Source organism: Squalius cephalus, assembly GCF_949319135.1.
Source record: "Squalius cephalus genome assembly, chromosome: 22".
NCBI lineage: Eukaryota > Metazoa > Chordata > Actinopteri > Cypriniformes > Leuciscidae > Squalius > Squalius cephalus.
The window spans coordinates 5,055,148-5,287,885 of NC_137143.1; the positions used below are offsets into that span (position 1 = coordinate 5,055,148).

Below are 232,738 nucleotides of genomic sequence, written 5' to 3' on the forward strand. Positions count from 1 at the left end.
AAAGAGGGTAAAGCTGTCTAAAACCACTTGTCAACTGACACAGGTGCAGTGCAACCCTAACTTTAGGATGCCAGTGGTTCAGACCCGACATCACTATGCCACGTCGGAGCAACGTGTCCGTCGGCACACTACACCTCAGTCACAGCCCCCTCAAAGACCTCGTGTTCCTGAAGAGTTTTTCGCCCACCTCATCGACAGTTTCCAGGAGGACCCCGTCAGCGTCCCCCTGCGACCACTAAAAATCACACACATAAAGCCTGAGACAGTCAGGCCGGCGGTCGATTGTTTTTCTATAGAACAGCTGGAGTACTGGAGATCCAACACAGCAGACCCCTGGGTGTTGACGACTCTGAGCAGGGGATATACTCTACAGTTTTGACGCCGGCCTCCCAGATTTTCAAGAATAATTCATACGATTGTCAGAGACGCGGTTTGCGCAATGGCTCTCTCTCTGGAAATTTGTTCACTATTAGAGAAGGGAGCCATAGTAAAAGTTCATCCCCTCGTTCAGGGAGACTATTCAATGTACTTTCTTGTTTCGAAGAAGGACGGTGGTTTCCGCCCAATTCTCGATTTGAGGCTTCTGAATTTGTTCCTGAAGGTCCTTCCTTTTCGAATGCTGCGCACAGCCGATGTTCTTCGGTCTGTGACAGCAGACGATTAGTTTGTAAGTGTCGACCTAAAAGATGCATACTTTCACGTCCCAATTGCTGTACATCACAAAAAGTTTCTGCGTTTCAGTTTCCTGAATCAAGCCTACCAGTTCAAAGTAGGGCTGGGCGATATATCGCATGACATTGTTAGGCGCATCTCGTCAAGCTGAGCCATATCGCATTAATTAATATCGCGATATTAATGCGATATGGCTCAGCTTGTCAGTTAACTGGCTTTACTGACGAGATGCGCCTAACAATGTCATGCGATATATCGCCCAGCCCTAGTTCAAAGTGTTACCCTTCGGCCTTTCCCTTGCTCCTCGCGTCTTCACAATTTGTGTGAGCACAGCTCTGTCTCCTCTTTGGACGAGAGGTATGCGTATTCTTCCTCATTTGGACGACTGGCTTCTCTGTGCCCCCACAGAGCGGCAGGCTGTGCAAGACTCCAGACTGCTTTTGAGACATGTGCAGAAGCTGGGGTTTACTATGAACGAGAAAAAGAGCTGTCTGATTCCAACACAGACCACTACGTTCATAGGAATGACCCTGAATTTCTGCCTAATGTCTGCCTCCCTGTCTCAGGAACATGTGACGAACATTCTGCAACTTTTGGCTTGCTTTCGCCCGGGTGTGTCTTTGCCCGGGTGTGTCTTCGCCCGGGTGTGGTCCTACGACTGATAGGGATGTTAACAGCGGCTACAGTGGTGATCCCCTGGGTTTACTCCACCTCAGACCACTCCAGTTATGAAAAAAGTTATGGAGTTATGGAATAGTTTGCGGCTAGATCCCACCAGACATCGCCATCGACTAGTTATAATTTCTCACCGTTGCATATGTGCGTTGAGGCGGTGGAGAGAGGTAGAGTTCCTGAAGGCAGGAGTGCCCCTGGGTGTTGTTCCCTCTCATTGGTCACGACAGGCACTTCCCTCACAGGATGGGGGGGCAACGTGGAATTGGAGGGGTATTTGCGGGCGCTGGACACCGACCCAGGCCATAGAACATATCAACCTGCTAGAACTAAGGGAAGTGTTCTTGGCTCTAAAGTACTTCATGCCTGTCCTGGCAGGCCGCTATGTTCTCATTCGGTCCAACAATACCTCAACAGTGTTGAAAGTGTATTTTCTGGTGGTTCCATCTGAACCGCCAGGGCGGCACGAGATCTCGCAGGTTTCTACAGCTGACTCATGAGATCATGACATGGTGTCAGCCACGACTCGCTTCACTGAGGGCAGCTCATATTCCAGGAGCGTGCAACCAGACAGCGGATGCTCTTTCCAGGGATCAAGTACATCCAGGAGAATGGAGGCTTCATCCATATGTAGTGCGTTTCCACCTATCCCTCTATTATGGGAGACGTTGCACAGGATCTCCCTGTGCAAGGACAGAGTGTTACTCGTGGCACCACAATGGCCAGCCATGCCATGGTTTCCTTTGTTGTTGAGACTTCTAACAGGCATTGTGGAAGCTTCCTCCCAGGAAGGACCAGTTTTCTGCAGGTTCTTCTTCTGATATGGTGAATTCTGGGGGGACGTGTGTAGTGAATGTGACATAAATTTTTCACCTTTGTTGTTAAGCATAGTTCTATATACTGTTGATTATAAACGCACTACTTTGTTCTTAGAGTGTTTCTTCACGACTGTTCAGGGATCGCGGTCCCTTTAAATGTTCTGAATGCGTGATGACGTGGGACGCTTGTCAGCACCATTTCGTCTCTGTGTTTACCTACTAAAAAATAAATGACACGCGCATTTGTGTGCTCAACGTGAGAAGCTGTCTCTTGCAAATGACTGCAATTACCACACAAGCTTCTCTCCCTCTCTCTCTCTCTCTCTCTCTCTTGCTCTGGTTAATTCATGAGAAAAATATTACAGCGCTACTTTATTTCACTTCAAAATTCTAGATCTGAGCTGTAGATAAACAGGGAAAAAAATTCAGAACTATATATCTTTTCCGTTAGACTTTTGACCAGCAAAACATTCATGTCATGACAGCTGTTATCTTATCTATTTATCCAACCCCATTTAAAAACAGTCTGTGGGTGCCATCTTTTGGACATTTATCATATTGCATTGGTTTTCATTTCTTGTCCTCAAACAGAGCACTAATCTGTTTATTTTTAAGTTACACATTCTACAATGATTAAAAAAGAAAATCAAATGTGTTTTTTAATGGTAGTATTATTTTATACAGAAATAAATTATTTATAACTCAGATTCAAATTCAGTTAAAATTAAATTCAGTGGTAATTAAAATTTTAAGGAAAACAAATACATTGATCTGAAATATAGCAAATTATTTTTTAATTCATTCAGGTACAATTACCAAACATATCTCAAGGTCTTTTTGTCTTTTTATTCATTTCATTAATAAACTAATTATATAAAACGATTGTCAATGCACTAAAAATAAACTGGTTCTATGCCTTTACGTTATTAATAAAACTTATTTAAAAAATACAAGGCTTAAGACATTTATTTTCCTTTAATCTGCTGGCAATTTATCATCCTCAATGTCTTGACTTCATGCACAATGAGTTTGGTGCCGATCGGATAATTTTCCCTAGGAGGAGTATATCAAATTCCAGAGCATGCGTTTTCCAAACAACCCATAATAGCTGACTTCCTGTTGGGCGGAGCTAATAACATAGAGTGCGGAAGTTGTTCGGCCCGATGAAATCTATATGTTTACTGAGTTTCATACTAATTCATGCAAACGTGTTTGATATATGGACAAGTTTTCGGACCCCGTTCAAGGAAAGGACCTAGACGAGGCTAGACAAATATATAGCTATAGGCTATCAAGGGCTAGGAGGATGGTGGAGAACTCATTCAGGATCCTTGCATCCAAGTGGGAGTGGTACCAAAAAGCTGCAGCCCCAAAATGTGGACAATGTTATAAAGGCCACTTGTGTCCTGCATAACTACATCATCAAAACCACTGACCCAACAAACCAACACCAAGCACCAGAGTGTTTGGCAGAATCCAGTAGCAGTGGAGCTGTACAGAATCTAGAGCAGTGTGGGAATCATCCATCAAAGGAAGCATTTCTGATAAGGGAGGCCTACAAGGACTATTTTATTTCTACTGGAGCAGTCCCATAGCAGCAGAATGCTTGCTTTGGAGTGACTCAATAGGGAATTTAACTGTTGCACAATCTCTATATTTAATTCTATTCTGTTCATGATATTTATGAAGTAATTAAAAAAAAAAATCCAATGTACTCAACACTACAAATATTATTTGACTTATTGACTAGAATGACTAAAAAGGCTGCTTTCCACATTAATTGACTCATTTATTCTTTAAGCAATCACAACATTTACAGACATTTAATCTGCACATTTTTAAGTTAAGTTGTAACAGTATGTGAAAGTCTATGAAAATGTGTAGGCTACTCGAATTCACTGGCTGAAGAGGATCCACTGGCGTCATACATTGTCTCCATTTCTGCCCCATGGACAAGCTCATGAATCTTAAAATTTACCTTAGCTTTTGTGTGCACTGGCATCTGTCGCATGGAGGTAGCCATTGAATTAAAAATGCATCTAGCTCATCCTCCTGATGCTGTTTCCTGCTACCCAAATACTCCATTATTGCAGCATCAACTGCAGATGGAGCAAAAGTGGCACTTCTTTTGGATGCGGACTTGGATTTATTCCCTGGTTCTGCCCTCTTCTGCCATTTTGACTCTAGCTGTCTCTCATCTGCCTCATCTGGTAGATTACCGGATGTTCTATAAAAATCATTTAGATGTGGTCTGCATTACAATTCATATGAGATTTAAAAATAGTTAGATAATAAAATAAAATAACTCCATGAGTGTAAAGCAGAAGTAAAGTTCTGATTATTGATAATTAACTTACTCCCTGAACTGAAGGTGTGGAATCATAAATTCCAGGATCCCTGCATATTTGTATGGCTTCTGCTTAGGGGATGGGCATCTCGGATGTTGATCCACTTCTTCTTAGCACTATCCCCTATAAATAAATTATATATAGAATACTAAAATAATAGCTTTAATGAAGCTATTGATGCTATTTTGAAGCTATTATTATATTATTGAAGCTATTTAATGAATGAAATTGATTGATGTTATAGATTACATTTTATTACAATTGTTGTTAACACAACATGTCATTGAATGTTTTTGCTATATTCTTGTTGCATTTACACGTCTTTTACCAGCAGATGTCCTCAGCATGCCATGTTTCGAGCGCATCTAGTCTAGTGTGATGAATTTAGCTGACGAAGTCAATAATGGAATACAATACAAACAACGCCAAGTCAACACCTTTATATATATATATGACTTGGCGTTGTTTGTATTCCATTATTGACTTCGTCAGCTAAATTCATTACACTAGACTAGCTAGATTCACTGTTTATTGTGTAGGCCTATGTAATGTAGGCCTATATATATATAGGCCTACATACAACGCCTTTTTCACTGCAACTTCAAAGGAAGCAACAATGTTGTCGAAACTAGAGCTGGATACCTAAGGTAATTTAGTTACACTATTTGCTTGCCTGCATAATGATCTCATCGTTAATACTTCTTACCATTCCAAGGATACGACCGATTGCTTTCCACAAATCCATTTTTTTAATACCCACCCTAGCTCTCAGCACTGGCCTCATCGAGATTGTTCTTTAAATAGTGAATAGACCTATTTTAATGAGCACCCAGTGTTTATTTGCCATTTGTGCAATTTGTGTATGTTGTTAAATTATTAAACACTTGTTGTTTCCCTGCATTTTTCAGGATTACTCACCTTTGGCATGACATCTGGATAGCAGTCACAAACATCTTAATTCATGTTGTTTCTTTATTCTCTTTTATACTTTTTTTTTTTTGTATTGTATTAATGTCTTAATTGGAAACACTTTACAATAACGTTTCATTAGTTAACATTAGTTTACATTAACTAATAATGAACTGCACATATAAAACATTTTTAAACATTTACTAATACATCATTAAAATCTTGTTAACATTAATGTACTGTGAACTAATAATGAACAGCTGTATTTTTAACTAACCTTAACAAAGATTAACAAACACAGCAACAAATGTATTGCTTATAATACATTAAACTTGTTAACTTAGCTATTGTACCTTATTGTAAAGTGCGTTGGGTGTACAGTAGTACATATTAAAGCGCTATATAAATGACTCATTCATTCATTCATATATTCAACATTCATTTCCTTATGTTTTGTGCTGTATTGTCATCTCAAGGTTTTTAGTGTCACAGGACAATGTTGTGAAGCATTAATTTACTTTGCCTATATAGGCAAATCTGAATTTATGCTGATCAGACAAAGGTATACTTATCATAGAGGGCAATTAAGATCATGCAACTAAGATTACTCAGTAAACTCTATTCAAATACATCACTTAATCTCCCACGTCCTCTGTCTGTACTAAAATCTGATATGTCCTAACAGAGAGGTCTACTGATGACTGGATTAAATTCATTTGTTCACTTTTCACTTTATGTATTTCACAATATTTGTATATATTTGCCTTTACGTTTCTCAAAAACTGTACATTAAAATGACTAGAAAATAAATACAGTATGATAATTAAGCCATTTTGGGAATGAGCTCATTCTAAAATATATTTTGGAGTGGAATCTGGGTCGAGGCAGACTACAATTTCTTACAGTCCCCTGTGCTCTTGGCCCAAAAGAAGCATCACATCCACTCCCTTCTCACAGATTACACCTCCCTTCTCTATCGGGCAGGTGCCCAGTGGCGGTGAAGCCCTGGCTTAGGTTGTCCCCCTCTGGCCACCGGAGAATCTTACCTGTCTTTGGGTCGACACCTCATGCACACTGGTTACAGCTCCATCCAATTGGGCAGAATTATCAAAGAGACTCTTCTCAAATTTGGCAATATGATATATAAACATTTTCTTGGGTGTGGGTGAGAAGATAGTCAAGAACCATCACAGCCAGTAGGAGTGTCCTAAAGCGATCAAGTTATCTTCAATTCGGCATTTAAACAGAACACTTAACATAATGCATTGGCAAATAATAAGAAAGATACATACACATACAGACGTTTTAAAGGTTACATTCCAAATTAAACCAGAATAGGCCATATCTCCATCATGCATTTGTTTTGCAAAAATCTAGTCTTTCTTCAAGGCCTTGTTGGGCTCTCAAAATGTGTATCAGTGATGTTAGCATATTGTTTGGTTTTGATAACTCAAACAATCAACAATCAATAGACAATATAATGTGCATGTGTGTGTGTGGTTTTTCATTTTGTCATGTGTATTGTGTCCATTTTCTCAGTGTGGACATCCTTTATCCACTTGTTTTCCCTCTATTTGGAAAGACTGTCCGTAGTCTCTGAAATGTTTTTTTTTTCTTCCTGAAATCTCCTCTGGTTTCTCTTCTCATTGTCCATTCTTTTCCACTTGGACCATAAGTCCTTCTAGAAGAAGCAGTCACTGGTGTTGTTCGAGTCTGTGCCTCTTCATCAGTTCCATCCATCCTATGGTGGGTCTCAGGGTTTCTAGGTCTTTTAGGCCTGGAGTTCTGGATCTTGCAGGTCTGGAAATCTCTGTATTCTGTTCTTTTTCTTGAGAAAATCCCCTGGCTCCACTGGTTCTACTTCCTTCTCGTCCTTCAAACGCCTAGATCATCTTTCTCCAGGAGGTTACACGTTTCAGACAAACATTTTGATGCTTATATCTGAAACAATAATCAAAAAGAAGAGGTTGCCCCCCTTTTCCCCACAATTATCTTTTTAACGCATTCTCATCCTAGGGCGTCATATACTGACGCTTTTGACATTTCGTCTACATCCAACGCACATGGCACCCTTTAGCGTCAATATGAGACGCAGATAGCTTTGTTCGGTTATGGGTACGTTTAGGTCTGGGGTAGGGTTAGGGTTAGACCGCTAGGAGGCGCCTTCTGGCCCATATGTATCTGCGTCTCATATTGACGATAATGACACTGTCTTGCCTTGTGTCCCATCTTTCCACAAGCAAAACAATCAACTTCCTGATCTTTTCTTCTTTCCATATCATTTCACTAGCCTGGTAGTTATTATTTTTATTTTAATTAGGCTACCCCAAAACTGAGATGCTCATTTTCAGCCTCTAACTCATCTACTCTCCTCTTAATAGGCTACTATACGAAGCACAAACAGCTTGAAGCGCATTAGCGTTTTTTCTTTTTTTGTTCCTAGGCATTTTGAAGTAGGCTCCAGTAGGCTAGCCTAGGCTACTTCGGACGCAAATGAACAAAATAGCCACACTACCGAGGCTTCTAAACTTAATCACGGCCACAGTCCTTTCGACCTAAAATTTCACTACGCAGAACAGTAAGAATTTTTATTTATTTATTTATTTATTTATTTATTTAACACTGTCAGTACATCGGACAAAACCACACTACGTCAGGTTTTATGTTATTTTCTCAAAACAACTTACCGGTACTTCCACTTCCACAGGCTTACACTATAGCCTAACACACAATAGTTGTGAAATAATTCTGTGACCACACTGCCTCGGGTCTATTCAGTTACTTTAGAATTTCCTCAGAACTATAATAAGAACTTTCACAATCAGTTTCAAGTAGCCTAGCCTACGTTAGACACACACATTTGTTTCAGTTACTTTAGAAACAACCAATCTAATATAACTCTGCCACCACACTAGCCTACTTCGGATTGATTCAATTACTTTAGAATCTTAACAGAATAATAAGAGACCAACACCAAGTTTCAGTTACTTTAGAAACTTTACACTTAAGCACTTTGTTTCAGTTAGCCTACTTTAGAAACAACAATTCCAATACAACTCTGCCACCACACTGCTTCGGGCTGATTCAGTTCCGTTAAATCTTAAACAAAATTGTACATAATAGGCTTAACAACTCCTCCTATAACACACAATAGTTGTGAAATAATTCTGTGACCACACTGCGTCGGGTCTATTCAGTTACTTTAGAATTTCCTCAGAACTATAACAACTTTCACAATCAGTTTCAAGTAGGCTACGTTAGAAACATAGCTTACACAATTGTTTCAGTTAGCCTACTTTAGAAACAACCAATCTAATATAACTCTGCCACCACACTACTTCGGGCTGATTCAGTTCCGTTAGAATCTTAAACAAAATTGTACGAAAATAGGCTTAACAACTCCTCCTGCTAATACTGAATAAACCAAATTCTCTTCTGTCCTTTCTAGATTTTTTTTAAACGAGGGGGTTTCCTGACAAAAACCAGCATAAATGAAAGAAAACAGCTTTTTTCTTACCTTTCCTCACTTTTTGTTGGAAATTCCTCGATGGGTTGCTCGCCAATGTAAGAAAAAATGATTGTGTACGTCGAAGATCTCAAAAATGAAGTTTATTACAGCATAGCAGTGGCAAGGTACACGTCACGAAGCACCTTGGGTTCACCGGCGTCAGAATGAACCCAGAACATCCAAATCTTAAACCTTTTATCCTGTTCTTAATGTAAATGAAGTTGCTCTTGTTGTAACAGCTGTGGTCTGTATGTTAATGAAGTTGAGACACCCCATTGTCTGAGAAAGCTCTCTATGTCCCACATCCAGTCCCATTCTATTTGTTCAGGATGTGATCAACCCAAATGGTGAAGAAACAATATAACTTGACTTTCTTTCATCTCTATGATAATTAAGCCATTTTGGGGATGAGCTCATTCTAAAATATATTTTGGAGTGGAATCTGGGTCGAGGCAGACAATTTCTTACAATACAGTACAATGGCATGAAAATGATACCAGAAATAGTCAGGGTCACTCTGAGCAGGAATCAAATAAAAGAATGAGCAAACCAATAAAGGAAAGATTTTTATGAGTGTTTGAAAATGGGACATGGTGTAAGTGCTAGAATGCACTTTGACATTTAGGGTGAGTTTGCCTTTATGTTTCTCCAAAACTATACAGTAAAATTACTTGAAAATAAATACAGTAATAGTCAGGGTCACACTTATGAGTGTTTGAAAATGGGACATGATGTAAGTGCTAAGGTAAACGTCAAATGTCAAAACTGTTCCCTTATGTATATAAAATGTGTGTGTGTTTTGAGTATCATATTTCATACATCAGGTATGAATGTATATTTCATAGATCAGGTTTGTATAGCTCATATATGCAATTCAAAGATAATTGACAGATTAAAAGCCACCAAAAGCCTGTCATTTACATTAACATGAAAAATGTAAGTAAATAAATAAACATTAATAAATAAAGTATAATAATGAATGTATACTTTTATACAAACATAAAAATCAACAATAAAAATGCAAAAAAATGAATGTATAATTAACATTAATATTAAATTTAACATTAATAAAGTATAATAATTCATGTGTAATATATATAAAAACATTCAAATTAACAATAAAAATATATAAAAAATTGATGTATGATAATTAACATTAATATGAACGTGAATAAATTATGTAATGTAAATCATATAAAGGCCTACAAACATTAAAATCATAAAAAATAAAATAAGTCATGTTTTTTAAAAAAAATCACGATATTGTATTATTTGTGTCCTAATAAGATGGAAAATAGCAGAAATAGAGTCTTAAAATCAATTTTGACCTCTTCCAGCACCCATACCCGTAAGTGCACGATTAGACGCTCATACTAAAAATGAGCTGGCTGGCTTGATCATGTATTTTCAACGCGCGGCCCCCAGTGGAAATTGCTTTTTGGAAACGCACCCCTGTTAATCTCTGAAACCGAATTCAGGGGATGTTTCAGAGGATGCTAGGTCTTACGGCCTCAGCTTCATCTCCCTCTGGGTATGCTGCACATGCGCCCCCTGCAGTACTGGCTGAAACCACGACTAGCGATCGTCGCTTCAGTCAGTAAAAACCTGAATCCATAGCAATTCTTATCTTGACTGTTATCAGTTCCCACTGACCAGCCAATAGCGTGCGAGTAAGCCTCAGCACTGTATGGCTGTGCAGTAACACTGCATTATTTTATAAAGGCTTCAGTATTTCGGAGAAAGGAGTTTTCATCTATCTATCTATCTATCTATCCATCCATCCATCCATCCATCCATCCATCCATCCATCCATCCATCCATCCATCCATCCATCCATCCTTCTTTTTTTTTTTTTTTAACAGTGTAGCATTACACAAGCTAACAACTGAAAGAAAGTTCCCAGAAAACACAAACTAAAACTAAAAGCTTAAAAATGCAGCCAGATAAAACTGAATTGATGTTTGTTTATTTGATGGCATTACAATGGAGGTGTTTTTTCTTTCTTTCTGTCATTGTTTGACATTACAAAATGTGTACAGTACTTTCTTGGTTGATGCTAAATGTTCTCTGAACTCAAAAACACAGCCAAACATGTTCGAGAGAATGTCAAGGCACGTCATGTTATTGAGACCAGAACAAAGAGGACCATAGAGGTCAGTCACAGTGTCATTTTGAGCAGAATTTCAAATATCACATAAGCTGTCCGTCACTAAGACCACAAACAGAGGTCAAGGGTCAGCAACATTTTTGGTGTACTCTAGTTTTAAAAGCAGACTACTCATAAATGCTGCAAAAAAACAAACAAACAAAAAACACAATGTCAGAAAACCACTTGTTGGTGTGTGATTATGGTTTCCAAAGTAGCATCACATTTTCATTGGCTTTGACATCCCATCTCTTCTGCTAAATATCCTAACACTAGTTTCTCCATGGAGAATTCATGAGCACTGACATGATTAAAGAATTTTAGCATAATAAAAACAGGAAGTTGATGTTACTCCTTATCCATTTATATTCCTCACAACATACACTATGATTCTACAAGGACTTTGATTTTGAATCACATAAAGAGCTAACTTAAATAACAATACGACCAGGGCACATCTTTTTTTTTTTTCTCTTTCTCTTTCCATCCACTTGTTGACCTCCCAGAAAAGTGGTTTAGAACCAGTCAGCTTCACAATCAAACATAATTTAAAAACCAAAGAGATCCTACGACAACAAAAACACGGCACAGAATCAAAATAGAGTATAAAACATGTCAAGGATTAGTGTAAGGATTTTAGTTGAACAGATAATATTACACTATCACGATCCCGTTCCTTTATGTCAGCATTATTCCGCTATTGCTTGCGAATTAAAAACACATCAGCGTTCCTTGAGCTAAGAAAATAAACTTACCTAACCAGACACTGGATTTCTCAAAATGCAAATATTATATTTCTAAATATTAACAACGTTCTAAAACATAAATAGGATAGCTAAAAACAGTTGCAGCAGTTGACGGCAGGTCTGTCGGTCATAAAAAGGTAAGACGTGGTCTGTGCGTCTCATATGTAGGGGTACTGAGGGACCCTCCGGGGACTGAGCTGATAGCTGTTGTACGCCCCGCTTCCTCTAGTGGTGCTGGTGCTCGTGGTCACATAAGGGTGAGCGGGGTAATGTTGCTGGTAGTGGGTGGAGAGTCTGTGGACCACACCTCCAATGGAGTCCTTTGGGATAAGACTGGCTGCATAGTGACTGGTGGGCGGGGCATGAATGGAGGGGGAGGAGCCCTGGACAAGCAGGTGCTCCATGTGGGATGCGGGAGTGGGGTAGGTGTACAGGCTGGGGGTGCTGGTGAACGAGGGCGCCTCCTGGAGACAGTAATGAGAGGAGGCCGGAGGGTACGTGTGCTGTTGGCGCAGGGACGATGAGCCACCGGATGGTCCTTGGGATGAGGAGACAGTGGTCTGGAAAAAGGAGGAAAAAAAGGAAATTGAAGCACATGTATTTACCATACATTAAGCGGCTAGATTTAACTGATCGGCGAGATTTGATGCTTGCAGACGTGAAGTCGGACACGTTCTGTTTTTCACAGTGTTTGCGTATACTTTGGCCCCTTTCACTGAAGGCATTGATCCCGGGAAATTGCCATAAAATTGCTAGAGTGCCTTCTGTGTGAACGCAAACACGTCCTGGGATCGATGCCGGGATGGGGACCAAGTAAAATTGCCGGGATCAGTCCCGAAACGCGCCCTGTGTGAACACAAGCCAGGACCGATGCCGTAAGGGGTATTTTGTTGCTCTTAGAAGAAAGTTTGTGTTCGTCATCAACAAAGAAAGAATGAAAAAATGTCTGCAAACTAGAATGAAGCCGAGACCAGGAGCTCCTTACTATCCGCACTGAAGCTGAGATCGTTCGCCAGCTTTGAGGAACGGTACGCGATGCTTTAGTGTACGACTGAATCCGGAAAAAAATGCTCGAGCGTGGTTTCTCGAGATCGAAAGCGCAGATCATTAGGAAACTTAAGACGCTGCATATAAAAATCCACCAAGTGCTCGACTACAATGGAAAAAGCCGTAGCGGAAGATTAGACTGGCCTTTCTACAACACATCCTGACGTCACGGGATCTTTACGGGATGCGTGTGAACGCACTCACAGATTCCGGTAAATCACTGGCAGTGTGATTGAACCAAAATCAAAATCCCGGGACACATTATCCGTGTATTTTCCAGAATCTCTTTGTGATCGGCTTTTGACTACCGATGAAGTGGATTAGATCCAATATTTGTCAAACACACAGATACAGTTGTCAACATTTGAAGTGGATCAAAAAAGGTCAAAGTTGTCCTAAGACAAGAACGAGTATTGTTCAAAACTCATGTATAACTTTGATGAAAGGATTGGATCCACTTTAAATGTTGACTACTGTATTTCAGACATTTTCATGGAGGCAAACACTTTTTATTCAATACTTTATTTTTGCACATACAGGCACTGCATTAAGCAGTACATAACGTTTAACATAAGCCTATTTTATAAGCAAAACTATTTTAAAGGGATCTGTATTCATCCATTTTAATTTGATAAACATGACAACATACTTATGCACTTCTGCGCATGTCCGAGTAGCTCTTCTCGTTGGTGTGCGTTTTTGTCTGCTTTAGTGTGCTTTTTCTTTTTTTATTATGAGTGTAGCGGCAGTCAGATTGGTGTATATGCGGGATGATCTTCTGGGGCTGAAAAGTTCAAGATGCGGGGTTAAACATCTGATACCGGCTGAGCTGTGGAAGAGCTAACGCAAAAATGAAAAGCCAAGAAGTGGAGACATAAGCCATTTCTGCCATCGATACTTATTGGGAATGTTAATTCTTTGCCCAACAAGGGCGACGAGCACGAGGCACCAGCGACTTAAGCGTTTTAGCCTTAAGCGTTTTGTGGAGAGCTGGCTAAACAATACACCCGATGCATGTGTGGACATAAGGCTTCTCTATGGTGCAGGCAGGGATGTAAAGGTGAGCCAGAAGAGTAAAGGTGGGGGACTGATTTTGTTTGTGAATAACCGATAGTGTAACCCTGGTCATATTATAGTCAAGGAGAGGATCTGCAGTCAGGATATTGAGCTCTTGGCAGTCGGTCTTAGACCTTATGTGCCAGTGTTGAGCAGCGTTTGGGGCACCACAGGGAACTGACTGTCTTAGCTCCATTCTCGTTCACTCCATTTACACTTAAACAACTCTGAGTCCTGCCATATACAGAAATATTCTGATACAGCTAATGTGACGTGTATCAGGGATGCACAGGAAAGGGACCTTCAGTGAATGGAGCAACAAGAACTGCCTCCTTCTGAACGCCATAAAGACTAAGGAGGAGGTGGTGGACTTTTGGAGATCTAGGACACAATTGCAGCCTGTTTGTATACGTGGGGAGGCCATTAAGGTGGTGCAGTCCTATAAGTATCTGGGTGTGTAACTGGGTAATAAGCTGGACTGATCCCTAAATACGGATGCCCTCTGCTCCTCTTTTGCCTCAGGAAGTTCAGGCCTCGATGTCTGCATTGTGCATGTTCTATCAGTCAGCTGTGGCTAGTGTCCTCTTCTATGCTGCAGTTTGTTGGGAAGGCAATATGATGGACAGGAACGATAGGCGGTTGGACAAACTGGTGGATAAAGCCAGCTTGGTGCTTGGCAGGAGTCTGGATTTTGTGGGAGTGGTAGTGGAGAGATCCATGAGGAGAAAATTGCAGGCAATACCGGACATCCTCTTTATAACATCTTGATCAATCGGAGGAGCATTTGTAGCAGACGACTCATTTCACTGCGTTGCAGAACCGAGAGGTTTCGAAGATCTTTCATCCCTATGGCCATTAGGCTGTTTAACAGTTCTTGATCCCCCTCACCCCGCTCTTATTACAACTTTACAAAATACTGAACATGCTGAGGCAGTATTCTGGTCCGTTTTGGTATTTATTTTATTGTGCCATTCATTTTTATTATTGGACTTTTAGGGATCATGTGCAATATTTGAGTCTGTAAATTAATTTGAGTTAATTATTTATTCTAAGGACTATGTGCTAGAGCCCTGCATTTCAGCCCGAGCCCGACGGGCCCCGACTTTTTTACGCCCCTAGGGCCGGGCTTCGGGCCAATTTTCACGTCATAGTTAAAATGCGGGCCGGGCCTCGGGCCTTTTTTGGGTTATCCTGCTTTTTATATTTTTAGACATTAATTAAAAAAAAAATATGAGAAGTTGACGTTGACGATAGAAAAACAAACATAGAAAGACATTTCGTAACCTCATAACTTATGGCGTTTTTTTCCTGTCAAATGTCGAGAGCGCATTATTGTAGCGTGAAAGTAGGCTACATTAATATAATGCGCGAGCGCGAATCTCTCTGCTCGCACACGGAATATAATGTGCCGAGCGCGAATCTCTCTGCTCGCGCGCGGGAACTGGACGTGCCCTGCACTTAAAACGTGTTTTAAATACTGGCCATTATAGCCATCAGCTAATCTTAAAATTACACTGACATGATATGACTGACATGACAGTCTGTCTCACGCACGCACACAGAAGGTTTCCCGTCAGCGCGACCCACGATTCACCTCATGTGCAAATAATGGAGAATATTAAGAGAAAAATCGCATGCGTGAGAAGAATTCGTGATAGAAGAAAGGAGGACTGGGTTAAAACCTTCCACTGTGGATGCTTAGCTATTCTTTTTCTCCACGATGCTCTGTTAGAGACTGTTCTAACTTTTCGTTTGATTGGACTTTTTTCGTTTAACTGTTGGAAACCTCTGATGTTTTTCGTTTGATTGGACTTTGTTTTCGTTTAACTGTTGGAAACCTCTGATGTTTTTCGTTTGATTGGACTTTGTTTTCGTTTAACTGTTGGAAACCACTGGAAAAAAATAATGGCCATGTTCTGTGGTGCATTTTTGAGGTAAGATAATCTGCAAGTTTGTTTTTAATTTATTTAATTTAATAGGCTATTGCTCATTTCGTTTGCAAGCGCTGTTGCGAGCAGCCTGAGCCTGCCTCAGTATTTCAAAAAAATTTTTTTACTCACTGTGGTTTAATAAATAAACATTTATTAAACTAACTGTCTGTGTGATATGCTTGAAGTTTTTTATATCTATTGATTTTATTGTAGACAAGTAAAGTATTATAGCATTGATTTGAGAGGCTCAATTGATCAAACATGTTTTACTTGCTGTCGGCTCGGGTTGCTTGGTCGTCATTTAAAAAAAAAAATGCTCCAAACATTTGTCTAAATTAACCTAATAAAGAAATGAAAAGAAACATTAATTTACATAACTAACAAAGAAACATAACTAACAAAACTGAGCTATTTTAATGGCTGCAAATAGGGCAGGCTGCCGCTGTGTAATGAAAAAAAAAAAAAAAAAAAAAAAAAAAAAAGGGCTCGGGTCGGGCTCGGGCTGATAATTCTGATGAGCTGTCGGACACGGGTCGGGCTAGGGCCTGAGCGTCTCGGGCCAGGGCCGGGCTCGGGCCTAAATTTGAGGCCCGTGCAGGGCTCTACTATGTGCCTTTTAAACATGCACGTTCATTTTTGTACATCTTTTTAATTTGGTTGTTGTGGCTGATTTATTTATTATTAAGATCTGGGTGTTTGTTACTGGATGCTTGAATTTACCCAAAGGGATGAATAAAGTATTTCTCATCATCATCATTATAACATTAGAAATCAGTTATTGAGCAAATACATAATACAAAAATACAGTGTTCAAAACGGTCTCAAAACGGTGCTTGCGGTGTTGTGCATTGACAGATGTGGTCACCTGACTGAGGTTAAGTGGTTGAGATCTGCTGGGCTCCTGTTGGGGGTCAGTGACTCTCTCTCCAGAGCTGCTCTGCTGCCTTGTGGCGGCAGCGGCTCTCTTAGGCTTCATGTAGTAATTCTGAGTAAGACCTAAAACAAACACAGCCAAAAAAGTATTTGTTTAATAAAAGTACACCAAATAGCTGTTGACCAAGCTACACTGAATTAAAAAAAAAGATGATACTCGCCTACAGCAAGTGGGATTTTGGCTGATATTGAGCTTTCCACAGGCTGCGCTTTCACAGATGGAGCCACCACTGCCATGGATTTGGACAGGCGTGAGGACTGGAACCCCACATGACTGTTCTGGGGCTTGGGAGTTAGAGGACTGGCGGTGGAAGAGTCCGAGTCATGAACGGTTAGACAGCTGATCACATTAGTCCTGTGGCTGGGGCCACAGCTGAGAAATTAAAAAAAATGCTGATTTTTAAAAATCCATGGAATTTCACATGAATGAAAGGAATAATTATACATTTGGTTAAATGTGGCCAAACATGCATACTGGTAACATTCATCACATTTGCTAAAATATTCAAACACTTCAGTGTGGTTTACTGAAGTTAGATTGAGCTATTTTGATTGTGAAAGACATTATGTCAGTATTAAATGCATATAGTACCGTTTTAAAGCTTGGAGTTGGTAAGATTTTTTTTATTAAATGAAGCCTTCTTCAAAATGAAGTCTTCTGCTCACCAAGGCTGTATTTATTTGATCAAAAATACACTCAAACAGTAATGTGAATAACAATTTTTAAATAAGTTTTCTATTATAACAAATTTTAGGATTGTATTTATTCTTGTTATGGCCAAGCTAAATTACTCCAGTCTTCACTGTCCTAAGATCCTTCAAAAAAGTCATTCTAATATGCCTATTTTGCTGCTCAAGAAACATTTCTAATAATTAAAGAATTATATATAATAAAAGAAAATAATTCATTTGAAATAGAAATCTTTTGTCTTTATAATCAACTCTCCATCAATTGCAAGTTATACGTTTCTCATAAACCTGGTTGTGTATGTATATTAGCAGGTAGTGACCTCACCTAACGGGGTGGAACTTCCTTTCGTCCTCATCGTCAGAGTCGCTGTGTATGGTGATGACACTGACAGCAGGACTTGGGGTGTCAGAGATGATGATGGGCTGAGTGAGAATAGCACTGTATGACTGAGCACTGCTGTGAACACAGAAATGGTCAGACGGTATATTAAAAGATCTCTCCACATACAGGGACACTTACACTACATTAAGCATGTTTTATCAAATCATGTTTTTCTTTTAAATATAGCACAAGCTTTACAAACAAAATGCCAGTTCAAAATGACAACAACAATTACTGTTAATGTCACTTCGTTTATATTATTGAAATATCTGAGTGTCAAAAGTAAGTGGCCCAATACCTGCTGCCAGTGTCACAACAGATCCTGCTCCTCTTGTTCTGTGACCTCGTGACCGTAGAGGTTCCTCGACTAAGGGATTGAGTGGAATTGAGACTGCCAAGGATGTGTGGGTTCTGCTGGACAACGCCATTGTGCTGACCGCTCTGTGACACCCTGTAAGACAACCAACAAATCAGCATTAACCCTTTTACACGTATGTATGTTTTATCAATTCTAGCTGGGCCTCCAGTGTGATTTTAGAATGTATCGCCTTGCTTCCATGTAAATGTGAAATGCTTGTCATGTGATCCACCGCAGCCACAATACCACTGTATGACTGATGCATCGCTTTTATTTTATTTATTTTTATTTTTCATTCAAAATATCCACAAACTTGTTAATATCATGAATTATCTGATATTATGATTCTCAAATATGTGTCAATTAATACGTTTGGTCATTTAAACACCGTTATAATAATCTTATTAGTTGATCTATAACGTTTGATGGGCTCTGCCATGTTAGTTTGCACTGCAATTCAGATTATCAGATCCGTCTGATTTAAAACATGTAAATTCATTCACTGTTCCCGAAATACATGAAAAAGCGGCCGTTGGGTTACACTATATCCATAGTCCACTTTAGACATTCTACTAACTATAAGTAACTTTTCAACTACATGTCAGCTAACTCAGAGTATTAGTAGGCTGTAGTAGACTGTCAATAGACTGTTAGGTTAGGGTTAGGAAAATAAGTTGAATTGTAATTGCCAAGTTACTTATAGTCCCGTAGAATGTCTGTTGTGAGTCCAACAAAATTTTAAGTAAGTGTTAAGTGTTAGCAGATATTAAGCAGACAGTCTACTAATACTCTAATGGGAGTTAGTTGACATGTAGCTGCAAAGTTACTTATAGTTAGTAGAATGTCTAAAGTGGACTATCGAAATAAAGTGTTGCCGGCCGTTGAACCGGGAGAAAATTAAGAAAAGAGTAAACGTTCTGACTGCAGCCACTTAAATAACTATTAATATTTAATTAGATTTTTTTTTTTTAATGAATGATTCAATGACTCAAAACTTTCACTTGTTTCCTTGCTGAATGATACATTTTTTTAATTCACTTGTCGCTGCCTACTGGTGTAACGAGGTAATTCATACAATCTTTATTTGAAGTGTTATTTTGATGGCTACAGTAGACATCAGTAGGTCTTTATTCATTATTATTGTGTAGCTCTACCTCCAGCTTGATGTTTGCGGTGCAGTGTTTTCGGACAGTAGGGCTTCCAGAGGTGATTCGGTCACTACGGGCTGGTGGCTGGAGTTGTGGATGGTCATGCCAGGAACCTGCTGCCATGCAGAGGGTATGAGGATCTGCTGGGTACCCGCTGGCCAGGCCTGCTGGAGGATTACAAAATACCGGCCTTAGTGACACTGACACTATTCAATACTTGAACTAGTCATAGTGTACCACTGATTTTCAATCAAATTTAAAAAACAAGTTTTACTAACAAATGAATAAAGGGTAAAACAGCTATGACCAAGCTTTCACCACACAATGAGTGACATTGATGCATGTATGGCCATTTAAATCTGAATTTATACATCATTTGTGTCATGCTAGAATGGCGAAGAATAGGGATGCACGATATATCGGCCAACATATCGGTATCGGCCGATATCAGTTATTTTTAATGTTATCGTTATCGGCCTGATAAGAAAATTTGGCCGATATATTAAAGCCGATAAATAATGTATTATTTCCTTCAGATGCGCACTGTTCAACATGATGGTTTTGAATTGCTTGAAATATGATTGAAATCACTTTGAAAAGGAAAATACAGTAAAGTGCAACATGTGCATGTGACATATCGGCTACATAAAATTACCATGAGAACATCATTATAATTGTGTGTTTGAGACATGGATTTAATGGTGAGACTTGTTTTTGTAATCAGGCTCTCAAAAATTATATAAATTTGGATTTAGATTTATCGGCCAATATATCGGTTATCGGATTTCAAATATAAAGAATTATCGGTTATCGGTATCGGCCAAAATGTTCATATCGGTGCATCCCTAGCGAAGAACCTCATCTAACATGCTGATGAAACACGCAGTGACATCACTGCACTCATTAAAGTGAACACCCCAATAAATAAAACGAATGAATTAAATAATCCATCAATGCACAAAAATTCTGCAATTCTCTCCCGGAGCATAAGGCAGCTTTAGATGTAGCACAGCCATTTCGTATGATTTTAAAAGCCAAGACAAGCACAGCATGCAACAATGATACACAAGCATTAAAAAATTAAGATGGGGATGAAAGACAGTAATCCGGCAACCTGTTGGGAAGAACCGTGGCTGTTAAATAGTCAGAAAACAATAAGTGTTTCCACAGAGCAAAACTGCCCAAAAGATCTGCCATGCTGGTACGGGCAGCACTAGAGTACCTGCGGACAGACATGGCTATGAGAGAGAGAGAGAGAGAGAGAGGAACATGGCTGCAAATGTTTTTGAGCTGTAGACAAGGTCAGTCTCCTCCCCTGAGAGAAGACGGAGGGCCAAACAGACAGTGAGGCTGGGGAAGGAGGGGTTGGAGGTCAGAGAAGGGATTTATATATAAAAATAAAAAAAACAATTCACACAACAAGAAGCTGCAAGCAAAGCACAGAAGAGTCAGCACATGCCTCCCATGCCTGTATCAGACCTGCACTGAGAAAGAATGATGCGGGAGTGACTCGGAGGGAAGAGAAAGGGAGAATGATCAGAAAGTAAGATTAGAAATACAGAAAAGGAAAAAAAAAGGGGCAAGTAATAATTGAAAGAAAAGCACATATCAGGAGGAAAAAGTAAAAAAAAAGATCAGAAAAAGTTGGAGAAAAAAAGATCAAAGAGAGATCAGAAAACCAGTTAAATAAAGATCAACAAGAGATCACAGAGGATCCATAATGATCAAAGAGAGAGATCAGAAAAAAGATCAAAGAAAGACTGGAGAGATTAAAAAAAAGATCAAAAAGATCCGTAAAGATCAACAAGAGATCATAGAAGGCCCAGAATAATCAAAGAGAGATCAGAAAAATAAGAAAAAAATATAAATATACACAAGTAACAATGAAAGAAAGAAAGGTAAGATCAAAGAATGTTCAGAAAGAAATACAGAGAGATCAGAAAGAAAGAAGGATGCATTTAAGGAGGATTTTGGAAAGAGGGGAATTGAGAAGTGATGTTAGTGGTAGAGCGCTGGGTGGGTCTCTCTTTACCAGCACTGTGGCTGTCTGCTCCAGTAGGGCAGGCCGTCCTGCCCCACAGCCCAGTGCCAGGGGCAGCGGGTACTGGGACGCCACTCCCGCTGTGTGGGGGTGCAGTGTGGCCACCATCAGAGGCGTGCAGGAGCCCTATGGAGGAGGGGCACCATGGAGGGAAAGGGGCAAAAAGCATGGAAAGATTAGACAAAAGGTCAGACTCAGGTCAAGGGTACAAGGCTGTGATCTCACGTGCCATTTACTGGCACTTGCCAGCAGCAGAAGGGGTGCAGACTTTAAGAACGGACGTTTCCTCTCCACCTCAACTGGATTAATTTGCAATTCATCAGATTGCAGTGATCAGTTAGATATTATGCCAGAGTGAGATATTATACACAGAGAAACAGATGTGCTGCATGTCTTACCTGTGTCAGCATGCTGGGTTGAAGCTGAAGGGGTTGCGTGGACTGGTTCTGCTGGACAACAGGAACACCATTCTCCATCCTGACAGGATAGCTAGAGGTTTTATTAGAAGATGGAAGCCCTTTGGGAAAAATAAAAGAGCATCTTAATTTTTAGTACCACAAATTAATTGTTTGCAACATTTTAATAACGCAACGTGACGTTTTTGAGACGGAATATTCAACGAGAAAATGATGAAACAATGCTTTAGCTAGAACTAATGGCCTGCGTCCAAAAGCTGAAAAAATGCTGTCTCTGCAGGCAGCAAATGGAGGAAGGCAACAAGGCATGTCCAAATCAAATGATCTCGTCACATACTGTCGTATCCTTCACTGCCCATGATATCCCACAATTCCGTGTTCAATTCTGTGATATATGAGCAAAAATATTAAGACGCCATCTGAAAGTTGTGTTTGGTGGTCAGTTTGTTCTTTAATGCCTTGTTTAACATTTGAATATTTCTAGAGAGAAAGTAGTATTGCAGTATACCGTTAAATATTCACTTCGCTATCAGCAACTTTCTCCATTTTGTTTTTCGTTGTAGATCATTCAGCCATTATGCTGCCTCAGAAGTCTTGTTTGAAATCGGTTTCAGGAGGTACATTTGTGCATAAAAGTCATTGCCTGATAGGGCGGCAAGGCAACAAGTCAAGTCTGGCTTAGACACCCATAATGCACCCTGCTCCAGCTCACCTTGGATGGTGGTGGGGGGGCAGACGATGAGGGTTTGCTGGAAAGGTTCAGTCTGAGCACACAGCTGTGTGGGGCGGGTCTGCATGGGGATGCTGGGTTGGGCCAGGCCTGGGATGTTTATGGTAGCCTGCTGGTAAAGGGCTGGCTGGTAGTTGAGGAGAGGAACAGCTCCAGCAGCAGACGGGACCTGGCTGTGCTGGTTAAGCTGGCTGCTGAAGGTCACAGTCAGGTTTCCAGCAGTTCCAGGAACAGCGTTAGCAGCAAACAGGGCCTTTCCACTGTCAAAGCTACTGTTCCTTCTCTTGCAGATATCCATGTTCTGGAAGCACGACTTCACACTACAAAAAAAATCATATGAGAACCAATTTAAACACACATATCTCTCAAAATGAACAAAAGCTAGAATTCAAAGTCTTCTTCAACAGGACATACTGAGAGCTGTGTGGGAAGCTCAGCAAGTGGCTCATGGTCACAAACGGATGTGCCAGGGTTTTTGTGGGTGTGATTCTTTTATCAGCGTCCAGTCTCAACATCCTCTTCAGCAGGTCAATCAACTCCCGTCGGTCCGCCTTCTCCGCCAACATGTCCGTCCCTTCTAAATGAGTTGGCAGATTGACCTGGAAACCGATCAAAAAACAAGAAAGATTTAGTATTAGACGTCTAGTATTGACAGATTCCATCCTAGAGATCTATTTGTAATTACCTGCATCATGTCATCTAAACAATTGAAGATGTATTTTCTCGCTTCTTTTGACTTGATGCCCATTTCAGACTCATGTTCAGATGGGGTCTAGAAAAATACAGAAGTGTCAGCCAAGTATAATATTCACCAAAGGGTAACTGTTCTATCATTCAGAGTTAGTTTTGTTTTAACCCCGCCAAAAAAAAAACCTTAACGATGAGTACTGACTTTTAACCTCCACAAGGGATAGCTGGAGTCTGGTCCTCTGTTAAAGAAGCGGCTTGTCTTTGTGCCAGCACTCAAAAGATACTCTGGAGGCAATCCCTGTGTCTGAGAAATGTACCGAATCTGGAGAGGGAAAAAGGAAATGTCAAGTCTAGAACAAAGACTAGAGAAGATTTCAACAAAGGACCCAGAAACAAATCAAAGCAAGCCATCTTGAAGAACATCTCAATTCTGTAATTGTAACACGAGGCATGTATGAAAACCCAACACAAGTATGAATTCCCCTCCCCCTTCATATCTGTCACAATAATTTTAATTTACATTTTACCTCTGCAGTTTTAATAAACCATACATATAGGCCCGGTTTCACAGACAGGGTTTAGATTAAGCCAGGATTAGGCCTTAGTTCAATTAGGGCATTTAAGTAGCTTTTATAAACTTGCCTTTGAAAAAAACATTACTGGTGTGCATCTTGAGACAAAGCAATGGCATTGACATATTTTAAGATATATCAGTGCGAGTTGCTTTCGGTTGAAACTACTCAAACATGCATTTTAGTCTGAGACTAAGCTTAAACCTTGTCTGTGAAACCGGGGGCTAGAATTCTTACTAGAACCAGGAAGTATGACCATATTAGCCCAGTTCTGTCAACACTGCACTGGCTCCATTTTAAAATCTTGCTAATTACTTAAACACCAAATGGTTTAGCTCCTCAGTACTTAAGCGAGCTCTTATAGTCCTTCACGTCTATTGTGATCTCTAAATTCTGGCCAATTGAAAATACCTAGAAATATCAAAATCAACTGCAGGTGGTAGATCCTTCTCCTATTTAGCACCCAAACTCTGGAATTATTCCTAACCTCGTTCGGGAAGCAGACACTCAGTTTAATTATAGACTAAAAACACCTTTCATACACAACAAATGATCAATTTTTATTATTCAAATCAGTTAAATGATTGTTAGGCTGCATAAATTAGGACAACCAAGACCCTTCCTTTAACACCCGATGTACTTGTTACATCGCAAAAAGAATGACATCTACACTCATATAAGTCTGTCTGTCTCATCCTTATCCTGAGGTTACCGTAGTCAGCCGGATCCGGTCCATATCCAGATCAGATGTGGACCTGCAACTAGACACAACCAAAACGCAGCCCTGAATGTCAGCAGAGGCCGTGTCTACAAGACAATCCCCTGTGAAGACCTCGTCGACACAACAGTCGTCGGCACAGATCCTCAGCAAAGACCACGAGAACCAGACAGGTCCTCCACACAGAACCTATCGCCAGCTTTGGCTCCATATCGGCGTGAATCGATCTTCAAGCTGAAGGAACTGGATGAAAATTTGAATGCTATCGATCCGGTTCTGAATTCACACCGTGGTCATTCATTGGCCAGAGGAGAACTGGCCCCCCCAAACTGAGCCTGGTTTTTCTCCATTCTGTCGCCTGATGGAGTTTGGGTTCCTTGCCACTGTCGCCTCTGGCTTACTTAGTTTTTATTTATTGATCTGACTGTACTGATGGCATTATATGAAAACTGAGCTGGATGATATTTTTTTTTGCAGAACTGCTTTATAGATAATATTGATGATCTTTACAACGGAACTAAATCAATACTGAGGCAAGTAGCCTATACGCTGAGTTTCAGTTCATTTTTGTGACGCACTCCAGTTCACGGAGAACAAGATGGCAGAAAGCGCATTCTGTTTGTTTTCTTTATTTTACAAAAGCACAACGTTTTGTTGTTACTGTGAGTTTGCACAAATAAAAGACCCTTTACAATTTCGAATGATGTATTACTCTTATCTGTATGACCAAAAAAGTATTTTAAGTTGTTATCAGAAAAAGAAAAGCGAGTGATCGCTCTGGCGCCTTCATGCAGTAAACGCTACACTTTAGCTTCCACACTTCGCACAAACACTCAATAGCACACACTCATCTAGGTTAGCATGTTTGAACAATATGCATATTTGAGGTTGATGATAGGAGAAAATTTGGATTTCCTGCCTGACATGCTGTAATTACCACAAGGACCCGCCGTTAACAATCTGTCCCTCACGGACTGCGTGACTTCACTACTTCCTGTGGAGTTTTTTTGTTTCTTTTGACTAATACAATTTTCATCGACTAACGTTTAGTCGACTATTAAATTAGTAACAATAGACTATAATAACAATAGTAACATAATATATGTGACCTGGTCATATTCTGATGCTCCTGGATACAGCGGCCAGCCCAGAAAGAGCTCTGCAATCACACAGCCCAGCGACCACATGTCAATGGCTTCACAGAATGGCAGACCCAGGATGATCTCAGGGGCTCTGTGAACAGAAAGTGGAAAAAAAATACCATTTCAGTATCAATCAATGAATATAGGCTATTTCTCTTTGATCAATCAATCATTTAGGATTCCATCAGGTAATCTCTTCTACAGGGATGCCTGATCATTAAACATCTACAGATTACAGATAATCCCTTCTCACCTGTAGTAACGTGACTGGAGGTAAGTCGAGCAGACGGCTTTGGAGACGTGACTGGCTGATCCAAAGTCGATAACCTTTACCCTGTAGGGCTGTCTGATGGGGTCAACCAGCATGATGTTCTCAGGCTTCAGGTCAGCGTGGATGAGACCCAGGCTCTTCAGCTTCATCAGGGCCGTGGCCACCTGCTGCAAGATGGGCCGGATGTGCCTCAGGGGCAGTGGGCTGAACTTACTGTGCTTCAGGAAGTCATAAAGGTTCTGCTCCAGCATTTCAAACACCAGGCATGTGTGGCCCTTGTGTTGGAAACACTCGTAGGAGCGCACAAAGTTGAACTCGTCAGCGTTCTCCGCACTGAGACGATTCAAAATGCTCACCTAGAAGAGGATCAATGACGAAAAGTGTCCACAATTAATAAAAGGGACAAAACAATTAATTTAGCTTAAAACATGTGTCAGGTTCTTAGAAAGGTAATCTTTTTATTCTAGGGAGAAAAAAGGCAACATTTCACGGTACTGCATCTCTCGAACACACAGTGAGCTGAGGGTGGGGTACCTAAAGCAATATTTTTGAAAGGGGGTGTTTGTTGAAGGCGAAGTTTACGTCAAAGATTTACGAGCCACTGATTATAAAGGGTTCTATGTGCTTTTGACACAACCTGTCACGCCATTCGTGGGGGTTAACAGCTCAAAGGGGGTGCTAAGAAAATAATACATTCAATATTGTGCATTTTATTTAATTTTACCCTAAACCATTTACAAGGTAACATTGTAAAGCGTGCAGAGTTATTACGCACGTTATTAATTTCCCTGAACATCTTTGTTACTTTATTAGTGACACAGTAAAAAAACAGGAAAATTATGCTATGAGGGAGGAATGACATGTAAAACAGCCAGCTTCATCATTACAGATAGCTCACCTGATACATTCAGTGATGCCAGTTATACTCTTTTCGAAATCTAACCATTTTTGTTATTGTGTAGGCGATTTCACAATGGAAATAACCTCATCCAAGTTTTTAACTGTTAATGGCAAATGTATGCATCTTCCAAAATCAACAATATAAATATGATTCAGCACACAATTACATCGACTAAAAAAAGGAGCGTAAAGTATAGTCACCTTTGACTTTTTCATTATGCTGTTGGTAAGGTTGTTCTTTGTAAAACTGCTTAAAACAATATGTATTGTGTAAAAAAAAAAAAAAAAAAAAAAAAAAAAAAAAAAAGTACACTGAATTGAAAGTGCAAACATAAATGTGCAAACAGTTTTGTTTCACAACTGTGATTTCTATTAAAAATGTCTGAAATACGAGTTAGGAGGGGACAAAGGAGATGATGTGAAATGTACACACTGGAAACATGATGTACATCATATATCTGTTTTTATTGCGATATATGTTTAAAATCACAAGATTTTATTGTGGCTTAAGAATCGTGATATTGCATCGTTGTGCCTCTGGTGGTTCCCAGTTTTACCAGGGTCTTGGCAGTAAAATTAGGCTACAATGAAATCTTGATAAGCGGTAACAACCCAAGATTGCAAACAATAAACCAGTACAGAAACACAGATACTATCATAACATACCTCGATCTGTCCCTGACGTGCATATGATGGATGGTTCTTCAGGATTTTGATGGCCATAATCTCATTAGTTCCCCTTTTCCAGCACTTGGCCACCTGCCCAAACGTGCCCCGGCCGAGAAACTCAAGAACTTCGTAGCTGTTGGAGACGGAGCAGAGGATCTCGTGTTGGACCAGCTGGTAGTCCCCTTCCCCATTGGAGCTGCTGCTTTTGGTGGTGGTGGCCGAGTGCGGGATGGACTGGGCGGTGGTTCCGGTTCCTCCGGTACGAGCGGAGAAGGCAGGAGCCGAGAGCTCCTCCAGAATCTGAACGCTGCCGCTACCACTTCCACCTCCTCCGGAAGTCTCCACTTCCTCATTCTTCCTCTTCACACCGTACCTGTGCCCACGGGAAGAGTGGGAATCCGAGTGGTGGGTGTTGTGGGAGGTCCTGCGACTGGACCCACGCGGGAGGCTGCCGGTGCTGTCTGCGGCACGGACCACAACCTGGCCCCGGGACGCTGGGGGGAAGATCAGGCCGGAGGTGCCGAAAGGGAGGCCCGCTGCGGGGTTGAAGCTGTACTGGCCCACAGAACTGTACGCTTCATTGGAAGCATCCCAAGCACAGCTCTCCACCTTCATCTTTTTCACCCTGCAGAAGGCACTGGAAGACACAGATGGAGGGGAGAAAACCTGCAGCTGTGAAGCCATGCCTGCGAATATTAGATGAGATTTGACATTGTTGAAAACAGAAAGATTAAAAAGCACTTTTAAATGGCAACACTGATATCAACACGGGTGAACAGTCAAGCAAAAATCTGTAAAATATTTATTATAAATAGACACATCTATCGCCCTGTTTACATCTGGTATTAAGATGCATTTTGGTCGATCGTATCAAAAGCAGACACCCGTTTACACCTGGTATTTTAATCTCTTTTGTCCACTTTCGACCACTTCTGTCCTGATTTATTGGTGTCCTTGATGTTCTGTCCTGCTTTCGAGGTGAGGGTCTATGGGTGGGTAAATACAGGTTTTATTTGTTTTTTTTCTTTCAGATCTTTCGATCTAATGGACAAAATAAGCTCACGCTCATTGCAGTTGTCTGATACTGCATGTCAAAATAGAGGTTTGCATTTATACTCTAAAGGCCCGTTTCACAACGTATTTAACAATAACTATAAAGATAACCATCACTATAACTATTTTAGTGTCCACACCAGAGGATGATATAAAGGCTCGTGCGCCCTTTTTTCTTGCCGGGGTGACTAATTTTGTTAGTGGACTGGTGCAAGCAACACGTTGCCCAACTAATAAGAGCTGCCACTTCTGTTACATATTTAAACATCAAACGGCAAAGGAAGAGTGAAGCGAAAACTCGTTTGAGCCGCACTGCGCAGAATGTTTATCAGCTCGGACCAATATTATGAGGCGGTCACACTGCAATTTTGTTCCATTGATTGATTTCCATTCAAATGCACATGAATGCGTCAGACTGGAAACGCAAGGTCATGTGAAAAGTTGTGCATTTCACTGCATTCCAAAGTTCAACTTTGGTGAACCCTGAGCAGAGGTCGACCGATATGGGTTTTTCTCTGACGCCGCCGATATTAAGAAATCGAGGCAGCCAATGGCCGATATGATGTCAATTTGTTTTTAGCCGATTTTCCGGCTAAAAAAATCTAACAGTTAATAAGAAGTGATTCAGAAAATGTATTAAATTAAACATTTATTGAACAACAAGCCTTTCCAATCAGTACACTTGTATAAAATAAATAATGTATTATATATTAAATACGCAAAACAGGTCATCAAAAATCTAGACTGCCAAATAAACTTTTAGATGAATTTTTTTTTGTTTTAGGGCACAAAAATTTTTGCATAAATAAAATAAATTATATAATAAGAATAATTTCACTAGGGCTAAGCGATTTATCAAAATCGGATCGCAAAAGCGATTTGAAACGTTGCGATTATCTAATCGCAAAAGGCTGTGATGTAGATGCGATATTAAAAATATGTCCCTGAGCAAAAGCATGACTGTCCTCTTTGTGTGGCCGTCTTACTAAACAACTGAGTGAGCGCACCTCTGTTCTGCCCCAAGGAAGCCAACCATCTACTGGATAGAAAATAGTGTTCATTTCGTTAATGAAATCTATGACGAAAAATGTTTGTTGATGACCTTAATTTTCCAAGACAAAGACGAGACGTCATTAAAAGATAACTGTGACTTAATAAACATGCAATATTGTTGACGAAAGACAAGACTAAATGTAGTTAAAAAAATAAAATAAAAACTCCAAAATCACTGTTTTTGTAAAAAAAAAAAAAAAAAAAAAAAAGAGACGACAAAAAATGACCGTTTAATGAGCCGCTACAGGCATTCCTCCTTGCGGTTGCCAGATTTCAACTATTTAAATCCATGTGTATGGGTTGGTTAACATTCTCTTGATTTGTGCTTGTAGGTGAAAATGCAATAATTCTGATGAATATACATTTCTTAAATGACAACAATTGTTATGAGCAAAATAATCAGGATTATCAATTTAACCATTATGCAGCATGATGAAAACTAAACTAAAATACTCAGACATTTAGTCGACTAAAACTTGACTAAACAAAAACAGGACATGGATGACTAAATACGATAACTAAAATGTATATTTGACTCAGGACTAAGACTAAAAAAAAAATAGCTGACAAAGTGAACACTAATAGAAATGTACACTGCATCTGCAAGACTACAAGGAAGCGGAGGGGTCAAAGTTAAAGGCATGAGGACTTATTGACTACTTGGCCATTTCCACTGGAAAAAAGTAGGAAGTCATTTAGTCTCATGAAAAACAAAAACTTTACACAAAAAGCTAAAAATATTTTTTTTTTATTAAGGTTTAAAGGGGGCGTGACCAAAAAAGTTTGAGAACCACTGCATTAGAGCAACAACGGCCTACATTTAATAGGAGTAGAATATTTAACTTTTCCCTATAAAAATTAAGTTTTTGCATGTTACTGTGGTTAAAGGTCCCGTTCTATGTGATCCCATGTTTCAAACTTTAGTTAGTGTGTAATGTTGTTGTTAGAGTATAAATAATATCTGTAAAATTATAAAGCTCAAAGTTCAATGCCAAGCGAGATATTTTATTTAACAGAAGTTGACTACAAAAAACGGCTGGATTGGACTACATCCCTCTACTTCCTTCTTTAGTGATGTCACTAGAACCGTAACCTCCGCCCACAGGAACACAGGCATATTGATGGCGAAATGTCAACAGACGTGGTTGATGTTTATCTATAATCGGATACCGCAAAAGTTTAATTCGAAGTTGTTAGTTTGCTCTGTCCATTTCACCACGGACTGTTTTTCTAACCTGGGATAATATCAAGCAGACTTCTCTCAGCGTTTCATACTGACGAAGCTGGGGCAATTTCAACTATATTCCAGCAAGCGGTAAGTAGTGATTTAATATGGAAGTAGCGATCACTCTTCACATCGTTCGTTTCTCTTAGTAGGATGAAAATAATCTTACTTAAACTGTGATTAATATACAGAAAGCGATCAAAGAACAATCCCTTTCCAATTGCCCAAGCTGTCAATCACACAGCGCGAGTTTATCTGGAGACTTGCCAAAACTCGTTTTGAAATCAATGACGCTGTTACACTGCACAACGAAGCTCTTACTGTATTTATATACCTCATGTTTGCATTGGTGAAATCATTAGTGAGTGCAGAAACTGCGTTGCAATGATAAGATCTTTTTTCACGCGATCAACAGACTGTCATCTGCTCAATGCTCATCACTGCGACCTTTTATGTGATGGGAATAGATCTAAATACTTAAAAAACTTCTCACGATTCGTTAATCCCGATAGCTGTAATAGTAAAAACGTATAATAGCTGTAATAGTAAAAGTTTTCCAGATAGTTCCACATGTAATGCCAGATATTTCATATGCAAGCATGTCAGCCAATCACAGCAATGGGCGTTTACACTGAAGTCTCACAGCAGACACGCCCCTTCAAACAGAGGCTACGTTCACACTGCAGGCTGAAACGACCCAATTCCGATTTTTTTGCCCCTATGCGACCTGTATCTGATCTTTTCATGACAGTCTGAACGACACAGATCCGATCTTTTCAAATGCGACCCAGGCCACTTGGGTATGTGGTCCCAAATCCGATACATATCCGATCTTTTGAAATGCGACTTCAGTCTGAACGGCCAGGTCGCATGTATCCGACCCGCACGTCATTAATACGCGAAAAACGTCATAATTCTGTAGTCGTCGGTTTGAAAACGGACTGCATATTCGTCGAGCTGAGGTAAATCTGCCGAACGGGTCGACCTCGACGAGCCCGTTAATAAAAAAATAAATAAATAAAAAGCCCACGGCCATTATATATACGTTATGTTAACTTATTTGTGCTGAATCTGATATTAGATAGGTCAGCGGCTGCTGTCTGGCTTTTGTGTAACGGTCGCTGCGCGCGCTCGTGTGTGTGTGTGTGTGTGAGAGAATCACAGTTAGTTCAAGTTTAGCTACTTCCGCAAACAACAAGTGACGTCGTTGACCGTTGAGTACTCTTCTGCGCATGCGGGTCACTTCTGGGTCATTTCACGTTCACACAGGAGATCACAAAAGGTCGCATTTAATTGGAAATGTGAACGGCCTTGCAAAAAAATCGAATTTTTTCAAAAAATCGGAATTGAGCATTAAGCCCTGCAGTGTGAACGTAGCAAACCAGGGAATGAAATCAGGCTAGGAAATATGCCTTTTATTTCTAAATTATAACAATTTTTGATCTAAAAAACATACTAACATTATAAGGGCACCCCTGGAAACATTATTAAATAATAAAAATAATCCATGGAATGGGACCTTTAATAAAAGTATTTATCTATACATCAATTCAAGCTCAGTGCTTTACTGTTAGATTTCCAATACACAAACATGTAATGTTAAGTAACTGCACTTAATGCAAAACAATAGTAATTTTATGATTAAATTAACTTATTAACTTATTAAATTAAATTAACTAAAATTAAATTTTCCCACAGCGCTACCAAATCAGGTGCTGGCGCCACCATCTGTAGAACTTCGAAATGTTAAAGAATTTTTAATTTTCTTCTGTGCGGGCCTGAGCGAGTTCACGTAGTGGCGTCTTCTGGGTTGTACGTCAGAACGTAGGCTCACTATTAACCAGCATCACACACATGACCAGCGTTGAAACTGACCAGCGTCAAGAAAATGAATAGTTGAATAAAGTCGTTATTTAATTTTTTTTTGCACACAAAAAGTATTCTCGTCGCTTGATAAACTTAAGGTTGAGCCACTGTAGTCACATGGACTATTTTAACGATGTCTTTACTAACTTTTCTGGGATGGCAGATATCAATTACCTAGCAGCCAATGAAGGAGTGAGCCAGCTCTCAGATTTCATCAAAAACATCTTAATTTGTGTTCCGAAGATGAATGAAAGTCTGACGGGGTTGGAACAACATGAGGGCAAGTAATTACTGACAGAATTTTCATTTTTGGGTGAACTAACCCTTTAAATTCAGTAGTCATATTTTGTTTAGCTTTTTCTGGTGTTGCTGGTTACCACAAGGACTTAAGATACACCAAAAAATTGCAAACAATTTCTTTATAATGACAGTAGGCATACAATAAATTATGCACAAATTACTAAAAAACAGAGCCTGTAATGTTAATCTTTTAGATTTCATAAATATGCTGACAACAACTCATAACAACAACTGGTAGGGACACAAGCGAAACCTAAATGTGCAGGATTTCCTTTATGAATCTTTCTGTAAAGATTTGAGATATAGTAGTAATGTTTTTCCTCAAGTTTAATGTATATTTTTATTCAGTACCAGGCTGTTGTCTCAAAGCAAGTAGTTTTGGGGGTAGTGAATTAATGTAATAAAAAAATATAAGAGAAAAATCTGTGACAATCGCTAAATAATTATTTTATAGAGAAGACGTTGCTTCTTGAAAAACTAAAGGGAGGCAAATTGTCAGACAAGTTTCATCCCATATCTGTGTAATGTGTTTCAACGACAAAAACAACAACATTATTAATAATATATATATATATATATATATATATATATATATATATATATATATATATATATATATATATTTTTTTTTTTTTTTTTTTTTTAAATTGGTAGTTAGTTGGCCGGCCAAGGCTCTCTCTCTTCTGTCTGTAAAAGCTTAAATCCCCTGATTCACTCAAGCACATTTACACAGAGAAGAGCAGGCACAGGAGCGTCGAATTTAAACATTTAGCCTAAATCAAATAAATGCATCAAAACAGAACTGAAATATCAAAGATTTCCAAAGAGCTGCACAAACTGTCTATTAAACGAGTTTTACAGTGAAACCAAACCGATGTATATGTTTACAACCACCGAACGACTCCACCCTTTTCGAGAAAACTGCGCTATTGTCGTGAAGCAACAAAAAAGACAGAAAAAAATCCTAAATTAACTCAAAAACACTAAGCTTGTTCCTTGATATGTGAACATTAATACCGCAGTCGTTGAATTTAGTGACATTGTTGCCGAGATCTTAGAATCTGCAGACGTTATAAGTTCGCAACATTGTATCATCTGTTCGCTGATAAGCAACCAATCGTTAAAGTTAGTGTTACAATATAACATATTAAATGCAAAACTAAAATTAAAGTACCACAATAACTCACAATACATGAAAAAAAAATCATTGGGGAAATTACCAGAGTTCAGCAAATTCAATCCCCTTCACAAAAGCACGTTCAAACGCATTAAATGTCAACATTAGTGTCATTAAAGACATTGTGGATGTATATATTATGGATGCTTATTGCTATATTAATACCTGAGCGTGTCGTTGATCCTTGTGTCTGGGACAGAGGAGAGCTTTAAATCCCTCGGATCTGGATTCTAGGCCTTCATTGTTTCAGAGCTACTCCGGCCCAACAGTTAACTCGAAAATAAACAGCGATCGGAATAAAAATACAGCTCCATCAGTCACTGTGAAGCGTGACCAGTGCCACTGCTCATAAAATCGTCGATTTCTGTCCTTGTACTAAAAATAAACCTGATTAAAACCCAGGCAGAAAGAGGCTGTCGGGCTCCCGGTACATCCGAAGCCTGATTATCAGCTGCTTCAGTCAGACTCAGGCTTCCTGTCCACGGGCGCAGCACTGCGCATGCGCACACGGCTTTACGCGTTTTGTAACACGAACTGAGATTAGCAATTGTGCAACTGTTGATGATGGGAAAATACCATGGCACTGCCCTGCATGTTTCCCGTTTCTACTGGAAACACGTCATTGACGTACACGGACCATTTCACGTAAACTGTACTGGAAGATATTAGACAACCATGTAATTTTTATAACGTACCACTACGATTAATGCAGTTAACATACATTAGGCTATTATGATATGTAATAGTGCAATATACACTTGCGATATAAACTAAGAATTTACAAAAGCTCATAAGATTTTCGAATCCAGAACCAGAGTGGTTAAAAAAAGACATAACACGTTAAGCATATTACAAGTGTTAATGCCAATTTGTTATGTAACATTTTGGGGTAACACTTTATTTTAGTGCCCTTGTTACATTATGTTACATGTACTTACCATAGTAATAACAGTAAATTGAGCATAATTACATGCAACTAACCCTCAACCAAGTCCTAATCCTACCATAACCTTAATAGTAAACATGTTGTTAATTAATATTAGTCAGTACTTACATAAATAATTACACTGTAACAAGGGCACCTTCAAATAAAGTGTAACCCATTTTTGTTATAAACATTTTGTTTTATAATACAGCTATGTCATAGTTATTCAACCCCTATTCAACACTGCTGCTTTTTTTAAAACACTTACTAGTATGGTAGGGTACAGAATTGTATATTAAGCCTGTGGGAACTCCATAACGATACTTAATTAGCTTTAGTCGTGACACATGGATAAATTTAGCTTATGCATGCGCTGAAGTTGAGTAGCAAATATGGCCATGACAAGAGAGCTCTAACAAAAGCCAAGAGAAGAGGTTGTTTATATTATATTATTAAAGGCTGCAAGAACATTTCCAAGACACTAAAAGTTCCTGGAGACAGATTACATTTAAAATCCATACCATAGGAAGTTCATGGAAGCAAAAGTATAAATACATCAAGGGGAATAAGATGTTTGATCAGAGAAGTTGAAGAAAAATCCTGGGCCCGTATTCATAAAGAATCTTAATGCAAAGAGTAGCTCCTAGTGACAAAATTCTAAGAAAATTCTTAGAAATGTGGGCGTTTACTCTTAAATTTAAAGAAAAAATCCTAGTAAAGAAAAAAGTAATTCAGAAAGCATCTTAACCCTTAAAAGAGGTCTTAAGGTCAAAATTGTTAGGAGCACGGACGAGGACTTTTAAGAGGCTTAAGAGTTTCTTTAGCAGAGGAGAAAATGGCAGAAAGACGAAGAAGGAGAAGAAATGTGTTGCAGACAATGGATGACAGTGAGTTAATAAGACGCTTTAAATTAGATCATGCAGGGATCATGTTTGTGACAGATCTTTTTAGAGACACGCTAATATCTCCAACACAGCGCAGAAATGCCATAGCGCCCGAAATGAAAGTAATCACTACATTACGATATTTGGCAACTGGGAAAATTCCATGTTTGATACATTAAAACCAACATTCAAACCACCATTTAAATAGACATGCCAACAATCAGTGTAATTAGAAAGAGTGGAACAATTTTTATCATTCTAAGCCAAGCAAATACCTTATAGGAAATCAACAGCATGGTTAATAAAATAAGGATTTATATATATAATGTGTGTGTGTGAGAACGGTCAAATAGGAAAAATTACGCATGTAATTTCAAAGTGAAGGCTTAGAATAGACCCTATACTTAAAATCACTTTTTTCCCCTTCTTGGACAACCAACCAATCACAGTCTTCAAAAGATTGTGTCATACATAGCAACGGGGTCAACCCCGCCTTCTTACTAAGATAAAAGTTTTTGTCTTTTCCTTACTCAGAGTTGCTCTCAGATCAGTCCCGAATTGCTCTTAAGCTAAGACTCCTACGTAAAAGTTTTTAAGCTAAATTAAGAGTTTTCTGAGAGGATTCTTAGAATCTTTATGAATACGGGCCCTGGATTTACTGATGCCAAAGACTTGCTAGATGACCTGTCCTGAGGAAATGAGGAAAAAACATTTAACTGCAGACTATAAGAACAACACTAAGCAAGCACTGACCCCAATGCGCGGACATTTTGACAAACGCCATTTTCGACCAAGAGAACATACAAGGTTGGCCATACAGTTACCCACCTTTCCAATGGTTTGATGACTTAATTTATTTTATTTATAAGTTTATTTGTATAGGGACAGTACAAAAAAACATGATCCCAGTCAAAACTGGAAAATATGTATTGCATATTTATTTATAATAACTGTCCCTTTATTGCATAAAGGGATAGTTCACCCAAAAATGAAATTTAGCCCATGATTTACACACCCTGGAGCCATTTTAGGTGTTTATGACATTCTTCTTTAGATGAATACAATCAGAGTTATATAAAAAAATATCCTGGCTCTTCCAAGCTTGATAATGAGAGTGAATGGCTGTTTGTCTTTGGAAGTCCATCAAAGCGCATCTATTCATGATTAAAGTGCTCGACACGGCTCATGGGGGTTAATAAAGGTCTTCTGAAGTGAAGCGATGCGGTCATAAAGAGATCGGAAAACTAATCCATATCAATTGAGCAGTTTAGTAAAAAATGTCCTGAAGAAAAATTATTGCTTTATATGATGAACAGATTGAATTTAGGCTTTTATTCAGATATAAACATTCATCAAAGCACACATAGGTTTTGGTAAACAGAAGTTCAAGCATGTTCACTTGAAGTGTAAGATCCAATGAGGTTCATTCTCGTGTTACGCAGCACGTTTGAAATTCAGCGAGAACCAATGAGGTTCATCGCTTTACGATCTCTTTATGAACTTTTTGAAGCTTCAAAGTGGTAGTTGCGTAGACTGTCAATGGAAAGACGGAAATTTCTCATATTTCATTAAAAGGATCTTCATTTGTGTTCCGAAGATGAACGAAAGTCTTGCAGGCTTAGAACGACATGAGGGCAAATAATTAATTACATAATTTTTGGGTGAACTAAGGTTTGGGTTTAGAACAACATGAGGATACGTAAATGATGACTGAATTAACATTTTCTGGTTAACGATACCTTAAGAGAAATAATCAAGAAGCGGACAATTCTGAGATTTTTTAAATATTAGTATTTTTCATTACATTATTAACATTATTCAAAATATCATAGTCATTTAACAGTTTGTTATTAGGAATAAGAAAATAAATACATACTTTAATACATCTGAAAGTAAGGCTTCACAAAGGACTTAAACAGAAACATAAACAGCTGGGTTAAAATCAAATGAACTAAAAAAAAAAACTAAAAAAAATTTCCCATTTACCAAACCGTAAGTGTTGGGAAAATATTTAGAAAGCGTAATTTGGCATGGCACGACTGTTATGAGAGTGCACTGTGCGAGGACCTGAAAGGAAAAAACAGCACAAGGATGAGGAAAAACTGTCACAGATAAACACAAGTGCTGTTGACCAATTTCATTCTTCCATCCAGCTAGTCTGTAGTTGCCAGTTCAGTCGAGAACATAATAAAAGCTGGTATTCTCTTTCGTCACATCAGAGAAGACACTGTTGGTTTCATTTTTAAGTGGATTCACCCAAAGCCTAATTCCATGAACTTCAGAAAAAACACATTCTTTCAGTGCATTACCCAAGGTTGTGTCAAGTAGATAATGTTCTGAAAGGAAGCTCAGTTTGGTTAAAAGAAATAGAGGTGTTCACACATTTTGGTCTGGACCAAACAAACCAAGTGAACACACCCTAGGAAAGAGCTTTCAGGTTACGTCTGTATAGTCTGTTTTCAGTCCTGGCCTATATTGTGTAGTACAAACCTGACTGTGTAGACACAGACAACAATGCCAGCTATAACACACAAGTTTCTAAGTGCTCCCTCGAGGTTTCGCTTTGGCTGGCGGTGTGCAGGAGCTTGTTGGGCCACTGCCTCCTGATTGGCTGCGTGACCATTATGCGGAGGAGCACCAAAGAGGTCTTCATCTCTATTAGACGTCACATCTGAAATATACAGAGGTTGTTGTCGCACACTTAAGTCTCTCTGAGTCCTTTGCTTCATCTTGATCTCCTGTAAAACATTAAAATGTAGCATTAAATGAACATACATTTCATTCACAAGCTTATTTCCGAGTAAGGTTTACCTCCGCAACCTCAGGAAACAGCTCACAGAAAACTCTGTCCTTCAGGTTGTATGCCAAGCTCTGCGCAGATAGCTGTTTTTTCTGACAGACAAATATAAAAAAAAGAATAAAAGATTGAATGACAACCAGTTAGGTTAAAAAAATGACTATACTATGGGAGCATGAATATTACCAACACAATCTCATGCAATCCACAACTATTTCAAGTGATGCTCACTGCAGAGCCAAATGGGTGGAGCTTGACCTTGTCCAGCTCCACCTCTGTGGATCTAAGGGGTGGAGCTTATCCGAATTATGCCCCAGTTATGGTTAGGGGTGGATCTTTATGCTTACTTTTTTAAAGATCATGCGATATGCACCTCGTCAAAATACGTACGTTTACATGGTGATGGTAAATGCATGGTAGATGGGAAGCAAAATTAGATGTAAAAGGTTAGTTCACTCAAAAATGGAAATTCTGTAATTAATTACTCACCCTCACGTCGTTCCAAAACCATAAGACTTTCGTTCATCTTCTGAACACAAATGAAGATGATTTTGATGAAATCTGAGATTTCTGTCCCTCCATTGATAGCTACGCAACTACTTTGATGCTTCAAAAGGTTCATAAAGAGATTGTAAAACTAATTGGTTGAGTGGTTTAGTCAAAATTTTCTGAAGAGACTCGATCACTTTAAATGATGAATAGATTGAATTTAGGCTTTTATCCACATGTAAACATTGATCAGCAAAAATAAACAGAAGCTCAACCGAACCTGCTTGATGCGCGAGAATGAACCTCATTGGTTCTCGCATGCAGAAGCTCAAACTTGCTGCATAACGAAATCTCTCCGATTTCATTAAAAAGATCTTCATTTGTGTTCCGAAGATGAAAGAAAGTCTTACGGGTTTGTAACAACATGAGGGTGAGTAAATAAAGACAGAATTTTCATTTTTGGGTGAACTTTAATGCTTCTGCAGTCTCTGGCAAAACATTTGCATTCCCTGATAAACTTTGTGTTCACTTACAAAACTTTTGACATGGAAATAATATTAGATGGGAGGGAAAACTATATATTTCCAGAGCATTTCCCGGGGGAATGAAGTACTTTTGCGATAGAATACAAAAAAATTCGCAGACATTTCTTAGGGGGATGCAATATTTTGGCGAGAGAACACAAAAGCTTTTTTCCTCTTATCCCATATTTCCTCCTATAACCATGTCCCCTAGGGGCTCCGTAATGTATATATAGCCTATACTTTCAGCAAAAAAATGTGTTTGCCTTTCAGTGTACATACAGTGAAGTCAGACGTCTCAATGCTTCCCAATGTGGGAATCGTTTCCATCATGAAGCTCAGCAATCCGATGAGTATAGCAGAGACTGACCACGAAGGATTCCAGGTGTCAGGGTGAAAGTCACTTATGGACAGGCATAGCCTACAGGGAACATGGATACTTGAAATGAGCCGCAGTGACTTTACAGTAACTGTAGGCTTACAAAGTCAAGCTGTTATTGACCTTACCGTGTGTTGCACTTGAATCTCCCATTAGGGGTTATCATATAAATACTAGGTGGTTTAAAAGGAAATTCTTGAGGGAATAACAATTTGCCATGATAGTAGCCACCTTAAATGAGCATCAAAAGCAACATTGATTACAAAAAAAAAAAGAAATAAGTTCAAATAATAGGCCTATAATATAAGAAGCACTTTAAGATTAGGTTTTCATTCAAGTGAAAGTATTCACGCCTACCCTCATAAGGGGATTTCTCAGGTCCACGAACAACAAAATGCCTGGGAAACATTTCATCATGAGCAAGATCATTAACAAACATTTCAAGAGATGAACATTCAGGGAAAAAGGTTCATTTCACTATATTTTTGCCCAAGACCGCACAGCAAATAGATGTATTACGTTCATTCTTGTTTTTATATCAGTGTCAAAACCAGTGACATGACATTGACTGTATAAATCAGACAGATTCGTACCATTCTAGTATATTGGAGGGCAAAGGTTCAGCACAGATGTAAGGCACAGGGTCTTTCCTAATCCTGAAGTAATCCTGCTTCAGGCGCTGTGTTGCTGTCGAAGGGGTTTTCCTGTTACCACCCGCACTCATCTGAAATTGTTTTACTTAATGTTAAAATCGGCATGAAAAAAAATACACAGAGTAAAAGCTGATTGTACATGTAGCTGATTCTCCTATCTCTCTCCATATTTATACTCTCTCTCTCATATATAATTATTTAAATGGATGGCATACTCACCTCTCCAGATCAGATAAAAGTGTGGAGAGTATGAAATGAAGTGTCCAGTCTCTGTAAATGGGTCAGTTTCATGTGTCAACTAGCTTTGTGTGACTTTAAGTCAAAAATGTCCCATAAACAGGACATGCACGAGTCCTGAAGTCACAAGTGTTCACGTAGTGACTTCAGAGAAGAGAAAATGAAGGTAACATCATTTCTGTCTGCTTTCACTTTTGATTTTATAAGGAGTGGTACTAGGCTAACATTTTCTCTTCCTTTTTATCGGAGGGAAGCTTTGCCATATGAAAATACACCCAATAACATTTTTGTGGTTTTGTAGGAAAAGAAAAATTATTCTGATTTAGACTACAGCCACTTTTCATCATTGAGAATATTCGCACATAGACACACAATCTCACACACACATTTACACAGTTTTTTTGTTAGACCTCACCTATGTTACACAGGTACACCGGAGTTGAGTGTTCGTTAAGCATAAATACTGCTAAGGAAGATCATTTACACACACATGCACACAATCCTGAGTCAAAAAGTGGATTTGAGAAGACGCATAAAGAGAGACATTGTTTTGTGTTGTTAGGTAGATTGTAACAAAGGCACAACATGTATTTGGCATCAACTCATTGGGCAGTGATATTCTTGCTGAGGTTTGTATTAATGCATTTTGTAGTAAAGAAATTAGTGTACTTTGTATGATATATATAGCTAAAAAATTCTATTACAAATTTAGTGTCCCTACATAGTGACTGCGTTATAGAGGATGATCAGATATTTCTGAACGCATTCCTCTGGGCTGAGAACGGTTTGTAATTGTGCCGTATAACCAGGCTTAAATGGAAACGCAACTGGAACGGTTCTTAGAAACATTGGGCCGGACAGTGGAAAAGTGGCTTGTTACTTTTCTTTTTTACTTAATGAAACACAACATCCTTGTAAATAATTTTATGTTAGGTTCGTTGGTTCCTTCAAGATTTTCCTACGGGGTTTTTCGATTTATATGTAAAATAAGACTTGTGATTGACATGCTTCTTCGTAAAAAAAAAGGACGGCGGTCTACGCCCTTGTATAGACTACCGCGGTCTCAACGACATCACCGTCAAGTTTCAGTCGATATGGACGAGAAGAAAGTCAAAGCTGTTCTAGATTGGCCACAACCGGCAACTTCTTGGGATTTGCTAATTTCTACCGACGCTTTATCAGAAATTTCAGTTCGGTGGCTTCTCCCTTAACCTCTATGACTAAGAGAAATTCATCCCATCTCACATGGTCAACTGCAGCTCAGGGCTGGTTGCATAAACCTCTAAGACAGTCTTACAACTTAGACATCAATTAATTTTTTAATTCATATCTTTTTTAAATCAGTTACATAAAAATGTAGATATGCCTAATTTGATAGCAAAAACTAAGACTGACTGCCCCTGATTAACTGCTATTGGGTCATACTTGAACTTAAGACACTGTCTTAACATAATGGCTATGTTTATGCAACCGGCCTCAGGAGGCTTTCGCAGAACTTAAGTCACGTTTCACATCTGCTCCTATCCTCCATCACCTTGATCCGGAACTCCCATTCATAGTTGAGGTGGACGCTTCTCAATCAAACTCAAACTCAATCCAGCCGAACAGAACTACGACGTCGGAAACCGGTAATTGTTGAACCATGAAATCAGCTATGGAGGAGTGGCATCATTGGGTCTAAACATCCTTTTGTGATTCTAACTGACCACAAGAATTTGGAATATGTGCGATCTACCAAAAGACTGAATCCCAGACAGGCCAGGTGGGCTCTCTTCTTTACACAATTTGATTTCACCGTGACCCATCGTCCCGGTTCAAAGAACACTAAAGCAGACGCCTTATCACGCCAACACGACTGTTTAACTCCCATTAAGCCCAAGGAAACCCTTCTTCCAGAGCCATTAATCGTGGGCCAGATTCAGTGAGACATCATGACAGAGCTCACTCAAGCTAATTCACAAGAGACCCCCCCCCCCATATTCACAAATGCATCACCTGTAACACAAGCAAGCATCACAGACAATTACTATCCGGCTTACTGCATCCATTGCCAGTTCCTCACCGACCATGGTCCCCTCTTGCCATAGACTTTATTACCGATCTCCCCAAATCCAATGGTAATACCACAATACTCACTGTCATAGATCACTTCTCCAAGGCCTGTCGTTTAATTCCACTTCCCAAGCTGCCCACAGCATTTGAGACAGCTGAAACTCATGTGCAACTTTGTTTCGCTTCTATGGCCTCCCTGAGGACATTGTGTTGGATCGATGCTCCCAATTCACATCTAAAGCATTCTTCCAACAACTCAATATCAACATTAGCCTCACTTTAGGATATCACCCTCAATCTAATGGTCAAACAGAACGTCTCAATCAGGAAATCACCCGGTTCCTCAGATCCTATTGTCCTAACAGATTGGAGTCGATACCTCATGTGGGCAGAGTATGCACAGAACTCACTTCAAAAGCCCTCCACCGGACTAACTTCGTTCCAATGTGTAATGGGCTTCCAACCTCCTCTATTTCCATGGTCAGGGGAACCTACCGAGGTACCCTCTGTCAACGATTGGCTCCAGAGGAGCAAGGACATCTGGAATCAGGCTCACACTTACTACATGCTGTCAGGAGACAAAAGTTGCAGGCCGATCGTCACCATTGCTCCAATCCTGAATATACTCCAGGTCAATGGGTCTGGCTATCCACCCGAGACCTTCGCCTCAGACTTCCATGCAAAAAACTCAGTCCCAGGTATATGGGTCCATTCCAAATTGTTAAACAGATTACACCAGTTTCTTTTCGTTTGGGATTGCCTTCTAATTATCGTATCTCTCCCACTTTTCATGCATCACTTCATGGTGGTCGGCGAGGAGGCATACCAGGTTCAAGATCTACTTGATTCCAGACACCAGGGTGGGCTCCTCCAATATCTGGTGGATTAGGAGGGGTACGGACCGGAGGAGTGATCCTGGGTTAATGCCCTTGCACCTGACTTTTATCAGTGGACTATTTAAGCTGCTCTCAGACTCTACCTCATTGCAAAGTTTTGTTTTGCCCTGGTGAACATCTCTGAGCAATCCCTCCTGTGTTTGTCTTCCCGTGGATTACGCTTGGACTGTTTATTCTCTTCGTGATTCATTGCTGCCTGACCTGGACTGTTTTCTACTCTGGACTGATTTATGTAAGTTTGCTGCCTGCCCTGACCTTACGCCTGTTTTCAGATTATGAGTTGCTTTGTCTCTACTGTTGTGTTTGCTGGTGACTGACCCTGATTGTACGACCAAGATTACAATAAAGCTGCAAAATGGATCCTCACTTTTTGACTGCTGAAATAAATCTCGCTATATTGTTCCGTTTTTGGACAGTCGTGGAAACGCTATCAAGGATTTTTCTTTTGCTATTGGAGCAAATGGGAATACAAAAATTATATTTGCTGTCGTCTCCCTTTCACCGCTTTTATAAGTTTACTAATTTTTATTTTTAATCATATAAATGAAATGTATGAATGAATGAAAAATACAGTTTGATGGTTAAAATCTCAATGCTGCAGATGGTAAAATTTCTAAAACCAAAAGCCTTTTTAATGTATATTCCAACCCATTAAATAAAAATCTAAGTTACCCCTAAAGCATTTTCAAAAAACAAGGAACATGATAAATAATGCTCAATTACTAAACTATTTCATACATTCTTCTGTAGCACGTGAGCACCAGATATGTCACTGTCTTAATAGATAAATTACAGCATGGTTACATGTGAATTAGAAAGTTATTTACATAGTTAACCACACAAACCACAAATATAAGGAATACATCTCCCTTTAATTATTATGGGAATCAAAGCTGCTCAAGTCTGCCCAGACCACACCAGGGATGTGCACTTTTAAAATAACACAAAAACCCCTACAAAATAAAACCATAAGCTTAAAATACAGAGCTTTAGGAGTAGACCAAATCTAAAAACAAAACAATCCATGTTATTAAAACCGATCACCCAAGCTCTTATTTCAACATTTTCATATATTATTCTTTGAGATGAGTAAAATCTTGAAGACACCCTTCATCATAGGCCTCAGTGACTGCTGGTTAGTGTTTTGGAGGAGTGTTAAGCCAAGTGCGGAAACTCCCGAAAGATGACAGTGCACGTGGAGATGTCTGCAAAAGGAAACAAGTTAGCATTCTCCAATCATACTGTACTGAGTACAGAAATATTTATTCAAAAACACCAGTCGAGTCGCTGCTATGTTTCTATTCACCTGCAGGAAACTAATTGTAATAATATATCGTATCATATCATATCACGTATCGTATCATATCATCATATATCGTATCTTATCATATCATATCTTTTGAAAACTTCCCCATAATAAACAAAGAATCAATAAATGGGTAGTTGACATGAAATGTTGAGCAGTGACAGTAGCGATGTGACATAATTTGCCACATTTAACAAAAAAAAAAAAAAACATCTAATTTTATTTGAATTATTATAAATGGAGTTTTATGTCCTTAATTATGACATTAAATGAATGAATGAACTATAATGAATTTTTGTACTTAACCAGATTTATCCAAATCTGGTAAATTAATATCACACAGCATAACTATTTAACTCACACTGTTAAAGGTGATCAAACATGGTGAAGAATTAAAAGAAATCGTAACCAGTAACAGAATCTAAAATATAAAACTTAGCTTGCACAATAATAATACATTTAATATTAACAATGAATGCAATATGTAATACATACTGTAACTACCATACTACTACATACATAAACTACCATTTAAAGGTTTGGGGTCAAATTAATACTTGCATTAATGAATGCATTGAATTGATCAAAAGTGACAAAATATTTCTATAAAAAAAAAAAAAAAATTCCTGAAACAAATATCATGGTTTCCAATAAAATATCAGAAATGTTTCCTGAGCGGCAAATCAGCATATTAAAATTCAGCTTTGATCAGATACATAAATTACACTTTAATATATTTTCAAACAAACAGAAAACATTATTATATTATATATTTTAAAATATGAATTTATTTTTACTTTATTTTTTTTACTTTAAAAAAACTCTTACCGACCCCAAACATTTAATAGGTAATGTAAATACATACATATAATATAAATGTGAAACTAAAATCTTTGTGTTGAATAAAAAAATAAGGAAATTTATCAACTAACCCATGTGTTTTTGTTAAAGCACCAGTGTGATTAGTGTGAAGAGAACATGTGACAAAAACAGATGGTGTTTTTTCAGGAAGAGAGCTCAGAGACCATACTGACGAGCAGCATTTTCAAGATATATTTATGATGTTCTTGAGTCAGTAGCACACAAGTGTAATCACAGATCCCTTTTAAATGAGGTAAGAGACCCATAAAGTGAAAGACCCAAACCCAGTAGTGAACAGTCTGTAACATCACTCACTCGTAAACTCTTGCGCGTTACCCTCAGTGGACTCGCGGGTATACTGGGTTCTAAAAGAGGAATAATACCTAGTAAGACAATGTTACCATCACAATATCAATTACAAAAACACAGAAAATATGCCTTGCATGGGAAAATTGCATTATGAAAAAAAATCCCCACCCCAAGCCTTCGTGAGGAACAGCAAGCTGATGCAGAACGTGTCGTAAGAGACAAAGAGCAGAGCAGAAATATGAGCTCAAGACTTTGCCTGTTTTATTGTTTGTCAGTGTTTCAAAAGACAAGCTTCTTTTTATAGATTTCTGTCATACAAACAATAACAAACAATTGTACAAACATTACAAGAATGTCTCCAAACACAGAACGTCATCTAACAGTGTGAAAACAGATTGCACCGAATGTTGCAAGAGAAAATGAGTTAAAGGTCCGAACGCAAGAACCACAGTTCAACAAAGAGAGAGAGAGAGAGAGAGAGAGAGAGAGAGCAAGCAGTTGAAAAGAGTTCAAAGGTCAAAGCATATTCACAGCACAGTAGTTACGTACTTTTTCAGCTAAACTTTGTTTAAAACACATCCAGACACAATGACTGAACTGGTCCCTTCTTGGCAAATATCTACTCTATACACTGTCTCTATTTTCAGATGATTAAAACTCAATTTCAGATCATCGAATGTTTCTTTAAAACAAAAACTTAAAATGTACAATTACATTTTCCTTTCTTCAAGCTATTTCCATTGAGATTTTACGATTAATATGCCAGTCTTTTGCACTTGCTTTATAGCCTACCTGTATAAAGGTGAAGTGTGTCATTATTCAATGTTAAAATGGGTTTCTATGTCAGAAACTATAAGTAAACCGTAGGCCAAGTCCCCTTAAAGGGATAGTTCGGCCAAAAATGATATTTAACCCATGATTTACTCACCCTCAAGCAGTTCGAGATGCATAATGTCAATAATTTTTCAGACGAACACATTTTCAGTTATTTTAGAAAATGTCTTAGATCTTTCAGTGGTTATAATGTGAAGTTATGGGGTCCACCTCCTTCAAATCCCAAAATGTGCATGCATCCTTCACAAAAGTAATCCATCCAGCTCCAGGGGGATAAACGAAGGCCTTCTGAGGGTAATCCGTGCGGTTTTGTCGTAAAAATATACATATTTAAAACTTTATAAATGAAAATATCTTGCTTCCGGCAACGGTCGACGCGCGTTCACGGCAGATGGATGCCAGTGTATGACGTAGGACGTAGCGTAGGATATTTTCATTTATAAAGTTTTAAATATGTATATTTTTACGACAAAACCACACGGATTACCCTCAGAAGGCCTTCGTTTATCCCCCTGGAGCCGGATGGATTACTTTTGTGAAGGATGCATGCACATTTTGGGACTTGAAGGAGGTGGACCCCATAACTTCACATTATAACCACTGAAAGATCTAAGACATTTTCTAAAATAACTGAAAATGTGTTCGTCTGAAAAATGATTGACATATGCATCTCGAACGGCTTGAGGGTGAGTAAATCATGGGTTAAATATAATTTTTGGCCGAACTATCCCTTTAATAAAGCGTAAATGCTACGTGAAACTTTCAAAACATTGCGTTTGTTTGAGAATCGAACCCGCCCGCCACAGCACAGCCAATGGTGTGAATTTGGGGCCGAGACTATTTGTTTGTTGACCAATGGCAGATTGAGAGAATGTTTGAACAGTCTATATTTTTTACACACTTCACCTTTACTTGTAAAAATCCAGTCACGAATGCCAGAGCGTCACACAGAATCCTATCCCACTACACCCCAAATCAATTTGTTTCATTCACAATCCTGAATGTTTTTTTTCTTTCATTTTTCTTATTCACAGTGTATTTATTCTTAATCATTAAAATGTCAAAGCTAAAATTTGTTATATTAAACATTACCCTTTCTTTGTGTTTTCTCTTAGTCTTAGTTAGCAAGCTAACAGCTTAGCATAGTGCTAACTGCTTAAGATAAGCTGTTTAAATTAGCTACGTTTGTAGAGATAGACAGGATTCTGATGGCGTATTCTTAAAACTGGGATCATCTGAACCAAACGTGGTCAAAAAATGGACAACACAGCGCAGATGTCATCTGCAGTCATGCATTTTTACATAATGACAGAATCAGGTGGCTAAAATAAGGAACCATGCTTGCTAACGCAGACAGGCACTTTTGCCTTGGTATGCGAGCGAGTAAACGCATGCAAATGCTGACTGCTTTCACAGACAGACTGCTTCTAGACAAGCATTTCTCATTAAAAATCACATGACAGTCATTGGGAGCTTGGCAATACAAGTACAAATATATAAAACAGACGGCTGCGATACGTTTTATAAATAATTTCGAATAGCTGACATATTTTTAGATCTTTAAAGGGGTCAAAACACCCGTTTTGTTAGCATATGAGGGGGTCTGATGTGTTTTTGAAATGCGAAAGACAAAAAAGATCTAGTTAGGCAAACGTAAACGCCCATACATATTTCCATATTCTAGTTATAATTGCACTAATCCTCAGGACGGAATATAAATAAAAAGCACAACAAACAACATTAACATGAGGCAAAATAACATAAAAAGAAAAAACTCTGTTGTAAAAAACAAAAAATACTGTCGGTAGGAAAAGTGCGCACAGTCATATTTTGCACATAATGACTCAATAACACTCAGAAATGCTGTTTTGAATTACTAATTCAGTGAGACAAGGCTGTTAATCCATCAATTTATTATTACATCGCGATTAACGACACGTTGGAATGACGGCCATTTGTAGCCGTTCCATTTCAATATTTTGTGTTAACCACATACATAACGAACACAATGTGTAAACTATACTTGGTCAGGTGAGGAGGAAGTTGAGGATATCACTCGATCCTTGCTAAAGCTATTCCTGTTACGGGCTACAAACTTAGTATGTAGTCCTCCTCACAGTCTGCCAGCGCTCAAGAGCGCCCCCTAGCATTCGTCAATCGTGAGGCAGATAAACTCCTGAATACACTTTTTGTACTGCTGCTCTGTGGGACTGCTGCTGGGATATTGACCTGGCTGTCCGAAGGGCCCGTCCGCTTCCCGCATCTCTTCGTTCATCCGAGCTAACCGCAATCTAACCGAGACAGAGAGAACAAAACATGGGTTTCGTGTGCAGTGGCTTAACCCAGACAGCAACATAGTGCCGGCCCCGATCCGGGCCACATCCGGTACATGTGGAGTCAGCGCGTACCACATGTGGGCCGGATCTGGGCCGGCACTATGTTGCTGTCTGAGTCTCTGGGAGAATCCACAAGAGATGTGAAGTACTCGACTTACAATGTGACGATGTCTGCATTGGCTGCCTGAACGGCGATACTGAGCGGGTCCTGCCCGTCTCCGTCGACCTCCATCTGAGAGGCTCCTCGCTTCAGGAACAAACACACCTGTCTGTGGACACAAACAAACAACACACAAAGGGTTAAGTAACACTTCACTGTGTAAATGACTGAGGTGAATCAGTTTTTGGTCAAGATCATGTATTGACAATGCAAGAGTCCAGCACTCTGTAAAGTCTCCTCCAGCACATCCCAAAGACTTTCAATGAATTTAAGCTCTGGACTCAGAGGAGCCGATTCATGTGTGAAAATGATTCTTCAAGCTCACAACCATTCTTCTTTCACAATCTGAGCCTGATGGATCTTGACACTGTCATCCTTGAATATGGCCATGATGTGTCTTCCTACATGGTTGTTTAAGAAATGAAAAGCTACACACTCCATCAATTAGGATTAGATGAACTGTTGCCAAACATATAACATGCTAGAAACATAATAATCACTGCAATAATGATCTAATCATAGAATCTCTTAAGCATTTTCATATTTAAATCCAAACAACGCCTTTTTTGGACCGGCAGTGTAAATACAGTGTATAGCACTACATATGGGATGTCTGACCGCGACTGACTGGAAAGAAGAAATGAACCGGAGAAGATCTCCAAATCAAATCTACCTATTAAATAATCGCCACCGACCAATGATTAAATATACCAATGAGTTTATATCTCGCAATTCAGACATCTTTTGTCAGAATTGCATGTCTATATCTCACAATTCTGACTTAACACGCAATTGCGACTTTATATCATGCAATTCTGACTTTATATCTCCCAATTGCATGTTATAAAGTCAGAATTGCGAGATATAAACATGCTAATCTGAGAAAAAGTCAGAATTGCCAGTTTATTTCTCGCAATTGCGAGTTTCTGTTTCACAATAACAGAATAACACAATAACAATAACACAATTTCACAATAACAGACTTTATAACACGCAATTGGGATTTTATATCACGCAATTCTCACTCAATTGCGACTTTATATCACGCAATTCTGACTTTATAACTCGCAATTGCCACTTTATGTCACACAATCGTGAGAAAAAATGTCAGAATTGTGAGATAAAAAGTCGCAATTACCTTTTTTTTATTTATTCTGTGGCGGAAACAAGCTTCCATACAGATCACTAGATTTCGTAAACAAAACTTTTATGCAAGGTTGTCACAGTCTTGAGTGATTTCTTACCCCGTGTGACCCAGGCACGTGGCGTGGTGGAGAGGTGCCCGTCCTCGTCCGTCCCTCTGATTGACATCTGCTCCATTCTGCAGCAGGAACTCGCAGGCTATCAGAGAGCCCTAAGAGAGGGATGGAGATATCAAACATCAGGAGAAACATTGAGTAAAGTAAACTCTGATAATTGACACTATTAGCTGTATACACTGAAAAAAAGTTGTCAATAAAACAAAATTACTGGATAACGCTTGACAAAAATACTATTTTAGTCTTTCTACTTCAAACCTTCAGGTTTAATTTAATGTTTTATCTCCGATATCTCTGTAATAATTTTTGAAATTTACTAGCAATTTATGATTGTAAATGGTTTCAAAATAAATCCTACACCAATTTTCTTTTTCAGTACAGAAAGTCTCACCCCTGTGACGGCTTGTATTAATGGACTCTTGCTTTCGTCCTCCTCGTTGACGGAGTTGACATCTGCACCGTGTGCGAGTGCTTCCGCCATGACCGGGAGGTTCCTCGCCCGTGACGCCTTATGAAGCAGCGCGCTCGGGTCAAGCTCCCGCCCGTCTTCTGGATCCGACGCTTCCTGCTCGATATCAACCTCTCCGCTGGATTCATCAGAGTCCTCACACTCTGCAATAAAGCAGAAAGACATGGAAGATAAAGAAGGAGATACGCACAACAGATAGATATACTAATGTCGGACATCTTCTCACCTTCCTCAGTGACACTGTCCACCACTGAGCCGAAAACGAGTATGTCCGTGCTGCCGTCCGTACTGCCGCCAAGCCCGCTGTCACTGCTGAGACCTGCGGGGCCAACGGGTGCCAAGCGAGGGACACGTTACTCACACCATGACCTTCTCAAACATTCTGTGCTAAACTCCTCACATAGTACATTATAAAATGAATCTGAAACAGGCTACGTTACTGTAGCCATTCTCTATGAAAATCAACAGTGTTGGGGGAAACGCATTACACGTAACGCGAGTTACGTAATCAGATTACCTTTTAAGTAACTAGTAAAATAACATTACTTTTAAATTTATAACAAGTAAAGCAAGTTACTTTGTTTTCTGATTTATTCACTGACACCTCTCCTGTCCTCATATTGAAATCAGGAGTAAATGCAGAAATCAACTAGCTAGTCACGACTGTTTCCTGAAACCATATTGTCGCAAAGTAGTCGTTCAACCACGTTGTTTTATTACGTCACGCACATGGTAGAGTAATAACTTCTTTTAATGAAACTGTTTGAGATCGAACTAACGCTAGATGTTTTGATATAAATTACAGACATGGCATCTGAGGACTATTTCTCATTTTTCTCAGTTATTTTGCTTTATTTCCAGATTCAATCATAGGCTCATTCTTACATAGCAGAACATGTTATGACGACAAAAAACGACACTTTAAATCTCCTGACAAACTAAAAGACGTAAATGACATTTGTGTTTTCTAAATAGAAGACACAGGTTGTACTGAATGTCAGCTTGCTTATTTTGCTCAAGATAAGGATTTATTGAGTCCACATGTCATGCAAACAAGAAACTGCTTCCAACCACAGGTCGAGAGCCGTCGTTCCAACTACACAACTTTGCGATGGTTTCGGGAAACACTGACTCGTTAAACTATGCTGATAACGACAGAACTTGCGAACAAAGTTGGCTAACGATGCTTTCGGGAAACACACAACAGAACGGCAGTGCAGCTGAAAGGTTTTTTTTAAACAGCGCCCTCTACTGTACATGTGTGAATTTGCGTTTCCTTCAGTCTGAGACTTATTCATTTCACTTTTGGTGTGAAAGGGACTTTGCATTTTCCAAAAATAAAACTTTTTTTTGTTATTAAAAAACAAAAGTAACATTAAAAAAAGTAAAAGTAATGTAACATTACTTTCCATAAAAAGTAACTAGGTAACACGATAAGCTACTTTTTAGGGAGTAATGCAATGTTGTAAGTAACTTTCCCCAACACTGACAGCAGGAGATATATGTGATAGACATGGTTGTCTCAGGGTCTTCTTTAGAAGGTAAAGTCTCATAAGAAACTTACTGCGAGGCCCTGAGCCCGTGTCAAAGTAAGAGAAGAGTGAATCAAGCTCATCGGGACAAAACAAAGACTCTCTCCGAAACTTGGCGGCTGCTGCAGCTGAAGGGGACAAAAAGAGAAGGACATCATGTCAATTTGAGATGATTGGACATGAGAACTGGACACAACCTTGTCCAACTCAGATGAGTAGAACAAACATGTTCAGAAATGACCATTACCAGCGGAGAGATTGCCTGGCGACATGATCCCGGCGTCGTGCCTGTATTTCCGGCGTGTTTTAGGGGCTCTGATGGAGCTGTTGTGTCTCCTGCACTTCTTCACGCTCCAGTGACGGGATTTCCTGCTCCCCTCCACCAGGGCTTCGGAGCCACACATCTTCTTCAGAAACTTCCTCTCCACGTATTTCGCTTTGATCCACGCTTCTTTCTCCTGCCTAAATAAAACACCAGAAGCAGAACAGGGAGCTTCTATTAATGAAACATTCAATATATAAAAATATAATGACATCAAAAGGAATTTTTTTTTTAAATCTAAGTTAGGGATGCACCGATATGAAATTTGTTTATATTTTAAAGCCGATAACCGATATATTGGCCAATAAATCTAAATCCACATTTTTATATAATTTTTGAGAGCCTGATTACAAAAACAAGTCTCACTATTCAAAAGCCATGTCCCAAGCACACAATTATAATGTTCTCATTATAATTTTATGTAGCCTATATGACAGACTTGTTGCACTTGACTGTATTTTCCTTTTTGAAGTGATTTCAATCATATTTCAATCAATTAAAACCATCATGTCGAACAGTGCGCATCTGAAGTGTCTCCACTGAAGGAAATAATCCATTATTTATCGGCTTTAATATATCGGCCAATTTTTATCATCAGGCCGATAACGATAACATCAAAAATTAACATATTTCGGCCGATACAGATATGGTGGCCGATATATCGTGCGTCCCTAATCTAAGTTATAGATTATGGTAATTAATACAATGCAATGGCAGAGATTTGGCCACACACTGACCTTGAGCTGTTGGGACCGGGTTTCTTGAGTCCTTGTTCCTCACACGCACCTTCATAAATATGGTTGATTACAGAGTTGCCAAGCTCACACATTAGCTAGAGAGAAAACAGTCATAAAGCATTATTCAATCAATAAAAGTCAAAAATATTATAACCAAAACCATGTAATAAGCATATCTAAAATTGATGTATCTGATTAAATGGAAGCATAGGAAACTATAGTATAGGAAGTATAGGATTTTAGGAAACTATACCGGGTGCAGTGTTGGGGAAAGTTACTTTTGAAAAAGTGGTATGGTTGAAGTCAATCATCGAGGGACAGCAGCAAAGACTTTAGTTAATAAAGTAAGATTAAATACATAAAGTATATTTGTGTTATTTAACATTTGATTAATGCGGTTTTTCATAATATTCCGAGTTTGTATTTGACAGTTTTTATATATTTTGAGGAATACTGAATCTGTTTTTGTGCTAGTGGGATGAGTAAATGTATGTTCACATTTAGTCTAGAACTACAGTACCCATCATGTTCACACACAGCGCACACAACGCCTCGGCACTTACGATTTCCCTCAACATGGGGACAGGAGAGCAGTCAGTAAATGGGAAAATAAAGTAACTTGCAATACATATTTGAAAAGTAACTCAGATATTTTATTGTAGATTTAAAAGTAATGCGTTACTTTACTCGTTACTTGCAAAAAAAGTAATATGATTATGTAACTCACGTTACTTGTAATGCGTTACCCCCAACACTGTTTGGGTGAATGTATAAAGAAAATGAAGACTATTTTCATAATTAATCATCCCCCATAACACTATTAAAAAGAATTATTTTTTTGTTGTAATTCTCATCATTATTATTATTATTATTATTATTATAAAACTGAATTTTACACAGTTCTTTTGCATGTAAACTTTGTTCTTTAGTTAAAAAAAATTCATTATATATTTTTTTACATTTATTTAAATCAGCCAAAATTAAAGATCATAAAACAAATACTACAATGATATATGCATACTTTACAATTTAAATAATACATCTTTATCTGCATTATAGTGATGAGAATGAAGTTTTGAAAAAGGGGAACATGTGCTTAATATTAGATTATTTTAATATAATTTGTATTATATATTAATGAAAATAAAGTTTCTTAATTTTATTTTCTTCATCAAAATATAATGACTTTTTTTTCTTTGATATCTTTTTGTTCGGGGTGAAATGAGATTCACTCTTTCATCACTCAGGTCTTACCTTCATAAGCTCTGGCTCCCACGTGTCGAGTGTTAAAGAGCGAACTTTAGAGCAGTGGACACCTAAACTCCTGCAGACATGGAATAGAGATCATAAAAATTACCCTATATTCAAGAATCTTCAATATGGAATTATTATAATTTAGGCACACATACATTTTATACATTCAGTTATATTTTGCCGTGACATTGGCGGATTAAAAAATAACTCAAAGTGGAACAATGGCAGGACACATTTGTGTCAGGCTCCAGTAGAAACCCATCAGAATCTGCCAGATCTCCATCTGCAGGCCCTGTTGTGTCTGAGCAAATCAAATCTAATGCCTCTGTGTATCATGAGTGCAGTCTTTGAGGAGGTAGGAGAGATTTAATCTGATTATCAGGCTGGCGCCGGTAATCTGCAGAGGAACTGATGAAGCAGAAAAGGTGCTTCACCCTGAGGGAATGACGCAGTGTGTACACGAGAGCCATAGGGATGAGGGCCTGCCTTCACGTAAAGCCATTCTGCTGTTGGGTTCAATCTGTCATGGGTGATGTAGTCGGGATAAACGCACTGACGCAGGTGGCTTTAAGGCCTGTCGATCTTCAGTCAAAACAATATAGAAACAGATGGCTTCTCAGATGTTTAGATAGTAAGTGGGCAAATTCTAATCGGAAGTGAGCATCCCTTTGCCCCTCTCCCTCTGAAGGGCCCTTGAAGCCGGCACTTTGGAGGAGGCAGGGCACTTGTGTGACAATGTAAACGTCTGGAACACACGTGGTAAAGGAAGCAACGAAAAATAACGTAATTTCCTCATTATTTTCACCTGGAACGTTACCAGAACAATGCAGAACGGTTTCCATCACCCCATTAGTGCTATTACAATTTAAGAATAAAATTTTTGCATATAAATATATATTGTACAGTTATATTTTTAACATATGCTTTATATATGTGTGTGCACGGCCTTAAATGAACACTCGCCAAGCGGCAAATAAGAGCTGGCATTGATGAGTATATAAAACGGTGTCACTTGCCAGTTGGCCGGTAACATTTTTATGAATTATAACAATGCATGAACGACGCTCGGGACAGTTGACGGGCCAGCGGCAGCGCTTCATCTTAAAGAAAGTTTAAGCTTTGACAAGACGACGTGAAAGGGAGCTCATTTCATTACTCGTGCTCTTTGTGGAAAGTTTTGTGTGTGCGAATCTGAAACAGAGCTCTCCTTTATGTCTTCTTGCAATTGGGTGGACAAATTCACACAAAATTAGCCCAGTAAAGATAGTCATGTCTTATATTAGATCCGGCGTTCGCTCTTAAAGTGACAGCAGCCTAATATTCCTGCAGCTGTCTGTGTTTTTAATGTTATTCAAGCAACAAAAGACAAAGAAAAAAAATTCACTCTCTGTTCTTACTAAATAACTTTTGTAACTTTAATAAGGATGTTTAATCTATACAGTGTTATTTTACATTTGCGTATTTCATTAAATTTCTGTGCCTGTAAACTACTCAGACATACCTGAAAAACCTGAAAAGCATTGTTTATTTCATTTATATATTTGTTAAATTGTATTTAATTGTGCTTTTGCTTGTAATTTGCTTATTGGTTCTTATTTTATTACTGACTGTTTACTTGTCTTTAATAATGTTTTATATTTATATTAGTAAGGCTAGTAATTTTAACTATGGCATCGAAATTGGAATAGCTAGAGAATTGTGAATTTTCACTGATTTCTAAAATTTTGGTGTCATTACTGCCTGTTTTTGCAAAAAGAGTTTCATAGCCGGTAAAAAAATGTTTATGGCCAGTAAATTTTCTTACGTCACCGACCATTGGCAGGTGTGGCAAAAAGTTAGTTTTAGGCCCTGTGTGTGTGTATGTTTCCTCTTTAAAACTTGCCTTCTCGTCTTTGGGCACAGCAGGCATTCACATTTACCTAATGTATCTAACACAATTATTACCTATGAAAATTATTTAAACTATATGAAATGCATAACAAACATATTAGTAATATATCACAAATATGTGTAATATAACACACATACAACACAACCTGAATTATTGTTTATACGTTAACTAGACCTCACCCACCATCTAGCTTTAAAATGGATCACGAGGATTCGCCACCATACAGTATATGATCAAATTATTTGATAGATTTTAAACATTTAATATGATACATTTATTGTGCTAACAGATTTGAAGGGATTCAGTTGTTCACTTTCATTCGGTACGTTCCTACAAATGTTTCCCCTTCCCGAAGTGCCCTTCAAGGGCCCTGTATGTCGGCTGTAAGATGTCTGAAACAATGACCTGTTTTATATTGCTTTGTGTTATAACTTATAACTTTATAACATCCAAAAAGGAAGCGAGCTCTCACCTGTGAATGCCAGAGCACTCGATACAGAGCAGAATGCCGAGGTTGATGCTGGCCCAGCGCGGGTCGGCCTGGCCACAGTCGCAGCAGATCTCGTTTCCCGGAAGACACTGCACACGCTGTAAGATACTCTCTCCTCTGACTATACGCTCCCGCGGCTCGCTAGCAGAGTCGATACTGCTCGTGGAGGGAGAAGCTGTCCTGTCCAGACGCTGGCAAACAGTACAAACAGTTTATTACTGATACGTATGTAAAATACAAAACTATGTAAAATGCAATTTATGTAATAGGGTCAATGGCATGGCATGCTATTCATACATAAAATGTATGAGAAATTAATTATTATTAAATTATTAATTATTTTTGATCATTTATTTGGGGGGAGTGCTTCACTGCTTAATAATAATTTATACAAAGTTGTCCTGTCATGTGGTGCGACCGACGTACAAAGAGAAGTCAAGAAATGACATCACAAAGAGAAAACCCTCATGACTGTGTCTCAAGGACAGTAAGCCTCTTATAATAATTCGATATTTTTATGACAAGGCAAGGTTAGTTCAGATCGTATAATGCCATGTGGTGAAACTCCCCCAAATGTAATATTATATGAATTAATTATTTATAATACTTGTCTGAATATCTATCTACAAAAGATATTTTAAAACTTTTTGGAAAATACTTAAGATGTGTACACTCACGTATTTTTAGGGGCATAAGTGTTTCACTGCTAATTAATATTCAACAGACCTTTGTTCTGTCATATGGTGCAACTAACAGAAAAAAAAATCATAAACCAAGAAATGACATCACAGAAAGGACCTATGAATGTCAAGGTCAATAATTCGATTTTTTTATGAAAAGGCAAAATCAGTACAGATTATAAAATGCCACAATTCCCATCCAAATCTAATGATATTTATCAATTATTCATTTACGATATGTAAAAAAATATATTTTTGGGAAAATAATTAAGACATGTAAGCTTTTGGCTGGGGGGGGGGGGGCATAAGTGCTTCACTGCTTATTAATATTAGAAATTATTAATATATTTGTCCTGTCATGTGGTGCGAAAAAACAACACATCATGACTTCACATCTGATAATTTGACATTTTTATAAAAAGACAAATTAGTTTCGATTGTAAAAGACTGTTCTGATTTAATAATTTATGATATTTACCTTGAAACATATTTTAAAACTTTTTGAAAATTAATGATTATGATGTGTACATTCAAGTGTATTCATTGTGTAAGGAAGATTATAATTTTTACTGTATTATACCACATGGCATTTTTAAAGTCATTAAATTTATACTTTGCTTGAAATGTTATGAAAAAAAAAAATCAAAACTTAGTACATTTTTAAGAGCTGTAAATGAGGATTTTTTTATTCTTTATTTTAGACACTCTTGTCACTGACCCAATTCCAAACTTTGATCTGAACTTTGAAATGACTTTCACCAGTTTTACAGTTCATACTGATGTTAAATGCCATGCATAGTGTGACACTGAGGCATTATATACAGCTTCTCAGAGCAGTTGTTAGTAAGACTGACCTCTATGTAATAGTTTTCAGAAATCTCTCTGTAGGCAGAAGCAATGCTGGCCTGAACCGCCTGAATCCAAGCTTGACGGAGCTTCTCCGATTCAGCCTGCAGCATACAGCTCCTGATGGGGGTTGATTCGCATATTAGATACCGTACATACCCAAACACACACACACACACGACACAGTACTCACTTTGTAGGTGACACCACTTCAAAACAGAACCTTCTCTCAATGTCCTCACATGGTTTCACAGAGCAAAGCCGCAGGTCCTCCACAACCACAGTCAAAACGTCCTACGACACACAGCAGATTGCAATGTCAGGTCACAATAGTCATTTGTAGCACTTGAAAGCAGTAAAAGTATCTGTAAAGTAAACATCTGAATCCTACACTATACACTTAAGTGGGGTTCTATATAGAACACTAGCATTCTTGACCCAAAAAGGTTCTAAATAAGGAGAAATGTTTTAAACTAGATGTACCGCATGGCGGTACAAAATATGACCGCCGCTCAGGCCTGCACTGGCTTTCCACAAAAAATATACTTATACATACTAAGTATGAAAAATCTGTGATTTTTTTTTCAAAGGACCCTCCCATTCAATTTCTACAAACCTCTACCAAACGGTTGAGGTGCCTGTTGATGGTAAAAGTCAGTTATCTGACTTTGGCATGGGTTTGTTGTGTTTTACTGAAATAAAAAAAAAAATTTCCCCAAAAAAGTGGTTTTATCTTGTAGCCCTGGTCCCAGAGTTTTAAAAAAACAATGTTAACAAAATTAAACTCATTCCCACTGTACCTAGTAGAACACTTAAGTAAATGTCCCATTGAAATTAATGGGATTTTATGGATTTAGGTGAAGAAAGTGTACATATAATACATTTTGGTCTGTACCATGAAGAGAAAACTGATTCAACTATATAAACTATATATTTTCTGAAAGCGTAGACTCTCAGGATGTGATCTAACATGGCATGAAACATGTCCCACCCACCTCATTAGTATACTGCCCAAGCATAACACATTGGGTATTGGTAAATCGGGTATATGGCTGATACCTAAAAAAAGTAGTAGTATGTGCATGTCTGTCTGTGTGTGTGTGTGTGTGTGTGTGTTTGTGTATGTGTGTGTCTGTGTGTGTGTGTGTCTGTGCGTGTGGATGTCAGTGTGTGTGCATGCTTGCGTTTGTTTGTATTCCTGCATGTGTGTGTGTGACAGTATCATCCTAAACCAGCAACCCTTCGCTCAACAGCACCATCTACAGGCCGATGAGTGTACAGTCACTAAATGTGCACATAAATTAATTTATTTTATACCCCCCCATTGGATGAAATTCTACGAAACTTAGCATACCCCCAGAGGATGTCAAGTTAATCATACACATGAAATATGGTGCAGTTCTGAACATCTCAACTGAAGATAGGGGCGATTAAAGCAGAATAATATTGCATTTTCATTTTTTATGGGAGGGGCGCAAATCACAAATGAGTGATTATGGGCTAGGTTGATGTGGGCCCTTAAGAGCAACATACCATAAAAATTTCTTCATCCTCGGTGCCACGGTTCAGGTAGTTATTTAGGAAAAACTGAATTTTTTGGGTTTGGGGGGGCCCAGTGCGGGGGGGGGGGGGGGGGAGTGGCCCCCGGGGACCAAACGAAATTTTTCCGTAAAAGTCTAGTGGGGCTACATGCCCACCAAATTTCATGTTCCCCGGTGTTTCGGTGTCCCTGGTATCGTTGACGAAAAATTCAGTAGATGACGAAAAAAAAAAAAAAAAAAAACCTTTGACAATCCCTATATGATTGCAATGATTGCACAATACTTTAATGTTTTTTATAAGTGATAAAGTATGTTTATGAGCTGTTTCATAAAATGTTATCAACAAAAAAAATTATCCATAAAATGAACCCCTACAAAGTTCTAATATACGAAGCACCAGACAGAACTCTTTATGGCTCTATATAGGGTTCAATATAGGTTATAGAAGAATGTAGCAAAGTTGAACCACTTACTTTTAGTCTCTTCTGATACACTAGTTGACTGTTCTGTATCGAAAACCATCGCCTGGAACGAGAGGAAAACACATTATCAGATTTTCTCAAAAAAATGCATGGAAAGTCAAACATTTAGAGCCTGTTCTTACCTGTTCCATGTCTTGAAAGCATTGCTCGCCCTCTTGAACAGGTATCCCTCCATCACGACACCATTGGGAGCATCCATGTTGAATTCCGCTTTGGAGTCATCGTAAGCAAAATCCTGTCACGCAAAACAGAGCAGCTCTACGTGATTCAGGCAGATCAGTAGCACACACAGAAACTAGACCTTGTCAGTCAGTACCGAGGACCCTTATTGTTCTGTTAAATCTTCTGCGAGACAGACAAAAGACAAAACTTAATCCCTATCAGTCAAAACATAATCCCCATGACCATAGCAGCCATATCTAATCCCTCTGATTTCAATCAATAATGACCGGCAGCCTCTTAATGGCTTTTCTGACTTTGAGGTAGTATTGCTCAATCTATAAACCAACTGTGTTGCTATTGAGATGTTAGCGATGTTTTCTAAAATGCTCAATGAATGATTCTCCTCCAACATCATTGACACTGACCTTCCAATGGATGTTTCAAGTTTTGTGCTCCGACCACACACACACACACACACACACACACACACACACACACGTTTGTAAGGACATTGCATAGATTTCCATTGATTTTCTATCAGGCTAATGGGCTGAACCAACCCCTACCCCACACCTAACGATTACAGAAACACGTGTAAAAAACAAGAATTACATAATTATATAACATGTCAATTTCAGACAACTGATATTTATATGCATTTTATGTAAGTAGTCTGTTATACAAAGATATCATACTGATTCACATTACAAACTCTCAGAATTTCATCTTATTTGTTTTGGACAAATAAATAACAACAAATTGGGTCTCTGAAATTTTTTTTTTCCCTCCTTAGTGTGAGCTCCATTTTCTCCTATATCATAGTATATATGAGCTATAAAAGCCTGATGTATCAAATATGATAAGCAAACTCAAACATATATGCAAACCTTTTTAAAAGATTTTGAAAAAAATGTTTCGTCTAAAGGTCCAATAAATTGTTCAATTTCATAATATCAGCCTGTTATTTCATGCCAGGCTTTACAGGGTTAATATGGTACTATATGAGTGTTTTAAAGGTTATATTTCAAATGCAACACTCAGTTTTATAGTATAGTTATAGTCCCTGCTTCATCTCTCTATCCACTAAGATATCCTTGGCCTGAAAAAGGTCGAAGACTGTACTAAAAAAATAATGTAGGCTACTGACATTACATAATATTAATAAGTAAAATACTAAATAAACACTAACTACAAAATACATGACATATACTGATTACTCAAGAAAATATTAAAGTTAAATACAGTAATAAAATGAGTATACAGTACGTGTAACAAATAATATCTCAACAGTTTATATTGACAAAGCACAAATCATTTATTCTAACTCACCAGGGCATACTTCAACCTCCCGAATATCTTCATCTTTAAAAAATGTTTATCCAGAAGCATCAGTAATAATTGAGCAACAAGCAATTTTCCCTAAGAGCTCAGTCTCGTCTCAGCCAGTGAAGTCATCTCACGTCAAAGTCAAAGGCACGCGCTTCATTGCCCTCGTGCGACGCGCGAATGCCAGCGGCGAGCCTGCGCATCAGCCATCTACCGCTCAATATGCACGATTAGCATACAGCTGTCGATTTATGTGCCCTGCTCTTCGCTTTGCCCCCTGACCTCAGTCAGAGAGCCGACCGCAAACATTATTCCACTGCCACGTACAGAAGCACCGCGTCATTCGCGGATTTATGAGCGCGAGGTGCTCAAGCGCGCTCCCCACTCGCGCGAGTCGCGTTTTAAAATGCCCCGTCCATCTGTCTGACAGCGCGCAGGACCATTGCTGTTTAATCAAGCAAGCGTTATTGCCCCCTAAACCCCTCCCGAGAAGCCTTTTATTCCAGCTCTCACACTCCCTAACAAGTGGATGGATTGCATGAGGTATTCCACTTGTTAAGGATTTCATTTTTTTCTCTCAAATTTAACACATTTTAAAATTATTTTTTAAAATCCTTAATTTTAAAACAAATTAAGATAAAATGCTCCTATTGTTTCTACAATTACAAGTTACTCCACCTAATCTGGATGAACCTTAATTAGTGCCATAAGATTTATTTTGCTTATAACATTAGTAGAGCATTTAATTTAGAAAGCAATGTATTACGAAATATTACAAATATGTTGTAAAATTATATATAATAACATGCTTGTAATAAATATTATATAATATTAATAACTAATATGTTTGTGTGTGTATAAAACATGTCTTACAAAATACTACAAATAGATTGTAGATTGTGTCCACCAAATTCAATTCAGTTTGGTGTAACCAATATGCAAATGTTCATTTCTGTGTGTGTGTTTGTGACAAGAAACTATGAACTATGAATGTCAGGTCAAAAAGTTAGAAAATATGTGATATTTTAATCTTTTTCCGTCAAATGGAGTAACTCCATTTTTTTTATATTTTTTATTACATTTAAAATAATAATAATAATAATAATAATAATATTCATAAAAACATTAATAAGATTACATTTCTGAGAAATTGGCACGTGTTTTCAAGTAGATTTAGAAAAGATTTCTCCTTCTCATCATCTCGAACATGGTTTGAAGTAAAAGTGAAACTGCACATTTTGCAAGTAAATTTATTTGCCAAATCCTTCAACACAAAGAAACAAAATTGCTTATGTTCCCCTATAGCTTATGAAATAATTGCGAAATGCAATCTGCTTCACAGTCCTTTATTCGCCACGTTTTGTGTTCTATGTGAGCACCGCATGCTCATACACACACCTAGTGCAGCTGAGTCTGTGAAACAGCGTAACTCTGTGAGAGACTGAGAAAGAGAAACCCCAAGGGTGCCACAAGCGCGTTACATGTGAATAAAAGACCAGTGTGAGAGGAGTGAGTTAGTGTGTGTGCATGTGTTAGGAGTGACAGATGCAACACGAGGAGGTAGTAAAGCTGTGAGGTGGTGGGACGGCCAGAGAGATCATAACTCTTCACATTGAAGAGACACTGTTTAGGCATCTCTGCAGATAAATCATCTGATAAATCAACAGGATGCTTCCGCCCACGGCTTCGCTCAGGAATCGCCGCGTTCACTGTCTGCTTATATGTCATTTATAAAGAAAATGTTTTGGATACATAGTTTACATTTTCTGAAGATTTTGTCTATGCAAAACTCACTGAGACAATGTCAGGATGCTGCTTATGATTGTCAGATATTATGGTGCTCTGATTGTTTTTTAGCGTGTCGCTATGCATTGCTAGGTAGTTGCTAAGGGGCAAGGTCACTATAGCACACGTCTTGGGCTTGGAGGGGTCTGTGCAGGCCTATTCGGGAAAAGTGTCACAGTGTGTCCCCTAATAGTATGGTCATTCAGCGAACTTACTACTAACAGCAAAAAACATGATTTTTTTGTTGATTTGTATGGTGGCTGAGAGAGCTCAATGCGATGCAGCTGAAGAAAACACATGCAAATAGAAAAAAACACCAGCAAATTAAGAAAACATCATCAGTTTGACAACACATACTGCAAATACTCACAACACAACCAAATACAGACTGCAAATACAACGCACATATGATCTGGATGTTAAAATGATAAAAAAACTCACTGACGTACACTGAACAATAAGCAGGTTTGTCACTTGTTGGGGTTCCCTTGAACCCCTTCCATATTGCGTTGTGAGTATTTGCAGCACGTTTCTGTATTTGGTTGAGTTGTAAGTATTTGCAGTGCTTTTCCATATTTGGTTGCGTTGTGAGTATTTGCAGTGCTTTTCTTTATTAGGTTGTGTTGTGAGTATTTGCAGTGCTTTTCTTTATTTGGTTGCGTTGTGAGTATTTGCAGTGCTTTTCCGAATTTGGTTGCATTGTGAGTATTTGCAGTGCTTTTCTGTATTTGGTTTCGTTGTGAGTTTTTACAGTGCTTTTCTGTATTTGGTTGCGTTGTAATTATTTGCAGTGCTTTTCCGAATTTGGTTGCATTGTGAGTATTTGCAGTGCTTTCCGTATTTGGTTGCGTTGTGAGTATTTGCAGTGCTTTTCCGTATTTGGTTGCATTGTGAGTATTTGCAGTGCTTTTCCGAATTTGGTTGCGTTGTGAGTATTTGCAGCACATTTCTGTATTTGGTTGCGTTGTGAGTATTTGCAGTGCTTTTCTGTATTTGGTTGCGTTGTGAGTTTTTGCAGCACGTTTCTGTATTTGGTTGCGTTGTGAGTATTTGCAGTGCTTTTCTGTATTTGGTTGCATTGTGAGAATTTGCAGTGCTTTTCCGTATTTGGTTGCATTGTGAGTATTTGCAGTGCTTTTACGAATTTGGTTGCGTTGTGAGTATTTGCAGTGCTTTTCCGTATTTGGTTGCGTTGTGAGTATTTGCAGTGCTTTTCCGTATTTGGTTGCATTGTGAGTATTTGCAGTGCTTTTTCAAATTTGGTCGTGTTGTGAGTATTTGCAGTGCTTTTCTGTATTTGGTTGCATTGTGAGTATTTGCAGTGCTTTTCTGTATTTGGTTGCGTTGTGAGTTTTTGCAGTGCTTTTCTGTATTTGGTTGCGTTGTGAGTTTTTGCAGTGCTTTTCTGTATTTGGTTGCATTGTGACATGAAACTTTGTGCAGCGACATGTAACTTGAAACTATTTCAAGGAAATCTATTTAAATGTGTTTTTAAAGGGGAAGCGCATCTCCTTATCCTTACACTTGAGTTGGTTCACCATCCACCTAAATTCATATTTAAAGCATTATAACACAAAACAGAACTTGAAAAATAGGCACAATGTTTTGTTACAATTTTACTCACATCGGAATTTGTTGCACACGTGTAAACACAAAAATCCGCACAAGATACAATTTTAACGCATCCGTTCTGAGCCACTTCCAAAAGTGGTGTTTAATCAGATGTACAGCAGATATCTGGACATCTGACCTGCATCTAAGTAAGGGATAATGTACATCTCAGAATAAACCCTGACAGGGTGATCAGGACCCCATCATGAAACAAAAAATCCCCCCACCGTTACTTAAAATAAACATTAAGTTAAAGATAAACAAATCTTTATTTCAGCTAGTTGCCAAACATGCCAAATATATAAAAAACAGTATCTCAATGGCACTAAAATAACACTCTGTGATTAACATTTTCTCACAGGCTCTAAAATAACACTCTGTGATTAACATTTTCTCACAGGCTGTGTGACTGAACTTGGTAGAAATGTTAATCACCCCTCGGGGTCAACATGTCACCGGACAACATGCTGTTTTGTGGAAGTGGGCAGAACATACGGGACGAAACGTACTGCACGCTTTAAGCTTATTATTGACTTTACAGCTGTTCTCTTTCTCCCAAATTAGTTTCTCACTCTCTTTCATCCGCAGGTCAAATGTTCCTCGCTCTTTTCTTTAGCTGTTTGGTAACCTACTTTTCTTTATAATTCAAATTCCCTTTTTTGTTACACAATTATTTTTGTCCCTGTACTCTGGCTGTCTCTAACTGCTTTTCCTTTATACATAAACTAATGTACTAAAGAACGGGGGTGGTAAGAGTGTTTAATTTTTTATGTTCATTTGATCAAAAGTACAGTAAAAACAGTAAACAATTCAATGCATCCTTGTTGAATTATATATATATAGTGTACAACTTCTTTCTCTTCTTTTGGGCAAATTATTTTTCTATAAATATTTGTGAAACAGAGTCACTCTTAAAGAGACAGTTCACCAAAAATTGAAGTTCGATATACAAATTGTCATGACTGGTCACAAAACATAAAAAAATTGTTTGATGAAAAAGATAGCTTTGATAGCTTGGACGGAGGGGAAAATGAATAAGAACTTTTATTATGAACAAGGACTTTTATTATGCTTTTGTACCATTAAAGGAGAACTCCGGTCAATTTTAACACTGAGCTCATTTTTTTGTAAATTTGGAGTGCTGTCAATACAGAGAACAACGACAAAAATCGGTGTTGCCTACACCGAGTTATCCTCTTTTTAAAATTTGCACCCTGTTGACTTCAATGGGGCAAGTTTTAAACCTGCTTTTAGCCTCTTAACATCCTTGATGTGTCATTACAAGTGCACAGGTCATGTGAGTGATTCCTTCTGAGTGAACACGAGTGAATCTGACTGCAGTAGATGTGAAAGATATGGATAAAAATGATATTTATTTAGCCAGCGCTCGTACCTGTATTTACATCCTGTTTTCGGTCAAAGTCCATAGTAATCGATTGTCGAGTTCACGCGCATGATCATAGGTACTAAACCAATGCGCGTGAACTCGACAATCAACTACTTTGGACTTTGACCGAAAACAGGATGTAAATACAGGTATGTGCGCTGGCTGAATTAACATCACTTTTATTCATATCTTTCACATCTACTGCAGTCAGATTCACCCGCGTTCACTCTGAAGGAACCACTCACATGACCTGTGCACTTGTAATGACACATCAAGGATGTTAAGAGGCTAAAAGCAGGTTTAGTACTTGCCCCATTGAAGTCAACAGGGTGCAAATTTTAAAAAGAGGATAACTCGGTGTAGGCAACACCGATTTTTGTCGTTGTTCTCTGTACTGACACCACTCCAAATTTACAAAAAAATGAGCTCAATGTTAAAATTGACCGGAGTTCTCCTTTAATACAAAGCTATTCAAGTCTTGTCCCCACACAAAGAAGTCCAAATGAGTCTATATTACTGGAAAAAGCAGCTTGGATGTGGACAAAAACAGGATGGCACATCAAATTGCTCTGCTGAGGCTCCTAACAGATTTTGTCATGTAAATGTTTACCTCATGTTGGCCTCTAAAATCTTGTTGTTGTTGTTGTTACAGAAACAGGAGGTTCAATTCATCTGCAAGTCATGTTCTAGATAACAGTCTTGCCCTGCAGACAATCACACTCACACGTGTGCACTTGAGTGTGCAGCGCTCTTGAATCAAGCTCCGCCTGTTCGGGACAGTTGGTGGCACTAATTTGTCCATGTTTTTGGCGCGCCAACTCTTGCCCTCCCTAAGCATGGGGTCTCTGCCATCTGCTGTGTTTAGCGGTGTTGGCCAGGGCAGAAGTAGGCAAAGTGCCCACTGAGACACTTCCAGACCTCGGCTGACTCGAGAGTCTCAACACAGACATACCTGGAGCTGCATGTTAGTTGTACCGCATGAATTTAATATGAAAATCTTTAATATATAATTACCAATACAAGATTGTGTCAAACAATTTAAGAGGTTTCCTGTCAATAATTTTTTTCTTTTAAAACCCCATCCATTTTGACGCGGAAGGCATACATATAGTTGTGGTCAGCATAAAAAAAGCACTATTTTTACATTTTTATATGAAATATATATTTTCCAAAACAAGTTTTACTCTAAAACTGTGAGAAAATCAAAGCCAAAAATCTAAAGAAGTTGATTTCTCAAAAAAATGAGCTTTCAGTAAGAATTTGTTTGGGTGCAGTACCAAACGCTTCCACTAGATGAAATTCGTCTCCCATTCATTTCCAATTTGCTCATTTTTGACCAGGAGGAGGAGCACAAGTGTGACTTTTTTTCAGGACCATTTAACCTTTTCAAATCATGTCCATGATTTTTGTTTGTGTTCACATAGCAAGTGCCAAAACTTTTATCAAGTTTCTAACCATTCCGATGAAGTAAAAAAATGATTTAAAAGAAAACATATTTTTCTGTCAAAACTTACAAAACAGCAACCGAGGGTTAAAAGGGGGTAAGTGTAGTAATATGGTGACATTTAAAACCGTGAGATTTTTTGCACATTTGCTAATTAATGAGAAGTTATTGATCAGATACGATATGGTTTTAGTTGAAAAATACTACGTTAAGACTGTTTTATAAGCTTACATTCCACCGGGTCCAAACGGACATGGGAATGCAAAAATCGAATGCAGATTTTCAATGCATTATGGTGGTAATGAAGCGTTTTTCTTTATTATGGTGGTACCACGTGACTTTATGCCCCCCAAAAGTTTAAATTATAAAAAAAATGTATCTTAGAATAGATCATCAGTGTATGAAATACATTTTAATGTATTTTTTAATCAATTTACGAATTAAAATCATGTCTTTTATCCACAAACCAACTCTTTTAAATTTGTAAATTTATGTTAGAATACTTCTTCCTAGTTTCTATCCTTAACAGCACACATCTGAAATCAACAACGCAGCTCTCGTGAGAACAGCAAACACATGAAGAGTGAACGTGTTGTGCATTGATTCATTCGGAATATGAGTCTAGACTGTAAGAGAGCAAGAATTAATGAGAGAGAGAGAGAGAGAGAGAGAGAGAGAGAGAGAAAGAGAGAGAGAGAGAGAGAGAGTTTTGTGATATTTACATTTTTGCAGACTCGTTTCATTATTATCTTCTGCTTACAATAAAATATGAGTCTACTAAGATTTGAAGTGGTATAAATATGAATATGAGTTGAAGAGCCTTGGTTCCACATAGTAAAGAAGAGAAAGTCCATAGAAAAATCAGTTTTTGGATTTCATTAGAGTTTCATAAGCTCCTTAGAGCTCTGCTGAGATGAAATTCCCAAGTGTCCTAGTGACGCAGAAGCTCGCGGGCGAGGAGGAAGGTTCGGCCTCACGTGGCTCTGACAGCCTCAAAACACATGGAAATCAATTTCTGGTGCCAGCTTTTTGTCAAAAGACTTATTTTTGATAATACTTACTCTCTAAAAAGTATATGTAATTTACAATGCTGCTGTAGAAACATCTGAAACATACATCAAATAGACACCTGCTGCTCTGGAAATGTATTTTCCAGGGAAAAATTCTTGTTTGATTGTAACTAGAAGGAACGAAACAACCTGAACGGCACAAGTGTTGTACTGTGCATGTAATTCTGTGATGTCACCATCTCCCCCTCCTGCTCACACTCACACTCACACCGATTACACCAAACAGGGCATGTGACTGCCATAAAGCAATTCTTTATAGATTATGAATCAATTCATCCCTAAGCCCAGAGCGTTGCTATGGACGCAGGATTCTAATCGTAGAGACGGAACAGACTATTTTCTTTAGCGGAAGCAATACAATCGTTTTTAAATCAAATACAAATTTTGTGTCAAATTATTGATTTATTTGGTAGGTAGCCATGTAATAAGCGGGATAATGTAGAGCGAGGGTTGTATTCGCTATAACAACCGCCTGTCTGGGTTGTATTCGCTATAACAACCGCCTCGCTCTACATTATCCCTTACGTACGGAATAAGGAATATTCATTTAAAAATTCGATTAAGTGACCGTTTACACGACAATGTCGTTTTGGGGGCCTGAAAAGCAAACTTTCAAAATCGGGTTTCAAAGTGCACGTTTTTAAAAAACTATACCATTATCGTCTCCATGTAAAAAAAAGAATAATTTGTGCGCGTAGTGTTTCTTTACAAAGTGACATCGCCATACTGGTCTGGCTGCAGAATGCAGTGTTTTTAATAGTTTTTGCAGATCCGTGTGAACGGGATCATTTTGACATTTTGTCGTCTGTACACGAACAACAAAAAAGGAACAACTTTATAATTTTTTGTATATCGTTGTGGTGTAAACACCCTAAGATTACATTTAATAGTTTTATTAAATTATTACTGTCACAAGATTATAATATTCAGTATTGAAAAAAGTAAAAAAAAAAAAGTTTTTTAGATTACATTTAATAATGTTTTTTAATTATTAGTGATAACTTATTTAGCAACTAGAGAGAACCAATAAATGACAGATAAACTTTATTCTATTTTGTTTAAATGAAACCTAAAATATTTAGTCTAAAATGCAAATATAACACTAAAAACTAAAATTAGTTAAGTGAATTAAGGCGTCACAACATAATATATGTTATGGAAAAAAGAAAATGTTAATTTTAACAATGTTAAATGTATGTTAAAACTGGATTAAGATTTTACACGCATTTACACGCATTTAGCTGTGTTATTAAATTACTAGTGTTTTTAAAGATTATCTTTTAATTTGAGTGACAATGACTAGTTAAAAACAGCTATATAATTCCTTAACAAAATATATTTTTTATAAAATAATCCAGAATACAGTTTCTTGGTAGGCACGGCATATTAGTGGCTGGTAGATTTCCTCAATTTACTAAAGCCCATTGGTTAGAAATTTTTTCCTTTTGGACTCTGGTTATTTTCCAAACCAAGAGCAAAATGACCACCATTCATTGGTCTGTCTATGCCAGGGTGAGAATTCATCCTGTCGATTAGGAAAAATGGACTCACCTGTATCAAAGTCTGAAGTTGGGTGGCACAGCGAGATCAGACAGTGAGGAAAAAGAGAAAGAAAATTAGTGTCTTATTGTTGAGATTTGATCATTTTTCCAATTCGCTGCATGCATGCATTGATAAACAACTGTGCACAGTTCTACATAAACCACATCCATTATCTTGGTAATGGACATTAGATCATTAACGGAGGCAAACTCCCCCGTCCAGATCCCAATGATCAATGCAAATAGTCCCTGCGCTGTCACAAAATTATGATTGATGATCTCTCCATCACTGTTTAGATCTATTTTAGAATTGGTTTCTGCCTTCACACACACAACTCCGATTCAATTAAACCTGCTTTTGTCTAGAAATGTGTTATCAATACTGGTATCCGTACAAAGACAAGCTGAGATAAAGATTCAGGGTCGCATGGAAAAGTCAGAGTTTCTGGCTGGGGTCTGTTGGCAGCGATGCCCTGCTGGCTAGCAGTGTGCTAGCAGATGGACGTTAGCGAGTGTGTGTGTGTGTGTGTGTGTCTTGAGGGCCAAATTCCCGCAGAGATCTGGACAGGGCAGGACATCATCCTTTATTGATATGGTGATGAAGCACTTTGAACAAAGGCACTATAAACAAACAGATGTGAACATACGAGGCTGAAGCACAAACACACACAAACACATGAAGGTAGAGTCTTTCTTCTTGAATTATCACTAGCGGCCGAGATCCTCAGACACGCTGACGTTTATGCGAACTGTCAGATGAGCACGAACATGACAGCAAAGGGCTTGAGCGAGAGGACAATATTATGACAGGAAGTGTGTCACTGCTTCAGAGGAAATAACTTTACCTGACACCTGATTCTCAGCAGAAAAACTTTTTTATTTTAGGATTAATAATTCAGAAGTCACCTAGATCTGTCTAGTCAAATTAAACTGAGGAACTGAGGAGGGAAGATTGTATGGGATGTGGGTTTGTGAAATAGATGTTTTGTTCCTTTGATGTCTTTAAATAACGTCATATCACTCATTATGGAAAGAGGCAGTTAGAAGAAGAGGAGAAAGAGACATAATGAAGAATTAAAAGAAAGAGTGAGATATGGAAAGATGTGTAAAATGAGGAAGGACACAGGAGAGAAAGCAGATGTTCTCACTCTTTGCTGTATGGTGGCGTGTTTGTGCTCCATCTCTCTCTTCTCCATAGCAGAATCTATGACCAGCTGATCCAACTGAAACACAAACGACATTGGGTTATAGAGTTGATTTTTTTATATATCTGACACTCCTTTTACAATATATATATAAGCTTTATTTTAGTTTTATAATATATACGTTTACCATAATTAATCATGTGAACAGTGCTTTCATGTGCAAAGCTCAATGTCAGTATTTTATGATATTAATAATGCGTCCAATAACTAAAATGCAGAACTTTTTGCTTTTTTTAATTGTTATTGCTCTTTGACACAGTAAGCAGTGAATGATTTTTTTCAAATTAAACTTATTATATACATTTATTACTATGATTATTTATAATTTTATTTTTAATTATAATTTAGTTTATTTTATTATTATTATACTTTTTAAATAATAATAATCAACAATAACAATAATGATAATAATAATAATAATCCAAAAATACATAAATAAATTGCTTTACTTGGGAATACCACTGCAGAGTGCAGTTCTGTAGAGACTCACGAAAAACATTTTTCGGCTGATATTATGTCTTTCACTATTCAAGACAACATGAACCTACATTAGTAACACATTTAACCTTGATAATGTAACATGGCAATGTATTTAAATATATACAGTATATATATATATATATATATATATATATATATATATACACAGTATAAAAAAAATATTATATATATACAATTAAAAAAAATATTATAATGGCCTTGATTTCATCACCAAAAATGCTGAGAAAGTTACTAAAGTCTGATAAAATAATTAAAATAAACCTTTCTTGCTTCAGAATAACATGCACTGATGAATCATGCACTTAAATTATTAAGTAAATAGGGTGAATTTTAATTTCAGCTTGTCTTTAACGCTGCTAATCCTATGAGATCATCACAAATCACACTGTGCGACATGGATATAATAAACTTGGGTACGACATGCATGTACGACTGTACGATAATGACACCTAATGAATTGTCGCAATTGAATTGAATTGACGCAAGTCAGTATAGAAGTAATCAAACAATTAGAGCAAGATGAATCGCACTTTGGCAATTGTGGTTTTTATGTGCACTGAAAAAAGTGGAGAGAGCGAAAGAGGAGAATACGGACACGGTCATGGCGAGGGAAAACAGGTGAACTTGACATGCCAAATTTGCATATGGAGCTTAAAGGAGAACTCCGGTCAATTTTAACATTGAGCTCATTTTTTTGTAAATTTGGAGTGCTGTCAGTACAGAGAACAACGACAAAAATCGGTGTTGCCTACACCGTGTTATCCTCTTTTTAAAATTTGCACCCTGTTGACTTCAATGGGGCAATATTTTAACCTGCTTTTAGCCTCTTAACATCCTTGATGTGTCATTACAAGTGCACAGCAATGTGAGTGATTCCTTTAGAGTGAACACGGGTGAATCTGACTGCAGTAGATGTGAAAGATATGAATAAAAGTGATGTTAATTCAGCCAGCGCACATACCTGTATTTACATCCTGTTTTCGGTCGAAGTCCACAGTAATCGATTGTCGAGTTCACGCGCATGATCATAGGTACTAAACCTATGCGCGTCAACTTGACAATCGACTACTATGGACTTCGACCGAAAACAGGATGTAAATACAGGTATGTGCGCTGGCTGAATTAACATCACTTTTATTCATATCTTTCACATCTACTGCAGTCAGATTCACCCGTGTTCACTCTGAAGGAATCACTCACATGACCTGTGCACTTGTAATGACACATCAAGGATGTTAAGAGGCTAAAAGCAGGTTTAAAACTTGCCCCATTGAAGTCAACAGGGTGCACATTTTAAAAAGAGGATAACACGGTGTAGGCAACACCGATTTTTGTTGTTGTTCTCTGTACTGACAGCACTCCAAATGTACAAAAAAATGAGCTCAATGTTAAAATTGACCGGAGTTCTCCTTTAAGGAAATTAGTTTTAAGTTTTAGAGCCATGTCGCGTTGTTTAATACGCTCATGATGCATTTTATTGGCTAGTCAGTCGATGGTTGTAGCAGCAAACACACTGTGAGATGATCATGCTAAATTCCTGACACTGTCAGAAACCTATCGCAGGCTATCTTTGGTCTCAAGACTGTTTAAATCCACAAGTGGTCATCTTTCGTCTGGGACAGCCCAAAATCGTACAATGTGTACCGGGCATGAGCCTGTCTCAGACAGATGCATTGTGCCCGTCACCCTCACGGATAGACATTATCCCTCATTTTCACTCATTAGGCCTGTGTTAATGTGGAGCCTGGGGCCCGTCAGCACATGCCCAGCATTAGGCGCAGGTGTCCCGGGACAGCAGGTGCACAGGGGCCCTAATGAGCGCGAGTTAATGAGATGTGCAGATCTATCTCACCTCGGCAGCCAGCTTCTTCATGTAGGGGTCGATCTCGTCCAGGAGGTTGAAGCCCTGCTGGAACAGACTGTACTGAGCCTGCATGAACGACAGCATCTGTGGAGGAGAGAGAAAACCGTCAACACACAAACTGTGGAGAAGGAGAACGCTGGTTTAAATGTGGTGTTTTTATAACCCACTCACCGAATCCAAAATCTCAAATTTCTTTTTGGCTTGAAGAACATTGATCTGAGAAAGATATCAAGAGAAGCACATATTAGCAGGTGCAAATACAAAGTATCTTGGGTTTCAAACTTACAACCTTTGGTTGCCAGCCCACTCAGCCATTTAGGTTCAAACTAGCCATTTTTGCCATGATTATTGTCCCATGAGGCAAGAGGACCCTGGTGAAGAACAGGCACCCTGAGACTTTTGGAGGCCCTGGCACTGGCACACAATCCATTCTTGGCACTTGTAACCCATAACCAGCACATTTTTAGCCTTGTTCACTAATTTTATGTGATTAGATATGATCCTGCTCCACACAGTGGCCATTAGAAACACTACAGCCAATTGTTGTCCTGCTGTTCACATATTAAACATATTTAACATCCTTTTAAAACAGAAACGACCATTTCTCTACAGCAGTGTTTCCCAACCCTATTCCTGGAGGCACACCGAGGGTCCATTTACACAACACCGTTTTCAACTATGAAATGTGAATGTGTTTTTGCCATTTATTTATAGGACAACAGAGTTTTGCAGGCCTGAAAACACAAACTCGTGAAAATGGGATTCAAAGTGAAAGAATTTGAAAACGATACCGTTATCATCTCCGTGTAAACTACAAAAACACAAATTTGTGAAAACGGTAACAGTGTTTTTTTTGGGACAATCATGCACATGCGTATTACGTGTTCAGTCTATAGGCACGTAGTGTTTCTTTATAAAGTGACATCGCCAACTACTGGCCTGGCAGCAGAATACAGCATTTTTAGTCGTTTAAGTGGATCCATGTGAACGGGGATCGTTTTGACAACGTTTACTACATTGTTTTGATGTAAACTTACCCCAACACTACACATTGTCAACTCATCCTGATCAAACGCACCTGATTCAACTCCTGAGCTCATTAGTAGAGACTCCAAGACCTAACATATACGGGTCAGACAAGGGAGGCATCCAAAATGTGCACTGTTGGTGAGTCTCAGGGAACAGGGATGGGAAACACTGCTCTATAGTAAATGAAAAACACACTAACATCTAGGTTTTTTTTTTTAAACCAAAACAGCCTTGGGTCACTTAACCAAAATAGTACAGCCATTACAGCAATCTTTGTCAACCGACCGAGTTCAATAAAAACAGAACATGGATGGTAACTAAAAAACCATAAAATCACAGCCTTCACAGGACACAAAGCTTGGAAAGTACAAAGTAGGTCGCGTTATGTTATGAAATGAGAGCTAATGATGGCCGAGTAAAGATGGGAAGAAGCGGTCAGGTCCAATCCGTCAGACCGCTGCCGCGAGGACTGGAGGCTGGCGGCCATTTCCAAGTAAAAATAGCATCCAAGAAACTGGCATAGCTTTTATGGAGACAGAAAATTAAATGTTTGTGGCCTAAACACAGAGTTTGTGACTGGACTTTTTAAAGGTTTTTTTTTTTTTTTGTTTTTTCATACAATGAAAGTCAATGGGGTCCAAAAAACATTGGACCCCATTGCATTTCATTACATAGACAAAAACAGTTTAAACATTCTCCAAAAGGTTTGGAATGACATGAGGGTGAGTAAATGATGACAGAAGTTTTCATTTTTAGGTAAACCATCCCCTTTAACATTTCCTTGTTTTCATCATTTTGGGGATGTTATTGATTTGTGAAATACCTGAAGCACGTAGTCGAGGGCGAGGTGTCGGAAGCACTTGCGGGTCGTGACGAGGGTGCTCGTGGCCTCCTCCACCTCATGCGGTTTGTTGCGAGGCGCCTGTGCGTTCTTCACCTGGGCGATTTCCATATCCTCCCGAACCTTATCGAACTGCTTCTTTGTCTCTTTAAACCTTCGAACATCCCTGCGTGGACACAAATGACAGGGTAAGACGCACACATCACAGAGGACAGGGAGAGTGGAAATGGAATAGAAATCAGAAACAAGGGCAGGAAAAAGAAGAAAGGACTCACTCCTTCACAAAATTGTGCAACTGTTGCTTTACGGATCTTTGGGCCTGGTCGAACAGGATCTGTGAAAGAATTAAAAAATAAATAAATATGTACCTGCATCTAACAGAAAAATACTGAGTGGGTTGAACAGTACTTTGCATTAAACAGGAGTCAGCGGAAATGGGCGGGACTTAGTGTGCCAGATGCTCCCTAATTGTTTGATATGATGTAGTGGTGCGTCGTTTGTTTTTAAGTGAACGAATCATTTCTTTTCCTTTCACTAAAGCTTCTCCCTTTACTAAATTAAACTTGAAATTTCACTTGTGAACAAACTGTATCGACTGAAGCATTTTGTTTCTGAATAAATTAACTGGGACATCTCATTGGTGAACAAAACTAATTATCATTCAGCCGTTCAAATCAGCATGTGATTCAATCTGGTTTACATTTCAAACTTGTAAGCGACTCAGTGACTCATTTAAAACACTTGCTTGTCACCACACACTGGCATATGTACAATATAACCTGCAGAAAAAGCAAAAGTGAACAAATCTAAAAGAACCTTTTTGGTAAACAGATTCAAAAGACTCAAGTCACTGGGATGAGTCAACCAGAACTATTGATGATGGGCTATATATAAACACTGCCATTTTGACATCATAAGATATATATATATTTTTTTTTTTTTTTTTGTTGTTGACGAAATTAATACTTTTATTCAGCAATGACACATTAAATTGATGACGCTGTTTTTTTTAACTTTCTGTTCATTAATGAAAAAATGTATCAGTTTCCACCCAAAAATTTAGCAGCACAACTGTTTTCATCACCAATAATAATAAGAAAAGTTTCTTGAGCATCAAATCAGCATATAAGAATAATTTCTGAAGGATCATGTGACACTGAAGACTGGAGTAATGATGCTGAAAATTCAGCTTTGATGACAGGAATAAATTACATTTAAATAGATACATACAAAATGGAAAACAATATTACTGTTTTACAGCATTTTTGATCAATTGATCAAATTATGACAACAAAACGCATCCTTTAGAGGGAGACAATGGGATTTTTGTGCCTTTTATCCAGCACTAAAGGGCTTTAAAACACATTAGGAAGGTCATTTTATAACGGATCAATCAATAAAATTGGCCGTAGATTAGCAGATCTTCAATCTTGCTCCCGGTGACCAACTGTTTATTTCCAACCTGCTTCAGCTCAGCTGCCTGTGACTTTTCAAGTGATTGATAGCCGGCTGAAGTGTGTTTGATATATAATATAAAGGGTGCACTACTCTCATGTCACCAGCAGAGGGCAGAGCAGTTGTAGATCTGTGTCTGTAAACCCAAAAGACTGCAGCAGAGCCCAAACACCATCTCATGGTTGCTCACTCTGGGTGACTGCAGGTCAAGGGTTAAATAGGTCACAGATGTGTCGCAAAGGACGGGGAGCTGGGAATTAGACATCGGCGTCACGCAGGCCATGACAGGCAAACACAGTGACTACAGTTTGCACATGCTCATGGAATCAAACCCCGGGGGTCCTGCGAGGAAACCTCTGATGGAAGGTTGTAAGAATGAAGGCATGTCAGTGTGGATCATACATGATGTCAGCAGAACGGGGCTAGAGGAAAAACTTTACGCTGCAATCATCTCGATTCCGGTCACAAGAGCAGCAGCTTTACAGCAGAGATAAGCTGCAACCGGAGAACATGTGACCGAGTGTGTCACATGGAACAGGAGGGCAACATGTCTTGAGGGTAAAGCTGGCACGTGAGAGGGGAAGAGAGAGTGCAGGGAAAAGGGGAAGCAGACAAGCTTAGACATTTGCATTTTGTACAGTTCAGTCAAATCCCAGCCTTTGCATTTTATAAAGGACTAGACTAGATTCAGCATTTTCTATTCATTTTCGCTTCAAATGGCCCAATTCTTTCATTAGTGATGCTTGGCTACTGCTCATACTTTGGACCCAAGGGTTCTGCAAAATGTTCAAACCCATAAGTATACTGCAGTTTTTATGTGTACACTAGGTTTTGCATGACGGTAAATGAATCATCAGCCCAGCATGCACTTACTATACACACAAGAGCTGCACGATTTGGTGAAAAATTATTATTATTATTTTATTTTTTTGGGGGGGAAAAAAAAGTGATTTAAAATTCGATCAAAAAAAGGTTTGTTGTGTTTTGTGAGGCCACACTTAATAAATATTTCATTTGAATTGTTCTAGTTTTTTTGTATGCGAAATTGATATTTCGTTTGCTTTGAGGGATCCTTTTTTTTGTCTGCTTGTTTAAAAATTTCTATGTATTTTTTTTTTTTTTTTTATATTATTTACCCCAAAACATTTGAATTGGTGCGCGTTGTCTCTTTATGCTCACATTAAAGATCAAAGAGCGCCAGCGCCAGTAAATACACGCTAGTAAGTGTATAGACAAAGATATGGGTTTAACATTCTTATTTAATTTAGTTTTGAATGATTGTGCATCTTGCCCATCGTTCCGCAGGGATCCATGACTGAGACTTGGAATAAAGGCCTGTTATTAAAAGGGCGTGGCATTTCCTGATGTCCTTTATATCTTTTGCCGGGAATTATGGCAAAATGTAGGTTTTGGGACAATATGTGTTTTCTTTCCTGTAGCTCAAACAGTAGAGCGTGGGCGCTTGCAACGCCAAGGTCATGGATTCGATTCCCAGGGAAAGCAAGAACTGATAAGAATGTAAAAATGTGTACCTTGAAATGCAATGCAAGTCGCTTTGGATAAAAGCGTCTGCCAAATGCATAAATGTAAATTTAAATGTAAATGTGTTTGAGTCATTTGTTAATTTTAATGTATGTAGAAAAATATACTTGTGTGTTGTTATTGCTTTATGGTGAATGTGATTTCATATGTTTATAGAGTTTATTTACATTTTTTTCTTTAGGTTTCATGCACTGAATTTTGAATTGAGATCTTGTGAGACCCCTGTAATTATAAAATGGTTTGGTCTGTTTTGTTAAAAGGGCTTAATTTTAGTTTTGGTGAGGGATCCCTGAGAAACATCTGAGACCCAGAACTCAATAATGTGCTAAAGTTCCATTTATTAGTTCCAGTTTCTTTTGTTTTGCTTCTGATTTTCTTCAGATGATCTTAGTTAAAGTCTATTTAAAGAGTTCAGAGAGTGGCATCTGTGTTGAACACTGTTCAGCAGGGTAATTAACCAGCATGCTTTACCGAGCCCTTAATGACTCTAACATTGCGGTCACATCTCTAGACGCTAGCATTGCACCTTCTCTTTCAGATTCTCACTTCCTCTTCACTGTGTGAGATCCCTCTTTAATTGCATTTCACTTTATATCTTCTATCCTTGTTTTACCTCAGATTGTGTGTAGCGAGTGTGGAAGACCATGATAGCATCACCTCGGGTGACACTCTAAGACAGACATCAAGAGGACGTCAAGAGATGAGTGACTGTAGGCGGAGAGAGAAACTGGGGAAGATTTGAATGAGCCTGAGCGAGTGTGTGTGAGATGAGGTTTAATCGTGGCCTGCAGCCCGGCCGTACATGTGTGCTAGCGCCTTGAGAAAGCACAGGCCTTTTATGTAGCGCCAGACGCTAGCGCAGAGAGCTTCAGAGTCAGTGAAGCATCTCAGTCACAGACATGGAGAAGAGAGGAGATTCTGCAGTCAAACAAAAAAGAAGGATGAGTGAACGAGAGAGAAAAAACAAAGCGATGAATGGCTGGTTCTTCAACTTCAGGCACTTTTATGAACCAGGGGTTGATTTTTATTAAACAGACACATTTTTCTTTGTTATATGAAGGCCACATTAAAACTTTTCATCATGCCTTTGTTATTTTTGCTACTTTCCAAATGGTTTTTATGCCAGTTCCAGGCTTTCAGTAATAAAATACGAAATTCCATCTTATAACTATGAATTTAATTACATTTTTTACAGTATACACTCACCTAAAGGATTATTAGGAACACCATACTAATACTGTGTTTGACCCCCTTTCGCCTTCAGAACTGCCTTAATTCTACGTGGCATTGATTCAACAAGGTGCTGAAAGCATTCTTTAGAAATGTTGGCCCATATTGATAGGATAGCATCTTGCAGTTGATGGAGATTTGTGGGATGCACATCCAGGGCACGAAGCTCCCGTTCCACCACATCCCAAAGATGCTCTATTGGGTTGAGATCTGGTGACTGTGGGGGCCATTTTAGTACCGTGAACTCATTGTCATGTTTAAGAAACCAATTTGAAATGATTCGAGCTTTGTGACATGGTGCATTATCCTGCTGGAAGTAACCATCAGAGGATGGGTACATGGTGGTCATAAAGGGATGGACATGGTCAGAAACAATGCTCAGGTAGGCCGTGGCATTTAAACGATGCCCAATTGGCACTAAAGGGCCTAAAGTGTGCCAAGAAAACATCCCCCACACCATTACACCACCACCACCAGCCTGCACAGTGGTAACAAGGCATGATGGATCCATGTTCTCATTCTGTTTACGCCAAATTCTGACTCTACCATCTGAATGTCTCAACAGAAATCGAGACTCATCAGACCAGGTAACATTTTTCCAGTCTTCAACTGTCCAATTTTGGTGAGCTCGTGCAAATTGTAGCCTCTTTTTCCTATTTGTAGTGGAGATGAGTGGTACCCGGTGGGGTCTTCTGCTGTTGTAGCCCATCCGCCTCAAGGTTGTGCGTGTTGTGGCTTCACAAATGCTTTGCTGCATACCTCGGTTGTAACGAGTGGTTATTTCAGTCAAAGTTGCTCTTCTATCAGCTTGAATCAGTCGGCCCATTCTCCTCTGACCTCTAGCATCAACAAGGCATTTTCGCTCACAGGACTGCCGCATACTGGATGTTTTTCCCTTTTCACACCATTCTTTGTAAACCCTAGAAATGGTTGTGCGTGAAAATCCCAGTAACTGAGCAGATTGTGAAATACTCAGACCGGCCCATCTGGCACCAACAACCATGACACACTCAAAATTGCTTAAATCACCTTTCTTTCCCATTCTGACATTCAGTTTGGAGTTCAGGAGATTGTATTGACCAGGACCACACCCCTAAATGCATTGAAGCAACTGCCATGTGATTGGTTGATTAGATCATTGCATTTGAACAGGTGTTCCTTATAATCCTTAAGGTGAGTGTATTCATATTAGATTTTCATATTCATATTATCTTTCACAAGCTAAACAAAGAGTGAAGAAAAAAAAAACCTTTTTATATTTCACGGTTAATCTGAAATTGATTATTTTATTATATGAAAATGATTTATATACTTTTTCATCCCAGGTGTCATTTCCACCCCTGCAAACAATTAGTCACCAGCCCCTTTCACACATACAGTCTTTACTGGTAAATTATCGATAAATTACCATTAAGAGATCAAAGGAGATTTAAAAAAACACCGGTAACTCAGTTCTGGCAATTTCCGAGATGGTCCTCACTGCAGAACACGAAATCCAGGGGGAGGAGTTAGATCCAGATCCAACTCCTCCCACCTTACATATACCTAAACCTACCCATCTCCACCCCCTGATCCCTAAACCCACCCATAAACCTACCAATCTCCACCCCTTACATCTGGATCCAACTCCGCCGCCTGGATCTCGTGTACTGCGGTGAGGTGCTACTGCAATTTCCAGGTATAAGAAGTTGTAACATTGCCAGTAAATTATCGGTATGATGCTGTGTGTGAACCAAAGACTCAAGATTATCGGTAAGCACAGACGAGGTCAGAACGCGCTGACATATGAAGTTTGCTTTCGGCCAATCATAAAGCGCTGTTGGAGCCGCTGCTTTTAATTTTTTTTCTATGCAAACATGCGCTAGACGAATATCTGAACCAAGTGTACCGCACGAGTCCTGAAAAGTGAATCCAAAGCGTGTCGATCGCCGCCCCCCCAGGTGCTGGAGATACAGTATAACTCATAAACCCCGCCCTCTCCATGTAATCTAATGAGACGTGAGACAAACTAAACAAATCAAATTACACTTCTAATAATTTTTTCCAAAGATGCTTTTATCATTTTATTTCGTTTTTATCACACTGATGTAAGTTCAAGTGTTCGTTCAAAAAAAAAAAAAAAGTTTGATTTTAGGAAAACTTCGTCATGATTGCCAGCTGAGATTGACAGCTTCTCTGAGTGAAGTAGTCACTGAGGCACCAAATGACTTTTTTCTGGATTTTCTGGAGGAGATTGGAGTTTTAACTTTAATTTCTACATTTCCTTAACTGTTTATTTCACACCGACATAATGAGTTGTTCTGCAGTAACCGATTCTGCTGGAGTGTGAGTGGGGCCTTGATACTGATGTTTTGTAGTGGAAAGAAAAATCAGAAAAGCCCCCCAAAAAGAAAGAAAACCCGGCAGTGGACACAATCCTGGATTGCATGAAGAGGAAAGTATGGCCTGTCAATCCTCCAAAGAAAAATTGAAGTAAAATATCCACAAACTTTTCCTACATTGCATAATTTCACCTATAGCAGCACCAATACCATCATCTCCCTTTCGTTTCTGTGCTCCTATTGGTCAACGACAGATGTGACGGGACCCGTCGTGGAGTGGAGGACCCCAAAAAAGTAAACATGCAAGTTTTTCTGTCAGGACGCCGTAAAGCGCCGCAGACACCGCAAAGATTCTTGCGTTTTATTGTGAATCTATGCTATTATGCAAACTGTAATTTTGTCAAAGTTGTGAAAATATTTATTGTGTGTAAAATGGTGGCTTTGAAACTAGCCATAGCAAGACAAATAGTTTTTTCCATGTCTTTTTCATCACTGTCATGTCAACACAATGTTCATATTTCACAAAAAGAAAAAAAGGCTGAATGCTTGTTCATGCACGTCTTCAGACAGTTTCCATTAAAGATTCGCGCAAAACTTTTGCGATTTTTTCGAAATATCGATAAAAAACTATTGCGAAATGACGGCGTTTCCATTAACCGATGTTATGCGACTAAAACGTCATTTTTTCCTCTCGCGATAAGTCATTCCAAAAATCATAGCAACGGACGTTGGTAAGTTATATATCACAGCCACGTACCGCACTAGACGTTATTATTATTAATGGAAGGAAACGTAGGCGTGTTATCCCAGCATTAATGGCAAGGAAAGACCTTATACTGTGTCTGTGAGCGGCACATATGAAGTGTTTCTGGGTTTTTCTCACTCATTTCTGCTCTGAGGTCTTGATTGTGGCATTTCTTTGATGTTTAGAATCCAGTAGGACTATTTCTGTCATTCGTTTGTCTTTTATGAATTAGGCTAAATAAAGAACTCGGTCTCGTATTCCAAACACACCGCGCCTTCTAAGTCAGGTGACCTGTAAATGCGCAAAAACTGTTTCCATTGCAGTTTTGCGAAATATTTCTTTTTCGAATTGCCTGAAAAACCACCTCATGCGAGCGTAAAAACTTTTTTGCGATAAAAGCGAGTTTATGCGAAATTGACGTGTTTCCATTGAGCGCATTTTCAATTTGCAGTTTCAATTTGCGCAATTTGAAGGGTAATGGAAACGCGGCTATTGTTAGTAAATGAAATAGAGAAAAGTTTGTTTTAAAAACTAATTTTCTAAAAGTCTACAACAAAATGCCCATCACTGAAAAAAACACCAATACAATAAAGGCGGCAGAGAATGGCTGCCCACAGAGAGCCAAACATTCGCAACCAAATGTTCCAAACTGGCACGAGGAACATCAGATGGAAACCTCCTCTTCTGTGGAGCAGTGATGGCAGTGACACGCTTAAGAGAAAGACAGCGTGTTCAACTGCAAGCTGTTGGAAAGGTCCGTGTGCGAATGAACTGCCAGCTCAGCTTTTGACTTCCTGCATAAAAAAAACTGCTCCATACGAGACCACTTTACAGAGCCCAGCTGCCAAACGACTGGGCCATTCGTGAACTGTACAGTTGAATTAGTTTAATTCGAAAAATGTGTTGCAGAAAGCATGCTGGGACATCACAGGAAGAGAACGAGATCAATAACGCCGGTCAATGGGTTCTGTGTTGCTTTCAAGTGGAAAGAAAGTAAACTGGGTTTCAGACCCTCAGTTGTGGTAAAGCAAAAATGAAAATCTTGAAACAATAAAAGAGTATTACCCGATTCTTACTTCTGGAAATGGGAATGTTACATAATACAGCAAAAGGGGGGGTTTTGGGAGATTTTAGCAGGAAGTTGTTCTCACAAGAAACTAGGAATGGCAGTTAAAGTTGTGTTACAGCTAGAACTGGTAACTTTGACTGCTTGCATCTTCACATTCAACCAGATACTGTAAAGAAATGTTCATAACATGTTTGAAATACTTCATAACAGTTATGAAAACTTGTGTGGTAGTGTCTAAGACCCTGTTTACACCTGGTATTAAGATGCGTTTTGGTTGATCGGATCACAAGTGGACAAGGGAGACACATTCCCGTTTACACCTGGTGTTTTAATCCGTCTCTTTTGTCCATTTTCAACCACTTCTGTCCTGATTTCTTCGAGGTGAGGGTCTATAGGCGGGTAAATGTATGTTTTTTTTTAAATCTTTCGATCTAATGGACAAAATAAGTTTGCGCAATTTACATATGAACGCGACCAGAGACAACAGCTTTAGTTTCTGCTCTGACAGCCGCAAGATCACGCCGAACGCTGTGAGTGTGTGTTAGAAATCAGGAATGATGGAGAACATTGTGCTTGGTACATTTTTTTGTCTTCAAACCAAACGTAGGTCTCCAGCCGACAAACTTTAATTCCCATAATGTTTACGCATTGGGTCAGTGGGCAGAGTCTTTTGTGGCTGTCCGAACACATTTGATCTCATGAGCGTTTACACTACGAAATCAATCCGGTCAAATGCGTTTTCGACGACCTCTGGAAGAGGACAAGATCAAAACCTTTTAAACCCCGTTTACACCTGTATTTAGCGTCGTCCACTTGTGATCCGATCGACCAAAACGCATCTTAATACCAGGTTTAAACCGGGACTAAAAGTGTTTGCATCCAGAGTTGGTAATATTATTATTATTATAGGGAGATACGAGGGTCCGTGACTCCATTGGAAAACGCGTAACGGCTAACTTCGATCACGTGTGCCTTGATAACCAATCACATTACAGCCTTGACGTCACTAGTCATAGTTGTGCTACAGTCAATCACTGTTTGCGGATCATTTTTAAATGAATGAGAAGTGCCGTAAACTGAATCGTACCTGTCGCACATTGTTCGTGACTTCTCTTATAAAACAGCACTTTTTTCGGTGTAAAAATAGATCAATCCAAAATGAATGTTTAAGAGCAAACATGTTGAAGACCTGATGGGCTGTCGATTTATTAAATGATAAGCTATTTTATCATTTAAAAAAGAAAACAGCCTCTTGTCTCCTCTCCTGCGTACCACAGAGTTAACAGGCGTTATGCTTTTTTCGGTTGCAGGCTTGGCTTCAAGATCTGCAAGTTTGGTCTTGCATCCTTGATAGTTTGGGCTTGGCAAGATAGACTCAGAAGAAAACTGGACTTCCAAATAAACAATAATTACAGTACATTAATATTACAGTGAGCAGAACTCACAAAAGCCAACAAGCTTGGTGCAATACGTCTTGAGGCATCAAATTTGATGTGCGCATATTCAAAAAGTGTCTGACATAAAGGAATCTGTCAGGCTATCAGTATAACAGCACAGCTTCTGCGGGCATGTGTTATCACCTCTAAAATCACATCACGTTCTCTCATTACTTCTCTTTCTATGGCCTCTTTAATACTGTCCCCTGCCAAATAGATAATATCAGTAATTACACTCAGTCGGGAGGTAGTGAGGCGTCACTTCGACAAGTTGGTTCAATTCATGACTGTCTGGATTCTAACAACTCAATAAGCAGTAAAAGAGGGACATATTAACACTGCCTGATGAAAATACACACATGCTTTCAGTCAATAACTGTAATTACTATAGATTTACATGTTCCAAACAATGTATTGCTACACTACAAAAAAAAAAAAAAAAAAAAAACTATCTATAGAGACAGTGATTCGCAGCATCCAGGGACTTGGCAGCGATGGGCGTCCTGGATTTACGAGACAGACAGATTATCTACATCCCAGAGTAAAATGGCCAGACTTCAGATTTATAGAGTGACAGGTTAACTGCTTTGACCCTGGTAAAACAGGAAAGAGCAGGAACAAGAGGAGTGAATTAAAGCAATATTCTTTTCAGCACACAGGCTTTATCTGTCATTCCTCCCATACACAGACACCTTTTCTGGGTGGCACAAGGATAAACAGAGGAGAACCACTTCCTGTGCTGAGACACAAACATCTCTAACAAACAAGCAGGAACCATGCCAGACAACAACATTCAAACACTTATTACTGGTGATAAATATCACCTACCATGAATGTCTAATGTACATTATTATTTATTTAAATGATATCAACATTATTCATTTATGACAAAATTTTACAAACTCTTTATGATTTAACAACTGAAAAAGTGTACGCAGGAAAAAATACCAAATTTGAAAAATAGTTTTTACTATTTAACCACAAATTTATTTTAAAACACTTAAAGTGTATGCATTGACGCCACTTTCCCGCCGGAACGCCCCCCAGCCGGACCGAGTGGCAGAAGAGCTGCTGAGGGACTGGATTTAAGATAAGATAAGATTGGCTTTATTGTCCCGAAGGAGATATGTCTTGGACACATACAATACAATACTGCGGTTTAAATACAAATGATATACGACATGCATACAATACATACAACATCCTATCAACATATCACACACAATATACAATACAATACATACATTCTAAACCAACTAAAATACACACTGCCCATTGTGCAACCCACCTATGATCACCATAACAAAGAAAGATTTTATTTTTATTTAAAAATTCAAACACCAAATTTAATAGGGGAAACTGCGAAAACACGAGTAAAACAAACGATTATCAATTTAAACTAAAGGATGGACTCGATATAGTGTTCCTTACAACTCACCAAAGATCCGATCCATGGATACTGACATACAGCCAGGAATCGAGTTTCCTGACATTTATATGTGCCTGATTTCGACGCCGGGGAAATACATAAAGCAAATTTGCCTGTGAACGCTTTATATAAATACAATATAGGTAGGTCTGAATCCATGTGATCACTTCTATCAATGTTATATATATCGTCCAGCCTTAAAACTTGTATAGTTTTTTAGTCAGTGTTTATTTAATATATTACTATTATTAAATAAACATTTAATTGGTGAGTCGTCAATACAATATATAACAATACAATTTATGATTTTACCCCTAAATGCAGCATATTGATACCCTGGAAATCCAGAGTTCTCACGAGAGCACGAGTTGAATTTGCTCAGCGAGTTACTCTGGCGTCGAGTAATGATGCTCATTAAATATACCCTTGTATCCGAGCTGCACCAATCACATCGGGTTATCTGATATAGGCGGGCCAGAGGCGAGATGACGACAGCGCTGTGACGTCCAAGTCATTAGTAAACATTGCAAGATGGCTATGGATGAACACCAGTTGTTTGAAACGGCTTTGGCCGCTACAATGAACGAGTTAGACTTGGCTTTCTATCTAAAAGAGGAACAGAAGACGGCGATCGAATCGTTCCTTTGCAAGAAGGACGTTTTTGGTGTTTTGCAGACCGGATACAGCAAGAGTCTGATCTACCAGTTAGCTCCGCTGCGAAGTGTATGGGGCTTGTTGTGATTGGTCGTAGTGTTATCCAATTGCGTGCAGTGAGATTTTCAAATGCATGCTTGGTGCCGCCCCTCGAGCTGGCCGATTTTCATTAGTCAATGCCAGACCATTAATCTTTCAGATTTAGTTCTGGATTTCCAGGCTAGCATATTGACACCAAATGATAACTGTAAATCCACCTTTCTCTGTCTGGAGTCCAGTTGTTTATGAATTGCGGCGACCTATTTGCTTCTCTGTTCTGTAGCTTTCGGCAGTCTGTAAAAATATACCTCAGATTTCTTGTCAAATCTAGTTGTACAGTCAATCGCAAAGCTCTTTCCCGTTTTAGATGTGTTTTGTGTTTTTCACGGAATTCACGCTGAAAACAAATGCTGCCGCTCATTTGTTGCCCACGTCAAATGCATAACCTCTATTATGCTGCTTCTTTTTTTTTTTATAACTGTATGGAATTCAAACAGTATGCAGTTTTTCATTCATAAATGCAAGATGCGATAGGTAGTGGAATGAAAAAAGTAATGTAAGTTGGTCTGGAGATGTTTTTTTAAAAACCTGAACTTGTATTTAGAAAGCTTTGTCAAGCCTGAGATCCAGCAAAACACATGAGTGCAACAGATGAACTTGAGCAAAAACATGTTCTGTGTGAAACAGTTCCTTAAAGCTGTTATAATCTTTGATGTAGAACTAAGACTTCTTTAACCCAAACTGAAAAAAAAAAATCATTATTTAATTTATCTAAATATTATTTATATTGGCATATTTTTAAGTATAATGTCCATACTCCCAAAACTGATTGTCACTGATGAGCCTTTGTACTTTGTACTGATAATTTGGATCTTGCATACAAGCACTTTTTTTTTTATTTTTTTTTTATAGATTATTTGCTGGTCATTTTGTAATGCCAATTGAGTGAAGTGACAAAAGTTTCCACCAAATTTTTGTAAACATGTTCTTTTGAGGGTTTGACCTAGATGTGTTTCTGGTAAAGTCCAGGAATCCAGTGTTCACCACAGTCATGTCTCACAAAAACAGTTTATCACAAGAATAAACCAGTCTAATTAACCATAAAAGCAGCGAGAACAGAGGAAACATCCGACTGTTCAGAGACTGCTGATGCTACAAGCAGGAAGGGATCAGTCGTCTTTGGGCTGATAATTAAAAAAGCTGCAAGTCCTTTATACCACAGCCCTGGTATTTCCTCTTTCTTTAAAAGTGAATGTGGCTGTGGTAACAGGAGACATTACACACTGATTGCCACTCTCTCTGTTTTCAATTACATTGAACCTCAAGAACAGGAAAACACCCCAAAAGTCTTGAGTGATGACGTATTCGGTCTCAGATTAACCAATAAATGTGATCAGACACCTGCTGAAATGAACAAAACATGATTTCAAATGTACAAACCATTTTACATTGAGCTGTGGTGCTCATGCGACCAATGCAAATTCAAATCTGGCTTGCAACATTTCCAATTCCCATTTCACCTAAAAGGTTCCTGAACATTTCCTGTCCTTATTATACCCTCTTCTCAATAAAAGTGGCAAAAATGTCAATACGCAAGGCTCTTTATGAATCTGCAGATGGCTTTTGGGTGGCATGTGGAAAAAATCAGCCACATATGATGTGAAACACACCGTGTAAAGAGATCCACGTTCTCTGGTTTGAGTTACGCCCCACGGCACGCGTAATATGGTGTCATAATAAAAACACCCATGAGAGAGCCAGGTTATGGCAACATATGATGAATCATTATGGGCCCTGACTGAAATGTGTATGTGTGCGTTTTATTATGGGACATGTGGCCATGCCGAGCGAGCCTGGGGAAATGTGTCTTACCATGTGATAGTTGACGATTTCCTGAAGGCTCTCTCCACACTTTTCAAGACATTCCTGAAATGAAGCAAATGACTGAAAAATCAACACAGCTCATGAGGGTCTGACTATTATCTGAGTCATTTGACTCGGATCATTTAGAAATTATTACTTGTCTGGGAAACTTACTGAGATCATCTCCTCCTTTTTGCAGTGGTGAGACAAGTCTCGAATGCCATTGACGAAGAGTTTATTAGCACTGACGTACACACGACCCGCTTCGATCATACCACTGCATAACTTCACCAGCTGATGGACAGAGAGACAGAAAACACTGTTTATAGTTATCAAAAAATAGATTTCGCTGCCAAAACTTTGGCCATGACTGTAGTACACACATTTTTCTAACTTTGCGTACTCTGTAGGATAAACAATAAAAAACTGGAGGGCGTGAATTGATTTTATCATTTGGGAATCGCTTCATTGTGATAAGTGGTCATTTGGGTCTATTATGTTGATGCCAAAACATAATTGCTTTAAGTATCAAGCAAAAACGCTAACACATTTTTATATATAAGGTTGAAATGAAGTTAATATAGTATCATCATGGTTGGCCACTGATCAAACTTAAACATCTGCTGGACTGGTTGCAGTCATACTGTTCTCACTGATTCGGTTTGGGATGATACCATTGAATACAACCAGGTTAAAGTCCCCCTGTGGTGAAAATCAAGCTTTTAATGTTGTTTATATGTCTATGTGGTGTTTTTAATATGCTTTAAAACAAACCATGTGTAAATTCATAAGTCGACACCATTGCTGAGTATTTTCTCCTTGAAACTGCAGTGAACCAAAGACAGTCTCAAAAACACACTTTGAAATCGCTGGTGTTTCTGACGTCACAAACTACCTTGTAACCAATCAGATCAACGTGTGATCGTCAACGAGTGGATCTCTGAGCGGAGTGAGTGAGTGAGTGGAGGCGGGGCTCATTTGCATATTCATAGAACCGTGTATACTAAATGAGGATAAAATTATTGACTACAGTGGAACTTTAAATAAAAATTACCAAAATATGCTGATTTCATGCAATTTTAAAGCTCAAGAAACACAAAGTTTTTTTTTTTTTTTTTTTTTTTTTAGCAGGACATTACTTAAGAGATTTCACAGAGTTTTAGCATGTTGTGTTTGTGAATGGTGTGCCAGGTACACACTACATGATTTAAGCCTCAATTATCACATTTGCCGGCAGTTTTGTGGAAATTTCCGACAAATGCTTGAAACTGGAGGCAAATCGGTGCTCGCTCACGCGAGCGGCAATCACGTAGTATATTGTCAAAGATCTGATCTGTGAGAAGCACCGATGCAACGGCTTTGCCTGTAATATTTAACATGCTTAATTACTGGACCTGTCCTGCAGTGTGAAATGTGTTTTGACTGAAAATGACATCGGCGACGACCCACAGCCAATGAGAGAGCAATATACAGGGCAAGGGAAAGTTCAGGGGGAGGAGTCATATGCTGCGTCCTAATTCGCCTATGCACTAAAAGTATGTACTATTTTTGAGAAGAAAAAGTACATACTTCTGAGTGTGAAGCAGAAGAGTATGCAAGCTTTGGGACGTACTACTTCGTCATAATTGAGTCTTTAACGGACGCTTTGTTGCTTAGTTACGTGCAACCTGTCACTGTTTAAACTGCCCTGTCAATCATCTTGCCACAGTTAAAATCCTCCACATTAAATTAAAATTAATTTCCTAATTTCCTAAGAAAATTTTAGATGGCACTTAGAGGCTTTTGCATCTGAACTCTTCATATATATATATATATATATATATATATATATATAAGTTACAAATATATATATATATTTTAAATCATAGCATACATTCAGTACAGTTCTTCAGCGACCATGTTCTCCACAAAACTTAAAAAAGGCTTCCAAATGGTAAAAAAAATCAAAAATATATATATAGTTAGTGTAGTGTATGTACACACAAAAGCCTCTTTGGTCTAGCTTTTATTTGAGCATCTTACACTAATTCTGTGCTAATTAAAAGTCTGGGGGCTTTTCATATTGCAAAAAACTTGCAATAATAGGCAGACGTTGCCCTTGTCTGCAGATTTGGAAGCTTCTAATAATACCCTGAAGCAGCTGAGAGCTACAAGACTGCAGTTTCCTGAAGCAAATGTTCAGCATCCTAATGCTAAATAGGTTTCTCCCTCAATCTCCATTAATCCTGTATGGCGTACGAGCTGGGATTTAGCTCAGCGCACATTTGTTATGCTGTTTTATCCATGCACTAATGCGCTAGTCCTTATTAGCTCAGCATTCAGAAGGCCTCAAACCAACATCTCAATTAAATGAGGCGACACTGATCAAATGAAATGGAAGTTGCGTCCCAAATGACAAACTATACACTATGCACATAACCATCTAGTGTACTATGTGAGATTTTTATGTTTTTTTTGTTTTGTTATCCAGCATCTGAGTCTGATAGCCCTTCCCCTCCTGCAACTGTTGAGTGCATGAAGCGTCCAACATGACACACTTTGATTTTCAGGTTAAATAAGCGCATCATCCAGGTATTTTCAATGTGAACACACTACATGCTCACACTATTTATACAACAAAATGGCGCAGAATAGTGCATAAGTATGCCAATTGGGATACACCTGAAGTAATTATTATTTTTTTTTTATCAAGGTCTCTTTATTGAGAAAGCAAGAAAGAATTATGTAACATGCATCCGAACTCTAGAGACTAATAGAGGTAGAACAACAAAAAAACACCCTTCAAAACAGAACATTTAATATTAAAGAAATCCAATATAAATATGCAGTAAATCATAGCATACATTCAGTACAGTTCCTCAGCGACCATGTTCTCCACAAAACTTTAAAAAAAAGGCTTCCAAATGGTAAAAAATCTCCTAGCTGATCCTTTCATAGAATATCAGTTTTTGTTTCCAACTGTATATCATACATGACATCCTTAATACAATGTCCATATGTTGGAGGGAAAGAGTCTTTCCATTTATACTAAATTAGCCTTCTGGCAAGAAGTGAACAAAAAATGATATCCTGACTAATTAATCCATTGCAGTTGGTATTGTTGGAGCAACACATTGATCAAACATTTTAGAAAAAGACTCCAGTAATTCAATATCTTCGGTCATGACCAGAATCTGAGCCAATCTATCCTTAGACCAATGGAGGCGATGTGCAGTTTTGAACTGGATGACACTTACAGAGGATGAATATATTCTTTGGATTGATTCATGCCATGTATCATCTGATATTTGTTCTTCCATTTCTTTTTCACACCTGAAGTTATATCAAATAGATTTTATTCATACCTTATCTAGCTTGGCTTCTATTTCCACAACATCAGTCTCAACTTCATCGATATTCGCCCTGCAAAGACACAAAAAAAACACATTATTCATTAGATGATAGAATTATCACAGGACAAGCAAAAAGTTGTTGAGGACTCATGCTGACATTTTACAACCTGAACTAACCGTGTCTGCATGTCATAAAAATACTTTATTTAAAAGTTGTTGTTTTTTCGAAGAAATTGTTTGAGGTAGTTTTGCTTAATTGTTTTGATTAATCGTTAAAAGATTGCGATCTCGATTCAAACACCCTCACAGGATAAAAGTGTATACTAGTATAGATATAAACACTGATGTCTACGGTAGCGATCGAAATGGAGCAAATCTTTTGAAAAGTAACTTGGCGCTTCAAATAACGATTGTATCAATTACATTGTTACACCACTAGGTGGCGACAAGTGATTACTAAAAATTTATTTGTAATTGAATCATTCATTCAAGAGATTCATCGTTCAAAAACAAAGATTCATCCAGTAATGAAACAAGTGAAGTATTTATGAGTGAGTCATTGAATCATTCATTTAAACCATTTTTTTAAAAACATTAATTCTAATTAAACTTTAATCAATTATTATTTTGTCAGAAACATTTTTGAGACAAAATCTATCTTAACCACTGTCAAAAGTCAAACTCAAAAACATAAATTTGTATATTTCAGTCTTAAAAATGAGGATCTGTGAGGAATGTGTGAAAAAACAATAGGATATTCATACCACATAACTATTTTGATGTATACATTTACGTTTTGCTTTACTATTCCAATATTGGCTTAACATTACAACTCCATTAATCCATAGTTTTTGAGGAGTCACACCACATGACATTTTACAACCTGAACTAGAACTAACCTTGCCATGTAATAAAAAAATAAATGAAAATGTTACATTAAAAGATGATGCCAAGATATTTTTAAATATTATTTTTTTTAAAAAATTTTTTATTAAATACATTTTTAAAGAAATATTTTTAACTCATGATATCAGGACAGTTTTTACTTTTTGCCACCCAATAAATAGCAAAATAAACTGTCTGACTGCACATTATGCTGTTGCCCCTTTGACTTCAGTGACCTACAGTTGATCCCAGAGCCTGTTTGTTCTCAATACAGACTGACAATAGAAAGACTTATCAATTCATGTCTTCACACTCTTTCTCTCTGCAGCGAGAATGCTCTGTGATTAGGTTACAACTTTATGAACATTAATTTCATAAATGCATGAAGACATATATCTAATCTCAAGCTCGCTAAAAGCCTTCCTAATCCAGTTTAGATTCCAGCTAAAAGATATTGCTCTTAGTCAGCTCAGCACAGTTGGTGGAAATTTGAAGAAACACTGTTGAGGTTTTCATGCGAGTCCCTCCACAGCTCTTCCTCCCACACAGCATGCTCTGTTACTTAGATTTATCACATTATCAACTCAAGCAGGGCCGAGAGGAGTCCAAGCACGAAACATATGTGTGGCTCTGCATGCAGCCTTGCACATATATCTGTGACATCCCACCTGATAATCGTTCTAAACTATGGTATAGTATATATATCAAAGCATCATGGTATTACCAGCACTGTACTGCTACGGTACTTTTTTGTAATGCGTCACCCATTTAATAGGAAAAACAGCAAAAAAAAACAACATATTTTAAGTATATTTTAATCTTAAAATGTAGGATCTTTGAGGAAGAATAAACAAAACTTTGCTTTACTATTCTACTTTTGCATAACACATTTTGATTTGATCGAGCTTATTCTGCCGTAGCCAGCTCTCAGAAAGTCAGCTTTCATTGGCCAAGGACCATAAAGCAACCAATCACAGTTTGTTTTGTTACACGTCATGTTTAGGGGCATTTAAATATAAAGGCGATGTCCCTACAATAACAGAATGGCGTGCATCTAACAAATAATTCATTCAAGAACGTTGTGCAAGTTTACTGCAACAATGGCGGCGCTTTTGAAAATCCAGCGTTTAGATTATTGTCACAGTTGTAAACACAATGGCTTTCTTTTTCCATGAGGGGGTTTGGGTTCACGATGGCTTTGTTTCCAGGCAGACCGCTAAAGAATGCGACACACAGGTCTACAGGAAATCCTGTGAAATTCAACCAACCAGATGACGACTTCAAAACTCCTGAAGTGTTTCCAGTTTTGTGTGCCTTATGCATCAAACGCTGATGCTGAGACTACATCAAGCTCAACAGACTATCTTTAATACAACCTTTAAAGACAGACCTACTGTGAGCTTAACTTACTTCTAAAATAATCGTATTTAACAGCAGAATTCGTGGTAAAAAAACCAAAACTACATTACCCATGATGCTGTTCGGAAAATTCCACCAATCAAAGAGTCGAAAAAAAAAATGCAAATGGTAAATAATTTGAACATCTGTGACACTGATCATCCGCCGACTCAGAGTTAGATAAGTCCATATATACGCTTCTCATCTCAGTGCGTGCCGTAACTCTGTCTGACGCACCCACCGCTAGCCTAGCTTAGCACAAACACTGGAGGTAAATGGCTCCAGCTAGCATACTGCTCCCAATAAGTGATCTTCTAACCGTATACATACTGGGAACTATATTCTCAGAAGGCGAAGCACTGCTACTTCGGCGGAGTGATTTACTCCAACTCTGAGCGAACTCTCTGCTCCTCACCACGGGGCTTCTCTGGTGCTGTGAGCAAATCACTCCGCCCAAGTAGCAGTGCTTCGCCTTCTGAGAATATAGTTCCCAGTATGTATACGGTTAGAAGATGGCTGTGTCTCATGTGACCTTGTTATTTGTACACACTGTGACTATACAAATCACAACATGGAAATAGGAAAATGTTGGCGTTATTTTGTCACTTATTGGGAGCAGTATGCTAGCTGTAGCCATTTACCTCCAGTCTTTGTGCTAAGCTAGGCTAGCGGTGGGTGCGTCAGACAGAGTTACGGCACGCACGGAGATGAGAAAGGTATGTAAGGATTTATCTAACTCTGGGGGATACGGTGAATAAGATAAAGTCCCAAAAAGTCGCAGTGTTCCTTTAACACCACTTTCTACCATAAAAATCATAGTAAAGCACGGTGTGTCACGGCTTATTGCTTCATTACATGTAACAGCCTGAACAAAAACTAAACAAAAATATGTCTGGATATGCCTCCTCTGGGTAATTTGATTATCTTCTGCTTTGGAAGATACTGTCACATTGTACTCCTTGGAAAACGTGATGCCAGCCTCTAACCGTTTATGCCATCTCTGGCCACAGGAGAGTTTCTGTCCCTAATGCAGCCCGGCCTCCGGGGACCACACAACCATTAGACCAAAACACACCCACACGCTGAACAAACACTTAAAAAATGAACGACCAGAGACATAAAGGTCAGTTGTCATGGCAACCGCTAAGTGGGGCACAGAGGTCGCAGTGGGGGGGACTTCTGCTCTGCTTGTGTGGGGGTCCTAACAAGACATATTGTTATGGAGTTATGAGCAATCAATACTACACACACACACACACACCCATCTAAACAGCTCTGTCATCTCTGATGCAGTCATTAGCCTTCTGGGACGGACTGTTGACCAGTTTTCAGTTATTTTAAACACTTTAAACAGGAAAGGTCAGCTGTAACTGGCTGAGACCAGTCCTGGAACGAACTGACAACTGTGACACAATGCAAATGTTTTGCTTCTACTGAGGAGAGAATTGGGGTCAATGACAGGAGCAGGATCTTTTTTTTTTAAATACAATAAAAAAAAAAAAATTTGTTACTTGAAATAAAATAAAATGTAATAATTATATAAAAATGTATAAAATTAAATAACTAAAAACTGAAACAAAATGAATAAATATTATATTGTTTAATTGTTATCTATATATTAATTATAAAGACATAAAAAAAATTACACACAATTTTTAAATTAAAATAAAAACAGAAAATACAAAAATAAACTAATTCAAAATATAACTCAAAAATAAGTATTAAAACCAAAAATTAAAAAAAAAAATTAAAATTAAAACAGAATTTTTTTTTTTTTTTGGAAGTTTTCATAAATTTTTATTTCAGTTATTTTAGTATATCAAGTTAAACTCAATGAACATGATAAATGTTTCCTTGGCAACTAGCTGAAATAAAATAAATTTTTTATGGTTTTAGTGAACTATAATAACCCTGGTGTGAAGGTCAACAAGTCACTTAAGATTTAGTTCATGTTGTAAAACGTCATGTTGTCAGAGTTATGTTCGGTTTTTGGTTTCATTGTGTTTTCAGTGTTCCTGTCAGTTGACCCAGTTCCTCCAGTATGTCTGACTGTTGTATTCGGTTAACCTGTTGGCTAATTAATGAACTCATTAGGTCCTCGTTTGCTCTTGGACATTTTCTCCTTGTGTTCCAGCTTTATACCAATACAACACGTGACATTTGGTGCAAATTACGAAAAACAATGATACTGATGTAAAATAAAAAATGTAAATATGATTAAGATTCACATGTATTCAAGGTTTAAGGAAATGATCATTACTTTTTACTTGTTGGTTACGACATGACATTTTTCATTAACGCTTCCCCACCATTTTCAGAATTTTCTTGCAATCCATGTTTTCACTGTTATACGATAGGGTCGCTATTGCACATCTTCTGAAAGAATACTGAATCTCCGGATCAAAACACAGGAGAAGAAGCAGAAACAAGCGACAGAAGCATTGCTTACGCACATGTAAAATAATACGATCATCAAACATTAAACAGCATATAAATGAAAACTGACTAACATTACTAAATCAAATGTCGACCCAGACAAGCTAGGACCGTGAAGCTTTGGGGTGTTGATGGACTCGATTTACTCCATCTGTGTTTTCTCAGGGGAGAGGGAGAGATCGGGACAACAGAGCCAAACTCCAGTCCAAAACAGCTCTTCCAGAAGGTGTGGACCTTCACTGAGAGCATCTCTTGGACTCATCACTGCTACACGATTGTGCAATAACTTGTCAAAACAATCCCAATGTGCATTTGTAATGCTAGAACATCCTTATTTCATCCTAGGGGCGAGAGAGGTCACGCTTTGTGGTTCAGCCTTAACTTGTAACCAGACTCATGACTGGACGGCATGTCAACTGTGATGAGCTGTGAGGATGCCACATTCCCAGGATCTATTGTTAGGAGGATCCTGAGCATCTACAAACAGCTGAAGAGCTGCTGGTCCTTCAGGTTCCCCAGTATGTGGGCTTTTCCAGCAAGTTTAGGTAAAAAAACCCATGGTAGCTGTGGCTAGCATCAACCACTGAAATAAATGTGTGTTAACAGACAGTAAGGGTGAGATGTCACGGAAAATTAGATTTTCTTAGCTTTTTTTAATTAAAGAGTCATTAAAAAAAAAAAAAGTAAAACGTATTTAATTTTTCTTTTGCAAGTTTTTGCATGCAGATTTTTAAAAGTAAATTTCACATATTGAATTAAGTAAAATCGACTTAAGTAAATTTAAAAAAGTAATAAATTTGTTTGAGTAATTTCTACTTATTTGAAACTTTGCAAATACATTTTACTCAAACAATCTAACACTTAATTAAACAACGCTTTTAAAGTGTATGCTTTACTTAAAATATCTAAGTAGATATTGTGTAGACAACATATCTAGAAAAAACAGCCAGCCGAACACAGAGACCTCAATACTTGGTACACAATACACAATAACAGTAACATTTGTTGGGTCATTTCTCAGTATGACTGGATCATTTTGAGTAGAAAATTATGTCACAAAAACTCCAGATGTCACAAAACAGCAGGTTACTAAACCTAACAACAAAAGCAATGATAAAACAGTGTAAAGCTGTGAAACTGTGAAAATGCATCCTTATATAAAATGCATGCCCCAGTGTATGATGGGAACACCAGTATCAGAAAGCTGAGTATAGGTTTTACTTAATTTTATAATGTTGATATTTACACTAATTTCTACAAGCTTAAATTGAGTGCTTATACAGAATGTACTTTGTTTTTTAAATTCTTCACCTGAAATAACTTATTCAAGTAGAATTTACATTTGTTTTTTATGAAGTATTTACTTCACCATAGAATATTTTTTAAATAATATGAGCCTATTATATAGTTTATATATATATATATATATATATATATATATATATATATATATATATATATATACTGTATATATATATATATATATATATATATATATATATATATATATATTTTTTTTTTTTTTTTTTTTTTTTTTTATATATATATATACTGTATATATATATATATATATATATATATATATATACGATTTCAAGTTACAAAATAAAACATAAAAAATTATGAATAATGCTTTCACTGTAAGTGACACAAACAAAACAATGAAATCATTAATCGCAGTTATTTGTCTGACAGTTCATCTTCAGCAGAAAACTCCTGACTGTGACAGGCGTGTCCTGAATCCTTCTCTATTTTTAATGTCGAATCCACTAGATCACAGAGACACTAACTTATCTGAGATGAGGGATAGATGGATGCCTAGACTACAGCTGTGTATGCATGCTTGTGTCTGTTCACTTAAGCACTATCTAGTGTGTCAGATTGTCCTGTTCACTGGAGTGAGTGGACATTGATGTGATGGTGCTGATGGGGGAGGGTCTCACGTGTCTCTCATCTTAAGCTCGGCTGCGCAGCCTCCCATACATCTAGAAGCTATTTTTAGCCCCGCGCGCGCAGGCATGATGAATATGTGCGCGCATGTGTGTCTGCATCACATGAATCTATGCTCATAACCCTCAGCCTGATCTTTCAGATCAGCCCTGAGGTGAGACGCAGAGCCTGGAGGATTCCTCATCAAAAGAGCACTGTGGACAATCTCAACACACAACATCTCTTTCAGCCTCAGGGAACTATGATCTAAAGCCCAAAATATAACAAACAAGCACTGATAACATTGTAACACTGATCAATGTGCAGATGGGTGTAAAATCAGCACGACATTTTAAAGACAACATCTTTTTTTCATGTTAAAATAATTTATTTTATTCCATATATATATATATATACACACACACACACACACACACACACACACACCTGGTCAAAAGTCTGAAAACATTAAGGATTTTTAATGATTTTAAAAGCAGTCTCTTAATCTCACCAAGGCTGCATTTATTTGATCAAAAATACAGTAAAAAACAGTATTACTGTGAAATATATTACAATTTAAAAGAACTGGTTTCTATTGTAATATATTTTCAAATGTAATTTATTCCTGTGATCAAAGCTGAATTTTCAGTATAATTACTCTAAGTGTCACATGATCCTTCAGAAATCATTCTAAGATCATTTCTTATTATTATCAATGTTGAAAACAGTTTCCTTTAAAAACATCACAATACACTGTTATTCTTTTATTTAGCAAAGGCACATTAACTTGATCAAAAAAAGACAGTAAAGACATTTATGATTTTTTTACATTAGATATGCTGTTCTTTTTAACTTTCTATTTATCAAAGAACCCTGGAAAAAAGCAGCACAACTGTGTTTAACATATATCATAACCAGAAATGTTTCTTGAGTATCAAATCAATATATTATAATACATTTATTAAGGATCATGTGAGTAATGATGCTGAAAATTCAGCTTTGATCACAGAAATAAATTACATTTTAAAATATATTCAAATATAAAACAGTACTTTTAAATTGTAATAATATTTCACTAACTGTATTTTGATTAAATAAATGTTGAGCATATGAAAAATCTTAATCATTCCAAACTGTTGACCGGTAGTGAATATATTACACATATCCAATTACACACAAGTTGTAAAAATTTATTTTGGCCTGCTCTGAATGATGATTTGAATTATTCTGGTAAGTGTTTTAAATTTATTTTAAATAATTATTATTTTGAATAATTTGATTTAGTAATTGATTTTTAATTGATATAGTAATTGATTTTTAATTACTATGAATAATGCAGTAATAATACTAATTATTATTATTATTATTATATCAAAATTTAAATATTTAAACATAGTAAACATGGTGGCACATGTACTTCAGACCTCTGGCTTAACATTTTTCTTCTTTTCATGAAATGTCAAATCCTATAAAATAAAATAAAATCAAGTTCCCTCAGCTAAATTCGACATGTAAAGTGAGCATGGCAACAATAAAAAACAATAAAAATTGTGGGTCTCATCCTTTCTAGTGAAGATGATGTCCTGTAGTTTCATTGCTGGAATTTCCTTGCTCGGCTGTAAACATCCTCGATTTCACAGACTGTTAAACTAATGCGGTGGTATTTGCAGGTTTAATGATTTGCTGAGAGAGAAACCGTAAAACTTTATGTGCTCCATTTGATGGCCAAGATAAGCAATTTTGAGGAAAAAAAAAAAAAAAAAATTTTATGATAAAAATATGACTGTTGCAAAATGCCATTTTAGTCATCTTATTGCTTGTTTGTCTTTCTTTAATTATCTCCCAAAGAACTAACAGACATTAACCACCTTCAATCCGTCTTTTACTCTGTTTTTACTCTAGTTCTTGCGGCTCACTTTGAATGATCCTGATTCTCACTGTAAAAACACAAGCTCACTGTGAGCAACATCTCTAGGAGAGTGAAACAGCCGAACAGCTGCAATGCAGCTATAGATCTTCTATATATGAAGGGGAATTATAAAGACACCTGCGAGTCTACTAAAATGCCATGCTGTCTTCGGAGTCCTAGCGCAGCTAAGCACATTCCCTGAGCTGTTTCCGCTCACAAAGCCTGGACTGTTAGCAAACAAACTCAATAGGCCAACACAGGGGCTGTTTTCATCCGCTGAATGACTGGGGCCTTCAGGGCCCATAGCAAACGGATCACTGAATATCAATCTGTGTCCACATGTGTCCGCTATTTACAGGCTTTACTTTATTAGCAACCAAAACAACAAATGTGAGGCGCTTTATCTGGGGAAACTGAAAGAACAGAGGAGACGTTTTTCAAGTCGGATACACAAGACAAATTTGCTTGGTTTCACAACAAGAGGGAAGACTGGTTGGTTCGGGAGCACAACGCCTTCGGCAAAATGGAGGACTATCACATTCTTAACATTTGCTCTTGACGTTACCAAAATATTTAGGTCACAATTTATGAGGATATTTAATTCACTGAACATGCATAAATGAATAAGCAAGTTCTTTAAGATAAACGGATATTTAAAATGGCAATGCATGCAATATGTGACCAGTTATAAATTTTTCATTCTTTATGCAGAGGCTTAGGGTAAGATTACACAACACAATGACGTACTAAAAACAGTTGCGTTTTTGAAAGTTTCACGTACAGACGACAACATTGTCAAAACGATCCTCGTTGACACGGATCCGCGAAAACGATAAAAAAACGCTGTATTCTGCTGCCAGGCCAGTAGTTAGCGATGTCACTTTGTAAGAAACACTACACGGCTATAGACTGAACACATAAAATGAATGACGTCACCGTTTTCACAAAGTTTGAGATTTTGTAGTTTACACGGAGACAACGACAGTATAAAACCCATTTTCAAAAGTTTGTGTTTTCAGGCCCCCAAAATGTCGTCGTCTTGTAAATAAACAGCTAAAATGTGTCAAACGTTTTTCCTTTTTAGGTGAAAACGGTGTTGTGTAAACACCCAATTAAAACGCTGTTCTAGAATGCTGTTGGAATTAAACTTGTGATTGTGCACCAAGTTTACTGTGCATGCAGGCTTATTTTGAGAAAGCTGTACTCTTAACCCCTTTAATATACTTGATTTTTTTAAATACATTTTTTAGAAAAACCCTATGATGAGGCATTTTAAATGTATTACACAGCTCTCTATAATGCTTGATTCTGATTGGTCAGTCGCAACATACCGAAGGTCAGATATTCCCTTATAATGATCGTCGTCAATAGCAATGCTGAATAATGAGTGCTCACCTGGGAATTCGAGGTCGGCGCTTCTTTTGTGTCTCTCATATCACACTCGCAGCTCATGCCATTTTGAGTCTCAGTTATCAACTGTATTTACTGTAAAATTAAACTAGAGGACTTTGGTATTAATAAAACACCTACGGTAATATTGTGGAAATCTCTTTGCTAGAATGGTTGTTTTGTACACTGCAATGGATTATAAGATAATAAACAGGTACAATGTCTTCTCAAATCAATTTTTCATGTTCCCGTTATTATTAATATGGTGAAAAGCTGTGTGATATGATACGACTGTACATTATCCCCTAACATGTTTGTCTTGTTTGAACTCATCTAGGCTTCTTACTAGACTGCTTTTCTCCATGAAAGCTTTGCTTTAAATGAGCTAATAAAATATTTCAACTCAAATCAATATTTTGTGTCTAAATATCTACTTATGTGACAAGCGGCCACGCAATAAGCGAGATAACATACATCGCAAAATAAACCTCTTCAGGGTGATACAAAACCCCTCCGCATTGCGTCCTCATAGTTTGCGATAACAACCGGCTGGATGTTCATTATCACTTGCGTATATAGGGTTAGTGAGCCAAAACACCATGACTTGATGCGTCACATTGTGTGTTAGATCAAGGAATCTGCAGGTGGCCATGTAAACTCACTAGCATTAACCTCCACACATCACTGGAGTTTGTTTGATCACCCTGGTATTACGCCGCCTTCTAAATCAGAGAGCGGCGTTGAGAGATAATGACAAGGGTCTCACCCTCTAAACCCACAGAGAGCGTGAGAGCCTCCCAGATCATGGTGCCGTACGTCAACATGTTAACTGTAACATTGAGGTATGACCCCGTTTATCACTCCTTTCACTGGTCACACTGGGAGAAGCACGTTTGTTAATGGTGTTATAATGACTTTCAGATGGTGAAGAGGAAGAGTCGACCGTTGCACTGGATGACAGGATCAGATGCCGCCCATCAGCTGTGCAGCATCTGTTAGCGAGGGAGTGTAGCCGTCGTGTTTAATGGAGTGAGCCGTTCCCCAATCCCCAAATCTTGGAACATGGGAAAACGGGCCACAGGAGTTGGAGAGAATCCAGAGTTGAGAAGAAACGACAGTTGCCAGATGTTCCCATCTATCTTGAGCGATATCTTCTGTAGTCCAAGGTTCATGAGGGCGTCTCTTGTGAGAAGTATCACCCTCGTCCACTTTGTGGAATGAGATCCAAACGTCTGAACAGGAGAATGACCAGATGAGAAGGTGACAGAACCCTAAGGTGTTTTACCAAATAGTTCCCTCAGGAGCGGGACTGATTGCTTAAGCGACGGTTCAGAGAAAAACCAACCCAAGTGCAAAGACCTCATTTGTGGTGAGAGAAAAACAAGTACTAAAAGTGTTGGCCAGGCGAGGTTTACTTTGGCCCTCAATCTTTCCTCTGCAAACTGCAGGGGAGCAAATAGCACCTTTTCCCTAAGTTAGCTAAAGACCTACGCCAAGTATTAGGCAACACTACGAGGCTTAAAACCGTTATACATCTGCACAGAATACACGATCTGTTCTGAAGTAAAAACACAAGCTTTCTTGTTTATACAGCAGTACATTTGTACTGTTTAATGATCCTCAATTTGCTGTTCCTGAATGTTCAAATATTACATCACTGTTTCACTGCCCATGCTGTGTACAGAGTATGTGTTGGACAAATAAGCATCAGGCTTGTTCGGTCTGTCAAAACAATTTTACCTCATAAAATCAATTTAAGTTAAATCATGTTGTAAGATCAAGATACTGTCTTCTTTACGCACAACATGTGTTGACCAGAATTGGGTCAGTTACAAATAAATGTGTCCAGGATAAAGAAAAGGAAAAGTCTTTTTAAAAATCAAAGTTTACAACACCTTTTTTTTTTTTTTTAGAAATGTTCTTTTTGCATTCATTTTGGTTCCCATATGGTTTTGAAAAACTTTTGTTTAGTTTAAACGTGATTACTCTGAAAATGTCACTGTGTAACTACCAAGTAAAAAGTACTAACATTTTCCTTACACCTTGAATGCATGCGTGTACACATCTTAATCATTATTCTCCAAAAGTATTTTTATTTTAATTTTTTTTTTTACAAAAGCAAGAGTTTTCACCACGTAACATGACTTTTTACAAACTGAACAAACCTTGTCTTGTTATTAAAAATTTAAATTATGATGAGATTTTCACTTCTTTTACCATGTGTAAGAGGAGGGGTATCAAACTGACATATAGAGTCAGCTAAATGAAATAAATGAATAAAAATAAACAATGCAAACAAATGTAAAAGATATATACTACCATTCAGAAGAAGTGGGATCAAAAAGGTTTTTTTTTCAGAAAGAAATTAATACTTTTATTTAGCAGAGATACATTAATAAGGATTCCATTTCTTTTCTGCCAATTGGTTGCACCTTATGACTTTATTGGTTGCACCACATGACTTTGATATGGCAGACAAGCTTTTGTCAAATATTAATAAACATTAATATGGCAAACTACTTATGGTTTCTATGAAAGAACATAATTTGCCTTAACCAACCTGGTACTTATAACCTTGGTCATCCAGTGAGAAATTACAGAGCAGCGCTGAAGTCTCGACTCATCACATCCTCCACCGCTAATGGAGTCTTTCACAGCCTCATCTGCAGGGTGAATAATCAAGCTTCTCCCGTTACGGCTACTGCCTAACATGGGAATTGCTTTTTAAGAGGATGTTGGGAAATTGTGTTTTTACTGGCTTGTTTTAACAACCATAGTCTGGGACTAAGTGAGATCAAACTAAAAACCAGGCATGTTTTCTACCAGTGAAAACATTAACGTGTCATATCATATCTGATGGAACCCCAACTTTGGTAGAAGCTTTCTAGCCACTTTAAACCCAATATGCAATCTAATTTTCAATTGCTTGCTTTAGGTCTGCTGATGTGGAGAACCACAAACCAATAATTACACCTGATCATAAGTCATAAATGTACTTTCGATGCAATTTACAGTGCTTAACAATATGCATGGCAGTTCAACATGCCGACAGAAAGCACTGACGTCTAAGAGTTCTCAGGCCCACCCATGCAGCATGTTCACCAGCCAGACGATTCAAACTCCTGCCAGAACGACTGTGGTTTGATTTCTCTCCAGAAACCTCAAATATCTCAGAAGGGGAGACTGAAAAAATCTAGACTAAAAAACACCCTCTGCTTAAAGCAATCCAGTAGAATACGGTCATTAACCACAACTTTAAAATTACCAAAAGACACATTATTTGTAAAAAGCGCATCAACATTTCATAACAAATCCAGCTGCAGTATGGTTTTGCCATCTGGGTTGAGAATTCCTTGGCATCTCCACCTACCGATGATCAATTCTACAAAAATCCTTTCTTGGGTTAAGCTGTGCGACCCTTTCAGAAACAAGTTAACTTTTAGAAGAACCTGGCAACTTGTTTCTGGCTAGTCAAAATGATGCCTTCTCGTAAACCTGTTCTGAGTATGATTAAGAGACAACAGGCATACTTTTTACTAGCTATGGGTCACAATAGGTGACTAGTGGCAGATTCGTATGTATATTTTTGATATTTTTACCTGCAATGTTTTAAATTGCATGCAAACAGCTATTAGCCTATGCTTTATCTGGTTTATAGTTTACACAGTTAAACTCTCCAACAACAGTTGCATCATTAAATTCATGCTGCAGACACTGACATCCCATTTTTGGCTGTTGTGTCAAGTTTTATTGTGGGTTTTGAACATCCTGCTTTTTTTTAACAATTCGGATGGGCTGTTGAGTCCATTTTTTATGCATGACCAAACCAAAAACATACTGAATAATTGAACATTTACATAGGCTAAGCTAGCATGCTTAGCAGATAACCTACAAAAACAAAACAAAATAATAAAAAAAAACAATGAAAAATGTTTGATTTCTTTTTGGTTATATAACACAATTAAAAAATCGTTAATAGTTGTAATAGACAAAATACACCACAAATCAATATTTGTAGAATTTGTAATCAGTCACTGAATAGAAAACCTATTAAAAGATCTTCCACCCAATGAAATCACTTCGGGGTCCTCAGTTGTCCCAACAAGTGCTGTGTTTTTAAAGGCCGGGACACACCAAGCCGACTGTTGGCTTTCGGGCAATGTTGGGCCGTTTGTAGCGTCTGTTGGCTTAGTTTTTCTGTGTTCTGCACCATTGGCTCTAGTTGGACGCCGCCTGGGTACTTTGGGTCGATTCATCATGTTGAATCGCCGCCGGGCCGTCGGTGAGAGAGAGAACTCAGCTTTGCGAATGAGTCAGTGCACGATAATATAAGTGAAAGCAAGCAAAGAAGTCAAGACAGTTCAGACAGAAGGCTTCTCAAACAGCAATTCAACATTTTCAATTGGAACCAACACAGATAGGGGTAACACTCTGATCTGACAAAACCAGACAAAGTGTCTGTTGCCGTGTGCAGTGTGAATTGGCCTTTAGCTGGCTCTCCTGCATTGTTTCATTCTGTTGTGCTCCATCTAGGACATTGTGGACCATCTACGCATCTTCTGTACCTGTAAAGGTACACATCTGACCGGGTCAGGTGAATTTAAAACCTCCCTAATTATACAGACAGATTAGTTAACTAGTCGTTCAAACAACACACTAACTATTGAATTTTGAAAACATACAGTTGTACACATTAACACAGCACATTCCTGCGCCGCAGTCGAGCAGCAGAGATGAGCACATTACCCAAGCCGTCAAGAATGCCTGAAAGAATGCGCACATCAAGCGTTGGGTCTTAATCCTGAGAAGCAGCGACTGATCTGAGCTTTGGAAGAAGTATCCTGTCTAAAAAATGAGAAAAGAGCCTGAAGAACAATTACCAACAAAACCAAACATCAGTTCCAGTCCATTGGCAATAGACGCAGCATTGGATGGCTCTCTGGGGAGAGACAGACAACTCACAGGAAGTCCAGAGAGAAGCACTGGCCAGCATGTCACTTCTCTGACTGGACAGTGCCAGAACTCTGGCGCGAGAGACTAATTCTCTTAGCGGGGTGTTGTGTTTGGCACGGGGACGTGGAGCAGACGGATAAGCCTTGACACGTTGCTCCTCGCTGCGAGAACTGCCCCGAGTGGAAGCAATCTTTAGCACTGTCCAAAACAGCCAATGAGAGAAAGTGAGAGAAGTGATATAGATGGTGAATGACCAGATTTTTAAATCCATTTGATCCAACCTGAAACTGTTCTCACTTGAGCAAAGCACTGCGAATGACAACAACTCATTCTCTAATATATTGTATTTTATACTCAGTCAGTATTTTATATTGCATTACTGTTGCTGATTAGACCATACAAGTGGTAGTTCATTTTTATTTCAAATAAAATGTTGGGTCGCACTTTAGGTGTCTTTAACTACTATGTACTTACATAAAAAAAAATGTAGGCACAATGTTCTTATTGTGTTGTTGACTCGCAAAACACTTGCTGCTATTGAGTCGGGATACAGGTATGGTTAGGTGGAGGTATGGTTGGGTTTAAGGGTGGGTAAGGTGTGTAGGAAACTCAGAAGCGAAGACCAGGAGACTCGGTTGTCTCTTCAGCAGGATTCTTTATTGCAAATTGTAGTTTATATAGATTTTTAGTGGGCAAATGTGACCCTGGATCCCAAAACCAGTCATAAGTCTCTCGGGTATATTTGTGGCAATAGCCAGCAATACATTGTATGGGTCAAAATTATAAATTGTTCTTTTATGCCAAAAATCATTAGGATATTAAGTAAAGACCATGTTCCATTAAGATATTTTGTACATTTCCTACCGTAAATATATAAAACATTTATTTTTGTGAGTGAATGCAGCACAATCGCGACCAAAAATGGACAACTTTAAAGGCGATTTTCTCAATGTTTCGATTTTTTTGCACCCTCAGATTTCTCATTTTCAAATAGTTGTATCTCGGCCAAATATTGTCCTATCATAACAAACCATACATCAATGGAAAGCTTATTTATTCAGCTTTCAGTTGATGTAAAAAATTGACCCATGTGACTGGTTTTGTGGTCCAGGGTCACAAATGAAGTATCCAGGTATAGTAACCTGTCCCAGACTCCCAGAGTGTTACCAGTCCTAATCCAATCAGCATAAATATTCAAAGAATGGGACAGTGGCTCCAAGAGCTATTAAAGACAAAGAGGTAAAGAGAACAGGACTTGCAGGAACCTCTTGCTAAAATCATTCCTCTGATGTCATAATCTTTAAATGCTAAATACAATGTACTTCCTCTTAGTTTTTTTATGTGATGTTATGTAAGGATGTAGGATCATCAGATCTTAAACAGATTCTTAAATATGTAATCCCACAGGTGTAAGGGAAGAGTGAACACTGTAATTATAGATGTAATTACAGAAATTAATTGCAGCTTTAATTACATGCAGGTATTTTTTAAATCTTTAGTACAATATAAAAACATGTATGTGCATGTAACCTGCTTCATTATCCAGACCGATTAGTTAACTAGTCATTCAAACAACCCACCAACTAGTTCATTTTGAAAATATACATTTTACACATTAACATAGCACATTTTTTCAATAAGTAGTACAATGTAAAATCATGTATGTGCACAATAAGTGATTCATTTAAATGCACATTAATAGTTAATAGGGATGTACTCAAGTACTCGGACATGACAGTGATGATCAATCATGAAAACGATGATTGCCGTAACTTTACCTTTTTTTCTGATTGGTTATTGCAGCATTTTGGGCGGTACCTGAGGTCTGATTGGTTAGTGTGGGGATAGCATGCCTTCCAGACTGGTGAAATAAAGTGAAACTATCACTTTGATCATGAAAATAGTTAAGTGTGGGATGTGTGACGCCAATCTGACATATTTTGTTTAGTTGTCTGTTCAGAATCGTGGAAGAATGATTATCTCAAAAAAATAATCTTTAAAAAAATTCATCATTCTCAATTCAGCCACAATCGTGCAGCTCTATTTGATACCTCAATGTTTGACTTCATTTTTTTTTTACCACATTGGAATCAAAACTTGGAATCTGTTGTGATGCTCTTCACATTAAATGTGAACACACATATAAGCTGTCGAGCTGGATAAAATCAAGCTTTCCAGTAGAAATGGAAATGCTAGGATGTTAGCTATAAGAGATGGATTGGGTTCTTATGAGCCAGGGATGAGGGAACACGTGTTCGTCCTCTTTTCCTGAAGGTTTACATAAACTCTGAGGGTGGTCTGTCGTTTCTGGAAGAACACATAAACCTGATATGACAGTGTGTATGTGCGTGATTGTGATGCACATGTATGTATGTTCTTCTTCCGCAGGGACAGAACAACAGTGCATATCTGTCTTTAGGAGTTATAGGGAAAATATGTGTCAAAGTCTGTTTGCGTATTTGAGGAACAGCCTCAGCACAATTGGTTGTGTTTCAATCCCAGTAAACATCAGATGCTCTCAGATGAATGGAGTTCAAGGCATGCTGTAACCATTCATAAGGCTAGGAATGGTAAACCTTGGCAATTCTGTTTAAGTTATTTTCAATAGCATGTTATTCAGGAAGATGTGTTTTCTGAGCTCAGCATATTATCTTCATGGTACTGGCGTCAGAACCGTGAGAACGGTAAGATATGATAGTCTATGTTTACATATTAACGTCTGTTAGTGTTCAGCAACTTAGCCCAAACCTTGATGAACGATGTCACCGTTGTGTGGATATTAGCCAAACATAAGAGGACATTTACATAGAGGTCTTAAAGGTATAGTAGCAAAACAGCCTGTTCATTAAAGGGTAGATGAAATGACAAATGAAAAGGGGAAAAAAGATAATCTAGTTTAGAAATATACCCTTTATATTCATGTTGGCTTAATCTGTATTGAAAAACTTTTATACCAAACAAAAGTTTTAATTTAATGAATGTCATTTGGTGTAACCGTCGGGTAAATATTTTATTTAAAAAATAGTATGCATTATTTATTTATTAATATCATCAAGTTTTGGGAGAGTTGCACCGCATGACAACTAACCATGCCTTGTCATTAAAAGGTCAACCGATCTGAAATTTTAAGGTAAGATCATTTATTATCTTACTTTCATGGTCATTGTAACACATGCCTTTAATTTATAAGACACTTTTTTATGAAATAAATATAAAGATTATGCCAAGCATAAAAACATACTCATCACTGAAGGTGTATTGGGGTCAATTTATGCATGAAATGCATTTTTAATGCATTTTTGAATAAATTAACAGATCCAGGGGGGGGGGAAAAAGTATTTGACCCAAAACTAAACTATGACTTTTTTTGGTACAAAAAAACCTTGACCACCAGTAAGTGGACTTCAGGGAACACATAAAATGCCATAAAATGGTTTTAAGTACTTCAGAAGCTTGACTACGAAATTCTGGCTGCCAATTTTCACTTTAGTAACTCATTCCTTTCCTCAAGAAACACACTCACTTTTTCTCTCTCTTCCTGCCAAGGTCAAGATATAATCAAGCTATGTCGTCCACAGTTACATACCGGGTCCAGTCCAGTCTCTCTAAGGACACATGAGCTGGTTTCTGAACTGAGGCTTCAGAGCGCGCAAGCATGCAGTATATCGAGCGTTTACTTCCTTCCCACCTGCGAGACCATCCATTAGAAGAACGACAATATTTCAGCCGCTCTAATTTTCCACCGCTGGTCTGCCAGGACCTGCTCTTAAACCATGTTGTCTAAAACTGACAGCCCTGGAAGCTCTGCGACTATTGCGCAGTTTAACATCCTTTTGGTGTTGTCAAATTCCCACAGTAGAGGTTCATACTGTGTTAAACATTTTTTATTTTTTTTGTGAGGTCTGGGTAAGTCATCTGAGCATATTCAGCCTGATTACAGAAATCTACCATACAAATAAAATCAAATGACATTTAATTTGCACTGTTAGCGGTTTGTTTCAAAGGCTATTATGATCGATCACTCTATAAGATATTTCAGAACAAATACTTAAATACTGAGATTAAAGAGAATACTGAGGTTGAGAAAAAAAACTATATATCTCCCAGATTTTTAAACACAAAAACAGCTTTGGCAGCCAATAGCTGAAGGAAAACTTTGGATCATTAATAGAAGTCTAAAAGACAGCCTGACAATATAGCATTGCTGAGAAAACGCCTAAATACTGTGCAGGAAGGTTTCTTCAAGCATCTTGGAGACGTTCCCGCAGTTCTTCTGGATTTAGTCTGTCTCAGTTTTTTCTGTTTCTTCATGTAATCACAGACGGACTCGATGATGGTGAGATCAGATCATACCGGCTGTTGTCAGACTCCTTGTGCATACACAAATCTCACTGGATTATTACAATTAATGGCAAAAAGAATGTTTGGAAATGTAAACTGATATTTCCTACTGACACACTACAGCAAAAGATATAAATAACTGACTTAAAACCATTTTTTTGGGGGGGGGGGGGGGTATTAACATGCCTAAGATTTTGCACAGTACTGTACATGTGTAACCGTAACCATCCTCAGTCACTTGTTGATATTCTTAAATGTGGAGGAGTTGGTATTTGAAGATGATGAAACAGATCACTATAGGGAAAAACATAACAACCTTGCATCATAGTCGTGGAATTTCCTGGTCCACTTTTCCGCAATTCCTTTATCAAAACATCTAAACACTCAGGTTGTGAGTGTTGCGCAAAAGCACTATATGTAACATTTATACAAGATTGGTATTGATAAGATATTGCTCAGAACTATATCTGCTTGAGAATGAGATATTGGCCTGTTCATAACCACCAGACAAACTCTCAATATTGCATCAGACGCGTCTACATCACACCAATATCACTCTCTTCTCCTCCTACATTTTGGTGATTCATCATTTGTGGCCAAAACCAACAACAATCAATAAGGTACAAGCTGCATTTTAGAAAGCTACTGAGAGTATGAGTTTGTTTCAAACAGCATCACATGTTTTCATGTGCAACGGTTTCAAAATGCTAAATAACTGCAGTGGGAACGATGTGACGAGCAAAACCAGTTGTTTTGGTTTGAAGCCCTGAAAGTGTACCGTCATTTTCCACATGGCTTCCTTTTCTGCATAAATACAGGATGATATCATAGTAAATAATGAAGTTTCGCTTAAAACCTGACACCTTGCTGCACAAGTCATTTTAGTATTATTTATATACTAGTAAAGTATTTAATATTTATAATAAGCTATTTTTAATTTTAGTTTAAGTTTTAGTCATTTTGTTATGCGTTTTTGTTTCTTTTAAATATTTCTATTTAGCTTTAACTTATTTTTATGAGTTTTGATCATTCATATTTATTTTTATTTTATTTAAATTAACAAAAATAATTTAAGTAGTTTTAGTTAACAATAACCTGACTGAACTCGCTCACTAACTCGCTATTTTTCATTTCACTTAAATAATCCTTAGTTTTAATTTTATTTTAGTTTTAGTAATTAATAATGATTATTTCAATTAACAAAAACGAATTTTAAAGGGGTCATATGATGCTATTTTAAAAGTTCATTATTTAGTGTATTGGGTGTAACAGAATAGGTTAACATGCTTTAATGTTCGAAATATACTGTAAATTATTGCATCTCCTCTATTCCCAGTCTGTCTGAAACGCTCTGATTTCTACAAAGCCCCTCCTTCTGAAAAGCTCGATTGGCCAGCTGACCCAGTGCGTTGTGATTGGCCAAAGACCTAAAGCGCGTGTGCGTAAAGTAACACCCTTTACCATAATTGCAAGTTTCAGCTTCCAAGTCTTTAAGAAATAGTAAACAGTTAACTCTTTCTGCACCAATGGCACTTCCCCGCCATTGACAGAATTTAACAGCAAACCATGTTTTCACTGTTATATGGTAGGGGGCGCTATTACGCATCTTCTGAAAGAATCTCTGGATCAAAACACAGGAGAAGAAGAAGCAGAAACAAGCAACAGAAGCATTGCTTACATGTTAAATAACGCGATCATCAAACATTAAACAGCATATAAATCAAAACTGCCAAACATTACCGAATAAAATGTCAACCAAAGAAGAGGTATAAGAACGTGCAAGCTTTGCTATGCGGTTGCTTGGGTGGCTTCTTGCAGGTCTACCCAAATATGAGCAAAAGTAGTAGTGATGCTTGTCTCAGCTATACAGTAAAAAAATAAAAATAAATAAGCAGAAGGGTACGGAATGAAATTATTCATCAGTATCCTTCACAGTGATCTGGAGACACTCACACAGAGCAAAGAGCCCCAGATGCAGCGCTTGATCTGGGAAGTAATCAGAGGTTGTATACACAAACATGTTTTCATAAAGTGCTCAAGAGGGACACACAATCAAGTGACCCAGAAATGAATCTGTCACAAGCCTATAAATAAAACAGATCAGAAGCAACCATCAAAAAAAGATACAACTGGCAATAGCTGCAAAAAAAGAGGAAAACTCAGACACAGATGGCTGTTTATTATCACCAGAACCACTTAAAAATGATGTAAAGCAGGAATTCAAATTCCTCCTGTCCACAAACAGGACACTCAAAAACTAGTTCTTCCAGGGTTCTCGTGGGACAGATAAGCGAGTTATGTGTACTTTTGTCATTGGTTTGTGGGAAATAATCGGCCATAATAGAGTTGCTTGGTAACCTGGACTTTTTTAAACATTGAACACTTCTAAGCCTGGCTTCACATGCAGGGCTTAGATTAAACCAGTAGTAGGACTTTACAGTTCAGTTAGGACATTTAAGCAGCTTTTATAAACGTGCCTTAGAAAAAACAGAACTGGTGTGCATCTTGAGACAAAACAATGGCACTGACATATTTTAGGATATATCAGAGCAAGTTGCTTGCAGTTTAAACAGCTCGATCATGCATTTTAGTCTGGGACTACAGGCTTAAACCTTGTCTGTGAAATCTTAACTGAAGTCAAAACTAACAGCTTTAATACATTACATGCTCATGCATATTCCAGGAATATTAGTCAATATGCATTCCCAACTTCTGGGTTCAGACTACACTATATTTTTGTCTGTTACGACAGTCAGAGTCAGATTATGCTATCTTGACTGCTAAATGCTTGTTGTTTCATGGACAAGAAACATGTCAAGACTACATGTTGCTTCCCGACCAATCACCTCTTGCTGTCTTTAACGACATGCGTGATGTCATCAAGAAGGTGGAATTAGTGACTGATGTCCGGACACAAGAGCGTAAACAACAAACAACTGAAGTATTAGCTTAATGCTAATTCCAGTACTCACTTTTTTCAGTCTGTCGTGGTGGTCGTCCCTCGAGAAAACATCATACGGGTAGGAGCATTGTTGCCATAGCTATACAAACCTTCCCTCCATTGCATAATTCCAATGCCATAGTCATTCTTTCGTTTCAGCATGTTTAAAAGCTGTGTATGGAAGAGTTTCTGTGCTCCTATTGGTCAATGTCGTAGATGTGACGGAATCCATCGAAGAGGACCGGAAAAAGAAACATGCTAGTCTTTCTGTCGGGACATCCCGGGATTAACTCATGGGCCTACCGGGAAGGTGCCAAGGGCACTAAACCAGAGGGGAGGCCCAGACAAACTGCACAGTTGATACTGTACTGAACCCGGCATTATTTTACTGCAGTAAGGTGATGTATTCCTGATCGAAAGGGGATATACTGCACCAAAAACAACTGCAGGACTAGTCAGGAATTGATTGGATGAGCTACAATGAGCCCTTTATAGTAGAGATATGGGTATACAACCAAGATTAACAGGGTTCTTTCAACAGACATCACTGTCATGAGTCACTAGATTCATATGATGGGAACATGCCTTTGGCATTGTGTAGGACCGGATAAGGAGTCTCCTGCCAAAACAGCGACAATGTACACCTTCATAGTGTCAATAGATTGAGAAGATACAGGAGATAATAGAACTCACTGTCTTCAGTATCTGACCATTCTGGTTTCTGTTATATCTCTGCTGTGTTCTTTTAACCTTCTATGGAACAATTCAACCGTTTTTGTGTATATAATGAAAGTCAATGGGGTCCAAAACAACATCGGAACCCATTAAGTTCCATTGTACGGACTGAGACATTTGGCAAAATACCTTCTGTGTTCCACAAAATTAAGAAAATCATACAGGTTTGGAATGACATGAGGTTGAATGAATTGTGACCCAATTTATTTTATGTGAACTCAGGACTAGCTGACTCACTGAGCTGGAACTGAAGTCAATAACAGATCAACAGACAGGTATATCTCTCTGAAGAGATAACAACAATCCAAACGTGGCGCAATGAAAAAATGCATTTATCTGTCTGCATGTTTCACTAATCTCCAAAATATGTTCTGCGAGACACAGCATGTAAACAGTTGTCCAATGGGTAATCCATTGGAATGAAGTGCAAATTGCCCAACATGTTTATTCTGAATGAGGCAGGTATGGACTATGCCAGTGGACATTGGCCTTATAGTGGAGATCAATGACCACTAAACTGCATTTGGAGACATTGACGCATGCATAGATGATGAAAATGTGTTGGACAGTTTGTTCTAGATCATTACACCAACCATAATTACAAAGCCTGACAAAATTACATAAACACTATATTCCTTTCGCTAACTACCACTAAATATTTCACACAGCAGCCCATGCAGAGTGACATCTCAGTTTCTCATGCTGCTTTGAAGTTTTTCAGTGGCACTCTCATGATCTTGACATGAAAGAGGACGTCCTGGTATTCCCAGCATGTGCTTGAAGAAGAGTGGAACAGTTTTCCCAAGAAAAACAGATCTTTGAGTTGTAACTTTATTACAAGTCTTTCTTCCTCTTGGGTTTGATTTATAGTGAACGCTTGGGTATACTGACTGATGGTGGAAACCTGAATGTTGGCTTGACAAAGTGTAATGACTTTATGAAACAAAAATATGGAGGGCCAATACGAGTCGATGACATGATGTTCATGTGTTTGTCCTATTATTCAGAAACTCAAAATACAATACAATTGAAAGAGAAAATGACTTACATGATGAGCATGGTGTTATTTTCTGAATTAAACTTCATTCTGATATTTTTGTCAGGATGGTATAACTGTTCTGATCACATAACGGACACTAGCTTTATTGAATGAATGAAATTCTTGAAAAGACAACCTACTTAAGCATAGTTTGACGCGATCTTAAAAATAAATCTGCCAAATCGTAGTCGTGGTATTTGACTAACATGCAGGAGAAAGTTAGTTAGTTCACAAGTTAGTTCAGGTTGTAAAATGTCATGTGGTGCAACTCCCCAAAAAGGCAGTAATATATAAAAAGTATATTTCTGAGGCCACGTGTTTAAAACTAGCTTTTTCCTTTATCATGGACACTTTGATATGTCACTGACCCATATATGCAACTACGAGTTGCGTTATGAACTCAGAAGAACAAATGCAACAGAATTCCCCACAGTGTGTTTGTTTGTTTGTTTTCTATTACCATCAAATCTACATATATTATTTCCCGTTAATGCTCTCTAAAGCTCTTTTGTATGCGGAGAGAGATGAGATTCAAGGTTTAATCCTGGTCAAACAATTGACCTGATGCAAACATACCTACTCTGAAAACCTGTTTTCATAGGATAAATCCGTTGGGATTAAAGGGTTTCCAACAAGATATAGAGCATTAAGGCCCAGAATGCAATCATAATTCATTTCACGGAGTACTTTTTTTTCAAACATTAGGGAATCAGATTTATGTATCAGGTTAATAGCGATCCATTTTGTCCTGACCTTTCTAATGAAATAGTGTTATGGGATTTAATAAATCAAATCAAGAGATCGATGTGTGCAAATCACAAAGGTCGCTGGGATATGTGGAGTGAAATTTTCATTTCTCTTCTGAGGATTATGACTGTTCATTGGTGTGTGATGTGGAATAGGTAAAGGCCACTCCTGTGAAATCTGCAGAAAAGGGGAGTCATCCGCCTACATCCAAAAAGCCTGTTGCCATGGCGGCCAGTCACTGCCAATGATATCTGCTCGTATTGACTTTATTGACGTATTATATAATGAAGCAGAGGCGGCATTCATAATTCTCAAAAGGTGATGCTGGAGACAATGGATTACATCCAGCTGACATTTGTGGTAGAAGAATGAGGTTATATAATTATAAAAGCAGCCATATTAAAATTAGAGTCTGTAATGAAGATAATCATCTATCCATAGAAATAAAAGAATGTGATCAATCAATAACAATACAGTAATATATATTATTACACACATATATACATATACACACATATATATATATTAGTGCTGGGAAAAAATGCGATTAATCGCATCCAAAATAAAAGTTTGTGTTTGCATAATATATATGTGTGTACTGTGTATAATTATTTTGTATATATAAATACACACATATGCATGTATATATTTAAGATTTTGATTTATTTGTATATACATTTTTTATATTTATATATAATATAAATTATGTATAAATGTATATACATGCAAATATTTCTTAAATAAATACATGCATATGTGTGTATTATATATACAAAATAATTATACACAGTACACACACATATATTATGCAAACACAAACTTTTATTTTGGATGCGATTAATCGCGATTAATTTTTCCCCAGCACTAATATATATATATATATACTCTGTATCATTAATGTGAATCAAACAAAAGAGAACATAACTTTATAACTTTTTTAGCTTAAATAAAAATAAATGTATATTTAATTCATACACTGAAGACTAAGCAATATTTTATTTTTACATATGATATATAAACATTTTTGTACGAATTCTAACATGTAAAATAACCCTATTGTACCTGAAAAACTTAATTAGTTTAATTCATATATTTGTTATATTGTATTTGTAATTTGCTTCATTCTTCTTGTTTTTAATAACAGAAATGAGATCAAATAACAAAAACTATATCATGATATATCTTTTTCGTGAAATCAAATTTCTCATATGGTGAAATAAGAATTGAGTCAAATCACCCACTCCTACATGCATATATACACAAATATAAATGTATTAATAAATGTAACTATTTATTGAGATTTACTGGGTCATTTGCATATTGTTTTTGCAAATTTAGAAACATTTAGTTGTGCCTTCATGGTATCTCTTGGCTTTTCCCCCACACTTTACACTATACATCTATACATTACAAACAATGAAAGCGTTTCCGTGATTTTAAGACAGCAATACTTATTTTTATAATGTAATACGTGCTCTGCAGACAAGTGTGATAAAGGATGGTTTGAGCATTATGGCAAATGTTCTCTGGTTCAGTTCCTTGTCATCTTAAACCATACATTCTTCTCATGCATTCCAGTCAGCCGATTATAGAAGCCCATCCATTAGAAACACATGCTGAGTTCTAGGGTCACGACCCCATATCTGTCCGTTTCCTTCACTGTAGGATCCAGGAGAAAAGTGGTAGTTTCCTGTAACTATAGAGACCAAACAGAAAATACACTGTTGTGCTATTGAGAGACTGTATAAAAGGCTTGTTCTGCATGTTCAGAGCTTGTTTTGACACAGCGCTGAATGTACTGTCGGGTGAAACAACAGAGTCAATTAAGTTTGTCAGAACTGTTTACTCAAGTCACCCTCTTTGACTTCTTGAGGCAAAACTGATTTAGTTGTTTGACGGCTCTGTCTTAATCCACAGAGGAAGTAATGAGGCTTAATGTAAACCGACTACACACATCAGAGTGAAACCTTGACCTTTGTAGGCTAAAGTAAATGTGCACATTTCTGTGAAAGGGAGGTGTGACAGGAGTTGCCACATGCCGGTTCTACTGCATTGTCAAAGAAGAGGCCGCTGACAGTCATGGGTTAATGAATGAAGGGTATTGTGACAGGTGTGCGATTGACTTTACCTTTGTGTTTGTGAAAAGTCTGCCGTGCAAAACTGTTTGCCACATGCTGTCATGCTGACATTCACTGACAATGCTTTCTTGAAAACCCATACACAAAAGCAGACCTCACAATAGAGGACCCGTCACTTTTAAACGGTCAAATTAGTATCGCAAGTTGTACTGTTATATAGCTATTCTCGGTGCCATACCTCCGTCCTCAAGGGGGCGATAGAGTTCACATGTGCTTATGATCTAACTTACTCAGCAAAACTATTTTCAAACTGTTGCTCCTGTAGTTGACCAGAAAGAAAAACCTAACCATAGGGAAAGACAATTTAGAGTAATGCCCCCACGCGGGCTTTGATTAACCCCTGAGGCAACATTAGGATGTTGTGTTGCCGTACGAATCGTGCAAATACAATTAGGAAAGCAATTATATCAATCTTGCATGGCTAGAGGCGTCTGCATTTGTACAGTTCCAAGGTTAATTTCTAAATAAGAAAACATTGAAATCAAAATGTAGTCCTGTATGTACTGACGACTCGCGAGACACTCTCTGTGTCCAAATATACGCACTTACTTCACTACGATAGGATATGCGAAAAAGTATTATGTCAAGTAGGAAGGATGACTAATTATTTTAAATATTAATTTTAGGGGAATACTTTATCTACTTTTGTGTTCCCCAGAAAGAAAATAATTGGAACGACATGAGGATGAGTAAACAATTTTCAGAATTGAAATTTTTAGGCGAACTATCGTCATATAAAGAAAATTTAAAGTTGGCAAAATTTATGCAAAATTTCACGGGTGAAAAAGGTCCATCGTCTATAGTCAATAACGTAGCAATATATGAAGCACATCACCTCAGAAGTCAGTTTCGAATCCGCGGGAAATTTCAACCTGATTTTTCCCACGAAAATGTACATTAACAGTAAATGTGACCGTGCTATAGATACACAGAAAGTTGTTCCTCCTCATGGTTAAATTGAACTTGTTTACCAACACCAACGTGAACTATTTTTGTGGTTGTTTGTTTTACTATGCCTCAGGTAAAAAAAACAACAACATATGAACAATGGCAACATGCCAAATGTATTATATAAGGAAATGCATTTATACTACACACCTACACAACGCACTTCATCAACGGTCTAGACGGAAGTTTTTCATCTAATTCAGGAATTACTATAAATGTGCAGGAATGCAACACTGTCCCACCTAGATGCCTGTAGCCTATTTCACTCAACTGACTGTGACTTCTTCAGCGCAGTGTGTACCGCAGCCACACCTGATCTCTCTTAATACTGCACAGTTTTCTGGCTGCAGGTTGAAGCATGTAGAAACCAGCAAACAGCTCCACCTTTCCTAAAGCTGACAGCCTGCTTGAATGACTGGGAAGATCATTCTGGTTCCTGCCTCCTACTCTCCATGTCCCAGTTTCACCGCGTTACACAACAGCAGCCGGCTGTCCGTCAGCATGTCCACATATACACTGTGGTGCCCGCCAATTTCGTTCTGTTCACTCTCTGGCTGGAGTGACTCAGTGGAAGAACATGTTTAGTGTGAAAGTGTCCTCAAGGAGTCGATCATTTCTGTAGATGCTCCAGTTACTTTCTAACTGGAGATTGAGGAAACTAGACAGAAATTACTTTCTGTGTCTTGTAGTCTACAGGAAGGGTGTAAAACATAAAGGGTTAGTTCACCCAAAAATGAAAATTCTGTCTTTAATGACTCTTTAAACTCTTCTGTCTTTAATCTTTTTGATGAAATCTGAGAGCTTTCTGTCACTCCATTGACAGCTACGCAACTGCCACTTTGACACTTGGTATGACACAACAAAAAGTTCATAGAGATCGTAAAACTAATCCATATGAATTGAGCGGTTTAGTCCAAAATTTTCTGAAGAGACTCGATCGCTTTATATGATGAACAGATTGAATTTAGGCAGATTGAAAAAACCAATGAGGTTTATTCTCATGTTACGCAGAACGTTTGAGCTTCTGAAAGAACCAATGAGGTTTGTTCTCGCATGACAATCAGGTTTGGTTGAGCTTCTGTTTATGTTCGCTGATCAATGTTTAAATGTGAATAAAAGCCTAAATTCATTCTGTTCATCATATAAAGTGATAGTGTCTCTTCAGAAAATTTGGACTAAACCGCTCAATTTATATGGATTAGTTTTACAATCTCTTTAGGAACTTTTTGAAGTGTCTTAAGTGGTAGTTGCGTAGCTGTCAATGGAGGGACAGAAAGCTCTCAGATTTCATCAAAAAGATCTTCATTTGTGTTCCGAAGATGAACGAAAGTCTTACGGGTTTGGAACGATATGAGGGTGAGTAATGATGGTTGAATTTTTCTTTTTGGGAGAACTCTCCCTTTAATTCAGACCCAGACATAGTAACTTTACTGTATACAGAAAGGTACATTTTGGTTACCCATGGTACAAATCATGTCCTTTAAGGTACAAACTGAAATGGAACAAATTTGTTCCTCTATATTAAAGTACAATTTTGTACCAGTAAAAGGTACCGCCCCAGTGACAAGGGTTTGTACCTTCTTTGGAACAAAATTGTATCTTTTTTTCTGTGAGTGTATAGAGACAAAGCTAAAACTAAATCTTATGAGTTATTGCCGTCACAAGTAGAAATGATGGCTTCAAAGGCTGTGACACACCAAGTTGAAGGTTGTCCATCTTTGAGCATCTGTCAGCTCAGTTTTTGCTATGCGTTTCACTAGACTGATATTGTCAGCGGCTTTTTGGCCAATTGAGCATGTTGAATTGGTGTCGGTCAGTCAGTGATACAAATCCCTCTTAGCTTTTCAGTAACCAGTGCACGAGAAGAGAAGTAAAAAGTGATGAAAGCAAGCAAACAGGGAAGTCCAGTTCTATTCACATAAAAATTGATCAGTAAACAAATTAATTTATTTTACATTCTCTTCATGAACATTTTGAACCGTCAAGAGTTTTGGGTGAATAGACTTTCCATGGAGGAACAGAAATCTTTCAGATTTCATTAAAAAGATTTTGATTTGTGTTACGAAGATGAATGAAAGTCTTACGGGTTTGGAACCACATGAGGGTGACACATTAATGATAACTATATTAATGAAATAATTTTCATTTTTGGGTGAACTAACCCTTAACCCTTGGGCCAAATAACACAAACACATCTTGAAAGTAGACAAGTGGTCAAATGCAAAAACTGCAAGCGTGTGTATTCAGACAGGTCAGTACTCTGGAAAATGTTGAGACTGAGATAAGTCTGTCAGAAGTTCGTGTTAGTCATGTGACCTTGCACTCAAAATGGCAACCAACATGATGGTGGTCGACTCTTGTGTAGAAAATTGCAACTTTTCTAGGCCTCTAAAAGTATTAGTAATTTCTTTAAAAAATATAAGTGTAAAAAAGTACAGGATCTTTTCCTTCAATAGACTATTTGAAAATGTCAGAAGGTGACAAGCGTGTCTGAATGTGCTAAATGTAAAGGACACTACAAGATAAATCCATCCATCCATTCTCCAAATCGCTTGTCCTATAGGATCATGGGGATAAACTGTAATTTTTCACCGAAATCTGCAGTCTGGCTCTTCATGTATGGTCCCTAGAGAGTGCTAGTGAGTGAAGCTGGGAATACTGGATGTCTGCCCAGAACATCAACCCCCTTGCCGAGACTTCATCTCCATGACCCTGATGCCTGCCTTTCAAAAGTCCTTGATGCCTCAGAGGCACAAAGAGGGCAGAGCTCGGAGCATCACAGACAGAGTGCTGGATAAATGTCTGTGCATGATGGATGTTGATCCAGGAACATGTTGTACTTGGTGAAATCACATTCACTGCATTGTACTTAACATCACTGCTGTAAGAATGACGTTCATGATGCCTCAATGTCTGACAAAGAAGATAAAAGATCAACTGAACTGAACAGACGGAGAACAAGTTCAGCATCGTCTGTGTCCTTCATGTATGATGGCAAATCACAGAGCCATGACTGTCAAAAGCTGTGATTCACCTCATTAGAATTCATCTGAAGTGAATCTGCCCATGCTGAAAGCTGCACGTGTGCTGACTAAACTACTGAAACCAAGACTTTCACTGTGCTGAGAACAAGAACAACACTACAAATGATATAACTGCCATAATTCCTGCAACGTTAGACACCAGGCTAGAAAATGAAAGGAATCGTTCATCAAAAAGCAAAAAATCTGTATCAAACCCATAAGAATCTTTTTTTAAATGTCCTAGTAAAACGTATAATTTTACAAATTATCCAGTCCAAACAACTATATTCCAGCCTTTTGGAATTATAAGATGCATTGACTTAAATTCTATATTCATTAATTTCGACTCCACGATTGAAATATAATAAAACATCAGTCGGATTTATGAGTCAATCAGATCAGTTTTTTGTTGAGTCAACAGTCAACTTTTCTCATGGACTCTCATGAATGCTCCAGAGAAGATTTGAATAACAAATTATTACATTTCAGTCACACTAGGCTATACTGCATACTCCTGAGGACTTTTGAACCAATGTATGAACCATTTTAATCAGACTTTTATGATTTTATGTGATTTTAAGCACTTTAGCTCCTGTTAATTGTAATTAAATGGAAAAGAGCAATCAGGATATTCTTCAGATTTTCTCAGGTTTGCATGTTCCCTTAATGTTTTTAAAATGCATATTCATTCTATGGCATTTTTTTATTATACATTTGTGTTTACATACATAATTCTCATGATTATATTGATATGCATGTCATGCATTTTATATAATATTGTGTTGTAATTCACTAATTTACCTACTTTTTACCTACTTAGGGGTGAACTATCCCTTTAAGTCAGTGGTTCACAAACTTTTTGACTCCAACTTAAACACCTGCTATCAATATTTAGCTAGTTTATTTATTGAAGTTGAATCAATGGCCCTGAAAAAAAGCAAAATTATGTTTTCTTTAAATCCATTGATGACTATTATAATTAATTGTGACGATGACTACTAAATGACTGTCTCTGGTAAAATCCTTAGTATTAATGACTATATAATTTTGCATTATTACATATTGCATTATACATGCAAACCTTATTACTGAGATGATTAATGCTACTGTAACAGATGAGTGTATATTCAAGAAAGCTGCGCACATGTGTAAATGGCCAGTGTTTCTGCATTAGTAATCCTGATACTTGGCGTGTATAGCACAGCAACGCCCCCCCTTCATGAATTCATCTGAACATCATCACTGCATTAGGTTTCATGTGATGCTCTCGCTTTAGGCTGGTCCGATTAATCTCATTTATTTCAGTAAATGATTCAGCATAGCATCCGACCAACATCTGTAACACAACTAGACAAGAAACTAGCGAAACTGAGCTATTGCGGCTAGAGATCCGTGTCCTTAAAAAGCCCTCATTCATTCAACTGGTCCCTCAAGAACACGGCGAATGTCCTCATAACCTAGTAACAAGAAGATGACGAGCGAGACAGCATTTTGGGGCGCCTATGATGCCCAGCACTGTAGCACGCGCCCGTGGTGCCCTAAAAACAGGCTATGGATGTGTTGAGCCACAATATGTGTACATGTTTAAAATCACATTGTAAACGGAGCATAAAAGCCCGACCTGTTTTTAAGACTCGTCGTATTATAACATAAACCCACAACCTCAACCAAAAATCTTTTGTATTTTACAATTAACCCTCAATTGACCATAAGCGCTCAGAGAGAGGAGAACCGCCAACGATGTTATGAACTGTGTGTGTTGTTCAAAGAGAATATTCTAAGCATTCACATGCAAACAGGCGTCAGCTGTGGATCATGAGTGTGTTCTTACCTGAAACGGGGAGAATCTTTAATACATTCCTCAAAATCCACCGTCATTTTTGCAGTTATTCCTTCTTTCAGTTAAAAATGTAACACAGCATTGCCGGTGGTTGTAATACGCCTGAATGTAAAACGCAAGTGTATCCCTTTCCCCGGTAAAACAGTGGCACTGTGACACACTGTTACAGATCTATGTGGATCAGTTTCAGCACTGAGAGAGCTAAGGGACCGTCGTCAAAGATGCGGCAAGAGATGATAAGGGAGCGTCTTTCAAATATCGCACATATCATGTACTGTGTGTGTGTGACAGTGTGTGTGTAATATTTGGTTTGACTGTGGCTTCGTCCCCCATTCACTATTCCCTAGGCCTACTCCACTAATATAGTCTCCTTGAAGGAGTGAATGAAAACGAGTGAGTGAATTCGGACAGTGGAATTTGCCTTGAACTCTGTCATGTAAACTAGCATATATAAACCTTAATTAAATTAAAAAAGGAATTTATATCTGAATGATTTAGCCACATTGAACCACATTGAACCCTCACAGTGCATTATGGGTATTCTCTAGCCGTTGAGCATTCGTCATTATTGCGGTGCATTATGGGATTGAATGAGTGCACTTGATAACTTTCACTATGGTTTTGGACACCACTACAAATGGCTGTCCCCTCATACCCTATAGGCTACCTCGCCCCCTATACCCTATTTAAGGTATAGGGGGCGATTTCGAACACAGCCTGTGTGTTTTTAAAGGGATTGTTCACCCTAAAAATGAAAATTAAGGAGAAAAGTAATAATAAAAATGTCCCGCTCGAGCTCGTCCTTATATTGGCATTGAACCAGCATTAAGCTTTTTAAAAAATACTCAAAAGTATCACAAAATGATCCCATGCAAGTGCAACACGTGCCAGATATTTCAAGTGTTCATACGATAGGGTTTAGTGAAAACAAACCAAATTTAATGTATTTAACGTAATTCTTGACCTTGGCCGTTGGGCTTCTCTGCACAGTGAACACATTCGTGAGACTCCAGCACCGCAGTTATGAAAAAGCACACAAGCTGTGAGAAATCAAGATGAACAAAAACACGATATTAAATAAAAAGCCTAGAAATAAGTAAAGTAACTGTGCTTTCTTCACTGAGTTAAATATCTCTGGACAGGAACTTATTTTGTCTGATAACAGTCAGAGTGACAGTTGACAGATGTGAATGTGATAACTTCTTGTTACGGTGAACACAATGGATATAGGCTATTCATCTCAGAGAAGAAGGTACATAGTGTTTTTAAAATATAAAAAAGTATTTAATATCCTTTTGTGGCCCATAAAAGAAAGAAGGGCATACAGGCAGCATTAGAACAACACCAGGGTGAGTAAATTATTTTCATTTTAGAGTGAGCTATCCTTTTAACTTTCCTTATAAGGTCATCCTTCAATTTTTTAAAAATATTTTAATTTTTTAATATTTTATTTTTCTTTCAGCAACACTTTACAATTAAGGTCCCATTAGTTAGTTAATGAACTAACAATAAGCAATATCTACATTTAAAGGTACACTGTACGTTTTGATGCCGTTAATAAATTAAATGATATGAATCACCCTTTTCACCTAAAAATCTTCCACTTCATTCCACTTCACAAAATAAACGAACAACAGTCTGCTTCTACATTCCACAAAACTCACGTTCCATAAAATCTTTTTTAAAAATGTTTTAACAATGTACACCAGATCTCTGTCAATCATCATTACGTCAATGTCTACGTCAGGTTTGCCCCTGCTCCCGCGGATTTTTTTGAAAGTTTTTTTTGTCGTCCTCCAATTCCGCCTTTAAATTTCCAACATTTAAAAAATAAATATAGTCAAATAAAGCCAAACATGGCATAAAAATAAATACTCTTTGTAAGGTAAACACGTCTCAAGGCTGAAAAGATGTGTGTTTTAAGTAATATGGCAATTCAACGCCTTTTTTTAAAACAGGCATCGCTTCGGCTTCTAATCGTCAGACAGCAGCTGTGTTGTCCTTTGTGGCGCTCACACACACATGCCTCTGATTTTTAACATGGCTTGTATCGTGTGTGTGGTACGGCATTATTTGGGGTATACGACATCTAATGGCTACTTATTTATTGGCCGTATACGTCCACTGCTTTTTTAATCCTGTTAACTTCTCGTTCTGATAAGCTTCAAACGAACACACCAGGAAACATGCTACACTCCACCGCCCGTTATTTAATCTTTTTCCAATACGCAGGGACCAAATACAGGTCTGTCTCCATGACAAGCACAGTCACGCTTCTTCCTTACTGAGCTGTTATAAGTTATAACACCACATGTCTGCTTGTCCTTCTGTCCTCAGTGGCGTGATGAGAACACCAGCCGATCAAGCTGGAGAAGGGGTTGAGAATCATTTAGAGGTCAGTCTCTGCCTGACAATCAAACACAGGTCACTATCTCAAATGGCTGATGCCAGTTTGTTTTATACTCTATACAAGAAAAAGTCCGTTGAAACTGACACAATCCAGTTCTCTATTTTAATGCATTTAAATTCTCTTATTCTGGTGCTTGTCTCAAAACATGTCATCCTCCTCAAAGCAATATGTCTGTTCCTTAAACTGCATTTCTTTTGGAAATGTTTTGCTGTAAAATCCCTGTGTGATGTATTTCTGTTGGCAAGACAGTTAGCTGCTCTTGCATAAATTGGATTGGATTTGTTCCACAAAATAGTAATGAAACACTAATTTGTCAAGGATAACACAAAGTTAAAAACTTGTTTCCATTGCGGTCCTTGACGTAAATCACAAACTTCACTCTTAGCAACAGGTACATTGGTATTGTGTAGTATTATAAATACAAAATTACAATACGTTTCACATTTACAAAATGTACAATCACAGTTAAACACATACACACCTTATACTAATACAAATTCATCACTAAAACAACCTATCTAAGAACCAACTTTTAACTTTCATACTAAAACTAGCCATGTTCAAAATACTTTTTAAATGCGTCTGTGTTCTTTAACACTAGACTACTATAATGGCCATAGCAGTCATTCTGACCGCTCATACATTATTTGCATATAATTTCAATAAGCTATATCAAATCTAAGAATAAATGGGTCTGTAATGTTAGGATAGGTAATAATAAACATCAGAACACTACATTTTAATTCTAATGTATGTGAAAATGTATTAGTTAATTGACAATGACAGAACAGCTATTGTAATTACTGATACAAAGTCGAAAGTGATCAATTTTCTATTATTTTTTTTGTAAAATGAAAACAAATGTATTCATCCTTGGATATTAGAATACAATAACTTACGAAAACATCGCCAATATGCATTTCAATGCATGGGTAAAACCTTTATGGGCACATATGAAACGTATATGCTCCAAACTGGCCAAAAGAGTCATTCTGACCGTCACAGGAAAATACTATGAAAATCTAATAAACTGCGAGAAAACAAACTGATTTAGTAACCAATATATGTTTTAGTGAGCAAAAATATCATGCTGTAAAATTACAATGAAAATTGTATGCGTACGGTCATACGGTCAGTGTGACTGTTATGGCCATTCAAGGTAGAAATACTCAAAACTCTTTTGTGTCTTGTAATTTTAATAAATTAACAATGATAGAATAAAATATAGACACATTTAGGAAAAGTCAGGGTCCTCTAGTTACATTATCAACATTTATTGTTGGTTTTATTTCAACAAAGTTATTACATTGCAAAATTTTAAAACAGTCAAAATGACTGCCTTGGTAGTTCTGGTGTTAATTTGTGTGTCGTCAGTAGATTAGAGGCAGAATTTTCCACTTTACACTTGAATTACACTCTCACGCTAGTTTAAAGGGATAGTTCACTTTGAAATTAAATTTTGGTATGTTTTAGCTTACCTCAAGGGCATCCAAGATGTAGGTGTCTTTTTTTCCGCAGTAGTTTCAATTGTGATATTTTTAGGTCATACCGTTCTTGTCTGTCAGTCATATAATGCAGGTCTATGGTCACTGTCTCAAAGAGCATGCACAGTGAAGTCCAAATTAAACAATTCCCCATCGTAAGTACACATTGATGGCCTAAGACACGAAACGAGCGGTTTGTGTCTTGTACACAACCACGTCCAAGTGATCTGAGGGCGCGCGCGCTTCCGGCGCTTTCTTCTTCTTCTTGTTTTTTCAAACAAATATGTGCATTACCTCAGAAATGGACCATTGACACTTTCCTATACTTCTTTAACCTATCAACCGACATAAATTAATAAATAAATCACCACTCCCATATGAGTTCGCGCGAGCATACGTAATTGTTTTCTTTTACGTTGGTTTAAACATCCTGGATGAGCGCAAATTAGTACCATTTCTATTAGCCGTCTTACCTACAATCTCTGTTCTGTGTAAACAATGAGTGACGTAACGTACACGCGCGAGAGATCACTTCGGGCGCTTTCCGGCGCTTGCGCAGACTAAGCACACAGATCACTTGGACGTGGCTGTGTACAAGAGGTAAAAACAATATAAATACTGTTAGTTTTCTCACACAAACCGCTCGTTTCGTGTCTTAGGCCATCAATGTGTACTTACGATGGGGAATTGTTTAATTTGGACTCTGTGAATGCTCTTTGAGACCGTGACCACAGACCTGCATTATATGACTGACAGACAAGAACGGTTTGACCAAAAAATATCAAAGTTGAAACTACTGCGGAAACAAAGACACCTACATCTTGGATGCCCTTGAGGTAAGCTAAAACATACCAAAATTTAATTTCAAAGTGAACTATCCCTTTAATCTGTTTAGTAAATCTGGCCCTAAGTGTCTGAATACCATTAATTTCATCGCTGCTGTTTGTTTCTTTCTGTGTAGTGTGCAGTGCGAAGACTAAAACCGGTCAATGAGGTGTCAGTGTCCATCTCCAGTAGAACAGACACTGGTGTGCATGCCTTGTGTAACTCTGCACATGTGGATATCCAGCGGAGAGCAGACAAACCCCCACTGCCGGAGCAAACCCTGGTGGAGGCCTTAAACTTCCACTTGAAAGCAGAACCTATAAGGTGGGAGTCTTTTAAGGGAGTTAAAAAGCTGTATGTTTTATGGAAGCTTGTTTCCACCACTGAATAAAAACTTTTTTCCTCAGAATTGCAGGATATAAACTCACAATTGCAAGTTATAAAGTCAGAATTGCATGATATAAACTTGCAATTGCAAATTATAAAGTCAGAGACAAAAACCTCACAATTCTGACTTTTTTCTCACAATTCTGACTTTATAACTCGCAATTGCGAGGAAAAAGTCGCATTTAGCTTTTTTTTTTTAAAGGAGAAGTTCACTTTTAAAATGAAAATTCTGTCATCATATACTCACCCTCATGTTGTTTCAAAGCTGTATGAATTTCTTTCTTCTGCTGAACAGAAAGGAAGATATTTAGAAGAATATCAGTAACCAGACAGTTTTTGGGTCCCAATGACTTCCATAGTAGGAAAAAAAAATACTATGGAAGTCATTGGGACCCAAAAACTGTCTGGTTACTGATATTCTTCTAAATATCTTCCTTTCTGTTCAGCAGAAGAAAGAAATTCATACAGCTTTGAAACAACATGAGGGTGAGTATATGATGACAGAATTTTCATTTTAAAAGTGAACTTCTCCTTTAAATTCTTTGGTGGAAACAAGCTTCTATTGTTTTTGAACCACATTTTTGATATACACTATTGTTTAACAGTTTAGGGTCAAAGAAATTACTATTACTATTATGAAACAAGAATTAATTAAATTGATCAAAAGTGACATTAAAATCTTTTACATTGTTTCAAAACAATTATATTTCAAATAAATGCTGTTCTTTTGAACATTCTGTTTATCAAAGAATCCTGGGGGGGAAAATGATCACAGTTTCAACTCAAATATTAAGCAGCACAACTGTATTAAATATTGATAACAATAAGAAATGTTTCTTGAGCATCAAATCAGCATATTAGAATAATTTCTGACCTGGATACACATATTATCATATATTAAAATAAAAAAAAACATTGCAAAAATACAGAATGTTTTAAACAGGTTTCCTAAATTGGAAAAGCATTTAATGTATGATCCAAGATGCTGACATTATTCTTTTATAAGTCTTTTATTGAATCCGTGTTTTTATTGTAGCTTGGTTTGGCAATCGTACATTAACAAATAGGTTGAATAGTCTTGTTAAGGTATCAGGAAAGGTCATGGGGTAAATTCAAATTCAGCCTATTGACATTTATCACAGACAGGTTTTGAATGAGACACATTCGATTGCAATCAACCTTTATATAAAGAATGTCAAGTGTTGCCTTCTGGGCTACGTTTTAGGGTGCCAGGTGGAAGAACAAACCGTTTTAAAGTTTTTTTTTTTGTTTGGGTGGCTGTTGGTTTAATGCATACCTGTCAAGTTTTGGATTTGAAAATAAGGGAAATCCCCCCCCCCTCTATATGAAGAGCATTTATTTAAAGGCTTATTTGCATATTTTCTGTTCATTTATCATTGCTTGTCTTTACATTTGCATTTTATTTTCATTCCACACATTCTTTTCATTTCATATTGCTTTTCTTTTACAGATTTTCTTTTCATTTCACAAAACTTTTCTTTACTTTTAGTGAGTTATTGTACAAATTTGTTGCAGACTTTGCATTCGCTGTATTTACATGAGGGTTTTGGTTTTTTGGCAGGAGTGCCTTCTGTCTCTGTAGCGTCCATCATCTGTCTCTGTTTTTTTTTTTTTCAGTTTTTTCCCGCATTGTCACCATAGACTGTAAGGGTTTGTCACTCATCATCTGACCTCACACACTAACCTCGCGACAACTGCCACCTACAGTACCTGTTTTTCTTTATTTTTTTTATTATTTATTTTTTTTATTGAAATTTTCAAAATAGTAGGCTACTGCAGGTGGCAGTTATCGCTAAGCTACTGACAGACTCGTCAGATTAGGAATTTTTTTTTTTTTTTTTACTCCGCCCGTGCCCGGGTTAGCCTATTATTATTTTTTAATAACGCATGTTAAAAACCGGGAGATTTACGGGAAAATACTAATACGGGAGGACGGCGGGAAAGAAGGGTAAAATACGGGACTTTCCCGGCCAAAACGGGATACTTGACAGGTATGTTTAATGAACTATTGATTTTGATATGAACTATGACTGTGTCATGTGTATTATGTGTTTTCTGCATGTCTGGTACCTTTTGTTGCAGAACTAGTTTCCCCTAAGGGGGACAATAAAATGTAAAAAAGCAAGCAAACAATAAACAAACCAAAAAAGAAAATGATTTTTAACACTGAACCTAAAGATACAAAATAAAAGGAATAAGGAGAAGGTCAAAACCTGATTAGACAGATTTCATGACGCACATTTTGCGATAATGACGCAATAATGCAGTGTGCTGGTCTGGACACTCGTCGTATGTGCGTAGCTGACATGATGGTATTTTTTACCAGCTGAGAACTCAAGAAGAGCTTATGAAATGTGTAAAGGAGTCAAAACAGCACCAGTAATCCCTCCGATACACACACAAACAATGATCGAGAAGAAGACGTTTCTGACGCCTTCGACGTATCTCCCACGATGAGATTAACCAGGTATGCTGTCTTTTTTAGGGTCGCATCTTCATCACATCCTGTTTTTGGTTCGTCTTTAGTCTGGGTTGCGTTTATATTTCAGTTTCAGTCGAACTGCACCAGAGTTTGTCTGGAAGCACTTTTTCAGGGGTCTGTGTCTGCTTGTTTGGGGCACTCCAGGGCAAATAAACCACATTAACAGAGCAACCGCAACAGTTTGTTTTAATCGAACCAATTCTGAGAAGTGTGAACACACCATTAAACATTGAAAACATGACACTCATAAAGCAGTTTTTCTTTTAAAAGTCTTTCAAACAATGTCACACACTGTGTCGTGTCCGTGTCAGAGAGGTCAAAACATGGCTAATTCAGATCTGGAGGTCTTTGGAGGTTGCTTAGTTGTGAAAGATCAGGGCCAGTTATCTGGAGATTCAAACCCCTGAAGGGATGATTCATGGGAATTACTAGGACCCCCAGACGCTGTTGTGCAAGAGATTTAATCCCATGTTGCTCTAGGCAGACCTTCCTTGTATTAAATGCTCTGTAAATTGCTTTGACAAAGTCACCTTGACACATCTTCTGTAGTGTGCTGGTGTGGTGTTTAGCTGTTAGTGACCAAGTGAATCCTTTAAAGAAAATCATTTTGTGCTTATATGAAACTGGTATGAAACGTCAAAGCGGTAGTTGCGTAGACTGTCAATGGAGAGTCGGAAATCTCTCAGATTTCATTTAAAGATCTTCATTTGTGTTTCAAAGATGAACGAAAGTCTTTCAGGTTTGGAAAGATATCAGGGTGAGTAAATGGTGACAGAATTTTAATTTCCCTTTAAAGCTACACTGTGTGATATTTACCCCCATCTAGCGGTGAAATTGTATATGACTACCCAGGGAATATTAGTTTCTGTTCCTCTCAATTCCGAGGGCGTTTTAACTCCTACGGTGGCCGTATTATTCCAAGATTAACATGGCTTCCAGTTCGACTTCGTCCAATTGCGCCTTTAAAACTATCACCGGTGATCCGTCGCAGCACAGATTTATGTTACAAGGTAAACAATACTTTTTCACCATTGACGCGAGGAAAAGTAACGCAAGTTATACTAGAGGTCGTTCTGGCGTTATGCACAACCATGCTATGGTTAGACAAGCAACTATAAAACTTTGAATTTACACAAATAGGCTGAATTACCTGTCGAGAAGAAAGCAGGAAAATTAGTGGTCAGTTTTAAATTCTTTGCTCCTCATGAGCTCTTTCCATCTGGGAAAAGTTACTCCAGTATTGACTTTGATCTTGCTGATTTGCCTGTCGCGTTGATGTTTTAATTCTCTCTTTCGCTTCCTTGGCGACTCTGCTACATGTCCTCGAAAATAGGCGTGATCCTCCATCTTCAGCAATCTTTCAAATCTGCCAGCAGTCGCGAGTAATCTCCCCCTCACATTCGTCACGGTGTCACTGAGTGTAAAACGCAAAAGGCGAAGCTTGAATTTCCAGGTATGTCCCTCTTTGGTGAATGTATTTTCAAGATGGAGGCGCAACATGGCTGCCACCATTCGAGTGACTCGCTCGTATGTATTCTAAATGGCAGATTTTACGCTTATGAGAATACTTTATTAGTTGGTAGAAGTAATTACACATGAATGAGCACATATACTTTTGATAGAACAAAGTGTTTTTTGCTAAGAATAAACTTAAAAAGTTACACAGCTTTAAATTAAATAAAAAAAATTAACTGCATCAAAACTTACAGTGTACCTTTAATAAATGCTGTAAAAATGTAGATATTGCTTAATGTTAGTTCATTAACTAATGTTAACTAATGGGACCTTAATTGTAAAGTGTTGCTGAAAGAAAAATAATTAAAATATTTTTACTGGTGTAAAAAAAATATTTGAAGGATGACCTTATAAGGAAATTTTGCTATTTTTTTGCTAGTTTGTGTAGTTGGCTGGTGGGACGAGCAGTGATGAATATTTTAGTGGTTGTGGGTTGGTGAACCTCAGGTCTGATTGAGGTCACAGGAACCATGAACCATTCACATCAAGAATCAATGTCTCTAATGCTCATCATGCACAGATGCCTGGGAATCTCTTGGAAGGCTACAGGAATTTATTAATTTATTAACTGTTTCAGTGCCATTTTCAGTTTACATTTGCCTTATGTCACAAAAACTCTTTAAAACTGAGGGCACATGTCTGGTCTGTTTGTGTTTTATTCCATGTTCCTGTTAGCAGCGATTAGCGACTGCTAGTGAATCATTAATACCCACAGACAGACTCCTCTGGGAGCCTGAGCTTGTCATCTTCTTTATTTGGTGTTGTGAGTGGAGGCGCAAACTGGTGGAAATTGCCCCTAAAATGCCCCAGCGACCCTGAAGAGACGCTGTCAGAGTCTAATGGTGCTTTTAGCTGGAGATGCTGCTGGCAGATGCGCTCTTTTCTCTCTGCTTCGCTATGTTTAGAACTCACTGGCCACTGAAGACTGGATCCACACAGACTCATGAAAATAGTAGACCTGAAGGAGATTCTTAGATGATAATTTTTTTTTTTTTAAAGATCATTGTTTGAAGAAGTCTCTTATGCTCAGCATATTTAAAAGTAATATTTTGAAACAATATTGCAATTTAAAATAACTGCTTTCTATTTGAATATACGGTATTTTAAAATATAAATTATTCCTGTCATCACAGCTTAATTTTCAGCATCATTACTCCATCTTCATTGTCACATGATCCTTTAGAAATCATTCTAATATGCTGATTTGATGCTCAAGCAATGTTTCTGATTATTATTAATGGTAGAAACTGTTGTGCTGCTTCATATTTTTGTGGAAACCTTGATGGATTTTTTTCCTCATGATTCTTTGATAAATAGACAGTTCAAAAGAACAGCATTTATTTGAAATAGCTTTTGTAACATAAATGTATTTTCTGTCAAAAAATACTGAAACTTCTGAACTATAGTGTATTTTAATAATTTATTATATATTTTATGTATTTCAAAACTGTAAACAGTTATCTCTATCTTACTTGCTCTAGTTTAAATTGTTTTGATGCCTGATTTCATTTAAAGCACATAATTTCACAAAAATGCCACAAAACGTGACAAAGTTATCCTAGATATTTAAAATGTGGGGGTAAATATTATTTCTTTTTTTTTTTATCGTTGTACAATATATGTAAAAATGATCTATTAAACTCCCATAATTCAATTATGTATAATTATGGGTTTGACACTGTATTGATCATTTCAGTTAATGAAATTATTTCTTTATAAAAATATGCTCTCACAAAGATAAAATATGCATCTGAAAATCGATTCCGTTATATGAAATATCATCTTAATAAATATCACACCTTTTGATACTGATGTAATTTTTGTTTATAAATGCAGATTTAAAAATTTTTATTTACAGAAAGTTTTATATCGGGGCGTCCTTAGTATGATTTGTAACATGGTTAGCAGAACATTAGCAGTTTATCCTGCATCTGTGGACGGTTCTTTGTAAAAGTCCCCTTTCTGTTAACACAACGTATCATAAACCCTCTTCATTTGACTCATATGACCTCATCACAGTAAGTGTGTTGAATGTCAACAGGATCCGTGACTTTTGAACTTGATTTTTTTTGTCGATTTGACACGTTACCATTAAACTCACGAGTATATTCACAGAATATCCATACTGTCCTCTCATGAATAGTAATGAAGCCCTCTGTCATGTGCTTTAGGGAGGTCTGACGGTGATAGACTGGTCCTCTCAAAAGGCCTCATGGGACTGTATTGCATGAATGTTTAATGAAGAGTTGAAGCTTTTTGAGAGTCAACATATAACTCATGGGGTTTCAAGACCACCAGTTTAATCCATAAGAGCACTTAGTCAGATGAAGAGCGCCATCACAGCAGGTGACAGTGTTTGGAGCAGCATCTAGCGTCGTAAAAACCTTACAGATGATGTAAATACTGTTTTTTCACTGTTCTTCAACTAATTACTTTATATGTAGTATTTCATATTGTAAAAAGGACTAGATTTGTATATGTTCTGAGTAAAATGTGAGGCATTTGCCTGTGCAGAACTCGCTGTCCTGTTACTAGGGTGTTGCTATGCGTGGTTCCCAAGGTTGTGTGGTTTCTGTTCTGAGAGGTTTTTAGTGCATTGCTAAGTGGTTGCATTGATAATCAGGTTTCTAGAAATGGTTTGGTTCTTTATTCAGTGTGTCTACAGCAGTGATTTTCAATTAGGGGGCCGCAGAATGGCTTAAAATCCTTTAAAATAATAATTTTAAAAAAAATTAAATAAGCCAAAACAGCTAAAAATCAATATGTAAGATGAAATCTTATATCGTTAATTTGTCCTTTTAACATTTTAAGAACCAGCATTTGCATGAGCTTTGACAACCATACTGTATGAGTGAATTTTAAGCAGGATTTCTAGACCTGGAAAAGTTATGGAAATGATTAAGGAAAGTAATTACATTTTTATGGAGAAAAAATAATGATGATAATAATAATAATAAATATATATTATAGTCTCAGTACCTTTGATGAATAGAAAGTTCAAATGAACAGCATTTATGTGCATTAATTACATTTATTTACTTTTGTATCAATGTAAATGTCTTCACTGTCACTTTTGATCAATGTAATGCATCCTAGCTAAATAAAAGTATGAATTTCTGTTTTGTTAATCTTCCAACTAATTTTTGAATGGTATCACTGTTTCCCCAAAAATGTTAAGCAGCAAAAACTGTTTTCAACATTGATAAAAAAATATATGATTTGATTAAATAAGTGATGCCTTGGTGAGCAAAAGAGACTCATATTTCCGTGTTGCTCTTTTGTTAAAATAAACCAGATTTGTTTGTTATTACATCAAGATGCATTTGAATTTTGAGTGACTATTGTTTTTCTTTCATGAGAACCAGTGTTATGATATTTCCTCCAGTGTCTTGATTATTCTGGACTAACTTGAACCTTTTTCAGTGGAAATTGGCGGGTAAGTTTGCAAAACAAACACATGAGCATGTGTGCATTACCAGATTTGAATCAGTGTCTGCTTTTCTGTCTTTTTCCCCCCAGAATCACCAGGGCTTACCGTGTCCACAGCGACTTCCACGCACGCTATCAGGCCATGTCACGGACATATGTGTACCGCTTTGCTTTGGGTCTCAGACATCACACAGAAATGCCAGTAACGGAGAGGGATCTATGCTGGGCATTACGAGACACGTGAGTGCCACCCCCGCTCTTCTGCACGTGCTCAGAAGGCTTCTGTCTAAAACCGCATCACTACGCCTGTGTCACAGAAGCTAAATCCTCTCAGAGAGGAATAGGAACAAGCACTGGAAAAAGCTGCACATGAATTATACACACTCACAAACAAGACCCATCGCAGGGGCAAGCAAATGATTATCTAGGCCAACACTGAAACTAAAGAACGCAGATGAGGAAAGCATGCATTGTTTCAGCAGTGCATGCCTCAGATGTCTTTTTGAAGCCCACGATGGAGCGAGAGGCTCGTCTCCAAGGTGACGAGTGAACATTAATGCTATTTTTTCCACTGTCTTCATTTTTAGTGAGAAAGTAGGCCAAGATAAGCTTCAGGCTCGTAGTGACGCAGAACAACACCCACTGTCGTCTTATGTCTGGTCCATGAACACACACATTCCATCTGGCTTTCCATCTCATTCATAAGAACTGATATTCCCCACACATAAACTGGATTAAGTCCTTTAAAAATGGATGTTTGTCGAGGTTGTGCTCATCTTAGTGTTCCTTGACCTATGTATATATATATAGGGCTGTTAAGTACTATTATGAAATAATTAAACTTAATAATAGTAAAAACTTAATAATAAACTTGTCAATAGAGAAAGACGCTGAACAGACGCAGGTACACCCCCCCCCCCCCCCACACCCCTCAATAATGAATTAAAAATAAACATCAGTTTGACCCTTTTGGTCAAATATTGCATTGCAAACATCAATAACAGCTTTAAGTTGTCAATGCTGGCAAATTACCATGGTATAAGCGTGATAATCCACGGCTAGCTGTGCATTAAATGATTTTAATGCACTTCGTGGAGGCAAAGTTTGTCTGATATATTACCCCCAAAAAATAACTTTAATGTAAATTAAATGTAAATAAACCGTTTGATTTAATTATTTATTTTCTGGGGCGAACTATCACCAAAACATATATTTTTTAATGAAATGATACGCTAAAAAAGATACTAACACTGTAGGTGGCGGCAAATGTCTAAATGAGTAAGTTATTGAGTCATTCATTCATTTGATTCGTTCAAATGGCTGATTCATTCAGGTAAATGGTTGGCTGCATCCGAAATCGCAAACTTCCCTACTATATATATAAGGCGAAAAACAGTATGTGACAAAATAAGTATGTCCGAATTCACAGTACTTCATAAAAGAGCAAGCATAAAGAAACCGGATGACCTACTATTTCCGGGGAGATAAATATGAAGTAGCAGAACTGTTTTCAACATTGATAATAATAAGAAATGTTTCTTGAGCAGCAAATCATCATATTAGAATGATTTCTGAAGGATCATGTGACACTGAAGACTGGAGTAATGATGCTGAAAATTCAGCTTTGAGCACAGGAATACATTACATTTTAAAATATATCAAAATAGAAAACAGTTATTTAAATTTTCAGTAATATTTCAATAATATTACTGTTTTACTTTACTCCTAAAGTAAATAAATGCAGTATTAAAATACTGTTGATCACAGTCTGTTATAAAACAGAGTTTGACGCTGCCCATTACTTCATTCACCCCACAGGAGGCTAGATATCAATGCAATGCAAGAGGCTTCTGCACTGCTGATAGGAACCCATGACTTCAGCACCTTCCGGGCCTTGAACTCAGAGACGCCCTTTAAGAACCCAGTGAAGTCCCTAGAGTCGGCCCGGCTGGAGCCTGGAGTCTCGTTCAGTCAGAGACACTTTCACAGGTACGACTTTCTTCTGTCCAGGTAAAAAGCTACAGCACCAAAGATTGGAGGAAGCTTGGTTTGGTTGGTATTGTGATGATACCAACAGTATTGGTTGACATGATTTTCAATAACAATAAATAAAACAATAAGTCTTTCCAAACTGAAAGACTTCGTTTCATGGAACACAAAATGAGAAGTTTAGCAGAATGTTCACGCTGCTATTTTCCATGCAGTGCTGCTGAAAAAATTCACCATAGTAAAATGCCCAAATATCTTGTGCACAATATCTCTTATAGTCTTCTGAAACCAAATGATACTATATTGAATTTTAAGTCATTATTCACTGACATTCTTGCTGCCTTTTAATTTATTTTACTCGATATTTGCCAAAACATATATATTACACGGCTTTCGTTTCATTTGCGATTTCATGTTTTTCATATAGAACAGAAATGGCAGTTCTTATCTGCTATGCAACATGGTGGTGGCATCAGTGTGACCTCTAACAAAATTTAGTTGCACCGGGAAGAATGTGCAAGATTTTTGCATTAAAATATCCAAAAAATGCTAGTACAGTGTTATATGTTTTGTGTACTTGCATTATCCCAAATGTTTCCAACAATGTTTAAATCCAGAGATATTCACAGTTTTAACCAGTGTAACGTCCCTCCTCATTGCGTCATCTGTCAATAAGGTCATGTCCGCTTTATCCTCGGTTTCCACTTTTACTGCCATAGAAGCCATGCCAACACAGTGAGTCTCATGAAAAAATGCGGTAGTAGTAGTTGTAGCGTCTAGCATGCCACTTTGTTGTTTTATTCGCAGTTGTCATGGACCACAATTATTTGTTATCTTTAGCAGGTTCTGTCGCCAAAGATAACTCAAAGAAATGTAAACGTTTGAGTGAATCAGATGACCCAAGGAGAGTTTTGGACAAGAGAAATAAAACGAGGATCAACATTGGTGTGGCATTTCCTAACATTGTTTAACAAGTCTATGGCAGTGGAATTAAATACAGTATGGATTGTACATAAATAGTAAGTCAGCCTTTTTGCAAATGCTGTGGATACCTTCAAATGTGCTTTTAGTATGACTGCACTGTGTTACCCCACCATTTAATTAGACAAATAAAGTGACATGTATGAGTAGTAATTTAGAAGTAAACATTGCGTTACTTGCGGCTAATTCATAAGAATGAAATAAAATCATGTGATCAAACGTAACTGTTATACAAATTTATTTCATTACCTCATTCATGAACATGATTTGTGAGTCCCGTCAGATAGATTTCCATTGGCTGTGGAGGTGAACATAACAACTCCCTTCATTCCACGCTCCTTCACAGCGTCATCAAGCTACGCCTTTGTTATTGTTTTGAATATGTTCACTCTAGTGGTGAAAATTACATACTGTGCCTTTAAGCCTTTAAGTGCAGCTTTCTTCGCAATTTGCCAGATTTAATTCTGTCATTTTTGAAATGCAGTTGAAATCTTGGCGTTTTACTTTAATAGCCACTTCTCAACAGCATGTGTAGAGGGATTAATTGTGCAGATGTGGCCATTTGGCACAGAATCATATAAATAGCTTCTGATTTCCTAGAAAGATAGTAAAGGTCATCTAATCCATGAATAGTGGATCTGAAATTACAACATGCTGTCAATTGTCGCTAATGCAAATTCATTCTACAGCTATAAACCCTCCTGGACCTAGTAAATTTGTGCATCAATAATCCCAATTATGATTTTTTATAGTCAGTAACATGTTCTTCATCCTCTGGTCATTATCGGCTCCAAGCAAGCAATGTTTACAATGTTTAATATCATGTAGAAATGTCAGAAATGCTTAACACACAGTATGAAAGGCAAAACTGCTTTATACAACAGAGGATGGCCAGTCTTTGAAGCTGGTCTTTCATCAGTCGGCTCTTGAGTTAGGCATGTGCGATGAGACTGTTGCTAGGCAACAGATGTTGGACTAAAGCACGATGCTGACAAAAGCGGGTTGGCTGCTCACTCTTGCTGTAATGAGCTGAGGGACAGACACTGACTATAGCCTGTCAGATACAGTGAAGAATGGCCATTTTTATACTATCCTTTTCATACTTCTTCAGCTCAGTTCAGTGTACTGAAGAAAACATTTTAGTAGCAAAACTATTTTGGGCAAATACCAAAAGAGGCATTCAGTATTTGATTATTTGGGATAATTGACCGTTCGCAAAGACTCACCCCCTTTAGTTACTGTTGCTATGTCCGACAAGCCACGCCGCTCTCACACCACACATCATGTTCTCACGCAGTGAAACATACATCGCAGAGCAGAGAGGACACTGACAACGCGCTGACAGACAGGACAGACCAGGTTACTTTTGATATGTAACAAAGTCTCAACTTTCAAATTTGGTCCAAATTTAAACAATAAATACTGTTTTGTGGGTCTTTAATGCGTCTGACAGATCGTTAAAGCTGTTCGTGAACCGATCATCTCTTCCTTCTAGTTAATTTATAGCATCAAATAAACATGAAAGAACATAAGACATCAGTATACTCCGTTTTTCAAGTTCAAATCTTCCAACGTTAATCTACTAACTCTCCTGACTGCTTTCTCGGACAAAAATAGTGGATTCGGCGGATGATAGATTATGATAGGTCAGATCGCCTGTCAATCAAACTCCCTGTGAAGGGTCAGTTGACTGCATTATATGAAGTGAAGTGACGTGTAGCCCAGCACGCTGTCCAATACCTGGTATTTGTGCTCATTTCACCCATCCAAGTGCACACACACAGCATTGAGTATTGATTTCACACACACACACCATAAACACACACCTGGTGCAGTGGGCAGCCATTTTTGCAGTGGTGCCGGGAAGGGACTGGGGGTTTGGTGCCTTGCTCAAGGGCACCTCACTTGTGGCTAATGAGAGTGGAAGAGAGCGCTGTTCATTCACTCCCCCACCTACATTTCCTACTAGTCCGACTCTAACCATTAAGCCACAACTGCCCGCTCTTATTTTTATATACATATATATCGCTTGTGCTGCGTTAAAAACCCTATATCACTTGTAGTGTTCCCGGTCAAAAATGACCGGCCTGCAAAATAATTGCTTCTAAATCTCTCGTTATGCTATCTGTTCACCAAATATTGGATTCAATCTTTTTGTCAGCTTGTTTTCTTTCAATTAGGACAGGTTTTGTATTTATTTTTGGAACTTATCGATCGTAGGCCTTATTTATCCAAGCTTACATACTTCAGTTTTTGAGTGAAAAAAAGCATTATTTGTGGATAAATTTGTCAATTTTACATAACATATGAAAAACATGTGCACTGTTTATCACACTAGTGTGCTTTAATGTTTAACCAGGAAATTTATTGTGAAATTGTTTTAGTTTTTTTGTACAAAATGGCACAAATTCACATTTGTGGTGTTACCGGTCAAAAATGACCGACCTACAAAAGAATTGCTTATAAATCCGTTACGCTATTTTATCACCAAATATTGGATTCAATCTTTTTGTCAACTGGCATTGAGGGGAATATGTTTAAAAGCTCACACTGGGATCCCTTCATCGGGTCATTTTGGGTTTCTCACATGCAGCTCTCAGCTGGGAGAAAGCAGTCTGGACACACACACACACACACACACACACACACACACACCATCTGCTCTGTTTCACACTAATGTCAAAATCTGCAGGGGATCAGCCGCTTTTATCATCTACACACACTCACTCATAGTATGTAACTGAATGTCTGCATCAAAACCAGATCTAGGCATTTTGCTTCACAACCCCAAGAAATTCACACAGTGAGAAGTGTTTTTTCTCTTGAAAGGTGGACTTAGCCAGTTCATCAAAATAGGACAGAAAATTTTGTCTTCGTATGCCATCTGTCATTAACAGCAGTTGTGAACGTTGTGTAACAAAACTTTTCCTTTAGTGGAATGGATCTGTTTGTGCATGTATAAGATCTGCAAAGTTACGAAGTCTCCCCCAAAAGTGATTTATTGTATCTAACAGAGAACACTGATCCAGACCTGCCTAAAATGCCTTGATCAAAGTCTATATATTTCTTCCACAAACGTCTGTCACAATGTGAAGCAGAAGCTCACGATTATGGAAAGGGCCGTAACATTTCCGACACACTCTTGAGGTGTTTGGCCAATCAGAGCACTCTGGGCTTTTCGAAAGGAAGGGATTTGTAGAAACTAAAACCTAATCAGAGCGTTTCAGACAGCCTAGGAATGGAGGTACTGCAATAATGTACATTATGTGAAAAAAAAAAAGTGTTGTTTTTAACATGAAATTATGTTAACATGTTCTGGCCTCTTTAAAATATCTCCTTTTTGGTCCTAAGTAAAATGAATTTGCTAAGACAGAATAAATTATGTTAATGATGACAGATGTTTGACTTTTCAATGAACTTCCCCTTTAAAAGTTTTATTAAGCACTTATGAAAGCCTCATTTGTAGCTCTCTCTCTGTGTGTTTTTGTGTGTGTGTGAGAGAGAGAGATAATGTCAATTAATATTTCAGTTTGATCACAACTCAAGAAATCAGGTCATTCTCCTGACAACTAGAGCCTAAATTAAACCCTGTGTGTTTTAAATGAAGACACAGTAACTTTAAAGTGACGCAGTTAAACTATACATTTATTATTGACTTGGATTCAAACAAGAAATCCAATATCCAAACAAGGTTTTTTACTACAGAAGTTAAATAGTTCATTTAATGCCAAATCCATCTATCATAATTAATAGAGATTGATGACTTTACCCTGGAGGAGCATCATGAATATAGAAACATCATGAATATTACCCCATGTGGTCGTCAGAGACATCTGTTATGTCATACAAAGATTAATTAATTATTAAATGGATAGCAAATAAGCTTAGATGTCCAGGTTTTTTATTGAAAATAACACTACTATCACTAAGTTAATGAGATCAGAAGTTATTTCTACAATAGGGCCATATTCACACAGTGGCATTAAAAGAATCTAATAGCCATTGAAAGTAGATTCATTGTGCAGATTGATTATGAGGCAAAGACCATAAGCTAATTAGGTAACATAAATGTTTATTGTTTGTGAAACAAGACATGTTCAATTAAAATCAAGGGGTCAAGGAATGGCTAGTTCACATGGGCCAGTTAGCTTAACTGACATTAATGTGCCCCTATTATACTATTTTAAAAGTTCCTTATTTTGTTTTGGAGTCTCCTACAATAGGTTTACGTTTATCCAACGTATAAAAATAAACTTAAATTTTCTCATATAATCCATTGCAGCATCAGCTCTTTTTTACAGTTTTTTTACGATAAAGGATTCAGTTTCTCTAAACCCCTCCTTTCCAAGAGCCTAGTCTTCTCTGATTGGTCAGATGGCCCAGTCTGTTGTGATTGGTCTACTCTGCTCTGATTAGTCAGATGGCCCAGTCTGTTGTGATTGGTCTACTGCTTACAGCACGTGTTGGGAACCAAACGGCCATTATCAAATCTGAATTTCAGCTTCCTCTGCACTTGTAATACACAGTAATACTAATTGCGATGGAGCTTGTTTTACTGTATCAATTCGAGCCTGAGTCCTCATTCCTTTGGAAGTGCAGCAAAGTGGATTTGACAGAAAACAGCTTCTTCTCGACTTGAACACTAATCAAACTCTTCTAGTCTCAGCTGCAACTACAGTGTTTGAGGGTCAAAGTAGACTTTGTTCACGGCAGCCATTGAAGAGCATAGATTGGCATTATGCAAATTTGTTACAAACCTACACAGCTTCGAGCAGAAGCTCGGAAAATCTGGAAATATCTACAAATTTAAAAAGTGTGATTTCTAGATCAGGTACCATGGAAATTCATAAAAAAATGTAACGAAATCACATGCATATTTTTTAAATTTAGTTCAGTACAGTAAGCAGTTAGCTATTATTCTATTGAGCACAGTTCTTGTTCTGGAAATGCATGCTTATATATTAGACACACATGTGCGTCCTTTGAGGTTTTCATTGCATTGGTGTTGTATGCTTATCTCTGTTCATGTAACGCGCACTGCCTGTTTGTTCATTCAAAGCCATGATTAAATGAGAGCCAGACGATCTCATTCAGCGCTTCTATGAAGACATTCCAAAGAAATCTCATCATGAATTTTCTGCCATCAGTTTTTTCCTGCTAAAAAGCATTTAACCTCTCCAGCAGTAAATATTGTCTGCTCTGCTTGATGTTATCTAGCCTGACCGCTCCAGTGCTCCTGCTGCATCTCCAGTTGTTTATTTGATGCAAGCAACTTGGCAAAATAGCTGTCACATTTAGTTTTGATGGGAGAAATACTGTACCAACTAGACAGAATTAATACACTGAGTGAGACGACACAAAAAGAGGTCACATCTTCAGTCGTCACCAATGAAACTGTTGTTCATTGACTGCCCACATGGAAATGCGTTCATGTTGTGATGGCATCTTCAACATTGGAGCTAATGTGTATAGTGGTTTACAAAAGCGTAAAGATATACCCTTTTACCATTTTTATCATTTTGTATTGTTGCAGCACCTCTCTTCTTCTGCTTCTGTTTCCAAAAAGCATCGTAAGCTCAAGTGGACCGTAGAGACCATTGGTGGTAACAGTTCTACGATCTACTTACGATGCTCTTACGATGCTTTTCAGAAACGCAGCCCTGTTTAGTTCTGGTCTCTGTGAAGCTCCTCCTTCCGAAAAGCACAATGTGCTCTGATTTGCTGGCTGGATCAGTGTGTTGTGATTGGCCAACATCTTTGAGCGTGTTTCTGAGTTTCAGCACACTACTTAAGCAACTTAATCAGGCACCGCCCCTTTTTTTGCATATGCCTTGGACGGTAATTGTTTAAATGAGGAATATTGTTTGTGAAGAGTTTGTTCCTGTAAGAAAACTCAAGTACAGATGGTCTTATTATGCTAAATTTTCTATATATCCTAGTAATTTTGTTGACGACATGTATTCATTTCTTCAATGAGCTCATTGTTTCTGCCTTATTATTAATGTATTGTTATCTTACTGCATGTTTGTATATGTACATTTCTGAAATACAAAAATGGACAATGTCACCTCTGATAACAGATCACTCTAAATTGTAATGTAGACACATGCATTTTCTGTAAAGCTGCTTTGAAACGATGTGTATTGTGAAAAGCGCTATACAAATAAATGTGAATTGAAATTAATTGAATTATTATTGGGAGATATGAGGATCTGTGGCTCCATTGGAAAACGCGTAATGGCTAGCTTGGATCACATGTGCCTTGATAACCAAAAACATTACAGCCTTGAGTCTTGACGTCATTGAATTTCGTTCAGAGTTGTGCAACAGTCAATCACTGTTTGCGGATACCATAGAAATGAATGAGAAGTGCCGTAAAATGAATCATACCTGACGCAATTATCCGTGACTTCTCTTGTAAAATAGCATTTTTTTGGTGTAAACTAAAAATCAATAAATCCATAACAAATGTTTAAGGGCAAGAGCCAATGGGCTGTCGATTCATTAAATTATAAGCTACTTCCTCACCGTTTATTCAGCGTAGTGAAGCCTCTCCTCAATTAACTTTTTTATTTTTTTTTAAAGGCCTCTTATCTCCTTTGGCTAAGGTTGCAGGCTTGGCTTCAAGTGACTTTGCTACGTCCAAGTCATTAGGCTATAGGGAGTTCAGAAACAGTGCTTACTGAGATATATATTATATATATATATATATATATATATATATATATATATATATATATATATATATATATATATATATATATATATGAAGTACTTTGTAACTTTGCAGAGCTTTTTCATGCACATTAAAGAAAGTTGAAAATGCAAAGCACAATAGGTCCTCTTTAATTTTTGTATTTGTGTCTGTTTCTATCTTTCAGAGATATTCAGTTCTGGGAACTCACTTTTAAAAGTAGGTCTTTTTTATACAGACAAGTAAGTACAGGCTTTGTTTCCCTATAAACATGATGGTTATGTTGCATTATGGGATGTCTGCCTCCTAGTGTTAAATGTGTGACTCTGCACTGTTTTATTTCACTAGTTGTGAAGGACGTGTCTGGTGATGTTATATAACAGCACTGGTGTGTGACGTCTCCCCTCACAGGTGCGGAGGATGACTGGGGCGCTGGTTGCTGTTGGTCAGGGTAGACTGTCTGTTAGTCAGATTCAGGAGCTACTAAAGGCACGGGATTCATTGGCATTCCCAAATAACCTGACCGCCCCAGCCCACGGCCTGTTTCTGACCAATGTACAGTACAGAGATGCAGGTGAGAACTGGCAGCTTGGGTCAGAATGTTCTTATTCTTTATGCAAATTTTAGACTACCCAGAACAATTCAAACAGAACACACTGTACAGAACAACATATTCCACAAAGCAAAGCTCCTGAATTTGTTTCAGTGCAACAGTCGGGTTTTGGAAAACTCAAAATAAAAAAATTAATTTTTATAGGCAACTTATAAACCATTAAAGACAGACCTACTGTGAGCTACGAGGTTGATAATTAATGAGATTCTCTTCTGTTGAAGCCATCAGCCTGCATTATTTCAACTTATTTTTTAAGAATAATCGTGTTTAACATGGATTCATGGTGGAAAACTATATTAGCCATGATGCTGTACAAAAATTCCACCTATCAGAGAATCGCGACAAGTAAATTGTCCTCCAAGTAAGTGCTCTAAGTCTTTTTGTCCGATTTTTTTTAATACTTTGTAATGTTATGGTTCACCTCACAGCTGATTGGCTTGTTTCATCGCTTATTAACAAAGACTTTTTTTAAAAAATGAATGGAAACCAGTGCTGCTAAAAAGGTGGATGGGCACTAATGCACTGAAATCAAATTTATTTTTGATTTCTTTTGTGACTCATGATTTGATCGAACTGTTATATAGATATTTTTACACAAAATTACAAATTTATAATGTTTACATTTAATATAACATTTTTATTCAATTCTGAAAAGATATGTGGACTGCACTCACTAAATTAAACATGCAGCATGATGAGGTCATGTGTTCAGTGAAGCACACTGCTGTTTGAAATATATACTGTTGTATAATGCATTCTGTTTTATATACTATATTTAAATAGTATTAAAAAAAAATATATATATATATATATATATATGTATGTATGTATGTATGTATGTATGTATATACACTCACCTAAAGGATTATTAGGAACACCTGTTCAATTTCTCATTAATGCAATTATCTAATCAACCAATCACATGGCAGTTGCTTCAATGCATTTAGGGGTGTGGTCCTGGTCAAGACAATCTCCTGAACTCCAAACTGAATGTCAGAATGGGAAAGATGGGAAAGAAAGAATGGGAAAGAAAGGTGATTTAAGCAATTTTGAGCGTGGCATGGCGGTTGGTGCCAGACGGGCCGGTCTGAGTATTTCACAATCTGCTCAGTTACTGGGATTTTCACGCACAACCATTTCTAGAGTTTACAAAGAATGGTGTGAAAAGGGAAAAACATCCAGTATGGGGCAGTCCTGTGAGCGAAAATGCCTTGTTGATGCTAGAGGTCAGAGGAGAATGGGCCGACTGATTCAAGCTGATAGAAGAGTAACTTTGACTGAAATAACCACTCGTTACAACCGAGGTATGCAGCAAAGCATTTGTGAAGCCACAACACGCACAACCTTGAGGCGGATGGGCTACAACAGCAGAAGACCCCACCGGGTACCACTCATCTCCACTACAAATAGGAAAAAGTGGCTACAATTTGCACGAGCTCACCAAAATTGGACAGTTGAAGACTGGAAAAATGTTGCCTGGTCTGATGAGTCTCGATTTCTGTTGAGACATTCAGATGGTAGAGTCAGAATTTGGCGTAAACAGAATGAGAACATGGATCCATCATGCCTTGTTACCACTGTGCAGGCTAGTGGTGGTGGTGTAATGGTGTGGGGGATGTTTTCTTGGCACACTTTAGGCCCCTTAGTGCCAATTGGGCATCGTTTAAATGCCACGGCCTACCTGAGCATTGTTTCTGACCATGTCCATCCCTTTATGACCACCATGTACCCATCCTCTGATGGCTACTTCCAGCAGGATAATGCACCATGTCACAAAGCTCGAATCATTTCAAATTGGTTTCTTGAACATGACAATGAGTTCACTGTACTAAAATGGCCCCCACAGTCACCAGATCTCAACCCAATAGAGCATCTTTGGGATGTGGTGGAACGGGAGCTTCGTGCCCTGGATGTGCATCCCACAAATCTCCATCAACTGCAAGATGCTATCCTATCAATATGGGCCAACATTTCTAAAGAATGCTTTCAGCACCTTGTTGAATCAATGCCACGTAGAATTAAGGCAGTTCTGAAGGCGAAAGGGGGTCAAACACAGTATTAGTATGGTGTTCCTAATAATCCTTTAGGTGAGTGTATGTATGTGTGTGTATATATGTGTGTATATATATATATATATATATATATATATATATATATATATGTATATATATATATATATATATGTATGTATGTATGTATGTGTATATATATATATATATATATATATATATATATATATATATATATATATATATATATATATAAACAGTGCATAGTGTGTGCAGTATGCAGTACACTTGCCTTCTAAGGACAGCAAAGTACATCAGTATTAAATATGTGTATACTTTTTTTTCTTACAGATCTTGGCTGACTGGACACTGATATAATTATTTAAATGATTATTAAAAAATAGTAAAAAAAAAAAGAAGAAAAAAACATGTATATATGAAAGTATTGTTTTTATTTTTCTCTAACACTTGCCTGTTTTAAACCTGTGTTAAAGTTCTACATAAATATTTATACTTTTCTGGATACTGATTTTTCAATACAGTATTTTAGCTAAATAGAATGACGTGAAACACAAATATATATATATATATATAAATATATATATATATATATATATATATATATATATATATATATATATATATATATATGTATATATATATATATATATATATGTATATATATATATATATATATATATATATATATACGTATATATATGTGTGTGTATGGCTAAAGTATACTTCTCACAAAGGGCTCTCACAAACAAATAGGGCTGGGTGACAAACTCAAGCTCCTCTGACATTTCTCTTTAAAAATTCTCATTTTAGACTTAATTCATGAGCGGTGTTTTGTTTTGCTCTATTCTCTCTGACGTCATGCTTTGGGTCATAGGTCAGTCTTTCGCCGTAAATTGATGTGTACGACCTGTCAGAAGCTAGATATTTTATTTTAATAAAATAAGTTTTAAAGGGGTCCTTGATTATGATTCCACTTTTCTAACTTCAGTTAGTGTGTAATGCTGCTGTTTGATCATAAACTGGTAGAGACTACACGACATTCCTCCCGGGTTAGTGACATCACCAACCCTAAATTTACATAAACCCCGCCCCCTGTAGTCCATGTAGAGAAGAGGAAGAGTTGTTGTAGGAGAGCACATTTGTGAGTCTGCTCAAGCTGTCGCATGCGTCTTTTCACATGCAATACAGTACGTAACACAAATGCAATTGCATGTCACTCTGTAGGCCTCTTGCAACAGTTCCCACACGAGCCAATTTATAGATTATCATGACAGATTATGCTATTCAGACTTGAGGATTGACTCTCCCTCATGTTTTAAAACCTGTATGATTTTTTTCTTCTGTGGAACATAAAAGATGATTTGAGAAATGTCTCTGTATTTGTTTGTTCATACTAAGTAGAACAACATTCTTCAATATATCTTTATGGCTATATTTTATAAATGTTTTTTATATATATATTTTAAATGTATATTTAAATATATATAGCCTATAGTAAATTATATAGATAATATATAGATTAGAAAAAATAAAACGCATGACAGAAAGTCAAAGATACTTATATTCATAGTTTTATTCTACCATACATCATTCAGACATCAATATCAGCACAAATGCAGCAAACCTGAGAGATGCTGGATCTGCACAAACATTCCTCATCACTGATCAGCTCCAAACACACACCGAGTCTGTCATAACACAACTTCCAAAGCGATGCATACTTTTTTGTCATCAACATTAAGTTGAGGTGAAATATTGAAATTATGAATAATTTCAAATGGTTGATTTGTCATCTGTAAGTGCATGTTTGTTGAAAACCAAAAAAGAAACATTTAGCATGTGATAGACAGTGATAAATGAAGCTAAACTGGTACAAAAGCATCTTCATTGAGGTGAACATGAGACAAATCACTGTGACCAGCCTCGTGATGGTGCAAAGTGGAAACATCATTGAATTGTCCTCAAGCATTATGGTTATTTCAGTTACATACATAAAAAAGTGTAGCAATGATTATGCAGGAATGTGTTTGATAATAGACAACTCCATTTATTATCTGATGCAACACCAGATCAATTGTTAGTTTCTAGACAGTCCTTTCATTTATCATAGACTTAACATCAATGTTGTTCACAAGAAAAAATGCCAAAAAAAATAAAACCCTCTATTTAATATGAGGTCAAACATGATTGACAGCTTGAACCAAACAGACAAATGAACAAGGCATCAGAAGATGTTTTGATCAATCTAGTATTTCATCAAAAAGTCTTCCCTTCAAAGATGCGACTGACACACTTTACCCCAACCTCACATGCCAATGAATAAAATATAGGTATATAATGGAGCTGAGTGCAGTGCCGGTTGAGTTTGGAGTGGTTAAATTAAAACATTCCATAATATAAAATAATCATTTTCTATGTCTACCCTGAAGTATACAGTGAGATTGTAGATGCGTTCACATCTGCCTTTTACATTTTTAAGGCGGCTGTAAATGGGAATGTGGCACAGCCTTCTGCGGTTACAAACTCAGTTGCATTTGTGTACTTAAACCTGATCGCTTACAATTCAATGCAGATGGGGATCACAAATAATGCTTCTTCCATGACACATCTGCTTTCATTACACTGCATCTGTTGAATATACTAACCATTTCACTCTTTGTACTTATTAAACATACATGACAATATTTCATTACGATGAATAGACCAGTTTGCATTATTCCACGTTAAATCGAGTACTGACGAATCCAATGGAGGCACAAATCTTTGGCTTTTACATGATTTTAGACTAATAAAAGGACTTTGGCAACTATTTCTTTTAATTCAAAGCCAATAACAGCCAGCATCCTTTCAGTAGAAATGTTTTACTTTGTGAGGTATTGAGTATTGATGAACAATACAATAACAGCAATCTCTCATGATTAAATAAACCCTGCATTTTGACTCCTAGTTTGGAGTGTCACAAAATCAAATGTAGCTGCACCCAGTTTCATACAACACAAATATACTTGACCAAAAAAGCAAATTGTTCATGACACATAGAACCATGCATACTTTAATTACAACAAAAAAAACAAAAAAAAATCAGCAAAATGAGTCCTTGGTTTCGAGTCCCATATTAAAAACCAATATAACAGTCAATGTAATTTCTTCCACACTTGGTGTGAAGGCAGGCTGTTAAAAAGTCAATTTAAAAGGTGCATGATGCAATCGTTAATATGGAAAGGCATATTCCTTGTGTCAGTATCCCAGACATTTCTCCTACAAGTGATGTTAAGACTACACATTCAGAATTTATTAAGAAGTACAAAGAGTGAAACATTAAAAACACCATCTGAGATAAAACTGCTGCACATGTAAACATCCTCTCTGGCACAGCTCTTCCAGCCTCTGAATTAAAATGTAGCGTGAGCACAGTCCTATTAGAAGAACAAAGACGGACGCTCAGTTAGCGATTTTCTCAATTTCATCCAAATCATCTGTGTCCAGCTTCTCGATTTTCTTATCTGTGAAAGACAGGCAAGTGAATTAACCCACATTCAGAACCACGAGAACATGGCAATATATAAAAGTGCAGATATAAATTCATGAACAGAACGGACCTGGACCAAAAGTTAAAACGTTTTATCAGCATGCAAATTAATTCAAACATAACTATTTTTAACATATTGGTAAATTTCTGGCTCAAAAGAACAGCATTTATTTGAAAAAAGAATCTTTATAATACTATAAATTATCACTGTTGATCAATGTAATGTCTAAACAGCTTCTTCAAAAAACAACAACTCTGCCCCCAAAACAGTTTAAAAATAAAAAAAAGTGTCAAACTACTGCTCATTTTTGTTCATTGATACCATTATATTAATAATATTAAAAGCTTATGTTTCATAAAGAACATATTTTGGATATAATGTTGGGTTATTAAGTGACTGCCTTGTGATATTGTGTATGTTGTTTCTGTCCTTTGACTATACTTTCAAAGGTATTTTATGTATTTTAATAATTTATTCCACAATTGGACTAACCCATTTTGAATTCTAAACACGATTAAATTGAGGGACATCAACAAAATGTCCCCAGCTTTGCCGATTACGCTTAATCCTGGACATGTCTTTAATTTGTTAAATATGGGAACTGAAGGTTCAGCTTACTGAAGTGCTCCTGGATGCGGTTGAGGATGTTCATGCTAAATCTGCTGTCCACCATGTTGATCGCCAACCCTCTCTTGCCGAACCTCCCAGTACGCCCGATTCTGTGCAAATACGTCTCATTGTCAGGGTTGCCATCCTTATCCACTGGCAGATCGAAGTTGATGACCACTGAAACTTGCTCCACGTCAATACCTAGTAGAAAATGTTTGAAAAAGCAGCAATTAGGCAAAATCTGCTAAACCTGAACTAAAGATGAGTTGGACACCATCATCGCTGTATAACAGGTAAAATGACATTCACCTCTAGCACAGACATTAGTGGTAACAAGGACTTTCTCCTTGCCGTCACGGAAACGTTCGATGACCGCTGCCCTCTGTTCCACCTGCATCTCTCCGCTGAGCAGCGCCACCTGGTGGCCTTCTCTGGACAGCTCTCCTGCTAGCCACCCGGCCGTTTTCCTGGTCTGTGATGGAAAATCACATCATTAAACTTAGAAATATGTATGCGTTACTTTAGTTAGGCCAATTCTTTCTGTGCTTTAAAAGGAAATTAAATAACTCAAATGATATTGTACTTACGTGGCAGAAGATCATGGCCTGTGCGATAGTAATGGCCCCATAGATGTTGCACAAGGCCTGGAACTTCTCCTCCTTGCTGTTGCAGATGACATAATACTGCTTGATGGTGTCCAGAGTCTCCTCTTCACGCTTAAGTTTAATAATGTTGGGGTCAGGAACGATCCTCTTCGCAAAGTTCCACACAGTTTCTTCAAACGTGGCAGAGAACAGGAGCATCTGGCAAGTTTTAGGAAGCATCCTATAAAAAACAAGGTTGTAATACTTAATGCAATTCAAAAGACATTGATCAATTAATGCATTTTTTATAAAAAACAAAACAAAACTCTTAACACAGTTTATTGTTGACTATGATTAGTATGCCATTCATTGGTTTATCTTCCCCAAAAGTGTAAACATTGAGTCTCCCAGGCACCATCTAAACCAGGGATGGGCAACTTCGGTCCTGGAGGGCCACTGTCCTACAGAGTTTAGCTCCAACCCTAATCAAACACACCTGAACAAGCTAATCAAGGTCCTCAGGATTACTAGAAAATTACAGGCAGATGATTTTTTCAGGGTTGGAGCTAAACTCTGTAGGACAGTGGCCCTCCAGGACCAAAGTTGCCCATCCCTGATCTAAACATCGAGAGCAGTTCGCTCAGATCTGTCAGTCTATGTCCAGCTCAACCAATAGCGTGAGTCTGAGGCGTGGCTACTGTAGCAGGCGGAGCCAGAGGGGGTTTAGCTGGTGTAGGAACATGACTGGCGCATTACATGTAGGGTTGGGTGTCAAACCAAAAACAAATTTCCAAAAACCGGGGATTCAATAAGACGCACGCATTTCGAATCCGCTTATCAATTCCTGACTTTGGGGCCGTTCACACATCGCGTTTTTTTGCGTGTGCAAATCCGTTTTCAAATGTAGGCGCGTGGCAAGCTCGCTCATAATAGAAGCGATACGGTCGCTCGTTTTCCCAGGCGCGCATATGCCTCAGCGAGATGACCGCATGTCATGTGACAAAAACCAACCGACCTTTCCATAACATCGAAAGCTCGGCCGAACAGCTGATCATAGCTGTACAGGGCAGCTTTTTATTTCTCATCGCCATAAATACATCTAGTAGTAAAGCTAATGCAAGGGCTAGAAATCAATTAATCCTTTGCAGATACGTCCTCGTCATCATGAGCCGCTTTCCGACCGGAGGAACCTTTTCACAGTTCCTAGAACTATTGGCTAAAGTACCCGTATGTTCCTGCGGTGCGAACATGCAGATTATAGCCTATATTTACTCCAGAAACTAGATACAAACATGGAAAACAGTGATAGATGGGCCTCTAAACCTTTATGCTGAGGAGAAAATCCAACGCAACTTTGAGGGGACCAAGTCAAACATGATTATGTATTTCTGCTCAGTAGCAACACTGGACATCAACCACACGGCATAGGCTAATAACCTTTTTTTCATATACTGTGTACTTTCTATAACAATTCTATCTAATAACATGTTAGACAGATCGCTAACTAATGAACACAGAGAATGAGAGCATTGTTTGCTCTGGCGTTCTCAGCGCCGTCAAAATAAAGGTCCGTCGCTCCGTCAAAATAAAAGTCGCCGTGCTTGCGTTACTCCCTTACCCCTCCTACCAGTTCCTATGGCCACTTGGCCAGTGCGAACGCAAACAGCAAAACCGAGTTTGGGGGAGAGTAGTTCTTAGAACTGTTTAGAAGTGGACAGTTCCTATAACTAAGTTCCTGTAACTACTTGGTCGGAAAGCGGCTATGGAGAACGCAGTTCATGGTTGCATAGCAACGACACACGCCATGGAAGCGCAAGCGCTTGTGGAAAGGAGAAACCGGCACGGCCGGCCACGCTTTCCACGCGTATGTGAACGGCCCCTAATTCAGGATAAACTGAGAAGAGGGTATTGTGATGCAACACACTACAATGGACGTTTCAATACCATACAGCAGGGGTGTCCAAACTCGGTCCTGAAGAGTTTAGCTCCAACTTGCCTCAACACACCTGCCTGGAAGTTTCTAGTATGCCTAGTAAGACTCGATTAGCTGCTTCATGTGTTTAATTGGGGTTGGAGCTAAACTTTGTAGGACAGTGGCCCTCCAGGAGCAGGATTGGACACCCCTGCCATACAGCATCAACATGCACCCATTCAGAAAGACAAATATACCAGTTTATAGTGTTTACTTTGATGTGTCCAGTGTAGACAGCCTCAAACAGTTGTGGCACGTCATGTCAAAAAATGCTTATTATAAGAGAGATGCTCGTGTTCGCTCCGTACAGCATTACTCAGTTGCTTACACAAAAGCAACAGATAAAAGTATCGCTAATATATTTGACCTATTGAAAGTAGCCCGTTGAGATATGTAGTCTCAGGCCACTGTAGACATTTAGCAAACTATGAGGGAAATCACGTACCTCTGGATCCGAATGCTCTGGTCTTGATGACCCTGTGTAGCGATCATGACATCAGCCTCATCCAACACAAACACTTTGATCTTCTTGGGGTCGATGAATTTAAGCTTTTGGCACCAATCCAAAACAGTACCAGGAGTGCCAATCACGATCTGTTCCTGTAGTCTTGTTCCCCGCTCCACTGGACCAAACAAAACACACGGCTCAATAACATGCACAATCATACAGTCACACCAGCCAATATCAACTATTGCATGCTAATCCGAAGTAATAAATATGAAATTATCCTTTGACGGTGACATCAAAGGCTGCACGATATTGGAAAAAACGTAGCATTTGTATGTTAACTATAATTGTAACTATATTGAAAGATCACAGGACTTTTCAGCAATGACTTGAATAACTATATTTGGAAATAATCATTCTAAAGTGAATGGGATTTTTTGGAGGAAAACATCTGCATAATTATTTTTTAAACAGAAATATTACTTTTGCACTGAGGACTTCGAGTGCAAAATTGTTGTAGGACTGAATGATTTTGGAAAAACTTGTTTATATTTGTGTTTGCTTTTTCCAAGAACCAACTAAAACCTCTTTAAGTAACCATAAAGTGAACTTTAATAAAAAAAAATAAAATATCATCTTTTCACTTGAGTTCAGGCCACATTCCTGCTGTTTTTAACCAATTCAATATAAATTGATTTTATTGAGTTTACTGTTACATAAAAATATTAAACCAAATAAGAAATATAGTGTAATACTATTGTACTGTTAAAAAAATAAATAATAATAATAATAATTTTCTCAAATGGAAAACCATCAAGCTTTTATTTTGACGTGTTGCCAGCAAATAAATATTGCGCTGTTAGTTTCAGAGTGAAGCGCGGCACAGTGTTCACTTACACGCATGAAGTCTGAAATGGGTAGCGCATAATTTTAACTCAATCGTACCCTGCACGATTTGACAACCGCACTAAACCATATCACGACACCTATTTTATTAATATATATTGCACAGCCCTAAAATGGGGTCAACAACTAAAATTCTGAAAGTCATGGAAACATGCAGTAGATAACGTGTTGCTAAAGAGTTATGAAGTAAACCTAAATTCCAAAATATAAAAGCACTTACATTTGTTTCCTCTGATGGCATACACTAGTTGGACTTCAGGGTAAAATTTCCCCATCTGCTCAATGACCTTGCCAGTCTGCAGAGCCAGCTCATACGTGGGAGACACACACAGACACTGGGCAAAGAGAGACAGAGTCACTAACACTAAAACATTATTTGCATGCATTTCATCCACTGATTCTTATGCGTTACTAGGGTTGGGTACCGAAACCCGGTACCGATATGGAACCGGTACCCAAGTAACCGGACCGCATTAAAACAGATTTCGGTGACACTTAAATGCCTCAGCTCGTCAGCTGTCGGTTGAAATATCTGCCCTCTGGTTCTCGGTAACGGCCGTAAGAAGCATCATCACCGCATGTGATCGCTAGTTAACCATTCAACGCGTACGATCGATCACACTGGTGTGATTACAACGTTCTGTTCGCGTTATCAACTCTGCGTTCGCGCGTTGGCTGGCGCTGAGCTCAGTGCTGTTATATATCACACTATTCAGTGTTTTCAACCACATAAAGTTTATTTTAGGTTTCAGACATTTAAATACACAAGTACTAGCAAAACAATACATTTAAAGTTTGTAAAATACACAAGCCGGCAATCAATCAAAGTTTGCTTTGTTCCGCGTCATGTTTAGTGTGAAAAGTCGATGTCCCTACAACAGACCGGCGTACATCTAATCCTGATGAGTGCTCAGTCACAGTTGTAAACATGACGCCGTTCTTCTTCCACGAGGGGTTTCGCGTCACGGCATTTAAGGTGATGTGTTCTAAAATAACGCTCACCTTGTGCAGGACATGCAATAAGTCAGGAGAGGTGTCGTATTTGGCCAGAGAACGCAAAAAGTGTGAAAAGAATTGCTGAAATTTAAAGCTGGTTTGTAGCAAACCAAGAATACAGGCTACTTAGCTGTTATTAGTGTCGGTAACTGTTTTTTAGTGTTTAATTATTGTAGTTGGGTTAGGTGGCTTAGGTTTTATTGTGAATTTGTTATGTAAATTTGTTGTGTTTTCTATTTAGACTACTTAAAGTATACTTAAATTTAATACATTTTAAGATTTTTTTTTTTTTCAATAAAAAAGCCATTCTTTAAATGTCATTCACCATCGTTTTGAGGCTCTTAAGCGATTATTTAATTTTTTTAAGTATCGGTTCAGGCACCGGTACCATTTTAAAAGTATCGATTTGGCACCGGTATCGTAAAAAAAAAAAAAACATACCCATTCCTATGCGTTACATACCTGAGGCCATTTGTTTTCAGGGTCCACATGACTCAACATGGCCAGCACAAAGGCAGCCGTTTTACCCGTGCCTGACTGAGACTGAGCGATGAGATTCTGTGGACTGGAGGGGAAGAAGGTGTTGTGTTCAAAGTCTGCTCTCATTAGGATAGAAGGAAATTAGATTAAACAAAAGAACTTACGGTTCTGCAAGCATCATGGGCAATGCAGTCTCCTGGATTTTGGAGGGCCTGTTGAAACCCATGGCATACACTCCTTGCAACAGCTGAGGTTTTCTGGGAAACAAAGAAAGAAAAAAAATAAAACACAAAAAAAAAAAAAAAAATTTTTTTAACCATCTGAACTCTGACGTGCACAAAAAAAGCAGACCGAGAACTGAAAAGGTGGGTCTCAGTCCGCTTCCAAACAAACTCTAGTGAGGTTTGACCGAAAAATGATTGCAACAGATCAAAGAGGACATATCACAAGATGCGACCCTAAAAAGGACAAAATGCTCAAGTATACATGTTTTTTTCTTGTCATAGGAGATATGTTGGCCATTATGTGCCAGGGTCAGAAATGGTGAGGTTATGTGACTTTGTTCTTTAGAGGCGTGTTAAGGGCAGGTTTTAGGGCAGTGCTGCAGGGCTACTGGCCCGACAGTGGAAACAAAACATGACTTTGGCCTCTGTGCTTGAGGTCCGAGGCCATTGGCCCCGTACATCACGCTGTTAGCCCTGGCTCGCACTGGTTTGACAGTGGAAAAGCGGCTATTTTCTTCTTTTTTTTTTGGTCCAAGCCAAAAGAACCAAGAAAAGTGAACTAGTGTATATACACACCCTTAGAGTAGATCTGTGTTTTTCCAAGTATATCTTAGTTGGTCAATAAAAATATCATGAAATTACAAATAATATTACATTAGTCTGCACACATTAAATCTGCAATGCAATCAGGAAGGTGTAAAAACAGTCAAACTCACAATCGCAGCTCTTCGAATGACTTGACCGAGTACAGCGGAGAGTTCGGATCCCTCTGGAGGACTTCAACTTGATTGGTCGTGTTCACTAGATTACTGCGGATCAGTTTATTCAACAGTGACTGTGCTGCCTTGTCGTCTGCAATTCAGATCAGTTTTAGTCAACTCCCATGAAGAGAATATACACACACTCAAACCAAACTGAACTTAGAGAAGAGAAGAAAACAGACTGAGACTATGTGATGATGCTGCGGTCTATATAAAAAAAATCACCTTTATCCTCTTCCTCGGTTTTATTGCCATTTCCTTCTGTCTTCGCCCCTTATTAATAAAGGGAAAGGAAGAAAAATCAACAACCTCATTCATCATTGGAATCCACAAGCTCAAAACACAAAAATACAAATCTCACTTAGCAATGCTTTCAAGTATTGAGGAACAAGCTTTCTTACCATTTGCTTCAGCTTTCTTATCATTTGCTTCAGCTTTCGGCTTGTCATCTTTTTCATTTATTTGCAAGCTGCCTATCTGTAAATTAAAGTGAAAGTACTTTTTACAATTGCATATATGCACAGCTTTAAAAATGTATTATTAACAATTTGTCGAGGATATGCAAGTTACAGAAGATAAACTAAAATATCAGTACAGTAATACTCCACTAATATTATACAGCATCTCTCACTCACTCACACAGACAGACAGACAGACAGACAGACAGACAGACAGACAGACACTCACTCACACAGACAGACACTCACAAACAGACAGACAGACAGACAGACAGACAGACATACAGACACACACACACACACACACACACACACACACACACACACACACACACACGTTATAGGCTATTTGTTTAAAGCGCCTAAACTGACCTGAACCCAAGTTAGCATGCTTTGTGTTGTTAGCTTTATTTAAAATTGATTGATTACAAATATAACGGCACTGTTAAACAACCAAGTGAATTGTTGTGTTTCGTAAAATCTTTGATTAAATTATTCAGGTTCTTATAATTATTGTGTTTAGTTTGAAGTTTCAACCCACCGATTCCGCTGCGGCTTCTTGTTCATCGACAGCCTGGGCCCACGAATCTGTTGCCATGTCCTTACTTGTAAATAAAAAGTTTTTCCTTAAAAGCGAGAGTCGATGATTTAACAGTGGACTGTTAAATCGAACTGTGCATAAATTCTTAATAAAATTAAAGTAAAAAGACTTGAATGCAACAAATTGATACAATGGCGTGTGGCGGTCCTTGCTTCTTAAGGGCTGCGACACTCACACCTCCGGGCGGAAACAGGCTCGTGTGTACATGGTTCCTATTAAACGTTCCGCTGTGAGGTTAAAGTCACTATAAAATCAAAATGGACAATTATTTTATATATATATATATATATATATATATATTTAAATACAATTTTGCTGTATTTATAATAAACGTTTAATTATTTATTGTAATTTGTCATTTTTATTCATGTGCTCTCGTTATCTTTAATTAAAACAATTTCCCCTCCCTCTTGCATGGTCATCTTGTTTTCTCTGATGATGTGTTTACTGGCGCGAAGGCGGGGCAGCCTGTCACTCATACGAGATCGACCAATAGCAAACCACAACCATCCAATCATTGTTTTTATTATAATGCATCAAACAACACACAGATAGAAAAGACAGAACAGATATAACCTCTACAGGAATGAAATTAGGCTACATCAAATCTTCATGTAGCCTAAAGTTTCACAAAAAAGAAAAGAAAAGAAAAGGTTTAAACACATACAGACGAAAATATTATGCATCAGTGGCATTACCAACAAAGTTGTAATTTTACCACAAAAAATAAATAAATTAAAATTAATCAACCTAAGAAATTTAAGAAATGATTTTTTTTTTTTTTTTTTTTCTTGTTCGAGAAACCATTTCACTCGGACAGGCTACGTCACAATAAGAAAAGACTATCATGCCGACTAATACTTCTGTTTTTCAGAACGGGTTCTGCTGTAATGTTATTACATAACACACATTATCAAACGTTCCTGAAACCATTTCTATTAAAAATCAGATGGAGATTTTTAAGTGTAGTAATAAAACATTGATTTGTCCTTTCGGGCATCTCCTTCACAAAGTCTCTTTATCTCCACGAATCTAATACAAAATTTATTGTGTAAATGTAATTGTATAATTCTACATGCTATACAGCTATCTGAACAAATCCATGAGTGCAATATGAAAATTCACTATTTTAATATATTTAAATGTCTCTTTTTTATATTGCTGTGCAAATACCTGTATAACTCTCTTCACACATTCTTCTTTGCACATATGTAACAGCAATCTGTACATTTACTATTAGTGTTTGTATTTTTCACTTTTCTAAATCTCAGCATGTTTGTTAAAACTCAAGAGAAGTCTTTAAATCACAGAATTCTCTTTAGATCATGCCTCCCAAATGTTGCAATCCAAGAGCAAGTTTTGATGAGTAATTCTCTGCGTTGCCTGTAGATGCTGCCCCACACTTCTGGAACATTCTCACATTCTCACAGACAGGCAGACCTCAATGACAGAAGAACAGCAGAATTGGCTGGAATGAGACATTGTATATTTAAAACATGGGGAAACTGTCTATTAATGTGCTCTGTCTGTTAGACGTCCTTCTGTAGAGCACAAAACTAGAATATCAATTCAAGTGATAAAGGCTCAAATTATGTGTTCAAACATTTCACAAAATACAAAAATATAGGCTGTTTATTCAGTTCATTTATTGAATTCACACATTTATTGCTAACATTGTTGTAAATTATTAATAAAAGCAAAAATAACAAATGTAAGATTTTATTTACTCAAATAAAAAGTAATAATGCTGAACAGATTTCTAACTAGCATAGATCAGTCAATTTTAAAAATATGTTAACAGACTGTGGTTTTATTTATATATTTAGATCTTTTTGTTTGCTTATTGATTGAGTATTTCAGTGTTTAACTATATCAAGATTGCTGGTCTGGCTCTCTTGTTCATTTAAGCAGTAATTGATTCTGGTTTGTTCTCTTGTTGAATAGGCTGACTGAGTGTCGCTCTGCTTGTGTCTGAAGATTACATCAGTTTGTGTTTTGAGAGGCATCTTTTTCTTCCCGAAAGAATTCGTAACTGTGGGAAAGAGGGAAAACCTATTCTTTTCATCTTTGCTATTCATAATGAGGAACTTCGCAAGTGTCCATGGCAACTAAAGATAGAAAGATTACGAAATGCACCTTCATACAGACAGAGTATTCAGTTCACAAAAAAAACGTATCTGGTCTCAGATTCAGTTGACGACATGTGTATGCAATACAGCTGTCATGGATGTGTCTATAATAAGTCTTTAATCAAAATCCAACTAGGAAACATGCTGGAGAATCACAAGGAGAAAAGATACACAACCACATAAACATCAACGGTACCGGCAGTGCCTGTCCTAGACTTCTGGGGGCCCTAAGCAAAACTTTTAAGGGGCCCCTATATGAGTGCGTTCATAACACCCCAAAATGACCCTCAAGCCTCAAACCCTTAATCTGTTCTAGCAGTTTCACAGTCAACAAACAACAGTAATACAATAAAAATGTATTACAAACAATTGGACAAATACAATAGATAAAAGATAGAAATGAAATAAACAATTTAGCCTACTATAAATAACAGCCTACTACAGAAATTGAATAAAGTAATCAAATGTAAAAAATAAAACACAGCATAGACATCACCGTATGAATTAAATAGACATTGATTCTTCCCTAAGTGAAGTTGTTCAGTGAAGAGCAGTTAATGATTCTCTTGTTTTCTTTAGTTGTTTGATTAGCATTAAATGAGAGACAGCAGCAGGTTTATTAGGCTGCTGTCACTTTAAGACCGAATGCACAGTTTTGTTTATGTTCACTTAAGACACAACTGAATGTGTTTAAGTGAAAACTCTCCAAGACGGACATATTTTTGTGTGTATTTTTCCATTTAAGCGCACACCAGAAGCCCTAAGTAGTCTATACTTGTCCACGCGCCACTTTCGCAGTTCAATACGCTTTTAACTCCTTTTTAGTATCGAGCAAGTCCGGCATGAGACTGATTATGACGGTCCATGATTTGACTGATTTGGAGGCGACAGCGCACCGCATTGAATGTAGGGCTGGGTATCGATTCAGTTTTTACAAATCGATTCGATTTCGATTCTCAAGCTCTCAATTCGATTCGATTTCGATTCTCGATTCGATTTTCGATTTCGATTCTCGATTCGATTTTGATTCTAAATTCGATTTCGATTCCACTCAATGAATAGCCTATATATTTAATACAAATCCTATATTTATAAAAAAAAAAAAAGAAAAAAAGAAAGTAAAGTGAACATAAGTTTGGAAGTGGTTAATTAATAAAAAGAAATTAAGAGCTACCAACCTGTATATTAAACATACAATAAATAGACAGGGTTTTGATGCAAGATGAAAAATTTATAGGGATGTCCCGATCCGATCACATGATCGGAAATCGGGCCCGATCACGTGTTTTCAGACTCCATCGGAATCGGACGTTACCTCCCGATCAGGACTCGGATATATATATTCTCATTATTTTTTAACACATCAATATTTATGCGGTGGCACAGAGTTACGCCGGTTTCACACTGCACGCGTTAGTAAGCAGCGCAGGAGCAGTGCGTATGGTGAGCAGGAGCAGGACACGTGCGTTTTGCTTTCACACTGGCAGCGTTTGTCACGCGCGGCTGAACCGCGGGTTGTGTAGGCTACAGAGTCAGACAGAGTACTCCATAATGGATAAGTTGGCATTGCTTTTTTTCGTTTTCAAATGCATTTAAGAGAAAAGACTTGTCAAGAAGCTTATTTTATTAATAATTTCATTTATATAACTTTTGTTTCATCTTTGATTTTATTGTTATGGCAACAAGTTTGTTTTTGGACATTTGTTTTCTTTTTAAATTGCTGTTGGTCATTTGATTGACTTTTTAAAACACAATAGATATCATCAATGCACTTTTTGGATAAAACTGTGGTGTATTTTGGCCATGATCAATGTATTATCACTTTAATTCAGCAAAAGCGGCGCAGCAAAAATAGACTCGGCGCCGAAACGATCGCGGCACTCCTGCTCTGCTCTGCTCTACTACGCACTGCCGCGCCGCCTCTGCTCGCGGTGTGAATGCTCTAAAGCCTGGTTTAATCTGGTAACATGGGGGCGAAAAAAATACGCACTGCACGCTCTGCTAACAGTGCAGTGTGAAACCGGTGTAAGAGTTAGGAGTGCAGTTCCTAAAAGCACATTACTGGCTTTGCAAACACTGTAGCACTTTTATTTTTTATTTGTTTACATGCCTGCCGGGTATTTTAAGTTGAGGTGCTATTTGTTTATATATTAGACTTTTTTTATATTTACTGTTGCACTAAGTCCAAAAGTGAAGAATTTATGTATTACTTGATTGTTCAAGCTACCTCACAGAAGTGCTCTGTTTGTTAACAGAGTTGTTGAATGTTAAAATAAGGTGAATTAAATAAAAAATAAGGAACATCCTGGATCTGTTTTTTCGCTCTTTATTCTTTTTTTATGTATTAAGTATCGGATCGGGACTCGGTATCGGCAGATACTCAAAATCAAATGACTCGGACTCGGACTCGAGGGCAAAAAAACCTGATCGGGACATCCCTAAAAATTTATGCTGAAAATTGGACAAGTCAGAACAGTCGCATGCCTTGATCAAACAGGTTAAAAATCCTCATATAAACCCATAAAAAAAAACTTGCATATATTTTATCTGTCTAGGTAGGACATATAGGCCTACAGAAATTGAATAAAGTTATCAAACAGTCTGCGATGCATTAATTCTAAAGTATATATAGACTAATCCTTATTAAAGTTACAAAAGTTATTTAGTCAAGAGCAGTGAGTGTTTTTATCTGTTCCCTTTGTTCTTTGATTAACTTTAATGACAGAGATAATTAGTGGCTACTGTGTACTGTCCCTTTAAGAGACCAACCGCTGCTAACAGAGACGCGGATCTCACACGCGCCTCATCATTCACGTTCATCATAAGACTGCTCTTATGTTATGAAGATACTCGACAAAAAGACATTTTGGCATAATTGTGTGTGTTATTGTTCGTTCAAGCACAAAAGAGAACTATTCTGGGCTGTCTTGTGCGCACGCACGATATCAGCTCGAGTCTTTCTGTGTCACAGGACATTCACGTCATTGCGTAGGCTTGACATCGCGATTGCGATATGATTAATTGTGCAGCACTAGTTGAGGTTATTTTATGATTAAGATAAAACAAACATAAAATCTCACTGCATTAGCTATAAAATGGAGTTTGCAAGCCTATGAACAGTGGAGGAAAACTAATACTGGCTTTTGGGTAATAGATAAATAAATATGGGAAAAAATCGATTCGTGGCGTTTGAGAATCGATTTTGAATCGACCACATTTTAAAAAACGATTAATCGAAAAATCGATTTTTTTGCCCAGCCCTAATTGAATGCGATATTATGTTTTCATCATCATTGTAAACCAATTATTCACGCAGACTTTGCCATTAAATCATCTTTGAGAGCAAGGGGGCTCCTTGATGGTTTGGGGGCCCTATGCAATTTGCGTACTTTGCGTATAGGGAGGATTGGCACTGGAGACCGGACAAAGGAACATAATGAAATACAGGGCTTAAATACATGGGAACGTAACCAAACTGAACAGAAACAGGTGTGAGGGACTAATTGAAGAAAACAAAGTATACTTTGGCCGTCCGCGTTCAGCTTGGTTTCCGGATGTAGGATGAAGGAGTAGCTGGGTAACAAACTCGAGCCTTTTTGGCCTTCAAAATCTCAGGGGTTTATTTACTCCCATTATAAAGCTTGGATAGATATTTTTTTAAATAACTCCAATTGTGTTGAGAAAATTATGGGATATTTTTTATATCCCCTTTTTTATACCCTAAAGGGACATAGTGAAGGAAATAAATACAGTAATATGAGATGGGAAGAAAAATGATCCATTCCCTCGAGAAACTTTGCGTATGCTCGCAAAGAACACAACATTTTTGCGAGGGAATGAAAAGCGAAGCTAAGTTTCTAGTGGGAACGCAAAACGTCTGCTAGCATTGAAATATATTCCCATATCATATTTTTTCCATCACCATGTCCCTTTAGAGGCTCCGTAAAAACATGTCTAGTCGTGCTAGTTGAATAAAACTGCAAAAAGAACATTGATATGCAAACATTGACTTGTTTTGCCAGTAAAAGTGAGGCAAACATCATGTACAGAGCTCTGACTGGAATGACCAGAGGTGAGTACTTTATTGTGTTGGTAGACAGGCAATCATTCTCCAATAACATGTTCCCAGTACTGCCTTATTACATTCTTAATAATACATTAGTTTCTTTATAATAGGCCTACTGATACTCAATAGCTAATTGGTGCCCTTTCATCTGGAAGAAATTATGGGAATGGCTTTTAGAAAGTTGATTTATCTAATCTACAGTGTAAATACAATAATCTGAAATGTTTCTTATTTGAAGGACTCAATATGAGGGGAAGTAATACAATAGAAGGGGCGTTGTGCTCGATTCACCACCCTAAATGAAGTTTTAATGCTTTATTTCAAATCCTGCCATCAGGACGTGAATGAGTCGATGTTCTAATAGTTTGTTTGGGACAACGTCTTTTAGACTTGTTGGTCTAATCCAGTGACCAATGGTGGATTTCAATCTGGGCCAACATATTTTATTCAAGAGCTTGACTTACACAGTTACCAGCCATGTTGCCCAGGGCTTTTACTCAGTCGCTCCGTGCCACCGAGGGACAAAGCGCCCACTCTGTTCCATCCTGAAAACGATCTCTATGTAATAGCTTGTGAAGTGACCTCTATAGTATTGAGAGGCTTTGCTTCTGTTTGTTAGTGGTGTGCGTTTAGCCGTAGACGGCTGGTGCATTTGAACTTGTTTTCCTCAGAACCTGAACTACACAATAGGCCAGGGTTACATCATCCTCCACGGAAAGCCAATCAGAGGAACGCAGTATGATTTTTGATATTTTAATTAGCAGCTGTAGCTCCATTACATCATACTTGCCATCATATTTTCATTTCCAGAGACTGTCGATAGGCAAGACTGAAAGATTTCCACAGAGGGCTTCAGGCAATTATTCACATAAAAAAAAAAAGCATAATTGTTATCCGAATGCTTTCTTTTGAAGCCTCTGCACCAAAAATCACTCTCTGAAACATTCTCGTACACTTCCCACTGACGACTTTGCAGTAGCAAAGAGAGCAAAAACCTGTAATGGTAACCATGGAAACAGTCCAGTCAGCCAACAGTGTATGTAGCCTTCTGGTGTTCATGGTGTACATACTGAGTGAGCCTCTCTGACTCAGACTCCCTACAAAATAACAAGCAGCCTCTAAACTAATCCACTGCAACTTCAGTATCACTGATATACAATTAAAACCAGCAGATGATCTTGATCAGTTTGATTAGAGAAGTGTGACAGACTGCGCATTTTGATGTCAATCATTTAACAAGTATGATATATTGTATGATTGAATTATATACTAACAATGCAGTATTAGGCAATATTATGAAATGTTTAAAACAGCATATATATATAATATATATATATATGTAAATGTAATAATTTAACAATATTTTATTGTGGGTTATATGTGTTTAAAACAATATCTGTGTTATATATATTCATATATCACATTTTATATGACATTTTATTATGTAGATACATTGCTTCATTTAATTTAAATGTAATGATAAATGCAATAAAACAATAGCTGTTTTTGTGTAATAAATATTATGTAATATATACTAAATGTAAAAAAAACAGAAGGATGCAACACAGGAAAAATCCAATTAACAAGTTTATTTGCAGGTTTGGCAGACAACTGAAGTAAGCAGGTGAGAAACTGAGAAATGGGTAGTTGTAGAAGGAATGGCAGTGGACAACAGTCTAATTTGTTGCAGATGCAGAGTGTTGGAGATGGTGGAACGGTGTTGTACTGGTGCTAGACAGGATGGCCAGTGGGGAGCAGGTGACCAGTATAGCTCAGGGGACCATGAAGGACTGGCCTCTGTGGCCTTGACACTAGGGCAAACAGGAATTTCAGGTACAACCTTCTTAGTTGTATTAGGGTTGACAGAAAATTAGGGGACGGCCCTTTTGGTCGTATCTGGGAAAACGGAACTAGGGAACGACCTCCATGGTCGTATCTGGACAAACAGAAGACTGGGAAACGACCTTCATAGTCGCATCTGGACAAACTGATAACTCAAAAATGACTTCCCTAGTCATCTCTGGATAGACAGAAAACTTGGGAATGAACTCTGGGGTCGCATTTAGACAGAAGACTGGGAAACGACCTTCATAGTCGTATCTGGGACAAACTGAAAACTCTGGAAAGACCTCCCTGGTTGTCTCTGGGCAAACAGGAATTACTGGGACGAATACCTCCACTTCGATACGAGTGGGAGAGCAGTGTGCGGCCCAAACACACATTATGGCCACCGTCATAACAGGGAGAACAACATTGGTAGAGGGGTCTCTGAATCCTCTGGGCCTGGAAGTATTTGGCTGGGTTCTGGCATGATGGCCATGTTAGCTGAGGATTCTGGCGGTACAGCAGGTACTGGGCTGAGCTCTGGGGTGAGAGCCTTCACTGGACTCTGGTCAGGGGCTGGATCTTTCACCGGACTCTTTGTCTTTATCGTACGGACTCAAGGACTGGAAGTAAATTTAAAAGTAACTCACAGGTACGAGTGGGCTCTGATGCTGATTCAGGGGTTAGAGTGGGCTCCAATGTAGATTATGGGGCCTGAACAGGCTTGATACGGACTCATTACTGAATTCTGGGGCTGGAGGGGACTCGTGACTGAAATCTGGGATGAGGCTGAACTCAGGGACTGGAGCCAACTCTGTGCTGTGTTCAGGGGTTGTACTGGCAGAGGGCCGTTTCTTCTTCCTCTGCTTCCTCCTTTGAGTTGAGGTTAAATGAGGTGCTGAGGCTTTAGAAGTCCTTGGACTTGGCTCAGACTCAGGAGCAGGCTCATGGGTTGGAGCAGATTCTGGAGCTGGAATTGACTTATCACTGAACGTCGGGGCTGGAGCAGGCTCGAGACTGAACTCTGAGGTTGGAACGAGCTTGTGACTGGACTCTAGGACTGAAGCAGGCGCTGGGATTTCTCTCACTGGAACAGACTGGGTAAGATGACTCACTGGAACAGACTGGGGAATTTCTCTCACTGGATCAGATTGGTGAATTTCTCTCACAGGAACGGACTGGAGAATTTCTCTCACAGGAACAGACTGGAGAATTTCTCTTACTTGAATAGACTGGTTAATTTCACTCACTGGAATGGGCTCGGGGATTTTAATTACTGGAACGGACTTGGAAGTGGATTGTGGATGTAGGGACCTGAGAGGGAAAGATGTCTTCTGCGCTTTCCAGACGGAAATAACCGCAGGATCCGCCGCTTTTGCTCCCAGGTTGGTGCGACTCGATACCATTTTCCGGGCTCGAGGCCGGACTCTCATGAGGAGTGTAGATGGTGAAGGACTTGGGAGGAGTTCGGGGGTGTTTGGTGGCTCGATGGACAAAACCTCTGATGCCAGGATGGCTGGAGTTGACAGAAGAGAAAGCGACTGAGTGGAACTGGTGTCTACAACCAACCCAACAGTGAGGGAAGAACCACTTAGCCACAGCACATAATCAATATAGCTCTCAAGGGAACAAGTATGATATATTATGATAAATATTATTAGGGGATTTACAGTTAAAGATCCAAGGACCAGATATATGATTAATTAAGACCCGGAGTCAGAAGTGCAGTCAGTTTAAGACAGTTTGAGTCAGGATTATAATAAATTAAAGAAAACTTTTACTGAAGATAGTTTGCAGTTTCATCAGGCTGAAGTCAGCTTCAAGACTCGTAGGCCACCCCGCTTACAGTAATTATACCCTTCACCAAGGTCTAAGCTACATCCTTGCTTTAGGTTGAATGATTCTCATTGGCTAAGAAATAGATAAACATAGTAATTTCCACACATATACATATAGACTGAGGCATATCTTCATCGATTATGCAGCTGACACTCTGAGCCTGAATTTAGGCACGTCGTGACCTTCCAGGTCGCAGATCTGGGTTGCTGGGCGCCAGCCTGTCCCGAGCAACAAGTCAGTCAGTCTCCAATAATGCAGTTGTTCCTTAACCTGTAACCAAGAAGACTAACACACACACCGACACACAGTTTTTCCAAGGTTGGATTTGGCCAGGCTCTAACTATAAACAGGAGAGGCTTCTCAAAACATCAAGATAATATGTTATTTCTCTCAAGGGGAGGACACTTTAATATAACTGGAAAATAAGGCTTTAACAAAGACTTCAATGACCCTTATGTGTTTTAACACGTTAAAGGCCTTTCTCAAAACAAAAAAATAAATCCAATTTCATCTCTGGAAGCCAGGCTAATTAAGCAAGCACTGTTGCTGTATTCCTAGCATTGGCTAGACCCGCAGTCACTGAACAGATATTTCATACAGACATTAAAGAATACATGAAACAACATTTCAGTAATCACAATGGTAACTTCTATAACAAAGTAAAATCTCATAAGCCTAGAGAAGTCATTCAACTCATTTGATACTTAGAAGGAAAAATATATATTGATTAATACCTTGATTATTATCACTCATTAGATATACATTGAAGCAGCAGTGGATTCCAGAATCTACTCCTTCAGTATATAATGTAAATGTATGTGTAATTATTCACTTATTTAATTATTTATTCACTTATTCATTTTCTTGTTTCCAAATGAGTTAATTTATTAAATTATTGTTTTATTAAATTATTTCTACTTTGACTGTAGTGTTTAAAATTATGGCTTTTTTTGGTGGTTAGATACTGACTGATTAGCACTGGTCAGACAGCATTATGGCGACGGATAACAAACAAGGTAAATAAAGTACTTCCATTAGCATGAAAACAAACGAGAAAGTCGGTATCAGCCTCTGAATAAACTACGTCAGCAAAACAAACATTCCAAATAGTGATTTTCATACTAGACTAATTACAGCAACCAAGTCTCTCCAGAAACCTTCTGTAGTTCATTTCCAATCTCACCACAAAATTTCCCTGTTCTGATCATGTAGCCCTCTGCAGGCATCCGTTTGAAAATGTTCGAGTCATATTGTCTTCGCTCCCATGAAACCCAAACCCGGAGCCCCCGCTGAAACCAAAGCAAAACATAGAAGCCAAATGCAAATCAGCAGGCGCCAGATTATTTGCATGTCTCTACCAAACATGGCACCAGGCAGGCTTTGCCACCACACAGTGCCGGCCTCCCTTGTGCATTGCATAACGCCTTCTGGCATGAGCAAACGTTATTCAGCTGAGATGGTGTTCCCTGGTGCTCGTGACATTTTTAAAACGCATGATGATGTGACAATCTGAACACACAAATTCATAGAAGAACCTCAGACTGCTCTTTGCTTTTTAGGAAATGTCTCTATCTCCAACTGGTACGAGTGTCCTCGTTTATGCCTTTTAGGCTGGTTTATAATTTTGGCATATTGCTAAATAGGTAAAAGGCACTTGTATCAAGGCTACTATAGTGCATTAGTACAGGGATAGGCTAAGGTTACACTTTATTTTATAGGTGTCTGTGTTATAGTGTAATTATGCATTTAAGTACCGAGTAATAATAATTACATATATGTACTTACTATAGGGTTAGGGTTAGGTTTGGGGTTTGGTTTAGGGTTAGTTGCATGTAATTATGCATAATTTAAATGTATTATGGCTGCACTTTATTTTACAGTATGTGCACTTGCAGTGTTCTTACCTAAGAAAGAACTGGTTAATATAAGGTAATTACATGGGTTAAGGTTAGGTACCTAGTTATTATTACCCAGTTATTAATAAGTAGTATGTACATGGGGAACGGGACTGTAAAATGAGGTGTTACCGTTATTACTACAGTAACTAAGTGTAACGTGTAACAAGGACAAATTAAAGCGTGACACATGCCACAGCATACAATATTACTTGCGAATGCAGCCAAACATGTGGATTGAATATTCATTGTCAGATCCTCTGCTGTGGTTTCCCTGGTGGACACAATGGAAATTTCATGGGAGGTGAATCTGTTGCCATGGCAGCCCATCCAGCCAGCGTTTTACCTCCAGACTGGCAGGAGAAGCTCTGGGAAACTCACTCGTACAGTTTGCAGATAATATTTGCTCTGACACGCCACGTGATTCCTCCTGATCTCAGCGGACTGGATTTTAGATGGTGCGCTTTGACAATGCTAATCCCAAACCATGAATCATTGAAAGCTTGTGGCAGAGGCGGAAATGTCACGTCCCCTGGATTTGTGCACACGCACAGATTTCAGCCGAGCATTAGAGATGTGTCAGGGAGAGAGAAAAAAAAAACGTTCTCTTTGAATGTTTCTCAAAATCTTTATTATAACAGATATTCCGTAGAAATGTTCTGTGAGATAAATACGTTATATTCAAGAAGACGTTCTTAAGGTCTTGAGGTTCGTCATGCATGACTAGAATACATCACAAGTATGAAAGAGCCCTGTAAACATAACCACCCAATATTAATATACCCGTGAAGAAAGCACAGAAATATATGTTTCTCTCAGGATAATTTGGCACATCTACAGTAAATATACTTTAAGATTATAAGGTTACTGTCTTTAAACTGACATTCCAGATTGAATCCGAACATCAAACGAATGAAATGAAACGAAGCAGATCACGAGAATCACAGTTAAGCTACATACAAAACATTTATCCAAAGCAAAAGTCACTTCTCGTCATCGGTCTACTATATAAAACGTTTGCTCAACCTTCAACACTGCAAAATATGTATCCAAAGATTTAATAAATAGCTTTGTTTTTTTTGTTTTTTACATACATAGTGAAACCTCTTTGGAGGTCCACTGTGGAAGAAAAGGTGGACATTGCTAGTATACCATTAACACCACCAGTAGGCTACTGGGTTAAGCGGGAAGATACTGGTTTGATGTTAATGGTAACGTTTGCTCAGTCTATCAAATTGCTTCATTAGAATAAAAAAAAGAAAAAGAAAAAAAAAAGTAGAGCCCAGTCTCTTTAATGAGACCGAACCCTGTCATTGCACATATCTCGGAGTATAGTTTGGAAAACACAGTATTCCTTCAAGCCCCCCTGGGCCATTCTTCCGGACCGCCGGTTCAGTCGGCTGCCCCGTCACACTGTAAACCCTGGACAATGGAGTTAGGGAAAGGAGAATGTGTGGAGTGCTTGTCGCCAGATGGGAGAGAGAGCCTCTTCACAATGTCTTTGGATATACACATCAGAGAGGTTAGGAGTCTTTGGGTCCGTTCACGCCGACGAGGATTTCTCTGTGCTCTTGTCCAGTGCTTGGCCATCGTTTTCTTCTTCAATGACTGTTAATGAACAGAGAGACACAAGGGTTGATGATGAGAGACCAACTCACAGATCAGCAGCTATTGTCTCACGCTATGCACTGGCACAAAGACGGAGATTCCATGTTGCCATGTATTTTAATACAACAGAAATGGCGCAATACATCACTGTATCCGAATCCAAAAACCGAAGCATAAAACAGAGCGTTTAAGCATTTGACACTTGATCATGCCGTGAGTAAAGATAGGCTATAATCGGCAAGCGCAACATTGCATTTGGCATCATCTGTTTGTGCAATAAACAAAGGCTTTGTGCGTTACCTCTTTTGCTTCTCCCGATCTGCCCGAGCTTTGGTGGTCGTTTATTCTGGTTGCCACCGAAAAAGTTGTTGGTGTCTTGGAGGCGGCAGGTGAAGGAAAGGTGTTCCTCGTCCCCGTCGTTGCCATAATGAGTCATTTTGTCCTCGCTATACGGTAATACATCCGACATGCTGTATGAACTAACCGTGGCTACTGTGTCTTCTGCTGAATCGATAGCGCGAGGTGAATTTTGTCGAGCGAATCTTTCTGCTGTTTACCTCTATGGCACGTGTCTCCGCGACTGGTTGTCTGGGACGCGGGGCGAACGCATGTAATTTCCTTCTGTCAGCTCGCGCCCGCTTTAACTATTCCAAATTTCCCAACGTTGGAATGCGCCTTTGCGCACTCGGGGCTTTTCGGCGGCTGGAGCGTCGTATGGAAAACCTGAGAAACAAATGCAAATTGGGAAGCGATGCAAAACAAAGATCCCTGATGGAGAATGAACGTCACTGAGGCGCGGGCTTCCTCTCCAGCTCTTTCATTGCAGCCATCGCCAATATTAATCTTGGGAAATTTCCAAGCTATTTGTCCATGGAACAAGATGCTTCCACTTGTCATTTGCAAATAAACATATCCGAGAGGATCTTTTAATATTTCATTCTAGTTTAAAGCACATTGGCAACATATTAAACACATAACCCTTGTATTTCCTATGTTGATTTCATATATTTTGAGAAAACGGTTATATAATTCTTTACAAAATTGCCGCTGTAATGACTCTAAAAGCGTAGTGTAGGTTAACAATCAAATAACTCTCACCTTGAATAAAAAAAATAAAAAAAAATCATTATAAAGTTTTCAAACATATGTGTCCCAAATAAAATGTTTTCAAAATGTGTGATATATTAACCTTGACACATAGGCCTATGTTTTATGCTTGGTAACAAAATGGCATCATGGATGTTGGATAAGCCATATTGACTTTAATTTAGCAGACAAAATATTTTTCCATTTTGAATAGTATAGAACAGAATGACAAAATTGCTAAAACAAAAACATAATATATCCTGGACAAAAAAAACCTCCCTCAGAATAAAGTCAAGAACCACCAAGATTGGGGAAAAAAAATCCAGTGACTGATATCTATCTATCTATCTATCTATCTATCTATCTATCTATCTATCTATCTATCTATCTATCTATCTATCTATCTATCTATCTATCTATCTATCTATCTATCTATCTATCTTTATAGCATGCTCTTTAGCTTCAATGTGAAATTTTAAAGACCTTTTAGTGAAACTTATCAGGAGTCAGAAAAAGAACAAATCAGAGCTAGGCCTGATTCAAGGTGTTTCGCACTTTTAATCTGCTACCAAAATGGCATCTACATTTTGTTAGACTTCATATCTTAGTTTTAGAAAGAGCCGAAATGTTCTGAGCCTGTTCTTTACTTGGTGATTTCATCCTTATTACATGCTTTTCAGTCAAAGCCTAAGCAAACAGAATATGATATTAAAACATGCCTGCAAATCACAAGAGAAAGCAATATGGGATGTCTCTGTGCATAGGTTTTCATTTTGTAATATCAGAAGCTGGAATGATGTTGAAGTCATACTGGCACAATCTGGATATGAGCTGAGGGGGTTTGTTCCTCTGTCCAAGATTTTGAGAGCATAATCTTCTGCACTGGGCATAGTCATAACCTTTCCAGGACAGACATTGTCACTGCAGAAATATCCATCCAGCATAGAAGCGAGATGCACTGCTTCCTCCCATCTGTGAACGAGAGGCCATTTTGTTCTGTTCTGTCTGATCTGAATAGCTGAAATGGTGAACACAGTTCAGTTTGTGCGTCGTCTTGGTTTGCTAAAAACCAGCCTATTTCTTTCCAGAGATGTCGTTTGAACGCTAAGGCTTCAGACAGTTCAATATTGAGAGGAAAGATGAAGAAGACGGGCTTAGATTGTGCTTGGAAATGATGTGTTGATGGACTACAGCTTCTCAACTGAGCGTGACTGGAATCACAGTCTCTGATGTCAAAATCAAAAGATAGAGGCTGCATTTCATATTCCCTTTTAAAGTTGGTATGAATCGGTAGTTGAGCTAGTCTTTTCCTCACTATTGTGATGTATCCGAGTGAAACAGCTTCTGGAACAAGAACAAATGTAGGGCGGGGCTTGATTTTGTCCATCAGGAATTGATTGGATGGTTGTGGTCTGCTATTGGTGGATCTCGTGTGAGTGACAGGTTGCCCCGCCCTCACGCCAGTAAACACATCATCAGAGAAGAGATGTTGCTGCAATACGGAGGGGAAGTTATTCTGATTAAAGATTACGAGTGTACATGAATTAAAAAATAAATAAAATAAAGATGTTTATGGATCATAATATATACTGCAATATTCCATAACTATAAGTAACTTTGCAACTACTTTCAGAGTATTAGTAAGTGTTAGGGTTAGTAAAATAAGTTGACATGGAGTTGCAAATAGTCAGCAGAATGTCTAAAGTGGACGATTGGAATGAAGTGTTACCAATGTAAACCTCAATAACCCCCCCCCCCCCCCCCCCAAATATTTTATGGTACATTTCACATAATAAAATTAATCCTGGTCAACTTATAAGACAATGTCGTAATTATCACATCATTCACAAGTTCTGCACATGCTGAATATTTTAGTAAATGGAGCCTGACACGCGAAATTACTTCTTGTTCTTTAATATTTGCTCATTTTCCTGTGGCATATTCATTCACAATGCTTGCCCTGTGGGAACGTGCTGTTCCGCACTTTATTTCCCATGAAACACTATTCAGAGATCCATCAGATAATTCCACACATGTTAGCAGCCCCCTCTAAAACGCCATTCTTCCCAAATGACCTTATATTGTTGGTTGGTTTAAACTTTACACTCCATATAGCTATTGTTTTTAATAATGTAATAAATGATGCCCCGGATACATATAAAAGGTATTATTATGAAACTGAGTATTCATATGGTACACATAAACTGCTGTGAATGATTGTGTGTAGTTCACATGGGGCCTGTCATGCAGAGATCATCTTACATGTGGTGTCGTGTGCAGTGAAACCAAAAGCTCCTGGAACTAAAGCCTCCTCCAGAGAAGAGTAATTGTGGACACACCCATTCCTATTAAATGTGCAAACATCCTTTGTTACATGTACAACGTCAAATCCTTTTATAGCTTCCATTCACATCATTTGAGCTTAACAAATGGCAATTTTCCTGCATTTAATATCCTTTGGTGAAATCTCTTGGAATTATTCCCAAGCAAATAAGCTAACTGATATTAAAATGCACTGATAAGTCTTCAGATTCACAAAGTTTTTTGCAATTGTCCAACATAATGAAAGGGATCCAACATCACACTACTTCAGAGTTTGTAAGCATATTGTAATTTTAAGCGGCCTTCACATTTAGATTCATCCGCTTCCATTTATTAGTACTTTTTCAACTACTACCATTTATTAAAAGTTTGGGGTTGGTAAGATTTTTTCAAAATGTTTTTGAAAGAAGTCTCTTATGCTCACTAAGGCACCATGTTTGATCAAAAATACAGTAAAACAGTAATATTGTTAAATATTATTCAAATTTAAAATAACTCTTTTGCATTTCAATCTATTTTAAAATGTAATGTATTCCTGTGATGCAAAGCTGAATTTTCTGCATCAGTCTTCAGTGTCGCATGATCCTTCAGAAATCATTCTAATATAATGATTTAAGAAACATTTCTGATTATTATCAGTGTTAAAACAGTTGTGCTGCTTCATACTTTTGCAGAAACCGTGACACTTTTTATTCTGGATTCTTTGATGAATATAGTTCAATTATTTGAAATAGAAATCAAATGTATAAATAAACATTATAAATGTCTTTACTGTCACTTTTGATGCATTTGAATGTTTCCTTGCTGATTAAAAATATTAATTTTTGAACGGTAGAGTGTCCCAGGGAACGTTTGTTATTAAAAGTTATATATGAAGGCTGCATTAAAACCTAGAGTAGTTTTACTACGCTTTCATTCATTTTTTCAAATGCCTTTATGCAATGATTTATTTCACTCTTGTCCCAGCCCTACAATCTTTCAATATTAAAATATGTAAATCTATCATAAAAAAATATAAATTATTATAGTTTAGACTATGATGATCTGAACAAACAGTGAAAAAAAGCTCTTTCAGCATTTCCACCTCAACAAACAATTTTGCCCCAAAGAATTTATTTATTTACCATTTATAAACTGTGCATTTCTGTTGTTTTGTTTAATTATGCAAAAACTATACAGGTATTAAGGATACATGAATGCTAAAATTAAGTTTCAGCTAGACAAAATATATTCCCATCCGTCATTTCCACCACAGAAAGCTGTTCAACACAATACATCATTTGAGATGTAGTGGAAATATTCATGAAAAAAACAAAAACAAAACATTGACCAAATGAAATAACCCAGTGAGAATGTGAAATGCATGTTTTAGGAGACTTCAAGGATAAAGGTGCCCATAGTTAAAGAATATTGTTTTGCACATTGCACGAATGGAAACACACAGAAGTTTAGTCTTCCCTGCTGAAAAGACCAACGGACTTCAGGCATCGTGAGTATGGGCTGTATATGGTCTGGTCAATCCACCTGCGGAAGCGGGACACGGCCGTGTACACGCCTGGAAACCTTGGATCTCCACAGCCGTTTCCCCAGGAGACCAGGCCGTAGACCCGTCCATCACACACCAGCGGCCCTCCGGAATCCCCCTGGAACATCAGAATCCCAACATCCCTGTAAAGCCTTGAATGGTGGACAGTGAAGGATGTGAGCTGGTCGTTATCACAGTACCTTACATGCATCTTTCCCTCCCGCCCTGGAGCCGGCGCAGATCATGCTCGCTGTGATGTTTCCGCTGAAGGAGTCGCTGCTGTTGCACTTGGAGGTGGAGACGATGGGGAGCTTGACCGTACGCAGAGTGAGAGGGTTCAGTCCTCCGCTGTGACTCGTGGAGCCCCATCCAGACACCCGGCACATCCGGCCCGCCAGCAGCCCTGTGTTCTGTTTGGGGAGTGGGGCGAGCGACACATACCTGTTCAGCTCTATAGGCGCACTGAGCTGAAAGAACCAGCGTCCAGAGACAGATTTACAGATCAGGGTTGGTATGAAAGCATCATCAAACTGTTATACCATTTATTACAAAGCATAAGAAAGGTGACCTGGTTGCTACTTATGTTGATATTGAACTTTTTTCCTTAAACAAGAACTCAACATTAAATGAAGTTCAGGAGGAGCATGTTCAGGTAATCCAATCAGAGGGACCAATCAGTCCCTCACCTTTCCCATGTTTTCCCGTAGTTTTCCCATGACAGTTTTCCTAAGGATGGGGGCAGTACTCTGGGTTTGGGCCCAAACTGTCCCCTCGGACAGCACCCCAAATATGCATTCGTTATCACATCTTATTGCATGTAAGTGTGAACTAGTGAAGTAACATTTTAGACATAAAATTGCCAGCTGTTTATCTATTTTTGACCTGTCAAATAATATCTTTCTAAAGAACGTTAAAGCAGAATATACAGCATTTGCGCGCAACACAGCAATAGTGGCATTAATGAATCTGTAATTTTGAACAAATTGGTTAAGGCCCCCCTCTCTGGTGGAAATCAAGCTTTTAATGTTGTGGTGGTTTTAATATGCTTTAAGACAAACCATGTGCAAATTCATAAGTCAGCACCATTGCTGAGTATTTTCTCCTTAAAACTGCAGTGAACCAAAGACAGTCTCAAAAAGCACGCTGGTGTTTCTGACGACACAAACTACCTTGTAACCAATCAGATCAACGTCAACAAATCAATATGTGAAAAAAGAAGTATAGGTCTGAATTCACAGTGTTCATAAAACAGCAGCCGAAAAGTGCCTAGATTGACCTACTGCTTTAAGCAAGATTATGAAATGCACATCTGATGGACACTTTATATCCCATGAGGCTATTGGAGATGATTTGTGAATGACAGTTAAGCGACACAGCTGATGCTGGTAGATCACATGACAGCTGCGTCCAGATCTCATTCATACTACACACATTCATAGTATTAACACACTTTTTTTAATGGTCACATTTAGTTATTTTAAATAAGCACCCAGAGAGTCTGCAATTTCACACTTAACCTCAGTCAATGACTCAACGACGCCACTTACGGCCCTGCTACAGTGTGACTGGAACATGCAAACACACACAGGAGTGAAACAAACTGTTCCAGCGCTGTTGGACTCAAATGAGCACTTGTGGAAAGCCACCTAACCACATTCAAGGACCAGAACTAACTGTTGAATAATTTATATGGTGTTGTTGAATACTTGATTCTGACTGATTGACCATTTTAATGCGTTTATTTATTTTTCCCTCTTAATGGTTTTCCCTATGTTGCTTCTTTATGGTCTGACTATGTTAGACTGTCTCTATTTAAAATAAAAAAAATATTTACAAGCATATAAATAATATGTGACCCTGGATCACAAATCGCATGGGTATATTTGTGGCAATAGCCAACAATACATATGGGTCAAAATTATCAATTTTTATTTTATGCCAAAAATCATTAGTCTATTAAGTAAAGATCATGTTCCATGAAGATATTTTGTAAATTTCCTATCGTAAATATATAAAACATTTATTTTTGTGAGTGAATGCAGCACAATCGCCAACATAAATGGACAACTTTAAAGGCCATTTTCGATTTTCGATTTTTTTTTCACCCTAAGATTCCAGATTTTCAAATAGTTTTAAATCTGCCAAATATGGTCCTATCCTAACAAACCATACATCAATGGAAAGCTTATTCATTCAGCTTTCATATGATGTATAATTCTCAATTTCAAAGAATTTACCCATGTGACTGGTTTTGTCATCCAGGGTCATGTAATTGCCATAATCAGATTCAAGTCAAGTCACCTTCATTTATAAAGCACTTTATACAATACATATTGTTTCAAAGCAGCTTCACAGTAATAAACAGGAAAATAATCAAATTAATAATGTAAACATAATCAAATATGAGACAAGTTCAAATTCTGCTGTAAAGGAGCTCTTCCAGACAATAGTGCCATTATCCAGCTCAAGTCAGTTCAGTGATGATTCATTTCATCAATTATGAGTTCAATTCAGCTACAAGCGGCTCTACAACAGATAATAGTGTCGTGATTCACCCCTAGTCAGTATAATTTGATTCAATCCAGTTTAATAACAGTGTCGACGTTGCAAAAATTCAGTTCAAGTTTTGTTCTCATTTGACAGTGTCAAGTAACTCGACTCTCTTATAGTTATACACTCACTCACTTAAGAGTGATGTAGCCAAAGAGCATACCTTTATGAGCATAATATCTGCATTATTGGTGCTCCTGTTGTACAGAGGGTGTGTGATGAGCGACAGAGGCTTGGAGTACTGCTCTGTCCCCTCATAAACACCCAGAGTATAGTCTCCAGCCACCAACATCATCCGATCCATCCTAAAGACAAGCACAAATACAGTCGCCAGCCTCTGAATGATACTCTAACACCACCGCATAACTACAAAACAATGTAAATACTGTACATAAAGAAAGAGCCTTCCAGATACCAGACATATGCTTGGTATCTGATTTCTTGATACTCTTTGCAGAGGACATGAGTTGAATGACAGTATTTGTCCCTGTTAGCAGGCTCAGCCATGCCAAGCGGCAGATAAGCCAGCATTCATTAAGGACCACACGGTGATGACGGGTCAAGGTTACCGCATGTCTGCTTTACTCACACACGGACTTGGCCATCAGCTCTGCTGCTACACACCCTGTAAGTCTCATAAAAAGCTTGTTTAGACTGAGAACCTGTTTAAATAAGAGGTGAAAAATCACGCACCCAATATTGCAATGGGCAGCTGTAAGCACCCAGTACTTGTGGACCAGAGATCCGCCACAGAAGTGCTGCCCTTTCGAGCTCTGTAACGACACTATGTATTTGATTGAATTTGGCGAGGGGGTATATCCGCCAACAATGCGCCCCTGAACAAAGTCCAGACCTGGAAAACAATATAACAAAGATTTAAAATAGCTCAGAACTCTCAAGGTGACAGTGAAAGGGCAATGAAATAAAACTCTAATCTCATTTACAATGAGTTCAAATTGACAGCTGACAAAATCAAGCTTGACACCCTGAGTATCCCTGTTAAATAAAGGTCAAGTTTCTTTCCAAGAAAGGATACAAGGCTTGATATTCTAAAGTTGAAAAGAATATACAGCCTGAAATTCTATTGATTATTGATCTAATGTTGTCTAATGTTGGTTTATGATATGATTGATTCATACAGTCAGTATTTGATAAGGTGCATGATCAATGCATATCAAATGGGTAATTTCATTGAAAAATAAGAATGTCCATGATAAAAATAGAAATAAATATTTTTGTTAAACCGTTTTCAAATGTAATGACTCTAATGATGTCAAGTGATGTAATTAACTATTTTCTTAAACACGTGAGCGGATAATAATGTAATAATTTAGAGACGTATTTAAATATGTCTCTTAAAATATAAGACGTTTGACCTTAATATTTAAAAAGGTAAAATTATCTGATATTTTAAGAGACTTATTGACTTTGCCTCTCAGCCATATAAATTAGTTTTTTGAAAGAAGTCTCTTATGGTCAATAAGGCTGCATTTATCTGATCAAAAATATAGTAATATTGTGAAAATAGTTTCTATTTTTATACATTTTAAAATGTCATTTATTCCTTTGATGCAAAGCTGAATTTTCAGCATCATTACTCCAGTCTTCAGTGATCCTCCACTACTACAAAAGTATGTAAATATTAATAAGCAGTTTTTTTAAAGGAAATATTAAAAAAAGATAGAAATATTAAAATGATTCCAAACTACTTTTTGTTTCTTTCAAAAATGACATGATTTAATGAGACCCTTTTTGTTGTGATACAGTTCTATAATCCTGGCATTTTTTTTACTCAATGCCCCTGTATCAAACTGAAATTTAATTCAGAAAGCATATAAACATGCTTATCATATCAAAGGTGTATTCGATTCTAAACAAACACTAACATCATGTTATTGACCCAAATACTGAGTAAAAGTTAAGCTTAAATACTAGAAGAGTCATTTTATTGCCTTGTTAGAAAGCTAAATCTGCAGGCAGAAAGAAGAAGGTGAGCTTCTGCTAGAGTACTTACAGTTGGCTGGGACGAATTTCAACAGCACCAGGAAGAGCAGCATGGCCATGGATAACGGAGAGAGCACGTGAAGCGGTACTGACTGTCGGCTACACTTTATCTACCAAACCCCTCCACATAGGGTGAGGACATCACATCAACACTGTTCCTCAGGTTTCTCAAGTTCTGATTTCAGTTTTCATGGGGAACTATGAATCAAACATTGTTTGATTCAAGGAAACAAGTTGGGCTTTCAGCAGCGATGCCCTCTCTGACCTTCTCATAACACATAATGTGTAGGCCTACTCAGTGGACCGCTTGAGAGTAATGGACATGCATTAAGATCTAACGTGGTTAATCTCCCCAACTCTCTATGTGATAATTAGTCAGACCTTTGTTAAAAATGCTAATGTGTTGCATTAGAGTATATAACCAATCCTATAGGTCTCAAATAAGAACTTCTAAAAGCCTAATTATAAAGATAACTATAACAATATTAGCATCCACACCAAAGGAAAATAACATTCTCTTATCATTTGTCTTTTAAATCCTTGCACTATTAAAATTTGTGAGTTGGGAAGTGTTTGGAGCAAGTTATATGGAGTCCCTAAAGGGACCTTTGCAAAAGTAAAGTAAAATACAGCGTGTGTCACAGTTGACTGATGCAGATCTGAAATGGAAAAACATGAACAGAACAACCAACTAAAAACGCAAAGAAGACAGAAAAAAGACTGGCAGAAAAGAAGCTCAATACCGAACCAATCAAAGAAACGAGCAGCGGGTGAGCAACCATGAAACAGACAATGAAATAAACCAGTCAAAAAAGAAAAACTAAGGGCTGTTTACACAACACCATTTTCAACTAAAAACGTACAACTTTTTATGCGTTTTGGCCATTCGTAATTACACGACAACGGCATTTTGGGTGCCTGAAAATGGGTTTCAAAGTGCACGTTTTTGAAAACGGTCTCCGTGTAAACAACAAAAACGCGAATCTCTGAAGATACATGCGTATTTTAGGGTTCAAATTTCCCTAAAGCTGCGCTTCACACATCGCGATACTATTGACAACAGACGGACCTTTTTTTGCCTTCAAAATGTTGCTGACCACACCTAAAATGTAAACCTCATTTGTCCTCTCTTCCAGCAACTCCATAACATGTTGTCCATCCGATTTTATTTAGGATGCCGTGCACATTTGCATACCCTGCGTCCCTCACAAAAGCATTTTGTTTCAGAAATACACACCATGCTTTTGTAACTACCCATCTCAATGGAAAGAGAATAACAATAACATTGTTCTGGCTGAACAAAATATGAGTTACACACAATAAAAGAGAATGCAGCACCAATAATAAGAATGCCATATTTGGTATCTCATTTGATTTTTAAACAATGTGAGGAGAGAAATCAACATTTATTTTTCTGATCAAATCCCATGAGGCACTATCAGAATATACACTTTCATTACATCCAAGGTCAGATAGATGGCAAACTCATTCTTCTAGGTGGAGCTTCTCCCATGAGGATACAGATGTGCATTTACACAGTCAAGGGATAGTGGAAAGACTTTGTTTAACGCCACCCTATTGCCATTTTCACCCAATTTTGCCGTCACCTGATATTCTATTCTCTGACAAACCATTTTGTCAAATGAGAGAGTCTATAGATATTTGATTTCCCCTTAGAGAGCAGCACAATGTGTTTGATTCAAAAGCACGGTCTTAGACACGATAGCATCAAACAAGAGGAGGCGATCACAGATACTGAGCTTTTGGTTCCTGCGTGTTATCGTGTTTGTTCTTGAGAATAGTTAGTGTACAAATAAGACCATAAAGCCTAAGGGACAGATGTGGTTACACTATAAAAGCAAAGATAATATTCACATTAGGTAGTGCGGAAGGAAGTTAGTGGGATTTAGCTGCTCAGGATTGATCTTTCGATGCTCAGGGTGAGTTTTTAATGTCCATTTCTGTTTTAGCTAAGAAACGTCATAAATATCATACATATAACGTCATCTATTATATACCATTCAAAAGTTTGGGGTTGGTAATAAAATAAATTTGACGTCTTTTCTGCGTAAGAAATCTCCATTGCTCACCAAGGCTGCATTTATTTAGTTAAAAATACAGTAAAAACAGTAATAATAATGAAATATTATTACATTTGAACTGTTTTCCATTTTAATATTTTTTTCAATTGTAATTCATTCCTGTCAATTTTCAGCATCATAACTCCAGTCTTCAGTGTCACATGATCATTCTAATATGATGATTTGCTGCTCAAGAAACATTTATTATTATCATTATCAATGTTAAAACTTTGATGAATGGAAAGTTCAAAAGAACAGCATTTATTTGAAATGGAAATGTCTTTACTATCGCTTTTGATCAATTTAATGCATCTTTGCTTAATAAAAGAAGTGTACATCACACATGATGTCATATTAATGGTTCTAGACATGTTTGATTGATGACAATTGTTTTATTAATTATTAAAAAAGTTTAGTTAAACCAGCTAAACCACACCTGGGCCAGGCTGAGGGACCAGCTAAACCAGTTGAAACCAGCTAAACCTTTTACTTTTAACTTGTTTTTTCCAGCAGGGTAACCTGTTGTTTGACATATGCTTTGACAGTATTTCAATATTTGATGTATTATGTAAAACGTGATGCTGTTTTCCCATACAACAGCTGCATTGTGCTCCATTTGTTTTCCGACCTCTAAACACCCTCTGTTCTAGACCCCTCAAACATGAAGAAATGCCTTGAATACCTCTTGCTCCTCATCACCTTGACGCTTCACGGTAATGCACTGCATTTCCTGAGCAACTCACTGCGGTCTCATCTAATGCATGTGTAACGTGATGTTGCTTTCTGTGCATACATTATTGAAAGACGTTGGTGAGCACAGGCCGCTGGCATTTAGTGTTTATCTAGCACATATGAGGTCTGACTTTATCATTATTCTCCTCATTCACAGGCTCACTGCAGCAGAGAATCATTGGAGGACAGGAGGTTGAGCCCTATTCCATAAAGTACCAGGCCTCTGTCCAGTACAACAACTATCATTACTGCGGAGGAACGCTCATACACCCGCAGTGGGTGGTGACTGCTGCCCACTGCTGGAGACCGTGAGTATTTCAATCACAATTCACCTTGACAAGGAACTAAACGCACTAAACATGCTACAGTATATCTACAACTCCTCGCACTAACTTTACTGACGTTTACTGATGTAATATTGTTGGGTTCTGCTGTCTGATCTGTTCACAGGAGCTATTTAATCAAAGTGGTTTTGAGTGAACATGACCTCTCCAAAAAAGAGGGCTTTGAGCAGACGTTCAATGTGTCCAGAGTCCTGGTGTATTACATGTACAATTACAGGACATTTGATAGTGACATTATGCTCTTGAAAGTAAGTTCATTAAGCATCAAATAAAAAAATATATAGCATCTATGTTAATAAGTTTGTTTGTTTATCCTAGTCATTGGTTTGGGATGTTATATATGGGTTGGTTGATATATCTATATCTAGATCGATCTATCTATCTATCCAGTTGTAATCAAAATTATTCAACTCCATTGCAAATCTGGTTTATTGGCAAAATTAACAGACTTTCAGCTGTTTGCAATGAACAAATCAAACAAAAGTAATTCAAATAGCTCAACACAACAGCTGTTTTAAATGGTTTCCCCAAATTCAACTGAAAATGCAACTTTTAATGACTTCTGCAGTCTCAAAATGATTCAACCCCTTGATGGCAAGTATCTTTAGTACTTAGTAGTACACATTTTGCTGTCATGACCTTCTGCAAATGAGATGTATTACCAGACACCAGCTTCTGGAAGCATTTCTGAGGAATCTTCATGAGAAATGGCCTCCAGTTCAGTAATATTCAGGTTCAGGTCAGGTGACTGTGATGGCCACTGTAGACTCTTCCAGGACTTCTTCTGTAACCAAGCCTTGATGGAATTTTAGGTATTCTTGGGATCATTGTCCTGTTGGAAGGTCCAACATGCTTCAGCTTCCTCACTGACGGCATGACGTTTTCTCCTAGGATTTCCTGATACTTCAATGATTCCATCTGGCCTTTCACACGCTGCAGGTTTCCAGGGCCAGAGGATGCAAAGCAGCCGCAGAGCATCACGAGCACCACCATGCTTAAATGTAGAACACGTCTACATTAAAGCATGTAGATTCTAATTCTAGAATCTACATGCTTCATTCTTCTTCCTCCAGACTTCCTCCACTGATCCATACGCCCGAAGTTTTGTTACATCGCTCCACAGAACAGAATCCCCAAACTTCTGTGGCTTATTTATATGATTTTGAGCACTTTTCTTGTTCTTCTGGGTCAGTAGTGGTGTACATCTTGGAGAGAAGACATGCGTTTAGTATGCGCCTTACTGTGCAAGCTGAAACCTCCTGAAGTGCCTGTTGCCACCAAGTCTTGCTGCAGGTCTTTTGCTGTCACTCGAGGGTTTTTCTGAACCTGCCTTCACAGATATCTGGTTGCAGCCATTGATAGCTTTATTTTTTTCCCCCGTCCAGGTAGTGTAACCACAGTTCCTTTAACTTTGAACTTGCGAACTATGCTTCCAACGTTGTGTCTAGGAACATTTAGTGCCTTCGCTATCTTTTTGTATCCTGTTCCTTGTTTGTGAAGAGCAATGACATCTTCTCTTAACCTTTTGGACCATTCTTTTGACTTAGCCAAATTTCTTCAGTCAAACGTGACACTCAACAAACCTAGTCAGTCCAGATATGTCATGTGTTTTAGCTTAAGCACACCTGGTGCAACTAATGAAGCCCTTGATTAGTTGCATTAGGTGTGCTTGAGACAACAACTTTTTGAAGATTTGTGCTGTTGTGAGGGATTCTATTCAGGGGGTTGAATAATTTTGAGACTGTGGAATTCATTTTCAGTTGAATTTAGGGAAAACACTTTCCATTTGTTGTGTTGAGCTATTTCAATGACCTTTGTTTGATTTGTTCATAGCAAACAGCTGAAAGTCTGTTAACTTTGCCAATAAACCTGATTTGCAATGGTTGAATAATTTCGTTTACAACTATACAAACACACACACACACACACTAACTTTGTTTGGATTTAAATAAGCAAATGCTTAAGAGTCTATGATTTGTTTCTAGCATGTTATAGGATTGGCAACAGTTCATCTAACCCTAATTGATGGAGTGTGTAGCTTTTAATTTCTTAAACGGCCATGTAGAAAGACACATCATGACCATATTCCAGGATGACACTGTCAAGATTCATCAGGCTCAAATTGTGAAAGAATTGTTGGGAGAGAGCAAAAAGAATCATTTTCATTATCTCAGTCCAGAGCTTAAATTTATTGAAATTCTTTGGGATGTGCTGGAGGAGACTTTAAGAACTTAAACAACATTCACAACAATAAGAAGACTTATTCTCCAGTATCAATTTCGCAAAGCATCATGATTACAACCAAGTAATCCTAGAATATAGTCTCTTGTATAATGCTGGTTGTACAATCTGATTGCGGTTGGAAAAAAATACTTCCTAAAACGATCCTTGTAACAGCGGGGATGAATTAATCTGGATGAAAGCAGTTATGTTTATAGGTGTTACATATGAAATTTGTAATATTTTAATTTTCATTCATTTTTGGAACTGTGCTTCAGCTGGAGAAGCCCGCAGAGCTCAATGCCTACGTTCAGCCAGCCGTGATGCCAACCTCACTTGCTCCTATACCAGGGGGCACAATATGCATAGTCAGCGGCTGGGGTGTCACTCAGGTCTACAGTTACTACCTGTCCCCCGTCCTGCGTGCTGTGGACGTCCAGATCATCCCTCAGTGTCAATACTACTACTACTACAGAATCACAGACAACATGGTGTGCGCCGGCTCCCCGCTGGGCGGCAAAGACTCCTGCCAGGTGAATCCGAGCAGTAGGGGTTTTCTCTCTGAGAGAGAGGACAATGTGCATACCAAATACATTTTTGCTAAAACAAACACTGTGTGATCTGTGGTGACATCGTGCTGTGTTTGGCTGCAGGGCGACTCTGGCGGGCCTCTCATCTGTAATGGGTATTTTGAGGGGATCGTGTCCTGGGGCATCAGCTGTGCCAACCCTTATTTCCCAGGAGTCTACACCAAAGTCCGCAACTACGTCTCCTGGATCAAATGGATAATCGAAAATGACAACAGCTAGAATGTTATTTTTCCACAGGTTGTTGAACTGCCACACCATCAAAAAGACTCGGTATACTGAGTAAGCCGGTCAATGTCTATTAGATAAGATGTATACCATCATTAAAAGTTGTTTTAATCTTTTACGTTTTCAAACGAGGAGTTAAAATGTATGAATGAAAAACAAACAAGAAACATTTAATAGAACAGGTTTTGGATATCAGACTTTCATTTGTGGTTAAATTCATGATTGTATTGGCACGAAATCAAATTCCAACAAACTTAGATGGTTATCTTGATTTAAACTCTTTTTAATTTTATTTCAAGGCAGGAGACCATAAACTAAATAAATCAAGTATTTTCCCAGCCTACTATCCCTGTTGGGCTATTTATCTCCAGCAGTCTGTTGTGAAAAGCGAATGCTTTTTCATCGTAATTCCATTGGGAATATCAGTGTATTATTGCGCAGTGACCTTTATACCTCATCCTCACTGTTTTGGTGTGGCTACAAAAAAAAAGGTCGCTGTCACTCTGACTGGAAATTACATAACCTTTCAGCATGACAGTATCACACACATCAAACACAGAACATCAGGGAGGTGGGAAATCTGGGAAAGGGGGATTGGATGTCAGATCTGGAAAAACAAATTCACAGTCAAGTCTGTTGAGCCACAGAGAGACTCTACACACACAGCATAGCAACATGGGAGACCAAAAGATGCGACATGAGCTTGTTAATGGGTTGAATGGGAACTTGTTGGGGATAACAGAGTTGATTCGGAGGTCCCTAGAGGCCACGAAGTTTGCCTACTGCCCCTACAGCAAGTTTCGAGTCGGGGCGGCTCTCCTGACACACGACGGGACGATTTTCACAGGTGAGGGAATGCCTGAATTGTAAAAGTTATGAAGGTGTACAAATATCAGATAATTTCAGCAGGGCTGGTTTGTGTATTTTTTTACCATTACATGCCAACAGAAGGACGGCTATTGGCAGGTAACACTGGCACGTGAATTACACGTTTAATGATTAAGTCAATATTACCCAGCTCTCAAATTTGATTGGTCCATGTGACATTCAGCAGTCAGATATTTTCTAGTTTTCACGGTCTTGCACCTCAGTTATTGATTGTAGTAAATAATACCCGCATTAGAGGAATGCATTATAAAAGGACACTATTATAACACTATCACCAATGTTGCAGTGTTTATCTTGTTGCTAGACCCATTGTTTTGTAGCCTACATTATAATGGAAAAATGATTTTCTTGGTGGAGGATAATATGCAGGTGAAATTATATATAATGTCACGCATACGTTTTTAGGCAGTGAAGGGGCACAAATATGGGAAAAATGAGATGGGGAGAATTTCAATGCTTTTTTGCATTCTCTCTCAACCCCTGAAGAGACTTTGTGTTCACTCTCACAAACGTTTGCTTTACCCCGGGAAACTTTGCACTCGCTTGCTAAACTTTTTGGAAATAATATGAGGTGAGCAACAGGTTTTGTGTGGGAAAAAAAAGCATAAAAGTGGTTTATTTTGTTTAAAAATCTTATAAATGTATGAGGTTGCAAGGCAGGCCTTTTACACCACATTGACCATTGATTGATATTGATACAAATACTTTAGCTAAAATAATATGTTAATACTTATTCAAAACAATCACTTTAGCAAAGTTCATACTATTTTCTGTTTATTTTGATAAAATAATTCATTTTTGTTACTGTCATGGAAATGTCAACATAAAAATCTATTTTTAAAATACAGAAAAAAAATTATTTTAAAAAAGTAAAGATTATGAAAGCATTGAATGAGATACCAGAATAATTGAATATAGATTTACAGTAGAAACAAAACTATATATTTTATTCTATGATATGATTAATATCATATTTTTAAATATGATGGTTTCATTATAAATATGGTGATTATCTCTATAAGGTGGACACGCAACTTAACATATGAGATTTACCATCTGAATCAAAAGAATGGAAAAATCTAAACAAATGGAAATGTCAGCCAGCTATTAATTATCATGTTAATTATTGTGCCTTTTACCCAAATATCATACTTTTGCATATTCTTTCATTATTGAAAACTGTTGCTTTAATTAGCTTGAACAAAACTAAAAATCATTAACGAGACCTTTGTCTCAAAATATATTCAATAATTTTAGCGATTCTCATTTGCTACTTAAATCTATAAAAAAAAAAAATGTTGTTTCAAAAACATATATATTAGTGCATCTCTAAAAGCAAATGTTTTGTGGAAAGTGCTACGGCAAGTTTTTTTTTTTTTTTTTTTGCCATCTAGTGGTTTCAGGAAAATAAAATCAAATGCGCCTTTGACCTTGGTGCACCTTTAGCCCACTGTAACTTAATATCAAATCCAGTGCACAATTATTTAGCATACATGTCCCTGACGTTGATTATTTCTGTTGGTCTAAACAGCTAATGCTATCGCTAACTAATGATTCGATTAAGTATTACAGATGATCACTGCTCTCTCAGTTCAACTATCACAGCCTTGATCAGCTCTCAGTGTTATTCAGTGGCCATGTGTTAGTCACTGCCTTAAGGACAGTTTTGTCATCACAGAAAGTAGATAAAAAACTTGACCCCTGACCTGACAGGCCCCCTTCTGACCAGCCAATATAAATACAAAACACAAGTACAAAACATGAGTTCGAGATGTACCCCATGTGTGTTTACAGTGTGATGTAACATATTTGGACACCATGCCCAGTTTCACAGACGAGGTTTAAGCCTATAGTCCAAGACTAAAATGCATGTTTGCATGTTTTAACTGAAAACAACTTGCTCTGACACATCTTAATTTTTTTCTAAGGCACATTTAAAAAAGCTACTTAAAGGAATAGTTAACTTAAAAATGAAAATTCTGTCATATTTATTCAACCTCAAGTTGTTTCAAACCTGTATGACTTTCTTTCTTCTGCTGAACACAAAAGAAGATATTTTGAAGAATGTCAGTAAACAAACAGTTGATGTACGCCATTGACGCCATTTTTTTTTTTACATTTGTCAAAATATCTTCCTTTGTGTTCAGCAAAAGAAAGAAATTCACACAGGTTTGAAACAACTTGAGGTTGAGTAAATGATGATAGAATTTTCATTTTTAAGTGAACTATTCCTTTAAATGTCCTAATTGAACTAAAGTCTAATCCCGGCTTAATCTAACCGCTGTCTGTGAAACCAGGCCTTTGATTCCTACAATTTTACACAGGGGCCACTCTGTATGTTACTAAAAACCGAAATTAATCATGATGTTTTCATTATTGCTCGACATCAGGCTGTAATGTGGAAAACGCATGCTTCAACTTGGGAATCTGTGCTGAGAGAACTGCCATCTCTAAAGCTGTATCTGAGGGCTACACGGATTTCAAAGCCATTGCTATTGCGAGGTAAACTACTGTATTCAACAGGCCCTCTAGTGGCTGTATATAAGCGCTATAACATCTGTAACTATTTTAACTAGCTCCATATTTAGAAGACGACTCTTAGTATAATACAGCATCAGTGTAAGTGTCTTCTGCTCTTTCAGTGATTTGTGCGAGCACTTCATTTCCCCCTGTGGAGGCTGTAGGCAGTTTATGAGGGAGGCAAGTGTCATTTACCACAGTATTTCACATTAATTAAACACGCAGCATACTCAGGTTTCATTAAACATGTTATTTTTGTTTTCACATACAGTTTGGTGCTAACTGGGACGTGTATTTGACCAAACCTGACGGTTCCTTTGTGGAGATGACCGTTGAGGAACTGCTGCCCGCGTCTTTCGGTCCAGATGACTTAAGAATGAAGAAAGTGAACATTCGGAATGAGTTTTGAAGAGCCAAGAAAGTCTTTGTACCTCAGAGTTTTACTGTGTAGTTAGAAAGAGGATTAATGGTGTTTAATAATGTGTTAGGGAATGTTGAATGTATAATTTATATACTTTAAAGTTTCAAATTATTATTATTTTTCAATAAATACAAAGTCAATACAGTTACAAATACGAGTCTAAACATGTGGCTACAGTTCAAACTTTATTATTATTTTTAAACAATGCACATGATATGCAAATCAACCACAAAAAAGTGCAACAAAGTCATTTTCTTAAAAAAAAAAAAAAAAAAAAAAAGCCAACTGATGATCTAGAGACAATTTTAACCTGATTCAACTGGTAATGTTAATTCAGATGCAGTTAGAACCTCTATTTAAATATTATTAAGTTTATGAATTAAAGAATCCTAAGCAAGTCATCAAAGTGCAAATGACATTAAAAACAAAGTATGGAGTTTGAGGAAAGGCAGCACATGCACAAATGGCGGTAAAACCTAAGTATCTTCTCAAGTTTTCAAAACGCAACAGTGACCTTTTCATGCACCACAGTTTAGTTAATTTGTAGTTAGAGATTTTGCATAAGGAGAATGGGTTGACTAAACCATCCCCCCCCCTCCACACACACACGTTTTCTTATTTCTATATTCCAAATAGTGACTGGAAAAAAGGCAGAACGGTTACCTTACTACAAACTGCTTCTGAAGCCAGGGCCATCGCTTGAATTCACTGGGTCCTGGACAAAATCATAAGGATGGGCCGTAGCCGCCATATACCCAGCTGTGTTAAGACACATTTAGCCCTGTTGGAAGCTACACAGAGTGGCTTTATCTGGATATTGGCATCTTTACTGTAATGAAACAACCATACTAACAAAAAGACAGTGTACCTTGCAGATGGAAAGGAGTTTTGCCCCTAAAGCAGCAGACGAGCACATGGTGCTCTAAATGAAGAAAACCTCTACTCATAACCAGTGCGTTTTACAGAATAACTTAATATCACATAATAACCAAGTCATTTGGATAGAAAAGATGTTGAAAGCTAGAATTCAACATCTTTCACGTCACTACAACATGCCTCCTTCAATAGGTCTGAGGACAAGCGCGAGTCTTATTTCTGTGGCGTTATGGTGTCCAGACCGGGCCAGGCCGGAACATAGTGTCTTGGTAGAGTTCCCTCCATGAGCCTCTCCATCCACAGACCCAGTCGGTCCAGTTTGTGGTGGATCTCCAGAGTGGTGGCCTTCTGTCGGGAACTGGACCGGGACCTCGAGGGTTTGCTTGGCGCAGCTGTGGACCCATCCTCGTCGGACCACCTGCTACATTCGGCTTCCTCCCCCGTAAACACAGGTCTGAACAGGCAGAAGTACTTCTTGTGGCCGTTGAGCGCCAGGACGTGGCCAGTGTAGTCTGATTTGTTGGAGGTGGTGTCCTCCTCCTCTTCCTCTTCGTCCAAGCAGTCTGACGGCCTGGCGTCAGGAGCCGACTCCATGAGTGAATCCATCCATTGGCTGTGCTTGTCCACGTTTAAAAATGAGTAGTGAAGAGTCTGAGACCTGCAAGAGGAAGTAGGGATAGCTTTTTTTGGATTTGTTTGTTACAAAATTTACGTTTAGAGCAGGGGTGCTTAGTACAGCTACTGGAGATCTACTTTCTTTCAGCATTTAATTGCATGTAATGCATTTAAAGGATAACTGTTGCCAAAATGCAACCTAGGGTCTTTTTGTTAATCTACCCGAGACAAACTTTCGTTTAAAAGCATAATTAGAATGGAAACGCCACTTTTAAGTTTAACCGTATTTTCGTTTTCGGTCAAATTGCCTTTTGAATGGGAGTGCTTGGGTCACTTCTATGATAGCATCAAAAATGGCTATTTTTTAAAACACTAATGCGGCTCGACACAACATGAAACTGTGCTCTCAGTATCACCAGGGGCTCTACACATGAACTCCAGCATTGAGAACATTGTTTGTGTACACAGAGTTTACTAAAAAGAAAGATTTTGAACAACTCACTGTCTTCTGTGTCCGTCAGCATTTTGTCAGTCAAAAATAGTCGATCTCCGAATGCGAATGAACTGACTCTGAATATTAGTATTGTTTCTTATATGAGGATCCTTTTTCAAATACAAGGTCAATATTGATTTTCACTAACGACAAAACAACAAATTATCCGTGAATTTAAATGGAACTAATAAGCTTTAGGAGCTTTCCATCTTTACTCTCCTCCCTGTTACGTTGCATTCGGAGATCGACTATTTTTTGACTGTCAAAATACCGGCGGATGGGAGACTTTCTATGGGAGCAAGATACAAATCTTGCAAGGAGCATGACTTAAATAAATCAACTTTGCACAGACCTCTAGTGGGCTTAAGTTGACCAATTCAAATTTTAGAATAATGGGTCCAGTTGTGCTTTTTCAAAATGACCAGGGGCCTCATTTATAAAACTTTGCGTATGATTTGCGTCATAAGTGGCGTACGGATGAAACATAGGACGTGCGTACGCACAGAAATATTCGGATTTATAAAACCGTGCGCACGCACATCCTACGCAGTTTTCCCTTAATAAATCACAATCAATTCTAAATGTAGCGCAGCTTTTGCTGCTTCATGTCACGCCCATAGTTGCCCATAAATAGTCCGTGAAACGCCCACAAGTTAATATTCATCGATTGCGAAATCATGGCAAACACAGAGAGGAAAACCAAGAAACGTAACTTCACTCACGTCATTACGCATTGTGATGGCATCATGGCATTTTATTACCATCCATTTGATTGCATCTGACAAGCTACAGATGTGTTATGATGATGAATTGCATAACATGCCAATATTATTGCAGAACATATTTCACTTTTCTTTTAGCAAATATGTGTTAATTTGCATTTCTGTTCTAATCTTCGTTTGATTTTGTTTGTTTTACACTGCAGATCGATCAAACGGGTGTTCGTGTAGGCTGTTAATTGTAGGCTAAGACTTGCTTTGTGAAGTCTTCATGTTATTTATGAGAGGCAGTATTGCCGTTTATTTTACACAACGGTCTACAGTTTCACACACTTTCACGTGTTTCTTCCAACTGCCGACGGTGTCGCCATTTCTCATTTCACCCGTTTTTGTGCGTACGCCTGGGTCAGAGTGTGCGTGAAAGACCGCACATTTTCCCGTCAAGTTTGCTTTTTATAAATACCAATTATTGCGTAGAGAGCGGCGTACGCCTTCTTTTGTGCGTACGCAACGTTTATAAATGAGGCCCCAGGGCTGTATTTCCTAACAGCATTGTAAAGCTAAGTAGATTGTAGAAACCGTTGGCACCAGTGTTCTCCAAGATCTACTAAAGCTTACAATGCTTTAGGAAAACACAGCCCTAACTATTTCCACACCTTTAAATCATACCCTATGCATTCCTACTCGTCAAATGGCTCCGAGATTTTTCTAGTGTGAAGCCCTTAATTGAAAAATTACAGTCACGTGTGCAAGAACAGGGTCAGAATTAATGCTGCGTTCAATTCAAAGTCAGATTATGAATATTCCTATGTTGTATCTTTGAGTTTTGAACTTCGGCTCAGTTGTCTAAAGCTTGAAGGAATATGACGAATGCTCCATTGGTTTTGCAGATGTGCAACACATCAAGTTGGGAAGTTAGTGTTCAATGGATCACAACTTAAACTCTGCAAGAAGGTTGATCTCCAGAAACAGCTTTTAGCATTCTCACACATACACACACACACACACACACACACACACACACACACACAGGCCTCACCCTGAGAATGAATATACTTCTTTGGCAAACTTCCTGAGCAGCACTTGCTTAGAAGCATCAGTGAGGATCAGCACTACGTTGATGTGCCCAGGCTTTAACCTGACTAGGTTACTCATGTAGGTGATGTCCGTCAGCTCTGTCACCTCCACAAAATTCTTTTTAGGTGGACGACTGTAACAGGAAAACCAACTCTTAGGAATTTGTCTAATAAACAGCTAAACACATCTTTGGTTCTGTTTACACCTGGTATTAAGATGCGTTTTGGTCGATCGAATGACAAGTGGACGACGCTAAATACAGGTGTAAACGGGATCTAAAACATTTAGAGCTTGTCCACTTTCACACGCATTTGACAGGATTGCTTTCATAGTGTAGCCGCTCATGTGGTCGAATTTGTTCGAACAGCCACAAAAGACCGTCTCCTCTACTGACCTATTGCGTAAACATTATGGAAAGTGCCCTAGCCAGACAGGATTCAAACACTGTCGGCTAAAGTTCCAAATTTGGTTTGAAGACAAAAAACACACCAAGCACAATGTTCTCCATCATTCCTGATTTCTAACACACACTCACAGCATTCGGCTGATCTTGCGGCTGTCAGAGCAGAAATGAAAGCTGCTGCTCTTTGTATGTTTTTCTGTCGTCTCCAGGCACGTTCATATGTAAATTGCACAAGATTATATTGTCCATTACATCAAAAGATCCGAACCCCCCAGATACATTTACCCACCCACAGACCCTCACCTCGAAGAAATCGGGACAGAAGTGGTTGAAAGTGAACAAAAGAGACTGTTTAAAACACCAGGAGTAATCGGGAATGTGTCTCCTTCATCCACTTGTGATACGATCGTCCAAAAAGCATCTTAATACCAGGTGTAAACGGGGCTGGTGATCTCAAATAACATGCTGTTATGTTACTGTGCAATTTTGCCATTAAATTATATCATCTCAAACAAGCAGTTTCACACCTTGAAGTGCTCTCAGGTCCTGGAGAGCTCTCCGCTGTCTTTGGTGAATCAGTGGTCTTTTGTTTGGCTGGTTTTTCTTCACCAGAGTCACTGTTCATCAAAAAACAAAAAAACAAAAAAACAGGTAAATATAATATACACCTCTCCTTAGAAATGCACTGGGATATAACAAACCAAACCTGGAGTCCTACCTGAAAGCCTGAATGATTACAGTCCCAAACAGGATGAAAAGAGCGGAGAAGATCAGAGACAGTACGGGCATCATCTCACGCCTGGGGGAAGCAGAACTAGATGTAAGCTCTTAGGTTTCTCATTTATATATAATAAAAAAAAAGTTGTAGGGCTGCAACAACTAATGAAAAAAACAAAAAAACAATGAGAATAGTAGTGCTAAAAAATGTGACAAACTCTGCATGCAAATGTTTGCCTCCATCTCAAACATGGCTTATCATTTGAAACATGCATGTAGTAGCCTAACTTTTGCCACTTTACATGGCCTCTCGCTCTACTGTAACCTAGATAAATGTGTGCTATCATTAGACACATATCCAAGCGTTCGTGCGGAAGCTAAATTAGTACTGCGTTTACTGCATGACGTTTAACTCAATGTGCATTTCTCTCTATAGGCGATGACACTCCACCCCCACACCCCCGCGACTACCAGACTGACTGATAAATGCCATTATCAGTTGAGTCTGTTCTTATTTGTTGTAACATTTGTATTTAAAAAACATTTTTGCATGTAATGTATAACACAGATCATTTCTATAATGACGAACGCAATCTAACAAGTTCAGCACAAATTAGCATCTGGTTTAAGACATGCTTTTTTGGGTGTTAAACAAGGGTGCAAATACTAGTTAATTGATGAGCGCAAACCAGTAAATCACCTTGCGTGATTAATTTAAATACTCTCCTCTCATAAATGTTGCGTCTGAAAGGGAAACTCCAACAAATGCATATGCAGTAAGGTCAGCGCAAAAATAACTGTCAATGCTAATTTTTCACAGCGTGTCTTTAGTAAATCCTGACGCCAAAACAGGGTTTGCGCTGGCGCAAGCTGTTCGTAAATCTGGTCCCAAGACAAGGAAATACGTGGCTGGTTCATGACAGGCTTAAGTCTGACTGGAAAAGAGGAAAGAAACTGCATTTAAACAGGACTGTGAATTCTACGGTTGTGCTCACCAGTTAGAGTAGAGAAGATCAAAGTAAAATTGAGAGACGTAATCATACGCAGTGTTTATCCACTGAATCAGAAACATCTGGAACAAAAAAAGAAACAAAATATATGATTGCATTGATTATTTCACTCATTATCATTTCTAGTAATTAGATCTTGAGGTTCAACACTATATTCTAAAATAGACTTTTAAATGGCAAAGTCACAAAGACAATCTTATCCCCTCATTACTCTGTGTGACTTACAGACGCAAACTCGTTGTTTAGTTCAGGCAGCATGGCATCGTGGGTAAGGTAGGAGGGGTCTCTTTGCAGGAGCTCAAGCAGCTCATGGAGGCGGTGCTTATCATCATCACTCCCATTCCATCCACCCGTCACTGTCCGATACAACACCCTTCCAGCAGCGCTGCGTCTCTCCAGGACAATCACCTGAAGTCATACGCACAAAAGATTGAAATTCACATGGCATCAAGAAAGGTGACTCAACGGGCCTATTATGCGTGTATAAGCACATTAATGTCACTGACCTGTGGAGGGGTTGTGTCGTCCTTTTTGAGCAGGGTGTCACAGAGAGGCTGCTGTTTTCTCTGATAAACATAAGCAAACCTGAGGACTTCTTTAGTGTTGGAGGAAGCAAAGTCAAAGAACGCCTCATTCACAGACACAAACTGCTCTCCTTCACCAGTAACGAGAAGAACACAGTACCTGACAACCAGAAAGACAGGAGATGAAGTTTTCACAGAAACATCAGTCCATCAGCTACAATTAGAGGGCAGATTTCTTACTTCCTGCGACGGTGGAACTGTTTAACTGGACACAGCTCATCAAAGAGTTTCTGATTCACCAGGCGCGGAACCAGCAGAAAACGATTATTGGACACAAACTCGTCAATTATCTGCTTTTTCATCCCTCTTGCCTACCGGTAAAAACAGAAGAGGACTTGTCCAGCAAAACAACAACAACTGGTACACGGTCTGTGAGAAGACTTGCAATTGGCTGTTAGCAAATGGGGAGCAGGGCTTCACCTGTATAACATCAGCTGGTTTCTCTGTGTTCTCTTTGAACAGGAGCATGGTGGGAGCGTATGTGTTGATGTTGAAACTCTGCACAACTTGGGAGGTCTCGGTCAGGCCCATATCCACATAGCCAAACCTCACGTAGTCTTTATAGGCAAATGCGGTGAGCTGTGTACAAGAGTGTATAACAACTTGTGTCAAGAAAATAGATTTAGAAGACTATTTGAACAGTTAATATAATAAACACTCACCTTATACAAAAGAGGGATATTAGATGCTACATCAAACATCATCACTCTTGGTTTATTCTCCTCACGCCAACTGTTTAAAAACTCGAGGTAGCTGGTATCCGTCACCTTGAACAAAAGAATAGAAAAAGAAATAAAAGGAATAGAAAGAGGGTAAGGAGAAGAAATAAAAACAGGAAATGGGGGAAAGGAAAGGGTGAAAAGGGAACAGGAAGTGAAAAAGAAAGGAAAAGAGAAAAAGGAAAGGCAGAGGAAAAGTAGAGAGATAAAAGGAAGGGGAAAGGAAAATTTAAAAGCAGTGGAAAGGGATAAGGAGTTGAGGAAAAGTGGGAAGTAAAGGGATTAGTAAAGGGAAGGGAAAAGGGAAGGGAGGAAAAGGAACACGAAGGGAAAAAAGAAACAGAGAAGGGAAATGGGAAAGGGAGAGGAAGAGGAAAAGGATGAGAATGGGAAATGAATGGGAAAAAGAAAGGAAAATGAGAAGGAAATGGGTAAAGGCAAATGAAATAGAAAGGAAAAGAAAGGGGACAAAACGAAAGGGAGGAAAGAGGAAAAGGAAAGGAAGAGGGGAAACAAAGGAAGAGAAAGGGAAAAGGCAAGAAAAAGGAAATGGAAAATGAACAGAAATGGATAAATAAAAAGGAAAAAGAGAAGAAAAGTGGGAGAAAGAAAAAAGTTGAAAGGGAAAGAGAGGAAAAGGAACATGAATAGAAAAGGAAAAGAAAAGATAAAATAGAAAGGAAAGGGAGAGGAAAAGAAGATAAAGGGGAAAGGAAGTAAAAATTGAATAAAACTTCTAATTATTAACTCTTTTTAGTATCATTCATATGAATGTATATATTTATAGTCCATATTTGTAGCAACAAGAGCGAATGCTTGTATTAAGCAGTTAAACCTGAATAATTAAAAATATAGCTCAAGTCCTACCTTCTCCACAAGCTTCTGGGGCAGAAGGCTTTCCACAAACTGTCTCAAGTGTTCCCTGGCCACAGAGTAGTGGAAGAAAGTGACTTTGCCATTGATTAAACCAAGTATGGAAGGTGTGCGGTGGGCACCAAGATGGTTAGCCAGCTGTCTCTCATATCCAATATCCACCACACCGATGCCAATCCCTTCAAATCAAAACAAGAGCTTATATTCAGAGTAGAAGTATAAAAAAAAACAACCTTCTACAATAGACTATTGGAGCATTTTACCCAATACTTGTGTTCAATGCATTCCTAAGGCTAACTGCTAACACTGCACCGACAGACACTGACCAACAACAATAGACACGTTTGTCGGATCAGTGTGTTACTGCTGTCCGTAGGCTTTGGTCGGCCCTTGTTTTCAGACTGAGCACGTTCAGTGTTTAAAGGAGTAGTTCACTTTAAAATGAAATTACGTACCTCATGATTTACTCACCCTCAAGTCATCCTAGGTGCATATGACTTTCTTCTTTCAGACGAATACAATCAGAGTTATATTAAAAAATGTCCTGACTCTTCCAAGCTTTATTATGGCAGTGAATTGCAACCAACAGATTGAAGCTCAAAAAAGTGAATGCATCCATGGCTCTGGTGGGTTAATAAAGTCCTTCTGAAGCACAGCGATGAGTTTGTGTTAGAAAAATATTCATATTTAAAACTTTATAAAGTAGAATAACTAGTTTTCAGCCAAACGAACATATGGATTCGACTTAAGTCTAAGCGCAACTTTTGTGAGTAATGCACCGTACTGCTGATATTTACGCTACGCCATGACACACTTCTGACATCAAAAGTTGCGTGAGTTGCGCTTTAGGCGCAAGTAGACTGTGTATGGCCTTAAGCTAGATTTTTAGTTGTTAAATATGAATATTTTTCTTACACAAACTCATCGCTTTAACCCACCGGAGCCATGGATGGATTCACTTTTTTGAGCTTCAAACTGTGGGTTGCAATTCACTGCCATAATAAAGCTCGGAAGAGCCAGTATATTTTTTAATAATACTTATTAGGGGTTCAAGCATGAAATGCTGAAACCCTATTGTAATTGTAAGGATTCATAAAACGCATCGTGCAGGCCAAACCGTAAGGCCTAGAGATGTGAAACCTGGCCAGATGGTAGGCCTCAATTTGGGGACAACCTATCAGAGTATGACCCCGATTGGCCCATAGGTGCAACTTTTGCATTTGGGTGGCTGTAACAGGGTCATTTAGAAAAGGGGCGTGACAAAATACACTCAAAAGCCTATACATCCTAAATGAAAACTCAGAACTTCACAAAAATTGGTGAGCATATGTGACATAACATCATTAACAAGCATGCCAAATTCTATGGAGATCGGACCGAAGTTGGCGCTATAACTGTTAAAAAGCTGTTACATGCTTGCTAAATAAAACTTAATAACTTTTGATGCTTTTGTGCTTAAAGGCCTTAATTGCTTGAACCCCGATAAATGCTGCTTGCAGCTTTAATTATATATGTATTAAAGAAGAATGTCATATACACCTAGGATGGCTTGAGGATGAGTGAATCATGGGGCAATCTTCATTTTAAAATGAAATACTTTAATGTCTGAAAATTGCAGTACTGTAATCTGATGATTGTTGCCGTTGGTTGGCGTCCATCGGTGCAGTGTGAATTGGCCTTCATATCACACAACTCCACATGAATCAACTGTGAGGGTGATGATCCTGAACCTACCCAATGGCTCCAGCTCCAGCACTGTGTCCTTCCATACGGGCTCAATGTGAATGCAGGTGAAGCACCACTCTGACGTGATCTTGATCAGGTAGGGCCTCTTGAAACTATCCGGCAGCACCTCATTCATGTATTGGTTGAAGTGAAGGAGGTGCTTGCTCTCTGTGAAATCTCGACTCGTCCGAGGAAAGTGAAAGAAAGACTCATCGAAATAGAAACTGTCATGAAAGTGCCTGAAGCCTTGTGGCGCTCGTGCAAAGTTTTGATTCTCGTCCATTTGACCAAACCTGTCATAGTTTGCCCTTCGCTCCTCATTGGAAAGAATCTATGTAAAGTGAATCATATGCATGATCGTTACTGGAAACATATTTCAAATGTTTACATGAATATCACACCAATTGTGTAATCTCCTGCTTATTTTATGCGTTAGACAAAAATGGGAGAAACCTCTCAATAACTACTTTTGGTCGTGTTGTTAGTGTCCTGCATGTGAACCCTTAAAATAAGTCTTTATAATGAGCAGATTTTATTTGGGTGTGTGTGTGTGTAAACATACATTACAGAAAACACTACTGATCTGCCAAATTTATGAAATACAAATTGCTATAAATCATGCGTTTGCGAATTCAGTTCTCTTTCACGTCTTATTGCGCTTGAATGGTCGAATAGACACGCAGTTATATCAAAATGCCCATCGTGTGGAGTATTCACGTAAACACAGCTGGTTATGTCTAAAGTGAAAGCAAACCGTTGGGTGTTAATCAGATGTGTAGCAATGTAATTGATACGTGCGTCTGGTCTTAAAGTGACAGCAGCCTCCCTGCTGCTCTGTGTCATTAATGTGATTGTGTGAATCAAACAAAAGAGAAAATAACTTGCTGCTCTTGACTGAATAACTTTTTTAAAAACTTTAACAAGAATACATTTATATTTAAGACTATGCAATATTTATTTTTTTCCATCCATTAATTCATATTTTTGTTATATTGTATTTGTCTTATTGTTTTTAATCTTATTTTTAATAACAAATGAGATAAAATAACACAACATAACTATATAATGATATATATCATTATCATAAAATAAAATTTCTCATATCATGAAATAAGAATTTGGTCATATCGCTCACCCCTAATCACAGGATTAATCTACATTTGAAAATATATTCAAATAAACACCTTTATCCTACTTAATTATTTTTAATAATATTCACAATATTATTGTTTTTATCTGTGGTTTTAATAAAATAAAATAAGCCTTTGTGAGCATAAGAGACTTCTTTTAGAAATACAGTGCTATGCATAAGTTTAGACACCCATGCTAAAGTTGACTAAAAAGAGGAATAAAAAATCATCTTTTGGAAATTGAACTTAATGCCTTAATTTAAAAAATTAGGAAAAATCCAACCTTTAAGGACACCAATTTTCTTTGTGAATGAATAATGTATCGTAAATAAATAAATGTTCTTCCTTAAAATACAGGGTGCATAAGTTTGGACACCCCTATGTTAAATTCCCATAGAGGCAGGCAGATTTTAATTTTTAAGTATTTTATTTTATTTTATTTTTAGGATACTATGCATCCTGATAAAGTTCCCTTGGCCTTTGGAATTAAAATAGCCCCACATCATCACATAGCCTTCACCATACCTAGAGATTGGCATGGGGTACTTTCCATAAGATCATCTCTCAATGCAATCAAACTAGCTTTTAGGCTAACTGAAATAAAACCATGCCAATCTCTAGGTATGGTGAAGGCTATGTGATGATGTGGGGCTATTTTAATTCCAAAGGCCAAGGGAACTTTATCAGGATGCATAGTATCCTGGATCCATGAAGTAACTGGCCTTTAAAAATAAAAATCTGGGGTGTCCAAACTTATGCACCCTGTATTTTAAGGAAGAACATTTATTTATTTACGATACATTATTCATTCACAAAGAAAATTGGTGTCCTTAAAGGTTGGATTTTTCCTAATTTTTTAAATTAAGGCATTAAGTTCAGTTTCCAAAAGATGATTTTTTATTCCTCTTTTTAGTCAACTTTAGTATGGGTGTCTAAACTTATGCATAGCACTGTATTATCATTTCTTACGGATACACATACATATGTATTAGGTAACATGCCAAAAATAATAAAACCCTGAATGGTTTTGTTTTTCCTTTATATTATTTCCTACATACACAATGCAACCATCGTACCTCGTAAGATTTAGTGATCTTGATAAACATGTCCTCTGCCCCTGGACTTTTGTTCTTGTCTGGATGCCTATGGATAAAGAAATGTGAACAAAAGAAATGAAACAAATGTGGCTGTTTCCATTCAGACATCATCATGAGAGAGTTACATAATCATCACACAATATGTCTTCTTTACACGAGTCAAAGAGAAGGATGCTAATTATGAATCAAATGAAAAAACCTTATTCACAGCAAGCAGATTCTTATTCAGAGAGTGCAGCACGTCTGTGCTCGGCCTCCACAATCATCTCTGCACTGAATACTCACCATTCCCTTGCGAGTCTCTTGTACACTTTCTTGATTTCAGCCTGGCTGGCGTGTCTGGACACTCCAAGAACTTTGTAGGGATCGAACTCGGGCGCAGATGCTAGTGAGTCTCCAAACAGAGCCAGGAGAAGAATGGCCCAAACACAGCCGTTCACAAACACACTCCAGCCTCCCATCTTCTTCTGCTTCATGAACTGACAGGATAAACAAACAGAGGAGACTGGGGCTAGTCATCACACATTATACTCCTCAGGGAAAGAAGACTATTCTTTATACTATTCACACATTTTAAAATCTTGGCTAAAAATAAAAGCTACTCAACATTTCAACCGTTATTGCCCAGGAAAAAATACAAACTTCATTGAATCCATGTTGTCACAACAGTCTTTTAGACTCAATTTAAACATTACATTTAAAAATTATGAAACTATGCAAAAATGTAAAAGGTAAAAAAAAAAAAAAAAAGCCAAACCATTGTTCAGTCTATCAATACACAGTACACGCATATCTTGAATAATTGTAATGCTAATATTACAATAGATGTAATTGTTTCTATGGGAACCAGCACAGATTCATAACGATCAATGCAAATCAGCATCAGATCAGCTGCGCGGTGTGATCATATGATCAGTGCAGCTCAAATGCATAAGACAGCGACTATTTACAGCAGACACAAACACTGTCAGAGTCTTATAACACAGATATAGTGGGGAAAAAATGATTTCCCCTTTTAATGTATTCAGTGAACAGAAGCGCGAGCTGCACGCCCTACAGAGGAATGACGCTATCACAGCAGTTATGCATACTTCATTAAACACACAAATCCAGAATAATGGTAATACCGAGGCTTGCTCTAATCGTATTTATCCACAATTTAGCAGCAATCCATATTCGCCTGATGGTAATGGGTGGATCTTTTCCAAAGGCTTCACCTGCACGGCACTTCCGGTAGTGAAGGATTCTGGATGAACACTTTCTAAGATAAAAGTCCGACTGATTTCATCCCAAATCACTTTTTTTTTTTTGTGCGCATTCTAACAGTACAGAGTACACATCTCATTTCTGACGTCCGATCATATATAATAAAGCAATGTTTTTTTTTTTTGAGAGGGAGATGGTGAAAATGAAGATGGTTTTAGGAGCAGTGATTTTAGTATATGTCCCATACATTTTAAGAACTACAACAGTACTACAATGTATTATTTTACAGTTCAATAAACGAGAAGTTAATACCCGTTCAGACACGTGTTACATTTAATTTTTTTTTTTTTTTTTAATGTTAGGTTATATTTACTCAGCTAAAAATTGTTCCAACATGATGCAAAACAAGCAAAGCATCAAGAGTAACACAGTGGTGTGACTTTTTTGGAGATATCACGCTGACATCTGCTGTCCAAACGGTCCAAACATAATGTGATGAGACCTTTTACAAACCAATTGCAAACGTTTTCATTAAAGTGATTCAACTTCTTCGACAGATCATGTTTTAAACTATATAGGCATATTAAATGTGTATAATTATAAAAACGACAAGAGATAATGGGGTCACCTTGAGATAAACACCCCCTAGCGTCGAAATTGCCGAAATCACGTGACATACAAAATTAACGGATCTTTCATGACCGACCCATCACGCGCTCTCCGGTTCGTTCGACACAAAACATTCGTAAGGTTTACGAAGCTTAATAAAGTAATTTTTTTAAACTCCTGCTAATAGTCCCCAGTGAATGAGTTAACTGACCGGTTTCTGACACATCAAAGGTTTTTTTTTTTTTTTTTTTTTTCAGTCTATGAAAGATTTTCTCTTTCAACTGTTAACTTACACCGCTAACGTTATGCCAGAAGATTAAGTGGCCAAAGTCATTGCATCGTTCGCTCAACAACTAAACACAACTGCTGGCGAACCCAAGGATGTCAAGGAACAGTTCAGCCTGAACTCATTTAACTTATTGTAACGTTAGCCTACTTATGTAGGCTAAATCCTTTCAACCACAGTCAGATTGCCCCGCTTGTTTTCAAAATTGGTGGGCGTTGGTTCCCAAGTTTTTTCGAGATTTGTGAAAAAAGACCACCCATTCCCATTTCACCAAGAGAAGGTAAGTGGCAACATTATTATTTATCTACACTTCTTCCTGTTTCTAGCTTTTCATCAGTAACGTTACCCCACTGCAAAAAATTAACTTACTTCTTTTTGTCCGGTTTCCAGTCCAAATGTCTAAAAATTCTTAAATCAAGATGCATACTAGATAAGTAAAATTAGATAAGATATTATGTCTTGTTTTCCTGGGAAATAAATCAAAATTAAGTGAGTTTTTGCTTAAAACAAGCAAAATTATCTGTCCATGGGGTAAGAAAAATAATCTTAATTCAAACAGAAACAAGATAATTTTTCTTACCCCATGGACAGATAATTTTGCTTGTTTTAAGCAAAAACTCACTTAATTTAATAATATCTTATAGCATTTTACTACTTTAGTAAATGCATCTTGATTTAAGATTTTTTTTGATATTTGGACTGGAAACAAGACAAAAATACTGAGTAAGAAAAGCATTTTTTGCAGTGTAAAATGAATGATATTTAAATTTCTGACACACAAGGTCAACATTTCCATGTGCCAGTTGTAGCCTAAAACATTGACTCCAATGTTCAACAAATCCCATCCTCGAGCATTGTAGTAGTTTTCATAAAATGTCACTCTAATGTCATTTATCCTCCCTGGACTCTGATAGACTTTTGTCCACTGTAGTGGACATTATATTTTAGTGAATTTCTCTGACAACATGCATGTCACAGTTTTAATTCTGGATGTCCTGAAACGAGCACATTCTGGGCATTTTTACCAAATGCTTGGAGGTTTCACCTTGACAACAACTTCTCCTTGGTCTTTAAAAAGGACTGACATTAATTTAGTGATCAAAATTAGCACTCTTATGGAAATATGGTAATATTTTGTAATTATCATTTAAATCTGACTAATTTTCTAGGCTAATTGTTTGTCATAAATCAACATCTCATAAAAATGTTATGGGGTTTCTAATCAAAATATGACTTTCTTTTACAAAACAGGGCATTGATTTCATACATGTCCACTGTCCAACAGGACTTGAATCATGTTTATGAGGCATTTTGGGAGACACAAGTCACAGTGAATAGGGGAAAAAAATTTGGCTATATATTAATATTCCTATGAAATATTAGGCTAATGAAAATGTTGCCAATTATGACTCTTCTTTTTTCATTAAATGTTGCCCCACATGCAAATTAGATAGGCTACATTGTATTGAAAGGGACTTCCCATTTATGGCCATTTTACCCACATATTGTAAAATGGTATATCAATTAATTCCGTTGTATCATAACATAGTTGAGAATCATCTTTATACAAAATTTGGTTAAAAAAAAAAACCTTAACATTAATTGGTGAATGAAAAAAGATCCCTTTTTTTTGCTTATACATGTCATTTCATGTCTTTTAATTTTGAGTCCGGCTGTCCACTACAGTGAAATTCTTCCAAAAATGTTTTATTTTCCCCATTTGTTTCTTATGCTCAGTCTAAACAATGTAATGACATGAAAAAATACTGGGTCTCAGGAGGTTTTTTATTTATTTTGTCATGATTATTACTCGCACAGATTTTTGAGTTCATATTAATGGACATGGAACATTTGACATTTAACTACTAAAGACTAAGCAACTGTTTAAAATGACTAAACTCATATCTAATGAGAGGCTGTGGTCAATATAAGCACAGGGAGCCAGTGATTTAACACGCTTGTAAACCAGATGTGGTTGAGAGAATGATTTGCTCCATTGACGACAGACAGTTCAAACACTCTCTAACACGAACATCTGCTCATTAATTTGGCCAAGAACATGTTTACTGGTTGAGATCTGACGTTTCTGGAAAAAAGTGATTCGTATAAATCATTCAAACCTAGTTTCCTTTGGATTGTTTGCCACAGTGTAGTCATCATTTTAGATTTAGTGGCCAGGTTGGTGTTCTCTTCATTCACAGTGTGTGCGTCCGAGTGTGTGCTGTGTGTGTGTTTTAATGACTGTTCTCGGTATGTGACTGTCAGGTGTCTTTGTCAGGTATTTTGTTTATTTGTGCTTCTCAAGGGGTATTTTATTTCATGTTGCCATTAAGCGCTGCTATAGCTTGCAGTTTTAATCTAGAGAATCCTCCCTAGAAAAATCTGTCAACCAAAGTCAGCGTACAAAATTAGCCGAATGTATTATTATTATTAAAAGATTGTTAGGATGGTTGACCTGGGATAGAACCAGCAATACAAAATATTTCACCCATTTTACTTGCACCATTGATTTATTTGTAATTTATTTAGAATCTAGAATTTTAATATCAGCCATAACATGAAAATTATTACTAGTATAAACCAGATTATGTTTATATTGTTGCATCTCTAAGGATGTTAATCCAGTATTTTAAAGAAATTACAAAAGGATCCAGTAGAGAGTGATTTTAAAGTACCCGTGCTATTTTAAAGGTTCCTCATTTTGTTTTGGAGTCTCCTACAATAGGTTTACATGCTTCCAAGGTCAATAAACACTTTCATATTTTCATCATTTACATTGCACATCAACTCATTTCAGAAAATGGTTTGTTGGAAGATTCAGTCTCTTTAAACCCCTCCTTTCTGAGAGCTTCCTCTGCTCTGATTGGCCAGATGGCCCAGTCTGTTGTGATTGGTCGAGCGCTTGTGTCGGAAACACAGCGCCTATTACATATCTGAAATTCAGCTCCGGATCTTCCTCAGGACTTGTTACACAGTGATATGAACAGTAATAATGGTGTCGGTTTTACTGTGTTAATTCGAGCCTGAGTCCTTTTGAAGTGCCTCAAAATGGATTCGCAACGCAGAAAACAGCATCATCTCGACATGTCGGCAACATGAACCAAACCTTTCCAGTCTCAGCTGCAACTACATAGTTTAAGGGGTCAAGTAGACGTTGTTCACGGGCAGCCAATGAAGACTACAGGCTGGTATTTCGCAAATTTGTTACAAACCTACATAGATATGTAACAGGAAGTGAGATTGTAATTGATGACGACTTGTTTCAGCAGTTCAGAGTTTATTGTTTCGTTAAGGAGACAATACATTTATTTGTCGTGCACTTTGTTATTGGAAACTTTGCAGACCTTTTACATTCACAAACAGCTGTATTACACTACATTAAAGGTAAAATTTTTAATGTATGTTAAATGTCACATGTGTTTACATTTCAATCTTTATTTATATATTTCATTTTTATAGATATATATATTTAAATGTATATCCGTGATCTCATGCTTTTAAGTTCCAACTAGTGTTGTCATGATAGTGGAATAACTTCGATACAACACAGATTAGTGCAAAATATTGGAAATAATGCAAAAGTGAAAATAAAGTGTATCCCAAATTGTTGTTAAACTCACAGCACACACAGAGACTGGTTTTGTTGCATTTACTGAGCTGAAAACACTGGGCCACGAGCTGCTTGCGTGCGCACTGAACACAGAGCCATGCTTCACTCTGAAACATGCAGCACTGCTGACTTTATACTCATTTAAACGACAAGTTTTGCTTCATCTGGGGGACTTTTTGCTGACAAATAAATGGGGAGATCTAGATGCAGGTAACACGAAGAAAGAGAACTTCTTGTTAATTTAGTACTGACATCGAAACAATAAAAAGCTGATTGAAAGCTGGCAAACCTGTTCTATAAAATACACACACTGTGGTGTTTGTCAACTCGCTGATGGAGAGAAGAGAGAGCGAGAAACCTCAGGTGGTGTTAGTGTATCGAAAATTAGTATTCCAAATCAAACAACTAGTAGTTTGACAACAATATTTCCAAGTACAAATTATCTGGTCAAGTTACATTTAAAGGCTGATGGCCTAATCATTTTGATCATTTTTCTTATCATCTGTTTGATAACGGTTGTCAATCATTGATTTTTCTGGCTTTAGAGGCTCATTGTTAGACTGTCTTGAAGAGGCCAGAGACGATGTAGTCTGTGTGAACTCCATCCAGCAGTCCGGTGCCGTTATTGTGAACGAACCAACAAGGCACTTGCTCTCCGTTCTTCACATCTTGTCTGAAATCTCTCTGCCAGCCCCTGTTGACACAGAATAATGCAGTGTAATTGTGATCAACCCCTCCATGTTCAATGAAAGGGTAAACTGCAGTGTCTTAAATTCACCTGGTAACTACAAGCTCTTGTCCCTTAACAAACATGATGGCATCTGGTTTCTTTGGATCCTTTCCTGGAAACGGTTCACTCACTTCAAACTCCAATCCATGGTAGAACTGACCTAAAGAGCCGTGAACAAGTTCAGAGTGAAACCGTCACAGACTGTGTCGCTCAGTAGAAGTTAAAGGCAGGGTAGGCAGGTTTTTTCTAAAAAACTTTTTCCCAAATTTGTTTAAACTGTCTTTATATACCAATACATAATAAAAATGTTGTACTCTGAAAAAGAGAGTATACAAATCGAGTGTCTGTAGTCCTCTCAGGGCTGCAATAAACACAGCTACTTATTTCCATTTGGAACGAATGAAATGATTGCCTGGGCGACTGTCACTCTCCCTCGCTACCATGGCTACCACCCCTGCTGCTACAGGAGCTGCCCACATGTGCGCACCCGTTTGACACCGAGGAGGGGAAGAGGCACGGAAGCTAGGAAGAATCACAATTATGGCAGAGAAAGAGCAGTCAAAATTCATGATGTCACTACATGCACTGCGCTCCTCTTCGCTCGGCGCTGGCAAACGCCTCCTCCAGCTGAGCGGTCGGCATCGCGCATTCATGTGTTTTGGGGGCGTGGCTTTGGAAGGAGCCCAGAAGGGAAGGGGTGGGATTGAATGGAATAAGTAGCTGTGTTTATTGCAGCCCTGAGAGGACTACAGACACTCGATTTTTATACTCTCTTTTTCAGAGTACTTACATTTTAATTATGTATTGGTATATAAAGACAGTTTAAACAAATTTGGGAAAAAGTTTTTTAGAAAAAACCTGCCTACCCTGCCTTTAAGCTGAGTTGACAGCATTTGTGGAATAATGCTGATTACCACAGACATTGACTTTCCTCTTGTCCATCCTTTTTTTTTGGGCTAATTTATTAATGTTAAAAAATATTCACTGTTTCAACTGTATAGCCATATAATGTAGAAATATGTAGGCCGACGTTATCATGATTTTGGTGTGAAATTTTTTAATTATTAATCTTTTCTGTGCAAAGTCATATCCAATTTTACAGCTTTGTTGCCATGACAATGCAACATCATAATGCCTAAAACGACTGTAAAAAATATGATTTAAACAACTTAACAAATCTATTAATATGTTTTTAACAGAAGAAACAATAAAAGATTTTATAAGCCTACTTTTCTGATTTAAAAAACAAAATTGCCTCCAAAAGTGCCCTTCACTTCCATTGTTAGTTCCTTCCTTCCTTCCTTCCTTCCTTCCTTCCTTCCTTCCTTCCTTCCTTCCTTCAACATTACTCCACAAATGCTGTCTATTGAGCTTTACTTGTACAATACCTGGACAATTCTTTTAAAGGGGAACATGGCAACTCTAGCCATTTGTTCGCTGATTTTCTCTTTTGTTGTCGCGTGTTTTCTCATCAAGCTCCCCCTACAGCTGTGGGCTGTATATTTCACAACACTGTAGTAAAAAAATCTCACTTGCGGCACCCTCCTCCCCCCTTCTACCGCTGCTCATGTGCATTTGTTATTATGGGAGCCGGCCAACTTTATCGTGTGGAGCTATGTCTACTGAGGTGGGTAATACATCATACACAGTATCATATGGCATGTGTGTTTATGTTGAATTGCCGTAAAGCAGTTTGTGTTTCTCGCTCGTTCTCGCTTCTCACGAGACTTCCTATTTCTAACTTACCAGGACGTGAGTCCCCATGTTGCAAGGTTGGTTTTCCGCCGGGGAATGCTAGCCATTCTCACCAGAACAGGTTATTTAACCATCCAAATGATTTCTAAACGGATTTATTAAGTTGAAATAGTTGCCAAGTTCCCCTTTAATATGACATATACTGTATATTGTAGTAAGTCCTTTAGTGTTTTACCAAGCAGGCCATGGACATTGCTTGAAAAGAGGTGACTGTCCAGAGTGTAGAACCCCAGGTAGTCTTGATGATACGGATGTTTCTGCCAGACTTTGTGCAGGATAATAAGAAACTTGACTGAGTTCCTCAGGGTCACTGTTAAACTGCGATCTTTGATCACCCGCAGATCCATGCTGGAGAAAGAAGGACAAAGTTCTGTGAGGAGGTTTAGTCTTTTTCCAACTCCTTTTGAAGAGTACACATTTTAGTCAGCTCACAATGACCTGACATGAATGAAGTGAAAAGATGATGTGTGCTTCTCGAACGGAAGGCTGTGTCCTTCCTAGTCCAGGCTTGTGTAAGTGAGGCTTGTAGGCTAGACTCCTCAGCATTAAACGCCAGAATGAGTTGGTCTATTAAGTGCGCAGGGCTACGTCACACATGTTCCTGCCCCAACTGTCACGGCACAAAATACTATTAAAACTTAAACAATTCATTGTTCATTGTTCATCTAAAAACTAATGCAATTAAAAATCTTTATATTAATGCAATACAGCCGTCTGTGGTCTTCCAGTTTAGTATTAAGTGATTAATTTAAACCAAAACAAAAGATAACATGTATGCCTTCATCTCCGAAAACATTATACTGTATTTTTGTCTTACATTTCATAATGAACCTTGATTATTATGAAATGCAAGACAAATACAGTAAAATGTATACATGAAGTGCTGAATCGTTTTCCGTCAGTTCTTTTTCAAGAATTGGAATGTGTGCAAATGATTGTGGGGGATTTAAGGATGCGAAAATGAGCTGAATGAAGGATGCGAAACGAAGGCTGCAGGATATTTCAATTTGAGACAGCCTTTGACAGAGCTTGATGAATACATATGAATATGTGAGATATGCAGCCTTCCGATTGAGAAGCACCTGAGATCCTGCATCTTACTTGGGCCCTTTAACCGTGGCAGTCTCAGTCCAGAAGAATTTTGCTTCTTTTCCCTCATCAGACACTGAGATCTCTTTTGTGCTCACTGTCAATCTGATACCAAACTTCTCATGAACGATTCCAAAGCGCCCAAAATAGGTGTTTACTTTTTCCCCAGGGATGACCTTCTTATCGCCAATGGTTTGGCCATTTACCAAAATACCTGTGGAGCACCAAAGAAACAAATACTAAAACATTGAACTTCAGAATAGCTCAGAAGATAACAACAGACATATTGTCCTCTTGAATTCTGTCATTGGTGAGTAGCTACTCTGGGGAGCTTAAACCCCTGATTATTGTATAACGTCAGATAATACAGATTTTAAGATAAAATTTGTGCACTTTGTTTCCTATTCTAGTGGTGATGGAAAAATATTATTGCAGAACATATTTCACATTTCTTTTTGCAAATATGTGTTAATTTTCATTTCTGTTGTAATCTTCATTTGATTTTGTTTGTTTTACACTGCAGAGCGATCAAACGGGTGTTCGTGTAGGCTGTTAATTGTAAGACTTGCTTTGTGAAGTCTTCATGTTATTTATGAGAGGCAGTATTGCCATTTCTTTTACACAACAGTCTACAGTTTCACACACTTTCACGTGTTTCTTCCATCTGCCGACGGTGTCGCCATTTCTCATTTCACCCGTTTTTGTTCGTACGCCTGGGTCAGAGTTTGCGTGAAGGACCGCACATTTTCCTGTCAAGTTTGCTTTTTATAAATACCAATTATTGCGTAGAAAGCGGCGTACGCCTTCTTTTGTGCTTACGCAACGTTTATAAATGAGGCCCCTGAACTTGCTGTGCTGTCTATTATTGGTCCGAGTTCATGAATGGTACAATCAAGTACAATCTAGTAGGGAGGTTTCTTACGCTACTTCTTAGGTTTCTTCAACGGTGCGAAACCAGTCGATGCCAAAAAACAAACAAACAAACAAACAAAAAAACGACATGAATCAGTCCCAGTATGCTTTGCATGGGACTGCATTAGGACAGTAAATAAAGCAATGAAGTGTTATGCGATTTGAGTAAAGGGAAAGTTTGGAGTTTTTGTTGTTACCATTTTGCTGAAGAACGGAGCTTGGAAAGCTGCACTTGACAGCTTGGGAGAGCCACAATGTTGAATAGTTTAAACCTTTTAGATTTAATATCAATAATGAGAATCAGTAATGCCAGGAGGGGGAACCATGTGTACGATAGAAGAACTGTGTTCTATACAGCTATGCCTGTGGAATGTTAATGTACTTTTCTGCTAAAATAGCAAGTTGGTTTTACCTGTAAGCGGGTCTCTAACCAGGTTGAAGATGGTACCAGGTTCGTCATCAATGTTGAAGCACAGAGCATCATTCTTTTCTGGCAGCTCAATGATGAAGTGTGGATCTCCATCAACTATTGACAAATTGTAAGAATAACACTGCTGATGTGACTTATGAATCTTTACCTACATTTCACATGGCCAGTACAGTACATGGTTTTAACATTTACCATAATATGTAGGCCTAGATGGTGCGTGGCTCACATATGAGTTGCTGGCCGGCATGAAACCTGCAAATAAGATAAAATAAATGCACCAAAATAGTTCACTTGGTTTTAAATAATGTCAAATATAAAAGAAAGCTTTAAAACTCTTAGCTTAATTTGCACATCAGTACACAATAGTCTCCATGCTCATGGCGTCACGGACACCAGTATTTAAACGATTCATGAACGATTAATCACTGCCTGGCCAACTAGATTTCTCTATGGAGATAACGGCTAGGATTATCATGACTGTTCGGTTGCTCAGCACATTGTGATTGTATTTTTGAACATTTGTTGTTTGTTTTTGGACTATGAAGAAGCGGATACTGTGATAGTGATGTCAGACTTAACCAGATTAATAAGTGCTAGTGTAATGGCTTACCACCATATCTGCCAAGTTTTCCTCGTTCCTCTGTGGATGAGTGTTGAGAAAAGAGTAAGTGTCATAAAACTGAATAAACATTAACAAAATCATCAAGAACACTGGAACTCTGTTTTTAAATGTATGGGCTTCTCCTCTGAGATTTATGTGATATTTAGTTTTTGCAAACTTCTGTTTGCTATTTGACAGTTTAGTCATACCCTCAGTCAGCTTATCGGCAATGAACGTGTCCTTTTTGGTCTCATCTTCAGGTTTAGTGACGACCATGGAGGTAAGTGGCGTAACAAAGTTGTACTTTAATGAAAGGCTTAAAGCTTCAGCAGTGGTGTTTCCTTTCTCCTCTGGAGTACCTTTGTCTCTGTCAGAAAATATTTTTGTATTATAATTGGACTTGATTTAAATCTTCTGGCTAAAAGATTATGAATAATGTCAGACCCAATTAAAATCAGTAAAAATAATTCAGACAAATTACATTTATACTAGTCATTTTCACATTAGGTTAACTATGTAAGAAGCCTTGTTGATCTTTGAGAGTTTTAGGTTAGGAACTGACTTTTTATCCAGGAGCTCCTGGATGGTCAGATACGCCCAGAGACGCTCAATGAAGTCCCCAAAAATATACTCTTCATCAGGAAATATGGTTTCCCACTTCTGAGCGTTTGTCTGACCTTTCAACTCAAAATTATTTTCAAACTGTTGCAAAATAAACAAAGCAGGATTAGTCCCCCAAACAAGCTCACCACTGATAATGATGGAAGTTCACTGAGAATGTGACAATAGATATTAATGATAATATAATATAATTCAGTTGTTAAAATAATTGCCCCTATCCAGCTTAATATGCAGCAGCAACTTTAATAAGCCTGACATAGCAACAGTAGCTCAACCAATGGTGTGAGTTTGGGGCAGAGCTATCTGTCTATCTCCAACCAATGGCTGACAAGGGGAGTGTGCCCCTTTAAAATTATCTGCATCATAAAGGCTTTTTTTTTTTTTTTTTTTTTCACACTTACAAGGAGATAATTTTTGCGCACATACACCCAACAACCAATGTCCGCATTTAATTGCAGATTTATATACAAATTACAATTACTATGGACCATGTGTATGTGTGTCTGGAACTATAGATTATTTACTCACCCCTTGTGCGGACACTTCAATTGCAAAGTTGTTTATGTCATTTAAGTCATTAAGTCGCCCAGCGACCATGATCTCCGAGCCGTTGAATAGCTGTTTAAAATGGCTTCTTGTCAATGAGTTAACAGTGTTGTCCGGATAGTGAAAATTCACCTCTGAAAGTAGAGGACTTGACACTTCTTCATAAAATCCCTGGGTGGAAAATAATAATAATAATGGTAATATATTAAAATACTCCATAACGGAAGGTATTGCTAAAGTTGAAAATGTATCTTTACGTTTTTAGGACTTTATGATTCTTAAAGTGATTTATGAGATTTTTTGAATGAAGATTGATTTAATTGAAAAAAAAAAATTACTTTAATCATTTAAAAGGAATCAATATTTTGCAAACACCCCAGTTGTGATACCTGTAGCTGAAGCGGAGCATCTGAGTCCTCATAAATCCTGCGAACCAGGCCATTGTTCTGCTTGCTCAATGTATCCAAAAATCCATAGTCTGCATCGTTACCAAAGGCCAAACTGAACAGAGTGATATTCCCATTAATTGCATTACGAATGCCCTCTTGGATCTCAGGAAGCGATCTTATCCCTAAGAATTAGTCAAATTTATGATTAAAATTTACCATCACAGATGACAACAGGCGACAAAAATGAACAACAGCTACAAATAACTGATTAGTTAATCTATAGTCTGCTCTTGAGCCCAGCTTTTTTGAGCTTTCTTAGTCTAGAAACATTAAATGGTTGTTGGTATGTGCATACATACATGGGTTTGGTTCCCCATCAGTCAGCAAAATGATCATCAGGACCATATTCTTTGGGGCTGTCCCGTTACGCTGTTCTTCATACAGCATCTCCACACCATGAATGACAGGATCATGTATTTCTGTACCTGAGACACAAACAAAAGGTGCTCGTGTCACACATTTGATTAGTGGTGTAGAAAGGGTGCAGAATATATTTTATCTTTAAAATGTGATATTTTGTCATAACTTTAAATCTGGAAGTAAAGTTTTTCCAGTTTTTTTTTTTTTCAGTGTAGATGTTTGCGTTTGCAGGTCTAAAATAATGACTAACACATTTTAGATGCTTATAGAGTAACTTGGCTGATTTTCAATCTGCTTTGAATTGTTACAATGTCGGTAGTAACTGAACAATGTTCCCTTGTTCTTAGGGCTGCACGATTCTTGCTAAAATGTGAATCACGATTTTTCTCCATGGGAATTGAGATCACGATTCTCTTGCACGATTCTCATTTTTTCAACCAAAATGTATTGCACATGTACAAAAAAACAACAACAACAACAACAACAAAAAAAACAGGACATTCAGTATAATAAAGTGCAGGAGTAACAAAAAATTGTCTCTTTTCTTTATTTTAGACCCCTTAAAGTGAATAATTTTAAAGTTTTATGTTGTTGAACATAAGAGAACATTAACATATACAATAATAAATAAAAATAACTAAATAGAACCTGTGATTTTTGCTCCATTTGGCACAGAATGTACATAGTACTTACATCTACTGTGTTTACGGGAATACTCGACTTGGCATTTTGAAATATTTCTGTTTTTATTTGGCCGTTTAGGCGCGCAACCGGAGACAAAGACTACTATGCTTGTCCGTGTTGCGCTCGGAGCGCGCGCACAGCATCCTGTCAGTATAATTCAGTTCTCTTTCGCGACTTATCGCGCTTTTTATATTTCATTTCAATATAATGCACATCCTGCTCTTTTCTTTCTCATTCATTCACGTTTTGTTTTTAATAACTTTAAACAGAATCATCAACTGAAATCTGCGCGGATTATCAAAAATACGACACATTTATAGGACATAAAAGAGTCTCTGCGGCAAAAGTGAATGTAAAAGCACAGCAAAGCACCCGTTTCAATAAGGATATATTAAAGTTTATTTAACCTACTTTTACATTTTCGCTGCTGTTCTAAAATGGTTTTCGCCATTATCTTAAACAAGCTGCTCTGCTTGAATCCAGTGCAGGAGCTGGTTACAATTTACCACAGAAACGTAAGCGGTTAGTTGATTTCTGTGGTGACTCGTGACACTCGCGAACAGCACTGAACACGCACTTTTGCCGGTAGGCCTACAGCTTGAATATTATTATTATTATCATACACTTTTCATTAACTTCGGTAGGCTGTAGGCCTACAACAAGGGAATTGTAATTGGCTGCTTTTTCTGCAGAGAGCCGATCTTTGTTGATGTGTCTTAATTAATTTTTTTAGTTTGTTGGTAAAGGGTGAGAGAGCTTGCGAGCCACATTATTTTTGTCAAAGAGCCAGGTATGGCTCGCGAGCCATAGGTTCCGTTCCCAACCACTATAGTGTACACGAATCAATAGATTAAATTACGTGACCTTAACTGCCGTGTCGTGAGGTCGGTCAGCCATCACAACCCTATTTTGTTATTGTGTGAGTGTGACCAATAACGCGTGAATGCAGCATGATCTGAATGCAGGGAAATACCCGGAAGTGAATCGCCATCATTAAGAAATGAGATCGCATTTATGTCTGAATCGAGATCGTGATTTTTTTTTCGATTAATCGTGCAGCCCTACTTGTTCTCCTCATTACCTGGACAGAGAAATTCATGTTTATTTGTCTGTAAAAGTTAGCCTGGTCCTACCAGACTCTCGTACATTTCATTTGTACAGAGAGTCTGACCACTCTCCATTGACAAGCGTTAACTTCCTTGAAGGCGGGTACTCTGTTGAAGTTTAAAACTATTGGATTTGCCCAGAGCCACTCTGGATCTGCCATAACCAATCGCTAACGTTTGGTCGTGACGTAACCCTATAACTCAAACTAGCGCATGACCTCAACGTCATCGTTCTCAGCCACTCCCTCTGTTCGCTGATTGGACCGATAAAAATTTGGTCGGAGAAAACCCAAGAATATACCGCAAACCCAGACGACGTACTGAAGGAAAATGAAAATTGAGCGGAAGTACTTAGGAGGGCGGAGCCAGGCTAAGTAAAAGTCTGCTGGATGAAGCAAAATGCTCCAGGGCTTTCGTGACAACTATAGATTATACTTCCACATTTTGTACCCCCGTTATTGTAACAACGGTTATTGTAAGGGTAGGTTTATCACTGCAATTTGTATTGTACTTTGTCTACGCTTTAAACAGCAGTATGATAAAAATGGAAAACTAATATAGTTCACTTGAAGGAGTGAATGAAATCGAGTTAGTGAATTCGGACACAGAGTGTGCCGGAAGCTTAGCAAACTAGCGACTCCAGTAGTAATGAAAAGATTTATCCTTAAAGTCCCTGTGAACCGGAAGTTGCAAACGACTTTTCTCCAGTGTTATGACGTATTTCCCAGTGAAAAGGAATATTGAACAGAGGGCAGGGTTTTACTCTAGCGCTCCTCCTCTCCATCTCTGCTCATAGCAGACTAACGGTTTGAGGGGAGTGGTTAAGCGTTGCCCAAACCAATTCCTCAAACCTACGTCATCAGAGAAGGTCCTCCAATGCAGAGGGGAGGGGCATTTTCAGATTTTGATTAAAGATTACCAGGGTAAAAAAATTTTTTTTTAAATATTTTCTTGCACGGATTAATTGTTCACCACAAGACTAGTATATGCGCTAACAAAGTAAATAGGGTCAATTTTGATTTCATGGGGACTTTAACTCTGTCATGGAAACTACCATTTATAAACCTTAATTGAACAATTTAAAAATCAAAAGGAATTTATACCTGTATAAAATTGGAAAATTGGATGGATGATTCAGCTGTGGGAATTCATGCCGTCACAGTTCATTATGGGTATTCTCTAGCTGTTGAGTGTACGGCAGTTGTACACTCGTTATTGTGGTGCATTATGGGATTAAATGAGTACACTCAATAGTGTCCACTATGGTTTCTGACACCACTACACAAGGCTGTTCCCTCAAAGAGTGCTCTATAGGGGGCAATTTCAGACACGACCATTAAATATTGACTACAAACATACACAGGGCTTTCAGATTTTCTTTTGCAAAGTTCTCCATTTACGGTAGTTTGCATCCTTTAGCCGCTGCCTACAACGTGCTGGATCCTTCACTGGAAAGTGGAAACCAAAAGTTACTCACTTCTGTTAAACGTTTACTCAATTTTTGCGCCCGGGAAGAATACAAGTTGACACCACCATTATGACTAAAAGTTTGCCAAGAAATATTTCCTACTAAAGCAAGGCTTTAATGGACTCTGGTAAGCGTATTCATAGCAGATTGGTGGGAGTGGCCTTGGACGGCAACATGCCCAGTGCATTATGGGTGTTGAAGTTTTCCTACCTATTTGGCAAAAGGGAACACAACAGCCTTTTTTCTTTGTTTTCTCTAGTCAGGTATTTCTGCTTTTTTAAACCTCAAATGGCTCCTTTCCTAGTCAAGGTGCATTGTACTGTTGTGCTTTATTTAATGTTTTTATATTGATTGCACCAAATTAATCTAGTTTATAATTTGTTCAGTGATGATTTCAGTTTATATATTTAATACTCATACTTACCACCACTAACTTCAATTGTTTTGACATATTCCTGGGCTGCATGCACATTTTCCTTTGTTGCTTTACATAAATGTGGCCGCCATACAACAAAGTTGCTTGAAAAGACGATGATCGCAAAGTAGTCATCCTCTGGGAGTTCACCCAGGATGGTCACTAGGCCCTCTTTGGTCTCGTTTCGGAAACAAACGGACAAATTAACTGTCCAAAGTACTGACAATCTATTGAAAACAGTATTTTCTCATTTAACAGACATCATAACTCACCTGACTCATTTTTCTTCCCACCATAGAGTAGCTGTTGTCTATCACAAACACAACCATCTTTGGTACTCGTGGAAGACTGGCTGGTGCAAAGAAATGCACAAAGTAACCATTGACAACCTGTAGATGACACACACACACACACACACACACACACACACACACACACACACACACACATATATGTATATATATGTCTTTTTATTTTTTTATTTTTTTTAATAAGAAAAGTTCAAAGAGTAAAGGAAATGGAAGGGAGAATGGACTAATGACTGGGATATAAAGGTGCAGTAAGCGCCTTGTAAACACAGTAAACACACTTGTAGCCAGTGGGTCAGGCCAGGGTGTCAATTGGGTGTATTAGTTGCATTGACATACCGTGGCTGCCTGGTCATGTCAATGCAACTAATATATTTTTATTAATTGCATGCAGGATTAATATACTAGTTATGTTACTAGTGTTACATATAATTTGTATTGTTACATAAAACAGAAAAGTAAGTAAATTAAAGCGATCTGGTTGTTATATTCATGTCTTGTGAAATCAACGGCACTGCCAATGTATCTATTCACGACATGATTTTGCAGCGTTGAGTATTGTAGCTCATCACAGGGATTTCTGTTGGAAATAATGACCAATCATATGTGTTTAAATTATCGGTAGTGAGAATCCGCTTAGTAGCTCTCAAAATTCGTCATCTTCACTTTATTTTTTGTGAAGCATTTTTTTGCTATTTGAGAGCATTTGTGTGGATGCAATGATTGTTGTGGTGCGTTTAATTTCTCTACAAAACATTTGCTAATTATTGCCCGCTGTGAGCTGATACAGTGACCGGTCCACTGTTCTGTTCAACTTTACATAATCAATTAAACTTTATCTTTACATTCTTAATTTGCTGATTTTGGTTAATATTAGCCGTCAAGCACTCCCTTTCGCTGCGTTCCGATGTCACATGACTGGGAACTAATTACCGTGCAAAATGTAGAGTCGAAGAGAGAAAGTGAAAAGAACATTGAGATTTCTTTTGTAAGCTGTCTAAAGTTACAGATAACTTTAGTCGCAGAGTTGGAGATGCTGATCATGGGGTGAATGTGGATCCACCTGCGGAAAACAAGGCTTACAGTTTTCGAAAAGAGTGTCTGAAAGACTTTGAGTGGCTCGCTATTAAAAAAAGGCTCAATGATCTGCGTTCACTGTGAAGCCTGTGGGACAGACGTGAGCCACTCAAGATTTAGCTTCGATTGTTGAAGCTTTTCATCATCAGGATGTTGCCGATTCAGTTGTCATTTTTACTTTTATAATCATAATGAAATCTGACCTGAATGTCACCAATGTCATGAGCACGGTTGACATCATACTTAATGATGAAATCTCCATCAATGAGTGTGCCTTCACACTCAGAGCATTTCCTCTGTTGATCCAGTGTTGGAGAGAAGGACACATGGGCCTGAACAAAGGTTACAATTTGATATCATTATCATCACTACCATGATTATTGTCTAGCAGAGATTCTGTTTAGTTATTAGTTAGTATACTAATAATGCTTTACACTAAGTGGCATCCATTCATCCAAAGTTTTTTGAATAGTCACCTTCTTATCACTGACAGTTTTCTCCACTAGAGGGAGCAGCTCATTGGTGATGAATGTACCATAGGCGTCCACAAATGCAATTCCCTGAGGCTCATAGATATCTGCCACAATCTGAGGATGAGAGACAGGACTAATTAGTCATTTATTTCAGCTTTTAATTATAATTGCATAATATGAATTCAGTCAACAAGTCATTCATTGTTTAAATGCGAGGTGTTCAAATTAAGAGAGGAATTATTCCTGCTAAAAATTGTGCTCACTTTACGATGCGGTCTCATTTGTTAACATTAGTTATTAGTTAACATGAATAACAATGGTCTATACTTCTACAGCATTATTAATCTTAATGTAAATCTCAGCATTTGCTAATACGTTTTAAGATCAAACGTATTTTGTTAACATTAGTTAATGCACTGTGAACTAACATGAACATTTTAATTAAATAAAAGCATTCATAAATGCTGTAAAATTGTTTGTTTGTTAGATGTTTTAGATTTAGTTTTAAATTACAAGACACTTAAACAATGGCATGCATAATAGATCTATGTAATCATATTAATAGGCAGGCACACTGATAAAAATGATTTTGTGGTGAAGTTAATACTACAGAAAAAAAACTATGTAATTTACATGAAAAAGTTATTTCAGGCAAGAATAAAAAAAAGTAAATTTTATTTTAGTTCTCATTTCAAGCATGTAGAAATGAAAGTAAATTATAAAATTAAGTAAAATTACTCAACGTTTCTGATACTGGTGTTCCCATCATGCACTGGGCCTTGAATAATTAATGAGATTGATTTTTCCACTGTTTTCCAGCTGTATTTACACTGTTTCATCATTGCTTTTCTTGTTAGGATTAGTAACTTGCCATTTTGTAACATTTGGAGTTCATTTTCAAAATGACACATTCAAACACCAAAATGATCCATCGAATGTTACCGTCATTGTGTATTGTCTACCAAGTATTGAGGTCTCTGCGTTCACTTGAAGTGCAACCTCTGATCTGTAGATATGGCGTCTCACATAATATCTATTGTATAAATTACTTATATATTTCTAAGTAAAGCATATACTTTAAAAGTGTGGTTTAATTCAATTTTATATCGTTTCGTCGGAAACTTCAACTAAATAAATATTACTCAACCTTTTACTATAGCCAAGTTAAAATTAGGCTACTTAATTTCACTTAACTTAGTTAAGTAGAGTTTACTTAATTCCATATGTGAAATTTACTTAAAAAAAATATTTGTGCTAAAACTTGCCAAAGAAAAATTAAGTCAATTTTACTTTTGGTTTTTTTTTTCAGTGTAGTTGACAAGTAACATGTCCATGAAAATTACAATTTTTTAAGTTAGAAAATATATCATGTGGCTTCTCAATTAAAATCTGCTGCAGTCAGTTAACAGTGAACCTGGAAGTGCTGGACCAGCTGTTTGGGTTTGACTCTGATCATGAGCTCATATTTGCCAAACTGTCGCTGAAGAAGTTCCTCATGGGTGAGAATAAATACGACACTGCTGTCTGCCGCGATGTTCACAGAAACAGAAAACTTCTCCATTTTTCTACCTGAAACCCTGGAATACCAAAACACCAGTTAGTTAGTAGGATTTGAGCAACAAGCAAGTTCATGTTGACTTCTTGTTTTCTTCTTCTCACTTGACTAAACCAGCAGTCTGGCCAGATGACACAGCCTTCTGATACTGCTCCTTGGCCTTCTCTTTTTCCTTCACTACACCTGTATATGTCTTGCCATCAATCTCCCTGAAAATCCAAAAATGTCATGACATTAGTAGCAATAATTTTTAAAAATGCACACATAAAACGGAAATGCAGTAGATTCTCATGGCTCATGCTGACTCATGGGAAAGGACTGACATGCTAAAGTTGGTGATGAAAGACTTCTTGGGTAACTCCACCTCAAAGGACACTTCCTGTGAGATGTTGGCCTTATTCAGAGCTTTCGTGGTCATGACAGTGTGTGCGAAACGTGATGTGACTTTACAGACCACCTTCACGCTCTGTACCTCTATCTGAAAGAAGAAGAAAAAAAAAAAAAAAACATGCAACGAAATAGTGATATACTTTGTCATTTCAACAATGACAACAATTCTTTCCTATGGTACATTGCTTGTTACCTGATATATAAACTTATGTTGCAACAAAAGTATTTTTATTACGGAGTAGTTTAAGCAGTCCCCTTCAAAGGACCTTTCCAAAACTAGCTGAACATTTAGTGAAAGGGCAAAATATTCCACAAACACATGTTGCAACCGCGATTGTCTATTGACTTAGACAGCAGTCATTTCAGGATAAAGGTTGAGCTTGTTGAGGTCAGTGTCGGCTGCACTATAAAATGTCAAATAACCTATATTGTAAATTAACTAATTTTATTCAAGTCGAATGTTATGAATAACCACAGTAAAATGGCATGCAGAAACATGCACACACAGCAAAATTAAAGGGATAATTCACCCAAAAATAAGAATTCTGTCATTAATTTCTCACCCTCATGTCGTTCCAAACCCGTACAACTTTTGATCATCTTCACAACACGAATACAATCTGAGAGATTTCTGTCCCTCCATTGACCGTCTATGCAACTACTTTGATGCTTCAAAATGTTCATAAAAATATCGTGAAACGAATCCATTTGAATCGAGTGGTTTAATCCAAATTTTCTGAAGAGACACAATTGCTTTATATGATGAACAGATTGAATTTATTGTTACTAAACCGCTTAATTCATATGGATTGGTTTTACGATCTCTTTATGAATTTTTTGAAATTGGTAGTTGAAGTGGTAGTTGCGTAGCTGTCAATGGAGGGACAGAAAGCTCTCAGATTTCATCAAAAAGATCTTCATTTGTGTTTCGAATGAAAGTTTTATTCATTGAATGAAAGTCTTATGGGTTTGGAACGACATGAGGGTGTTTTTGGGTGAACTAAATTAATTTAATAAAATGTAATAAAATACAATTCATTAACTTTATATAAATTGACTGTATCATTAGGCAACAAAAGTATTTTTCTTTTAAGAGTCAAATCAGTTAAAGATAGCTCATTAACTGCCCACATTCATTTCAAATGGACTTTCAAATCAATGGATTGATGAGATTGTGTGAGATATAATGAAGAGTTCCCACCTCAGCACTGCTCACACTTCGCTTCTGTTAGGAGGCAATTGGAAAATTAATTTTGTATGGCAACTATGTGTTGTTGTAAAATGTTAATATAGTCAAGCTAAACACACACACAAAAATAGCCAACTTCATGTATTGTGATTTATTTGACTACTTTCTGTACATCAGTGGTTCTCAACCTTTTTGGCAACTCAAAGGCTTTTCATTATTGGCTTGGATATTTACTCTGGTGTTTCTGCTGTGATTTTGACATTGCTGCTTGTTTTTGAACTGACAACTGACATTTGTTGATATATTAGGCTACATTCATTAAAAGTCACGTAAGCGCAACCGCGATAGAGACTATATATACAGTAAAATCTCTACCAGTTAATCGTGTCTACCAGTATATCGCCCACCCCTAGGATTTATGTATGCCTATTCATGCAGCAGCATATCCTACATGTTCACTCAGCGTGTCTGTGTATCTATTGGCAATCATAAGTCTGTATTTGCTTTTTTAATATATATTTGAAATGAAATGAATTGAAATGAAGTTTGCAGAGGCCCCCCAGTTGGCCCCGGCCACCTGATTGAGAACCACTGCTTTATGTAATCTATTGGCATTGTTGCAATACCTTTAAGAGTCTGGCCGTGCTGGTTTCACTGTCCTGGAGGGTCATAAGAGGACACATCACTATACACATACATATAAACTATGACGGCTGAACTGTTTTCCCATATTTTTTACTGTATTGACATTGAAGACATACTGTTGCTCAGAATATTACTGATCACTGCTGATATGTTAATGATTATAAGGCACTTTATTAGTGCAGCAAAACATAAATTAGGATAGCAAAAGCAGACCTACCCATTGCTCGTCGCCTTTTGTGATGACCAGGGTCTCAAAAGACCCTAAAGTAAAACATACGCACACAAACACACAAAATATCCACCCTGTAGACATGGTGAACTGTCTGCTCAATCGCATTCAGGACTTTTGAATACTCTGAACCCTTGTGTACACTTTAAACCTGTTTGAGTGGGTGTTGGTGGATTTGTGATCTTTGTTCCTGAATTCTTGAATTGAGTGCAGTATTGATAATTTGTCTCATGGTATTTTTGTTTTAGACTTTTTAAGGGTGTGAATTACGATGGACGTCAAAACAATATGTGGGGAGTCGGATAGAAAATATCCTACGCATAATATGGAGCTTTACTTGTAAATATGTAGTAGCATTTCTGTAGCTCTGACTCAATTTATTTTAAATAGTAATTTTGGCAGCCCCTAAAATGGGTCATACCACTGACATTGCCTAAGCAGTAAATGCGCTCATTCAAGGACACACAAGTATTGCTTGGACAGCAAGAACACCCAAGTGTCTAAAATGCATGTACTGTGTTCAGTTGTAGGGCTGCACAATATTGAAGAAAATTGCGATATGCGATAACTCAATTATGCGATATTCGATATGCGATACGATAATGCTTAAAGTGTGTAAAATAAACTTAAATGATCTATTATATAACCTACATACATGTTTCACATTCTTTTTGTGACAATAAAACAGCCCTACAACTTCTGAAAGTGAACAGCAGTGTTTTACTGTAGCATAAAAAATGTTATTTTAACATCAGTGTAAACCATGGGGTTTAGGGTTGCAGGTTATCCTACATTAGGTTTATTTAACAACAGAAACTGAATAATCAAATGTAAAAATAAAACACGGCTTATTTTTCACTCTATGAATTAAATATACTGATTTTTATTAAAGCTACAAAAGTTATTCAGCCAAGAGCAGGGGGTGATTTTCTCTTTGTCTTTTGTTCATGACCCCAGTTATTGCAAGCTCTCTTGCGATATGCATATCGCGATATATACATTTGCGATATTTCGATAATTTCGATATATTTGCTTCCCTGTTCAGTTGAGAGATAAAGTTTACTCTTTAAATGAATGCTGTTGAACTGAATATACAAAGCAAACTGTTTGTTAAAATAACCACAATATTAACAACAACAGTAAAATAAGAGTGCTGTTTATCTGTTAGTCGGATGCACATGAAAGTTGTGTTTGTTACTATAACCCTACACACTTTCTTTCAGAATCATCATTGGCTGGTAGAAAGAAAAAGTCAATGCATAAAAGCTTTTTAATTAAAATGAAGATAAGCAAAAGACCCACTTGTCATGTGAGGTGTATCCGGTATAAATAAATACATTATGAATAATGCAATGAAATGTCAGTCACTAGTGAACAAGCCAGAGAAAGAGAACAAACAGGACATTTCTTTCTTTCCCCCTCCGTTTAATACCCTTAATTCACACCCTGCTTGATGTTGTTCTTGCTCACGCAACTTTCTTCCCTCAGTGAGTTACTAAGTGATTTCATGTTGGACTTTGTTCAATCAATCAATATTGAAAAAAAAGATGGAAACACAAGGAATGTTCAGATGGGTGTTTTATTTCATAGCCGTTGAATTCCAATAAAGTATATAAAAATTAATATCATCAGCAGCTTTGTCAGATATGGCATTATTTCCAAATAAAAACTATCACATTATGTACTTAAGTCTACATGAAAGCTAACATGTACTTTGTCCGTAGTGCAAAGTTCAGCTGGACAGATGTTGTCTAGATTGTCTTAAAGAGACCAGAGACGATGTAGTCTGTGTGAACTC

At 37.9% G+C, this 232,738-nt stretch overlaps 12 protein-coding genes and 1 long non-coding RNA gene across 21 annotated transcripts in view; 4 read left to right on the forward strand and 9 right to left on the reverse strand.

The window, feature by feature from the left end:
• Positions 1-10,877: 10,877 nt before the first annotated feature.
• hipk1b (homeodomain interacting protein kinase 1b) lies at positions 10,878-34,670 on the reverse strand. Of its 6 annotated transcripts, none has more exons than XM_079857758.1 (16): positions 34,353-34,670; positions 27,511-28,199; positions 25,927-26,300; positions 25,641-25,764; positions 23,444-23,563; positions 23,237-23,323; positions 22,966-23,150; positions 22,534-22,871; positions 21,804-21,922; positions 21,397-21,531; positions 19,371-19,531; positions 18,157-18,309; positions 17,802-17,933; positions 16,948-17,159; positions 16,719-16,849; positions 10,878-12,379 (listed from the first exon to the last, which is right to left on the reverse strand). In XM_079857758.1, exons 2-16 carry the CDS (start codon positions 28,195-28,197, stop codon positions 11,978-11,980), a joined length of 3,360 nt encoding a protein of 1,119 aa, XP_079713884.1. In that variant the 5' UTR covers positions 28,198-28,199; positions 34,353-34,670; the 3' UTR covers positions 10,878-11,977. The 6 variants fall into 6 exon arrangements, with proteins under 6 accessions (XP_079713884.1, XP_079713885.1, XP_079713886.1 ...); XM_079857759.1 differs by having other exon boundaries at positions 19,371-19,528; positions 34,353-34,668; XM_079857760.1 differs by having other exon boundaries at positions 17,802-17,930; positions 34,353-34,668.
• A 3,096-nt stretch (positions 34,671-37,766) lies between these two features.
• Positions 37,767-41,226, reverse strand: LOC307150642 (ubiquitin-conjugating enzyme E2 J2-like). Of its 2 annotated transcripts, XM_079858025.1 has the most exons (7): positions 41,055-41,226; positions 40,776-40,906; positions 40,540-40,580; positions 40,311-40,413; positions 40,086-40,224; positions 38,808-38,888; positions 37,767-38,734 (listed from the first exon to the last, which is right to left on the reverse strand). In XM_079858025.1, the coding sequence occupies exons 2-7, from the start codon at positions 40,904-40,906 to the stop codon at positions 38,456-38,458; spliced, it is 774 nt and encodes a 257-aa protein (XP_079714151.1). In that variant the 5' UTR covers positions 41,055-41,226; the 3' UTR covers positions 37,767-38,455. The 2 variants fall into 2 exon arrangements, with proteins under 2 accessions (XP_079714151.1, XP_079714152.1); XM_079858026.1 differs by lacking the exons at positions 40,311-40,413; positions 40,540-40,580 and having other exon boundaries at positions 41,055-41,214.
• A 3,360-nt stretch (positions 41,227-44,586) lies between these two features.
• Positions 44,587-127,139, reverse strand: acap3b (ArfGAP with coiled-coil, ankyrin repeat and PH domains 3b). Its single transcript, XM_079857065.1, has 25 exons — positions 126,853-127,139; positions 94,223-94,280; positions 91,053-91,172; positions 90,888-90,941; positions 77,371-77,429; positions 77,078-77,261; positions 75,397-75,441; positions 75,214-75,309; positions 72,804-72,878; positions 61,452-61,564; positions 61,321-61,372; positions 59,500-59,600; positions 59,315-59,426; positions 57,763-57,971; positions 55,400-55,469; positions 54,146-54,240; positions 53,334-53,548; positions 53,119-53,214; positions 51,781-51,873; positions 51,477-51,697; positions 51,071-51,180; positions 49,825-49,935; positions 49,560-49,621; positions 46,503-46,552; positions 44,587-45,225 (listed from the first exon to the last, which is right to left on the reverse strand). The coding sequence occupies exons 1-25, from the start codon at positions 126,897-126,899 to the stop codon at positions 45,157-45,159; spliced, it is 2,517 nt and encodes an 838-aa protein (XP_079713191.1). The 5' UTR covers positions 126,900-127,139; the 3' UTR covers positions 44,587-45,156.
• Positions 65,257-68,679, forward strand: LOC307150188. Its single transcript, XR_013819664.1, has 3 exons — positions 65,257-65,657; positions 65,887-67,178; positions 67,506-68,679. It is a non-coding gene; the product is annotated as an uncharacterized lncRNA (long non-coding RNA).
• A 1,704-nt stretch (positions 127,140-128,843) lies between the features above and the next one.
• On the forward strand, positions 128,844-152,675 carry pusl1 (pseudouridine synthase like 1). Of its 3 annotated transcripts, none has more exons than XR_013819737.1 (8): positions 128,844-129,106; positions 129,199-129,256; positions 131,717-131,904; positions 139,505-139,654; positions 141,233-141,403; positions 149,266-149,297; positions 149,490-149,652; positions 152,052-152,267. XR_013819737.1 is itself a non-coding variant. In XM_079857768.1 (8 exons), exons 1-8 carry the CDS (start codon positions 129,048-129,050, stop codon positions 152,060-152,062), a joined length of 855 nt encoding a protein of 284 aa, XP_079713894.1. In that variant the 5' UTR covers positions 128,844-129,047; the 3' UTR covers positions 152,063-152,675. The 3 variants fall into 3 exon arrangements, 2 of the variants coding, with proteins under 2 accessions (XP_079713894.1, XP_079713895.1); XM_079857768.1 differs by having other exon boundaries at positions 149,266-149,320; positions 152,052-152,675; XM_079857769.1 differs by lacking the exons at positions 149,490-149,652; positions 152,052-152,267 and adding an exon at positions 149,435-149,473 and having other exon boundaries at positions 149,266-149,320.
• A 1,070-nt stretch (positions 152,676-153,745) lies between these two features.
• On the reverse strand, positions 153,746-163,478 carry ddx19b (DEAD-box helicase 19b). Its single transcript, XM_079857765.1, has 12 exons — positions 163,231-163,478; positions 162,633-162,708; positions 162,457-162,504; positions 162,187-162,322; positions 161,411-161,503; positions 161,229-161,331; positions 159,991-160,105; positions 158,862-159,039; positions 156,448-156,685; positions 156,170-156,332; positions 155,870-156,061; positions 153,746-155,224 (listed from the first exon to the last, which is right to left on the reverse strand). The coding sequence occupies exons 1-12, from the start codon at positions 163,285-163,287 to the stop codon at positions 155,163-155,165; spliced, it is 1,461 nt and encodes a 486-aa protein (XP_079713891.1). The 5' UTR covers positions 163,288-163,478; the 3' UTR covers positions 153,746-155,162.
• A 12,182-nt stretch (positions 163,479-175,660) lies between these two features.
• On the reverse strand, positions 175,661-177,498 carry camk2n1a (calcium/calmodulin dependent protein kinase II inhibitor 1a). The gene is made up of 2 exons (XM_079857916.1): positions 176,952-177,498; positions 175,661-176,651 (listed from the first exon to the last, which is right to left on the reverse strand). Exons 1-2 carry the CDS (start codon positions 177,118-177,120, stop codon positions 176,587-176,589), a joined length of 234 nt encoding a protein of 77 aa, XP_079714042.1. The 5' UTR covers positions 177,121-177,498; the 3' UTR covers positions 175,661-176,586.
• A 3,938-nt stretch (positions 177,499-181,436) lies between these two features.
• Positions 181,437-184,885, reverse strand: LOC307150632 (trypsin-3). The gene is made up of 4 exons (XM_079858016.1): positions 184,828-184,885; positions 184,298-184,439; positions 181,785-182,051; positions 181,437-181,702 (listed from the first exon to the last, which is right to left on the reverse strand). The coding sequence occupies exons 2-4, from the start codon at positions 184,436-184,438 to the stop codon at positions 181,508-181,510; spliced, it is 603 nt and encodes a 200-aa protein (XP_079714142.1). The 5' UTR covers position 184,439; positions 184,828-184,885; the 3' UTR covers positions 181,437-181,507.
• Positions 184,886-188,002: 3,117 nt separating this feature from the next.
• On the forward strand, positions 188,003-192,404 carry LOC307149908 (trypsin-3). The gene is made up of 6 exons (XM_079856519.1): positions 188,003-188,078; positions 188,870-188,932; positions 189,109-189,259; positions 189,402-189,543; positions 191,794-192,048; positions 192,169-192,404. The coding sequence occupies exons 2-6, from the start codon at positions 188,881-188,883 to the stop codon at positions 192,322-192,324; spliced, it is 756 nt and encodes a 251-aa protein (XP_079712645.1). The 5' UTR covers positions 188,003-188,078; positions 188,870-188,880; the 3' UTR covers positions 192,325-192,404.
• A 461-nt stretch (positions 192,405-192,865) lies between these two features.
• Positions 192,866-196,416, forward strand: cdab (cytidine deaminase b). The gene is made up of 4 exons (XM_079856520.1): positions 192,866-193,177; positions 195,609-195,720; positions 195,861-195,918; positions 196,010-196,416. The coding sequence occupies exons 1-4, from the start codon at positions 193,006-193,008 to the stop codon at positions 196,145-196,147; spliced, it is 480 nt and encodes a 159-aa protein (XP_079712646.1). The 5' UTR covers positions 192,866-193,005; the 3' UTR covers positions 196,148-196,416.
• Positions 196,324-209,435, reverse strand: dnajc16l (DnaJ (Hsp40) homolog, subfamily C, member 16 like). Its single transcript, XM_079856518.1, has 15 exons — positions 209,325-209,435; positions 208,483-208,676; positions 208,177-208,243; positions 205,980-206,301; positions 204,240-204,424; positions 203,316-203,420; positions 203,074-203,232; positions 202,834-202,964; positions 202,576-202,753; positions 202,295-202,477; positions 202,055-202,131; positions 201,061-201,141; positions 200,870-200,959; positions 199,902-200,072; positions 196,324-197,693 (listed from the first exon to the last, which is right to left on the reverse strand). Exons 2-15 carry the CDS (start codon positions 208,671-208,673, stop codon positions 197,249-197,251), a joined length of 2,385 nt encoding a protein of 794 aa, XP_079712644.1. The 5' UTR covers positions 208,674-208,676; positions 209,325-209,435; the 3' UTR covers positions 196,324-197,248.
• A 4,126-nt stretch (positions 209,436-213,561) lies between these two features.
• Positions 213,562-231,088, reverse strand: itih3a.1 (inter-alpha-trypsin inhibitor heavy chain 3a, tandem duplicate 1). The gene is made up of 22 exons (XM_079857642.1): positions 230,929-231,088; positions 230,693-230,725; positions 230,079-230,102; positions 228,811-228,965; positions 228,592-228,696; positions 228,347-228,509; positions 226,936-227,046; positions 226,663-226,791; positions 225,347-225,463; positions 225,084-225,252; positions 221,341-221,466; positions 220,982-221,163; positions 220,575-220,763; positions 219,988-220,127; positions 219,635-219,792; positions 219,435-219,464; positions 219,017-219,076; positions 218,807-218,920; positions 217,495-217,696; positions 216,569-216,741; positions 214,687-214,798; positions 213,562-214,602 (listed from the first exon to the last, which is right to left on the reverse strand). Exons 1-22 carry the CDS (start codon positions 231,046-231,048, stop codon positions 214,464-214,466), a joined length of 2,751 nt encoding a protein of 916 aa, XP_079713768.1. The 5' UTR covers positions 231,049-231,088; the 3' UTR covers positions 213,562-214,463.
• Positions 231,089-232,194: 1,106 nt separating this feature from the next.
• itih3a.2 (inter-alpha-trypsin inhibitor heavy chain 3a, tandem duplicate 2) overlaps positions 232,195-232,738 on the reverse strand; it is a 27,794-nt gene continuing 27,250 nt past the window's right edge. Inside the window, exon 20 of the mRNA XM_079857641.1 lies at positions 232,195-232,738. This exon is cut by the window's right edge and continues 92 nt beyond it. Coding sequence (XP_079713767.1) covers positions 232,692-232,738 — 47 coding nt within the window. The 3' untranslated portion in view covers positions 232,195-232,691.

What these genes read in the sequence shown, in the direction of transcription:
- hipk1b (XM_079857758.1), bottom strand. Translation starts at nt 28,197, where the DNA reads ATGGCTTCACAGCTGCAGGTTTTCTCCCCTCCATCTGTGTCTTCCAGT. An exon ending in CCCCCCCACCACCATCCAAG is followed by an intron (nt 21,923 to 22,533) that starts GTGAGCTGGAGC and finishes TTTTTCCCAAAG; the next exon opens with GGCTTCCATCTTCTAATAAA. An exon ending in AGCAGACAGCCACAGTGCTG is followed by an intron (nt 19,532 to 21,396) that starts GTAAAGAGAGAC and finishes GTAATCCTCCAG; the next exon opens with CAGGCCTGGCCAGCGGGTAC.
- LOC307150642 (XM_079858025.1), bottom strand. Translation starts at nt 40,906, where the DNA reads ATGAGTGCGGGTGGTAACAGGAAAACCCCTTCGACAGCAACACAGCGC. An exon ending in CCCTCCAATATACTAGAATG is followed by an intron (nt 40,581 to 40,775) that starts GTACGAATCTGT and finishes AATGTTTCCCAG; the next exon opens with GCATTTTGTTGTTCGTGGAC. An exon ending in TGTTTCCTGAGGTTGCGGAG is followed by an intron (nt 38,735 to 38,807) that starts GTAAACCTTACT and finishes AATGTTTTACAG; the next exon opens with GAGATCAAGATGAAGCAAAG.
- acap3b (XM_079857065.1), bottom strand. Translation starts at nt 126,899, where the DNA reads ATGACGGTGGATTTTGAGGAATGTATTAAAGATTCTCCCCGTTTCAG. An exon ending in CCCGGTCCCAACAGCTCAAG is followed by an intron (nt 53,549 to 54,145) that starts GTCAGTGTGTGG and finishes TGTTTTATTTAG; the next exon opens with GCAGGAGAAAGAAGCGTGGA. An exon ending in TAATACAAGCCGTCACAGGG is followed by an intron (nt 51,181 to 51,476) that starts GTGAGACTTTCT and finishes TCCCTCTCTTAG; the next exon opens with GGCTCTCTGATAGCCTGCGA.
- pusl1 (XM_079857768.1), top strand. Translation starts at nt 129,048, where the DNA reads ATGCTACACTCCACCGCCCGTTATTTAATCTTTTTCCAATACGCAGGG. An exon ending in TACGCAGGGACCAAATACAG is followed by an intron (nt 129,107 to 129,198) that starts GTCTGTCTCCAT and finishes TTCTGTCCTCAG; the next exon opens with TGGCGTGATGAGAACACCAG. An exon ending in GGGTTGAGAATCATTTAGAG is followed by an intron (nt 129,257 to 131,716) that starts GTCAGTCTCTGC and finishes CTTTCTGTGTAG; the next exon opens with TGTGCAGTGCGAAGACTAAA.
- ddx19b (XM_079857765.1), bottom strand. Translation starts at nt 163,287, where the DNA reads ATGGCAACAGATTCGTGGGCCCAGGCTGTCGATGAACAAGAAGCCGCA. An exon ending in CCCATGATGCTTGCAGAACC is followed by an intron (nt 161,332 to 161,410) that starts GTAAGTTCTTTT and finishes CTTCCCCTCCAG; the next exon opens with TCCACAGAATCTCATCGCTC. An exon ending in AGGCCATGATCTTCTGCCAC is followed by an intron (nt 156,333 to 156,447) that starts GTAAGTACAATA and finishes TTTCCATCACAG; the next exon opens with ACCAGGAAAACGGCCGGGTG.
- camk2n1a (XM_079857916.1), bottom strand. Translation starts at nt 177,120, where the DNA reads ATGTCGGATGTATTACCGTATAGCGAGGACAAAATGACTCATTATGGC. An exon ending in GATCGGGAGAAGCAAAAGAG is followed by an intron (nt 176,652 to 176,951) that starts GTAACGCACAAA and finishes GTTCATTAACAG; the next exon opens with TCATTGAAGAAGAAAACGAT.
- LOC307150632 (XM_079858016.1), bottom strand. Translation starts at nt 184,438, where the DNA reads ATGGATCGGATGATGTTGGTGGCTGGAGACTATACTCTGGGTGTTTAT. An exon ending in CAGATATTATGCTCATAAAG is followed by an intron (nt 182,052 to 184,297) that starts GTATGCTCTTTG and finishes TGGTTCTTTCAG; the next exon opens with CTCAGTGCGCCTATAGAGCT. An exon ending in GAGGGAAAGATGCATGTAAG is followed by an intron (nt 181,703 to 181,784) that starts GTACTGTGATAA and finishes CTGATGTTCCAG; the next exon opens with GGGGATTCCGGAGGGCCGCT.
- LOC307149908 (XM_079856519.1), top strand. Translation starts at nt 188,881, where the DNA reads ATGAAGAAATGCCTTGAATACCTCTTGCTCCTCATCACCTTGACGCTT. An exon ending in CATCACCTTGACGCTTCACG is followed by an intron (nt 188,933 to 189,108) that starts GTAATGCACTGC and finishes CCTCATTCACAG; the next exon opens with GCTCACTGCAGCAGAGAATC. An exon ending in GTGACATTATGCTCTTGAAA is followed by an intron (nt 189,544 to 191,793) that starts GTAAGTTCATTA and finishes ACTGTGCTTCAG; the next exon opens with CTGGAGAAGCCCGCAGAGCT.
- cdab (XM_079856520.1), top strand. Translation starts at nt 193,006, where the DNA reads ATGGGAGACCAAAAGATGCGACATGAGCTTGTTAATGGGTTGAATGGG. An exon ending in AAAGCCATTGCTATTGCGAG is followed by an intron (nt 195,721 to 195,860) that starts GTAAACTACTGT and finishes CTGCTCTTTCAG; the next exon opens with TGATTTGTGCGAGCACTTCA. An exon ending in GTAGGCAGTTTATGAGGGAG is followed by an intron (nt 195,919 to 196,009) that starts GCAAGTGTCATT and finishes TTTCACATACAG; the next exon opens with TTTGGTGCTAACTGGGACGT.
- dnajc16l (XM_079856518.1), bottom strand. Translation starts at nt 208,673, where the DNA reads ATGAAGCAGAAGAAGATGGGAGGCTGGAGTGTGTTTGTGAACGGCTGT. An exon ending in CCCAGAAGCTTGTGGAGAAG is followed by an intron (nt 203,421 to 204,239) that starts GTAGGACTTGAG and finishes CTTTTGTTCAAG; the next exon opens with GTGACGGATACCAGCTACCT. An exon ending in GTAATCATTCAGGCTTTCAG is followed by an intron (nt 200,960 to 201,060) that starts GTAGGACTCCAG and finishes TTTGATGAACAG; the next exon opens with TGACTCTGGTGAAGAAAAAC.
- itih3a.1 (XM_079857642.1), bottom strand. Translation starts at nt 231,048, where the DNA reads ATGCGATTGAGCAGACAGTTCACCATGTCTACAGGGTGGATATTTTGT. An exon ending in CAGGAGCTCCTGGATAAAAA is followed by an intron (nt 219,793 to 219,987) that starts GTCAGTTCCTAA and finishes ATTTTCTGACAG; the next exon opens with AGACAAAGGTACTCCAGAGG. An exon ending in AAAACTTGGCAGATATGGTG is followed by an intron (nt 219,077 to 219,434) that starts GTAAGCCATTAC and finishes TCTTATTTGCAG; the next exon opens with GTTTCATGCCGGCCAGCAAC.